The sequence below is a fragment of the Syngnathus scovelli genome, chromosome 6, assembly GCF_024217435.2.
Source record: "Syngnathus scovelli strain Florida chromosome 6, RoL_Ssco_1.2, whole genome shotgun sequence".
In the NCBI taxonomy this organism is placed as follows: domain Eukaryota; kingdom Metazoa; phylum Chordata; class Actinopteri; order Syngnathiformes; family Syngnathidae; genus Syngnathus; species Syngnathus scovelli.
The window spans coordinates 9,848,693-10,091,557 of record NC_090852.1 but is presented as its reverse complement, the minus strand read 5'-3'; the positions used below and the strand labels follow the sequence as shown (position 1 = coordinate 10,091,557).

Below are 242,865 nucleotides of genomic sequence, written 5' to 3'. Positions count from 1 at the left end.
ATGTAGTGGCTTTATCCCTAACTCGGAGATGTTACCTATCACACTATTTTATAGGGCTTGACAGAGAAATGGCACTCATCTATCTTGAGTGTAATTGTGCGTGTGACGACAAACAGATGAAGATTGTTGTTTGTGGAATACTTATCTACGAGGCTGGCTGGAGAAGCTCTCGTCTATTTCTTCTGTGAAATGTTTCGCAGCGTGACTCTGCACATCACTGAGGCTTACACTTGAGACAGAAATTGGATTTGCCTCTGATTATTGAAAGAGCTTTTATTTGGAGCCTTGCAAAGTACATTTCATGGTTGTTAGCGCTCATTTTCTACTAGTCACTCACAAAAATCATGCCTTCATTTGTCCCTTTCTCTCTAGCTGTTTATAAAAGTATCATGTTTTTTTTTTTTTTTAAATCTATCTCTCGTCATTTGTATCGTATATGTTTTCACTTCTATGCTCAGAATTAAAAAAGTCCCCAAATTATTTTTGAAAACCGACAAGAAATGCTTAGACATACATGCATTAACCAAATCAGATTACATGGCAATAGGCATCTCAGAAATGAACCAAAAGGATCCATTACATTATTTATCATGTCTCGAACAACATAACATTTTGCTTGAGTTTTTTAAAGCGTATTTTTCCAGACAATTGTCTCAACACATTCTAGCTTGGCTTTGGATATTCCTTTGTATGCCAAAAATTGTGCCTTTACATAGCTTAGATTAATTTGTGGAATAATGTTTATATTTGTTTGCAGTGAAACTGCTTCTGTGCAAATTAGATGTGCACGTATGTCCAATGAAGCGCGAGAATATGAGTCATTTGATACATTGACACTCTAGGCTAGTGAGTATTACATTTGAAGTTGCACAGTATTTTTCACAGTGGAAGAAATAAAAAGCAACTTTGGATTGATATTGCATGTTCATGGAAGTAAAGAGTCACTAATATTGCAGCGAAGGCTTTCAAGAGGTCAACCTGTACCAAAGGGTTTAAAGGGTTTTAAAAAGTCTTTCGGTCTGTGCCAGTGCGTCACACTGAAGAGCCAAATAAATGCAGCAGATGTAATCTCCTTATTTTGAATGCATTTAAAATACACGTGGAAAGAGATGAGTTTAATTTCTTCATGTAACACAGGGATTGGAATGTTTGAATTGACAGAAAGGAGATGTTCATTCAGAACGCTGATGCTGGGAGGCTGTGATTATTTGCTGCAGCATCGTCTCCTTTTCCTAAAAGAGCCAGATATTCTAGTGAGTGCGCACTATCCTTGTTCAGATGGTAGGCAAGTCCAATAGCGGCTGAGTCCTCTAGTTTCACGTTACCACCTTCTTCTCCGGCCATCCCTACCTCCTGCAACTCACCAGTGGCACCAGCTGCGGCGGCGGCAGCTGCGGCGGCGGCGCACTCCTCTTTGAACAAACGGTCGTGCTCCATCTTGAGTTCTTGGTAGGAGCGGGAGAACATGTGGAAGATGGAGGTCGCAGGGAAGGCCATGATCAGGATCCCGCTCAGGATGCTGCTCAGCGCTACAACCTGCCCGGGGATGGACCGAGGCACCATGTCGCCATAGCCCACTGTTGTCATGGAGATGATAGCCCACCAGTAGGAGGCAGGGATGCTGCTAAAGTCGTGAGGGCCCGTAAGTTCACTTTCAGCCAGGTGGACCAACGGTGAGAAGAGGGTGACTGCCACGCAGAGGAAAAGCAGGAGCAGGCCAAACTCACGAGTGCTGCGTCTCACCGTCAGCCCGAGCGTCTGCAGGCCGAGGGAGTGGCGAGCCAGCCGCATCACGTAAAGAATTCTCAACGCCCGCAAGATCCTTAGCACCAGACCCAGCTTGTCCAAGTAGCCTTTACCTCCCCCTGGCCGATCGCTCTCCAGGTTGGGGTCTTCTTTTACCACCAGGGACACATAGTAAGGCAAGATGGCCATGGCGTCGATGATGTTGAGCGGCCCGCGCAGGAATTCTAACTTGCTGCGAGCCTGAATGAAGCGTAGGATGAACTCCAGAGAGAACCAGGCCACACACACCGTTTCGATGATGAACATGTTGTGGCACTTGGACGAGCACTCGCCCTGGAGAGGACAGAGGGTTGGATGACGAGAAAAAAAACGGAAGAGGAAAGTGTGAGATGAAGGGAAGAATCATTAGCAAGCCTCACACGTAACTGTCACTCTTTGTTATCCGTAACAAATCATAACGGGGAACCCCAAACTGCTACAGCTGCATTGAATCAACACAAATGGGACACAATAAATCACTTTTATGATCGAGGAAACGAGGACTGGCGGAAAGACACATTAGCTCAACTAAATAATGAGATAAAGGTTGCGATAACACAATGCACAAATACTAAATCACGCTTCAGATAAGGATTCTCACCACCATGTTAATCCACCAAATACAGTTGCAACAAATATGCAATATTGAACATATTTAGAATGCTATTTTCGTTTTCATTAAACACGGATGATAATCTCTTCAATTTTGAAGAAATACTATGGAGAGTGAATACTTAAAGGGGAAGAAGTACCCCCAAATTCTTTAGAATAAAATGGTCCATTCACTCCCACCAAGTAGTCAAAACGCTGAATTCTGCTTGATATTGGATTTATGGATTATTAATTAAGCAGAAAAATCCTCCTGTTTTTATTCATCTCGGGGCTTTTCTTTGCACTGCCACTTGCTGTCGACTGCAAATGGCATCATAGACCGTCACGACTTCCCTGTTTTCTGGGGTTGCTCATGTGCCGTTCGCAAGATGAGCCGTTAGGCACTGTGATGTCATTATCAGTTGACAAAAAGCAACACGGCAATGAGATGGACTTTTCTGCTTAGTTCATATTCCAAAAATGGATGATTCATCAGAATGCTTTAGACTAGTGGGGTTGCATAATATATATTTTTTACTTGATTGATAAGTGTGAAGCAGGTCCAGAATCTAGATTTTTCCAGTGTTTTTTTTTTTTTTTTAAATTTGCTAGCTTGTGCATATCTGAATTAGACACTTAAAATGATATAAAGGAAAGACATTTGGCTACCAACAGCTTCTCTCTGCCCTTTGGGCATTGACTCTGTGCTCATGTATTTCCATTCTCTTGAATTTCCTCACCCAGCAACCATCTCCCTCTCATTTTCTCCTCCTCCTCATCATTCATTGCGGTTCCTCCTTCATCAGCCTCTCCGCACTCCCACCCTCTCATCAGTCATTTGCCGGTCGTCCCAGATGCGCCTCACCCTTTCTCCTTTAAAGTCTTCATTGGTTTCAGTTCCCCCCCAAGTGAAAGACAACTCCCTCGGTTGTTTCTCTACATGACACATATGCGTCCCATTCCTCTGATTCTCATTTATCACTTCTTTCCCCTCTGAATCTCTTAACTCAATGTGACTTTAAGTCTTTTACGTCTGCTGTGTGGGGTTCACTAGCCTCCCTTTGGGCATATTTCTATTATTTAGCTGAGATGAGCTGTTTTTGGCAGCGAAACAAATTATTTCTATTAGCAGCTCGGGCACGGTCATCCTTCCATTCAGTTCTTGGGTAAGTAGCATTAAGAGGTTTTATGGGAATGTTCTTTTCAAGCTGGAAATTGCAGCATCAGCATGCGCCATCCAACATAAAATCATGAATATTTCCCTGACTTTTTTTTTATATAGCTAATGTCCTCAAATGGTTGTTTACCCGGTATGCAATACAAAATAGATGTGTTATGTTTAGCAAATGCAAAATCATCACGATTAAGACGTTGGCAATTCTATGCATCCAAATTAGTGGGAACAGTCTGAGGAAGGAGCTTGACCATGCCCAGGTGTACGTGCATAAGTCATGGTTGGATGAGTGTGGTGTGCACAAACATAAGAAGCTAACCCCATTAGGAATGAAGTAGAACAGCGATTGTGATTTTCAATACCGAGCCAGCATTATGGAAAAACTGCTGCTACTGTAATAGTATCATGACTACTCTCTTCAATCTCCAACTTAATGCCAAAATAAAGAAAATGTGGATATTATTCATCTAGAATCAATCAAATACCACTAATATAGCCCAGAAAATGAACAATGTATTCCTAATCACCGAAGCAATTTCAATCAGATTTCTATTGAAGGAAAGGACAAATATAACTAAAAGAAGTCTCTATCTGAGAAAAACATGTGGAAAATCGAAGTAAACATCAGCTTCTACACCTGCCGTCTTCCTTAAACAAGCCAACATTCTTCACACTGCCTCTGTGTGATATCCAGCCCTTAAAGCACTGTGGGAATTCAGGGCTGCCATTCCCCACATCAATCTTTCGGACACTTTGTGCCCTCCGCTCACATGTTTTGTCTCTAATGTGCACTTTCTGTCTCTCATTTATTTCCCTTCTCTTTGCTCTTTCTGTCTTGTGTGCCGACATTTGTCCCATTAGGGCTTTGCGCCACTGTTCTCACCCCTGGTATGAAAGGCCATTTGTTACAGTGACAGGATTTCTTCTTCTGTCTCTTCAAACAGTCACAGCGAGTGGCTGACCTTATCTCCTTTGCGTTATTCTCCCTGGAACTTTGTGACAGCCCATTTCAACATAAACGCAGCAGACGACCCAAACGGGCTTTTGAATTTTAATTTCATTCAGATTCATTGTCAAATTAAGTCAAACTTCACCATGGTGAGAAAAGGGGAAGAAACAGAATCATTCAGGTGAAACGATTGATTCTTTGACATATTTTCCTTGGGTAGTGCTGTGCTTCATGTACCGTAATTTCCGGACTATAAGCCGCACCAGCTAAAATTCAGGGATATTTTAGTTTTTTTCTTACATAAACCGCACCGGACTATAAGCCGCACGTGCACATGAGTTTTTTACAAAGAAAGACAGTACACAGAAAGCCGTAAAAATCCATAAATATACCGCGCCGCCATTTAAGCCTCAGGGTTCAAAGTAACCTTCTGAATAAAATGCATTAAAAGTTCACATTCATTACAACTTGTTTTTGGTGAGCACAATGTCAGAAGAATTGAATTTAAATGCTGATTGATTGGGTTTTAATACAATGCAGATCGTCCAAACAGCGCCACTGCTTTGTGTAATCTCTGAGTCACATGGCAGAGTATGAAAAAGGGTTTGGAGCCCTTTGACGCAGGTCCCCTAGCGTGTATTTCTACTAAAGCTCATAATAGTCACAAGCAACACAGCCAGAATACGCAGCGGCCATAGTAGTGTTTCAAAATAGTATTTTTGTTGTTGTTTTGTTCTTCAAGATACCGCACAACAGTGGTCCACAGCCTTTTTGCGAGTGTGTAAAAGTGATCAAGTCATCACAAAAATCATGAAAAAAATCGTATATAAGCCGCACCTGACTATAAGCTGCAGGGTTCAAAATTTTGGAAAAAAGTCGCGGCTTATAGTCCGGAAATTACGGTAATCTATCCGTCCATGACCTAGAACAGGATAAGCAGTATAGAAAATGTATGGCTTGATGGTCAGTTCTCTTCTTCGAAGGAAGTTTAGTGTGATGGCAATACAATATGGCAGAATGTTTGGCAAGAACCACAGGAACAAACTTGATACTCACACAGACAGTCATGCAGCAGACACACGCAAGTGGCCGCATTCGATTTCTCTCATGATTAACATTAATTAGTGGAAAGCAGCTGTCGTCAACACTCAACGCGTCATTTCCCGCCAGTGAGTTTTGGATTAACACTAGAAGCTTGCAACTGTGATGCTTAAAGACACAATCACAATTGAGATGACATTTGTTTTTAACATGTCACAAAAATGTGTGCTGTTATGATCAAGAGTCTAAAAGCCTCAAAAAACATTATACGCAATTGCCTGATGTGTTGAGATCAGTAAATTTGAGAACAATTCTGACCAAAGTAGACACCTAAAAAATACATACTACAGATGGCATTGAAAAAGCTGTAAATGATAATAATGGAAACTGTAGTAGTTGTCTCTGTTTGCTGTAATTCACATAGAATTGAATGTAAATGTAAAATATATGCTTTACTTTGATGAAGGTACTGATGGTAGCACAGATGGTAAGGGACCTAGAAGTGATGAGATATAGTAAATTGCTGTATCATAAACATCTGTCTTTCTGTGATAATGTGCTCCAATTGAAATGAGTCAAGATACTGGAAGGGATCTAATTTGTGCTGGGTTTTGAGTCAGAATCAGATCCACACACACACGCACGCACACAAACACGCTCGGTCAAGCATATGACAGCTGCTGGCTTTTGTATTCTATTCAGAATTGACTTTTGTAAGAATTCTTGTTCACTGCCATCCACTGGGACCTCATAATTTGGTTTACAGGCAACCGCCTCATCAATGAGACCAAGATGTGAACATTGCACGCAGGGTTTAAAGCGTAAATATGTCCTCTTCTTGTAAGACAAGAAGAAGGTTCTATTGTTTTGTATAGTGAGTAATTGCACTTGTGGATCAGTTAATGCTCTATATTATGTACCATCTTTGACAAATTCCACAAGATAAATAAATGATGTACAGTACATGTGTGATAGATAATAATAGTCAGGAAATAAAACATACTCAGAGATAAGCAAACCTGCTATGGCTGAGCAAGCCTAATTCAGAATCAGATTCAGACATGAGGAATCGAATCTTGGGTGTGAACATTTTATGTGGAGTTTGTATAATCTCCCTGTGCTTATAATACCCCATGTGAGTGCAATGCTTGTGTGTCAAAACAATGCCTGTTCATGCAACTCCAAACAGGATAACTGCAGAAATGGATGGATAATGAAATCAAAATATATTAAGCTAATATAGTGTCAGTATTACAATAAGGCACCTTACACTTCTAAGGCTGAGGATTTTAATCTGAGCTCCGGCCTTTCTGTATGAGGTTTATGTTACTTGCATACTTGCTTGGGTTTACTTTCAGTAGTCTGGCTTCATCTTACATTCCAAAAACATGTTCCATTAAGTTAACTGAAGACCCTTAATTGTTGCTTGTATCTGTTCATGTAAGTCCTGCAGTTACACGGTAACCAGGAAGTCCATGAGTCTACCTTGCCACTTGTCCAAAGTCATCTGGCATCGTGAGGACAACGGTACAGAGAGTAGATGGATGAAGTATTATAAATAGCATAATAAAAAATTGTAGAAAAGTCTTTTGGGCTTCAAGGTTAAAGCTTCGATACGTCTGCCCTAGCAACATAATAAAAATACAGTAGACCATAGTGTCCAGCATCTACTGTAACTCTATTATACCTCATCTTATTGCAGGTTCTATATTTCAATTCATATAAAAGATGATGAATCATAATCTTCTAATCCCACTGTGTTCAAAGGTTGTGGGTAGAAATAGGAACAAAATATTTAGACCATCCATCAGCTTTACCTTGTGACGGACCTTGACCATACTTCACCGAGCCCGCTGCTATACGTACCTAGCACTTTGGTCAAAGTCAGTCAAACGGCGAGGAGCAATGACAGAAAGAAAGAAGAAGTACTGTGTCCATGCGTCATGGGTTATTAAAGACCTTGTATTATGTGACATCTCCATCCGTCACCAGCACTGTCCCCTTGTAACCTGATAGCTGCAAGTACGCGTACGCACAGTGGAAGGTGTTCGTCTTTGTCGATAACATTCCATCCATCAATTTTCTCTTTCGCGGGAGTGATGCTGATGAACTGAGACTTATCCGAGCTGACTAAATAGTCGCTAGTTAATCTCGGCTACATACAGTATAGACAAACATGAACTCACATGCACGCCTGAGTTAGAGTCTTCAATTAACTCAACAATCCCACAAACCCCTTTAAGGCAAACACAGGGACAACATGCAAATGCCACACAGAAAAGCCAGAGGTGGGATTTGAACCCCAAACTATACGTTTTGTGTAATGTGCAAACTAAGCCACCACGCCGCCCCGCAATGTAAAAGAAAACAGTGACAAAGGTCCTTCAGAGAATAGTTCTATACTTGCACACAAAGCTGCTTTTGTGTGCAAGTATGGAACATTAGCTCTTCACTTAGCAATCACACTGCACACCAACTGCGATAAAGATCTTCATTTCACACTTGGGAAAATCACACTCCTTTGCTTTTGATTTTAATGCCAACAGCATTTTTCAGTAAAGGATTAATTCCAATTCAGTTTAAGACCTTGTTAATAAACAAAGACTTGGTGAAAAATCAATGAATGTACTTGCTCAACACGAACTCTTCTGCGATGGGCCCCAGATGACTTGCTGTGTATTGTAGGCCTGGCACATTTTTAAAGAGACTGCACAATTCACCATTGTTTGTTGAACTAAATATTTTTTTTTTTTTGTGGTCTGGACCAAATCAAATAAATAGAGATACATTAGTTTTTCATTTAGCATTCATACTGGCAGTTTTTTTGTGGTCTGGACCAAAGTAAATAAATAGAGATAGAGTAGCTCTTCACTTAGCAATTACACTGGCATTTTTTCATACAAGCAAAAGTTGTGACTATAATGTCAAGACGTGAATGGAGCACATTTGTCATGCATTATATAATTAACATTATCCAGACAAAAATGCTGTTTGTTATGCCATTATTTTCACCAGTTTAGAAGGTTCTAAAAGCTATTTTGAGAAATGCTGACTCAGACAAGCATCACCGATGATGTTTGTGTTGTCCTCATTTCCTGTGATGCTTTTATTTTGTTTTGAATTTAACATGACTGTGTTCAGATTTGAGCAGAAGTGACGCATACTAACCACCTCTTCTAACAAATGGCCATTGTTATTTTTCATTTGGATGAAACGTGACATGACGGCACATATATGAATAAATAAATATGAATGCTTCACATTTCCATAATGTACAGGTGTCCTTATCTTAGCGTTACATGTGAAGAAGTTGCCGTAATCACTGGTCAAGTTCATACAACATGACCTGCCCTCATATATAACGCTCAGCTCTAAGAAATCCACTGCATTGTGTTGAACGTCTGTACTCTGTTAGCTGTCCAATCCTGTTCTGGCACGGACAAGATAAACACCTCATACTTCAGTTCTCTCCCATAATCCCACTTGGCAGCCATGGAGCGAAGAATGGAAAGAAAACATCTCATAACCAGATAGGCTATAATAGGCATAAAATCTGCTGCACACTGATACTGTCAAACTGAGTTATACATCCTCGAACACACAGGGAATGCCTGAGCATTCACATTAAATGTCTAAGCAATGTTTGATATTTGATTGTCTGGATATTAGTATTCACCACACAGATACTTCAGAGTCTAAAGAGAGATGCCACATATTTTTAAAACAATAGCGAGGCACCACTTCAAAAGTGACACCACACACATGCATGGACACACAAATACACACAAACATCACAAGACTCGGATTTGATAACAATACAAATGGCAGACAGAAAGATTACTCTGATTGCAGCACAGTGGTGTACTGGCTAGCATGTCTACCTCAGTGCACAGTTTGCCGGTTCTATTTCAGCTCCGGCCTTCCTGTGTGGAGTTTGCATGTTCTCCCCGTGCCTGCGTGGGTTTCCTCCAGGTACTCTGGTTTTCTTCAACATTACAAAAATATGCAAGGTAGGCCGATTGACCACTCCAATTACCCGTAGGTGTAATTGTGAGTGCGAATGGTTGTTTGTCTATGTGCGCCCTGTGATTAGCCGGCGACTGTTTTGGGGTGTCTTCCGCCTACTGCCCGAAGTCAGCTGGGATAGGCTCCAGCACATCAACGACTCTCACGAGGATAAGCGTTTGGAAAATCATAGAATGAATGAATGCCTCAGGGACTGTTCAATGGTTTGTCATCTCATCCATATCTGTCTTCCCTTCTAAGTCTAAGTCTAAGCTGCCACATTGTGCCTAATGTCATTTTGTTTTCTTTTTTTGCAGTCTGCTCATGTCAATCTCAACGGAACAATCAAAGTGGTGCTCCTCACTTATCAGCCTAATGAAGAAAATTATGAGGGGAAAATAAACATGGAGCACATCAAGGTTGATGTTCGACAAAATTTTCTTGATCCATTCTGTATTTTCTTATATTAACAATTAACTTCTCTTCATACTGGGACAAATGTTCTGAACTCCTGTTTCGGCTGCACTAGAATGCTGCTTGGAGAGTTGTGCAATCGAAAGTCTGCATGGATGTAGCTCAATAGCCGATGTACAATCTGATTGATAGTGAATCAACAGCGCTTGTGCTAGTAGTGCACATTTTGCATCGGTTGCTTGGATTTAACACAATCAACAGAAACGACCAATAAACTATAACCATACTCAAGCCAACTTTTGTACATACTGTATCATAGCATTTCTTCGGTCAAGTTGCCCTGATTTTCCCAGTTCTTTGCTCCAACTTGAAAAAGGGCCTTGGTTCTTATAACAACTCAGATCTTCCTCTTTTTCCTTTTCTTTTCACAGTTTATTGCAAGGTTAATTAGAAGGTGATTACGTTGATAACCTTAAACAAAGAGAACATGGCATTATTTTAAGTTTAACTAAGTTCAGTAATTGCATACATATACTACCGGGAAAATATGAAGCATAAGTAACTAATAAAAGTAAATAAGCAACTTAACTGAGTGTTTAAACATAAGCATATGCCAAACATAAACATCCACTTTGCCTTTGTGAATACTTCAAATTGATTGAGCCACTCAAAGTTCAGATAAACACAGCTTGTAGCTCGAACCAAACATTTCAAACAAACTAAGCATTAACCAAACTTAACATCCAAGTCCATTTCCTACCAGTTGCGTTTGACCAGGAATTTAGGAGTCTCGTTGGGGTCTTTTTCCTTTGCTTTCTCTGTTTAAGCTTTTTTTTCTTTCACTAACAGGCTTTCCTTTATTTGTTCCCCCAACTCGCATGCTGTTCTGTTGGCAATATGGCCAGCCCTGGCATTTAACAGGAAGTTTGGTAAATTGTTGTATGGCTGTTTTTTTCTCTGCCCCCTGCAGGTCTGAAGTGGACTAGTGGATATTTTGTCTGAATGATCTGTGCCTCAGTTAGTTGATGTGAGACCTACCGTTGAGATGCTTGCATCCTGTGCAAAATCAAGTATACCTCCAAGGACTCACAACATCCAGACTACTATCTTAAGTGCAATTAGCAATTATACCACAAATACCTTTTACCTTACTTCCAGCCCTTGGGGATGTTTTGCACTAATTTGCCTAGCATTCAATTCCATCCATCCATTTTCTACAGCACTTATTGTCCTCACTGGGGCCGTGTTTGAGTTGGAGATCCCAGCTGCTTATGGGCAAAAGGCAGTGCACACCATGGACTGATTTCCGGTCAATCACGGGGTGCACACTGCACAGAAATACAGCCATTTAATTTAATTTATTCATTCCCTTTACAGGTTTGACATAATGTGCATGTTTTTCAAGTGCGAGCAGAAAACCATGTAACTGCTGGAAGAACATGCAGACTCCACGCAGGAAGGCCTAAATTCATAATCAGTGCTACCAAGACCTATTGACTGTGAGGCAAATGTGTTAAGAATCTATTCCACCAAGCATTTCTTTGTTAAAATACCCTTGAACAGGTTTGGACTGAAATAATTCCACTGCAAAAACATCGTATGCAAAGTAGACGGCATTTGCATTGTCAGACGGTCTAAAATTTTAATAACTTCCCTGTGCCAGGAGATGAATGAGAAAAAAATAAACGAAAAGAGGCTTTACATCGCTGGTTTGATGTTTGATCATCCCTTTTTAGTTTATTTTTCTCTTAACTTTTTGACTTGCAGCCCGTCTTCCTTAAAGTTCTCTTTCAATCCACCACATGAATACTTAATGAGCACTACACAGTACATATAAAAAAATCTACTGACCCTCATTTTAATTATTTAGCCAGGAAGAAATATTTTTGGGTACGTATAAAAAATATATAAAATTAAAAAAATCCTAAATGTTCATCGTATCAAGACTGACCACAACATTGTTCTTACTATGTTGGTTTTCTTATTATCCTCTACCTCTTTTTCGCTCTCTATACTTGAAATTGATGCTGGGGAGCGTAATTACTGAACAGCAAATCCTACTTCACTTTACAGCGTTGTAAATGGCCACTTCAATTACTCCTCGGGCGATAAAATGACCGAATTACAAAACAAGAGCAAATCTGATTGTCCTTTTAAAAGACAATGTCATTGGGTGAGAAAAATAAAGACAGAGTATGCAGGAGCAGAATGACAGTTTACACGTGACGGCGGTGACAGTATGGGGAATAAAATTCGGACCATCAGCATACTGCAGTAGGTTATCGATGTGTGATTCCCACTGCACAGAACTGAACTCTTTTTGTACTGTAGACATCATGTCTGAGATTTTACTGAGAGAGCTTACCGAGGTCAGTGCTGGGTTAGGAGTCACAGTGCAGTCAAATCAATGCTAGCGTCAAACATAACCCAGTTAGAGTGGAAGTTGTATGTTCATACACTATGTGTCTGAAGTAGTGAGACAAAAGTAGGCACGTAAAGCTAAATCAAATAAGGACAGAATCTGTTAACAACATATTGTTCTGATTTGTGACAGTGATTGCAAGAGGGAGTACTCCACTTCATAAAGTTAATTGCTATCCAGGTATTAGACATACCCAGACACATTCATCAGTCCCCCTTCGTCTTCAAACAGCAAATGGGCAATGAACTGCAGGACTAGCAATAAAATAGTATTAAAGCAGCACTAGGTATCAGTACATTGACCTTCATCCCAATTGAACAATCTAAGTGAAAGTGCGTATGGCAGCGGGAAGGCTTATGAACTTTTAAAACTTCATAAAACTTCATCTGTGGCAGTATTTCTCTATAAACTGTGAATTATTATGAGCTTGACCGAAAGAGATTTGTTGTGAGAGTTGTTCCATCCTAATACCGATTTAACCTTCAAATGGACAACTGCTGGTGCAGAAGGAGAAAAGCAGCTTTTGGCGACAGCTGCCCTTTTTTGGCTTCCTTTGACAAAAATACTCTATTATCCTTCTATGTTATATTGCGATGCAAAGGTAAAAGAATCTCTCCTTTTCTTAGTAACCTATTGAATTTGGGCTCCAAAATCCTGATTCTGATGTGTTGGAGGAATGTGAGCCTACTTTACATGCAAGTATATTTCAAAACTTCATTGCACTAAATAGTGACTGTAAAGTTTTTGTTTTCCCAAACAGATTGCAGACCTCCAAAAGATCCTCCTCAAGCTATCCTTCTTGCATCTTGTTTTCTATTTTGATCTGATGATAACTTTTGACTTTTTGACAGGTATCAATGTTTCATACATCTACTTACATTTACGGAGCACATCAAGGAAGGGCTCTGCTTCCCAACAGAATGTTGGCAACTCAACAAAATCCAGATAATCCATTACAAAGACTTTAGAGGTTTTACATTAAGAGCACTCGTGAAAAAGCAGACAGGGGATGAATCAAATGTCTTAAGTATAGCATTGCAACCAAAACTTTTGAGATCACTAAGTGATTGAAGTGATGAGCTGAAGACAAGCATAAGCGCAAGTCTATGCAGGAACAGAATCAGGGGCAAAAAGTTCATTCCATTATGTTGTCTTTTTGAAGCTTCATACTTAGTTCATATAGTTCATTCTCTCAGGCAACCCATTTTCACCCGACATCTTCGACTTACTTTATCCATCTCTGCACTCTTTCACACAGCCACACTCGACTCAGGTGAATGATGAGCGTATGAGGGAATTTTGGCCACTCTCCAGCAGGAAGGAGCACAGAGATGGACCATTTGAATTAAAGATGACAAGACTCTCACTGCTATCACCAGGCTTCACTTGGACACTGAACTCAGGAGTTGGGCCCAAGTGATGGACGGAAAAAAAAATAAAGTCAGATAAATGAATGCATGAAATTGTCTTACTTTCCAAATAGCTGGCCATACGCACTCTACAATGTGGAAACCGTATGTAGATACAGTCAGCCGTACACTGTAAATTGTTTTCGAACACACTGGATGTCTTGCCAAGGATCAATAAAATGCTCTATGAATAAGAGTCGATGGGTAAGGTGCTCTGTTCACATTGGAGCGGAGTGGCCCCCGCGGATAGCTTACTTTCTCTGATGGTGTGCCACTGTTTTACTTTGGCTGTGATGAACCAACAAAGAGAAAAGCCCAATTCCACTCAATCTTGACAATGAAACTGTAAACAGTACATTTCTCAGAATATAAGTCCTGTTTGCCTCGTTAGCTGCTTCTCAGCCTTGTGTACAAGAAAATAACTACCACAATGCATCACTCCGCTGTTTTTATCCTCTGAGATTCATTCCATTATATCGACAACATCATGCAAAGGTTCTCAGTATCCCTGCAATCGAGCTTATTGGTAGGCTATGCTTCAATCTTTTGTCTGAGCTTCTTTATTAGTTTTGCTTGGACAGCCAAGACCTCCTCCTGGTAGCAAAATTAAAATTCTTATTTTCAGGCCTTTTAGTAAATAATAAGGTCCTCTGTAGATTCTCAAAATTCTCCTCCTGGTGTCACACTCAGACCGATTTTGATTTTAATTTCGACAGAGACATTACAGTCTGTTCTGTCTTCCTCCTAGGTTAGCAAAAGGGACATTTGCGATCTAATTATTTTAAATATTGGGTATTTAGTTTACTCTACATATTGAGGAATAATTATTAAAGTTTGTCGACAGCTTTATACGCCAGTTTTAAACAACATCCCAACTTCATTAAAGTTGTATTTGTAAACGTAAACCTAATTTAAAAAGCACAAAATGAACACGTTCAATGCTATTTGTGTGTGCATGACTGTTTATGAGTCGCTTTTTATATGACTTGATGGCTCTGCTAATGTGCACATTTGCATGTCTGCTTGTTCCTTATGTAAGTGACAAAGTGAAGCCATTTCATTATTTCTCCAGTGTTTACTGACAGATTCTGGACAGGCCTCAGTGAGCACGAGGCTTCGTTATCCACGCTGTTAGGGTAGGCAGTTCACGGGATATTCATGCCCGGTACTCACACACGCAAAATGCACAACTTTTGTTTCTAGTTAAGCCTTTTGTGAAGGGACATTTTCCCCCCCAAAAAAAAAAAATAATATATATATATATAAATATATATGGGCGGCTCGGTGGCGCACTGGGTAGCACGTACGCCTCACAGTTAGGAGGGTGCGGGTTCGATTCCACCTCCGGCCCTCCCTGTGTGGAGTTTGCATGTTCTCCCCGGGCCGGCGTGGGTTTTCTCCGGGCACTCCGGTTTCCTCCCACATTCCAAAAACATGCTTGGTAGGCTGATTGAAGACTCCAAATTGTCCCTAGGTGTGAGTGTGAGTGCGATTGGTTGTCTGTCTCTGTGTGCCCTGCGATTGGCTGGCAACCAATTCAGGGTGTCCCCCGCCTACTGCCCGATGACGGCTGGGATAGGCTCCAGCACGCCCGCGACCCCCGTGGGGACTAAGCGGTTCAGAAAATGGATGGATGGATATATATATATGCTCATTACAGCATTGCTGAAAAAAAAACAATATTAAGGTGGCCTGCGACGGGGCGGATATTCACTGCATGTTCACGTTATGTAACACACTCACCCTGTCCTCCTCCTCTCTGAGGTCAGGCATGGTGCTGATACACAAGCTCACCACAGTCACTGCGACCATGATGACTGACAGGCAAGCAAAGATCTTCCCCGGTAAGCCAGACTGCGGATTCTCCACCATATCTCTGAGCCAGTTCATGATTTTTCGGTATGTCGTCTCCTCCACGATAACACGCTGCATGGCGTTCCTCTGCCTGCGCTCCTCCTCCTGTCGTTCTTGCTCGTGCACCTCCTCGATTCGTGTGTACATCTTCCTCTTGCAACAGCGCTCCATGTACGCCATCTCCACGCCCCAGTAGGTGAGTTCGTCGTGCAGGGAGAGGATGCACATCTCCCGCAACAGGCGGAGTTTACCTGCGGCCAGGAAGTTGAGAATAACCCTGAAGGCGGATGGCGAGCGATCAAAGAAGAATTCCTTGCGTGCTTCATCGTAGTCGTCACAAACGCTGGCAATGTCCTCAGGTGACCTGCAGCCGCACAAGCGGCCAAGCCGTGTGAGAGGAAACTGCTGCAGCGTGCTCCAAGGGAAGGTGTAGCGGTTCCCCCCAACGTTGATCACTGCCAGCAAGCGGTGGTCGACGGAGACGAGGTCCTCCGGCTGCCGGATGAACTGAGCCCTTTGGTAATAAACGCCCTATGGAAAAGTTCACCAGAAATAGAACATTTGCAGATTTCAATACAGTTGACATTGCGTATCATTCACAAACAGTTACACAATCATTTTTGAAATGTAGCAATAACAATTCATGAATCACCAACACCACAGTTAATATTTCAGATTTTAAAATACAATGATATGTTCATCTTTTAAATGACTTTGATCCACAAATTTTTTTGAAAAGGCGGAATTGCTCGCACTTGCATTCAGTCCATTTCTCGTAAGTTTCCTTTACACTAGAATAAGACTGGTGTGCTTTGTGTGCAAGATTCTATAGGTCATGAAGGCTTTGATGCCTGGTACAACAGACAACTCAAATGTCACCACTAAGACGCTGTCACAAACACCTTTCCATTCTCTGAACCATAGATAAACTTTTAATGTGGTAGGCCCCAGATCCACTTGAAATAAGGAGATGCAATATAAGAGCCCATAGACACCAAGGATACGCCATGGCCCATCGGTCAAACAATCATTGGCATGTGCTCGCTGCACCATGGACTACACTATTGGAAATTTAAATGCAAGCTGAATATTCCTGTACTTGGCAGGTGGCAATACCAAAGAAGGTGAGTAGGGAAAAAAAAGAGTTCAATTCATGATATTTAAATGAGAGCACAATTAATTGCACATTATTAAATAAATGTAATCTGTGATATTCACAATGTGATTAAAATATGTAGTTATCGTGACAAGTTTGAACTTTTAATCATCAGAGCTTGCACATTTGCCTTCTTCTTGGACAGAGCCAGTGAATCACTGACGTTGTTGCTGCAGTAAAGATATTCAAAGCAGAAGGTGGTTGCCTCTGCAGCGGATTATCTGTAAAGAGATGAATTACTCCCCCCGCCCCTTTCAGATCAATGGAATTGCTGTTCACTGGACACATGTTCAAATTAATGCCGAATTGTGTCCCACATTTCTTTATTGTACTATTTCTACTAAATAATGTGTTTTTATTAGTTTCTATATCCTGCAGCAGTGCCTGTAATTGTCTTGGGTGTTGTGTTTGTTTCAGCCTTGTGCCTGGATCAGACTGCAAGACAATTTGCTCTCTCACAATGTCTCATGTCACACTAGTGCCGCACAGTCCATTAGATACAAAGCTACAATATTACTCCATTTTACGATTATTGGACTAATATGGTCAACTCAAGCGGCCAGTAGAGGTGCGACCTAAAAATGGGTCAACGCTACTTGATATAACGTTCTCATAGCGGCAACAAAACAATTATGGCGGAAGAGGTGCTAGTTTTGATTGTGGCGATATTTTGTGTTGTAAAAAAAAGAACAATGAAAATGCATAGGGTGTCATATCTGTATGAAGATCTGCCACACATTTGTCAGGGACAATCACATCCAAAGTTTCATACCTTGATGGTCTCAGTCTCGGGAATCTCAGTGAATATGCGGTCGAGACTGCTGTCGTCACTGACGGACAGATTGCTGAAGTCGTGGTTAGCATTGCTGATGATGGGCATGGCAGCATCCGGAACGTAGGTAGCTTAGCTAAAGTTGTGAAGATGAGCAAGCTTTTTCTTTAGGTTTATTTTTCAGGATAGAGATGTCCAGTCTATAGTCCTTTTCCAGGTCAGAGGTCAACAAATTGAGCAAAAGCCTTCTTTAGCATCATCAAGGTCTCTTTGACCTCAGAGCTATCGAGTCTCCTTTTCAGTGATAGACGATGGATGTCCATTTGCTTTAAACTAATGAGGCAAAACCCCAAAATTGGAGGAGGGAGCATGTCGGGCAACCTGCTGTCACATTTGGGTGACTTTGATGTTGCCACCAGAGGATAAAATGGACTTGCCTGCTTTAACAGCAGCCACCAGCAAATCAGTGGGTAATCTTTGAGTGAAGCAAGAGCGCATTTAGATGGATCAGTGGCTGACAAGTGTGGAGAATGAGAGGGATACGTCAAGGAGCCAAATGTGGTACTGATGTGTCCAGGGAGAGATGGTGATCCTCTGAGGCCCAGGCAGAATTAGTGAGGGCCTGTGGTGGCATCATTCGAGATCTGGGAGAGAGAAAGAGAGAGAGACAAGGACAGATACAAATGTCAATGAGGAGCCAAGATGGCTGAGTCGGATTACATATTGATATTTTGATATTTAATTATAAAATCTAACGCATGCATACATTTTTTTTCAGAGCAAAAAAAAACAAATACCACAAAATACTTAATACCACGCAACAACAAATGAATTGCCATTCTTTTATTTGACAGTTATAACTGACTCATAATATTTTAATTGTTAACATCTTTAACAACTTTTTAACTGTTACTCTGTGTCAAACACTTTTATGTCCAAATAATACAATAATATATATTATTAAATGGGCAAAGGCAATGCTAGGACTTTTAATGGCAATATGAAAAGCAACTAAATCATGCTTACAATTAGGATTTATGAGCAGAATAAAAAAAAAAATCTCATCAATTCAACAAATTATTTCACCAACAAAATATAACAGTATTTAGTAGAGCAATTTTAAATACTGTTGGGGGAACATTAAGAACTAACAAATTTCTTAAAATGTGCCTGTGAGAAAGCCCCTTCTGAATTTTTCAAAGTTGTGACAAGTTTAGCAACACTATTCATTTGCAGCCTGGATAGAAAGGTTTAGTCACTGTTCTTAGTCAAGTCACTTTAAAAAAAAAATACATTAAGATGTCACAGATGGGATTAAACCATTTACAGTGGTGACTCAATCGATTGTCAATCAATCAATATTTTCTGGTTTTGCACCAACATGTGATCGTTCATGCTCGGCACGTGCCAAACCTTGACCAAGTTTCATGGAAATTGCTTATTATTTGCATAAATCTTGTTTAACTATGACAATCAAAACAATAGTCCTTTATCTTTGGGAATATTTGGTGGCGGTAATTGAAAACAAAACTTGTAGGTGACTTACAGTTTGGGTGGGTCAAAGAAAAAAAACATGTCAAAGAGAGCAAAAATGTCTGCAGGGTTATTTTTAAGTATGTGCTGTATGTTAGACACACGACTGAATTTACTTGGTATAATAAAAATAAAATCAATCTTGTCAATACTGGACTTGAGTGAGACCATAAAGAACATTGGTTTAATCATTATGAGTACTATTTAAAACTAAGGAACAGGAGGAAAAGAGAACATTCAGGTTTAATAGTGTAATTCACACCCAGAGAGAAGTCGATGGAGGCTCAAAATGTGTTTCTTGGCAGTACGATTGCCCTGAAACTTATTGGCACACACAGTGATTGCTGTTGCCCAGAATGGCTTGCCCTGTATCAAGGCCCTAATAGTTATCAACTCCATTTTCTCATTATAGTTTCAACTATGTCTGTAGCTAGCCGCAAATCAAAGTGGCTATTGAATACCCCTTGTGAATAGACATATTTTTCTAGGCTGACATGCCAAAACATGAATTTTGCAATCATTATCATTCAATAAGCAAGACAAAATAATAATTTTACCCTTGTCAACTTCAAAGAATTGATGATGCTGTAACATGCTCACTTTACTTATCTTCATACAGTATAATAATCCCAAATCTATTTCTAGATGAAAAGGTCACGTTCACCCATTGAAGCATCGGCGATAGACATCAGTGATCAAAGCTGTACATTATTAAAGAGGAAGAAACTCAAAAATGGTCTTTACATAATGTTCTATGATGCACCAGTGTAAACACGGTATTCTGATGAATATCATGTTTGTGCAATATGAATTATGCAGCAAAATCCATCCATTTTCATCCTTTTTGGGGGCAGCCATTTTGCCACTTATTGTCGACTGAAAATGACATCCCAGTTGCTCAGGGCTCAGATAACGACCAATCATATGGATGGATAGAACATATGATAAAGAACATTTCTGACATTTCCTCCTAAAGAATGAAGACCACATTGAAAAGGTAGCAATGATCCAGTGACAGAATTGAAATAAAATAGTTTCTGCTGAATATTTTTAACAGTTTTAAGAACAGTCAGTAAATTTTATGATCTCCTGGCAGCCCAGGTGCCATATACCGTCAACATACACATTTCCAACAGCATGCAGTTATTTATAATTGACCCACTGGAATTTGTCATACAAGGCCAACCTGCATACTTAACCAGTTGTATAGAGTACAATCTGCAGATTACATCTACAGTGAATAACTTGGACAGGCAATATGCAATGCTCATTCTGAACCAGGAGAGCGACTCACATTTGGTGAAAGCAATAAATCATGCCTGTCACAATGTTGGCATTTCATCACCACATCACAGAGAGCGGAAAGCGTGATCAACTATTTCAACATCAATTTGAATTCCCTGTGGATATTTTCATGAGGGAGGTTAATTGATGATGGTGGTTTTGGTAGCACACTGGCATGAACAGCTTTGATTGGTCTACATCAAACTTAGAAAAAGTTCAACCAATTCTAAACACATTAAAGCCTCATGGAAAACACTAAATGCATCAAGAGACCCATTTATCAATATATGATAATGTGGAATCATTGAGCTCAGACCACGCTAGTGAAAAATTCAGCAATGGGGTAAAAAGATTGAAAAAAGTCTCATTAATCTTTGACACATCTCAGAAGACTTCGTCTTAGTGAGAATCTAAAGAATTAGCTTCACAAGTCTATTTACCTTTTCTTTGGCGTGTTAACAACCAATGAGAATAGAGGACCAGAAATGGATGCAGACCATGGGAAAGATGTACATGCATCTCTGCCTCAGCTGCTCAATACAACTTTGCATTTAAAAGGAAATGATGGCATGAGGAAATTTGCTTTGAACAAAGTTGAAGAACCACCTTGGGGTGAATGTATTCAACTTTGGATAGCAGATGTTGCTATCTTGTAGTGGCCACCTTATCCTTCTGAAACCATCACATCCTGCTTGAAATGCAATTTTAAAACATACTTGCAATGGAGAATTTGTTGTATGAAAACTGTGTGATGTGAAAAATTATTAACATCCAAGTAAAGAATTGCTAGTATATGGTCAAATGTCAATAAAATGTTATTGATCGTAAATCTGATCTTTTTTTTTTAGAAAAGTGACAATGAAATTGTATCCCGCATTTCGTGCGCAAGCAAACAATTGCGCGCCAGTATTTCACGGGAATCGGGAAGAGCGAATAAGTTAAATGACGCTTATAAAGATGAGTAATTTTGCAGAAATAATTCAATGAACGTGCGATAGATTTTAATGCGCTAGAAGAAGCACAACAAGACAGCTTTGCATCGAAGTACAGAGAACACATCTCAACTTGCACTGCGATGACTGGCGCTATTGCGAACATCAACCTAACTTACCGTCCCGGGCTTCGAACTCCTCTTCATGCGATTGAACCTGCTCGGTGTGGGATAATCGGTTGCTTAACGCCAAAAGCGAGAGCGTGCGAGTGGCAGCTTCGTAGTACCGCAGATGGATACACCTGTCCACTATCGGCGCATGGCGCACTGACTATGGAAGCACACCGCGGCAGGATGCGCCCACGAGCTCGGGGAGCTCACAGTATCCCGTTTCAGCTCGGTTCGTGTTGCTGCAGCAGCAGGAGGAGAAGAAAGAGGGGGGTGAAGAAGAGCAGGAGGAGGCGGAGGAGGAGGAGCAGGAGCGTCAAAAGTTAAAGTTTGCACAAAGGTGGCCAGAATCCACATCGTTCCTAAAGTGCATATCTGAAGTGTACAGACAGACACGCAAAAAAATATGCACGCAGACAAGCTCTTCCCTTTGTCTTTGAAATTTAAGGACATTCAGTCTTCATTGCACTCTGTCTTTCCTGGTAGTTACTTAAAAGCCATTGAAGAAATCATCATCAACAACAACATTCGTCGTATAAGTGCTGATAAAGTTATTTGTCTGGAATGCCAATCACCCACCAAAATAAGTGTAAGGTTTGTCAAATGAACTCTAGTATAAACAACAATACATTAAAAAAAAAGGTACATGAAATTCCCGTTTTAAATATTGTAAGAGAAGTATTGTAGTACTATTGAGGTTTTCCTACAGTGTGTACAGCATTAACATGTTTTTATTTTACATTTAGCCTACAGTAAGAATTCATGCAGTTTAAACATTTCTCAGCCTTTTAGGCTTGATACTCCACAAAATGAAATTCCCACATCTCATTGTGGACATGGGACATGATTAGATTTGTGATCTGTGTTTTTGTTGTTATATATGTAGTTGGTTTTGCTTCATGCTTTTATCTTGTCCTGTTGTCTTTGGGGTTTTTTGGTTCCTCATGGGCTGGTCAGCCCGGCCCGATCCCCTTGTGTCTTCCAGTCAGCTCTCTCAGCCCCTCGTGTTTTGTCCAAGTGTTTCTCAGCATCCAATTTGGTCTTGTCAGACTGTGTGTACAGCTTTTAGTTCTGTGGTTTCTTGCTATCTTTGTTGGTTCATTGCGTTTGCCGCATCGGCCCCTGTCAGTAGTCAGGTGCTCAAGTCTTGTCCGAGTATTTGTTTGTTATTTTGATGCTTGTTTTTGAACTTTTGTTCATCTTTCAATAAATTCTCATACTTGCTTTGTCCTTTTCAATAAATATTGACACTTTTGCTCCCTGGTCTTGCCCATGTGCTTTCCTGAACTTGGGTCCTCAACCTTGGAAAATCCTGACATTTATTTGCATTGTTTCTTAAAAATAAACAACAACAAAATGCTGTCATTGCTTTTATAGTCCTTATTTTTGCTCTTTATTTCTTAATGTTAAAAAAGACACCTTGACACAGCTACTTGTTCTGTAGACTTATACAATCTCAAAAATGAACGAACAACAGTGACCACCATTGTGCTGATGGTTTGTTTGAGGAGTATGAGGATTTAGTAAATTTGCATCCACCAAAAACATGGTTGATGTAGCCAACGCTGTTACAAACACATGCAGTTGCTAAATTGGACAACAGTCGTTTGAGATGGACTCACCGAGGAAACGGATCCGGGAACAATTTTACCATGCTGTTCACTTAGTTGAGTGAGCCAGCCTATTTGTTTGGGAAGAAAAGCCCATGGTGGAATAAGTTTAAATCTTTGAGTAAGTTGATTTTTATGGAAACGTGCACAAAGTGAGTTCTTGCATTAAATGTTTTGTTGTTCAGCATTTCTGTACTATTTTTAAATGAGATTTTTTGATCAAGAAAGCAGTTTTTATTAGGAGGCTCAGGGGGCAGCGCGTGGTTATTATTTTTAAGTCGAGCAGTGGATCTGGAATATTTGGGGGTATTTCGATTATGCAAGGTAGATATTAACTGCATTGATTTTTCAAGATGTCTAGGATGGGGAGCTCGTGTGAGTGCGCTCACACATGAGTAATTGTGCCACAGGGTGGGGCCAGGGAAATGTATTACACGCTTCGGCACTAATCACTGGCTAAAGCTCATACTAGACAAAGTGACTTTTCGGTGTTTCGTCTGCTTAAAGCCAGCACAAATCACCTGGTGTGAATTTTCCCTTATCTCAAAAGACAAGCCCATCTTCACTCTGTTATACAATCAGCATAATGGATTCACGGACGATTCCGTGCACTTTTTACGTGTTGCTTCCTTTTGAATTTCTACGTAGTGCCACATCAGCCCTTTATTTGGATTATTTTCATTAAATGTCTTCAGAAATGCACACTGCAGACTTTTGTTTGACGATATGTTCAAGTATATTCTATATTTCTTGTAAATTCTACACACAAAGGACCCTTTCATTGCTTGTGAATGTCATTCTTAAACTTGGTAGAAAAGATTACATGAAACAAATTATTTTAAATTGGACATTAAAGGCACTATACAACGATTCAACTCAATGAACCTTTTTTTCCCTTTAACACCCTGTACATGCAATTTCACTGTTAAAAGTCAGCAATGAATTCTTACTTATTTTTGCTAGCTTTGCAGGCTCAACTGGGGAAACATGTTATGTGACCGGGACGAGTGTCTTGACCTGAATTAATTGATTGTCGATACATTTTTTTTTTTTTCCTGTGCGGCCTGGTACCAAATGACCCACGGACCGGTACTGGTCCACGGCCCGATGGTTGGGGACCGCTGCTGTACATAATATGAGGCGTTAATATATTTATTTGGGTTGACAGTCATAATGGCCCTCCGAAGGAAACTATGAATACAATTTAACAAAACAAAAATGAGTTTAACACCCCTGCCCTAATTGAACATGCCTACTCGTGCCGCATGACATGTACTGTATTTTCACCTTCAACAATAAGTGGTAGTCCGCTGACCCACCGACGACACTGCAGTGCGACACAAAAGTTAACAGTCAGAAAACTTCTGTCATTATACTCAGAAAACAGCTTAACAGTGTGACCTAACACACCCACGTTGTCCTTGAGAGGTTCATCATTTGGTCGCCTATGGCTAAGGGAACAACTCTTACAAGGAAACACTTGTTTGTCCAGGAGTGTATGGATGCTAATAGAGTGAACAGCACATTAGCAGGAGTGGACTCAAATTGAACGCATGTATATGTGTGTGCATTTGTGTACTGGTCATGTTGAACTCATCGAATCCCTCCATCACTATTCATTAACCTACAGTGCAGCATGTGCCTGCGGCTACCTTGTATATGTAACATGACACTGATCACACATGCTGGGCTATCAGTTTTCCGACTGCTTTTTCCTTTTTTTGCTCAAAGAAGACAATTCCTCAGTTGAAGTTGAATGTATTAGCTGTCCTGCAGTTTGCCTTTATGTGATAATAACACTTAATTCCATGTATTAATTCAGTGTGCTCTATCATTTTATCAGGTCATACACAAAGTGTATTTGGCACATGTGTGGCATTCTGAAATTTCAACAGGAAAATGTTTTCTACCCTCTCCACTATGCAATGTGTTTTCCTCCTAAAAGGTTTTATTATTAACTCATGCAGCGCACAATGCGACACACTATACACACACAGTAGAGAACACAGCAACAAACAAAAGAAAACTGCAGCCTGGTCTGCACAAGCAGGCCTCACTCTGGTGGATTAAGGGTTTAATCCCTCACAGGCAAGCAAGGATGAGATTAAATCACGGCAGCCGGCTTGCTGGGGTCTGCGGCGATGTGAGGTGCATGCAGAAGTGCAATGAGTCACTGACTATTTAAAACAAACACTGTCACAATGTCACTCCTGACTTTTAGCCTCCATCTGACTCTTCTGTAATTGCAGTCTTCGGTCAGGGAATGCCTTACCACCTCTTACATTTTAATCAGGTAAATTCATCTGTCAGCCAATAGGGCAAAAAGAAAGATTAACCCTCAAGATCTAGGCTACAAATGGAAGCTACTGTATAGCTGCATTGGGAGAAATGGTATTTTGGATTGGGAAATTGGAGTGGAATGGGTATGGAAATCAATGGAACGTAATGGCTGAGAACCTCACAAGATGAACAGAGAAGGAATCAATCACTGTACATACATGAGGACAGAAAAAATATTATTTTGGTTTTATTTCTTTCGAAGACATGACACGAATTTCCATCATTACCCAATTACCTTTTCACAACCTTCTTTTACACTCGTGATAATATTCACACGTCGCAATGATGGGTAGTTGTTGTGATTGATTGAGTGGTCATTAAAACATCTAACTCACTGAAGACAATCATCAGCCGGACCATTAAGCGTTCCTGCATAATCTAACGCTCCAGCAGAATACCTTAATTAGCCAAATTATCAAAACACGATGCCGTGCAGTTCGAGCAAACGTATTGTTCTATCAAAATTTACCGCAGTGATATCACGTCTGATCAATTATTTATGTCGAACAAACATGTGGACCTGTAGCTTAGCTTGGTGTCCGAACATCCAACAGTGAGATGTTTGGACTCCTTGGGTTACCATACTACATCATGTTTCCAGCAACATGAGAGCGATTCAAAACGTTAAACTCGGGAAGGATTCCCTCCGTGCAATGCGATGGGCTATCAATGTCAATAAGAAATTAGCATACTGTATTTCTTTTTGCAAACGCTGAAGTATTGGATTCCATTATATTGTGCAGGTACTGTCTCTAATTACAATAAAGTCACTGGAATTTTCTCATGGGAAGTTTATCTTGTCCTCTCATGCTGTGTCATATTTAGAGCTTGTGTGTGTATATTTAGTTGACAAACACCATTTAATGTGTTTACCATGGACTACAATAGGATTTTATTGGTTGCCGTCTGCGCAAAGAGATTTACGTAAAAACAATACACCACCATATGACTTCTGCCAAGACAGTGAGTCACATCCTGGCATTTCATTGTGGACAGCTGGTTTGAAGTGAATAAAGCAGGACAGGTGTTGTTGCTAATTGTGCAGCATTCTATTTGAGATCCATCTTTCTTAAATAATGAGCTATAGCTGATTTACAGTCCAAACAAATGGAGATCATAAAGCTGAACCATTCCAAAGGTGCCAGCGGTGTAAGATAAACCACATTCATATTCAGAGCACTTTCACAGCTTATCAAGGTTCCCTACTGACTTCACAGTCTGCCTCAGCTTTAAACGAAACAGACATTTCTCCATGGTGGGACAACAGACAAGTTGCAGACTGCAGTCTTCTCAATGTATCCATTTAGTATGTCACCAATTTCAAAGTCCTCTTTTTTTTAACCGTTGCTCTAGCCAAGCTATTTTATCCCATTGAAGCACAATCTGTACTCAAGCCATTAAACTAACTCTTTTGTCAGAAAAGTGTCAAGCCTTTACTGAAATTGAAATGCAGAGGGGTAATGTCTGGTATTTTTCATTTCTCATGACGTTAAAAGGAAGTAAAAAAAAAAGCTCCTTCCTTGTCTTTCTCTATCTCACATTCTCAGAGGCCAGGTAAGTTCAAAATGTATTTTTCAAAACTATTAAGAAGCTCCTGAAGAAAAATGAAAAAAAAAAAAAACACTTAACTTTTGGGCTGAAAGTTTAGCAGCTACTTTTTGCAGGAGCCCTAAAATGTTTGGAGCCCTTTGCAATCATATGCCATGCCTGTATTAGATCACTACTTTCATAATGGACTAATTTTAATTTTAAACACATTTACCTAAAGTTGTACAATTAAAGTGGTAATGAGGTTACCTGCATGCTAGAACGTTTTAATGACATTTTCAGGTATTTAATCATCTAGAAGTGTTGTTCCTCCTCATTGCCCTGATTTGATGATCAAAATTTCCCTTCCATAGGGACAGAAAAGAAAGTGCGACCGTTCAACTCTAAATATGAGGGCTATACAAATCTCATTACATTCTCATTGCTCATATATTTGTCTGTCCTTTACAACCTCATTACTGGGTAACAGAATACACACCAATGAACTTTAGGATGAAAAGGGATCATGTAATAGGGTGAAGAAGAGGTGATCAGGTATACTAATTCACAAAAGAGTCTCATAAATCTGTCCACAGAAAAGCCAGGCTTCTGTAATGGATCGAGGTGTCAAGGTCCATGTCCAGAAAGTAAAAACTCCGCCATGATTTGGTTTTAGCCACAGTTGCATACGAATATTTGTGCACAAGACCAAATATAAAGCTTTGATGTACACCGGATGAGTATGATGAATTCCATTGTGAGTATTGCACAACCAAATGTTAATTTATGTACTTGGAACTATCGACAATAAGAATTAAATCTCATGATCATCCTTGTGGCCTTTGATGTGATTCGTTGGCCAGTTGCTGGTGTGCATCTGTGTCTTGCTTGAGGTCTTTTTGCACCTTTCCTATTTAACCTGGGCAGCCTGGTGTGCTCAAGCCAGCTGTCCTCACGGTTCATCAGAGCGTCCCCTCTAAACATGTCAGCAAGGTATAATTCAGGCAGAATGATGATTTCTCTCACCCGGTTGGCTTCTGAGCAGGTTTAGCCGTGCTCTCCCATGCCATAGGCATACATGCAACTGGTGTGTCGACAGGGTGAGAAAGACTGTGGCTAAAGTGTGCTAACTGGAGGTTAAAAATGGCAGACTTTGTCAAATCTGTCAGTCTCTTAGAGGTGGAGAAACATGCATAATATTTGACCACATCTGAGGTTAACCACACGCATTGGTCTGCTACTGTAAAGCAGCCTGTCATATTGTCTGAAATGGATTAGCATCCTGTCAAAAGCCTCCTTGGATTTAACGCAACACAGATTAGCCGAGTCTCAATATATTTATTGATATTACCAAAGCCAAAAATTCTCAAAAATAAATATACTACATGGTTTACATGCCTTAAACTTTCTGTTAAAAAGAGAAACAGTGATGCAAACTGATTAATGTAGACAAGCCTGAAAATATCCAGGGGGTATGGATAATATTATTGTGCTTGAAAAAGCTATTCATTTGTCTTGTCCATCTATCTGATTGGAAAGATCATATTTAAAAACTCTTTAAATGTGTGCTACTCTGTTACATGAGGTTGGGTTAAAAAATGATCATACCTTGCATCCACAATTCTCTTTCTTAATGGATTAAGAATAATAGAACATAAAAAATTCTTGGAGGAAGCTAGGGAGCGGAAACATTTGATCCTTGTCTTATCTATACATGCACAATCAGCAGGAAGAAGCAGCTCCTCCTCACCTACTCTACTATGAAAGATTGACTGCGCTGATTTATGTGCAGTGAGCATCAGAATAGCAAAAATTACATTGTAACGCAACACCATACACAGAGACTTGGATGGGAGGAAATGTTTTGTTGTGATAAATAAAACTTAGGGTGGCACTGACATATATTGAAGCTTGGTTAGACTACAACCAAAATAGAGATGTTTTGGGATTTTTTTCATGACATACATACTTGCATAATTGTGTATTTATTTATATTGTAGAAGTTTTTTTTTTCCCATGCTACAAAATGTAGCTATAGCTTTAAACTATATTGTGTCAAAATTGTTGACTGGCTTGCTCGTCTGTTAACCACTATCTATTTACATTCAGTGATCCCGAATAAGGATAGGTGGCAGAAAATGAACAAATGAATACATGAATCCAATTAGATGATCTGGGTAGTCAAAGAAATTGTGCTTACAGTATACCGTTCTCACTTTTTTGTTTTAATACCACTCTTCATGTCTTTCTTCAGTGAGTTTTCTCTTTTTTCCTTGCCTCATACTTTTCTGACTCAAAACTCCTTGTCTACTAAACCAATAATGTGCCGACAAAAAGGGGAGTGGGGTGTGTATTCAATGACAATTAACCCCCAGTTATTGTTCAGTGTATATAATACAGCAATGTTTTAAGCAGCATCAACATATGGATGGAAAGAGCTGCTTTGGGGAAAGGCCAACTGTTCTCTCTAATTAACACGCAAGTTTCCAAACAAGGAACACATTGCTGCGTGGCAAACATGCTACATCAGGAGGTAAGCAGAGGACACACCACCATGAGGGATGAGAGGAAAAAGGATGAAAGTCTTGAGTCGGTTACTGTCACCAAGTGCCCAATCACTTTGTGTCATTCTTTCTAAAATAAAAATATATTAGAAATGTTCAAGTGTTTATGGTTAGAATTCTTTATCTAAGACAAGTATCTCAAAACAGAGAGATATCAAATTTATCAGAATAAAGAGATTATGCTTGTTATTTGTGATGACACTCATTTTAAGGTGATGTAAGGAAAGGTAACGATGTCTCAATACCTTAGATAATTTATATTTTAGAAAATCTTGGAAAATTGTGTTTGGCATTTGTTAGCATATTTTTGCGCCTAGTACTAGCTTTAGTGCTCTGAACCTTAACTTCTATTTTGCAATTTAAATGCCCTGACATCTTGCAATGAAGTAGTAAATGAACAATGTCAATATCTGCCACTCTCTGTCGCACATGTGATCATCGAGCAGGCCAAGAGTCAAATAACACACTCTTGAAATGATATGATGAATGGAGCTGGAGATCTATAATAATCCCATGACCCACTGACTTCCGCTCTAAAAAACATTCTCTTCGTGACTGCCAGTAAATCCATAGATAATAACCGGACTGACTGGTCATCTGGGATTCTGCTATCTTTTTGTGACTTGGAAGAAAAATTGTGAACAGAAAAGCACACAGCACCCAAAACAGAGTAATGTAATAAAGCCTAGCACTTGTTGACAACCACTTTGCTCATAGAATATTTGATGAAAACCACTATCAATAAAAAAAGCATATATAATGTCTGTCTTTATATCATGTCGGCTGGTGGCTGGCCATTTAGTGATGCTCTCGACTTTCTGTGGCCGTTGGTCCCGGTCAGGGCTCAGCAAGAGTCTAAAATATCACCACAGCAAGCGGTCAAAAAGATCACATACCATTGGACCCGTTCGCCCTCAGGCAGAGAGTCTGTGTGTGACCAAGCTCAATGAAATCAGAAACTGATCCTTTAAAGTCACATAACAGGAAAACAATAATCCCTACAGTGATAGGCAAATAATATTACAAATATGAAGCTGCCAAAGTGAAATTAGTCACCTAATCTTTCTTTATAAAACTTTCACTCTACAAACTGTAAGTTATGTTCAATAGTCGAAATAATGTCAACAAACTATTCACTAATATATCCAAAGAGATTTATAGCTATTCCATCTTCAGCCGCCTGTAACAAACTCCCCAAACACATGAACACAACCAGCACATTTTCCACAAGTGCTTCCATGACTGAATGGAAAGTGGGAGGCAGCTAAAAACAAAGTGAAGCTCTCTTCTTTTAAATGGAGTGAGAGATTCTCAAGTCGCTTGTCTGGGCTTGTAGCGTGGTAGTTAATAATTCACACTGGGAGCTTGAGGTCCATAAAGGCTGCAATGATATAGCACAGAAGATGAGAAGAGGAGAGCTCGTTTTTATGCACCAGTGTGGGAGGAGAAAAGTCTACTCTTTCCTGCTCAACCTCTCCTTCTCGGCGTTGTGTTTCTAAAAGGAAACAAGTGCAAAGAAAGCACATTTGGAGTGCATTTGTATGTGTGTGAGCCGGCACGTGACGCAATCATGCATACTGTTAATGTGAGCTGGTACGTCCCACAGTGGATGGACAAATGGAAAAAGGTCACGGAGTTGTTTACCAGCAGGCTGGAGACGCTGTGGGCATCCCCTGTGTGATGTGCACCCACACGTGAATGTGCGTGTGTGTGTGTGTTTATGTTCTTGGGTTGTGGTTTTTGTAAGTGGACCACATTATAATTAAGGGTGTTTTTTTTTAGCCACACAGAAGAAGAAAAATTGATTTATTGATCCCATTAGGCTGTCCAAGTGAACCAAATAAATGTATTGTTCACTACTTGTTAAGTATTATTTTGTAGTATATTTTCAACACGGCACAATAATTCAAGTAATTATACGGACACATCCTTTGAAATGCAATTAAACCCATGACAACCTCATGGGTTTTTAAAAAGTCAATGTAATTCCTCCCATCCATTTCTATACCACTTATATTTGCAGTTGAGTTCAAGCCGCTACCAGATGACTTCGGATAAGTATACACTGAATCTAACATGCATGTATTTGGAATGTGGAAAGAAGTACCTGGAGAAAAGTCACACAAGCCCTGGAAGAATATGCAAAGGTCCAAAAAGAGGCTGGAACAGGATTTGAAGCGCTGACCTTAGAACGCCGCGGTTGAAGTGCTAACCAGTTGTTCTCCGTGCAGCCTGAAATTTAAATATTAATGCTTAACCGCACTATGATAATGAAATGTTCATTTTTTACGGCTATAATCCTCCTTGGTCGTTTATATTCTCAATACTGATGAGCATACATTTTCAGCGCACTAGCGAAAATGACATTGTTCCACTGAGCTGTCGCCTGCTCTAATCCCTTAAAAGCAACATGATTAACAAAAGCAGGAAGTCACTTGCAATTCTATCCATCTCAAATATTTTAGCTTTGTGTGGTTGTAAAAATGTGAGGTGTTAATGGCTCCAATTGTAGTAAAATCATCAGTCAAAGGGGAGGGTGAAATGAATTTTACTGGTCTTGACAAACCTGTTGAGTCTGTGGTAGTTTATACCTTAAAGGGGCCCCAATAAATATGATTACCATCTTCAGCGAATTTGATAAACATGTTTTTGAACAGTGGGAGAAGGCAGAGTATCTAGAGGAAACTCAACCAAGCAAAATAAGAGAGACCATGCAAACTTCCCACAGAAATGCCCAAGAGATTTGAAGGCTGATTCCACCAAACCGTGTTGTAGTGAGGCAGCAGTGCCACCGTGCATATGGCACTTGTCGCCCCGTATTTGAGCATACGTGTACATGTTTGCACAATCTCTGCTAATCAATACGGGAAAAAAAAAATGTTACCGGAAAAAAATTGTTCAGTAAAGGCACCTTAAAAAAAAAAAAAAAAAAAAAAAAACACTGCTACATCAAGCTGAACATTAAGGAATCAGTTCTTTTACAAGGCAGTGGAACAAATGTGAGTCACACTAATGAGGATGATTTAGCATCACAATAAACATTACAAACAGCCCTACGGGAGGATGTAATTCCAGAGTTTGCGAACATAAATATTGTACTTAAGAAAATTAGGAGTACAAAAGTGTGATTGAACATTAATCTGCACTGCTAACAAGTACCTAGACTGCAAAAGCAAGATTTATAGCAGATGAGTAGGCCATTTGTGATCTGCTGTTGCCCAAACAAGCCTTTAATGTGATGGCGTGGTTGTGATTACCAATATACGTTCACCACTCTATTTCTAAAAGACTGATGAGTAATGACATGGAAGAACTATAGAGGAAGGAGTCAAGCCAATGATGCATATATAAAGCATCCATACACTTATGCGGATGGCCTGTAACCTCATTTCCTTTTCATTATCTCGTCAGGCCAACCATCTTCACGTTTCTCCTCCTTTCATGTCTTTCTAACCCTAGCCCTCTTTTCTCGGTCCAATTCACCATTTTTTCATTCCTCATCATCCTCTAAGCCTCCCAACCTCTCTCCTGTCCTCCCACCCCGAAGCCATCAGTGTTCCCGCTCAGGGTGAAAACCGCGAGGACCCCATTGCCCTTGGATCTGAAGAGCAGCGCCAACATCTGTGCCTGGGTTTTTACTTTCCCACTTGGGAACATTATAATAGAGCTTACACGCTGCAAATGCACTGCACAGCTGACTAATGGACCTCAATTCGGTTCAGGTCTCGTTATAAATGCGCAGAATTTTTTTTTTTATTATTATTATTATTTTTATTCCTCTGCCAGGTTATGTTTTTGTTTTGTCGGTCGTTTTGCAAGATTATGCAGAAACAACATTGCCCTGCAGCAATTCCCTGCTTTCAGAGGATTATGGTACTATTGGGAAATAGAGCTGTCTGGGTGGAGATTGCACTCTCTAAGTTACAAGAAAAAGTCTGAGTGTCTGAAAAAATATTTAATACTATGTTTTATGGTTCTGTATAGTCAACATAAATTCATTCTATTTAATCTTGAAGAAATCTTCAGGAAATCCTTGAGCACCTTGACCTCAACATTGTTGTTATGGCCATAAGTGCATAGCGTGTTTTCGAACAGATAATGTATCTCGGCATATAAATTGCACTGATGCCCTTTTGTTAAATGGCCACCGGCCAACAGCCATGCACCCTGCGATACTGTCACGCAAGAGAAAAGTATGCAAATGACGCTGGGTGCAATGACTACCAGAGATTGTCAATGATAGTTTGTCAACTCGACAGAGGGTGAAACATGGCCAATAGCTGCCCTGCTTTTTCCTCCAATGACAATGGCAGGATCATTTTACTGCAATGGCCATGAGGGTTATAGCTCACATAATCATCTCCACACTGTCATGCACCACCACCTCTTTCCATCATTTGTCCTGCATATCACCCATAGTCCCAAATAGTATGGTTTGTGGCTTCAACTTCTTTCCTGATACAATGGCTCTATGAATACGAGTGCTGAGAATTAAAAAAGGAATAGGCCAAGAAGTGACAAAAGAGTCCCAGAGCTCACTTTAAAGGCAAGCTCAAAAACGGATTCATTGACTGTAAATTGAAGCGGCAAAGAAATCGTAATTAATTGAAGAAGTGACCTAAAAAGAGAGTGTAGTAGACCTCAGACCTCACATTCATCCCCAGCTAATGGCAGAAGGAATAAATGACTCAAACACACGAGAAGGTTTATCAAACCCCAGTGAACGAATGGAGAACAGAGGAGTCTCCAATATAGAACTGAGGTTTTCACCATAGCACCTTGCTCCGCTGCTTTGTCTAAACCACAGGTGTCAAACCCAAGGCCCAGGGGCCAGATACGGCCCGCCACATCATTCTATGTGGCCCGTGAAGACAAATTGTGCATCAAATTCGTGTGTTATTACTAGAATTGCAAATTGTCTTCACTTTTAATAATATCTTTTTTTTTTTTTTTTAAATATTTGACCAGTTTTTACTCGTCTGATTTGAAAACAAGTTGTTTGTCAGTTTGTTTTGTAGCTTTTACTGTATATAACATGAGGTGCTCATACATTTATTTGGTCATAATGGCCCTCCGAAAGAAGCTATGACTACAATGCGGCCTGCGAGAAAAATGAGTTTGACACCCGTGGTCTGAACGCTAAGAAAACAGCTGCTGCGTGAGTAGATGAGTACTGCGCTGAATGCATGACCTGACATCCCGTCTGACGAGTAGAGGAGAGAAAGTATAGCAAAGATGGGCAGAAGCAATCACGAGGCAAAAGGGTGCAACCCCCCACACAAATACAACAGCGACAACATATGAGGCAAACGACACAAAAATGCTCTGTTTCAATTTGCCGGCCAGCTGTGGCTCTGTGACATGGTGGATATTTCACTCACACTCTGCTTCTCACCCCATTAGGGCAACTTATGGAGTCATTTGACATTTTAGAGAAGGAGGAAGACAAGACAGGGAGGGAGAGAAAGGCTTACCTACTGGCATGATGTTTAGAGTAGTTTAAACTTGAAGTGAGACAGAATGGCTTCATTGATTTGACAGATCATTTTTATAAGGTTGGTCTGAATATAAAAACTTAAAATTAATTACATTATAATACAATGATGTTATGCAAGTAAATTTTAAAATATATTAAATACATTTTTTAAAATGTTAACATGGGCAAACTAACTTTTAATGTAAATCTGATGATTATTGTTTTCTCTATATGTATATTATCTCTGTTCAAAGTCTACTATTTTGTTGATTTTTGTGGGAATGACAGAATGAAAAGATTTTGAGTATATTTTGTGCAATTGTGATATCTAATTTTATAAGTTATTTTGTCATAAGCAGTTGTTATGTTTCTAAAGGTACCCTGAAAGGCATTTGGAAAATGCATGTAAGCATGTGCCATTTACCTATGTTTAAAACTATAAAAGTGCATATGTTTTTACCTTTCACCCACGTGTGAAGGGTTTTTTGAAAAGAGAAAATAGGAATTTGACTTCATTTTCATAGTAGATACCTATTGAAGAGCTTGTGTTTTAAAATACAAGAGCTTTATGTAAGAAAAGATAAGTGGATGATGCCTTACTTGATGTCCTCTCTACATTTTCACACAATGAGCCTCTAGGTTTTAAAGTGAAGGCGAGCTGGTACAGCTTTATAAATAACATCATCTAAAAACATACCAAAGGAATACTCTTTGCTGAGCAGTAGAATATAAGATCTATTTTTGTGCATCTGGTTTTGAAACATCAAAAGAACACAATCTAAGACAATTATAAATTTCTGCCATGTGTTCAGACAGGTTTTCAGAATCCTACTTTAGTCCAGTTTGAAGCTGTGGCGGCAGCCTGGTGAGCTCAGAGAAGCTCTCTGTTTGTTTTTCCATTGTTTGTCATTGTCACTGTGTTGCAATCACACTACCAAGAACAACACAAACCAGCATACTGCAATATAAATATTTTATGCTTGAAACAAGTAACACCATCAATATTTGCCAACATACAGTCTCGAGAAGACTGAAAAAACATTCATTGAAAAATGCGGACAGTAAATTTGCATCGTTTCATTTCACAAATGTAACCTTAATAAAATTGAACTTACTATCAGAACAGTTTGGCTCTTCTCTTTGTATTATAAGTCAATTACACACGTTTGCAGAGCAAAAACATTCAAAGAAAAAGGTGTAACATTCTGACATTTTTCTCTCCATACTATGTAACAAAATGGCAATAAATGCTAGATGAAAATCACTGCGTCAACAAACTATGAACATGAGGCAACCATGTACACTTAAATCTCGATTTTACTCGCTTAAATCCTACTCGACTTTCTGTCTAACGCGGTTTGGTCATGGGCCTCAATTTCTTTTGTCATAAATACATTTTTAAGTAGTATTTTAAGTTGATGATATAAGGACTGTAAGTAGCGTGTAAACCTTGGCGCTGATTTGAATTTCCGTGACCGTAAAGGCGTTTGATAATAACAAATCGTGCTGTTTGTTCTTTATGACTACTTTATCACAGTGTTAGAGATAGCTAGGATTGTTTTTGATTCAGAAAGGGGAAAATTCACGGAAGCAACTTATCCACAAAGTTACTCAGTAGTAGAATATGAGGTTTTATTCCCTCTTCCATCCAATTCACATAGCATCAAAATGACTTACTCAATCCGCCTGATATTGTCATCTGCATGTTGCTTCTCTTTTAATAAAATGTCAATAGACTTCAATGTGTGTGGAGCAATCTGACCCCTTGGGCGGCCAAACAACATGGCTGACTTAAATTATCGTAACAATGAACCCCTTTGACTGCCTAAAAACATACCTTTTAGAAAAAGCAAGACTTTCTCTACAACACGCTATCGAGTTTAACGTGATTCCCAAATCCTGGACATAAGATCGAGATTTAGGTGTATTAGTCAATGCAATTGAAGTCAAGTGGAAAGTAAATCATATTAATAGGGTATTCAAAAATACAACATATCTGGTGATGAATACTTTTTGAAAAAGAAACAAGACAAAGAGATTAGACGGCTTTACCAACTATATGTAAATTGAGATACATGGATTTGCAAAATGCATGCACACGAGAAACCCAAGTGCAAAAAACACACCGAGAGCTAATAAACAATAGAAGGTCACTGGCAAACAATGCTGACAGCTGCAGTATTAACTGGACATCTGAAAAAAAATCTATCTACCACTTGGACACTTCTATAAATATAAGAATTTGACATGTAAAGCCCGGGTCGGGATGCTTTTGCAGCTCATGCATAATGTGGCACTGTGAGTTCCACATCCATCAAACGTGATACCAACACATATGTGACGGGGTCATATATGCATACTATATGGGCTGCAACTTAGCGCACACATCACATATGTGCTGATGATTCACAGGTAGTCTATACTAGCATGTCACCCCATATGAGTTTTATATGATTTCACATAGACTATACTGTGGGTTGATTGGAGGTGCAATGTTAACCTAAAAATGTAAGATGTATAAATATTTTTGAAAAATATAAATACAATACATGCTCAAAGATTCATGATACACAAAGGACTTTTGGCATTGTACATTCTTCAACTTTCTGGAGATTGCAATTTGCTGATCGAACTAATTCTTGAATGATGCAAAACATACACTCAGTGCTTATAAACGTGATGTCCACATTTCTATGCTACATTGACACTGTGTTCTGAGCAGTCATGTGATCACATTTGAGGCATCTGTGTACAAAACAAGATGGACATGAAGCAATGTGGGGTGATGAAATGGGCAAATATAACAGGAGCTGTTTGCCGGGCCAAATTTTGAAAATGTAAAAAATAAAACTGTGTCATGGCAGTCACTGTGCGAAGAAACATGATTGGCTGTGGTCATGTGGCGTGAATGCAACAAAGCGTGACAATGCAGTGAACTGTATGTTTTTCCCACATTGCGTTCTCCAAGGGTCTGACACTATGCGCGCAGTCCAGGAGATGGTACGAATTTGGACTGAGCAGGAGAAATTCATTCAAGTCTGCAGAGATCACAAACAGTGTCTCATTTTCATCCATGTAAAACCTTCAGAGAATGTAAAAAACGTGTTGGATGTTCATTAAAGTTTGTCAAACTCTGATCAGAATGTGAGAAATGTGAGGGACTCCAACAAAATATAACAGGTCGGGAGAGGTCGTTCATTTTGGGCAAACTGTGCCTTGCTGTGGAACATAATTTAAACGTAGAACATCAGAAGCAAGCTCACTGTCGATTTAAAAGTTGACTAAAAACATACTATACTCGGATGAATCAATTAAAAGCAGGCATCAAAGGATTGCTAGGCTTGCATTGGCAAAACCTGTTGATATTGAGTAATTTCATCTCCATAGTTGTAGACTGAGGCATAACTATCTTTTTAGGACTAAAGTAATCCCTCGCTATATCATGGTTCATCGTTCACGGTCTCGCTGCGTCACAGATTTTTTGTCACAGCGCATTGTGTTATGGCTTCAGAAGAAATAGACACTACAGAGTGGAGTCAGGCCACAGAGGCACAGTCAGAGGCGCAGTGAAATACATGCGAGTCACAATTTGTTCTACTATAGTACGTACTTCGTATTGATAATTAAAATGATTACCGTATTTGCCGGTGTACAGGTCGACTCGGTGTATAAGTCGACCCCCTAAAATTCGACGGAAATTTACGATTTTATGATATATCCTTTGTATAAGTCGAGCTCAATTGTTGCATTATATTAAACTTCAAAATTCAATATGCGAAATTTATTGACGAAATGTGTTCAAATTCCGGGAGGCCGTGCGCATGCGGCTGTTTATAAGCACCGCGGAGGAGATCGCGGCCGGCGAGCTCGCGCACGCCGCCCGGCACCAACGGGAGGCCGGAAATAGCTCCAAGCCGAGCGGATCGGCACTTTATAAGCACCGCGGAGGAGATCGCGGCCGGCGAGCTCGCGCACGCCGCCCGGCACCAACGGGATGTCGGAAATAGCTCCAAGCCGAGCGGATCGGCGCTTTATAAGCACCGCGCAGGAGATCGCGGCCTGCGAGCTCGCGCACGCCGCCCGGCACCAACGGGAGGTCGGAAATAGCTCCAAGCCGAGCGGATCGGCACTTTATAAGCACCGCGCAGGAGATCGCGGCCGGCGAGCTCGCGCACGCCGCCCGGCACCAACGGGAGGTCGGAAATAGCTCCAAGCCGAGCGGATCGGCACTTTATAAGCACCGCGCAGGAGATCGCGGCGCCTCATTGGACTTCCAGCGGGCCGCGCACTCGCGCACGGTTCAAATTTTCTAAGTGCAACGCACAATGAGATGCATGAGAAACGGCCTTGGTTACCATCACATTTGAAGCGATGAATACGAAGTTAAATTTTATGACTCGGTGTATAAGTCGAGGTCGATTTTTTTCGGTCGATTTTGGATCGAAAAAGGTCGACCAATACACCGGCAAATACGGTATTTTACTGTAGTTATTTGGAAGAAAATGCTTGGGCCTGAAAACAGGTTTTGTTCTTTGGTTTCCATGTTATACATGTACAATAATGTTAAAAAAATAAAGGTTTCTATTTCACGGATTTCGCCTATCATGTTTTTTGTTTTTAGCGTAACCCCAGCAAAAAAACAAGGGATTACTGTAAAGTATTTTCCCCATTACAGCCAAATGGTGATGGGAAATGAAGCTTCAAAGTTGCTTCATGAATCAGATGTAATTTTTACTCTACTGGGTTAAAGAAATGGCAAGTCAGTATGCCTTCGGCCCTGTGGTGGGCAAAATGCCAACTGGTTTGTGAATCATCTTGAAGCTTCATTTTCCCATCCCTACCGCCGAATATGGAATACAAAATATGGAATATTTGAAAACAATGTATATCTAGAGATACAATTGAAGAATACAATTAAATCGTATTTTCTATGACAAGACTTGCATCAAGAGTGTTAACACATTTCATACCAGAGACGTCGATTGCCCATATTCTCTACAGTACATTCGGTACGAAATTATGAATTCATTAAAGAGCTACATCATTAGTCAAAAAGCTGAATCTCAATGTGATTAACCTTATTTCCAAAGAAGTCTAAATCAACATTGTTTTATATGTTAATAACTTCAGTCCTTGTCAATCAAGCTCATAAGTTGAGTCTTAACACACAGACTGGTTGGTGGCTTTTGCAGAGGCCATTAGTAGTTGAACATTGTGCTGCCTGGCTTGGCACTGCCAACGGCAAAAATCGAAATTCCCTGCGAGCACATATCAGCAGGTATTCTAACTGGTCTCGACTCTTGGAAAAGTACACATGTGCACACACACACACAAACGCACATTGCATGACATGGGACCAATCTGGTGAAGTGTGGAGTGGGAGACTCATCAGTCAAGTGATAGAGGCCAGTGGAGGTCTACTGGTGCAAGACTGTGTGTTACAGCTGCCATTAGAGCTTCACAGAACTGCCGTTAGGGAGCTGCCAATGTGAGTAATGTCTGCCTCTTACACTCCCTATGCTCACGAAAAAGAACTGTGATTCAGTCTCTTATAACTAAAAACAACTAAAAGCACATCTACAGTAAGTGTTGCTTTATCTTTGGAAAGCTAAGTTGGAGGGTCCTCGTGGATAAAACTGGGGTGTATAAAAATAAAAGTTCCATTTAGAGCTAAAGTCTTCGCAGCAAATAACAACATTTCACTTATGGTTTTACATGTTCACACCTGAAGAAAAGTTCCTGTGCTGTCTTCTTCAGCCTAGCTTGATACGGCTGTCCTGGCTGTAGAAGAGCACCTGGAGGAGAATGGCCACGTCAATTAGGATCTGGACAGAACCACACACCCAGAACTGAGATGGGCTTTGGTTGATCAGAAAGTAGGATGTCTTGAAGACATCTCCGGCCATCCACAGCAGCACCATCTTCACACTGCAGCAAGGAGACACAAAAAGATAAGTATCAATCATACTGGTTGATACAGGAGAGACATGACCAGAGCAAGCAGCCATGGCAGATTTGGGAGCAGTAGTTAATCCTTAGAGCCCAATCTCCATTACATACAACTACCCTTTAAATGTGATCATCTAGTTGCCATGGCAACCCTCCTCTGGTAGACGTCAGTGGACCTTCAGTGCTGTATGTGTGTTTGGGTTAAATACATAAATTTTGTAAAGAAACTGTAGGTAAAGGAGTGATAAACAAACAGAGCTCACTCAAGGTCAAAGTGGGCTTCTTTAACACCCTGAAATAACTTCGACATTTTTTTTTGCTAGTATAGCCTACCATACACTAATGTACCCAAAGCTGTAAGAAAAAAGTCTACAGTTATCAGCCTGATGCAAGCACAGCAGGCAGACAGAATATGCAACATGTTCTTCATCTTGCATCACAGCTTCACATACTTCACTCATGCCGTTTTATTTCATCTGAATTGTATCTCATTCTTCGTCTCGCATCATTTCTGTATTATTCATGCTCTCCTTCCCTCCTTTACATTCTGTGCCCCTTTGGCCTCACTGTCGTGTTTCTTCACTTTGTTACCCTTCACACTTGATCGTCTGTACCTCACTTCTGCTCCAGCAACTCTGCTTCTGCTGTTCTCCACCCCAATCCCCTGACAGTGACTACCCATTGGTATGAATGGAACATGAGTTTATACTTTTATTGGATTTGACTGGACCCAAGAAAAAAAGAAAGCCCATCAGTCATCAAAGAGATATGTGGGGGTCTTGCAGAGGTGGAGGAGAACGGAGAGTCAAAAAATAATATCTATCCAACGCGCAATGGCGCAACCAGGAAATCACTAGAGACAGAGATGAGAATGATACGGATGATGAGTCTATATGAGTCTATATGGGTTGGGAAGCAGCCTAATGACCATACTATCCTTGGGCTGTCCTTGCAGAGTCACGTCAAACTGCCATCTCTCCCCTGGGGTCCCTAAAGGCACTGGCAAGGAACGGAAACATTGACAAGGAACATTGACAAGGAAAAACAATAACATTATTCTCCATTTAGTATGAAGGTCCAGATAAACCAAGTTCTTAGTACCAAGCAGATAATGGCTGCATGGTAGAAGTTGCTGTAGTGACAAACTGTGAATAAGTTTAGTAAAAAGAATACACAATATTTCTCTAAATTTGTGAGTAAATGCCATGTTGCTGTTGTTGCGTCAAAATGCCAAAGAGAAAAATACAAGTTTAGAATGTTCATGAAGAAGATAAGCGCGCATCATTGCAATACTCAGAAAGCATACAAATACGTAGATCCCCAAAATTTCTGTCGTGACATCAGGGCTTACTGATTGGTTGCTTTCAAAGAGCTATGATCGTCATGCGATATGAATGCTCGTCGCTCCGCAGTAACGTATACATAGCTTGTTTCTTCAGAAGGTTTTGATCTTCAAAAGGTTACATTGACTGAACTAATTTCATCGACCTTAAGTAAGAAATGACAACCTGATGACAAAACAAACTTCATCTTTGTCAACACATGTTGCCTGCCTCCATTCTCCTCTAACTCCAATTAGGAGGCTTTTGTCAGTCTCAGTCTGCTTCATTATCCTCCTCCCAAGGCTGCCAGAGGAGCACTTGTTTAGAACACGGGATTCTCACTGACGTTTTGCTCCCTTAACAATTTAAACTTTCGAGTAAACATTGTAGATTTTGCTAGAGCTGCTCCAAAATGGTAAATAAAAGAAATCAGACTCCTTATACTTTTGTTTGTCAATATTTATTAAGTATTATTATAAGTATGTATTAAGTTCTTTATTGAAAAATATGATTTGGTGTGTACAGTAATTTCCAAACATTACGTACACACTGGGAGGAAGTGTATTTATTTATTTTCCAAAGTGTCTTGTAAAGATGAAGAATTAAGATTTGGGAAGAATCACCTTTGATAGATAATTTCTTGAGCCTTGTGCGAGTCATTTTATTCTAAAATGTATTTATAACTCAAGTGAATAGCAAAAATAGCGGGCAGGTCACTTGTACATGTATAGTCTCAAATGCAATGCAGCAGAAAGGGAACCAAACCCCATTGGGGGTCATTTAACTTTTGCTGGCATCCAATTTCCACAATTTACTCTTTAGTCTTTATCATGCTAGTCTCACAAAGCGCCATGTGACAGCGGGCGCATTCATAGTAGGCCTTGATGCGGCTTGGCTGTGCTGACAACTGATGAAAGACCTTGAGAACAAATGATGGAGTTTGGGCCATAGTGATGCTTTCTGTATGCACACAGAGAGGAAATGATTATAGTATTGATTCAAAAGACCAAGTAAGTGACTATACCACCTCTTACAGTAACACACACACACACACACACACACACACATATCAACCAGCAGTGTTTGCTTTTATTTGCACAATACAAGAAACCAAGCGAAACTAAATGTGCAAACCTTGAAATTGCATAAAAACCTTTCATTCTCACCAACGAGTACACACAGTGTAAACGCACGCACGCACACGCACACACACACAAGCAAACATCATAACTCAGCCTGGTCAAGTTGCATTGATCAGTCTTGACCCGACACCTTCATTTGAGCTAAGTGCTGAGAAATGAGAGGAAAGGGTGAGATGGTGAACCGGGTACTTGAAGGATAGCTATAAAAAGAGCAGATGATGACAATAGATGGAGGCGAGGGGAAAATGGCAAGAGATGGATGACATTGTGGTGTATGTAACTGTAAATATTGCGAAAGGTGAATAACAAAACCACTTTAATGGTCAGAGTGACAGGACAGGAGAGAGCAATAAACAAAATGATGGAGGTCTGACTATCATGAACGCCTGCAATACATGCAAGCAAACCACAACTGGGACAGATATTGATTGAGGCCATCAGGACAACTGTTAGCTCACGGGCTCAGCTTGGGTGGACCAGTGTTCAATTTGGGTTGGAGTGGCATTTGGAAAGAGACACAGAGGAATTCAAAGGACAATGGTGGGCAATTTGCAGTTTACTCATTTCAAGTCTCAGTAAGTGTGGAGCAGGGGTCTCAAACTCAATTTACCTGGGGGCCACTAGAGGTAGAGTCTGGGGTGAGGCTGGGCTGCATTAGGTTTCTTTAGGCTCGGATAAAAACATTTACACCCCTGTTCTCAAGATTAAACCACAAATGTAACGTTGTTCTCAACATGGCTTCTGCCTACGTCTTGCTACAAAAGACCTGGCAGCGCTTCCTCTCGCATGGCTGAGTCACATTTGGCGTGAGGGAGGAAGCAGTTGAGACCCTCATTAGGGCTTGAAGATGCGCATCGGTAAGTGTGGACCTGTATTTGGATTTAATGAAGTTCAAGGTAGAAAAGAGCTTTTTGCACAAGCACTATGTGCTCCCAAAAAGACACATTCAAATCAGCACTGCATACAACCATTCATATCAAAATCACAGGCCACACAAACATAAACCTTTCATATTAAGATATGGGTCGCAACCTATCGTCCCACAGGCCGTAATTGGCCTGCAAACCACGGGTTTGAGACCTCTCTATGTGAATATCAGTAAAAATGAACACTGAAAATTATCACCCACCCAGATTATTGAGAAATATTTGAATATGTCAATTAGAAATAATATTGTTTTAATGACAGTATTTATACTACAGTATACCATCGCTTTGTCTCTGCAAACGTATACCTGACTCTCATGATAAACTAAATTATCATAAACTGATATCAAATTAAAATTCCTCACGATCCCCTTTTCCCCCTCACCCTTCTTTCACTCTTCAGACTCAATTTCCATCAGCTACTGTCACTATCTTTCTTTCTAGCCTCCTGTGCTGATTTGCACACAGTCCACTGACCAAGACATGCTTGGATGTCTTAATGTGGGCTTGATTGACAGCCAAATGGCCAAAGTGTCCTTGGCACTTCAGTACACTATGTGCTTGTCCTTTGCATTTTTGGGCATTAAATGTTGAGTGATGAGAATTCATAGTCACTAAACTGTTTCTAAAATCATGACGTTGACATATGAGCTTTGTTTAGCTTGTATCAGAGAGTGAGATTTGGCAGCCAGCAACCAATAGATCGTATGTATTCTCTCTCTACATATAGCCTGGAGCCAATGTGCAGATGTTTGAAGCTTCAATGGCAGCTTTTTTCAGCACAACTTTGCTCGTATGCGTCAGGACGATAGTTCACGCATGCTTGTTTGTGCATCTGTCTGAATGCCCACACATAAGGATGTGTGTGGAGATACCGTAGAAGCGCTTGCAGGCCCACTAACTATGAATAATGCATGTTTATTGATCGCACATGGGCAAATGCAGAAAAGTCATAATGCGTGTATCATAATGGATTCTACAAAATGAAACAAAGGTTAGGTGAAGAGGCGTATCACTCGGTTTGCCTGAAGTTATTCCCAATATTTTTGTAGAAAGCAGGAGTAGTGGAATTAAATATGTATTTATTGCTGTTACTGTACATGAATCTGTAACAAGAATGTTGTGCCATTTTGAAGTTTCATTTTATTACACTGACTTACATCCCATCTGGATGGAAAAGACTCAATTTTTGTAAAGTCACCTTCCCCAAATAAATAAATGCATGATTGCATAAACAGATCTCTCCCCTATTGTTGCTGTTACACTTTTGCAAAGACAGTGCATCTTTCACCTTCCTAGCAAAAACTTCCCTCTGGGGAATAACACTGATTTATAGGTCACAAAACAATTTGAGGTCATCACTATGTTGGACTATATCCTCCAGGGTCTGACTGTAAAGGTATTGGTCCCTTGTCTGAAATAGCTGTGAGGTAAAGGCCACCTTGACAGAAACATGTAACACTCATCAGGCTACGGTTCAGTTCTGCTCACAATTGGGAGAACGAAATAAGCTGTTGGCTGCGAAGGTGTGTCAAGGACATCACACACAAACCTGAAGGCAAAGACTGACTGTAATTCTTTTTTCTACCTAAAAAGTGTGGATGTATGTGAATTTAATCCACATGAATGATTGCGCACACATTGGTCTGTGCTCTTGCAAATTCAAAGCCCTCATCTGCGTAACTGACTTTGGTCAGCAGTATGGGTAGAAGAGATAAGGGGAAAATTTGAATTTGAATGGGAGTGGGAGTCAAACACCGACACAGAATCTACATCGTTCGTGTCTTCACATCATTGTTTTATGAATCTGGTTACTTGTTGGTATATGCAGTTGTTTGTGTGCTTTGTTACAACAGTGAAAAGCAATTTAATTAACCACGAATGTCAGTGTGGACAAAGAGCTGTAGGCGACGGGAATGTAACAGAGCAGACCATACAGACAAAACAAATCAAATTGAGTAAAACTACATTTTCAGGACTCAGGAGTATAAGAGACGAGGAAAGACAGTTGTGTTGTGCAGGTGGTGCTCCGAGAAGGTAATAATATCAGCTTGGAAGCAAGCAATGTAATTCTAAATCATTCATAATTGTTAACGGTTTTCTTCACCAAGGTTTTTACATTATTTATTTTACGGCTGCTGCATTCAAACCCCAGCTGTAACCTCTGAGGACACTATGTGAAATGGGAGACAAAGGGAAACTTAGGTCATTACAGACAGAGACGACTGCGCACTGCTTCTTTGTATTAAAAAATAAAGCTTGGAAAAAAATCTGGACAGACATATGGCTAATATGAAGTCATTGGTAATGTCCAAGCTGCATGTGTTCCCCTAAAATATAGTGTCTGTTCACTGAGATGAAGTCTAGATGGAAAACGAAAAGCAGTTGAGCTGCAGCATTACAGCAAAACATGCAGTATGTTTAGAAAATATTAAATAGATGTTATCTTTGCCTCATTTCTGCAGCAGTTAAAGGGGACTGTCTTTCAAGGGGAAAAGCAGCTGGAACCAAGGCCATGCCCGCCTTCTCTTGTTCATGTTCAAACAAGATCGATATAAGTATATTTAAGATTCCTTGGGGAATTGACATCCAGCAAATAAAGCATAGCCAACTGCAAAAGAACATTGAGAACATATTGGGGAGGGAATGCCTGAGTGACTGTGGAAGCAGCGTTAGAAAGTAACCCTTGAAAGCCAAGTAAAGAGCAAAAGCTACCCAACATTATTAGTGTAAAGACGCCATTTGAGATGCATGTAGAAGAGTTGTCAATTTATAGTAATTAGTAAATCACTTTTGTAACATACCTGCATTTCCATACATTTGTTATATTTTGTCAAAACACAGTACAGATAGTATAATATGTCATGTGATGGCTTAGTGAAAGGCTACGTGTGAAAAGCACGGCCCGCCACTGGCTTGCTAGTGCCATATTGGTCAGCATTAAAATTGGGCAGTGGATTTTTTTTAACTCTCTGGAACAATAAGTGTCACAAACGTAGCAAGTCAGCCTTCAGTGATCACCCTAACAAAATATGGACTATTCATTCTGCAGCTCTGCTGTAGAGTGAGGAAGGGCAAGCTGTGAATCATAATGAGCTCTTTCACTCGAAGGATGTATCCATAGATTTTATCCTAAAGGCACTGCAGAAGCTTGCTGTGATAAACTGCTATCTTTAATATACCAAGGGCTAAATGTATGCAGATTAAGGATGTAAAAGAAAAAACCTTGACTCAAGTGTTTTTTTTCTCACATTGCCCCATGTGATTATAAATTACCCGATTTGCATACTTTGTTCATGTAAATTCAATTACTTGATTTTGTGGTCAGTGAGGGAGAAAAGGTGCAAAATTGCAGCTCATTCCTAAATCCTATTTGACCTCGATCGGTGCCATACCTCATGCCTTTGGTAGAGCGGTTCTGGAAGTTCTGCATTAGTTGAGGGAGGCCCAGCATGGCCTCAAACATCACAGCCAGGGAGCCCAGCATCTCTACAAACACGGCAGAGTCCAGCAGGACTATGGTGACCACTGCGCATAGGACACTGAGGCCAAAACAGAAGAGAAGGTAGTCCTCAAACGCATTCCACTTCCAGAAGTAGTGTAGATCTAAGTCTAGGGAGGGCAAAAAAAAAAGAAAAGCAGAACTTTAGGTTTGCAGGAGTGCATGTGTGGTGACAGTTTGCAAATATGAAAGGGTAAGAACAGCAGAGACAAGAAATGATTGAAAGCAATACGCTATAAAAGATGCATAGAAATTCTGCAAAGACAGCAAACCTAAATCAATATTGCACACAGACGTGAAGGAATAGAACAAGACAAATGAGGAGATCCAACGCTCTTACATTTCAATTACTTTAGTATAACCTGGCCTTTGGTAAGATTGGGTTGAAGATTTAGAAAGTTTATTACATGAGGTTAAAAGGCTTTCTTGTCATTTTTCCACTTACAAAATTCATTTATCACATTCTACTTTAGAAAGACATACCCATAGAAATATGTCTGCAGTTCAAAGCAGTTCAAAGTAGTTTTTTCTCCAAAGAGCAGATTCTCCTCTTGAATATAGAAGGACGCAATCACCAATAACCAAGAAAAAGGTCAAATTTGAAGCAGATGTCAAGATTACAATTCTCAGATACTATCTGCATTTCTCAAAATTTTAACACATTTTAGTCATGTTCACTGGCAGAGCTAGGGGGGGGGGGGGTGTTTCGTGGTGGCACTGGCCCCTCCTGACATACGCTTGCCAGGTCAGATAATTGGGTATTTTCCATTTTTTCCGCAATTGTTTTCTCGCATTTATCCCCATTGTCCATAGAGAACAGCTAATGAATGTTTATCAGCGTTTTCAAAGAATTTGTTGGGTTTGTAAGATATTTTTTCAAGTTTTTTTTTTTTTTTTTGTGACGCCCCCCTACCCGAGATAGCCAGGGGTGTTTCCTTGAAGAAAACTGTTGAAAGATGGTGTGCCACTAATTCAATATTTAATCCAAGTTTTTCACATGTCAACACAATTTATGATTCCAATCTTTTATTAATTATCATTTTAGATTGTGCCGATGACCAAAAAAGAAATGTCTGGGTTTACTATTTGTGGGAAACAAATCTGGGAATTTATCCTTTTTAAGGTGTTTACTTAGTTGTCATGGACACTGGCAGATAAAGATGTACTGCTGACAGCATGAAGGAAAAAACCAAACAAATGTCACCTGTCAGTGAGTGACAGGAGACAAGAGGAAACAGTGGTATCCAAGCTCTTCTCTTTCTGCTCATGCAGTCATAGCTCTGAGCTTTGAAATGGTCTTATATTAGTGCTATTTTTTTGTTGTACAAATAATCAATATGGGGCGGCACGGTGACGCACTAGTTGGCACGTCCGCCTCACAGTGTGGAGATTATAGGTTCGATTCTAGCCCTGGCCTTCCTGCGTGGAGTTTGCATGTTCTCCCAATGCCTGCGTGGGTTTCCTACAGGTACTCCAGTTTCCCCCCCACATTCCAAAGACACGCAAGCTAGGCCAATTGACCACTCCAAATTGTCCGTGGGCCAGTGCGACTGGTTGTTTGTCACTGCCCGAAGTCAACTGGGATGGGTAATCAATATGAGATATGCACGTGGGCACTCTCTCAAAGCACTCTGGAATGTTACACATCTCTTTTTGCATTTCACATATCAGAGAGGAGACGTCTTGTAAGCGAGTGCACTGTGGCATATTTGTGGCAAACCGTGAACATGATTAATAGCTTTATTACCACAAACAACAAGAAATTGAGCATTGCTCACAGCTGATGAAACAAGGGAAGGAGTTACACAAACAGAAAACCATTAATGTACACCGTGCACACATTGACTGTTGGAGACTAAAAGCCCCGATACCAATGAGATAGTAAAATAGAATTGAGAATAGAATTACACCAACTATAGACAAGATTTAAAACATAACATTTTGTAACGGTACAAAAACAAAATGACCAGACCGTAAACCTGGACCTGGATTTACTGAAAACCCATCGTGGCATCGTAGCAGAGACTGCAACGACATTTGTAGATTGTCCTTAGTCATTAACAAAGTCCATTAATCAACTTTCCAGTCAGGCTGAGATGTTCAAGTAAAACCATGCTGACACCACCAACTCGTGAACTTTTTCCTGCAACGTCAACATGATTTTGTGTTCCGATGGAAACACTTTAGCACTCTCCCTCATACCCACACTCAGGTCCATCATTCAGTGCAACACAACTACTTCCTTTCCTATTACGTATCTGTCCGTCCCATTTCCCCCAGTCAGTCTGCTTGCTATGTTTACCAGAATAATGAAATTGCTAAGAAAAGTCATGCATCATTCATGAGGGCATTCCTTTTATTTTTCCACTCATGTCATACATCATCCCAAGCTTTATCTGGACAAGCAAAACAAGCCAACACAAAAGCTTTTTTTCTTGCTGACACTAAAAGTTCCATCAAGCAGTAACACATGCAATGTTTTGCTTTTCCATTGTTAAAAGTTTGAAAGAGTAACAAAAATAACTACTTGACACATTTTAGAACCGTACAAGCTGTGGTGAACCTTAAGTGTGAAGACACGGTCAATTGAAATTCCATCTATTCTGTATTTTACTTGATCTTTGTCACATCAGAAAACACATATGCTGAGAACAATCTCGAATGATCACCAGTCAATGAGGAGACTAACAGATCTCTGGACCAGTACCAAACTTTGAGGCCATTTCCATGTTCTCCAAATGCCTTTAGAATGAAGTGGAGATATCGACCGGGCCAATAAATAGCCAAAATCCATATATGATTGAAACCCATTGATTTGGATTTGAGAAAGAAAATAAATCAATGCCCCCCAAATTATCCTAAAGGAAATTGAGGAAAACCTCACAAACTCAATAAATAAATAACAACAAATAATTGAATAAATGAATAAATTAAGGAATCTACAAAAAAAAGGATCGATTGCCACTTGGTGAGACATTATCAACTTTTATTGATTGAGAACTTGATTTGTGTTTGCAATGCTGCCAACTGAGGGATGTTGACTTCAACAAATGACCCTGTTTTGATGTGTAATGAGGTAAAGAATATGCTTCAGATGTCTCCAAGAAGGTAAGGATCTTTTCACTCTTCAAGCACAATCAAGATAAAACAATTAAATCACCATAACAACATCCAAAGAGGTCTGTGGGCTAGGGGACTGCATCCTCATATCAGTTCCCAGTTAGATGTAAAGTCTGGCGACCATTTGACAGTTTATCGTCTTCTGGAGTCTTTGCAGCACTGACAGAACTGAGCAACAGTTTCGCACCAGGAGGCAGATGAGGAATGGAAGGCGAGTGATTCAGGGAGGGAGAGAGTGGCCGTGAATCATTCAAGGAGATGTATGAACATCACAGTATAGTGCAGGCATCTCCCATTACGCCGAGCTAAGAGTACAGCACAGAGGAGAGAGGAGAGGCGCTGAGACGGAAATAAAGAGTGACAGATAACGGGGCTTGAAGACATGCTGACTCAGCACTGTGAGAATGAAGTCTGTCTGCTGCTTTTAAGATGCGTGAAGTATGCTATTCTCCTGTTGGCCGTTTGCCAGAACTCCCTGGTCTCAAGTTTGTCCGACATCACCAGCTTGTCATGTTATTTTTGCGCTCTCTCATATGGATGAACAGTCGAACATTTTAGTGTTTGTTATGGGGATTTTAGTTCACAGTGATATCACAGCTGTTTCAAATACTTTGATGTCATTTAGCGGTAACAGATTTTGTTTACCTTTTAGGAGGACGTGGCACAATTTTACGTGACTCAAATCGAGCACACTACATCTCTGGGCAGTGTAAGTCAAAACCGAGCATTATTATCATTGAAAAGGCAGAATTTCTGATCGAACTTTTGCAATGAAACTGATTTTATTTTTTCACTTTGTTCAAATCTACGTACACCTACAACACCTAACCCAGAATTTGTGGCTGATAACCTTCTTCTCACAGAATATGAGCTAAAAGTAGTAGCTCTTTTTTTTTTTTTTTGGTCAAGTTTCACTGGGATCACCCAAGGTGCTCTGCAATTAGTAGCTCAGACCTCAACACTCACTTGCTCTCTTTAATTTTGAGGCTGTTTCTGTGTCATAAAAACAAGTTAGAGATTATTTGGGAAGAAAAAGTTATTTCAAAAGATCAATTTTACCAAACGCAATTAAAGATTGACAGCACAAGCAAATGAAAGGTTGATAGCACTTAGTTTTTCCCTTGACCTAGCACCCTCCACAATTAATACATGCATAATAACTAATGCTAATCAGTGTAACTATGCCACTATAGCCAGGTGTCAACACTTCACGTACAAAGTACCCCAAGCACCCGAAGCCATGGTTCCAAACTAATTATATATTGCTGGCATCCAGCAGAATTCTTGTCCCGTCAAAGACCTCACTTTTTGAGAGTCCCCCCAAAACATGCAATCATTAGCATTTCATTATGAAAAAAAGGGGCAAACATTTTTCAACATTCTAGATTGTTAGTTAATTTCTTACAAAATAATAACACACAAACGTGGAGTGACCACTCGGATTGATTTGTGAAAAAATATGAAATTTCAGAATTTGGAGACTTAGGCGATATTTTTGTTTATGTAGGACTATTGTTGCCTGACTTGTGTACCTTTTCTAATTTTGTCTCTCTGCATTAAAAGCATAACATTTAATAAGACAGTAGCAGACACAAATTCCTACACACGTGTCCACTGAAAGAAAGGCTAAACCTAAATTACTATAATTATGTTTTTTTTTTAATCTACCGCAGCGCTGTATTGGGTTCACAACAGCAGACACAGTTATTTATTTTTAACACATGGTTGCCGCTTTGATGCTTAATCCAGTTTTCAATTTGTTGCTTCACTGCCCGAGTTGTCACAAATCCGTTAGTATCTTTTGTGTACAATGAATAGCCAAACAAATTAAGATTCTGCTTGTGGCCCGACCACATCATTTCATACTGTGACAAAAAAGTCGTGTCTGTCTAAACTGCTTGATGACATCTGCCACAGAGTGTCTGCCAACATCCTCCTCAATAACACCACCACATGGATTATGACAACCTCACTGACTGTCACACACATAGTAAAACACACCCAAAGCTGCAAGCCGCTCAACGGATTCCCACCCAACCAGGGTATACTTGCTGACCCAGAGTATGCTGTCAGTGGGCGATTACATGTTAAAATTTGCATCTTCAAGTGCAAGCATTCAACTATGAGAATCTGATAATTACATACTAATCTGTGTCAATCAACTCAGTGTTCCATTCACTCAGTCCTGTGACTGATATTCAATCAGTCCAGTTTACTCACCTTTTCCTCTAAATCATCTGGGATACAATTTCCCTCCACCCTGAACAACATAAGCCGCACGGAAAATAGGATGAAAAGGGAAACAATTAGCACTGGTTGTTTGAAAGATACTGTACTGCTTGCACAGTGTTGTTGTGACGCTGTTACACAACCTCTTCACTCTGACATCTCTCCTTTGCCTGCAAGTCAATGATTCAATTGTGTGCGTGACTATAAAGAGAAATTTCGCTCTATGGATTAATACATTATTTTCAGAATGGAATTGTACCGTGACCACTCGAAAAATATTCCAAAATTGCATTTTCTAAAGCCTTAAAAAGAAGCTATTAACATTGGTGCATAGCTTTGGATTTGTGTGCGTGCAGCAAGGGAGAGACATGTGAGTGCCTGCCTGCATGTGGATGTGTCTGTGTGTTCTACAGAGACTGCTAGAGGGGGAATGGAACGTTCAACTTTGAAGACAGCCCTGCAGGTGAAACATTTATCCGCATTACAAATGCACAGAATGTGTCTAAGGTAACAGCTTCCCTCAGGTGTGCAATCGTGCGATTGCTTGGACTCATTATCTCTTATAAATGTAGCTTGCTCCGGGCTAATGCGGTATGTTGGAGTCGAGGATATACATACATACAGTAGATTGGATATATTGAGGATGTTGGATTTTGGTATGCACCATTTTTTTAAATAACTCTGCAGTTTCTCCCTTCTAAAGAACGTATTTGTGAAATAAAGCTCAATAAATTATTATTCCAGCAAGAAGCCAATGACATAAATGTAATCTAAAAACAGTGCTGCACTTGTTACATTTACAGTTGGCTATAATTTTATGGTGTAAATACACATTTATTTATTTTTTAGCGTTTGCTTGATAATATTTCACTATTTTTTTTTTTTGAAAATGTCAAGAATGCTGCAATGAGAAACATTAAATTTACAACCATGGTATGTCAACTATTCAAATAATTTGAAAAATAGTTTGTCAATCCAATTATTTTGCAGCATGTACTGTATGTTTTTGATGGGCATGCCGAGGAGAAGCCAAAGTTGCTGAACAGCACCGACCTTGGTGCTGAGTTTGAAGGAGTTGCTGATAGAGGAGGATGGCATGAAAGAGGTAATGCATCACTGGAGCGCTTTACTCCTCCTAACATATGCTGTGAGAGCTGGACAAAGACAGCAGCAGGACATCCAATTAGCTACACTTGGCTTCTCTTGTTCTTTTGTTTTGATTTGACTTGTTCTATCTAATTCATATCTCACAAACGCAGTCCAAGACTTTTGGAATTTTTGGCGTGTTAATAATACTCAAGTCAAGGTAGATGTATAATATATACACATACAAAGGTTTCATGTATTTACACAGCTGAGCTAGTAGTTTGAAGACGGAAACAAATTGCTCTCTGCGAATGAGGCGCTCTTATGTATCAACACATCACTAAGTAAGCAGTGATCAAGTATGAGTGTAAAGCGATGTGATGATTGTGGGAAATGTTTTTGAAAAATAAATAGAGTAGACAAGTGTGACAGTTGTGGAGGGAAACTTTTTTGGGGGCGGGGGCACGTTCTTACGTTTTTACGCATTTACTGTACTATACATCTTGAGCACAGACATGTTTCCTTGATAAAAATCTAAATATTAAATTATACATGATGTATGCATCCTAACCCTAATATTACCTTACACGTGAATTGATGCTCAGGAGTGTTTGACCAATGCAGTGTCAATCACAGGCAGACACACAACAGATCACATAGTACTGACATCTCATGACAAATTGAAAAATTGCAAAACCTCCTTTGTAAATGTGCATACTAAAGTTTAATATTGCTTGTATTTGTGTTTATAAATCAGCATGTACACTTAACATTTGATTATGCGCACCAATTTTCTTCTACCGTATTTTCTGGACTATAAGGCGCACCTAAAAACATAACATTTTCTCAAAAGCCAACAGTGCGCCTTATAGACCGGTGTGCCTTATATATGGACCAAATTCCTAAATTTAAACTGGCCCGGAGCATTGTATCATGAAATCAATCATAAGCGGCCCCCTAAAGACTATTAATCATGAATCAAAAAGACTATGGATCATTATTTTGTGATTATAAAGTAATTTGTTGCGTCTGAAGTTGAAACAAAAAAGATAAAATGGAGAAGGATTTGATTTGGATTAAAAATCTGACACGATGCATTAATGGTGCGCCTTATAGTCGGGTGCGCCTTATATAAGGCCAAAGTTTTAAAATGGGCCATTCATCGAAGGTGCGCCTTATAGTCCGGTGCGCCTTATAGTCCGGAAAATACGGTAATTAAAAACATTTATTCAATACTAAGCCTGTGCGTGTGTGTATGTGCGTGCGTGCGTGCGTGCGTTGCTGAATGTGTGAAGGTGATCGGGTCTGATAATCAATTGTTAAATAGGGGGAGCAGTCCTGGGGTTGAGATAACAGCCCAGTAGAGCAAACTATTTAATAGGGTCTTCTAGGGCAGACACATCATCAATGGGAGGCTTTCTTCCTCATGAGATAAGCAGGTATAAATCAAAGATATTGTGTCTTGAAAACAAAGCTTGGGGTAGACAGCAATTGATAAACGACTGTTATTGGAGGCACAATAACACGATGCGTCTAACGGTTCAAACAAATTGACCTTCATAGGGGAGATGACTTTGGTACTACAGGCAAAGATCTTTTGTAGCTTTGGTAAATGACATCAAGAAGGCATACAGAACACATGATTACATTTCCCATTAATACAGAAACATGTAATGACATGTGGCAAGTGGCAATTCTCTTCAGTCACATTGCTCAAAGCCGTGTTGTTTCCTCTCATACACACCCTGCATACACAATACATTGTATGTGCACTCTTCTACTGCCCATTACCCATAGAACTCGCCAATTGCCTGGATCTGAGAAGTCAGTTACACAACACCTCAAAATGGTACAGCTCCTGTAGTGGCAGGAAACCACTCCTCACTGCACATACACACAATCAGTCCAATTGTCTAACAGAAAAACAAACAGGGAGTTTTGTATGAGCAATGCAAGAAAAACAGCAATCAAAATTTTTATTGGGAAAGATGCACAGCTCCATAGGGTACTACATGTGCTCAATTAATCTCCTCAATTTACAATTACCCTAACACAGTCCAAGAGCAAAATAATAAATAGCACAGGAGGGCCTCATTAGAAGTTATTTCGATGAAGAGTAAATTGACCTTCATGTGACCCTATTTAGCTGCTCTCCGACACAGCCAGAGCTATACTGCAAACAATACGACAGAAGTGAGGAGGAAGGCACAAACCGCCAATTTTTAGAACTTGGAACTTGCTTTGTTAATTTTTTTAAATACTCTTCTTGGCTTTGACTGGTCGATTATTCAAGAGACTCAACTCTACCCTTGCCTGAATTACAAGTTTGTTCTGTAGTTCAACATACTGTGCCATGCTTTTGGCGGACTCGTTACCGTGAAAGACACAGATTCAGGTAAGCTACAGTACGTGGGAAGTTTCGCTGCTTTGTAGTTTCAGAAGGAAGATTCAAAAGCATGAAGGTCACTTTATAGTTTAGAAATGGAAAAGATTGTCCCTGACCTTTAAAAAAAAAAAAAAAAAAGGAGTCTGGGAAGATGACGTTAGCACAGTCGATAGCTTTTGCCGACTTTGATGGTGTCAGTGGCGACGTGTCCGTCACATCAGTGACAGTGTAATGAGTGATTGAACATGATTATGGAGAGATGTTGCAGATTTTGGTGCAACAGAATATCAATAAAAGATATAATACAAACTTTATGATGTGGTGTTTTAAGCAAAATGATGTTTTTAATATCATTTCTAAATAGCGTTTTTACAATATCCGTGCATTTATCTTTACTGTCACATTGTCGGGTTTATAGTCATCAAGAAAGAAGCAAATAAAGGGGTAGTAATATTGGTTTGATCTCTTCTAGTGGTTTGTTTATTTGTATGTTTCAGGACAATAACGAAAGAAGCCATTGGGGTGATGATCCAAATACTGTCAATATAATATATTTTCTTTCTTTTTTTTTTTTTTTGTCATGTGCTATTTTGTATAAGCCATGTTCAGAAAGTCTCTTTAAAGTGATTTGTCAGCATCTTTTAAAACAATCTCACAGCCGTTTCAGTGTGGGGTCAAGATCAATGACCGAACTGGGATGAACAACGGGTACCCAGCAATCCATCAATGCCGACAACAAGAGCAATGCAGCACGGCAAACCAGTGACAGAGCACTCGATAGCAAGCTTGGGGTTAGAACTCTCCCATACAAATGAAGCAAACACATGCCTGCGCTTCGTCTTCTTGTCCCACGGGGAGTGATGTTCCCAGAAGGTGCCCTGATAAATATTCTATCCTGTACCATGCAGTCCTTTGTTATAGCTCAAAACCTTTCCATTTTTGTGAACTAGAAATTAATATTCCAGCAGCCCTCTGACTTTTAAGTGATTCGTTAACTGGATGTGGAAGAAGTTGCTCAAACGAAATGACAAGCCCGTTGCATGTAAAGGTGGATTTCGACTGTGGGTAGACACAATCTATAGTAGATTTAGTTTGAATTGTGGGTTACTGTGTGCATGAGAAACAAAGAGCAAGTTACAGCATGAATGCCGGAGGGCGTTCAAGTTTTACTCTTATCACATCATTCACTGTGATGGGGTTTAATCAGAGTGCGCTGCGAAACAAAGCCGTGAGAGTGGAGGAGCAATCGTTGGGGCTTCAGTTTAGCTTAACGGAGAGAATAATGATCTTAAAGATCACAGGGATGTATGCCCATCACAGCCCCTCCTTGACATTGCAGAGTCAAGGACCGACATGCACTCAGCTTCCAAGAATGACAGGGTAAGTAAGTAAAAACCAAACACTCAGAATTCATGCACATGGGCTTGAAGGGCAATTCATTGACACTTTTCTGCAATTTCAACCAAAATGAGTCCCTGTTACAATACATAGATGACATTGGACTAGGTTAGAGAGAAAAATCTGAGAAAAAAATGACAAGTTGGATAGGTTTTTTTATTTTTTATATCGGTGCTCAAATAGTGTCCAGTGATGAAAACTCAACTACACTCAAAGACAATAAAGATTTCGATCTTTTACAGCACTAAATTAAATAAAAACAGTTAGAAACTCAACAAAAGATAAATTGCTGCAGTGATTTAAGACAAAACTAATTAGACAGGCACAGAAATGTCTCCCACACTTTCTCAAATTACTGAATCATAGCTAGGTTAAAAAATGCACTGTAGTGTAAAAAGAAAATTGTGTCCAGAGGTTCTCCCACAAGGGCAATCTTTTGCATTTCTAAATGATTCTGTGCAAAAAACATGACTGCTCTTGAACTACAGTGCTTCTGCTGATTCAATTTGCCTTGCTAATCAACTTTATCAGGGGGTTAATTAAGCACACTGGAAGTATACAGAACACTTTTTCTGTGTGTGAAAGCATGGATGGGCTACATCTTGGGTATTTAGTGCATGTGCTTCCTTGAGTTCATTACACAATTTTGGGAAACCGCATTGTTGACTGAACGGAATTCAGAAGTCTAATAATAAAGTGTGATGTAAACAAGACCTAATTTAAATACAATGAATAAGATAAATTTAAATAATATTACTGATAAGTACAGTACATTTATAGAACAGTAACAGTGGGTTGATGAAGCATTTTGTGGCGATTAGTACAGTTGTTTTAGAGGTTGAGCACAAAACTTAAAAACTACAAACTCTGTCTGTAGTTTATATTTACAGACAGAGGGCTGAATCCATGTGCACAAGTAGCTTTGTGTGGCAATTTCAATTACAGTAATTCATTAGTCCAATTAGTTACAACCAAGACTAGTTGCAATCAGAACGGTAGTTTAATTTATAACTTGGTAAATACTGCCCCCTTTTGGCCAAAAGGTACCATAACCATCAAAAATCCATTATGTATATTATTCAATCGCTCTATCCACGCGCCATTTTCAAGGAATTTGTTCCATTATATACTTGGTTCAATTCTATAAAACGTCATTAATTAAGCTACTTCCCTAGTAATACATATACAACTATAGTGGGAAATATACAGGTTGTGTGCAGTGCAAGATGGGCTCATAGTCAATTAGTCAGACGATTCACAATTTACCCTCGCAGTGACTACAGCAGCATATTCTCACTAGAATTCAGAAGGCGATTGTACACAAAAAATAAGCAATAAAGTATTGATGGTGCCCTTTAAAATGTTTGAAATAATTAAGCGAATCTCATTTGTATTCATTTTTTTCCCACAGAATAATCCTTATATAGTAGAGCTGGGCGATTATGGGGTAAAACTAACAATTAGTTTTGATTGATTCTGTAATAGCGATGAATAAAAACGATTATGCACTTGATTTCAACTCATTCAAATTCAAAGCAACTTTCCAAATGAAATGATCTTTGCCAGTTTGGCAATACCACCATCAGCCATGAGATGGAGAAAGTGCAGCACACATTTAGTCAACATAAAATTGAATGAAACTGTTTTGTAAAATGCTTGGCCTGGTTTAAATCACATTCAAGTGATTTTGTGTGACGCGTGTTTTATAGTTTGATTGGCAGTTATTTTACATAATTATGTTGTTTACAGTGGAAAGGGTCAGAGAGGAGAAATAAATTATTTCTATACAAATACGATGATAGTGCTGGGAGCAGATCAGAAGTGTCCAAATTGAAGTGAATGTTGTTTCTCAAGAAAGAGAGTATGAAATAGTTGCATATTTGGAAAACGTATTGACACACACACACACACCTTTTAGAGGAAGTTAACTTCACATGACGCTGATTCTGATTTGTTGGGACTTGTTTGCCAGTGGAGAGAAGACAGCTCATTTTCATTTGAAGGCGGCTATGATCTATTCTCGCTCAGAGCCCACCATCCCCCCTTTGCAGTGAAACTGGACCTCAAGGGACACTTACAAAGCAAGCATTGAGTAGTTTGGCATGTAGTCATAGAAGGAATACTTGTTCTTTTTCACTTCTATGTTTAACTTCTTCACTTAGCATTGATCTATGTCCAATATATATTGTTAGCATATCAGCATAGAAGAGTGTACAGTGTCTTGTGTGATAAATGGGCTCTCCTGTTTTACCCCAGAGTAGCTATAGGCCAGCTCTCAAAACATTTTGTGGCAGAATGCAGCCAGTCTGTATTGCCTGAGCCAAGTAACAAGACAAGCGGAAACACATTGGAAAGCAAAGTTTCCCTTTTTGTTTTAAATCGATTAAATCAGTTTCATACCAATAACCTACCTAATAAAATGTGAACCAAAGCCTGAGTTTCTGCGGGCCTCCTTCCAAAAGCAATCAACTAAACTACTTTTGAGACAAACAACTAAAACTGCTGTAAAAGAAATGAGAATTGAAGTGTGTGGAAGGGGTCAGAGAGCGGAGAAAATACTATTTAAAAGAGGTTAGGCATTCCTAGTTTTGCATTGGGTCTATCTTTTAGCAAGAAGTAGGAATTGTGTTGCATGCGACACCATTTCTTATCACTGCTTCGGAAACATTCAAGTGTCATGCTGGTTACCTGTAAGTCGGTGCTGCTTGGTGCTCACGCGGTTGCTGTTTTGGACAAAGCAGCAGAGGTGGAGCATAGCGAACATGGTGAGTATCATCACCACACTTTGGAGCAGCAAAGTGAACTCAAACTGCTTTCCAATCCTGCACGGGCCGAAAAGGAAACAAATCACTTAAGGCAGCAGGTCGTCAAGTCAATTTATTTGAAGCACTAGGCCAGTGTAACCACTGAGCTGGAGTGTGTCAAGATCCCATTTAATGAGGCAGTGAGCTTTTGTAGTGGGGTTTTGTTAGCATGATGACTGCTGACGAAATTCAGAACATCTGTGTTTTCCCTTACCAGAAGAAAATTCGCAGGATGTTGGCTATGAGCAAGACTAGACACACTCTGGTGGAGAAGCCTTCAGTGTTGCTGCTCCTCTGGATCTCTTGGTATTGGGGCACGTAAGGCAGGGCACCTCCAATCACCATGAGGCAAGAAGCCAGCCAGGACAACAGCATCCACGAGCCTTCAGTTTCCTCTTCCTCTAGGACTACCTGAGGATTCATTATGCTAGGAGGGGATCAGAAGTGTCCAAGGAACCTGAGAAGAATAGAAGGCATGAGGTTTGGTGTGCATCATGAGCTTGCTTTATAACTGTCTCAATAATCAACATAAATCGTTTCATGGTGACAAACGGCACTTGTACGCTAACTGTGTTTTTTCCCAACAGTAGTGCTGACGAACTACGTTCCTTATAAACTGAGGATCCTCGGTAAATAAATTACAGTACTCTGCCTACTTTGTTTTACTATTTGAAATGTGGTAGGCAGTCAAGGTGTTTAAGCACAACACGTGAAGACCCCAGATTCAACTTTTTTCAAATTGTAAAATGTGAATCAAAACTGGAGAGCTTCAGTCCTAAAGGTCATGGTAATGAGTATTTCAGTCTGCTGCACAGATATTTTTCTCTATAGCTCCCCCTGCTGGATCTATCGAGTAACTGCTGAGAACGCCCCAATGCAACCAAAAATAAAAAATATATTCCGAAATCCGTGTTTTTATCTGCATCGTCACACAAGTGCAACAAGTTCTTCCTTGACCCATGGGCCACTGATCCCCCCAAAAATTGTGGAACCATACTGTCGTTTTTGCATCATCGTGCTAACTAACTAGTGCAGAAATCAAACTATAACAATTTTCAACAACATCACAGCTGGGTGTTTATATGTGCATGTGAAAATGCAGATGACCTGATTATCTGACCCAAAGCGAGTGCGTCACAGCCTCACTAATGCTAACGGACATGATATACTGCAGACAACTGCGGGGGCGAGGTTTCGCTATTAGCTGCCTCAGCATGAAGATACATTTCTGGCCACCTCCCTGTCAAGATCTCATTAAATATTACACATTTAGACCAGCTGCAGTATTTAAATACACCCTAATCACAGAATTAATTAATTCTCATGCCCACTAAACAGGACTTTAATGAAATAAAGGACTGAATTAATTCCCCCCAAAAAATTTATGCCGCCATTGAATACTTGGCAAAAATAAAAATAAAAAATGCAAAGATGAGCCAGGAGCTGCTGATCGCTCATTCTTCAGTCACTAGTAAATGTATGCACTTGGTAAATGTGACCGTCACACCAGCACTAAAAGCGTAGCTTTGTCCCATTTTAAATAAGGGATCAGTGTCACACTTTTGTCACACTGCAGCTAGGCCAATCTGATCAAATGGTAGAGAACAAGAAAAACCCCCAAAACAAGTTCTCCAAGGGCAAGCTTTACATGAAAGAAAGAATGAATACAAACATAAACAAAGGGGGCATTGCAAAAGACAGACGTCAGAAGATTGAGACATTCTACAAGACAGATAATTCTGTAACCTGTCAAATGTGTTTTAGATAGTTTACTAGTGATTCATTACTCAAAACTGATTCTATAGCCTTGTCATGTTATGAGTGACCCATCACTGCATTGTCACCTGGAATTACTGGCCCCCGAGGAACCGTCTTGCAAAGCATAGCTTCATGGGGTTGGGCCACTGAGTACAGTTTGGGCGGTATATAAAAAGTATTAATAACAAACATGCTCATGGCAATATCTGAATAGATTGCTTTATTGTCAGAAAACAGTTTCTAAATTAGGACGAATATTATTATTTATTTTGTTAATATAAAAACAGCAATTGTAACTGGTTGATACAACACTTTGGTTGAGACAACACTTTGCTGAGCAACTTGCTGCTTTACCTGTTGGAGTCATCCAGTTTTCTGCACCAAAACCAAACACCAGTCGGTTCACTGGAGCAAAAGTGGAGTCAGAACCACAATCGAAGATTCTTGACACTTGCAACTTTAAAATTTAAAGCTGCAGAGACGCGCCCCCATGCGCGCACACGTACACGCTCCTTTCCTAAATGCCGAATAATAATAGCAGTCAGTACAGTTTGTGCACCAAACATTCCGATAGCGCACAAAATACTGATGCGAGTCCGTCCACGGAGCTTATCACCAAGTCCTGTGAGCTTCCTGAGATAAAGGTTTCAAAGGCAAAAGAAAACTACACGCTACTGTTTATGTCCCTCCTTAAAAACACAAAGTCCCACATTCCTTTGGGTGGCGCTGTGAACTCTCGCGTGATTTCATTTTCTTGAGCGGAACAGCTGACTACGCAGTGGCTTGTGCAAACGGATTGCTAGCCAGTATCCATTCCGAGCAAGACAAGATCATTTTGTGTAAATTACAACCTGACCTTTAGGGTTTTAGATATTTATTCCCAACTGTCAATGGCCGAGACGGATCCCAAGTCCGTTCAGGACTTTACAAACGTGGTGAGTCGTAAGCCTTGAAAGCAAGCTTGCGTTAGCTACACCAGCTTAGCTCAAGCTGGTTAACAAAGCTATCGCAGCTGGCTAGCCAGTGTGTTACAGTCTTTGAACTGTTACTCAAGTTGTATACAAATATATGACGTGTATTTCAATTACCTATTTAGCGGTCATAACGTGTTATAAATTCGCATGGTTATTAGTGGCTACAAGGGGCTGCAAAATCGTGTTTAGGGTCTTAAATTTATTATTTTTAATAATACATTATTTAGTGGGTGTAGGGTATACTAAACACGGTAACTATTTTATCGTAATACAGAATACATAAAAATTAAGTTTGTTAGTAGCGGATGGGTTAGTCTGAAGATTGCCATGGAAACGATTCCAAGAGGCTTCCTCCCAAACCTCCACGTTGTTTGGCTCTTTTTCTTGCCGTACGCGAACACATTTGTCTAAAACATTACATTATTGACTTCAATAAATAGGGGCTCTCGATAGAGCGGATTTGGTGACCCCTGAACTAGAGTATGCAGTGTGGTTTATGATTTAATAAGGCATCATCTCCTATGTTTGCTTATTTTAGTTTGGTTTGATGTTAAGAAAAACATGCACCTTCGCATTTCAATTGAGATTTTCTCCTTCAGAAAGCCGCTGAAAGGCTTCGGACGCCGGGTAGTGAGGACAACATGCCGGTGACTGGGAAAAGCGACCACTTGAATGAGGCCTTACTCTCCATTTAGTATGAATGGGAACGAGCAGTAGAAGGCAAGAGAAATAGAATATTGAAGCTTGAGATGAAATATTTTGCAAGCGGCATGTAAAGCATGCCACTATCTCTTAATCACTCTGAGTAGAGAGGTTGGACTTTCATATTTCCGCATATCCATGTTACAGACATGTGGTCCTTTACTCTCCGGTGTCTGAAGCGTCCGGTGGCATTTTTTTTTTTTAAAGCAGTTCCACTGTAATTGCATGGCTTCCAAAAAGGGGGATGGAAACTAGGCCATTACGTTGCTCAGGTGTGACTCTGGTAATATGGAAATTAATTTTATTATTGCTGATTGTGGTTGTTCCCTGTGTGCCATGCGATTTTCTGGCAACCAGTTCAGGGGGTTACTGCCCGATGACTGCTGGGATATGCTCCAGCACTCCCGCGACCCCCCTGGGGACAAGCGCTATGGAAAATAGATGGATCGATTATTGCTGATTGTTTTCCAGGTCCAAACTTTGCTGCAACAAATGCAAGACAAGTTCCAGACCATGTCGGACCAAATCATTGGAAGGAATATCCTAATTTCAAATTATCATTGAAATGTGTTTAATGGACTGAATATGAAGCTAGTATTTATTGTACGCCAGGGCATTAATGATGCAAATGATCATACTAGTGTCCTCATACTTCCATCTAATTTGTAGACATGAATGCAGAGTGTGATGAAGGCAATCATTTCACCTAAGAGTCATTGATATAGTTTACCTTAACTTGCCTCTTTACTTGATGAGATGAGCACGCGGATTGATGACTTGGAGAAGAACATTGCTGACCTGATGACACAGGCAGGCGTAGAAGAAAATGGGGCCATACCGGAAAAGCCGAAAGAAGGTCAAGGCTCCACATGAAAGTAAGCCATTTTTTCCATTCTAAATACCAAATAAACAAAAATAATTGGTTAATGCACAGTAATCCAGGAAAACATGCAAATGAAATTGTATCAGATTATTCAATCAAAGAAATCGATAATCGGTTCTAAAAATATTAAATGGTGACAGACCTACATGATAGCAAGATACAGTAAGACGTAATACAGCTTGAACAATGTGGTTTCTGGGCTGGCGTTTTGATTTCTTAAAAAGTTGTCATTTTTACAATATTAGGATTGAGCCCGACGAAACGATATTTGCATATAAATCAAATGACCAATTATGTGATGTCCTGTTTATGTATTACTAAGTAAACACTTGTGTGTTCCCCACAGCTCCAGAGACAATACGCTGCATTCTAGGTACTGGAGCAGCGGAATTCCAGTCCTGATAATGACATTGACTTGTGTGATGTTTTTTTTATATACATATATTGACTATTGTGAGAAATGTTTGTGGTGAAACGAAGACAAATAGAACGTTATTTGTAAGATAGAATAGTGTTCTGCCTGTTCAAATTTTAGTTCTGCAAAGATACAAATTAATGCAGTTTGTGCACTGACAGGGATGTTGTCCTATATTGTAATAGATTCTTGTGAAATGAAATGCTGGCTGATGGGAGTTACTGTTGTCCAGGCCTGTCATGATGACATCACACTGTGGGCTGATAGATTTTAAGAACTGCCTTTCGAAGACAGGAAATTAATCTGATGCTTGCATTATTTGACAGCCACTGTTCAACAGCGGTGAGATGCATTCCCTCTTAACAGGTTTTCTTCTATTAAATATATTGACTAAAATGCTGTTGAATTGCATAGTATATATTTTGTGCTAGGTGCTTTTAAATATAATCAGGAGGTGCTTTTTGTAAACAACCATTTTACAATGCAATCGATACATGTTCACTCTGTTTAATATTTAATCCTAATAAACTGTGTTCAACTGAAACACACTTGGCACTTAAATGCACAATAGGAACCTTTATTCGGATGAATGCAAACAAAACTGTACAAACATAACACTACAGTAATCTAATGAATAAAGTGCCAAACAAAGCAAACCTGCCAAAACATCAAGCAATCATTGGTCATGTCCCAACACTGCATGGAGAGGAAAAAAAAAAAAACAGCCAGAGAGAATACTATGAATGTAACATTAAACTACTGAATGTTAACGACAGAGGTCCCTTAATTGCATTTGCGCAAATAAAACTGTCCAAGTAAATATTCAGAACTCAAAGTTTGTCTCTGTCATGTCAATTGCCCAGGCAAACTTGTCCCTCTGGGTCTTATTGTAGATTTTTTCAATTGGCACCCCCATTCTTTTGCACCTGAAAAAAGTACAAGAAATACATAGTCATACTACTTTCAGCAAAATTCAATATGAACAAATTGGGTTTGAAGTGCAACATGCCTTTGCCTCAAAAATCTAGACAATCTGAAAAGCATTCATTACTGCCATCCTTCAATAATCGTTAATAGAAGCAACTTGACATGGTGTGCTAAACAATCAAATCAGTTTATCCTATTCATTTACAGCTAGGACACACTTTCTGCCTAATTAACAACTGCTATTTACTAGTTCAGATGCTTGACTGGATACATTAATTATAATCATTGCCAGTTTAAGGTGAGATAACAAATGAGCAATAATAAAAATCGTCACATAACAGTTATAACTTTGGCTCTTTTAATAATTGGCTCTTGCAGGCACTGTCGATTGTAAGGTGTCCCAATGTAATTTTGCCATCTCGCTATCAATTTGAATGGTTGCCTCATGCACTCACCAGGCCACACTGATGCGTGGATCCAGATAGTTAAGCTTGGAGGTACCCAGTGCAATCTGCTTGTTCTCCTCTCGATCGGTGGCCTGGACTTCCAGCTTCAGAAGACTCTCCGAACAGCGCTTCACAGCTGCTTTCTTCTTCTCCACCAGTCTGAGTAGTATGGATCAGAGACAAATCACAATAATACTTCATTTTCAGGAATTCTACCGCTGATCAGAAAAATCTTAAAATAATTATCACGAAAGTTTTGTTAATGAGCTATTGAACAATGGGCAGCAGGCCAAGTTGGCTGATTATGGATATGAAAAACTCAACGAGGTGATATGAAGTACTAAAATATACTGGACCCTCATATTCCTGCTTCAGTAGTCACAAAAAAAAAAAAAAAAAAAAAACTTATTTATTTTTTCTTAAACCCATCCTGGTAACCCAGTAAAGCCGTCTCTTTTTAAGTGCAATACATACATCTGCAGCTTGGGGTCTGAGCTGCCTTTAACCTTTGCATCCTTCTTAGCTTGCTCCAGCTCCGTCTTGGCAAGTGCCAGTTGCTCTTTTCTTGAAGTAATCTGAAAGACAGTTGTGATACACAATGGGTCAGCAAAGTTCTAGAACTGGTGTCACAAAAGTCACATTTCAAATCCAAACTGCTCTGCCCTTGAACTTGAGTCTAACAATTCCATGGAGCCAGGTCAGGTGAGTAGAAAGTTTGCTTCAGCAACGTTCTCAGTCAGGAACTGTGAGATGCTCAGGGCCTTGTGAGCAGGAGTGTTGTCATTATGATGCAGCCACAAGCTTTGCTAGAGGCTGATATTTTTGGGAAATCCTGAGGGATTCCCACAACGCGGGAGTCACCTTTCCCTTTAATACAGGGATCTGGACCGTACAGAATGAGAATTTCGAGGGAGCAGGATTATCCAGTAGCGGCGGGGGGTTCGGAGAATGGATTTATTTTTTATGTAGCTGACCTCCAAAATAGTACATAGGGCAGGATTCTTTTTCCAGCAGGACAGGACATGATTTTTTTTGTATTGAGAGTGGGGCGAAAATGAAAACCCACTCGTGTCACCCTCTATGCTTCACATGCCACAAGTACCTCTGTTTTTGTGACAATTAATATACTGCCAGTTTAAATATGCAGTAATTACATTCATTTAACAAAAAAAAAATAGTTGACACCTGTCTGAAAATTAAAAAAAATTATATAGTGAAATGCCACTCGTGACAAGAAATTGTACGTAACAACGGTAACAGAAAATGTTGCCTCCACCCTATGAATATGCCATAAACTAGTACACTTGTACAAAAAAAACTTACCTTGGCCTGCAGGTTGGCCATAGACTGTTCAAAGGTCTTTGGCGGCGCCCGCTGATGGTTACAGAGGATTGCAACCGCCCTGTTCGCTCTGTTGTAGCCGAGAAGTTTCTCTGCATCATTGACCATTGAGTCTGTGGAGGGTGACGGAATAATAATTTGCATTTAGACAATTGCGATGAGTATCACTGTCATTCACTGCAATCTAATTGGGGGACTGCTGGTTTAATTACCGCCAGCTGAACTATCTGCTCACAAAAATCATACAAGCATTCAGAATTTCACGGCACTGAAATCGACTAGATCTCTTCTACCGTGGTGGGTAGAGTAGATTGCAGATAGCCCATCTTGAGGAAACTATGACTTAGGTCAAAGTATTAAGTGGGAGGCTATATATCACGCAAAAGGATTCAACCCACTAATAAGTATCTGAATGGTAAACTGTGAAGGTCAAGCTGTCTAAATGGAAAGGCGGAGTGACATCAGTGTTCTTTAGAACATAAACTGCCACATGGACTGGTAGGTAAATACGTATCCATGATCACATTTGAATTTAAATTGAAACCAGCGTATGAATAAAATAGTATTTTGTATGTAATGTATTTATGACTTTTAAGCAAGGTGTAATAATCATGCCATTTGTGAATAATTGACACAAAATGTACCAACAGGGTGCTGGTACCAACTCAGAGAAAAGCAAATATATTGGTTAGGTTTATATGTGTTTAGAACATCTTTGAGTACCATTTGTGAGTTCTTTCAGTTGCTGCTGCAGAGTGGTCGAGGCATTGTATGTCCTGAAAACCTTTGCAGTCAGACCTGGCATGAGGGAACTCAGATGCTTATTTAACATTGTGGTCTGTCATGGGGAGAAATAAAACAGAAACAAGAGACGGATCAAATATATCATTTGACTAAAAGGTACGTACGGTCATTATACAAATGGAATATCTCTTTACTACCACTGGGTGGCACTGTGGTATTTAGAACCCACGTCTATTCTGCACCCAGTCATACATAGTATTTCATTTAAAAAAAGTTCATTAGACCTTCCACCCTCTGGCAGTGTGGTGGTATCATAACAAGTTTGATGTGTTATAGGCAGCAGCCAGCCATTGGCTGGAGCCTCAACACCGCAGCAGGGATGAAAGGCTGCAATGCCCCCGTGCTAACATTCACTTGTGGGTCATTACAGGTCTGGCAAAAGAATAAATTATTCAGATGAAGATTGCAATAATGATGAAGCTTGGTTTAATCAAAGCGGGTCCAGCACCGGGCCACACTGAGGCCACACTTTTGGATGAATGTGAGCCTATTAAATCGACCATGCCTGTGAATGGACATGTAAACATACATGTGCATTCACATGATGAAGGACACCGGCACACGGCTACTGCAGCTTCTACCTTACTAATGAGGGAGCCAACCCATCATTGGCCATGCTAATGAGGGTTTTGAGAATCTCTAACGTGCTGCTGGCAAATCCATCCTTATTGCATATATGTAATGTAATAGGAAATATTTAATGATGGCCACTATAGACATAGGTCAAAGCAAACATCTTGATTTAAATCAGCGTAGTCATTTTGAGTTGTTTGACGTGTGTGTGTGTGCGTGCGTCAATTGGAACTCAAACTACACGTTTGGGCTGGTGGTGAAAGTCAAAGACTGCATAAGCACGCCAGCGTCCCTCATAAGGGTATGAAGAGTTTCAGATCAGCTGGATGGAAGCATTTTCTAAATCGGCACAAACCCCTTTCAATATACTTATGTTGGTAACGTGGCCATAGATTGAAGTAAAGGGAAATTCTAGCAGCAGTTGCATTTCATATTTACATGCAGTTGAGAGTAATCTTACCATACTAACCCCAATCTAGTCACTGTTACGACTTAGAGTAATAAACAGTCAATCGGATTTTGGGCTGCTCTTGACCCTTCGACATCCCTTCTCTCATTCCTCTTTTAGTCCGGCCATCATATAACATTTCTTACTCCTCCACTCCCCTCACTGTCCGCTTTTTGCGTGACCTGACCTTTCGGCGTGTCAATCAAACAATCTGCCCAAAGCAGCCATTACCTTGCCACCTCCAACACAACTTGACATTTTCGAACAGGCCGAAGGCTGCACAACATAAGCAGTGCACTTTTGCTGCCAATTGTCCCCTATCTAATCCTGTCTCGTCTTTTTCCTTTTCCACAAGATAGAGGTAGCGGGCTGGCAGACCCTCTTGAGCCTATCTAATTGATTTTCTTTCAGCTTCATTTAACTACGTATTTTGCTACAAAATGTCAACTGTTGTATCTGCTCTCACCTCCGGCTCTGTTGCGCTACAGAAACTAATGTGCTCCGCAACAGTCCAAGCACTTAACACAGGGTCACCTGTCTGCGGGTTGTCAGCATTACTACACTACAAGAATTAATACTAAACTGGAGATCCCTGGCCTCGCAGTCAAGACAATCTGTTAGCCTCGGTTATGCCTTTATATGACAAATGACTAATCCTGACAAGCTCTGTGTCCTAACGGTGGAGAAACCGTTGAAATCTGTTGCCTGCCACTCTACGACAGACTGAAAAGTGATATTTATATGAAGAAATTATGGAGTCTTGAGTTCTTTCAATTAAAGTTCTATAAATTACAAAAACTTGAGAGAAAGAGGGACAGAAAGGAAACTCGGGACACTTACAGTGAGGCGGTCAAAGAGCTCATCGCCAGGGTCCTTGTTTTCCATGAAAATCTTAAGATTCTTAAATGCCTGGCAAAGGAAAAACAGTCTTAGAAAGTTTTATGTTAACAGTTGCATAATGATACGATTCTCCAATTTGCAGCTTGTGTGCCAAGACAACCTCCCAAATTAAAACGCAGGGTCATCTGAGCTCCCAGCTTGTGCTGCATGACATTACCCTTCAATTTTAAATGCATAGATAAGGCATACCAGAGGAATACCATCCTGTGCATTTCTGACTCACTGGTTTCACAAATAGAAATGTTTACAATTCAGAGTGACATTTAGCAATCTCACATTTCCTGAGAATGAGGTTCGCTATTTGGCAGGAAACCAAGTCATCCTGTCGAGTATATTGCTTTTGTACGCGCTCGTTTCATTTCACGCGCACAGAGAAAACCAGATACAGTAAAAGAAATATCAGATTGCCAAGCATACAACAATACTTGAGGGTCCATTAGCCTGTTTAAATGTATGGGTGGGGAAAAACATGCACACAAAATAAAACCCTCACAAATTTCTGAAAAACAGATGTACTTTTCATCAGACAAAAACAGCAGGCAAGCAAAAGTTGCAAGATGCTTGTGAACACCAAGACGATAAATCTTTTTTCTTCACACTGTTCTTTTCTTGGTCACAAATCAGAAAGTTTGCATGTGCGTCAGTGCGTGTACACGTGTGTATGTATTGTACGTTGTGAAGACTTTTGTTCCTTTACCTTACTGATGACTGGGACCTTGTTGTAATAGCGAATGGAATCTTTACCCAGGAAATCAAATTCCACTACACATTCGTTGCCATCCAGCTGCTTATGGAGTGTGATGTGCTCAACACGTAGTGAACAGCAGCCCACTGTGTCTGCCGTCTCTCCCTCCTCCTTTTCATTACCAGCTCTCAGCGCCAGCTTTTCCAGGTCAAAAAATGAAGAGATCAATATCAAATCCACAGTAGGGATGCTTTCATCTTCAGTACAAACATTCAGAACAAGCATTTGCCAGTAAAACCAACAACATGCAGAGCTTTACAGGGAAATCAAGTCATACTTTTTTTTTCTTCTCTTTAGTGGTGTGGCCATTTTGTGACTCGCTGTCAACTGAAATCGACATCAGAGTGCCTAAAGGCTTGCGAATGTCACATGACCAAACCCAGAAAACAGGTGCGCCATGATGGGTCACTACATGAGCCCTTAGGCAGTTTTACTTTTTTTTCCTCCATCCATCCGTCCGTCCGTCCGTCCGTCCGTCCGTCCGTACCGCTTGTCCCCATGGGTGTCGTAATTAGGTCAAAACAGGTTAGTTCATATTTCACTGAAGAAATGTTCATCAGAATGCATTCTTAGACTAGTGGGGGGCGCACAGCACATTCTATTGTCAAGAAAATTTGTGACTTGACTTCCCCTTTAACACATTTACAAGACCAACAGACTATTAGAGGTTTACACTCCTTACCTGTCCAAAATATGTAGCATTTGGAAATGCCGAAATATTTAGTATCTTTGATATGACAATTGTAAATACACCAGTAGTATGTACTGAAATTGCCTAAACTGCACCCTGTGGGCAGGAAACAAAACTTCCAAAAAGCCAATAAGGAAATTGTAGGAGATGGAAACACAGGAGGAAAGAAAGTTTACGTACAATCAAATATTGTCCTTGCAAAGGGCATTGTATTGTACGTGAGAAGGCAGAAAAGGTTATCCAGACACACACAGATGGATTTTTCCATATGCTCATGTGTCTTCCAATCAGACCGAGTGTTAAGAAAGACCCGTGTGATAAGCATCTTAACGGTGCGTAATAATGGAGAACTTGCTATTTGCATTAATTGATTCATACATAATCAGACCTTGTCAATGAAGTAGAGGGCCACAGCTCTCTGTCGAATACGCATCTCTTTGGACTTCATATCAATAAGGTACTGTTCACGGATGCCATCCACATGCTGCTTAAGTTTGCGAGCAACCTCATATTTCTCCCAGTCCTTTTCACCCTGCAATCCAAGAAAGTAATGCAAAAGAGTAGACAACCAATGTTGGTAAAGAGTCAAAAAGACAAACAGCAACCGAAAAAAAACAAAGAAACTACTGCAAATAGTTCATTTACTAACAAAATCTACAGTAGTTTATTACTCAATGCTCGATTGATTTATTGCTCGACTATTTATTGCATGTGCACTATTCAGTTTTGTTCTGTTTTTAGGTGTTTGCTACTGGAATCAGAATTTCTCGAGGGAGTACTTCCAAGGGATGAATAAAGTTGAGTCTAAGTCTAAGAACATAATGCGTGTTGTTCATGTCTGTTACACAAAAACAAGATTTTCCCAGACTGACTTTGAGTTTGGAGTTGGCATTCAGCATGACATATTTAATGCTCCCCTGGATGTTTTCTGTCCAACTGGCCAACCATGTCACAGTGTTGTCATGGCGGACTTCCTTCCAATGATGGCCGGCAGGAGGTACGGGGATGCAGGATTCTCTGAGGCAAACGGAGCAAGAAAGAATCACAAAGTACACCAAGCGTAATGTTTTGCAAGCAACCTCTCAGATGTACCAAATGCTCTATCTTTTCAAATCTGCCAGAAATGATCATACTTCACCTCTTTGTGTTAGTAGATTTAGAAAAGAGCTTGATTTTCAGAAGGGAATGGGACAGCTCGAGGACTGACACTCAGATTTACAAAGCGACTACAATCACTAAGCTTTCTGTCAAGTCGTTCATCATCGTTCATTTACGTCAAATTAATATCACACATGGACAAACTTGGCCTCTCTCTCACCTGCTGCAGTTGATTATGACATCTTCAGGCTGGATCCTTTTCTTCAGCTTGCCTTGTTTGGGATGCTCGCCTCTACCTCTGAACAGCCCTGGAGGTTCAATCTTAAAGTTACCAATACGCTCTCTGTGGTGGTCGAGCGTACAGTAGCCAAACTCTTCCACTATCTTCTGATTGGCCTCTTTCAAAACCTGCACAACACGCACCCAAAAGCCAAATGATAGAAACTGTGGCATAGACACTTAATACCAACACGTCTTGCCGATGCTCACACATATTAGAACGTAATCTTACCAGTTTTTCCTCCTTGCTTAAGTTTCGCTTTTCCTCTACCTTGGCTTTATGCATTGCATGAATCTCTCCAAAATCACATTTGTCAAGGTCTTGAATCAACAACTGCTCCTCATGCGTCATTTCCTATAACAGGTGAAAGATTTGTTACAGACAAGTCTGTTACAAGGGCATGGGGAAAAATAAACAAGATTGAGTGCAAAAAGGTTTGACACGACATTATTGTTGCATGGCCTCCCTCTGGTTTATTGATTTGTTGTCATTATCATTTCAACACAAAAACAATTACATTGGAACTGTGTCTAGAGCCATCTTTGACACTTCCTTGAAACATGCAGCATTTGTGACACTGTAATGTGACAGATATTAAAGAATATGCAGTCTGGCGCATTTGCATGTTAGGCAGTTGAGATGAGCTTTTTGCACAAAAGAGTTTCCTCTAAAAAGAGACTGCTATAACTTGGCATCAATAAACGCTTGCTTTCGGTGGACACTCTTGATTATCTAAGAAGTTAGGCTTGAAAAAATGTCATGGCGACGTGTGGGACTTATCAAAATGTCAAACCCAGAAAAAGATATAAAACTTTGGACTCTGTCCACATATCTAAAAAGCTGAGCCGTAGTTGGTTGTTACCTCAGCCCTGAGTAATAGTGATGTCATTTTCAGTCGACAGCATAGAACATGTACGTTACACAGAGTAAATTTTTGCCTTGATAATTTTCTTTGAAGAGAAAATACATTTTTTGTCCTTTAATAAGTCAGAAGCACATTATGCAATGGGCTCAAGTGCTTTTCCATGTTAGTCACGCAATTGCAACCTAATGAAACATCTTACACCAGGACATACCATTAATGCCTAAGGAGAAGATAGAACCAAGCTACCAAAACAAATCAGACTTATTTTTCAACCTGGACTTGTTAACTGTTTGTGCTGTACCAACTAGATTATATGGAAGGAGATTTATGTACCATATAAGGTGGGAAAGTACACAGCAACTACTGTATAGCAAATGGCTTGCCCCAAACTGGTGACAAACACTGAAGAGGACTTTAATGAGTTAATCATCTTTGTCGTCAATTTCCACCAATGCAGTCTCTGAGGTCAAAGGAGTTTAAAAATGCAAAACCTCAAGTGTCGAGTAACATACTTAACAGTGTACACTTGGAAAAACACGGTGGCTGTATGGACATCCAGTCAGTCAGCGTATCTAAGCATGACTGACAAACGACAGGAGGTGGGCACTGAGGGCAGTGGAGCGAGAAGAGTTTTTTCCGCCTCTAATATAACAGTTTAATTGGATTTGTTCATATGCAGAGAAGCTACTTGTATGGATTAGCATATCAATGCATTGCTACAAATTATATTTTCAAGTGCATTGAGCACTAAGCAGTGCAAAATTAATTCTGCATGATATGCCCCCAAGCTTGGCGCATCATTTCCCCTCCACAAAAGACACCTCTGACTGACAGCAGTGTCAATGGTGGTAGTCTTACTTGCACATCATTTCAATATTTAGAAAACATACGTCACATTTTACGCAAACCTGGAAAACATGCAGGTATTATCAACATTTGTCAATGTACCGGTAAGGCAGTTAAATAGTACATGCCACCAGACATGGGAAAGTAACTGTACATCTTAAAAGTATTCGGTGTGTTGTCCTGTTTCCATTTTGTATGTTTACAGCCTTGATCTAAAATGAATGAATGCACTAGTTTCCCCATTAAAATTCTTTTTTCGGTAGAAGAAAACAGTTTGTAGCCTTTGGAGCTCACTCATAGCCATTCATATTCCTCGAGCTGTTTCTACAAGCGTAATTGGAGTTCTCAGATCAGAGATGGGAAATGGACTTTTTTGTTTGGATTGGCAGACACCGGTTAATAAAGAGCAATCAAATTGACAGTACATATTAAAAGTCACTGCACAAACCAAACATGAAGTTGAAGCCTTGACTTTCGAGACAAGATTGCCTTGAGTTAGTTGTTTGGATAAGGGTCGAGAAAGATTTCGGCTGCTTTGAACTTCCCATTGAGCACAGTGGCCTCCATCATTTATTCAAATAATAAGTGTGGAACTACCGGGGGCGGGGGGCAGTCTGTCAAAGCTCTAGGTAGCGTTTCTCTGTAGAAACCAAGAACTAACCAGAATAGGAGCCATTTCTGCAGAAATCCACCAATCAGGCTTTGCCAAAGCTTGAGACATATTTTTCTAAAATGTCATTACTGTTACATGTGCAGGAATAATAGATTGACAAAGGCAAATGCCTGTACCAGGTGATTATCTTTTTATTCTCAGTAAAGTTTTATGAATTTCAAAATGTTTTTCTGTTTCTATTATGGGGTTTCTATTTAGAGGGACACAATTTCTTCTTTTTTTTTTTTAGAATGACGCAGTAAAATAGCTTCACCAGATATAGGGAAATTCAACATAGTATATGGAGTGTCATGCACATTTTAAGTTTTTAAAATTCGTGTAAAGTGTATTTGTAAGCATCTTAAAAGGGGAGACAAAACTAGATTCAAGAACATTTAGACTCAATCAAATATAAGAATTACAAGATAGCAGTACAAAATATACTGTCGGGATTGTTCATATTGTGGAGAATTCATTTTTAATCCCAAGTTTATATTTACCCGTCTCCAAGATTTGAAGAAGTTCTCCCGAAAAACCTTTTTTGTAGTGTATTCATGATCTAACATCTGAGCAAAAAACACAGCCACCTCCTCAGCTGCCAGGCTCAGCTTCACTGGCTCACCTGAGCACAACCACAAACAAAACAAAGCATGATTTGTTTCTATTTAATGGTAGGGTAGCATTAGCCGGGTCGAATGTAGCATTTCTTTTAAGATATCGTTCTTCAGCAAAAACACAAACCAATACACATCTATATACTTGGAAGTGGAACAATTCAATTGACTCATCTTTAAAATCGTATTTTTTTCGCCCTTACACCCTTTGTGTAACAGGCCTTTAGGAAAAACAATCATTATTTTTGTATTGACAGTGATGCAACTTCTTGCATATTTATCAATGTATGGTGTTTTAGTTTGAAAAATTCTCAAAATGTCTTTAAAAGTCGATATATACAGTGTAAGCGAGCTTATGAGGTAAACAAAAAGTGAATGAAATCAGGGTAGCCGAACGGAACTGTAAATTATGCAAATGGTGAAGAAAATATCACAAGATTATCTGATTAAGGGTCAATGCAGATGACTGAAAAATTTCCTGAAGACATTGTTTTAACAGACTGAACAAAACAGCAATATTACACATTTTTTTCAACAATGTTTGATTACTTTTAGAAGAGAGATTCTTCTTGGGTAAATGTTTGCACATTCTCTTGGGCAGATCGCTTACCTTTGTAGTAGAAGTGAACGTTGTCTGGTAGGGGCTGGTAGTCAGGTGGAAAATAGGGCCCTTTGTGTTCCAGAAACCTCCATTTTACCCCAGCTTCATACTTCTCTTCTTCCCACCTGATGGATGTGATATGAGGATATATTTGACAATTCTAATTGCCCAAGTGTGTGTGCGCATGTGTGAGAGAGAAAGCGAGCCCAAGAGCGAGAAAAACATGAGGACAGGCTGAAAAGCAGCATCTCCAAACCATCGCCAGCGCTTCTGTTCCTCCTCTTCCTTCTGTCGAATCTTCAATTCTCTTGCTTCTTTAATCTCCTCCTTTGTCTTCTTAGACTTTTTGGAAACCGGCTGCTCTCCTTCCTCTATCTTCACATCCTGTACGGAAAAGCACATTTAAAAGGTGAATTCAATACGCTCCAGCATTGACCAATCTTATAACTCACACATTACTGTTGGTGACAGATCAAGCCGAGGAGACAGGTTTACCGTTTTAGGTTTTTTCTTAGCATGCTTTTTCAGAGGTTCTCCATCGCTTTCTTCCTCTGAATGATGCCGTTTTTTATGTTTGCCGCCGTTTCTACACAAACAGAATATCAAATGATTTTACAATGAGGCAGTGCAATTCAGCAGACATCATGGTATACCTTTTAGTTGAGGAGGAATTCCTGTAAGGGGAAAAAAATACAATCGGCAATGTCCTGTATATAATTTGGCTTGCTTAGCTTGAATAGTCTAATCCTGTCAAAAACATCCTTGCCATAAAACTGCTTTCATTCCCAGGACTCAACTGAGAAACACTGCAACAGTTAACATATTGCATCACTGGAAGAAAGCACAGCTCACAAAGCTCTGTATAACCCCACTCTCCATTGCAATCCATTTAGTCTTGTAGTTTTCCACTTGTACCATTACAATCCTACCGTAGCACAAAAATGAAAATTCTGCCAACCGTTCAACAGTGGTGTCAAATTGTATCCTAAATGTAGTGCAGCACTGGTTAATATTCCAATAGAAAGGTGACACACGTAGTTCCATTTTATAGACCAATTGCCATGTACTTTATTAGAAAAAAACTTAAATTCTTGGCAAGTCTGTCTTAGTAGTAGGTCAGTCAGTGCTTTCTTTTATAGGATACTCACCACCTTAGATTGCTGCAGACACTGACTTACTTTAGTGCTTCACTGGTGGGAACATCTGCAGGTTCATCTTTGGTTCTTCTTCTTTTCACTCCTTTCTTCTTTGTAGTGAAATTACCATCATCTGGCTCACTACTAATACAAACATGCATGCACACAAACACCATCCATTTAGAGTCTGATTCTAGACAAAGGGGAAATGATCACAAACACATTTAGACAGATGTGTAAAGAATATTTAAAGGGAATGGCCTTTTGGGTATGTTGGGATTTTTTTTGTCCAGCGCACAAAAAATGGGAGCAAAAACAAGTGTGTTTCAATTGTACTTTTAGGTTTTTGCCATAGCATAATTTCCATCTCAGCATCAAGGTACTATATGCAGGAAGAGTACAGGAGTAAAAAAAAATTAGTATTATGACAATACCCACATTTTCTTATTTCTACCCAAATTTATGTTTATTACCAAATCATTCATTGTAACCATAACTTACCCCCTGTGTGAACTCGCTCAATTATTACCTAAACCATTGGACAGAAACATGTGAAGCCACAAATACGAATAATGTTTTATAAGTCGATTCTGTCTTTGAAATGTCACTCTTAATACAGGTATAATTATTTTTGTGGGAAAACATTAATCACGCTATAAAATGTGGATGGATTTTGTGCAAGTTGTTTGAATATCAAAATGAAAGAAATGAACCAGGAATGGGGGAAAAAAATGTGGATGGATTTTGTGCAAGTTGTTTGAATATCAAAATGAAAGAAATGAACCAGGAATGGGGGGAAAAAAAATGAGATTTTAGGTTCAATCATTTCAGCATGGCTTGTCAGATATTTTCTGGGCCTTAAAGAAACACTGGCGTTAAAATTTCATTTCTACCTGAAATTGCTTGGTGATTCCAGCTTCTCAGTTTTTGGCGCTTTTATCTGTAGGGAGACAAATCAAAGCTCAGCAGACCGATGAAACACACTTGCTACATGAGCTGATTGACATGGGATGTATGCTAATCTGGGTATTTTGCTAAAGGGCAACTCAGACATGAATAGGTTGAGACAGGTGAGACTCATTAGTTTATCCCTGTCTATCCTTTTGCTGGTCTGGAAAAATTAAATTTGGGATTTCTTCTCAGCCACAGTTACCCATGGGGACAAGTCCTGATCAGTAACAGTATCGGACAAGGCTGTCTTTGAGAGCAATGCAATTCAATGATAGTATTAGAATACATTGGCTTGTGTAGATCTACTTAATATTGCAGCTGGTTAGTGTAAATGTACTCTAGTAATTACAAAGGAAATTAAGTAGAGGTCAAATAGCATCAGAGCTAGTGCACACACTTGTACCTCTAAGAAAACCGCAGCTGTTTAACTTTGAATGTTCATTGAGCTTGATAAGCATGCTTCCTCATAATGATGAAAAGGAATCCTTGAGTTCCACAGAAGAGAGCAATGGTGATTTTACCTTCTTGATTTTTCCATTAGGAGTTTTCTCTGTAGATTTGGTTGACTTTGCACTGCAGGTCATACGAAAAAGAGGAGACATTTAAGAGATGGGAATTCAAGAATATGAAAAACAAGTAGTTGGAACTGAAGCATCTGATTAAAAACTTGCTTTAAGTTGACGTATTGGATGACTATTTAATGACTCTGCTTTACAAAAAAAGCCAAAGCAGTTGTTAGGCTTGTATCTTGACCTGGTTGATATTCTAGTCAGACAATGCAGTAAAATGCCACAAATTAGTCAAGCAGCGTGCAAGAGGTTCTTCATGCAGCTCTTGCATGCTTCTTCTTTGTCTAACCTTTTCACGCTTGAGAAACAAGACACCGAGTTGTAATTATGACCCCGGCGCCTTTATTGTATTCTTTTGAGAAAAGAAAAATTCAAAAGGTTGTAGTTCATACGATAAAAATCTGTTATATGACTGAGGAAAACAGAAGCATCTATCACACACATTATTCTACACCATTCACTTTATTATTATACATTGGATTTTGTTCCTCTAAGTCTACATTTTTTGACCGATTCTCATCATTCGCATTTCAACAAATGCATGCCCTCATGGAGTAAATTTTTCACATAATAAAAATTCAGAATTAAAAAATTAAAAAATACCAAAAAAAATATTCAACATTTATGATTTATTGGGTTTTACACCTATTAATTCTACATTTTTTTGACCTATTCAAATCGCTCTGTCACACTGTTCATATTGTCCCTTCAACCTGTACACACTTACCAAAAAGCATTAAAAAAAACATTTTCTCAATGAAAATGACCAGCAAAAAATATTTGGGGAGAAATTAGAACAATTCAAAATTCAACAGCTCATCTCAGTCAATCTCAGTCATTGTACTGGATGTCATTTAACATCATTCAATATTATTCCACAAGTCTTTATTCAGCCTCTTAGCCTGCACACGCAATTTCTTCAGAAATGCGATTCTCTGGTTGTAGCCTACTCTGTCATCTCACTCTGCAATTGTACCTGTTGTCTGCCTATGCTTAAATCAGTGGTTCTTAATCTGGGTTCTATCGAACCCTAGGGGTTTGGTGCGTCGGTCTCAGGGGTTCGGCAGAGCCTCCACTGGGGAGATCCGAACGCACCTGATTTATCATGTAAATTCGTGATAACGCATATCTGAACTGGTCCTGCAGAGGCACACTGATTTGCAGGTATGTAATTTGTTGAGTTCATGCATTGTGTTGGTTTTGTTCTTTGAACAAGGTGATGATCATGCACGGCTCATTTTGTGCACCAGTAAAAAACATCAATGTCTTGAATTTGATTTTTTGGGGTGAATTTTTCACTAAAGAGGGGTTCGGTGAATGCGCATATGAAACTGGTGGGGTTCGGTACCTCCAACAAGATTAAGCACCACTGGCTTAAGTGCTGTCGTTAAGTGTCACCAGACAATGCCATTGCAAGCGTTTTTGCTATGTGTTGTTACACCGGGAGGCCACGGCTTACCTTTCGCAGTGCACGGAGGGACACTCCCTGAGGAAATGTCCCACTGCAACTATACTGTAACACTAACTGAATTTATACTTGAATAAATTTTAAATATTAGTTTATGCGGTCCTGCCCGCTCATGCAGTTATTCAACTTGGACGTTTCCCCCACCATAGACAGAAATAGCATTTAAAAAAAAAAAAAAAAAAGAGTGAGAGGAAGAGTGCGAGGCCTCAAAAATTGCAAGAAAAATATAATTACTGCTTCCATTAAAGAATAAGAAATTGTGCACTGAAACAAAGACTGCAAATGTACACATATATAGCTCTTTGTTTTAGTGTAAAGATATTGTGCAGTGTGTAAATGAGGGTGCAGGCAGATTGCGCAGTCTCTTAACATAAGCTGAGTGAGACGACATCGTCAGGCGACGCTTAGCAACAATACTTTGTCAAATGACATATCATGACGATACGTTCGAGTTTTTGGCACAAATCGAACGCCATAAACATGCACTCGGGTGGCATGGAACCTTGCATATTTACCGCACTTGTATTCACTTTCCAATGTGCAATTTTTACGATGTGTCCAGTTTCCCTCCCATTATTTTTAATTGTTGTTAAACATCGAGGTTAATGTATGCATAAAAAAAATGTGTCTTTCATTGTATGTATTTGTGGTCAAGACTACTCACCTGTCGCCCCCAGCTTCAGCAACCTCATTGCCGTTTGGCCTCATGTTCAGTTTCGTAACTTTGTGTTTGGTCTTCCTGTCTTCTTTCACGTCCTTCTCTCTTCCCATCCCTCACAAGTTTGTATGAGAGACAGATGATAGAAATAATGAATCAGCAGGCCAAGAAAACGCCACGATTTACGTCTTGATATGACCATACCAGCTAGTACACTCAGTCGCACTCGGCTAAACTTCGAGGTGTTAGCCAATTAACGCGTCAATTCTATCCAGCTGCAATTCCATCAAGCTGCAGGTTACCTACAAATAGTGAATAAAATGATGCAGTATCCGTGCAAAACTATTTTATGTACCCAACTGTGGGCAAGAAACGTCCAGCGTTTTCAAAACACCAGAGTATAAAATAGGCCTATATGATAAAAAGCCAGAAACAATTTACGTCATTCAATCACTATGAAAAAAACGAGGGACGAGTGCTGCATTCCATGACGGTGGGAAGTCGGAGTCTTCGGACCTCCGACCAGCGAGCGAAACTGTGGGCCGTGAACATGAAAAAGAAAAGTCGAGAAGAAAATATGGATCCCAACTTCACTGAGTGATTCAAACTGACGTCACTCGACAATAATAATTTATGTGAATAAAAAATCTAGTTAAAAATTGTTAAATTTGGCAGGCTGATGACAGGTTGCATGACATTAATTAGGATGGTGAGTACGCAGTACGCCTGATCTGATACAGCAGTAACTAGTTTGTAAAGTGGGATGGATGGATGGATGGATGGATGGATGGATGGATGGATGGATGGATGGATGGATGGATGGATGGATGGATGGATGGATGGATGGATGGATGGATGGATGGATGGATGGATGGATGGATGGATGGATGGATGGATGGACGGACGGATGGGGCAGTTGAGAGAATAAATCCCTAGAATACTATGAGTTCATAATAAAGCTTTCATCGATACACATCGCATTTTCTTATTAGAGGCACCATTGATTGGCATATTGCTGAGGAAAAAGAGAGAGGGGTGACGGGTCTCTGCAGACTGCGTGACCAGGGCGTAATCTTGGAAAAGGGCGTTACCGTGGAAAGGGACCGTTCTGCTAGCGATTTGTCATTTACTGATTTCAACAAAACACATTGATAAAATAATAAAATTCAAGCTAACATTATTTACCCAATCAAAAAATACACGGTGAGAGTTTGTGAATGGAAAATGGGTCACCTAGCCCTCGCTTATGGTCCATTTCAGGGAAGCACGTTCATTAAAGAAAACCTCACAATTAGGTACACTGTCACTTTAAGATACCCGGAAACAGTTACTGTCTACGTTATCAAGGCTTGGGTCCATAAACAACCCGTGATCCCTCCCAGCAATGCTATCCCAACCCGCAATGTGTACTTTTCGTGCCAGTCTGAAGTGTTGGCGACATTGGGCTGTCCGAAAAGCTACTTTGGGGTTGTTGGACTTCGGCAAGTGCCGTTGGTTGTCTTCACCATCAAGTAGAGCCGTTACTGGTATGGAGGAAATATTGGCAAGAGTCGTATCACCTTTACCGACATACGAAACAAGAGAGAAATCTCCGCCTCCTCCAGAAGCCAACAGTTTGGAGTTCATGCATTTCTACACAAGTCTTGACAAGGAAGAAAAACTAAATTTTCTGGCGAAGCTCTCACATGAATTTGGAGTGGATCATAAAAGTGTTTCGGAGTTCGCTGGGAAGCTTCTACACACCCAACTCAGGGACTTGGCGACCATTTTGCAGGTGGAGGACAGACTTCGATATAGCTTGACACCCCGATATAAGCAGCTTCTGAACCACATAAGCAGGGTGGAAGGGGGAGTGAAGTTTCTGGTTGACCTTAGAGCCGACGTGATTGAAATTATTTCATCAAAAAGGAGCGAGAGCCCGCACTTAAGGGTAAGCATTGGTTTGTTTACATATTCTACGGAAGCTCGCAATACTCAATATATACAAATTGCATGTTTGCAATAGCTCCAAAGGCTCTATCTATTTATTAGTTGATTTTTAACTTAGTATTCCAGTGTAGTTTGACACACCCACATGGCTAACATTTTGGTGGTGGGCGGTTAACACACAGAGACGTCATACCCCCCAAACAAGGCCGACTCACATGGTTCACATTTCAGAACACACTGCCACAGTGCCCTTTACCCTAGTTACATTTTATTCTCCCTGTGGAGTTTTATTTTTGCAAGTAAGCATGCCCAAATAATTTGCCAGATGAAAAACACCCCGATGTCTGAGTTGTTTATCATAACATCACGATTTTGAACTGCATAGCGATATTAGAAATACACAAGATTTTTTTTATTTGTAATTAGAGGCTATGAATCATTTACTGTTAACTCATCCCAGTGAAATGTCATGTAGTTGAATTGTCAATTAATTTGAAGGTGTTTTCAGTTCAATTGCAAGAATAACTCCAGCAAAGCCAAACTCAATAATTACAAAGTGATTGCCTACTTAAAAGTAAATTATCCACCATAATTTGTAAATCAGCCTTATTTGAGTTGTTTAAATTTCATGAACTAGTATTTTTTACGCGTCATAAACTTTGTGAACATTTAAGTGTAACTTATCTAATATTTTTACAGCTCTTATTTTCATCCCTTGCTTGTAGTATAATTAAATGGAATTCCCCCCACGAGCTTATCTAGAGTTCAAAGCCACACTTTAGGCACAAGCCATCTGGCCATTTAAATGAATGTTTAGAAGTTTCTGATTAATAGGATCCCAATAATACCCATGCTTTTTTGTGTGTGTAACTCTTAAAACGATTTCCACACTTGTATTAGACTGCTAATGGCTTTGCTCTTGGTGCTGTCTTTTAAGAGGGTAAATCCATCTTTAAACAAATCCCAACTTGCATTGGTCATCAAGTAATTAACATTCCAACTAATCTTGCCGCTGTCTCAGTCTACTGTTATAGTGACATCAGTGGGTGGTGTGGGTTACAAAAGTCAGGCTGGCTATTTTTTGCTCCTACTGAAAGAATCCTGGGATGGATCTGTGCACCCATCCTACTGGGGTAAAGGTGTCAGTGGTGTGGTCATTTAGATGGACACTTCCTTTTAACTTACTGCAGTTATGTTTGCTCCAATGCTCACAATATTATTGTAGCACACACAGCATGAGTGAAGCTGAGCAGAGCTTGCTAATGATACAACTGAAACGCAAACCTGTAGTCTTCCTATGGAGCTGTCTATATAGTGTCTGGGTTCATAAACTTTGCAGTTTGTGTGTTTGCAAGATAGCGCTTTTAAATGAAATCTGATCTTTTAAGGGCATCAGTCCTGCTTTCAAATGGCAAGTTGCTTATTGAAGAGGCTCCTGTGTAAATATTACAAGCTCAGAAACGTCATTACTCATCATGTGAGAAGACTCAAAAAGCAAACATACATCAAGGGAGGGGAACACACAGCTCCAACAAGGATGTGATTTATCTGGTATTAAGTCACTCTGCTGTCATTCTTTTGGTTGTCCTGTTTTTCAGTAGACATTTTGAGAAGATATCTCAAGTATTACATAAGTGTGGAATGACTCACTATCCTCCTTCTTAGGACCTGAATGGAACCCTGAAGAGCTTGCTGTCTGAGTGGTTCTCTGTCGGTCTACTTCGACTAGAGCGGATCACTTGGCAGTCACCCTGTGAGATCCTACAAAAGATCAGCCAGTAAGGCAGCAAATGTGATTCTTCAATTTGTCATTTTTGGAGTCCATAATAAACAAATGTCTTCACCTGAATCATGCAACTCAATTTGGGAAATGAAAAGTATAATGACAAATCTTCTGTCAGGTATGAGGCGGTGCACCCTGTTAGGAACTGGGCTGATCTGAAACGCAGAGTGGGGCCATACCGTCGTTGCTACGCCTTCACCCATGCCGCAATGCCTGGGGAGCCTCTGGTCGTGCTGCATGTAGCCCTCACCGATGAAATCTCAGATAACATACAGGTTAGAAGGAAAGGATTTGGAGAATTCCTATCAATTTTTCATACCATAAAGGAAATAGGAAATTCATGATATATATTCATTAAATTCATGATATTAACTCAGAAAATTATTCATACATTTTCTGTCATGCGAAATTAATTTCTTATAATACTAATTAAGGTATTGTAACCGTATTAAAACAAAACATAAGACTGAGTTTTTTTTTTTTTTTTTACCACATTATAGTGTTTCTAATTCATCTTGGTGACGTGCAGAGTTTTACAGCATACTGTGGCCTCTTTTTTTAGAGTATTGTTCGGGAATTTTCAGCCCTGGACCTGGAAGAAGATGTAAACAAGGTAAATGCAGCAATTTTCTACTCCATCTCCTCCACCCAAGCTGGTCTACAAGGTGTTGAGCTGGGAAACTATCTCATCAAGCGGGTGGTGCGGGAACTGCAGGTGGGTGTATTTGTGTAGTTGGTATTAGATGCTGCAAGTCAATGCTCTGTCCAAACTAATCATCCACAGTTCTGAATGATGCATTCCTAGATGGGTATGGCAGTTTAGCTGAAAATTTATAAAGTATTAGTTTGGTGAATGGTACAAATGAACTCATTAGACATACATGAGTCAAACTTTGCAAAGATAAGCCCAAAGATTGCAACGATTCAGCTGTGCTCTCCTTCTCCCCGTTTTCGACTTTTGTATACACTACGTAAGCAAATATGCCAAACTGGAACGAACCTACTTGGTCTGTAGCCTTCAGGTGCAGCCCATGTCGCTATATTTTTTTGTGTGCAAAATTACCTGACAAGAGTTTTGTTGTTCTTCAAACGTTTAATGGTCTTTCTTTCAATCTCTTACATAAAGTATTAATCTCTTGCTATTCAATCATTTGTTTATAAACTGGGATTGATGAATGAAGAGAGACAAAACAGTGACTACCACATTGACACTGTAATGAAATCCCATCCATCTTTTTTAATAAGTCTAGAAGAGTCCGCGGACTCTTGCCAGCACTTATGAAATGATTAGGACATTGAATGGACCATCAGAAGCCACTATGCCCAACAAATGGGGAATATGCGTCTTTGTAATGCACCCTCATAAAATCTGTTTTCCAGCTTTGCAGTGCACTTTAGTTTTTAGTTCAAGGAGACTGGTGCAATTTATTTATTGGCATTTTAATTTACATGGAAGAGTAAGCACCGCAAATTGAGGTTTTTTTTTTTTTTTTTACCCTTTAGTACAATACAAAGCTGTTTGTCCAAGGCTTGTCCATGAGGGGGGGGGGGGGGGGGGTTATTTCATAATTACATAATTATCAGTTGCACATGCAGAAAATGCACGAAACCAACAATTTTCCCCTCTTTGAAAATAATGTTATGTTATTTTTATTGACCAATTTAATCTGTTGAAAATGTCTCTCTTGACTGCCAGTAGTGGTACTTAAGTCACTGGTTTTACACATCCGCACATCCATTGAAGCCTTCAAACTATCAAAAAGGTGGTGGCTCATGCAGGAGATAAAGAACATTAACCAAATTAAATAAAAATAAAATCACTTTGGGTGCCCGTGTCTTTCACTTGCCCAAAAGGAGACTGGCTTTCTGAAACAATCAAAAGGCTCCCACTTATTACGAGCACTCCATTAAGTGTAATGGTGAATTATATTTAAAAAAATTAGTTTTTAAAATCATTTCGATCCCCTTCTACTTTGCTGGTCCAATGTGGGGAAAAACCTTCAACTAAGCACGAACATGACAACTTTTCCCAAATATCCTGCTGCTCAGGTTGCGTTTTCACCTTCTTTAAATACATTATCTGTATTATAGTTTTTTTTTTAGCATTATTTGCAGTGCCGTCTTTCATTGTCAGCTCTGCCAAGAATCTCACACTATGAAAGAAATAGAAGTGAAGAAATATCCTGATATAAAAAGAAAGCCTGCAACCATCTGGATGATGATAGCAAGGAAGGCTAACTCGGCAGAGTTATACAGCTCAACGACAAAGTTAATTCTCTGGGGGCTGTCTGGTGCTTGCTCTTTCATCTGAAGCTTTTATCACCTCTGTTACATCAACTTGCTTATCAGCCAAGATGCCAGCTTGCCAAGATGGTTTTAGAAGAAGGCTAAGAAGGCTAAATCAAAGCGTGAGAGTTGGATAGTGTACAAATAAATAAGGGGGAGCATTTTTGAAGTAAAATTGAAGGTGAGAATCCAAGTGACCGTTGAGGAAGTAAATGCGGATTTGTGTGTTTGTGTAACCATCAGCAGCAGGATCATGCACACATTTGAAAACATTGAGTTGTTTTTTTTCCATAATTGTTCAATTCATATTTTGTTTTCTTTTCTCTCTCTAGAGTGAGTTTCCCCACATGGCCCAGTTTTCCAGCCTATCCCCCATTCCAGGCTTTTCCTTGTGGCTTCAAGGCCTCCTGAGCCAGTACCGGAAAGAAGGACGTGCCTCGGACCTCCTCTCTGAGCAGGAGTGGGACGAAATGAGGCAATTCACTGACCTATCCTCAGACGCCAGTGCCATAGATGCCCTTCGCATGTTAATAGCCACCGGTGAATGGATGCGCTCCGAACGTCTCTCGCATTTACTGGAGCCTGTCCTGATGCGACTTTGCGCCTGGTATCTTTACGGGGAGAAGAGGCGAGGTTATGCACTTAACCCAGTGGCCAACTTCCACCTTCAAAATGGCGCTACCATGTGGCGGCTCAACTGGCACGCAGACACGAGCCCAAAGGGCGTGTCCAACTCCTGCGGCATTATGGTGAACTATCGTTACTTCTTGAATGAGACGTCAAAAAACAGCGCTCTTTACTTGCAGAATAAAGTCATCTTGGCATCAGATCAAGTTCTCGGATTGGTGTCGCAATTTCAGAAAAACAGTAAACTCTGAAAAAAGACACCGTGTGCATTTATGACTCCAGAGTAACACCTGCACGATAAAATTATCTGCTTTTGGTTGAGTGCCAGCTTGGTGAGCATCCTCTACTGATTTTGTTGGCTCATTTGTTATTTGAAGTACATTCATGGTTTAGGTGTTTGCATCTGGCTGGCTTAGTAGTTGATGATAAGAGAACTGCAGCTAATGAAGCACCCTGCATCTTTATACGATTTAGCGTGTTCCAGGATAACAGTGTAATGGTTTAAGGAGGAGCAACGAAGCTGTGCAGCTACTGGAATAAATGGTCCGTACACTTTGTTGCACTTTCTTAGAAAACAATAAGGGAGCGCATAGAGTATCGTTTTAATGTCTAAAAACACCTGCTGTTATGCTTCACATACTTCACTTTCCCACAAATGAACTTCAAATCCTCCAAAACCCAAACAAAAGATGTTTCTATTACCGTATTTTCCGGAATATAAGGCGCACTGGACTATAAGGCGCACCTTCAATGAATGGCCCATTTAAAAACTTTGTCCTTATGTAAGGTGCACCGGACTATAAGGTGTACCATTAATGCATCATGTCAGGTTTTTAATCCAAATCAAATCATTCTCCATTTTATCTTTTTTATTTCAACTTCAGATGCAACAAATTACTTTATAATCACAAAATAATGATCCATAGTCTTTTTGATTCATTATTCATAGTCTTCAGTGGGGCACTTATGATTGATTTCATGTCACAATGCTTCGGGCCAGTTTAAATTTAGGAATTTGGTCCATATATAAGATGCACCGGACTATAAGGCACACTGTCGGCTTTTGAGAAAATTTTAGGTTTTTAGGTGCGCCTTATTGTCCGGAAAATACAGTAATACTTTTGTACATTTTAGACCACCCCAGATGGGGTGCTAAATGTTATGGTAACAAGTGAGGCTTTTATTATCCTGTCACTGTCAAACTCAGAAAAATGTTTGAAATTAACAGACGTAATCCATCCATATAAATCATTTGTGGGGCAGTAAAGTATGTCAGACCGTGACAATAAACATTGAACATGACTTTAATTATATTTACGATCTATTGTGACCTTCGTCGTTCACCAGTTTCTCGCTTGAAGCGTTAGGAAGGATTCGCTTGATGTATTTCCCCCCTTTTTCTTTTGATAATTTTGCTGACACACACAGTACCGAGCTCCCCCAGAGAGCCATCGGTGCTGTTCTAACAGTTCTGTGCAGGTGCCAAGGAGGACTCATATCGGCCCACACCCCATTGTTGTGAAATAATACATCGCAGCAAGTTGACTGTGAAATTACATTTTATGTCTCCAAGGAGCCAAACTTTCTCCTCTTTTTTTTTCTTACCGTGCTTTTCCTCCACCCTTTTCTCTCACAGTGCTGCTCTATGTCCTGAAACTAATGGAGTGAGAAATAAAATTAAAGTAAATGGTTAGATTGATGGGGTTCAATTGTGAAGCAGGGGGGAGGAGAACAAAGAACCATAAAAAGGACTGTTGGTTATAGGATGCCCTTGAGAGACCTGTTTGTCTCTTCAAACGCCCGCGGTGCTCCATGCACATGTGGAGTGGATGCTCTAAAAAATAAAAAAAGGCTCTCACATTATTTTGTGAACAGGGGGGGTGGGGGGGTGAACTGTAGGGTTACTGTGGGAAAAAAAAACAGTGCCATATTTAATTCCTTCTTTAAATAAATAACCGTAAAGCAGTTTTTGAGGAAATCAACTGTAATTCATCATTTTGAAATGTTATTGAATGCTGTACAGTTAAATAGTGTTTTTTTTTTTTTTTGTCAGTCTGGCATTTCCTGTAGGAGAAAGAAGACAAATTGCTTGTTCAGTGAGTGGTTACAGCACTGAAATTTGATTTATCGATACATCCCATCTCTCAAATGCAATGATACTGGAGGTATTTTAACAATATGAGTTAATAGACAAAATGCAGATTAAAAAAAGAAAGCCGAAATCCTAATTCACATCCCAACAAGAATCATCTTGCCTTCTGTTCTTTCTACAGCGGTGTTTGCCAATGTGCTGACCTATGTGCATATGTGAAAATAATAAAATCTCTTTGTGCACTTTCTGTCTTTAGGTTGATCTCATTACTGCACTTTTTCAGTGACTCGTGTCCCCTCTATGGCGTTTGTCTGACATTCCGTAACACCCCAGTGACGGAGATAGCGTTAATTAGAAATTCATGTAATTTCTTTTGTGGTTGTAGAAACTAAAGCAGCTTCTTTGATACAGTTCATGTTGAATCTACCATGGTATTTTTCCCTCCTTCAACACCCCTGATTCAAATGATCAAGATTGTTATCAGGCTTTTGAAGAGATGTGTGCTGATAAAAACACCGATGCAATAATCAAAACAATGTTGGCGACAGCTAAGCTTTGGTTGGCTTGTGTGGGTGGCTTGTTCTTCTTTAGCCAGCATCTATGCAACAGAACTACTTCTTGGTTGCCCATTAATGACTTTTCAGAGTTGCACACACTTTTAAGTTTAAAAGTATCAGATGTGTTGTTGTAAAAACTCAGATCAATTGAATAATTATTAGGGAATGTCACATATTTTAAAAAGTATACCTGACATTTAAGAAAACCTATACTCTCGCCAGCTAGGTTTGGGGCCAATTTAATGACTGTGACTTTTGCATTTGTGCTGTTTGAAATATGTATTCATAGCAGCACTTGCAGTATTTGATGAAGAAAATTACATTCTCGCTTGACAGGGCTGGGAGGGAAAACTTTCCAACAATTGGCAGCGCCTTGAATCTAGTGTACAGTATGTATGAGTCATTTAGGAAAGGAAAAAGGGCGTTTATTTGAGTGTGATCATTCATATTGGTAGGCTGCCGCTTGCTCTCGGTCATGCATCTCATCTCACAGCACTGTCACCATTTGCCGCCTTCCTTATGTCTTGCCTCTACAGCCATGCCAGTCCATGTTCCCTCTCAACCAAGGATTCCTTCTCTGCTTTGGGAGCAATTATGACAAATAGACTCCATTCTCAGCCATTTAACCCATCTTTATCGTGCTTATTATCACCTGTAGGGGGCAGTGGTGTTCCACTCCTTCATGTGGTGTTTGATCACGAGTCCACAACTTATATGTTCCCTCATTTTTTCTACAACTTATTTCTCATGTCTGTAGACTGAGAGCTTCCATTGTGCTTCTCTCATGCATCAATACTGTTATTTTTCTCAGTTCACATCTATCACACTCTCATTCCTCCAGTGAATGAGTTGGAGATTGACAAAGCTTCCACATCTGGTTGGAGGCTGCAAACTCATTTGAATTGCTGATGATATCCCCTCTTCATCTATTCCAATTAGTCATCATTAGCTGACCTGATGTCTTGTATCATTTTGAATTATTAAATTGGGGGGAAAGGTTAACAGACAAATGTAATATTGGCAACAAATAGAGACAACCTTCTGCAGGATTAATACATAACTTGAAATGAGAGTACAATATCTGGTTATCTTATGCCAATGTGATGTACTGCATAGCTATTGTTTTACCAGCAGCCAAATCTGTTTGACTGTGCAAGCAACAACTTGTTTGTGCCTGTTTTACAAACACAATCCTTAAATAAATCATGACCTTTGTGTTTAAAGTGTGTAGACTCTAAAGGAATGACATCCATTCAAATACAGCTGTGTAAGACATTCATTATTCAAAGCGTAAATAAAGCAGGTCCTAAATTCATTTATTGGACTGAAATATAATGTAAAATGCCTTACTATACATGGTCATAGATGGTCAGTTTTTTTAATGCCTTAGTATACATGGTTATAAAAAACAAAACTTTCTCACTTATAGAGACCAAAATTCTGTGCAGATAGAGTATGAGCACGGGCAGAACGCAAACCAATGCCCCGTTTTAAAGAGATAACTCGACCGTGTTTACATGACACAATATTGGTTAGTTAGAAACGAGGTAACTTATTCAGACTTTTAATAAACTGAATAAGAGCAAATTTTTTACACACATTTATATGGCTTTTAAAAACCACAATGCTGCCAATGTTTGGGTTTCAAAAGGGTTATCAAATTTAATTATTGAAGGCATATACATAAACTTAGTCACTGTTGCGTCCAATTTCAAAGGCTCTAGCAGACCTTGTGGCATTGTTTAACAAGCTTTCTATGTACCTTGTCAGATGGTTGATGGGGTAGGGTAGGGTCAGTGAGCAAGGGTAGCAGGCCAAGTTAGCAGGCAAGGTTCCAAGGAAATCAACAATCCAGTGAAGTGGCTCTGTATCGGTGAGTTTTCCAGAGTCCGGTATTAGTCTGAAATTTAAACTTTCAAGTAGGTTTCAAAAAAGATTTCTAGTGATTTCGTAATGGTTTCCACAGGCTTCCCAAATGGCTTGTAAAGAGCTGTGTGACCACCAGGTCTTCAAACAATTCTACTGCCGAGGTCAAGGGTGACTGGCAGTCATCTTACCTCTAAAGTACTTCAAAATAAGAGTCTAAGGTACTTAAAAATAAGAGTCCAATAACAACTCAATGTAAGAGCAATAAAAAGTCAACTAAAGCTCAATCAAAGTTTCAAGTGCTTCTGTACTCAAGTCAAGTCAAGTCAAGTTTATTTGTATAGCCCCAAATCACAAACAGTCTCAAAGGGCTTCACAAATTGACAATTATTCTCAAAGCATCCCCTGATCTTAAGCTCCCAAAAGGGCAAGGAAAAACTAAAAAAAAACCTACCAGGGGAAAATGAGAAACCTTGAGAAGGGACCACAGATGAAAGGATCCCCCTTTCAGGATCACCAGGTTGTAGCACAATGTTACATGTTTTATAAAATAAAAACAGAAATGGCTCTTACAGTCACTGTTGTATCACAAGGTTTTGTGAGCTGTGTGTAAATTGACGCACATCCACGTGCAAAAATCCAAGTTGATAAATCTCACACTTTGAGTGGGCGTTAGTTCGTATGCTTTACGCACACCTCTGTGCATCTACACTTCGATAAATGAGGCCTCTTATCACCAGCAGCCTAATGAGGAAAAGTAGTAAAGAAAATGGATGAATGGAAAATTTCCTTAAATAAGGTTTGACTATGAATCATGAGTAACAACCATGATAAGGTAGTTCAGTGCCTCATAAAAAACTTATAACCTTGTTTCTTTCATCTTTTATACCATCAAATCTGATGTAAAGAAATAAACAGAAAAACTGACAAACATGTCCTCATCTTTCATATTAGAGTAATCCAAACAAGGTCTGTTTCAGACTGCTCTTAAAAGGTCGGTGAACCTTATATATGATGGATTTATAGTCCTTGAATTATGTAGTGTAGGCTAATTTGAAAACACCGTACAATGCATCAAGTAAAAAGATGTTAATTAAATTAGAATCTCTGTTGTGTTTGCTGTGGTGAAGCTTTTCTTGTCAACAGTCTGCCAAGGACATTCCAAGTGCATTTTGTCAAGCTGCATTCCTGAGACCTCCTTAGGATGTTCTCACTCATGAATCTTTTGAGATGTGTTCTCAAAACTATGCCTTTCCATCATAACGACATACCATCTATGCCGCTTTCGGGATTTATTTTGCTTGCACCCTTCATCCAAACTGCTCACTGGCTGCAGCATCACATTTTGAAAGTTAGGTTCCACTTAGTGTTGCTCTAAGTCTCATTTAAAAGCTGCTGCAAGCTGCTGGAATGACAAGCATTTTTCATTTCACTGATTCATTTCTTGCCAGTATTTCACTACACTGGCAGCCAACAGCAACAACCATCTTGCTTCACTTGAAGGCTTATAATGGTGGTCATGATCGAGATTAAATGGCTTTGCCAGGTCTTTGGGAGACTGGATGATGGTAGCAGCAATATGACGGTTGCGTCACACACAGTTGTTTGGAGTTTCAAAATTTTAGCAAACAATGCAATGAAAAGTGGCAAGTACCTTTTTTTTCTCAATTAAATGCACTTGATTTGACTCAGTGGAAAAATCACATGCTTGAATTGAATACATGCATTTAATCGATCATTATACCTATTGTATTCTGTGTGACCTGTTGTCTCAGAGTTTGTGTCCATCGACTGTACAGCTAACAAACAAATGAGTGTCCATGAGAGGTGGGAAGGTCATCCTGACCAAATGATCAATCATCCAGCTCTTTCTTTAATCAGCACAAACGCCAACATATTTTCCACATCCACTTGATCTGAGCCACTCCCATCATTCTCCAAGACCATTGATCTCAGAGTTAAGCATACAGCTACGAGTGACGTGACTGATGACCAAATTTAATGATCATTATGAAGTCAGCTTTCGTTACTTAATAAAATCATCTCGAAGCATCTGGAATTTTTTTCTCTTCGCTTTTGCCCTTTATACATACATGATAATTAAAGATTCATTCGGACAATCCTTGAATCCATTTGCATGACATAATGTGCGACATAATTAATGGATGTTCTCCTCAAAATGAATGGGTGTGAAATTAAGTCAATGCATAGCTTTAATTTTGCTGCATGGCCAAACAATGTGCCGTACTTAATTCAAACATCAGCTGATATACCTGCAATGTAAAATCCAACACTGGTACAGTGTCTAAGATTTGTGAGGCAACAAAGACAAGCATGTGTACAGCAACAACAATCCCAAAGGCAAGCTCCAAATTCTGTAATTGAACGCTAGAGAACAGGAGCAATTATACATCTACATCTAATATTGTGAAGGACCTGAGGACAAAGATACGAGCCTACCTACACTCTGACTAATTATAAAACAAAGGATGCTGCTGGAGATACGTATTTAAGACAAATGAAAAACAATGTAACAATGTGGATGATTTCATCGCAAGATTTCCCAACCCCCGAGAAATGCCTAATCTCTAACCCTCAGATGAGAAAACAAAAAAAAACCTCAACCTGATATCACGAAGAAGAGTTTTGTACTTTGAAGGGGAGTTATACATCATAGCTGGTACATCCGCAGCTTCGCACTGACTTGTTACCTTGGGCTTCAAGAGCTTCAAATAGCCTCTTTTCGGAAAAAAACCCTTTTATTTCCTCACAGAAATAAAAGCCTTTTGGTCCTATGAGAGAAATAATTACTTAATGTAACGGTTGGAAAATAGTACAAAAATGTTGACCCCAAAGCAGACAAGACAGTGGTTGAGCAATCAGAGCTTTACTTAACAAAGGGACCACATAATGTGAGCAATTTGTGTACAATATTTTAGTTCACTGTTTTTATCTGGTTAATAATGGATTTGCTTATAATTGTTAGTTCATGTCCAACTTTGTTAAATTTGTAATGCAGTCATGTTGCCTTTGAGACATTTCTGTGATTAAGGGCTATTTAATAAATTTGACTTGACAAACGTCAGGATATCATTATTTGTCAGTATGCTGGTATGCCAAGCAGAAAAAGGAGGATAACATTTTAACATGATTTTGTTTTACTCACTCCTTGTGGAAACAACCCACGAGCCCAGTGATTTTGGCATCATTACCAGTTACAAATCTCTGTCTGAGGTGTCTCAGATTATTTGCAGTCAGTAAAACATTGCGGGTTGGACACATTCAGTAAATATTATCAACATTTTTTTCTATCAGGTGTTTCACATTTGAAAAATACCGTAGGCCGCTGACAGTGGAGAATCATTAGCAACCAAAGCAACTCCCATAATATCGACTATTACTCTTAAGATCAGGCTGCAGTTCATTGTGAGTTTTTTGATCTGTCTGTTGCACAACTATCATTAAATTTCATCATGACATGAGACAGTTTGTTCAAAATCAATAACAAAGTGAAGCAGCTTGCAACGTGTGAGCAGCAGCCACTGAGTGGAATTGAAGTTTACTGCAGAGATTTATCAATAACCTCTAAATTGAAAGAAAGGATTAAAAACATCAAGCTCTAAACTGTAAAAAAAAAAAAAATCATTCATGTATTGTGGTTCAAGTTTGTTTTTGTAGTATCCATTGTCGTACATTTGTTATGCAGACATGCCTCACAAGTAAGCTGCACAACAGAGAAGCAATGCGAGAAAGTAGTCCAATCAGAACAAGTGTTTTAGCACCCTTGCCAAGCAACATTCGCATTTTCAGACCACTTGCTGGCAGGCAATTTAATCAATGCACATTTCTGAGCTGCTCTGGCACAAGGCTACCGGAGGCCATGCGTCTATCTTTCCTGTCACGTTGTCTTGCTCTTCTGGGTGAACCCTGAGGCATATCCAGGCCAGATGGGATATGTAATCCCTGCAGCACGCTCTGGTTTTTGCCTCGAGGTCTCCTTGGTTGGATGTGGCCAGAATAGCTCCACATGCGTGAAGCTGATTCTTTTGAAGGATGCAAGCAGGAAATTCCAACAAGTTGTCAGAATTTTAGAGCACCCCAATTTATGTTGAAATGCTAGGAATGCTAAAGAAACTAATTTTGGTTTCTTATTTCTCCAATTTATTTCTGTCAGTCAATTCACTAAAGTTCATGTACGGTTCAAGGTTGTAACAGCTAAAATGCCTCCTTCTGTCAATGCTTCAGTGTGCTCTGAACCAACGTGAAACTGTTTTAGATGGAGACTTGAAAAGCCCCCTTCTATGTTTCGGCACACATTTATTTTACAAATGTGTTTTCATTTGCATAGTAAGTAAAACAGCATCAGAGTGCAAATCCGCACTGAATGTTGTGAGAAGAAATGCACAACAGAAATTGACACTAATTTAACTCCAAAGATCAGGAAATAACATAGTAATCTGCAATCATTTCTCAGGACGTAAGAAACCACTTCAATATAATTAAATATAAATATGACGTTTCACTTTCACTGTATAGCAATTGCTGAAAGCCTATATTGCTATATCCTGTAATTTCTGTGAATATTTTCATAATTGAGAGATTGTGTATACATTTGGGATGCTTACTATACCATCTCACTGAGAAGATGAAATGTGTATCCCAGAAAGATTACATACAGTTTTCCTCCATTAAATTATCCTCATTTTTGCTTCAGAAACTGCATTTTCAAATGAACATAGAGAAATCTCCAAACTCTTAAGAAATTATTCAAAACAGAATTACCAATAGCTCGATAATCTATCACGCCCTAACAATAGTGATGAAAATGTTGCCAGTTTGTCCGTATTCATCCGTTTTTTTAAACCATGGGGAAAGATAATAAAAAGAAGTCAAATTGTTGATTACACACATACAGTGCAGTGAAAAAATATTTGCCCTCTTCTCAAATTCAACTTATTCAAAGCTACCTGGCCTTGTGTGGATAAAGTACACCCTTTTAAATCTTTAATTAACTGTGGCTAATGTCAATTTCTTAGAAACCTGAGTTTATGTTCATTGGCCATATCAAAGCCTCCAGACTTGTTCGATCAAGAAACGACTTAAATTGAACCTGTCTGACAAAATAAAGTCACCTAAATGGTCTAAAAAGCTGCAAGAAATTTCAAACCAGGTATGAAATCAGTATGACATCTTTAAGTCCGAAATGGGTTCCAAAGCAATTTATAAAACTTTAAGCCCCCCAGTGAACTACGGTGAGAGCCATTATTCACAAATGAAGAAAACATTTAACTGTGGTGAACTTTCTCAGGAGTGATAAACCAACAGAAATGAACCCAAGAGCACAGCCATGACTCATCCAGAAGGTCACAACTCAGAAAGAACAGGCTTTCCTCGCCTCACTTAAGGCCCAAGGTCATGCTCAGACGCTCTTCCTGTGTTGCTGACTTTAATACCTCCACAGAGCTGTCAAATACATTTATCAAATTATAGGAAACACTTGATTTCAGTTGTTTCTGCTTCTGGTACAAACAGTTACTAAATTTAAAGAGCAAGTGAATTTTATCTTGCGTTCATTTGATGATCTTAGATGTTATAGTGGGGAAACGGCATAAAAGTAAGACTATGAGCAGAGGGCAAATACTTTTTTCACAGCACTTTGCAGTACGTGTACAAAAGGTGACCTGATGTACTCAGTTGGCTGACAATCAGGCTTTTGCTGTTCTCCTCTATTGTGAGTTAAACTAAGGCATGAACACACACACATTAACGCTGCCTCTCGCTCCTGTTGCACCTTAATTATGGCCAATTACGGGACACAGATTAGAGAGAAAGATTAACTTGTTACTTCGGTGAACAATGCGGCCGTATTAACCAAGGGCATTATGTAGGAATGATTCCTAATATATTCCTGAGGAAATATCTTATTTCAGCTTCAGTCGATTTCTCCCATCCCCTTGCAGAGCTCATTCAGTTGCTATGCTATCTCTGCCATTGTTTTAACCAGTCAATGTTAGCCTTATCCCTTCTCCTGCTCTATCTGGCCCCACTTTATCTTGTTCTCGCAGGCAAAGTACAGATGCAAGTCAAGTTGTCGCTAGCAGTGGTGTCTCTTGATGAAAACTCGGGGGAAATGTGCTGAGAATTGCTATCATTTTGTAAAAATTTGGGCGATTCTTTCCCTTTTGTGTTCGATGCAGCCAGGCCCAGCTGTTTGCTCAATTCGGAACAAATGGATTTCCCTCCTGTGTTTTTCTTCACTCTTTCCATCTCCTTTGTTGGGACAATTTGTACAGTTGTAATTGGTTGGCTCTGGCTTTTCAGAGCAATTGGATTGGAAATAGCACAACAAGTTGACTTCCAGAATTTATAGGGATGCTCATGAGGCCTGAACAGGTATATTCACTCTATATAGAAGCACATATAGAAAAATTTGCTCACAATCACCTCAATGCTCCTAAAGTCAAGCCATGTGGTTAATGTGCTCCATAGCCGCCGTGACATACTGTAAAATCTGGTGTATAATACGCACCTCCAAAATCAACCTTAAATTTTTTTTATAATACTGATCTGCTGGTAAATATTATCATTTTGTTGCATTTGTGCAGAGCATTTTTGGGGTTGAAATGCATATTTTTCCAGGTACCTGTTTTACAATGCTTAATGTGTGTGGCTGCTGTGGCATACGCGTCTTATAAGGCGTATGTGATTGTATTTTCTGATTATAAAAACGTATAAATCTTGCACAAGAACCAGCCGGTGATTCATAAATAAGTTGACTATTGTGCCACATGCAGGCAGCCTTCCTAATTTCAAACAGACGAGGACAAATTACTTATTCATCAAAAAAAAAAAAAAAAAAAAACTCCCTCGCTCTCATTTTACAACATTAATGCCACACAATATGTTCTTTTATTGGACTCATATCAAGCACCATATGTGTCCATGCATACAATCAAAACACCAACAAAAGCCATAAAATAAACTAACACACAAAATAAGTGCAGGTATGCTTTTCCAGAAGTACACTGAGGGTGTTGATAGTGTTTGTTTTGAAAGAGACATCCTGTAGGACAGCAGCTCAGCAGTTCAGCCAGTCTAAGGACAACAAGAGGTTGTTAAGTAAATCCACGCACAGCTATTGTTGCCTTCTGTTCGGCTCCCCAGCAGTGTGCCAGAATTCCCTTGTGTGATATTGATTGTTTTCAAGTAACAGCCGGGAAAAATGGCCATCTCATTATTTTTAATGGGTGTTTGAGATGGGCTTCATTGCTATGCTATGCCATCATTTATAAAACCTGGAAGAAGATTTGAATCCAACGAATTGGCGGAGGTGCACTCAGTATAAACTTCAACAACAGTGTTGTGACAGAGGTGTGTTCTGACTCTTTGTTGTATCCTTAGATTGGTGTGCGCTAGCTTTGGCCCATAAAGAGGGAGCATACGGAGGAGAAATTAAAGAAAAAATGAATCAGGAGAGAGAGGGAGAGAGCTGTCACCTGAAGCAAAGCTATGTTTGCATCTGGACTCTGTCATGCAGGAAGATGTTAATTGCATCAATTTTTCAATTTACATTAGCCAGTTGTCTGCATAGGTCCTTCTCTATTCTACCACCGTGATTAGGTGAAGATACAGTTGCTTCTACAACCCCGGAGGTGCCGGCAGCTCACCAACAAAATGGGATTTTTTTTTCCCAGCTGTTTTAAATCTATGATTTTTAATTAAGTTTTCCCCTGTGGATGCTTTAATTAGACCATGAGAGCTTTGCTTTTTTCCTGCTTGTTTTGTAAGGGGACCTTGCAGCATCCTTGCCACTCAAACCGCTTTTTTATTATTATTTTTTTTTTATATTGAGAGATCCATTGGCACTTATTGAGATGCGATGCATATCTGGACACCATCAACAAATTCATAATAGGTGCAGAGTTGAAATGGTGAGGTTTGGTGACCTCAGTATTGAGTCTCTGATTTTTAGATTCATGCTTGATCAGGCTCTCACTGGGGTGGTTTGCCGTTCAAGTTTCCCATTGATCTATGTATTTCTCTTACTCCCTATGCTTGCAATCTGTGGGAAGTTATTGAGAAAACAATAAAAAACATCCATCCATCCATTTTCTGCACCGCTTAGTCCCCACGGGGGTCGCGGGTGTGCCGGAGCCTATCCCAGCCGTCATCGGGCAGTAGGCGGGGGACACCCTGAACCGGTTGCCAGCCAACATGTGGCTGAAATTAGTTTTCTCTGCAGGAGATCTGAGCTTGAAGCCGAGTCACTCAGGAGGGGGTTAGAGAAGAGCCAGAACTCCGCATAGAGAAAAGCCTAATAGGGTGACCTGGGGAATCTGGTTAGGATACCTCCCTGGTGAGGTATTCTGGACATGTCCCACTTGGAGAAGGCTCTGGGGAAGTTGCAGGACCAGGGAGAAGGCAAGTCTGGGCCTCTCTGCTAAGGTTGCTGACCCCCCTACTCAAACTGACACTGATTCAGAATGTGAGAACATCTGTAAAACCAGTGGAACCTCATACTCTACATACAGGACAGGTGACAGTCCTGACTTCTGTGCTAACTAAGATGGATATTAAGACACAAGGGCCGAACAATAAATTTACATCCTTAGAAATTCTTAAAAAACAAAATATTCCTGCCATTTTAAGACGTGATGCAACCACTGACTTATCACTTATGTAGCAAATTCTTGAAAAAATATTGCACACAACTCAAAACAGTAACAATAAATGCCAATATTCCAGAGGCATGTGACAAAGATATGTCTTCTCTCAAAATTGGATTATGACATTTTACCTGGAAGAGGTAAAATGACGAGGGGACATGTTTTATCTGGGCACCGTGGTGAGAACGAACTCATTAAATGTTGGTGTAAATAGGGGCAAAAAGGATTGAAGAATGACTTTTCATTTGACTGCTCTAAGTCTTGTTTCACGGCTGTGTGACTGGACATTAATCAATGTCTTTTCCTCCCAAGTGCCTGAAGCCGATCCTTTGGTACCAGTAAGAAATCAGCGTGTCAACAGACAGCTTCTTGAGGATACCCAAAGGGACATGCTTACTTGCATCATCCATAAGCTGACTTGTAGGTGAATCTATGTTAGATTTACTCTTTAGATAGATTTCAAGGCATGGCAAATATGTAGGATAAAAAACATGCCAGTGTACTATGCATGTAGTGACACATACAGCTCCTTTTGTTCTCTGAAAAATATTCAAGTCTTTTATGTTGGAAACTGGAAAAAGGAGATGAAAGGGAAGTTAGGAAGATGAAACATGGGCGAGGTTATGGAGGGGATGTGAGAAGGCAAGGGATGAATAAGGATGATAGAAGACCAAGTCAAAGCAAAGTGCATCCCTTAGGCTTGACGCATGTTTCAGTGTCACCAGTCCAGTGGCCCCTTTGGGAAGTTAGGGTCATGTAGCAGACCGAATCGATGAGCTGAGAGGCAACTGAGAGGCTCCATACTAATACCTGCTCCATGGTAATACCGCCTGTGCCATCCCTGCTGGGGAATGTCATCCATCATGCTGCTGCTGCCACCAAAATTGAGCGGCGCTGGAAGAGATGGCTGAAGATTACAATACCATCTTTCCTCTACACCCCAGTGTTGATGTTAATGGAAGTGGTAATAAGGAAGCTTTAAGTTTCTCCAATGTGTCTCTGTCTCTCTAGAAAGAGAGATAAATGTTTTGAAGGACATCGCAACAGGACATGCAACCCAGACAAATGCTTTGGGCCCAGAGCAGAAGGGGGCCCCTGGAGGTAGCCGGCATTGGCCCACTGCTTTAACATTGCAACGACGAAACGAAGAAAAACAAAAAAAGAGGAAACCGTGACAGTGGCGATGTGTTACTCCAGAAAAGTAGTGATGCCAGTTTCTCTCCTTCCCAACATATATCAGAAAAATGTACTCACATTACAGTATTCATAAACATTATTCAAACAGCAGACCAGTTTGTATTAGATGAGATGGAACAATATTTCTTTGTATTTTTTTTGTGCACAATAGAATAATGCTTTTTGTTGTCAAATGTTATCTACCTCAATTTCGCAGCGTGTAATGTGGTGAATATGTGGAATCCTAGTCCCCGAAGCAGACTTGAATTGAATTGAGCAATAAAACAGAATTTATTAAACCCAAAGAGCATGCATAAGTGAGAAGAAAATCCCAAGAACAAAGCGAAAAACCAAACTGAAAAACTACTCAGAGATACCAAGAAATAACAAAAAGAGACAGATGAACAGTGTCATTGTGGAAGATACTCATACGGGCCAAACTATTGGTCTGCAAATAAATAGCAACAAAAGTGACAAAAACTATTCTAATCCTGCATCTTACTTGCACTTCTGCTGAATTGAAATATCCCGCTAAGATTATTGACAGCAGGTGACTCCATCTAGAGAGCTCAGAAGACACTGTGGAAATATAAACAAAACAAAATGGCAGAACAAGCAGGCAGAAAAATAGGACATGACACTGTCAGCTTGTACTATCCAAAATTGATTGATTTGTGTTTCAGTAGAAAGATTATTATATACTGTCTCCTTGAATTTTCTGTTGAACACTAAATGAGCAAAATGTTGAGGTGAAGCATTGAAGTTTCTGTTTAGGGTGAATTCCAAAGTCAGTGCATTCAGTACCTTCTTGCTGTGTCCATCGGGATGCAGACATGATGGAAGAAAATTGCAAAAACATAGGATTGTCCAAAATGTCTTGGTTGGCTGACAAATGAGATGAACATTACCTTTACTCCTCCTATAGTGGTAGCCCTTACCAAACATTAAACTGCGAAACATAAAATTGTGATTTGTCAATCCATAAAACATGTTTCGATTGCAATCGTCCCTCTGACTTACCCTTATGCTTGTTTATGTGAGGTGCACAGTTTTTGTGTTGATTCTGATACTAGGGGACATTTGGAACGGTCCATCGCTATGATTTTTTGTGCTGTGTATGTACCGTACAGTAAATGATTCCACAGATTTAAAGAATATGTAAGCGAGAATGCATTCTTGAGCTGACTCCAACAATGGACAAAATTGTGAACTCCATCCAACCCCCAAAATAAAAAACATTAATTTTCACTGAACATTTTGGTCAATTACAACAGCATATTCGAGGACAATGCTGGGCTTTCATTTTAATGTGAAATTGTGTAGACACTGCGGTTTAGTGGATTTCTGATTCTTCCCTCTTGATCAACTCCTTTGCAGCTAACCTCGTCTGTCTTATTATCATGAAGTAATCCCAGGATGCAGACACTTCTCCCAAAACACCATGACAGCATTCGATTCCTGATTAATAATTCTCAGTGTAATTAATGCCATTTCAACAGGCATCAGGATATTCCGTGAACTTGTCAGAGGGGAAACTGACGGATTTGAGATGAGTTGCAAGTACTGCGTTTTCAAATGACTGGAGAAAAAAAAAAATGCTGAAATTAATACTATAACTAAGGGGTACATGAGGGCTTATAAATCTAAAGAGCTTTTTTTGTTAAAGTTCTTCTGATGACAGAAACTTTTCTTATATTACCAATCTGATTTGTAAAATACAAACTCTTGCATGTGCCACTCAGACAAAAAAGCGTTGAGTAATTAAGTCACACCACCAGTCAGTTAACCTGTCACAAGTACACATAACACTTTTAATTACTACTTAGGAAGTTATATAAAGTGCTCTAAAATAATAGACCATGTGAAGCAATTGTCAAATCTAAGCAATATGTTTGCTCCCTGCAGTCACAGTATGGCGTGATTACTAGATGTTTCTGGGAATGGCAGGTTGCCCATAATTTGCTGGACGTATCTAATACTTAATGCTAATCGTAGCATAGTCTGACATTCTTCGTGGAACTGGAACCACTTCCAGTTGGTTTGATTAATTTTGGTTAAATCTGTGTGTGGTCTAGCAATCAGGTTTTAATGAATCAATCTTTTTTTTTTTTTAAAAAAGGGCTTACAGTAAAATGCGAGCAATTATATGGAATTGCTCACATATTACTTCACCTTTTTTTCGAATAAATTATTTTAATTCTATTATTCTAGCTTTTCTTGCACCTCTGTATATGCAGTACAAATGCAGTGATTATGATCCAAGTCAATATTGTATATTTGTCATTTTGTTACAAGAAAACAACACTGCATCCACATATTTCTTAGTTTCTTGCTTTGCCACCTTCAAGCAATCCCTTAAAATGACTCATCTCTTCAGGACCTTATCCATTACTTTTACAATTTACATGATATGATATGTATTATTATTAGAATAATACTTATCAATGGTGTATAAGTATACAGTATTTGGGTTAAATGTGTTACAAGGCCTTTGTTTTGTACTTTGTATCCTGTAGAAATTGCGAGCTCATAAAGTGAAAACACATCCTTGGATGCTTGTAATCCGAGTTAATTCCTCTAAACGTAATGCAACCTGACTTTATTTGAACAAAGCTACAGTAAATCCCTTGCAAATGGAATACAGCCTTTTAGAAGTGCTACATAATTAAAGGTTGTAAGCAGTACGGTGAAGTGCTACCTGTGTTTAAAAAACAACAAGAACAACCCCCTAATGACAAAACATGACGGTTTGACTAAGAACACTTTTGCTCATATTTTACCCACTTACAAAAAAAGTGTGGGTTGCATTTAAAACCAAGCTCATGCTAGTTTTGGATTTGGCATTGCTTGTTTGTTCTCTGATGAATATTTAGTAAATGGCCTGCGGAGAATGATATGTGATTGTCTGCGACAGGCTTTGCGAGAGTTAAAGGCAGGTGAAGGTGAAACACGAGTTGTTTGTACATGACTTGTTTTACCCCGGTTAAATCATATCAAAGTCATAACTTGTGCAAACACATTAACGCTTTCTCCTAACTTGCCTACATGACAACCAAGATTCTTTGATTTGCATCAGAAGAAAAAAACGTGGGAACACATAAACTAAATGAGATGTTCTTTAAATCATCTTGGTACTGTTGGTACATCTAATGTCTCAATTTAGTAGGCGGGGCCGCTGCAACGTGGGAGTATGTGGCTGCACAGGGATTGTAAATAACGAAATCAGTCGTGCATTTACAGTAACACGGAAAGGTCAGGCTATGCTAATAAAAACCTTCACGTCTTACAAGATAACCAAAGCATTGAGGTTAACTTCATACATTGGTTCCTATTTGTAATGATAAAAACGGCCTGGGGGCATTAAATTGCGTCATACACTTGACTAGGCTTTGTGGTCGCTTGGAATTCAAGCAGTGTGATGTTGCATGAGCCTTGCAACCATCTTTTTGATATTCCCTGTTTTGTGCAACAAAGCCAACTCCGGACTTCTTGCCAAGGTCACCACGCTCAAGTAATGACTTGAACACGAGAGACTTTAGTCCCACACAGAATTAGCTGTCGAACACATGCAGTTAAAAAAAAAAATCTTTTAATTTACCTCAGATAACCTGTCCTGGGTTTTCAAAAGTACAGTATGACTCACACATCACATGCAGACTGGCACAAAACACTGACAATCTTTTATAACCTAATTTACACAATACTAACGTTGGCTAACACTCGCAAGCCTTTGTCAATCAGTTAGATACCGCCTTAAAAACATGCACAACGTTAGCTATGAATGCGACTCTGTTCATCGGAACGGATGCATACTTGTTAAGTCCTCCCTAACTAGCGTATTTCCATGATAGCAGCACAAAATGCATCTTAGGATATTTTCCTAGCCAAGGCTTTACAATTTTCGAGCCTATGCATCCGTGGTTTGAGATCTCTAACAAGAACAATTCTGTGCATTGCTGGTATATCAGGTAATTCATTACATTTCATCTTTCAATTGGAACGGTACTGGCTCATGATGTTTTACGACCATTACCGAAACGCACAGGAATGCAAATTGACAAACAGCTAAGTTGCACTCATAATAATTTAAGAGTTTGAAAAAGAGCGAGACTGAAAATGTTCTTGGTGTAATTGATACCAAAGCTTGCCAATGACCCATTCACTATTTGACACAGTTTAAGGGTCTTATTTTACCATGCTCAGCCTGAGCCGAATAGGATTGAACATAAAACTTGAGCAGTCATCATAGATGAGATCCTCTGTTAATAGGTGCTAAGTGATTATCTAGGAGGGAATTAATGAATTTGAATGGCTGTGTGGGAAATGGTGGCTGGAGGATATTAGTCACATTATTATTGGCTATTATTGCTGCTATTGATTTTCTCAGAAATAGCTTGCGGGTGGGAAGGGGGAGTAAGGAGAAAATCCTCAATTTTGGCAAAGCAGTAAATCAGCCAGTTTATAATTAGGATGTGAAAGTGAAATAATAAATGCATGGTTTTGTGTCGAAGGTACAGTGAGTCAGATGAAATGTCAACTCGCCTTCATGTCATTTACATTATAACCGTATCCTTGCTGGGACTTACCTTGCTTGGAACATGAATTCACTTTGAAATCTTGCCTCGTAATTGAGAGCAAGTTTAGTGAGAATGTCGTGCATCTTTTTTGGCGATCAAATTGGTTAATCTGACAAGTGAATTGCACAGAAGCAGCATATGGTAATTTTCAGTAACGGGTTTATTAAATTAGTGCAAAAGACAGACATTACTCATTCAAAAAATCTTCTTTTTCTTTGAGGTTGCTTTTTAGTCGAGCCCACGCTTCTTCCCCTCGTTTGTTGAGTGCAGGCAGGAAAGAAAAGAAAAACTACGCACCACAAGCACATTCTTTGTTTTCTTCTTTTACACCTTTCCCAGGACTTCAAAACCAGATGAAGAGCAAACAGGAGAGGAACTTTTCAATCTAAGCACATGAGCATTGGAAACTCAGACATTTCACTTTGCATTTTAACACAATAAAGAATAAAAACACCAGCAAAGATGTTACAATGGAAAAAGTCAACACCAACACCAACCAATGGCACTAGAACGACTGCTCTAGTTCACTGAGACTCCTTTAATCACTGTGTTGGGAACCAATTAAAATACATAAGTTAATCAATACTGTAGACTGTATTTATACAATGGTAAAAAATAAAATATTTATATAATATTACTTTTTTGGGAGGTTTACACCATTACTATTAAGATATACTGATTGCACTCCATGACAACTAATGCAATAAAAACAGATAAATCGAAGCAACGACTCCAGAGCTTTTCCGACTTTAAAGGCTTATTGGCTACAACCTTGTCCTAAGACACCACGACCACTGCAGACAAAGTAACAGGCAGCTTCTCCCCTTTGAAATAGCCAAACTAGATCAAACACAGTCTGTTGAGAATAGAAAAGAACACATCAAAAAGCCAACACTCTACGCCCACCACAACGGTGTCTCAGCCTTTGCCGTGTTTGCTGGCATGGGGGGGAAAGGGAGGCGGCTTATGCTGGGGAGCGAGTGTTGTGGATGGGGAAAGACAATCAGGGTGGCAGACAACTCTGGAAAGTTGAAAATGATACTGTAGTGTTTGTCCAGCCATTTATACATTTTCTATAGCACTTATTCAGGTCACAGAGAAGTCGATTTGTGTGGTGGCGTGCGTCTTGGACTGGCCGCCTGTCAATCACAGACCTGACATGTCGTGACTACTCACGTTCACACCTATAGACAATTTAGGCTTCTTTGAACCCAACAAAATGATTTTTGGACTGTGGGAGGATGCGGGGATACATAGAGAGAACCCACACAAGCACAGCGAGAACATGCAAACTGCACACACAAATGTTTACCAACTGTGCTGTCCTCGAGCAGTTTAGACTAAATCTGCAATTGAGACAATTATTTATTGTTTATTATTGTGGCAAAACGTTTTTTTTTTGTTTTTTTTTTACATTTTATTTTTCCTCGTGTAAATAAGATAACTAAAACAATAGGAATGCATATCAGTATGATGCAGCGCAGTTCTACACAATTACCGTATTTTCCGGACAATAAGTCACAGGTTTTTTTTAGTTTGGCCAGGGGTGCAACTTATACTCAGGAGTGACTTATGTGTGAAATTATTAACACATTATTATATCATTTCACATGTTATTTTGACACTAAACCACAAGATGGCGCTCTTGGCCTGTGTGTCAGGATCGCGAAATGCTACAATAATTAGAACTGCAACTGATGGTGAGTCTGACGTAGGCGATGTAGAAGAGCATCTTCTACCTCTGGAGTTAGCGGAGCTGTTTAAAAGTGACATAAGAGGATGAAGATTTCATTGGATTTAGTGATTTGGGGTGACACGAATGGTTTGGTAAACTTGTTACCATGTTATTTATGCTATAGTTATCTGAATATCTTTTAATATGTTACAAATGTGAATAAAAATGCGATTTATACTCTAGTGTGACTTACATCTTTTCCTTCTTTATTATGCATTTTATGGCTGGTTCGATTTGTACTCCGGACCGACTTATAGTCTGGAAAATATGGTAAACACAACTTTGAATATTGTTATCTTTGTAGTGATCGAAAGAGTAATGTGAATCACCACTGGATTAAGGTTTATAGTGTAGTTGTAATCTATAGATTCAAGCATGTCAGACGGATGGTTGCAAAGGATACGCACACCACTCATGTTAAGTAAAACAATGAAAATTAATTGATTTAAAGCACTTTTGTTCCGTGTTCAGTATAAGATTGACTATTTCATGGCACCGTGCATTAAAGGTAGAGAAGGGGATTATTTTGGCAAATACAAGACATGACACAAAAAGGGGATACCAGCGAAGAACCAAACTCAGTCAGACCTCAATGCTGGACATCCAGAGGTACACTTTAAATAATCAGTGGTACCTGCGATCGGCTGGGAACCGGTTCAGGGTCTCCCCCGTCTACTGCCCAAAGGAAGCTGAGATAGGCTCGAGCGTGCCCGCAACCCTCGTGAGGAAAAGCGGTTCAGAAAATGGCTGGATGGAGGGATAATCAATGTTGTCCAGGTTAAGTGCGGTCAGAGGACACAACGTTAAAGGCGGTCAGACAAACTAAAGATGATGTGATATGATGAAGGAAGGAGCAGTGGACCAAGGAAAGTAGCAGACAAGTGTAGCGAGAAGATAAGTGATTTTTTACATCGCAGTTGAGCTTGCGGGGATTGTGTCTATTGTCATGTGTAATTTTTCATGGTGTGAAGACTCCTTCTCCTTCTTGTTCGTCCTCTCTTGCTAAGCCAGGGTTGTGTGCGGGAGATAAGTTGTTGCTTTCCGGTGTTGCAAACAAGACCATTTTGCAGAAACTACAGGCCTGGTGAGACAAGACATGAAGGCAAAAGTTTAAAAAGCAAGAACATGAAGCATGGGCAGGGTACAAGAGGTAAACCAAGGTCAGGAGGGAATCAGATAAATTACAGACAGCAGGTATCAGTGCAGGTTTATTAAATATTCAGTGAGGACAGAACAGAAGAGAAACGCTTTAATTCCAGTGTTAGGAAACTACTTCTTTGTACTTAGAAAATGTATCGCATGGATTCTTTTCTGTTAATTATAACACATCAATTCTAATGTAGTGTGACAGAGGATTAAAAAAGGGTCACCTTGTTTTCTCCTGCTCTGATATTGCTGAGCCGAAGATATGTTTGTAGGGGGGAACATCTATCAATCCATCTGTTCATCAATCCTTTGCGCATGAAGATTTTAGTTGCTCCTAGTATTACACGCTAACGTTCACAAGCATCAGCACCGCTAACAAATATTGGGCAGGACATTATCCTGTCTTCTGTTATGTCCGACCTCAATGCTGAAAGTGTGAAACAAGGGCCCAGGACATCTAATACTGATCTCGTGTTGCATATTTAAAAAATGTGGTCAGTGTAAACTACAGTCAGCACCTGAGCACTACCAACGTTGACCATAGAGTGCTACCAACGTTGACCATAAAGTGCTTCAGTGCATTGAGTTTTGTGTGTGTGTTTGCTTGTAGGGTGGTGCGCTATATGTCAATTTGTCACAGCAGATGGAATTACAGCAAATCAAGATGTAATCCCCGAGACAGTCATAGCTATGGACAGAGTGGGTCGACCTACTCACAAAGACACACGCGCGCGCCGAACTATGATTTGAAATCTGAGGCTTTATCGATTGTTTCTCGTTCTCTGTGTGCGGCATGTTGGAAAATTTCTGAGTTGGAATGAAGCATTTGCTCACTCCAGAGAGCGGCTTCATTTTTTTCCTCTTTTGTACTTGATGCTTCCATACAATACAACACATGAGGTGTAGTGCCAACACTTATACAAAGACAATCACAGAATATGTTTTGACCTTTATGCTAACAACATTTGTTTGTCTTTCATACTATTGAATACAATCTTTTGAATTAACCCTCCCTCAAAAAACACATTGATTGCACTTATGAAAAGCCTTTATGCTTCGTTTTCTTTACAGATATAAATTGCAAGAAAGGATTTCTACAGGAGAATGTTCAGGTTAGTCCGATTGTGCAAGCGTACCCAATATTTTCTCTTGTGTGTATTTGTTCTTGTGCTTTTTTCCAACACTTCAGGAGTCTTCGGTATGAGTGTGATAGTGCGAAGGGAATGTACACCACCATACACACAATTTATTGCAGTGAGAAATACTTGTCCAGAGCAGAACTGCTTTTACTTTACAGGCTCACTGCTAAGCCTTGGTGGGGCTGCTCGTTAAGCGAAACGCATGTGGTTCAATATGGTGTGAAAAGGCTGTCTAAGGGGGAGGCAATTTGACAGTCCGCTTCTTAATGTGTGTGTTCTGTGATTTTTTTCCTTCAGTTTGCAAACGAGTTTGAGTCTGTTTCTTAATGTGTGTGTTCTGCGATTCTTTCCTTTTGTTTTCAAAAGAGTTTCGAAGGACTTCACAGGCTCACAGTTGACAAATCTTAACAACATCTCAAATCTAAATCCCTACATGTGGGCAAGGAAAACTGGCCAAACCCATCAAGATGTCTTGAGAAGGTACAACAGATGGGGAAATCCCCCCTTCTAGGCTGACCAGGCAGTAATGGTTGCAGAGTGGGCAACATTAAACACATAATGTGGTGCTAAACCATGTTAACTAGAACAGTGTGAGAGTTCATTGAATAAGATTAAGTGCTGCAGGAAGACACCTCCAGAAAAGTAGATCCAGACAAATTTTACTGAGGGTGTCCAGCTGGGACCAGGGGTTTTATCAGAGGGGCACATTCAACCTGATAACATGAGTTATTAGTCTGCAACAGTAGCCTGTTAATATATATGTTCATTATAAACTCGGCTGCTAAAATGCTGCATATTCATCTTCATAGTTCATAATGAAGAGGGTGGGATCCTATTACATTCTATTTCTGCGCCAGAAAAGTAATAATGAGGCAAAGATTTTGAAAGCTCCAGATGATAGTGTTGAGAGACCTGAAAAAAGAAAAACTTGAGAGTGCCACAGAGGGAAAGACTTGTGAGACACTTTCAGAGAGAAGATACAGAGAAAGAGAGAGATGTATGAGGTGGCTGCAATACAGGCTCTGCATCAGGTTTGCTTAGCGTGTGCATCTTGCATACAATTTAGCCTCTCAGTACTCCTGTTGTAGTTTGGGGTATGCACTGTGTACTTGTAACAAAAAACCCAAATTGAATCAGAATTTTGTTTGTGATGGAAAAAGCACAAGTGGATCAAATTGAACAAAATTGAATTGTTCCACTTAACAATATACTGAGTTAGATATCAAATAGTCTTTCAGTGGAGGGATATGTCTGAGAAGGAAATGGCACATTTAGTGAACTGATAAGTCACCATGAAACTCATTGCATCATATCCTCTTGAATAATAATACAATATTAAATTGAAATGTAATCCCACGGAATTAAATTGTTAGTTTAAAAATCAAACCGTCCTTGTATCATGTTTCCCCTCATGTATCAAGATTCGTATCGAATTGTAGTTAATTGGAGAGATGGGCATCTCTACCTCTACCTTTGACCTGCATCCTTTCTTTTGCCATTGGATGAAATAAGTAATAGACGTCATTGCTGGAATTGTCCCTTGTTAGGAAAGCAGCTCTCACAACTCCACAGTTCCCTCCGAGTTCACTCCTGTGCTCATAAAGAATCTACAGCTTAGTTAATGCAGGTTTGTACTTACGTTTTCAGCACACGCTGAAGCTCCTCAGTTATTAGAAATACTTGGCACTATTTGAGCCATTATAATTAGAGGTATACTGGAAAACGTGCAAATGTATGAGCCGCTTGTCCCATCTAAATGATCTCAGAACCAGTAGTAGGAGTAGGAGTAGTAGGGACTCATTAGTCCAGTGAGGGAGAAACTAAAGAGAAACCATTTATGAGTTCAAGTGTCACAGACTAAAAGCCTTGCACGGAAAATTTTGTGGCAAGAATTAAAGGGTCATTGTTCACAGATGCTTTCCTTTCAAACTGATGGAAGTTGAAAGAAGTCACCACCAAGGCTGGAGGAAAAAAAAAAAGACCCACCATTTTATTAAGTGAGCCAAGCTTCCATGGGGCGGTTTGATGAACCTCACAGCTGGCATTGTTGCCAGAGGGCCATTTGACAAAGATGTCATTTAGTACGGCAAACTAGTGATTTGACTTTATGAATACCTCATTGTTCTTTATACCCATTTAACCAGCATTAACACTCTTAGATTCTTAGATTAAAAATATGAGCTGGATAATGTATGGGATTTTCATATGGGACAGTATACTGTAGTTTTTGTTTTATGTTTTTTTTTAACTGCATAGTTTTTTGTGGCTGGTCAATCAATCAATCAATCAATCAATCAATCAATCAATCAATCAATCAATCAATGAAGAACCATTTACGTTGGGATCATATGTGCTTCTTCAAGACAGACAGTATTGCAGGGACAGACTGTTCATTACTCGTTCCATGTTCCCTCAGACTCCTCCATGATCATGTGTGATGTGTGCGGGAAACAACATGATTTTTTTTAAATTTCAACTCAAGGATAAAAGAGTATACACAGAATAATCAGAGAACAAAGACAATCCCCTAACATACACCATGCGCGGGTGCTTTCAAAAGAAACAGAAAAGAATGAGGGGGGGGGGGGGGGGGGGATCTTTCCAGGAGTAAATAAGCCTATAAACATTTTCTTGCTCAAGCTGGAAAGGGGATTTGTGCAGAGCTGTAGAAGTATAAAATAGCTGTCGAAGTGAAGTGGAGGATCAGAGAAGACAAACAGTGTGGACTAAACCCGGGATCCAAGGTAAATTAGCGGCATCTTGCTTTAGAGTTTTTGCAGTACTCAGTAGTAAATTGTTTGGTTTTACGACTCCCTCGCAATCCCACTCTCCTTTACCCTTGCAATTTCAATATTCTGAGACTCTTGCTGAAATGACAAAGAAAAGCAGAAGCAATCAAGTTTCCTGCAGTGCACCACAGACAGCTTCAAACCAATTTACTGCTGCAGCCTGTAATCCTGCATGGACAAGATTGAGGTTTGAGCTTGTAAACCTAAATCGAGCAAAAGTGGTGGAATTCTGTGCACTATATAAGGGAACTGTATATGTGTGTGTGTGTGTGCATAAAAACAGCACTTCGTAAGTCATAGTCTCTCATAGGCATGATTAGTTAAAGTCCAAGCCACCAATCTGTAGGAACTATTTATTGCCTATACTGTCTGTGCTTTTACATTAGCTTCAGCCATACATCTTCAGCTTTGGAAATATGTTTGGTGCATCCGAAAAGCTGTTGAGGAGAGATAATACAGGACCATTAGTGACACAAAGAACATCAGTTTACATGTGTACTCTTAGGAGACAGTGTAGTCTACTTTCCTACCCTAAGCCCTGCATCTCACCAAGCTGCGAAGGTTAGGGAGGGTTGCTTCGCGCCCCAGAAGTTGATTTTTTGTAAGGGTTCGGTCAAACGATCTCAAAGACGTTCGCCGGGCATTCGCTAACATTCTCAAAAATTCTTAGCAACAAGAAAAACTGTTTGCATCCTTGAGCTACTGTTTAGGAATCCTGATGAAAAAAACATTTACTACATGTGCAGACACTCAGTGATCAGTATATCCCCTTGAAATACATTTAACTCTTTCAATCTTTGCAATATTTTTCTCAAAATCCAAATACTCCTTGTACTGTAGTAGTATACGGCATATACGTATATGAATCGACTGTACTAGGCTGTTCTTGTGCCATAAAAGAAGAAAACAAGATTTTAATCTCCACACATTCATCTCCCTTTCCCATTCCTTCCCTCTGGCTCATTCTATTTCCCTTCCTTTCATCTCTCTGTGTCAGGGTCAGAGTTCAGCTTGGAGATAAGGGAATAGAAACATTATCCTGTGTGGCTCTCTATCAACCTCTCAGATTCAACACTGTAGTGATCAGTCGCCAATATCTGTGGCCCAGTACTGCTGTCTGTGATGAGCTCGGGCAAAAGTGATCTCTCCAGGTGCCTGCTGGGCTTGTGTGCCGAGCCTTTCTGTGTTTGACCTGGATGGAGCCTGTGTCGCTCATAACTAACTGCGGCAGTGTGAAAAGGGACACGTGGACTTGCTTGTTGCACTCATAGCCTAACATCCGCTTTAGATCAGCTTGCTGGACAGTCCAAATCAAACGACTTGCACATGCTCCGGGTCAGAGGGGAACGAACGTGTCATCTGCAGAATCTCTTTGGATACTGAATGCCAAAGTAGATTTTTATAATATTTGAATGAATACAGCCATCTTTGAGAGTAGAAAGGCTCGGCAAATGGGAAACTAATGTCAAGCATTTAAAACTCATTCCAAATGCAGAGGCAACTGCAAATATGAGCATTCCTTAAAAGCAAATTGTCCCCCTTTTGCTCATGCTGTCAACAAATTTAGAAACAATATTTAAACAACCTTGATAACTACAGACTTGAATCAAAATTACCATTATGAAGCAAAAAAATAGATAAACTCGTTTTTACACAATCCAAGGTCGTTTGATTTTCTTCAACAAATTTGAAGATATCCGTAATGATCTTATTCTGGTATTAGGGTGAGGCAGACGTTATTGAATCAATTTAGAAATAATCATGATCACCATAAATTATCGGTGTTGATTCTGCCATGTAATAATGTATGTGTGTGTGCCTCGTAAAATCTGCAGGTGGAACAGTTTTCTTTAACTGGCTACTCTTTAAAGAAATTGAAAGAAAGAATGTACAGATCAAATTCAAATTATGCCATGGATGAAAGTGCTTCCCCCACTTAAGACTCGATCCAGCTTAATGAATCATCTTTTACCGCATGCATATATGCTTCAATGGAATGAGAGGCCATTAACATCGAAGACACCGCCATCCAACCAAAAGCTAGTTTTTTCAAAGAAGGAGCTTAATAAATTGTCCAGGACGCATGCTGTGGAGGCGTGCGCCTGACGTTGACTGGCGGTGACTCATACTCATTCAAAGCAAACCAAAACACATGCCCTGTAAAAAGACGTTCATTTTAGTTAATTTTGTTCATTTATTTTAGATTTGCAACCCTGTCTATCTGAACGTTCTGTAAGCTTTTTTGAAAAAAAAAAAAGATTTCCCTGAACTCCCACTTAATTGTGTGCCTCACTGCACTTGGGTCTACGTATGATTTTTTTCGTGCACGCCACCAAACCCGCACACACAGACGCACACAAAAATTCAGACGTGTGCACACCTACGGACGCACGCACGCACACACACACACACACATACACGCGCACACACACACACACACTCACACGCACGCACACACACACACACTCACACACACACACGTATTGATCTGCATCAATAGCCAAATCGATTCAAACTGTGAGAAGGATCAGAAGCGGACTTCTTGATACGGCAGTCCACATAATTAAACGATGTTATATCGTGAGAGTGTTTTTGGTTGTTCAAGAAACAGCATGAGATATGAAAACTACCAGGGAAGCAATTTTAAAATGAGTACTATGTAGCTGCCATAGAAGACATGTAGTGTGACAGATGGAGGATCAATATAACAAAACTGCAAGATGATAAGGAGGAGTGCTCAAAGAGACATGGCTGTGATTTTCTTCAATGAGCTTCACTGCAGAGTGTAAATCAGCTAAGCAATGATAGGAGAACGACTCCTGCACCTTCCTACAGGGCTCAAATCACCATCTACTTCTTGGTTGTTTTGGTGTCTACTTTTGCTGAAACTGTCTTTTAAATGTTCACCTTTCTTCTTTTCATCATCACTTTGTCTTTTCTCACCTCTGGTGCAAAATATTAAAGCAATTTTACAACAGTCCCTCAATATACAGTCCCTCAAGGTTCTTAAAGATTTTTCTTATAAATATAGGTGTTGGAAATTTATATTGTGAATGGATAAGGCTGAATTATTGATGTTGTAACTAATTGGCTCTTAATACATATTATTGGGGTTTACCAGTAAACACAAGAGGGGCTTTTGAAATAGATGTTTACAGAAAAAGCCTAAGCCATAAATCTGTACTTGAGTAGCGTGAGTAGTGACCAAATGTTGCCACGTTTGTATTCTGAAGGTTATTACTGTGGGATTGGTTCACACATAATTTATAGCCAAATTTATTTAACATTCTATTCAAAAACCAATCTAAATCAAGACTGTTGACAGGGTATTCAGATTTATGAAGTGACAGAGAATGTCATCCGCAATAATTTAGTTTCATGTTTATTATTGATAATTAAAAGTATGTTTCAAACGACTGAGGGAAACAATTACAAGCTGGTTGATACTTACAGGGTAGGCTAAGCATGAGTGTTGCAAGTATGACGAGAAGGCTGGCGTGGTGTGAGTGGGCAGAGCTACAGAGCATCTTGTTCTTCTTGCAGAAGCAGACCTGAACTTTGACCTCTGAGTTGTTGGACAGAGGAGGCACCCCTGAATCAGTGATGAGCAATGGCAGCTGATAGTTGGCTTTCTTCAGACTCTGTAGCAACATGATTTGCGAGTGAGTGGCTAAAAAGGGAGAGGCAGAGAGAAATTGAAGTCAATCAAATCATCATCCTCCAAAATGTTCTTAATGCATTTGAACAAACACAAAAAAGCAGCATAACTCACAAAGGAAACTACATAAGTGGTTCATAGAACAAAAAGCGCAGTGGTGGCTCAATTTTTAACAACTTGGCTGAGGTAATGAATTCTTGTAGGACCAAGATCCATTACAATCCATAAATTAAGTTAGCATTAATGGTTGGTAAGATGGCATCTTGACACATGACACAGTTTCCACATTTTGGTCTGCAGCAGGAATATACAGTACCTTCAAACCTCTGGTTAGTTATGTGACTTATCTTACCCACTATCTTTTGGGTGAAAGGTGGGGTACACCCTCAATTAATTGCCATAGGGCTGACACAGAGTCAGCCAGACACACATATACAGTGGTGCCTAGTTTGGGTCTATGACCTTGCTCGTAACACCCATACCTGAACTCCTCTTTCTCCATTGATATAATGAAAAAACCATAATCCCTTTCCAGGATCCCCCTCAAAAACAACAAAAACATGTAATGGGGTTTCTATTAGAGAAAATAACATATTGTACTTTATAAAAACGTATAGTTATAACGTAATCAAATAAGAACGCAACAGCTCGTGAATCAGTGGCTCATGGCCACTAGGAGGTGGAGGGGCTTATAATACAGTCATGCTGACACAGATAACTTTCAGATTTATGCAGTAACTTCAGTCATAGCAGTTAAATGTTCTAAGGATAAAGAATATATGCCTGTGCATCGCTTTATTGTCTACATGTGTTGTTGCGTAGAGATTCTTATTATGTGCTAGCATTAAGTTAGCAGTATTACAAGCAAAGTTTTGTGCTTGTTTTAAAAACGTGTGTAGTTTTATTTAATCTTTAATTTGATATTTGAGGCCCCCCGCCGAAACTTTTACTCATAAGTCAGAGCAAAAAACGGCAGCTCTTAAAAGACATAAGACAAGTTACTTGCATCTTAAGGCATCACTATATTTAGCTCCTCTAATATAATTTTCTTTTCTTGGCTAATGTGCAAAGGATGCTTCTTGAAAATTCATCTAAAATAAGAGTTATATGATTTCACATGTATGGTCAACAAATGCATGCATGTGTTCATGTATAAAATATATTCAAATTCTAATATTTTCGGTATAAGACCAAACGCACGCACACAAATAAACACAGTGAGAATTAGTGACTGAGGAGTATCCCCCCCCCCCCTCCCCGGCCCCCTTCTCCTGCTGTCAGTCACAGGTATTACCTGTGGGCAAGTTTAAGCTGTGCTCTGTCGCTCAAACACATAAAGACAGCGCTGTCGGCCATGCAACTGAGAATCAATGTCTTGGTTGTCTGCCTACACACACAACACACAACACGCACACAAACACACAGCCTTTCCCTCCTTACTCTTGATCCTCAGTGCCAATCCTTACCTTTTGTGGATTCCCAAGAGCACTACTTATATTGAATTTAAACTTATTGAACTCCCCCTTAAACATTGAAGATACATGCAATTCTGTTTTGCGCTGCATTCTATCCTACGTAAAACTGCCTGATGATGATCAGAGTTGAATGTAATACGTTTAAAATGTAGTTGTGATGTACCAACTACAGTATATCTACAATGTATACGGCAAAAGTATAAAATACTCACAGTTGACCCTGGTAACTTTCCAGGTTTTATCAAGTCCCGGTTGTTTTCCCAGCTCTATCTTGAAAGGCGCCCCGTTGGGTGGTAGATCCTTGTCCCGTCCACCAACTATGGCCACATTCATATCATGCGCGTCTTCACACACCCGTGCTACCGATGGCACCACAAATGGTGCATTATCATTGTAATCCTCCAGGTGAATGACCAACGTGCCAGTACCTGTGGCAGGGGGACTGCCTGTATACACACAAATGTTTTTTTTATCAGTTAATACACGTACTTTATCAATCGAGATCAACAGAGGTACCCTTGTTACATTCAAGTATACTGTACAAATACACAAGAATGGATTTTTCTTAAAGGTTTCCCATGATAATAATTGGTTTACAATGAACCAGTGCAGGTGTTATGAGCTATTATAACTTGTCATGGCTTGTTAGGACTTGCGTTATGAATGAATGAATGAACGAACAAACAAACGAACGAATGAAAATCTGCTGCCCCCGTAGCCTGACACCGGAGAAGCAAAAATACTTTGGAAATGAATGGCTGGACGGATGGATGCGTAATGCAAAAGAGTGTTTTACTCAGTTTAGAATCTGCTTTTTATTGTGGATGCCTAATACATTTCTCTTTCGCTGCTTTTAATAGAGATTAGATTTTTAAAAAGAAAGGCATATAAAAACGATTCAAAGGTCAGTCTACAATTAACACCTATAGACAAGATCTGTAATTGGAAAATGGACTCCTCCACCTTTTTTGGTTGAACATATTTGCAGACAATTTATAAAGAGGGATGAGGGTGATGTGGGTGCACAACACAGTGATTAAAAGCAAGGAACGTTAAGTCATGGAATGTGCTTTGGGACAATGTGCAAAAGAGCACACAAGAAAGGCTTATAGTTTGATTTCACAAGTGGTTGTGAATACATATTTGGGGAAAGATTGCAATAACGAAACCCAATGACATTTGGAATAAAGAAAATGAAAAGAAAGAGGGGCAGAACCTAAGATGAATGTCAAAAATCTCCATCCACATGGGTTTTATTATGACTTGTTTATTGCATCTTATTTCCCCCTTGAAGACATTTTGCAGTTATATATGGCGTGTGTGTGTGTGTGTGTGTATGTGTGTGTGTGTGTGTCTTTTGAGCATTTTGAGTGTGAATCCAAGTGTTAATTGTCACCCAATCCTCCCTGAAAGAAAATTTATAACTAGCCAGCAGAAATCTTTTTCTTTTCAAGTAACCATGACAACCAAACCACTGTGGCTTGTTTCGCCTACATTTTTGCAGAAAATTAGCCAGGTGTTGTCAGAGGGCCTTATACTCGATATTGTTATTACTGACGAGATATGAAGATGTGTTTTGGGGTTGACAGTTTAAGGTGCAAACTAAAAATGACAAATAAGTACTGTGTCATTTCAACATATGTGAATAACTTGCACGCTTGTGAAAAGATGTGAAGTTTTGCCATGTGATGTCAGACGCAGTCATCCATGTGCTTATCTAGCTCTAAATGAAATTTGTCTTCCCAAATGAATAAGGGTGTAGTGCACACTCAATCACTCACGCATCACTCCAACTTGTCCGCTGCCTTCTTCAACTCACCACTTTGTCAGAAACGCTTAGATTAGACACACATTCCCAGAGAGCATGAACATTTGCAGCTGTCAAGCTGCTTCCAACTGGAAAGCACCAAGACTAACAGAGAAAAAAAGTCAAGAACGCTCTGGGAAAAAACTGTGGTTGTAATGCTTTCTAAAATAAATCTATCTGGATGCATTTGCATTTTTACAAGAATATAATCTGAGCCCTGAGCCACACAAACTTTTGACATCTGAAGTAAGGATAACTGCTTTTTTTTTTTAAGTGTAGTGTTTCATAAACTGCTACAGAGAAAATCTTTTTCACATTATTTCTGCACATAATAAACACATTTTGAACAAAAAAAGATTGATGAAAGACTCTTGGCTGAAACATACATTGTTACATATTTTAGTCCTCTACTCTTATTCATAAAATTAAGGCAAAATTTTAAATTATGCACATGCAGCCAACCAAGACTGCAAATCAAAACTGGCCACTGCTTCTGTGTTCCAGCACATGGTCATCTGACGACTAGAATTTAAAAGGACCACTTTACTTATCAATATAAACAATATTTTCCCTGTTGCTCCTGAGCCTCAGCATTATTTTGGGATTTAAAATTTCAATTAGCATTTAAAAAATGAACAGTATAATTAAAATTTTAATTAATCACTAATTTGTTTTCCAAAGTTGCAAGGGCTAATTCACTAAAAAAATGTGTTTAAACATTTAGACAAAATCACCATTCTATTTACGACACGAGGCCTGGCCAACATTCTTCTCGGCACTGTGCATATGTTGAGAAGTCCCAATCAATTGTAAATGACAGCCTGCCGAGTTCCAATTTGCATGAGCTGCACTCTTATTTCCCCATATAAAGCATCTCAGCTAATGCACGTTAGTTTGGAACTAACAAAAGACAACCCCAAAATGTTTATAACCTTCTTAAATTTGACCATTGCTTCAAAAGATTTGAAGAAACTGACAACACAAGAATTGCATTGATATTCTCATTACACAGTTCAATCAAACCATGCTGCAGACCAAACATGCATATTCATACGAGAATGAACAAGTACCACAAGTTGTTCAAGTAGATAGTAAGGGATAAATATAGCCCAGCAAAGAAGCATTTGTAGGAACTAAAATTAAAAAAATACATCTACCCATATCTGTCAAAATGATGGCACATGCATGCAAGTAGCGTTGTGTGCGCCTCTGATCTTTTGACGGCTGTTTGTCATGTGTAAATTTATGGAAATGTTGTTTGAGATTCTGTATGTAGTATGTATACTTGATCAATTCAAAAACTCTCAAACCTTGGATTGTTGTGAGGCATTTGTTCGTTTCCGGGTGCGTAATCAGAGCATACTCGTATAATCTGCTGCTGAGTGACAAGCGCCAACAGACAGAGCGGCAGAGTATATAAGCACATAAACGAATTCGAAAGAGGACAAAATTCCTTAACGCTATTATCCCAAACTACCCCGCCCATTCAGAAAACTTGGTTCCATTAGATCGCAACGCTGGCTTTATCATCTGGCAGTGGTTTGGATTTTGCCACGGAGACGATTTACTGTAACATATGTCTCTGTTAGTGAACAAGGCCCACAGATATCCACAGCAGAAAGAGCCACATGACGCTCCGGAGCCGCAGGTTGAAGACCTCAGCTTTACACTAAATCTGACGTTATTCCTCTGTATAGTATGTGTCTATGAAAGATGCATTTTTCCCAGCTTTACGTGGGCGTTTAAGTAAGACACAGTAATGAAATGAAACATCAAGTAACTTGTGTTAATAATAATAATTGAATAATTCCCTTCAACTTTTGCTTTGCCCCATTTCCAAATGACATTACAGAGCTTATAACTATGACACCAGTTCCCTGTTGGTTTTGTAACATACAGTAATTATCTTACTGTACGTGTGAATAATAGTTGTCTAATATGCGCTCCTTCATGGTATTAGTAAGAAAGTTAATCACATTGCCTCGGAATAATTTCAATATAAAGGAACCCAATCTTTTTGTGGGTTTCTGGATGTGGCAAGCTGGTAAAAATGACTGAAAATTTGGATGGGTGTTTATTCTGTACAGCCTTCATTTTTCTTCCTTTTATTTAAACATTGTTTAAGATTGAACATTCTCCATTTACATTGGGGGGAAGTATACACATGCAAAATCAGCATTTTATAGATGCAAGAATGAGAGGGAATAGTGGCTTTTCCGCACTTTAACCCAACACTATGTTCGAAATGTAGCAATTTAAAAGATGAATGCACCTAACCACATCGCTGACGCACACAGCACAAAAGCACAGAAAAACACCATTACTGAAACAAACACTGAATGGTATTAAAATGCAATACATCACCATGACTACATGACCCCAAGTAAAGTTATTACTGTACATAGGACACATTGGGACAGCTCAGCTTTCTTCTGATAGATATACGTGTATCGGTCAAGCCTGATAGAAATCCAACTGTTCAGGTATGACAATTTGTACTTCATAGCAGTACCTGCTTGAGGTGTGTTAATCCAAATTTAATCCCGATTATGGTTAGTACACGCACCAAAAACTAAATGATCCTTTGATTAATTGTGATTTCAGTTATTACCAAAATACCGTAATTTCCGGACTATAAGATAATTTTTGCACAAGCTTTGAACCATGCGTCTTATAGTCTGGTGCAGCGTATCTATGGATTTGTCATGCTTTTTATGACATTATAAAATTAGTTGTTTTGGTAATACAGGTCATTGAGAAGAGTACAATTCATTTGAAGAACCAGTGTCTTATAGTGTGGCTTATATATGAACAAAACAGGATTTTCCCTGAATTTTAGCTGGTGCGGCTTATAGGTGCAGTTTATAGTCCAGAAAGTACAGTAGTTGTGATTAATATTTTTTTCCATAATCAAGCAACCCTAATGGCTGGTTTTGAAAGTGAAAACATGTTAATAACAAGTAAAGCCATAACTAACCTATGAAGGTACTGCATTGTGGAAAAAAGGCCTAATTGATACTATCAAGCTAAAAGTGTTCGCCTTGCATTCACACCTCATTAGTAATTTGGATTTGAATTGCTACCTGTCATTTCTACACCTCATCTTGGGTGATAGACACCCTGTGCAGGAACATAAGAATATTTTTTTTTTCAGTGGCCGACTCCATCAACTTCCGCATCTTTCTTTCTGTTATTTTGTCTCCAACTGTTGACACCTGCCCGCGGGTGGCAATTTCATCAGCCTGCAGTTCCCCTGGTATGTCCGTAGATGAGAGGCATAAGCAGACTCGATGGTTTCTAGGGTTGTCAGGGATAATCCACATCTCTAGGCTACAAATTGAGATTTCTTTCCCATTCCTCCACAGTCCTGCTCCTTTTTTTTAAAATGCATTTATCTTGCAATGCCCTCACATTTTTGGCTTAGGGCTATTGGTGTTGATTCTTTTTATTTTTTGTGCTCTTTGAAGCGGTACAGTGGGAACGACATGATGAGCGGTGAATATTCGAATCCTACCAAATACACCTCTGTATCGCATCTTAAATAGCATGCTCTATGCACGCACTTGGCCGCCCCACCATTTGCACTTTGAATAAAATTTAAGACATAAACGGTTAAATAACTATCCAAAGTAATATTTACAGCTACATCACAGTCACTGAGAATCAACCCCACAGAAGTGCCACAAAAGCCAGCTAAGTGCACCGAATAAGACTGAAATAATCATTGAAAGCAGGAGTAGAGAGGCTCAAGAAAGGGATAACAACACCCTTGTGAAGTAATCCACTTGTATGAACACAACCTTATTCTGCCCTAAAAGATTAGGCTCCAGATGCTTGATAAATTGTGAAAACCCTGATTCCATGAGTCATTTCAACTTCAGTAGTTTCTCTAGAAAATAAATATAAGGAAAGTGCAAGTGCCTCTGCATTTACAAAAGATACTCTTAAGTTCCTTAAACAGTAAAGTGGCTATCTAAATCCACATTTCCTCCTTTTTACCAGTTTATTCACCCTTGTGACACCTACAAGGTACTAATGCAGGATGCATGATTTCATTTATGGACGTAAGAAATAAAGAATTGCTGTGTGGAGGTACACTGCTACCCATTTTTATAGATTTTCTCTTTAAAATATTCTCAATGGTGGTGGCTACTCAATCATTTGATCAATTCTTCCCCCCGCCCCTCAAATAAAGCATCAGTGTAGATTCACAATCTTACATGGCAATTATTTTACTGGGCGTTGTTTTCATACCATTCTGAAAAATGGTCAGTTCAAACCGCACATATTTTCCATTACATTTTGACATATTAAGGTACCCAAAAAGGACTTAACTCCTCATATCCGAGTCCAAAACATGCCTTTGTGACCTTGGTGCTGTTGTTGTCACCATTTTGAGATCAGCAGTGCAGTGATCAAAATGACCCGTTTTTGCATAGCATTGGACTGGTTTATGCTTTTCATGAGGAGAAATATATATATTTTTTCTCCACCCCTATATTGCATGAAACCTGGGACTTATTATCTGAACCGCTTCTCCTCATGACGATTGTGGGCATGCTGGAGCCTATTCCAGCAGACTTCGGGCAGTAGGCGGGGGACACCCCGAAATGGTCACCAGTAGGGCACACAAAGGCAAACAAAGACTCACCTCACAATCACACCTACAGACAATTTGGAGTTGGCAATCGACCAACAATGCATGTTTTTGGAATGTGGGAGGAAACCGGAGCACCCGGAGAAAAGTCACACAGGCACGGGAAGAACATGCAAACTACACACAGGAAGGCCGGAGCCGGTATCGAACAATAAAGCATCTTAACTCAATTTTAAATAAAAAATCTTGCATGATGAAATAACTTGTTATTCATCTATTCAACTCAATTGAATAACATTTTAACCATGTATGTTTTGTCACTCAAGAGGATAAAGAGGTTCTAATAATTGATGAATGTGTTAAGTGTGTTAGGATGCTATGAATGTGCTCCTGAATTCCACTTTCATTCCTTTAAATGGTATATAATGGCGCCAGGATAATGGCTAGCTGCTCGTTGGGTGGCCTCTTGCTCCCAGCCATTCAGACTTGGCCATTACAAGCGGCGAGCACCCGGTTGGCAGCTGGCATACTCCTTTTCAAATGTCTCAGAGCCATAGGTGATACAATAAATAAAACAAGGAGCAATTTAATAGGAATGCGCACACTTACCTTTGACATTGACAGCCTGTCAGCTTTGCAATTTCTACCGAAGCGTCATAGCAGTCCATTTCTATCAAACGAAACGCTACTGTATTGAACCCAAATACTTTCACTTGCTTTTGAGTCAATCATTTATTTGTCCTTACTTCCCCACGCAACTAAAAATTGTAATGGGGGCATACAAATATTTTTCTTTTGGAATTCAACTGAAATGTCAATTAACTGAGACTGCGGTGTGAAAACAGCTCTAGATGTTTAGTTTGGCATTTAGCATGGTAAATTCCAGACCTTGTGGAAGAAACCTACTTAATTATGAATCATTACTCTTCAGCATCCTCAAGGCTACAGCAAACCTATCACATGGCATCAGGCTAATCTTATTGTCTGATCAAAACTGTAAATGAATCCCTTCACTGCCAATTCCAGAAGATGCCTCTAATTAAGAGAGATGACTTCAGGGAGAGAAGCTGTGCTCGAGACAGGTGCATAGCTGCCAGTCTTTCAGAATAGAGTTTAGGTTATCAGTTGTTGGTTATTATAAAAAGTGATAGCAGGGAAGGCTTATGAATAAATAATATAAATAATAAAGTGGCCTTACGAGTTAAGCTCTTTTTGCACTAGTGTGATAAGTTATTTTCTTCATGGTGATGCTTCATAAACAAACTTGACCCATTTACAGCACTCTAACATGAGTAAGAAAGAAGATAAATCTGAAAAGTCGTGTGATTTTGCTTCATCAGAAGAGTCAAGTTTATCATGCCGAGTGATTTATGACATGTTTTTATTAATAGTGTTACTTTGGTGTTAGTATTTTGCCTGCTGGTGCCCTCTAACTTGGCAAATTTATTTCATACTTGTCAGTCATTTCTAGTCATGTCACCATTAAAACAGAGGTCCCTCCAGCCTCACAGTGAGCACATTGTGAGTGATTCACAAGAAGGTTTTCAAGCATTCACATTCGCTAAAACTACGTCTGTCACATGGTTTACGTTTGCTTTTCATGCAGTTTCTTCACTGCTCACCTGTTGTCTGAGTTTCGTCATGTGACGTGCGCAAACTGAGCTGTAAGTAGTCATTACCTGAACCCTGCGATGTGATTTTCAATCATCTGTTAATGGAAAATGGTTGCTGACCATTCATAATTTACAAAGAGAACACAAGAAGGCAACAAGAGATGAGAATGGATTGTTAACCTTGACGATGTCTCTGAGACAAACTATATCTTGCCAACACTTTGGAATAGTGGGTCTCCAAGTCATTAGTTTACAAGTATCACATCTTTGCTTCAATTTAGCACAGGCCGACACACCAAGGATGTGCAAACCATTCGTTAGGAAATAAACTTCGGGCAGATTTGACATCATCATTGCAATGAGAACGTGTCTGGCTAAATAGACAGACAAACTCTATCAACGGCCTTTGCCTGATTTCATCATTTAAGATTGTTCACAAACTAGTCTCTCCCTCGACACTGTCAGTGTTTTTTCTTGGAACTAGCCCATATAGTATATGCTGAGAAATACTGATAAATGATCTTTTCGGTGTTTTCCTGACTACGATTGGCTGGCAACCAATTCTTCGCCCAAAGACTGCTTGGATAGGCTCCAGCACGCCCATGACCCTCGTGAGGATGAAGCAGTTCAGAAAATGGATGGATGGATATTTTCCTGAATCAGAGCATTGCCAGTATTGCCAGTATTAGCATGTGAATTTATTAGGATTATGATTTCTTCACATAAAAGATGGTATCAGGAGATTCTTCCTCCCTGTCAGAAAAATACCCTTTAATCACGAGAATAACATGAGCCTGTTCATTATGTACAAATGTTCTTTGGGGTGTTTAGAATTAATTGAGGAATAAAGGACGCAAATAGAAAAAGAGAGAAGGTGGGAGTCCAAACTTGAAGAGGTGGTGCGAAACAGAACAGTGTGAATTTGGGGTTAATGAGGCAATGCAACAAGACAGGGGAGGTAAAACAACATTGAGCTGAGTGCATCTACACTTTCCAGAACGTGCCCCATTAGACTGACATTATCCTGGGTCAAGATGCCTTGATTCTGCCCCCTATGATAGCATCACCCTTACCCTTCTGCTACACGGGGTCATAATTGGTTGGCTGGTCAAGAACACATTTCAGAAAGGTAGTTAAACTTTTCACCTCTGTGTCTGTCTCCATGAAGGCATTGGCAAGAGCAAGATGTACGAGATGAAGTCAAAGTGAACCTAATGACAAAACAGGGAGCATTTGAATCTAGAACTGGGCCTGAACAAGAAATCTTTTGTCTCTTTGAATCAGATTATTGGGAGAGTTGTGCTACTAGCTATTTCAGTGAATAAAATAGTCAGTGTGTGCGTGTGTGTGTGTGTTTTATGAATTACGAGCAGCTCCCGGTGAATCGAAAAACGTTTGTGCAAACACCTGATTGTAAAGCAAAAAATACAGCTGTCAATTGCAGCTTCTATTCACTTCCTTTGGCTTGGGAATGTGAATGTCCTAGACTGACACTTTGAGTCGTTATGCTTTATTATTTTGCTGATGGAGTTTGAAGCGGGTTGATCACAGTAGGCTAAAGGGATAACATTAGTCCATTTATCTGCATTTAGCCTGCCAGGCTGCCACTGGGTGTGGGTGACATGGCAGCGACTAAAACAGGAAAATTACTCAGCCCATTACCAGGAGTGGCACACATTCCCAGCACTTAGCACCGCAATGAGGCAGCTCGGTGAGAGATTTCATATCAAACTCGGCGATGGACATATGTAGAAAGACACATTAAGCTTTGTCTATGCACCCACATAACTGTCAATCTTTTTCTGAATTTTCTCAAAGGTTAAAATGAAGCTATTATGTGAGCTTGACTGGTGTAACGCCCACACACGTGCACACATACTGTTTTCCATGCTTATGAGGACCGAAGGGTATATTCCAAAAACTATCAGGATTCAACATCTCTGTGCTTCTGACCACTTTTTTTATATCAAGTTGAAGGGTGCGGTGATTGAATGCAGAGGCCTCTTTGCGCTGCTCAATCCCAGTGAGCGGATTATATGCAAATTCAATACTTTAGTGTAAGTGGCTAAGATGATTGAGACACAGACACACACATAAATCCAAATAAGCCCTTAGAGAATTCATGCCTTTCAACCAACACCAATTGAGTTTGACAAGTACAAACTTAGTTTGTTACATGGTCGCCAATAATTGATTTGAATCTTTTCAGTTTGGGTTTAGAGCAAATCATTTTACCGAGACAGCACTTGCTAAAGTGACTAATGATCTCCTCATAGCTATGGATTCAAGCACCTCATCAGTATTATCATTACTCGATCTTAGTGCTGCCTTCGACACTGTAGGCTTCAATATTTTATTAGAGCACCTTAAAACCTGGGTTGGTATTACAGGGTCAGCACTTTGCTGATTTAATTCTTATCTATCTGACAGGACCCAACGAGTGGTCCATGGCATCACGACCTCTGAGCTCAACAACGTTACATGTGGTGTCCTGCAGGACCAATACTATTTAGTATTTACATGATTCCGCTTGGGGACATAACATGTAAATAGTAGAAACATTTAAGACACGATTAAAGACACATTTTTAGCACATGGCCTTTAATTAATCTGTGGTGGCCGATTCGGCTGGAGTTTGTGTTTTCGTTTTGGACATTTACTTTTTCCTTGGATTATTCTATATTATGTGTTCTATGTGCCCCCTCTGCATCCATTGCAGCCTGGTCATCCTGGAAGGGTTAGAGTTTAAGATCAAGCGTTTGAGAATAATTGTCAATTTTTCTACATGTGAAGCCCTTTGAGACTTGCTTGAGGGCTATATAAATAAAATGGACTTGACTTGAAGTAATACTGCTTAATACAGGTGAGAAATGATAGCATCGACTGAATTGTGACAATAATAATATTGAGTCACCAAGGAATAGAAGCAGTATAAAAATGTAGATGAGTGACTACAATTTCTGGAATGCAAATGTATTCATAAAACTACATAAAAAAGTTACACTAATAAGGAACACAAGCAAGCTACATCAAAATGAGGGACAAGCATGTACCCCTAACGGTCATGGCTGTAAACCCCATGAATTTAAAAATTCTTTTGGCCAGGTGTTCGGCCAGCAAATAGTGAATGAGAGAAAGTGACATTTTACGTCAACAGCTGTTACCCAAAATGAATCCAGTTCGCAAAACATCGATTCAAAATACAATCACTTTAATTAAGCATGTACTAAGTGCATCTATCATCTACCTTTTAAATGGTGTAGTATGATGTGTTATTATTAATGTTCATAATATTTTTTCGTAGTTTTGCAGCTCTAGCATTCACTACATTAGTTAATGTGGCTGGTGACAGCCAAAGTTAGTTAGTCTTGTTTAGTTCATTCATCCTGCAACCAATCAAGTACATCAAGTTAAAAAAAAACTTTAATTCCTAATTAACAAGAGTGAAGAGCAGAGTAAAAAAGCTTGAGTAAAACAAAAATGTTAATATGTCAAAAAGAACAGGATTACCTGCACCCACATGTTCAAAGCAAACACTGCTTAAGTCTTTCATGCGAGGACTTTTCACAGGATAATGGCAGGTTTGGTGGCAGTCAAACCAGACACCAAAAATTGTGTGTGCATGGGCGTGGAAACACATTGGCTGACAACTGTAGCTTGCATAATATATTTTCTGCCTTCCAGTGACAAATGGCACACACTGAGAGGTGGTTCCACATTTAATCCAGAAGCAGAAACTTCGAACTAAAACAGAGGGAAAAAAATGGTGGAGGGTAGAACTACTGCGCACACTATGGCCAAGTCATTGAAAAGCGAGATGAACACAGAATACAGTCAGTGAATTGTAATCGTCTTATGCACAAACACAGACCTTGAATACAAAAGACCCAAGTGAAGACAGAGGGGGGTACAAAGCAGGCACAGCTGTTGTTCCAAGAGGGAAGCAGAAAGTGGTAGAGAATAAGCTAGAGATTTAAAACCAGCAACTTCTGCTCAGAGTTTATATAAACAGCCCATCAAGCTCACTGCAAGCACTCTTACAAGCGCTGCGGGTCTTCTCGGTGCAAAGTAGACTACAGATTTTTAATCCATTAACTCAAAAACAGAAACTCATTACATTACAGAGAGCGTATGTAAAGTACCTATGGTGGGTGGAAAATGAGCATGAGTCCATTCATCCAAAACACATCCAATACATATCTATCAACTTAAAAAGAGAGACCATTAAGGACATATTGTGGAAGGAGTTTGCAAAACTGTGCTACATTTCAATAACAGATTATAGAAAAAAAAAGTATAAGACATAGCAATTGCAAACCAATGTAAATCACAACCGCAATAATAAACACATTCCCAATCTCTCCCCTCTCTCTCTCCTGCTGTGCAGGTGTGAACGGTGTTGTGATGTATGAGTGCATGTGCTCACAAGCTCATGTGCAAAATGGGCAAAAAGATAATTTCACACTTCAAGGATGGACAAAAGCCAGAGCCTCTCAGCCACTCCTACTGTGCACATAGGTGTAAGCTCTGGCAATAGAGTGAAACCTACAGACTTCACACTCATTGTGAGGGTGTTTCCAGTTGAGATGACTTCTGACCTTGACACCAAAAGTGTCATTACCTCACGACTTCCTTAAATCCTCTGATCCTCTCTTGTTTCCACCTCATATCACTTTTTATTTTTGTACTGTTTGTCTGATTTCTTTATTTCCCTTGGAAGCATATTTTCTTCATTATTTGTTGCGTGTATCACTCAGAGGCTTCAGCAGCTGGTCAAAGGACCAATATGGAATATTTAGTAGCATCAGACCTTTTACTTTCCCCCAAAGCCACTTTGTTTGGTCTAAGATAGGGGTCTCAAACTCCAGTCCTCGGGGGCCGCATTCCTACATGTTTTCCAAGTTTCCCTCGTTAAACACATCTGATTCAATCCTGCACAAAGTCAAAGTCAAAGTCAAAGTCAGCTTTATTGTCAATTTCTCCACATGCCAAAGACACACAAAGAAACCGAAATTTCGTTCCCCCCTATCCCACGGTGACAAGACATGGCTCACAACAGACAACAAGTAAACAAGTATAACAAAAGCGTGCTGAATAAATAATGAATAAATAACACAACAACAACAATAATAAACAACAATAAATAAATAGGAGGAGCAGAAAAAAAAGGAGCAAGTGCGCGTACAGCAGACATTCCCGAAAGTAGCGCAACAGTGCCGCACGCTACGCAGAAGGGGGTAGCGAGTTCAGGGCCCTAACAGCCTGGAGAAAGAAGCTGTTTGCGAGTCTGGTGGTGCGGGAGCGCAGGCTCCTGTACCTCTTCCCAGAGGGCAGAAGGTCAAACAAAGAGTGAGCCGGGTGACTCACATCTCTGGCAATCGAGGTTGCCTTGCGGGCGACATGGGAGGTGTAAATGTCCTTCAGGGAGGGTAGCGAAGCACCAATAATCTTACCAGCCGTATTCACAATGCGCTGCAGGGCCTTCAAGTTCTGTTCAGTGCAGTTACCACCCCAGACAGCGATGCAACTGGTGAGGACGCTCTCAATGGTACCACGGTAAAATGTAGACAGGACTGCCTGAGGAGCACATGCACGCCTGAGCTTCCGCAGGAAGTACAAGCGGCGCTGAGCTTTCTTTGCCAGTGACGAGGTGTTTTCGGACCAGGAGAGGTCCTCACTGATGTGCACCCCCAGGAACTTGGTGCAGCTCACCCTCTCCACCACAGCACCGTCGATGATCAGCGGCAGGTGTGTTGTGTGACCCTTCCGGAAGTCAACAATCATTTCCTTGGTCTTATCGACGTTCAGCAGGAGGTTGTTGTCCCTGCACCACGTGGTCAGAAGGTCAACTTCCGACCTGTACCGAGTCTCGTCGCCCTTCGTGATGAGACCCACCAGAGTCGTGTCGTCAGCAAACTTCACTATGCGGTTGTCGCTGTAGGTCGCAGTGCAGTCATGCGTCAGCAGGGTGAAGAGCAATGGACTGAGCACGCAGCCCTGGGGGGCTCCCGTGCTCAGCGTGATGCTGGCGGAGATTTTGTCGCCAACACGCACCACCTGAGGCCTCTGACAGAGGAAGTCCAGTATCCAGTTGCAGAGGGAGGTACTGAGGCCCAGCTCGTCGAGTTTGCAGATGAGTCGCTGCGGCACAATGGTGTTGAAGGCAGAGCTGAAGTCCACAAACAGCAACCTCACATATGAGTCCTTTCTCTCCAGGTGGGTGAGGGCCGAGTGGAGGGCAGAGCAGATGGCGTCCTCAGAGGACCGCTTGGCACGGTACGCAAACTGGAAAGGGTCAATGGTGGGGGGGAGAACGGACTTGATGTGCTCCATGACCAGCCGCTCAAAGCACTTCATGATGATGGGCGTCAGTGCCACAGGGCGGTAGTCATTGAAGCAGGACGGTGCAGGTTTCTTTGGCACAGGAACGATGGTGGCAGCCTTGAAACACGAGGGGACGATGGCCTGCTGCAGGGAAACGTTAAAGATGTCCGTGAAGACACCCGACAGCACAGTCCTTCAGCGCTCGACCCGGGATGTATACCGCGGCAACGTGAGGATGAACTGATCATTTGAATCAAGTGTGTTTAATGAGGGAAACTTGGAAAACATGTAGGAATGCGGCCCCCCGAGGACTGGAGTTTGAGACCCCTGGTCTAAGCAATGGCAGGGTAACGGAGAAAAAGGATGAATTCCACTTTAGGGTGCTAAAGTTGTTCCTAAAGCGATCTTTAAACCCATTCTCAGCGGTGTGCAATTTTGTGTGAGGGGTTGACTTTTCTATATTTTGACCACTGGTGCATTTTACGATGGTAAGGTTTCAAAAAGGGACAACTCTGTCTTCAAGGTACCCTGACTCGCCTCAGAGGATCATTTAAAAATTAACAAAGTCATCTTGCCATGCCAATGAACTAATGTGTAAGCCTTATTGTCATCCACATCACCGGCATGCATTCATGTGGTTATCTCCCGTACTACTGTTTTTCAACCACTTCTCCAGATCGTTACCTTAGTCACAGTGGTAGCATTAGTGCAAGTAATTAACAACTGTTTTATCTGGGGTTCACTTCCTTGTGTTATATAGTTCCAGTTCCGGTGAACTGATTTTAATGACGGCACACAACTCCTCAGCAAGCAGCCTCTCACAAGCTACAATTTAAGGAAATAATTATGGTAATATGTAACTATGCACTTAATGAAACTTTGTTTTATGAATTTCTGTTCCTGCTTAAAGTGCCTTAGAGGTCCTGTAAGCGGCCGTCGATTTCAAAACAACTAATTTAACTGACACCAATTATCATTGGGTTGCCTGCCAAATATTCCGAAAATGTTATTGTACTACGCAAAATGTAGGACTGCTAAAGTCACAAAAGCACACAAACAATTATCTATTGGCACACGTGCACACCGACTGCACAGACTTGGTTTATTGATGTGATGTGAACATTTAGCACGTCATCCCTATGCCTCACTCTCTGGGCATGAGCAATCAACCCAGGCTTAAACCAACGAAATAGTGGACATCAAGCAACAGCGCCATATCAAGTGTATCAAGTGCTGATATTTGACTTGCGATTCGATTTTCGTGCGTGAAGACCAGTATAGGTTCTTCTTCAAATGTTTATAATGGAAACAGATTAACCAACAATTCGGCTCCCAATTTCTTTCTAACTATGTCTCTTCTTCAAAAGAGCCTCTCTATCTTCTCACCTTGCTTCATTTCACTCAACAAATGAGAGTTCAGGCTACGCATGGACCAAGATTTAAAACGACAAAGGTGGTGTTGGACTTTCAAGGCTTCCTTAACTTATGCCTTGGGGAGATTTTCAACAGTTACACTGGCACTGCCAACTTTTGAACAAATGCTGCCACAGAGGCAGAGCCAAATAATGCCTTCCCATTGTTCCAACAATATGTACACAGTAGTTAGTTTACACCAAGCCTTTTGATTGGACACGATTATTCCATGAACGATGACAGCGATTAGTCAGTCTCACAGGTTTTCTAAATAATGAATTTATTCAGTAATTATCAAACATTACTGTGAGTTGTTAAAAAGTTAGCATTGTAAAGATAGACATATCTCCCCCAAAACATTTGATTTAATATATGAATTTTAAGGTGATTAAAAAGGCAAGCTGTCACCGCAGAGATCCAGCTGTGCTCATGTGATTAAATATGACATTATCCAGACTCCTGTCATTGAAGTTTTGTCTTACCGTTGTCGATGGCGATGAACACAGCGGTGTATTTATTGTCACGAACATAAGGAGATTCACGGTCCAGAGAGGCCAATGTGTTGACAGTTCCTCGCAGTTGGTTCACAGTCAGCCAGCCTGCTGGATCTCGTAGGATGGCATACCTTAGGTACACAGGTGAAAACTTCGGATTACAGTCGTACGGACGTTAACGGTCACAGTATATCATAAGAGACAGATTTTAGATTTCTGTAATTAGTTAGAGAGAGAGAGAGAGAGAGAGAGAGAGAGAGAGAGAGAGAGAGAGAGAGAGAGAGAGAGAGAGAGAGAGAGAGAGAGAGAGAGAGAGAGATGGCCCATGGCCGATGCTAATAAACTGTTTCTATTTGAGAGCTGCAGAGTGTGTGTAAGCAAAAGTTATAAGGGTTGTGCTGACTTATTTTTGGCCACAGCCACTGAGCACTTCATCTAAATTCACAGCAGGCAAAGCGTGAGGAAGAGAAAAGTGATGGAGAAGAAGCAGGGAGTGTGATGATGAGACGGATCAAGAAGGAAGGGAAGACAAGGGGGCATCACACTTGAATTGAGGTTGTTAAAAAAAATATTTTCTTCTACTTTTTTCCCCCCAGCCTGCAATTTGAAAGCTGCTTCTTAAGTGCTACCTTCTGAGCCTTCCCCAGCTTTGGTTGAGTGCTGCACTCAAAAAGTTGACATCCAACTCATTGTTGCCATTTCTCACGGCACCAAATTCAGTGGGTTCCCGATTTGTATGCAAGGAGCATGTTGTTTTGAATACAAAGCAGTGTGATTTTAATTGATTGCTCTGCATTCAGTGGTGTTTATCCCAATGAAGAAAGTGATACATTTGAGTGATCAAGATGGATGGCTGACATTTACAAATTACGTTCTTTGAGAGCATCTGGCAACATTCATTTATTCAAAATGTTTTCTAAAAATACAGAGCATCAAGTTCCCATCATAACATAATTATAGTTATAATTCATCATATGCATACAATTAGTCACTTAAAAAAAATTGCCAAATAAAAGGAATTATTCACACCTTACAGTTCCCCACTAGTGATCGGGATATTTACTGACTGGACTGGAATCAATCAAATAAAAATAAATTGAATTGAAAACTCACTGATGTGATTAACTTCTATTTGAGTTGCATTTATGTACTGTAGAAGATCTGGGTGGGAAGCTGGGTCAATGCAACAGCATACATATATGAGCTAAGACACTGTTGTTAATACTGTGGAGCCAGTTTTGGTGTGACCCTAAACTATCAACTGCTTCACTCTCTCTCTCTCTCTCTCTCTCTCTCTTGGTTGGGACAATTTATGGAAATTAGATTATTTGTGTTTCATTTTATTGCTTTGGATTTTTTTTTTTGGATTATCTAGTCTGGACACAGAGGTAAATATACAAACAACTGTGACATGAGAAGAATAGGCCCAACGCCAGCGGCCACCACAATTTGTATTGGGCCACCAACTGAGAAAGTTAAACATAGAACCCTGCATCCCATCCCATTCAGTTAGCCGACTACAACATCTTTGTCATTAACTTTGTAACAAATTAAGACAGTTGAGACAGAACAGGTAGATACTGTCTGACCATTCTAGGTCAGCCTTTGGCCAGTAATTCATAATGTTGATGTATCACACAACAAGCCTTGTCCTTGCAGCGCAGTGAATCAGTGCCTGTCCTATTCTCTTACCTCACCCGCGGCTCTTTGAAGCTACCCTGAGAGTCTTCAAGCCTTACATCTAAGGTTCCACTATTCTCTTCTTTTAAATCCCGTGTCTTTTACTTTGCATATGGCCACAGTGAAAACCAAAAATGGAAGGGGAGCTGCTGAATAATGTATGACCTAGATTCTTGAGATGTTCTCATTTTTCAAAGGAAGGTTAGGAAAACAACATAAACAACTTGGGATAGAGAACACCAAAAGAAGCCACAATTGGGTCACCGGGACAAATGCTTCAGAGCAGAAAAAAAGTTAAAATGAGGTCAATTATGTATTACTAGATTAAATACTGTATTTTCCGGACGATAAGTTGCAGTTTTTTTCATAGTTTGGCCTGGGGTGCGACTTATACTCAGGAGCGACTTATTTGTGAAATTGTTAACACATTGTTATATCATTTTACATGTTATTTTCACAGTAAACCGCAAGAGGGCGGTCTAGGCATGAGTGTCAGGATTCAGAAAGGCTGGAATAATTGGAACTGCAACTGACGATGAGTCTGACGTAGGTGACGTAGAAGAGTAAACAACAAAGACATATTTTTCATTTATAACTGTGCCGTTTTATTTTTCTTTAGCAACATGGAAGTCACCTCACTGCCATTGTTATGATAATGGACTTCATGAACATATATGAAGGTGCTCTCAAACTGCTCACTTGACAGATAAGTGATCTCCTTAGTCAACTCCTTAGTACTTTACACTCCTTGACCTTCTGCAGGACTTAAGCAAATCAGTGTCTTTTTCCTCCATGCCAAATTCTATTATCTGCACAGCTCTCGCAGGCGACGTTTTACCGGAATAAGAAGAGGCACTCCGTTTGGTGGCGAAACATGTTGGCTGTGTTCACATGTACGACACAAAACAAGCTCTTTAAAATGTGCCACAGTGCCACGGCTTGCAAAGGTCTGCAAAAATACGACAACTTAGTCCAGCACACCCCTGCGCATTCCTGGTGGGATTAATTACTATTAGAGGGAGATGATACTTGGGGAATTAGTGTCTGTACAGTGACAGACAAAATAAAAATAGCAACACAAAACATTTTTCAAAACTCACATTATTAGTGAACGTGTTCAGGAACTGAAATCAAAATTTTCATCATCAAATAATTTTCTGTGAAAGGAACACATAATTATACATGACAGAATATTCATTATTACCAGATAATGCAATTGTCGGTAATGGCGGAAACTATGATTAAAGCCGTGTTATATATGATTCATAATTAAAAAATACGATAAATTCTATTTAATTTCTTGAACTTTCGCAAACAGACACACGCACGCACGCATGCACGCACGCACGCACGCACGCACGCACGCACGCACGCACGCACGCACGCACGCACGCACGCACGCACGCACGCATGCACGCACACACACACAGACACACACACACACTGTAAAGTGACAAAAAAAAATTGCCCTCAAAAAGAGTAGGAGTAACTAGGAGGAAAATCAATTTTGGAATGGGCAGACTAGACTACATTTTGTATTTTCGCAGTTGAGAGCAGTTAGAAATGGGCATGGCGAAATTGCGGGCATGAACACAGCCGACTTCACAGCCCATCAAAGCGGCTACACATTCATTTTCAAATCGGTGTGTGAGGCGCAGTCCTTTATAGGGTGGAATCAGAAACTGACTTGCTGGAGTCAATGCAGGAGATCTAAACAGACCAGGCACATTCATTCATATGGAGTAGATCATCGCAGACAGTTGATGTAAAATATGCCAGTGTAATCACTGCTATGTACTTGGAGACCAGCTTTCACCCCAACACGTTTATGTCCGTGTGAGACCCACTTATACAGTTGAGCTGTTGCAAGGGATGTGATTTTAAAAATTGATAATTAAGATGGTAATAATGATAATAATAATAATAATAATAATAATAATAATAATAATAATAATAATAATGACAATAAACAAACTGACATTTAAGCTATTAAATAGGCATATGTGGGTTAAAGGATCATCTTTCAGAATAAATCAGCCAAGTTAATTTCAATAAGATACTCTATGTATAGTATATGGAATGTATACGCGCGAAAATCCCAGATGTGCGTGCTTTGCCTATGAATGACATCGACTGAGATCCACGGCTCAGACGGATTGTGTTCCGTGTCAAATGCATTTAACCTGCAGATCCCAGGGCACGAACGCACAAACAACACAGGCGCACACACACGTGTGCATACACGCAAACACACACACCTCCCCGCGCACATACACGCACCTGCACATTTATGCAGAGGCAGACACAGCAGCACAGTTAAAAGCAAACTGACTCCACTGTTTTGTTCTTTGATTCTGCACACACACTCCCGTCTTGCAACCATTCTCATGTGTGTCTTTTTCAGTGTCTTCAAACTGTCGACAGGTCACAGCTCTGGCATGCCAAAATCTCTGGTACAAGCAAAATGTCAATGAGTGCAGTGATTTTTTTTTTTTTAAAAAAAGGAGCAAGTTGCTCAGAAGTGAAATGAAGAAGTGTGTTCAATAGATGAGGGAGCAAAGTAGTTCAAATATGAAGATGCCAGTGTGCATAAACTCCTCCAGAAGCCTGACTGATTCATATGGAAATGATGTTTTGCCTTGCTGGTGTTCAATCACACCATGCCACTGACATTTGCTCAGTGTCTAGCAACAGTTACAACTTTTGGATGTAAATCAGGAGCAGGAAGTTTAGCGTTTGAGTTGCCCTTGTCATTACAATCCAAGGGATAACACTGCTGATCCTCTTCCAACAAACCTACAACCTTGTTAAACAAGGATCCGGCTACGCGTGAATTTCCGCTACATGGCAGAGGTGACACAATTCAAGTTGTTTTCACATTTTAAATAACCCTTAAGGTCGATCTAGGTGGCATAAAAAAAATAAAAAAAAAGGCAAGTGGAACTGAATATTCTCAGATCAAAATAAGGACTTCCCAAATTCCTACTGCAATGTAAATTAATCTATTTACCCTGATGTCACAAAAATCAGGCAGTCTGCGCAACAGAGGCAGAGGCACCAAGATGTGTGATGTGTATTTGTGCTGACCTCATGCTATGCGGGAGACAGCATCTTTTCCAACAATTTTGTGACAATCGTATCTGCTTGCTGCATTGTTTTGTTCAGCCATATGTTAAAGAGCGAAACACCTTTTTAGCGCTGCCCAGTTGCCCAGTCATTTACCTCATGTGTAGCTGAGTAACAAAACTCCATGAGCACTGAGTGAAAACTATTGTGAATATTTATTGTTAGTAAAAAAAATAGAAAACTCTGTACAGTACGAGATGATTGAATATTCTTTCCACCCCATCTCCATACACAGGTGAAAAAAACTATACTGGAAAAGCTGTTATTAAGGGGCACAATTTGAAATCAATATAAAACAAACTGCTCTGTGGCAACTAAAAATGTATACTGTCCCATCAACAACTTTCTTCCTCCACATTAAGTGGGACTTGATACTGACAATGTCTACATTTTACAGCGCTCACCTCAATTATTTGAGCAGTAAAGTCACAATTGAGTGGTTTTATTTCCTCAGGTCATTATCATCCCCCTGTGTTTAGTTAAGTCTATTTGTAAATGTAATGTAACTACAAGGTGGAAAAAGATGATCACATTAAGCAGACATTAGGCCACAAAGCCAATGAAACCACTGAAGAGTACTTTGCATTGTGCTGCTTCACTAGTAGACTTGAGAGAACTTTTTTTGTCTGTAACAGTGTAAAATTAAGTGCAGCTAAAAAGAGAACACATGAAGAAAAAAAAAAAGTCAAAGGATGGTCTAGCCGTCTAATGGGAATCATTGATTTGCATTCAAATACCGCAGTATTATTGGTTTAAAAATCAATAACCACTATGCTTAAGTAGTCAGCATAATAAATTACTTTGCAACCTTTTGTATATATACAATGATGAAAAACAGTGATGACTTTGCTCTTTAGTATCAGAACTATAACTGGAATAGCTTACCTGACACTCTGTAGCTGTAATGTATCCGGGTCTGTGGCATTGAGAGAGGCTACAAAGCTTTCCACTGGAATGTTTTCCATCCTGGTGACAACGAGTGGGTCAGGGAAAAAGACGGGTCCTTCATTAATGTCTAAAACTTTGACTTGGACAGTTGCTGTGGAGCTGGGGCCATAACCAGCATCAGAAACCAGAGGGTCCTCATTCTCCACTTTAATGAAGATCTTGTGGAATGCTGCACCTTCGTAATCTAGAGGCTTTAAGGAAAGACATTGTTAAAGCATGGACATTTAGATGGTAAGAGACAAATATCGCATTGATATACCTTGACAACTGAAAGCATTCCCTCATTATTGTCTGGGTTGGTCTGGATCTCGAATCTCCGTGTGGGATCTCCGTTTATTATCGAGTAGACAGCTCTCCATGCACCAGTCGCTGGGTCATCTCTATCATCTATTGTCAGGTTGACAGCCACACCAGTCGAGCCTTCGTATACATAGGCTTCAAACTGTAGAGACAGACAAAAACAACATAAGTAAGAATCTAGCTAAATGCAAAAATTGAAAAAGGGATTAATAATTTTGACTTGGTATTTTCTTTAAATAATGCACTATATAGAAAAAAATGGTATTGTAATGCGTTGTACTGTAAGTATAAGAAAAATGTGCAAGAAATAGCAGATTTTAAACCATTAAATAAGCCACAAAAAAGTATATTTACTCGTGGACGATTTAGATCTGTGCTTTACATATATTTGTGGAGTACGTACGTCTATAAATTTTAAAGATAAATAATTCAGTACTTTTCTAGCATGAATGTGAAATTCTCATTGCTTTAAAGTCAGCAGTGAGTGTGTGTGTGTTTGTGCGTGTGTGTGTGTTAGTGTGTGTGTGTGTGTGTGTGTGTATGTGTGTGTGTGTGCGTGTGTGTGTAAACTATGTTAAAATCAGGGTTTTCTGCTGCAGATTCTCCTATTGAAAAATCTGCGTAATGTTTAAATGCAAATCTTTACTGACCAGAATCATGTTTTATTTGAAGAAGAAAACAAATAATTATTCTTATGTACTGTAAGATATGATGGTAACTCTAAATCAAACATTTGTGGGGTAAAAATATGATTATAGCTTCAATAAAAGTCCAAATTATTTGTTGAAGTTACATGAGGATAAGGATTGCCTGCACCCTGCAATTTTGTAGTCATGAGTACAAGACTTCCAGATTGAGACTAAAATATAATTAGTCTTATCTACAAACAAAGAGACTGCTGCATGAGTAAAATGTGATAATCCTGCCACCTTCATCAGCAATGTACGCTATTTACAAATGCATATTTTAGATTGTGTATTTCAGCCTAGTGTTTATCCCGTAATTAGTAATCAAACGTGGCAAACTTGCAGATCATGCAGGGATTAGTATTTTTTTTTAATTTTTTTATCAGTGTCGCATTTATGAAATAAATGAGTTACCACAGGATATGCAATTGTGTTTCTGTTTATAACGAATATTTTAAACTGGGAAAAAAAAAAGATGCCTGGTTATCTACCCCCTCCCCACAAAACACAAAGAAAACATTTTCAATAAATATGGTGTTGCACATTGGTAACTGCTTTGATCAGTCCCAAAAATAATACAAATCAAAACCAAGTGGTATAATTTTCAGGTTAAGGATTACATTTAAAACATGAACAAATTAGAATAAAACCAATTTAAAATTAAATAGTCACAGAGAGCTACAGCAGAAGAAGAATCAAGAATAACCTGCACTTCTGATAACCGTAAAGTTCAGAGAGCCACGAGGTCTAAACCAAAAGTGCCATTTAAGTTTTAATCACCACGGTGAATTCTCAGGGTTTGTATGCTCTCAACAATCCATTGAGCAAATGTCTCACTGGCACTGCTCAGGGTGTTTTTGTCAAGGGATGTTCTCTTAGCTTTTACTATTTTTGTTAGGTTAGCAGCACTTTTGGAAGCAAGAAGCAGAGTAACACACCCTAACTGGACTTGTTATTAGGTACACCCGAAATGGATATTCCAGTCAAATATGTGAGCTTTCATTGTTCTTTTTTTTAAATGATATTAATTACCAAATTGTGGTTACCATAGAAAAGAAAAGCAGAGAAATTCAATAAAGTACATGACCTGACCTCATAAACAATCAGTTAACACCGGTTTTGAGGCTTTTTTTTTTTTTTTTTTTTTGCTTTATCAGGGAGCATACGTACATAATGGATTATTGTTCTTGAATATTCCGAATGGTGGCCGATGGCTGTCTTTGACCTTGGTGTTCGACACTGATCTGAACGGAGCTTGGTAATCACCATATTGACAGATATAAACAACTTTTTTTAAAACATCATTGTACCTACATTATAGACTCCATCCTTCATATCTTGCTTTCAGTTCATCAATCAAATGAATGAATTGACACGTAGAGTAAACACTCGTGTCCTTCATCGCTAATTTCATATACGCGTTTAAATTCATTTTACACTGTCAATCAAAATGCTCCCCACTGATCATGCTTGGCGAGAGAAGAATTCAATCACTTAAATAGCCAAGCAGTCTGCCAGCAAATTTTAATGAGTACAATCTGAACTGAAAAAGATACGGACACACAGAAACCATATATGTATGTGTGTGTGCGTGTGTATATCAGCACCATTATAGCGTCAGAGCTTACAGTGTAAGCTTTCAAACACGAAAGATCCTACTTAACAACAGCACAAGTAAAGTCAAGATAAATGCATCTCTGTATTGTAGCTAATACAGTCAGCCCACTGTATTGTTGTTTCTCAGATTACCTTCTTAAAGCTACACCCTACTGAAACCATCCATTTGTCTGGGGAGAAGCAAACATTGATTTTGTCTTTATCTTTTGCTTTATTTATCCAATGCTCGTTTAAAGCACTTAAACCGTTCAGTCAGTTAATGCCCAGAGGAAAGAAACACAATGTTCTTTCAAGGAGTACCATACACTCTACAACAAAAGGATTGGAACAGTCAGGCCAAGCTTTATTTTTGCTGTGGAGTAAAAAAATTGAGTTAGAGAAGAAAAGATGAATTTTGACGATGATGATCAAACTGAGCGTGCCTTCTTGTACCAAGCTTCAACTTCTTTCTTTGTTGAAATATTTGGCCGTGTGCTTTGGGTCATGACTTTTCTGCATGATAGCCAATCATCCTATTCGTTTCTGTTGCAGTTGTTTTTTTTTAAATCGGAAACTATATATCTGTATCTTGATGAGTTGCTTAGGTTTCCATTATTTGTTTGATCAATGAAGATTAATAAGGCCGTCTGAGAAGAATCCAAGCAAGCCATGATAATCTGTTTCGCAAATGAGCTTTGTTTGTTTGGCATCATGAGCAAATACGTTTTCGTCGAAGCATCATCTTTTTGGTAAAGGTTAAACCCTGCATCATCAGTATGTAAAATGTTGTCCCATAATATTTCAGCCCTGTCTCTGAACTGTATCCTTTGCGAGTGGCTTGCATTAAATGTAGCCTCGGGAAGTTTGTTCACAAAGTTTTCCACACAAAAACTACATTGAACCTTCACATCTCCTCTGACAGCTGTCTTAGACTTGTTTCCCATGGTTTTCCACCTGATGCCAATTTGTACACAGTGGTTACTTTCTTCTTTCTTATTTTCTTCCGAATCGTTGTATTGGCTTTGGACACGATCACACGTGAATACTTTCTGGGTATAAAAAAATATATAAAATATAAATGGTCAAGCAATATAAAGAGAGCATATAATGATGCTCAAAGAAATATGCACTGCAAAAAAGGCACCATTATATAGCCGATAAATCATTGCAACTGTGTGAAGTCCCCTCTAGCTTGAAATGCTCCGCCATCATTCCAGTCCAAACCTGCAATTTTGGAATTTAATGACCACAGGCTTGTCACTATGACATCTGTTGTCACAAAGTCTTTTGAACGCTTCATGATGGACCACCTGAAGAGCATCACAGGAACCCTGCTGCAACCCCTGCAGTTAACCTACTGAGCAAACAGGTCGGTAGATGGTGCAGTCAACATGGGGGCGCACGTCAATCTGGAACTCCCCGAATAATCAGGGACCTTTTGCGGACTTCAGCAATGTGTTCCACACCATTCCTCTCCTCCAGTTCAGTGTCTCTCATACCATCTGCCAGTGGATTTACAGCTTCTTGACAAGTAGGACAGAACAGGTGAAGCTGGGAGAATGAACTCATCCACATTGGGAATATTTGGAAGTTAGTCTTAAATTTTATTTCGAATTAAAAAGTCCTTGACTCTTTGGTGAACAGTGCCTATACCTTGTTTCTTTTCAGTATATCTAAACTGTTAGGAAAATCAATATGTCTTGTACAGCCTTGTGGGGCCATTTTACATTTAGCACATCACTGAAAAAGTAGGTGAGAAGCAACATCATTCATTCCAACATGCTTTTCATTTCATTGGCAAAGAAATGTATCTGTATTAAATGCTTAAAAAAATAAATAGTTCTTCACTCACTAAAATGCCTTGCAATATTAAGTGTATACTAGGCACAAAAGTGTATCTTATAAAATATTAAAGTAATACGGCTCTTTAAGCTCCGACCACTGAATTAGTGTGTACGAAAGAGTTTACTTTTACAACCAGATTGTATATCAACCACAGAAAGTGAAGCACTCACATCTTTAAACAAAGCAATCTACATCAGCAGAAGGAGGAAGAAGAAGCAGAGAGCTGTTTGTATTCATATCAGGAAGGGATAGCCATTAGATTAGGCACAGCGAGGATGACCCCGACCCGGCTTGCGGTGGTTTGGTACACAAAACAGCCCTTCTGCTCGTACCAATTGTATGTAAGAGATGGTAATGCACGTCAATTGTGGAAGCAGCAAACAAACATATTAGTGAGGTACAGAAAATAAGTTGCTCACGTGATAATTTGCAACTGCATAAAACTTAAAAGGCCATATTGTACAGTGCAGAGAATAACAAGTATTCGCCCACGAGTTAGTATCTGCTCACTTCCTTAGACCTTTGATTCTAGAATTGGCCCTGATTGGATGTATGAAGTTGGTTCTTGACATTTAGCTTTAAATCCCTTCTTTTTCCTTTAATTAATTATAACTGTATATAATTAAAAAAGGATTTCTGCTTTGATACATCATTATTGTCACATTTTGAATTATCGGTAGCTCCAGAATCAAGACTTTTGAGGGCATTCTGACAATTGAAAAACCTCTGAAATGAATCTCAGAAAGCTTGTGTTCAGGTAACCTACAGAGGTACCACAATTTATCTGCCGAGTATCCCTTTGTTCCCCCCCCCCCCATTTAAATATGATTGAAGGAGATTGTTCAAGACAGAAGACTTCTATATATTATTAGATAAAAAGCTTTTCGATAAATGTGACTTTCAGCAAAGCAAATTCGTCATGACAGCTTTCAAAACAAGTTTAAGTCAAAACTCAAGTATAAAAATACACTACACAGTGAAGTGATTTACATTGGCTAAAAGCAGGCAGCAATACATGTTCTATCTCATCTCAAACAACGGTAACAAGGCTTGTCACTGTGTAGGTTTTCTCAAAAGTTATTTGCCTCTATCTACACTTGCCATTAATAGCTTGCAAGCATATGTACAGTTTTTATTTTTGCTCCTTGAAAAAGCAGAACAAATCAGCCCCATGGAGTAATGAATGCCTGGGCAGAAAAGAAAATAACTCCTGTTTTCGATCACGGCTTCGACCAAGCTTGAGTGGCAGAAAGACAAGAGTATTCTAATACTAATAGTCCTGGCCCATTGTACAGTACACACACACACACACACACACACATAGACCCACACACACAATACATGTCACGCTTTATACAACTCACCTTGCCTGATAAACAGCCTACAAATCCTTTCCTATCGGCTGTTTTTTTTTTTTTTTTTTTTGTACGATTCCTGGTCAACTGTGCCTCCACATCATAGAGGGACTGCAATGTGTGGATTGAAGCAATCACTCCACACACTAATCCGTGAAACCCCTTAGCCATTCCCTAAGAAAGCCCTGCACTGACAGCACCCTACTGCTCAAAACATGGCGCTACATCCATCACTGCTAACGTCTTTATCCATAGGACAGATGGATTGCAGGGAAAACATACTGTCAGGTCATCATAGAGGAGAACATTTTGGGGTGTTGTGGGCAGAAAGATTGGTTTGAGCAAGAGTGAGAGACAAATCTGTCTGGTTGTCATTAAGGTTGAGTGACACAAGGGATAAGGCCCATCACCATCTTGTTCTGGGGGGCTCAGGAAATAGACGCAGTGAGACATTGTGTGGAATTAACTGAGAGCCGAAACGTGCAAATCCAGCCAAGTAGGAAGATAGAAAATGTACAATCAGTATATTCTTGTGGAGGTAAAGATGATATAAAAACAATTAAAAAACACAAGTTTAGTGTGAGATGAAAAGTTACAAAGGTCCAAAGACAGGTGAGTGAATATAAGCAGTCAAGTGGGAAGATAGAAAATTTACAATCGGTATATTCTAGTGGAGGTACAGATGATATAAAAACAATTAGAAAACACAAGCTGAGTGTGAGATATAAAGGTTACAAAGGTCCATATGCAGGAGAAAACAGGTGAGTGAATATAAGCAGCTGGTCTGGTAGCAGTCTCAGCTAAAATTGGAATAACAATATCCACTAAAGTCCCGTGGTGTGAGTGTGGGCAACCAACAAACCCTAGAGGCCATGCACTAAACAACAATAGACTCGGAGGATGTATTTTTTTGGACTCCTGCTACTTGCATGTTTACTACTGCATGAAATATAAGCTGGAGAATATTTTTGTTTTAACATTTATACGGTCAATAGAAAATGCAGTGTCTTGAATAAGATAAAAAAAATAATCATCTGAAGAAGGAATTCTGGGAAGTCAGTACTGGAATAAGGTAATGAATAATTTAAACTGTTAAAGCTTGTGTGGAAAGAAAAAAATCTTCTGTGTGTGTGTGTGTGTGTGTGTGTGTGTATATATATATATATATACATACACACACATATAACACACATAAAAATACATAGCACCCCACCCCGCACACACACACAATTGTGAATAAACTCGCTGTATGTTGGTGGTCACTTGAGAAGTCATTTATAATTCATAGGTAGGTTGGAAACATTCGGGAATTGTGGAAGGATTTATATAGGGATCTTGTAGCACCTTCAAACACTTGCTTTTTAAAAGGCCTATACCTCTATGCTGTTAACCGTCTCTCTTCCGAGTGAGAAATGAGAACATTAACTGGGACACGGACATGGTGCACTCTGAACAGCCCTGCTAAGCCCTCTGAGCTGTAACATTTTACATCTGAGCCGTGCTCCTTACAAGTGCCCCTGACACCGCAATGCATCATGGGAGGGCTTCAAGGGAGGCTTGGTTTGGCCAAAGTGTGATAAGTCTCAAAAACAGATTGCATCTGAGGGTGTTTCCATTAACAACCACACAACATCAGTGTTACAACTGCACCTTGGGGTGCAGGCAGCAGAACGCAGCAGCTATCAACTATAGGCATTATTAGGAGTAAAATTTAGCATTGAATGAATGAATAAATAAATAAATAAATTTGAGCGCATGTGTTTAACTTTATGACCGTCAGGCAGATTTGGTTTGTATTGCAAATAGCTCGAGGCGCTGCTGACTTAACAAACCTCCAGAGACACACGCTTACTCCCACTCTTGCATATGATGCCCTTATCTTGCCTGTGCACCCATATCACCCAATTAATGTCTCTAATTTGTCAAATACATTATTTGCAGACTCTGGGATACTTGTTGTCCTTACCTTGAGCTTTTACACAGGACCTATTTTTTTCTCCATATAAGAAGGTCAAGGACTTTCAGATACTATACCTTTGAGTTGGTGTAAACAGGCATGTAAAAGGTCTAAGGTTGGAAAATATAGCATAAATAACATAATTTATTGCGTGACCGTGCAGTAGTTTTCTTGAACTACAGTTCACTAGCCAACCTTTATTGAGTTTTACATTTTGTCGTTCTAGTTAATAAAGACTTTTTTTAAACAATTGCTGTATCTACTGGACACAGGAAGTGTCTTGTTAAAAAAAGTGATGACTGAATAACCAAAGTATGTTTCAATCTTGTTAATCAGTGTCCTAAAATGAATGGCAACTCATTACAGAAATCTGATTTCTTTTTAGCAGTAAAAAAAAAAAACAATTCCCTCACTATTTGTGAAGAAGCTACACAGTATACAAAAAAAGAAGAAAAAAATCACAGCAAAAGAAAGATGGTGTAAAATCGGTGTCTCTCACCAGCGGATGCGTGAATTCAGGGGCATGGTCATTCTTGTCTGTAATGGTAATTGTTGCTGTGGCTGTTCCTGTTAGGCCCACTTCACTTCCTGCCATGTCCTTGGCAACAATCTCAAGCTCATACCTTGTGGTTGGCAGTGTCTGGAAAACACAAAGTGAGGTAAATTAGAAATGGGGTGTGCAGGATACCATAGATTCACATATTACTATATTACTGAGATGATCTGCTTAAAATGTTTTACTGCATCAGAAAGGAATTTCAATTCATTGGCATGGTGCACTATAGGCATAAACCTTCAAAATTGTGGGTTCTTTTTCATGCCCAGCGTGAATCTACCACATACGTCAGTAGATCTGCCATCACCTCAGTCAAATTCACCAAAGTCCTGCTACATGCCAATAAATAAATAAATAGCAAGTATAAAATTTAGTCCAGTAAATTGTCAGGTGAATTGTGTGCATATCAAAGAAAATTCCCCTGGTACCTCAGAATGCCCAGTACAGCGCAGAAAGATAAAGCAAATTATCAAAGCACGTCAGGGCTTGCTTCAGCACAGAAAACAGCATACAGCAGTTTTATATTGAGGTGCAAATGGGCTATCTACTTCGCTATTTCTGTATCCCAGGTACAAAATAATGACCTTAGATTCTTTTCTGCCTTGGGGTGCTTATTGTATTTTGAAGCTCAAGGGAAACATGAGCACACCAGGAATTTCCAATTCACCTGCCTACCTCTTCAAAGAAAAAAAATGGTTGTTCATGTACAAGCATGTATGCAGAACCTCGGCTCCTATGAGAGAGGGAGAGAATGAGGGATATATATATATATATATATATATATATATATATATATATATATATATATATATATAATGTGTGTATGTGTAGCTGCCACAATGAAGCATTGCAAGTGACAGTTAGATAAGACTCACCATCCAAAACAGACTGGTATTTCACAAATGGCACAGACTCACATCGGTTTTCCAATATGCTGTACAACCCTGAATTACAGCCCCACAACACTAGTTAAAAAAACACTCACTGTAAAAATGGCAATAAAAAATGATAAACTATAGCCTCCCACTACACATTGAAATCCATTACATCCCAAAAAATGTCCACATTCTAATCCTGCAAAGACATATCCTCCTCCTGCAGAAAGTGCTGATGCAGTAATCCGAGTAGCCAGTAAAACATCCCACTGTGTTATTCTGCAAAGGGCAGATTATTCAAAATGCTCCCAATGATGATACTGTGAAGTAGTTGTATCCGTAAATACCGTAGTTCCTTTCTTAGGCATCACTTTGTGTATAAACAGAAGTGTGTATATTGTCTTTACACAAGGCATAGACACAAAGATGCTCATAATGGGTGTGACTGGATGATTTTACATACATATAAACCAAATGTACTCAATAAAACACAGCAATGACAAGTATGTATTTTTTAGTATGACATGAATTCATTGAATGTTACCATAGATTTCCCTTACTACAGTACAAACTCAAAACCCATAGTACCGTAATAAGGTACAATATTAGCTGTTGTTTAATGGTGAAATGAAAAATTTAGCTTACATCCAAAGTGATGTTTTATTTTTCTGCCTTCCACCACAAAATGGGTTAGAAGGCATAAACATGTTTTTCCTGGAACTACATTTCTACTTGCCCTTGAGCATAAACTTGAAAATAACAGCCTATGTTGTGAAGGAATGAATTGTCAAGTAAGACGATTGCAGCCACAAGAATCCCTTCATTTGCCATAATTCATGCCCGATAAGGATGTTGAGTGGACTGAGCAAATAACAGGTGGTTGGCTCTGGTAGAGCTAACACTTCGGTTACAATATGCACTACAGAGTCACACACCCTGGTGTCTAAAACAATCAACATGAACTGAGATACTATCACCCAAGAGAAGAGCTAATGCAATGTGACAATGGTTGCCAATGTTTGCTGCCAATTTTAGCAAGCTAGTGGGTAACTTCATAAATATTGTCCGATTGCGCACTAGTTCACGCTGACCATTCAGAAAATCAGAGCATTGCTCACATGTGCCGCTCACTTATTTAGTGCACCAAAACTGGAGTGCCAATGCATGCTCTGCACAGTGCGCCAGTGTGGCAACAATACAGACAGAAATATTTCAAGTATGAGCTGCAACAAGTTACTTTTAAACTTAAAATACATTAGAATAGTCTGTTTCTAATTGAAATTTTGTCATTTGAACTTCTACTTAAAAGTTAGAGTTCGGGTAAATGTTCAATTGTAGCATTTGGCGCATTTTAGAGCAAGGGTAAAAAAAGGGACGGAAAAAATACAGAAGGCCATGCTGTCAAATTACATTTTTTACGTCTTGTGCAATTTCAGTGTTATATTGAGCTCTGTTTTAAAATAAAAATCTGGCCTCGATTGAACACACTTTATGATATGTTCAAAGTAATCACAGAAATGTCTTGCTTGTTTTATTTTTCAACAAAAGTTATAGTGTCAAGCTTTTCTTGAGGCATGTAAAACCAGGATACCTTTTGGACAACATTTATAGGCCAGTAATCAGCCAAGCTCTGCTTGGTTTTCAGATCTCTTATAAAAGAAAGTGTCACACTCCATCCATTATTCTCTATTGCTTTTCCTGTTCAGCGCTGTGGGTGATCTATCCTGGCTGGCAGGGTACAACCTGGACTGCTTGGCAATCAATTAAGGGCATATAAAGACAACCAATTCAATTCACATTCGCACCTTTGGGAAATGTCCTCAGTTCTCAAAAATAATCGAAAAACTCTTTGTGAAAAGATCAAATCACTTTTTTGAAAGCCATATTTTAAGTGAAACAGGTCAACTGTAATGGCAGCGATTAAAAGCCATGATAGTACTATATAATAAACAACTGAGGTTTTCATCAACGTTGAAAAGGCCACAATTATCAAATTATTTGCAAAGTTATGAAAACAGAGAAAAATCATAATCATGGCTTAGTGATTATCTTGAAAACAGAAAACAATATGTACAGCTCAATCCTTGGGCCAATTTTATTTATGTTCTATATCCCTCAACTTATTTCCTAATATCATATATTAATTTATAATTTATGAATAACAAATGCAGTTTATATTTTACAGAAGCAGTCAGTAGCTGGCAAAGAATTCAGAGTATCCCGCCTTTCATTCAATGACAGCTCAGATAGATCCATGCATTCTATGTGGTTCTGAAATTAATGAATGTAGTTTGCAAAAGAGGGCAATCAGGATCGTAAATATAGAGATTATTTTGTAACTGACAATAATTTATTCATAGAATCACATGAATTCTGTGACGTGGTAAATTGCAGGTTTCAGGTTTGCAGAAAATAATAATGTGCTCCCGAAATGTGTTTAGAGGCCGTTCCATTGCAGGGTCAAGCTAAATTAATGTATACATACTGCATGTTTAAAAAAACCAGAGCAAGTGTAAACGAGAGATGCAAGGTGTCGTGACCAATGCGACTTAAACTATCAGCAGCTTTCATAATGAGTAGAATTATTTTTAACTGTGTTTTTTTTGTGGACATGCCCCTATTCAGAATTGCTCAGATTAAACACTAGAATGCCAAAAACATCTTAGGCTATGTTCACATTGCAGGCAAATGGGACCCAAATGGACTTTTTTGGCTCTTATGTGTCTATTTCTTTTTTAAACAATTCAAGCCCCATGGCTGGCGGTATCTTCTAAACCATTAAAGCAGCTGCTCCAGGGGAGCTGGGAGAAAGCCTGAGACAATAAACAGGTGTTCCTATCAATAGTTTGTCACACATGGTGGTTGATTGACCAAATGCTGTGAAAGCAGATGGTGCTTTGCAGGCCTATGAATCTAATGCACGATTACACACAAAAAAAAAAAAAACACACACACACACACACACACATATACCTATACACAGCCATACACTTTTGCCCTCCAGCTGGAGAAGAGCTGGGTCCTGGGATTTTTGACGCCTCGGTGGTGTCAAAACACACTGCCTGGGGTCTCTTCTGGAGCTCGACTATGTCTTAATGAGACTTTCTCAAGTCTCAACTCAATTAAAACATCTTTCGCAATTCTTGGTCTGGTTGGTGCAGTTACAGCATGTGGTAATGTTGTGTAGGAAGAACACTGGCAGGTGTTGATTGAGATACTTGTCTACTTCGATAAATATTCACTTCCTATGGGATTTCACATAACAAACCTGCATAAAAGATACATCTAATATCTGAACAAACCAGTATTCATTCAATTACTACTGCATTGCGAGATATGTACGAATCATCAGTTCACCCAAAACAAAAAAGTGTGATACACATTTCTAAGCCTTGCTTTGAGTAAGCAATTGTGTTTGTCAAAGCAGTTGAAAAAAATGAAGTGCTGCACACCACATGATATGGCAAGCCTTGTTTCAGAGACTTCTGATCCACGAATGACATTTCTGACTATTACACTGCCTTGAAAGGATTTCATCAAAGTCAAGGCTGATCACAGAAAGTAAGCTGTGAGGAGGAGGGGGGTGAGAAGAAGCAAGAGAGGAATAGTCGTGCGGTAAGAAAACAATGAGAAAATAATGAGGGAGCGAACACGTCGACTTGCTGTAAAGGTATGATATCATGATCCAATTTCCAGGGAGGGTGGCACTGTGGAGCACTGGTTAGCACATCGCCACACAGTTCAGAGGTGCAGGGTTCGATTCCTGGTCCAGCTTCGCTGTGTGAAGTTTGCATGTTCTCCCCATGCCTGCCTCAATCCGAGTGTGCGTGTGTATGTGTGGTGTAATGTATGTAACTACTGTGGCTCTACAAATATGTGTTTCATTTGATGCTTCATTTCCAGGGGTGCAAAAGTAACGCAACAGTTCCAAAAAAGACAGCTTGAGAGCAGCCCTGAAAAACAGACAACCATTTAAACCATAGAAGAGAAACCTCAATCCCCAGCCTCTGCAAAGTGATGCTCAAAGTACTCTCAAGTGGGTTCTTTATTTTCTTCACTTACTGTAACAGCTTCATTCTTTTTTTTAAACATTGTATCCTGCAGATTCCCCTTTGGCTTTAAGCCAGCAAGTCTAAAAAAAAGTGTGCAATAAAAGCTACATAACCGAAGATCCAATTATTCCATAGGTATTTTTTTTAATTATGAAAAAAGATAAAAAGCTGTTTCCGATATAGATCTCCACATTCTTTTTACTTTTGATCCCAGCGGGTGTCCCAGTTCAGGTACTATACATAATGAATAATTTGTACCCTTCTCATGTGAGTTGTAAATTAAACTAAAGGGAAAAAAGAGAACACACTTTCCTGCATATGTCCACTGTCAGCTTTTCCCAGTTTGAATGGGGGCCAAAAAAGGACCATCGGGTTGATAAATAAACAGCTTTGATGAGTTTTACTGTAACAATTATTTCATAGATCCTGAATTTAATTTTATGTTGATGCTACTTAGGTTACTATATTTTTGTTTGAGTCTTCGGAATAACGTGTAATTTCGGGCTTAAAGGGGAAATACTTCAGAAAACGACTGAGTGCCTGATTAGACAAAGTTGGATCATAGTATTGTTAAAAACCAGGTCAATTCTTTACTGCATCTCAGGGGTCACCAACATGGTGCTCACAGGCACCAGGTAGCCCCCGAGAGCCACAGTTGTAGGCCGCGGGCTTGTAGTAGTTTACGTCTGATGGAACATTACGATTTCCAAGGAATGTTGTAGATGAGATGAGCTGAAGATGTAAACACTCTGTCGACACTTTCCTACCATGTTAGAGTGACACAATACAGGTTTCAGTTTTGGTTGAAGAGGCAGTATTTTGTCTGAAGTCGACCACATTTTCCCTGAGTGCCAGCATGCAGTGTCGTGAAATCCTGAGCTCTCGCTCACCTGCAGTTGGACTGAATTGCTTTTCTCTTTCCACGAATGGCTATGTGCTGGATGAATAGCACTGAGGTGATGAATAAAATTGTGTTCAAACAATGTCGTATAATGATGTTGAAATTAAACATTTATTTATGGTTTTTGGTTCTGTTGTACACGCCATCAAAAATCCAGAGTCACTTTTAAAGCCACCAAACTACACTGTCTAAACACACTATGTTAAACCCCAAATTAAGCAGAGCTGGACTCAGTTTGGGACGTACAGGGTAAGGTTACTGAGCAACGATTGCTTCTGATAACAGGCACATACTCGATTACACGGGGAAGTTGTCGAAGCAGTGGGCCTTGAGGCAAATTTGTGTTTGACGATGTGTCCGCTGTGTACGCATGGGGTGCACACAGTAATTGTCTAACTCGACGTCTTGGTGCTGCCTCCTTGATAGAAAATAGTAGCCATACTGTCCATGCAGGGCCCGGTGTGTGTTTCACATTGTAATTGGACTGTAAACGCCAGTGTCCCTATGTAGTATATGTAGCAGGATTAGGCTAGCTCCCTTGGATAAGACCTGGGAAGTCAAAAAATGATTGCGTAAAGTTTTAAGGTCTCATTTAAAATGAAAATGGACAGAAAATTCATTCATTCATCTTCCAAACCATTTATCCTCACGAGGGTCCACCCTGAATTGGTCGCCAGCCAATCGCAAGATATACATACCGTAATTTTCGGACTATAAGCCGCACCGGACTATAAATCGCACCAGCTAAAACTCGTAATTCAGGGTTCAAAATTTGCGAAAAAAGTTGCGGCTTATAGTCTGAAATTTACGGTATATAGACAACAAAACATCCACACTCACAATCACACCTACGGACACTAAAGTCACTTATTGTATTTCTTTTGGTAGGATGCTCTTACTGTGCGCATCTCAGTCGAGTGCAATATGTTTCTGCTGACAGACAGCCGTGTTGCATCCTTTCCCGTGTGAGCGAGTCACACGGGTGACAAAAATCCACTTTTGTACTGTCTTTCATTGAATCCATTCGAGAGGAAAACGATGGCCCTTTGTTGCTTTTACTATCTTCACTCCTTTGAAAGTGAAGCTAAAGTTTGACCAGCTGTCGTACGTCAGTGTCTCAGGCTTTGGGTTGTCTAGATCGCAGCTGAACTATCGCTTGGCGTACGACAGTTGTGAAGAAGCTTTGACGTGTTCTCGGTATTGCTCTTTTTTATTTTTAGGACCAAGTAGCTGGCTTTGTTCTACATATTGGAATTCAAATGTGTGTAGATGTAGTGGCCCTATAATGTTAAACATTTCTTTATGTTCAAATAGAGTAGTTAGGTCTATCAAGGAGTGCATTCAAACTGCGTCAATTCCAATCAAAACCTTAAAGGTCAGTCGCATGATGACACTAATTTGAATGTTTTTTTTTCTTTTAAAACCTCTCTTTAGAGTGAAATATATTATGTATAAAACACCACTCAGTATGATCTCGAGTAGTTTTATATCACTGCAATCTATACAACTACAACGCACGTCTCATTTAAAACCTTTTTTTGACCTATGCGGTTTTGCGTCGTAAGATTCGTAACGCGTACGGGAACAAGTGGGTGCGCGCGGCGGAAGAATACACCACTGTTGCGTCGTCGTCTCTCTCTCTCTCTCTCTCTCTCTCTCTCTCTCTCTCTCTCTCTCTCTCTCTCTCTCTCTCTCGTGTGTTATCCTTTTTGTGAACGGTTTGCCTTTCATTATGCCTCCGTTTTTTTATTACTGTACTCTTTCATTTTATTACTGTTCCAACTTACACCGAAATTTGGTTTACGTCGTCGCATAGGAACAGATCAACGTCGTATACTGAAGGTTACAGTAATGATTATTAATATTGTCATTTAAGATCCTCTGACACATACATACACACGCACACATGCACACACACGCACAGCACACACACACTCACACAAACACATGTATTGATCGGCATCAATAGCCAAATCGATTCGAACTGTGAGAAGAATCAGAAGCGGACTTCTTGATACGGCAGTCCACATAATTAAACGATATTATATCGTGAGAGTGTTTTTGGTTGTTAAAGAAACAGCATGAGATATGAAAACTACCAGGGAAGCAATTTTAAAATGAGTACTATGTAGTTGCCATAGAAGACAAGTAGGGTGACAGATGGAGGATCAATATAACAAGACTGCAAGATGATAAGAAGGAGTGCTCAAAGAGACATGACTGTGATTTCCTTCAATGATCTTCACTGCAGACTGCAAATCAGCTAAGCAATGATAGGAGAACGACTCCTACACCTTTCTTCAGGGCTCAAATCACAGTCTACTTCTTGGTTGTTTTGGTGCCAACTTTCCCCGAAACGGTCTTTTACTGTCTTTTGTCTTTTATTTTTGATTTGGGATGCTGAATAGCACACGACAGAAGAACATAATTAACATTTCTGGATGGACTGCATTAGAAATGCAAATGCAGTTACCTGTCAACCAACGTGCTAAATCAGAATTTGACTCTACTAGAGTAGATGCCATTAGTCTATGTGGAATTCAAAATAGCTTAAATATATTAACTTGGGCGTATTTACCATATCCATCCCACTCAGTTAGGCCGATTAGTGGCGGGATGATGCTTGAGCACCAGTGGTGTCCCTCAGCTCTTTCTGATGAGTGTGAGGCTGATTGGGGTCAAGGTTGGGTTTAAGGAGTTGGAGCAGGAAGCACAAGCATGGCTAATCTAATCAGGTGCACCATCAGAGCACAGGCTAATCACTTCATTTAGTGGGTAGTTATGTATATTGAGAACTGAAATAGTTTTCCATTACCACATACCTTCGCGCTGAATGTGGAACGCGTAGTTGGTGCACGTGTTTGATTGAGTGTGCTCATGTGAGTCACTGAATGTGAGTGTTTCAGCTAAGTGCAATCATCATCCTGCTCCTGCCACCATCAGAACCATTAAAGGCCCATCTGGGTAGCGTGCACGCACACGAGCGTGTGCACGTCCTTCACAGAAGAGCCCAGGTGTTGCTGTTAAAGTGTTAATTAGATTAGAGCGCATCAAACAAGGGTGGCCTTCACTTGGGAGCGGAGGTGGCGAAGCTATCCCGATGGACCACTGCTCCCAAATGGTCCTCATCACCGACCAATTAGGATTAATTAATCCATCACCGGATTGATTTGATTGGTTTCCCTTAACTGCAGTGACCCAATAAGAGGAATATGTAGATTGCAAGAGGGTACGCAGACTTGTATGTGCTGACACAAATATTGATAAACTTGTTGATTCTATTTATACACTATTATTCATTTTTGTTTTGTGTGTCTTACTCTATTTTATTTCATATTTGAATTTATTTTTATTTTAGAAAAAAAATATCTGTAGGTATAAATGTCTTATTTCACTCCAAAACCTAGACAATTTTGTGGATATCCATCAAATAAAAAAGTTGAATGAATCAAAGTTTGGAACGTAACAAAATGGACAAAAAGTCAAGGCAGTAGTTTTGAATACTTTTGGCTAGATACCTTTAACCTTCCAAATGTTTGGCACCAATAAAAGAAAGGCATTGTTGGATATTAACAATGTATATTTCTAATAATTCATTAATTGAATCTCCATGGAAAAAAAAAACTGTGTTAAAACTAAATATACCCAATAAAAAAATCATCACACAGGGGAGGATGATGTCAGAAATGGTTAAGAATTCACTTGCAGTATGCGCTTTTCAGGAAAAACTGGACATTGTGAGAATCGGACAACCAACACTGTTGTCTTGTTTCTTCTAAGAAAGGGGCTTTTGGGAGGGGCTTTTCAGAGCAGTATGAATGGGCACTAAAATGATCTTTCAATAAAGGTAGGAAGGTTTCAAATAAGATTAAATTACTTAATAATTGTGTCATATGAAGCCTCTTAAGAGATGCTAATTGGTAGCACTAAATTGGGCACTTTTCATTTCAAAGAATATGTTATTATCACCCCACATGCTTTTTACAGCTCTTTTTGCAAACATTGTAGAATTCTCACAACAGAAGAACATTATTATTATTATTAATATCATTATTATTATTTCAAAGATTATGCCATATTTGACTTTATTTTATTTTGATTTAATATCTGTCTGTATTAATAATGATAATAATAATAATAATAATAATAATAATAATAATAATAATAACAAGAAGAAGAAGATTATTACGCCCGATGTCAGCTGGGATAGGTTCGACTATCCGCATGACCCTGAACAGAATAAGCGTTGTTGAAAATGCATGGATGGATGCTATCATTATTGAGTATAATAGCTACATGTTTTTTATGGGCCAATCCTGAATGCAATGGTTTTTTTTTTAAATCAAGCCTCTTACAATACCCAAAATTTTGGGGGCCATTTGCAGATTCTTTACCATGAGTCATTTATCAGCAGTGACTATTTTGTTTGTCTGTTTAAATTTACCTGGCATGGAAATGAATCAAAATGACTTCCAATCTTCTAAAATCTTCCAATTTCTGTCATCAACACACAGTTTGGATGAATTCTCTCCTCATAGCAGTACAAGACTTTTCTTTGTTCTCTTCACATCTACCAAACTACTGCAGGAATAAAGTAGCTGGTATTATCTTGTGCTTGTATCACAGATGACAGAAGCTGGTGTTGCTTGGTATCAAGGGAGTTTTTTTTTTTTTTAGTTGCTAAAATCTTTTGAAACACTGATTACGCAAGAAAGACAGAGTGTCACAATCATACAAAAATCTGGCTTTAGAAGGGTGGTATTTTCTTTTTCTAAAAAGGAAGAATACCAAGAAATATAATAACAGATGCAATCATCTACAATAAGTAAATGATAAATTAGTGCGTTTACAAAAAATACAAAAATGGCAAAAAATACACAAAGTTCAGTTCACGTTTGTCCAAAATGTGAAGTCGTACAAGTCACTAGTATGCGCCAACATACAGATAACACAAATCTTAACATACATTAACTCATTTTTCAGTAACAACCCATTATGTTCTGTGACGCAATCTTTTTCAGAAGAATTCTTTCTCGCTGGGTGTAAACCTCTTCGACTGTACGATACTGATATATTTTCATTCTTTCAGGATTTAAGATCAGTGGTTGTCATGGTAATGCAAAGATGTAGGCCTATGTGTTATTACTTCTAAATATGTTTTAATTTGTAGTGAAAGTTGCCATTTTTACTGTGATGCACGGTAAAGTGCACAAAAGGAATGCTTGTGGTAATACTAGAAAAGTGCACTCAAGTAGAAACGCAACCTAGAATTTTTAACAATAGGTTAATCATATGTTAATACGTTGGCTTTCTTTGGCTTTTTGTGTTGTGAATTATACATTTACTGTACTTTTATATTTTAGAGCCGCGTAAACACAAACCTCAGTTAATGGAAATTCACCAATAAGGATATAATGACAGTAGTAATTGTGGACATCTGTAAGATTTCTTAAAATATATTATCAAACTGTATGTTTTTTCATATTGTAATTGATTACTGTAAGACAACCGAAAATGGGTAAACTGCTCATTGCCGCTCAAATGGTAACGTCTTTGCCTATTACGCGACTGCGGAAAAATGTCAGCACAGTTCATTACCAGTGATTTGTACCACTGTAAAGGGAATCCAAATAAAATGTAGAGTTGATGAGTGAATATTTAATGGGGCTCATGCATACTAATGAGGGTTTCTCATTCCACTCTATTTGCACATATAAACACATGGAAATTAATGGTAAGAGTCTGGAAAACCATGTGGTGTCACTCAACTAAATGATATACAGGTGTAATACCTGTTATTATCTTTGCTAAGTGCTTAGCTCCAGTTGACCAAATGTTTGCTGATGCACAGCACAGTTTAATATGGAATGGGGTAAGAACTCAAATTTGGGTAGAATTTATTGATGTGTTCCATGACGAAATGGAAGAACATGGCACCTATTTAGCATAGCTACACTGAGAAGCAATCACGATTTGATTTCACACACATAGTAAATATGCGCACGCACGCGCGCGTCCGCACCCGCGCACCACACACACCTCATGGTGACACTGTGTTGGCATTGATTCAGCAGTCTGTTATGAGGTCATAGTAAAGTTGCCCTCTAAACTTTATGACATATAAAACATCAGTTTCTCATTTTATTTCATTAGAAATTTGAATGAGGCTTTTGTTCTAATCAAAGTTCCAATACGGGTTACGGTCAAAATCATGTTTTGTAAGGTCACAGTGATGTTGACCGCCAATCACTTCATCCTTGGATCTAGGAGAATGTCCGTGCTAGATATAATGAAATTCCCCTCGGGCTTGTCAGGTTAATGAGGAGGGGACATGCGAGAGGTCATTGGAGTCTTGAACCAGCATTTAATCAGTTCATCATTTAGTACAAGTGGACGTTGGCGACAGTATTAAAGAAATACCTTCAAGCCATTGCATTTGAGAATGGCGACGATGGAAGCATAGCTTTCAACATCAAATGAATTTCATTCTTTTGATCTCGCCAAGCGTTTGCTGGTTTGCTCTGATTTTCTGGAAGTGCAGAAAGTCATTTTTAGCTTTTACATATTCAGGATTTTTTAGGCAAATCGCTGATCACAGATCAGAGAATAAAAAAAAATACAATAACCGAACACCAATATAATCGCAATATGGAGCAATATTTCCATTAGAATAATGTTTTTTATTTGTTTATTTTTATTTTGGTTCGAAACCGCATTTAAGGGAGGCGCCAAATGTGTGTGTGTGTGTGTGTGCGAGCGTGTGTGTGTGTGTGTGTGTGTGTGCGTGTGTGTGTGTGTGTGTGTGTGTGTGTGTGTGTGTGTGTGTGTGTATGCTTGTGTGACTGACTTTACTTCTTCCCTGTCAGATTGCTCTTATCTTTGCAGCCCAGCGGCCACAGGAATTATCAAGCATGCATTGATCCGTGCAGGTCAGAGAGAGAACTAGGTGCTGCTTCCTGACAGCTGGCCTATGGTGTTCAGACACAGCCACCCGATTCTCAGATTTCGACTAAAAAATAATAATAAAAAAAAAGAATAAAGTCAAATATTGACTTATTTCCCCTGGCCATATTTCAGTGGAGGTTTCTGGGGACTACATCACACTGAGCCAGCAAAGTACTTCCACAAGCTTGCTGGGCTAAGTAAACAGCATCTTCTACATTCCCCCACATGGAAAGCTCCCTTGGTCTGTCCTCACTTACCCTCTGAACATGTGCAATTACACTCACAGTGTCCAGAATGCCCATGTGGACTCATTACAATAACACTACTATAAAATTCCCTGACAGTTTTTTTAGGTTGTCATCATCATAGAGGAAAGTCATACAAGCTCAGGTATTTTATCCACCATTTGGAGACTGCAACAACGTATTCATTTTTCCTCAATATTCATCTAATGAGCAATTTTCAAAGGCTCTTGGAACACGTTGGCTTTTTATGTGCTTTCTCTTGGGGGCTACCATTCTTCCAATAAATAATAAGTAGAAATGTGGATTAAAGATGTATATTACTACACTGGACTGGACTTAAATCACATGGGCTCTATTTTTGAGCCCATTGAAAGCCCAACACAAGGCGCCGTCATGGTGCAGATGCACGCAGCTTGGTGCGGTTAAAAATAAGTGCCTTGCGCCGTTGAGAGCCATCCAGTCCTTGACATGGAAAAACTGTGGGGGGTTGTCACACACTGACACATGTTCAGGGGTGTAAGGCGGTTTTCAACTGCCCACTTCATAGTGGCAAACTTTACATCATCAGCAAGTGGAGAGCTTCGTGCAGTTCCGCATAAATGTACTTTGCCGGTGTCGATCTCTTAAATGGAATCCAGTGAGTCTGTAATGCTTCCGCCATGTCGAAATATGGCCCAAAGTGCGTTTATAAGGAAATGCAGGTCAGGTAGACCAGGGAGAGCACAAATCTTTGAACTGGCCAATTGGCCTTCCACCCCAACACACACAAATCTCCCCCAAACCAAAGCTGTGCTACATCAAGATGGGTGATTGTAAAAGTACAATAAAGATGTTCACATGTAATAATGATGCATTCAATGATTTGACTTGTACAATGATGATGAAGGAAGCAAATTTGTCTGCCTGCGACCTGCTCAACTTCACCAAAATTATCTTCGACCATATGCAGCAATAGTTAAACTTGGTTCCAACAGGTATAAAGCTTAAGCCACTTTTAGCCACCAAACTGTCAGGTCATGTCAAAGCAAACTCCCTTGCTACGCCAGAATTCCCAGCATGCTGCAGAGCAGTCAGTCAAATTGTTACTGTGAATTGACAGTCTCCAGAAATTTAGCATAAACTTGTGCATTTATCTGGAGAGAAAATAGTGCCACTGAAAGGAAGCCACTAACAAATAATTCTAGTTTGTTTGCTTGCTACAAATAGATTGAACTCGATGAAACGGAGTGACAGCGGAGAACGTTAACTTCCAATTTGACCGTCAGTCTGCAATGGTATTAACAGGATTTATAGGAAGCCAATGATGGGCTTCACAAGGAGAATTAATGCATGACCTCTGCACATATGCTGCAATTTGTGTCAATGTCAACTTCTTGTCTGCCTTGTCGTCCTCTCTTTTACAAGAGAATGAATGTATCACCATACCCCTATGCTGCACAGGCCTGATTTACGTCTTCAGTGAAGGAGGAGGGCAGCTGGAGGGGGTGGAGATCTCTATACAAGGGCCGATAAAGATAGTCACCTAAAGAGAGATGGGTCCCGATAGCATTGTGTCTGCTTTGGCAGAGGCAATGAACCGGGCTCGGTTTCATCAGCAAAGAGAGAGTGGCATGGGGAAGAGAACAATAAAAAGTAGTCAGAACACAGCCAAACTTTTCCAATCAATGCACTCTCTCATGGAGACTGGGTGAAATTAATTCTTGCCTGAAGGGTAGATGGGGGGGGGGGGGGGGGGGGGGGGGGTAGGCTGTTCTGGAGACTAAGAGCTGTTGACAAATACTCTTCATCCTCAGGTCAACGAGGATGGGGAAAATTGAAGGATGAGCGCGAAATAGGTAGGAGGCAGCAGAAGAAACAGTTGTGAAGAATGAAACAGCAGGCTGAATCACAAGGGGGAAGGATAGAGTGGAGGGAAAGTTCAAGAGGGAAATAAATGTACTGACGCTCTTTTTAGTTTTAATGACAGTGTGGCATCACTGAAATATCTCAGGCAGGACTGAGGCCCTCACTGCAGCGACACACGCATATTATCCTCCGAGCAGAAAGAGGTTGTGCAACCCTAATTACGTTGCCCTCCACCTGAATGCTTCCACCTTTTTTAACTCTCCTTCATTCTCAGGTTCTCCACCCCTGAAACCCATTTTGCTCTACGCTGACCTTTCAATACCACCTTAGGACACAAAAATAGCGGCCACTCGCAACTCCACTAGATTATGCTGGAATTTTAAAAAGGTCTCGCTTTTTTTATTTTTTTATTGCGGCATAGCAATTTGAATGAACAAATATTTGAGCTTGCTGAGTATCGACATTTTGCCACTAGCTGTGAGCATTAGGGATGGAGCCACTGTGGTGACTAGTTAAGAGAAAGTAGCAAGATGACACTAGAATTAAATTATTTTATTACAGATAGGAAATGGCAGTTTTACTAGTTATGCATTTCTACACAGTACATTATTTCATTTTCATTTTGAGTAAAAGGTCAATTCTGTTGAGGAGGAATAGGCAACTACTTGTTTCCACTCAAAATGTCTTTCAGGAATAATATCAAGGATGAGATCAAGCACAAAACAGAAGGCATGTAGTAATTATAGAATGACATTTCCAGAAACATCCACTCAAATTGCTCTCATTAATCCTACACTCAAATATTGTTGGTAATATTGTTAACGGTTGTTCGTCTGTATGTGCCTCGAAATTGACTGACAACGAATACAAACTCTACTATGCCTCACACACAAAATCAGCTGGGATAAACTCCATCTCAACCACAACCCCAATCCGGATAAGCGTGATAGGAAACGGAAGCCTGGGCATCTTCGGCTGATTGCTTTCTTTGGCATTTTGACTGGGTAACTGCACTTGTCAGCGTTTGTGTGCAAATTGAAAAGAGAATGTCAGTTTGTGACTCTCAAGAGGTTTTATTAATGAAGGGAAATATTTTAACCTCGCTAGGGGACTTATTATCTCCTCATTATGTGGTTTTTACTTCATTTGCAACATTGAAATGGAATATTACATAGATGTACACTTACAGTTTATGTGAATACAATATTCATTTCATGTATCTAGAATAGCATTCCAGGTACCATGTTGCATTAAAACCCAGTTTTTGACTAAATTACCAATAAACTGGACTGCACTATTAATTTAGATCCTATGCAGTAATATCATTTTGTCTTTTAATCGATCCCCTTTGGGCGACATGTCCCCCTCACAGTGTGGTGGTTTTGGCTTCAAATCTGGCTCTGCATGTTGCCTGTGTGAGTTTCTTCGGTTCCTCCCGCTACTCCGGTTTCTTCCCACACTCATGGTAGGCCGATTGACCGCTTCAAATTGTTCGTAGGCGTGTGAATGGTTTTTCGTCTCGGTGGCAACCAGTTCACAGTGTCCCACACGTACTGCCCTATGTCAGCTGGGATAAGCTCTAGCATGCCCACAACTCTCGTGAGGAAAAAGCAGTTCAGAAAATGAATGTGTGGATCCTCCCATTTCGTTCCCAGCCGTATGCTTCCTTATTTTCCCTCTTATTTGAAAACAATCACATGTTGCACATTGCTCTTTTGTCACTTCTAGCTGTGTATCTTTTGTCTTGTCTTCCAGTGAATCTAATTGTCCTCAGTGATGTCAGTCTTATATTTGCATTGACTACTCGGTGAGACTCAATTAAAGCAAGGGTATGCGTAGGGAGCGATTAAGAACATACACACTGAGACTCACAATGCCCATGGGGCCCAATTGATCTTAAAGAACCCTTAGTCTATCCGACAAAAAGCTATGATTGACACATCTAACCTTCATTCCGATGTAATCTTCATCTTTAGCACTCAGAGATCTAATTGTGTGAAGGCGATGGCCTTCACACATATGTTATTCTACACCATTCTCTATTATTGTGTGAAGGCGATGGCCTTCACACATATGTTATTCTACACCATTCTCTATTATTATTATTATTATTATTATTATATTTTATTCTCCACACTTTTTTGTCCCGCTTCTTCTTCCACATAGTTCATCCGATTCACTCCGTTCCACTTTTGACGTGTTCCAAATATTCACGAGATGAGCGCTTCCATTTTTCTCGTTCCGAAAATTTTCCGATTTCGCAAAATTCGCGAACTTACGACAAATTTTTCCCCATTCATTCTTAATGGCAGATTCGACATTTCACATTTACATCATTCCACTTTTTTCTACATTGTTCAACCGATTCAACTCATTCCAACTTTCAACTGTTCATCTTTTGCCTACCTATTCCACAACTTCCCACTTACCAAAAATTCCAAATTTGAAATTCAACCAAATTCTCCAAAATTTCGTTTTTCCACTCTAACTTTTACGTTTTTCAACCGATTCAACCCATTCCAACTTTCAACTGTTCATCTTTTTCTAACTATTCCACAACTTCCAACTTATGAAAAATTCCAAATTTTCAAATTTGGAATTCAACCAAATTCTCAAAAATTTTGTTTTTCTACTCTAATTTCTACATTTTTAAACCGATTCAACTCATTCCAACTTTCAACTGTTCATGTTTTGCCTACCTATTCCACAACTTCCCACTTACCAAAAATTCCATATTTGAAATTCAACCAAATTCTCCAACATTTTGTTTTTCTACTCTAATTTCTACATTTTTTAACCGATTCAACTCATTCCAACTTTCAACTGTTCATGTTTTGCCTACCTATTCCACAACTTCCCGTTTACCAAAAATTCCAAATTTGAAATTCAACCAAATTCTCCAAAATTTCGTTTTTCTAATCTAATTTCTACATTGTTCAACCGATTCAACCCATTCCAACTTTCAACTCTTCATCTTTTGCCTACCTATTCCACAACTTCCCACTTACCAAAAATTCCATATTTGAAATTCAACCAAATTCTCCAACATTTTGTTTTTCTACTCTAATTTCTACATTGTTCAACCGATTCAACCCATTCCAACTTTCAACTCTTCATCTTTTGCCTACCTATTCCACAACTTCCGACTTACCAAAAATTCCAAATTTGGAATTCAACCAAATTCTCAAAAATTGTGTTTTTCTACTCTAATTTCTACATTTTTCAACCGATTCAACTCATTCCAACTTTCAACTGTTCATGTTTTGCCTACCTATTCCACAACTTCCCACTTACAAAAAATTCCATATTTGAAATTCAACCAAATTCTCCAACATTTTGTTTTTCTACTCTAATTTCTACATTTTTTAACCGATTCAACTCATTCCAACTTTCAACTGTTCATGTTTTGCCTACCTATTCCACAACTTCCCGTTTACCAAAATTTCCAAATTTGAAATTCAACCAAATTCTCCAAAATTTCGTTTTTCTAATCTAATTTCTACATTGTTCAACCGATTCAACCCATTCCAACTTTCAACTCTTCATCTTTTGCCTACCTATTCCACAACTTCCCACTTACCAAAAATTCCATATTTGAAATTCAACCAAATTCTCCAACATTTTGTTTTTCTACTCTAATTTCTACATTGTTCAACCGATTCAACCCATTCCAACTTTCAACTCTTCATCTTTTGCCTACCTATTCCACAACTTCCGACTTACCAAAAATTCCAAATTTGGAATTCAACCAAATTCTCAAAAATTTTGTTTTTCTACTCTAATTTCTACATTTTTTAACCGATTCAACTCATTCCAACTTTCAACTGTTCATGTTTTGCCTACCTATTCCACAACTTCCCGTTTACCAAAAATTCCAAATTTGAAATTCAACCAAATTCTCCAAAATTTCGTTTTTCTAATCTAATTTCTACATTGTTCAACCGATTCAACCCATTCCAACTTTCAACTCTTCATCTTTTGCCTACCTATTCCACAACTTCCCATTTACCAAAAATTCCAAATTTGAAATTCAACCAAAATCTCCAAAATTTCGTTTTTCTACTGTAATTTCTACATTGTTCAACCGATTCAACCCATTCCAACTTTCAACTCTTCATCTTTTGCCTACCTATTCCACAACTTCCCACTTACCAAAAATTAAAAATTAAAAATTTGAAATTCAACCAAATTCTCAAACATTTTGTTTTTCTACTCTAATCTTTACATTGTGAAACCGATTCAATCCATTCCAACTTTCAACTTTTCATCTTTTGCTTACCTATTTCACAACTTCCCACTTACCAAAAATTCCAAATTTGAAATTCAACCAAATTCTGCAAAATTTCGTTTTTCGACTCTAATTTGTACATTTTTCAACCCATTCAACCCATTCCAACTTTCAACTCTTCATCTTTTGCCTACGTATTACACAACTTCCCACTTACCAAAAATCCCAAATTTGAAATTCAACCAAATTCTCCCAAATTTCGTTTTTCTACTCTCATTTCTACATTTCTCTACCGATTCAACCCATTCCAACTTTCAACTCTTCATCTTTTGCTTACCTATTCCACAACTTCCCCTTACAAAAAATTCCAAATTTTGAAATTTGAAATTCAACCAAATTCTCCAAAAATGTGTTTTTCTACTCTAATTTTCACATTGTTCAACCGATTCAACCCATTCCAACTTTCAACTCTTCATCTTTTTCCTACCTATTCCCCAAATTTCCACTTGCCATAAATTCCACATTTTAAGATTTTAAACTCAACCAAATTCTCCAAAATTCTGAAATTCCACCAAATTCTCCAAAATTCCGTTTTTCACCTCTATTTTCTACATTTCTCAAGTAATTCAACTCGTTTCAGCATAATTCGCCAGCATTCCCCAAGAAGTGATTCAAAGTCTTCGCCTTCACACGCAATTTCTCCAGAAATTGCATTTTCTAGTTATTATTATTATTATATTTTATTCTCCACACTTTTTTGTCCCGCTTCTTCTTCCACATAATTCATCCGATTCACTCCGTTCCACTTTTGACGTATTCCAAATATTCACGAGATGAGCGCTTCCATTTTTCTCGTTCCGAAAATTTTCCGATTTCGCAAAATTCGCGAATTTACGACAAATTTTTCCCCATTCATTCTCAATGGCAGATTCGACATTTCACTTTTACGTCATTCCCCTTTTAAATTCACCTCATTCAGCACATTCAAACCACATTCGGAATGATTCTCGACATTCCCAAAATTCCCAAATTCAAAAATTTCACGTTTTCACGTTAAAAATTCCGACAAAATTTCACGAAATTTCGTTTTTCACCTCTAATTTCTACATTTTTCGACCGATTCAACCCGTTCCAACTTCCAACTGTTCATCTTTTGCCTACCTATTCCACAACTTCCCACTTACAAAAAAATTCCAAATTTTCAAATTTGAAATTCAACCAAATTCTTCGTAATTTCGTTTTTCTACTCTAATTTCTACATTTTTCAACCGATTCAACCCATTCCAACTTTCAACTGTTCATCTTTTGCCTGCCTATTCCACAACTTCTCACCTATCAAAAATTCCAAAATTTCAAATTTGAAATTCAACCAAATTCTCCAAAATTTCGTTTTTCTACTCTAACTTCTACGTTTTTCAACCGATTCAACCCATTCCAACTTTCAAGTGTTCATCTTTTGCCTACCTATTCCACACCTTCCCACTTACCAAAATTTCCAAATTTTCAATTTTGAAATTCAACCAAATTCTACAAAATTTGGTTTTTCTACTCTAATTTCTACATTTTTCAACCGATTCAACCCATTCCAACTCTATTCACTTTGGTCACCTCATCCTTACCATATTCACCCCCTTCACCCCCACTTCCACTATGCTTACACAATTCAACCCTTGACCCCCACTTCCAGTGTGGCGGCCATCTTGGATTGACCCTGAAGTGCTCCCAATGAACCTAGAATGAACCGGAAGTGCCCCAAATCAAACCGGAAGTGACCTTAGGTAAACAGGAAGTGACCTCAGGTAAACCGGAAGTGACCCCAAATCAAACCGGAAGTGACCTTTTTAAACCGGAAGTGACCTTTTTAAACCGGAAGTGACCCCAAATAAACCGGAAGTGACCTCAGCTGGACCGGAAGTGCCTCTAATCAGACCGGAAGTGACCCAAATAGACCGGAAGTGACCCAAATCAACCCGGAAGTGAACTTATTTCAACATTAACTGCCATAAATAGCTACATTAGGCGCTAACTTTTGCATTTTTTGTCCGATTGAACCCGTTTCAACATTTTAACCCCAAAAGTGAACCTCCTGAAGCTGTTTTTTTACGTTTTGTTCCAAATTTCAAAATATTTTGGCGCAATTGCTTTTTCTTTTAATTCCCATTCATTCTCTATGGGGATTCAACATTTGCTCTCACTTCTACATTTTTTAACCGATTCAACCCGTTCCAACATTCAACTGTTCATCCTTTGCCTGCCTATTCCACAACTTTCCACTTACCAAAAATTCCAAAAATCAAATTTGAAATTCAACCATATTCTCAAAAATTTAGTATTACACTTCTATTTTCCACATTTCTCAAGAAATTCAACTCATTTCAACATCATTCGGCATCATTCCCCAAGAAGTGATTCAAAGTCTTCGCCTTCACACGCAATTTCTCCAGAAATTGCATTTTCTAGTTAATTAGTGGTATCTCATTTCCTCACTAATATAAGTGGGCAGCAGCATGATGGAATTGGTAGAGGGGGTATGCTGAGGAGGGGTCCCATATTTCATCAGTGCCTGTCCACCTTGTTCATTTGGGAGAAAGAACAAAAGAGCGTAAGGTGGTTGAGTTCACAGTCGTGTTGTATTGATTTGATTTGACAAAGATCTGGCAAGTTGCCATCACACAAGGATAATACTGTATAGTGGAATCCTTGCATATAAGGCCAAGTATTTAAGTTTCCTTTCATCGCATATGCATTGACGACATAATTTGGTGTATAATTGCTACTAATGTGACGATTCGCCACCGAAACCATTTAGAGATGACACTGCTCTCGTAAAACCTTCGTTTAACTAAAATGGTTTGAAGAAACCGACACAAGAATTCATTTTAGTTGAATACAACTTAAACAATGTAGGTATTGAATATTTGATTAAGCATAATAAATAACAAGTGAATGAAGTTAATTATTACTAAAAATTAAACTGATTTAAACGCTAAACGGTCTTTTACCTGTAGAGCACTTTCTTGTACTCTCAGTATGTACTCTTTGGGAGAAAAACATAATTTGCACAACTCATCATCCCTCCTCATCCACGCACACTGCCACCCATAACAGGATGTTACTCCACCGGCTATGCCGTTTCAATATCTCAATCATAATAGGTAAATGAGAGTTTATAAACTGAAGTACACATACATTTGCCATAATGAAATCTTATCAATGTGTTCTGTGGCATAATATTTGCATATAGATGATATGATATAATAAGTCTGTCCACTTCGTAGAAGGAGTAAATATTTCTCTTTCTGCTTTGTTCCGCTGTTGTGACACGGCGAAACAAGATTCTAATTGAAGACAGTCGAGCGTCCTTATGTGACGACTGACATTCAATTATATGTGGGAGGATGAGATTAGCAGGTGGCCGCGGAAATGCTCGAAAACAACATTTTGCAAAGCGGTTACTCTGAAGCCAGGTGCCGATGTAATTTGAATGGCTATTTGAGCCCTGCATTGAAAGGCGCCACAGCTCTATATGGAATCATACTGCTTTGACCTGCAGATTAATTGGATGCCCAGAATGAAGTGTTGGAAGGGAGATTTCAGAATGAAACGCATAAAAAGATAGGGTAGGATCTAAGATGGAAAAGACAGCAAATTGGACCTAAGCAGAAGAGCAATGGGAACCATTGACCAACACATTTTCCTGACATACTGTTATAGTAGTCATTATCAATACGGAGAACATTTTTAAGTACGAATAGTCTCGTATACTATTTACTTGAAACAAATATTTTAATCTGTTAATTATCATTTTAATCTGTTAATTAACCTTTTAATTACCAAATGCCGTCATTTACATCATTTAAGTTACCTTAATGTCAAAATATGACTTGGCTGTAATCATCTGGTTTTGGAACAAAAACACAGATTTTAATCAAGGAGCTTCAAGGTATTTTTTTAGTGGAAAATTGGACGACCAGACAGACCAACTAGATTCAGCATGTAGAATAAAAATGCACGGTAAAAATATTCACAATCTATCGCACATTAAAAAATGTGCACATATCAAATTTGTATTCTGTGCCACTTCAGTAATAAAAAAAAAAATGTCACTGGAAACTGCCAGAACAGTTCATCACTGCCCAGTCATGAAGCAACAGTGCCCACTGAGCCAAATAAGCTATTAGAGAGGATAAGCTCTCCTATCAGCCTGCCAGAAAGCACACAGCCAAGGTCGCACCAAACCAACACTAGGCCACTCTTCATATGGCCAATATCACACACAAGACACACAGCTGATCAGGAGACAATTATTCACCCATCTACTGTACCTGACATCCATAATATTTAGCAAACAACTTAGAGTAAAATCAAAAACAAAAACAAAGCACAGAGAGTAAATTGAAGGCGGCACAGTGTGGAGTTTGCCTGCGTCGGTTTTCTCTGGGTACTTCGGTTTCCTTCCACATCCCAAAAACATGCATGGTAGGCCGATTGAGCATTATAAATTGCCTGGAGGGTGAGTGTGAGTGCAGAATGCTTTTCATCTTTGTGTGCCCTGCGATTGGCTGGCAACCAGTTCAGGGTGTCCCCTGGCTGCTGCTCGATGACTACTGGGCTATGCGCCAGCACACCCACGACCCCCCTGGGGACAAGCGGTACAGAAAATGGATGGATGGAAACTAAATCCTTCACATATAAAACACCTATGTTAAGACTTCTTTAGGGAGAGTGGCAAACAGCATAAGGAAACAAACAAAAATATGACATCTCCTTCAATGGGCATTATCATTTACATGTGCAGATGTTTTTCTAATGACAAACAAAGCAAAAGCGTTGCTTTCTGAAAGTCATATTCATGTAAATGACGCAGTGGAACCTCTAGAGTCAAATGCCAATTTGAAATTTAGTGATTACAACTTCCACACACACACATTGCTGACAGCGATGACAAATGTCTTACTATAACAATGTAAACACAATGAAAAAAAACCTAAAGAACAACACCTAAACAATTAGTAGGTGCAATTATGAAACGTGATGACACCTTTTATGTTGCAATCAGTTGTCAACGTTTTTTTTTTTTTACACTTTTACTGATGTGTTTGATTGCATGAAAAACAAAGGAGTGAGAAATTAGAATTAAATTGCAACCTGGATATTTGTTTAATTTGAATTCTCAAATAACTTGAATATTTCGTCAGGATAATGTGCTAATTTGTTAGTCTTGTTTTTTTGAAAAGTAATGGAAAACTAAAGACCGTTACCTGTCAACTGCACCTTATGACAATATGATGTGTCCTACTTCTCAGCTGTCGGAAGTGCAACCAAAGTCTGACCTCTCTTGCAAGAAGGTTCCTCACTAAAACCCAACTGGAATAGCAGCTTAATTTTGCAATTGCAAACAACAGCGTCTTTCCTGCTGTTTTACTGTGTCACAGTGACTATGGTGGAAAAAGCTCATTAAAACAACAAAACTTTTGGTGAACCATCTACACTATATCTGCTTACAGCAAACTAAAAATTAACAAAAACATCTATCTATCTATCTATCTATCTATCTATCTATCTATCTATCTATCTATCTATCTATCTATCTATCTATCTATCTATCTATCTATCTATCTATCTATCTATCTATCTATCTATCTATCTATCTATCTATCTATCTATCTATCTATCTATCTATCTATCTATCTATACACATACTGCATCTATAAATATGAATATATGTTCAGCATCAGCTGATATAAGACACATCACAGCGCTCTGCTGACAACTTCCAAGAAGGCAGGAGTGAATTAATAAAAAAATAAAATGCAAAGCTTTTTGTTTTCAAAAAGACACGTCACAGCACTCAGCTGACAACTTCTAAAGAAGGCAGCAGTGAATTAGTATAAAAAACACACACCTTTTTAAACCTTTTTGTCTTAAAAAAACATTGATGATTTGACAGCTGTTCACTTTATAAAACACGAAGCGTCTATAGCTTAACCGCTTGCCTTTCAAATCCTGCTGAATCAGAATACACACAAAAAAACCAAGCGCGTGCACCTAGCGTGAAAAGATTTATCCATCTATTTCAGTGTACGAATGCATTTTGATAAAATTGGACATCAGGCTTCAAGTAAAAACTCCTCTGTCATTGTAGAATAACCCAAAGTAGTTTATTAAACATGTTAGCATTTGATTTTGAATAAAGTTCAGAATTTTGTTTCCAAAGTAAGTTCCAGCAAATAATAATGAAATGAATACTAAAACTGAAATGGTTGTAATGAATTTTTTCCCGATGATATTTTTTCCCCTTGGCCCTACAGAGAAGGTAAGAGCCAGCAAATGAAAGGGGTGTAATTAATAAATATGGGTACATTGAAAAAACTGCTTTTGAAGGGCAATTTTTGGGGAGCATAATATACATGGGAGCCTATCCTCAAGAAATGACTAAACACCAAAAGACTCTCTCTTGCTCACTGCGTCAGACATTTTATCTCAATTCAATTCACCTCTGTAGAACATGGAGGCAGATGGAGGGTCTGGCCCGACTTCATCGATTGGCTTTCCTTAGCAGTGACAGCCCCCAGATGGGCCGCAGAGCATTAGAGTCACAAAGTCACGCTGCCATTACCAGTCTGTTCTCTCTGGTTACAGCCCAACGCACATTCTCCGGACTAAAATCGATTACAGTGATAGATATGTGTGTGTGTGTGCGTGTGTATGTGTGTGCGTCTGCGTGAATGTGATCACTCTATCGCTATAACTTATCTCAAGTATAAAGTATGAACATCACAATGATAAAATCAGGCTTCTACTTTCATTTGCCTGTTTTGTTAGTAATATATAATCTCCAAATGATGGAAAATACTTGGTCTGTATGAAAGTTAAGATCACACTGTGGCTCCATGCTTTTTCCAATTTACTGTGTAAAGCTTTTGGCTAATGAACCACATTAGCATATTAATGAGACCAAGAAATTCAAAAGGAAGCTTATTATTTTGTAGACTAAAGAGAAAATTATAGTGGCCATTGCAGGCCATCTTTCATCCCTGCGTTCTCTCTCGTCTCTCTTTTTAATGATGTACATCTCTGCTACACTAGTCATTGCGTGATGAAAATGTGGGCGCATAAAAGCATATATAAGATTCCGATTTTTGACATTTTGTTTCACAACAGGTAATGTCCGACATTCAAGGTTGAAATTTACTTTAGAACTACACTTGTGTAGAAGAGCATTATCGTAGTTGGTAAGTGAAGTAGTATCGACTTTCTGACACCTTTTGATTGAGAGGTTTTCACGGTGATGGAAAAAAACGTATCCATCTTTTCGGTCGAAATTGCTTCATCTGATCATTATATAGCAGTCACAGATTACAGGCTCCAATCGATCGAACAAGAGTTCGGGTAATGTGAAATTAAGTGTGAGAGGGGGCTGGCACACAAATGTAAATTGAGAATAAAAACACAGACCTGTGGAATAAATATTCATATTATGTTGGGATTTTACGCAAGAAGAGAGAAAACCACAATAATTTCAATGTGACAAACTTGATTTGGCAATTTCCTCTGGATTACTCTCCACCACCCAGCATTACAATGCCTCTGCTTCTCACCATCCATATGAGAGACACACGTGGCTGCAACAGATTCACGTGCAGTAATTCACAGACCCGAGAAGCGATGGTTCACCCTTTCTATGTAGCTGTATGAATGTCTTTTTTTCTAACACATATTGCACACATATGCCCTTCCTTCTGCCCACTCAGGCTTATACAGGCAAATGCACGGAAGAGGATTAGTTTGCATCTCTCCAAACTTGGAGGAGCAACAAACTGAGCTTCGGCTTTCTGCAGCTCCATCTCTGCTGCGTAACTGAACTACTGAATATAGAGTGTGGATTGATTAATTCTGGGGGATAGAAATGCATTTATTTCTGTTTTATAGCATTAATAATATACAAGAGAAGTAGGACTGCAATCATCAGAAGGAATGATTTCATCCTAAAGCTCTCAGACTTTAAATAAATTCAGGGCGAACTAATGACATGTTGGGTGTGATGTATTATAAAAGCAAGGAAATTAATCTGTATTTTATTGTTTTGGCTATAAAGCAGTACTCGGAAACAACATATAGTTATAAAACAGTATGGAATATACTGTTTTTTTGCTTTTTTTTAACTAAATTCTGGTGAGAAAATACTACAGAAAAAGAAAGGTATTACAAATGGTGTCTCGGAACTCTTTCAGTAACTTCATAAAAAGCACATTGACCATATGCTTTTTCTGTCCTTGGAATCAATTGCACTTTGATTAAAAAACATCCTGTGGCTGGACCGAAACAGCTTATTGGTGCAGTGAGCATGGCTGAAACAGTTCCGGATGGAAGGTTTTCAAGCAGGCTTGTTGGACACCACCAGAGCAGGAAAGTGAATGTGTATCACTTCAATTAAACAGAGCGCAAAGTGTCTGACAACAGCTAATATTCCTCCTCCACTAGCGGACCCAATCGATGTTCTGGCATTCGTCACTGTGCTAAAAAAGCAATCATCGCACTGTCGCACTCTGGTTAGTGGAGGAAATGGTATGAAACTCATCTTGTATTCACACATGCTTTTTGGAGTATGTATATTAGCAACCTACACCCAAAATAACTTCATACATACTGAGCTTAATACTATACTAAAGTACACGCTTGCTGAACAAACCCACCTCCCTGTCGAGAAGAGTCGGGGAGATGACAGTGACAATATCGCCTCTCTCTGCGTCAATGTAGAACATGTTGGGAGATGGTTTGTCTGGTGACTGCCGGATGATGTTGTAGCGTAAAGCGGCATTATCTGTGGCGGGGTCGTCTGCATCAAACGCCGTCATTGTCATCACTGTGGTTCCTGGAGAAGACAGTGACAAGGATATAAAGTGTAAGTGTGAAAGTGTAACAAGAGGAATTGTTAATGAGTAGCATATTTTCCGGACCAGTCTATTTTATCCCCCATAGTTTGCCCGGGGGTGGGGTGGGGGGGGGGGGGGGGTGACGGGGGTGACCTATTCTCTGAGCGACTTGTGTGAAATTATTAACACATTATTATAACATTTCACACGTTATTTTCACACTACTTGATGAGTCTGACTTAAACGACGTAGAAGATGAAGCGCTTCATCTTTTACCCCATGTTAACGGAATTGTTTAAAAGTGACACAGAGGATGAAGATTTAATGATTTGGAGTGATGTGGATGGTTTGGTAAACTTGTTAGCATGTTATTTATGCTATAGTTATCCGAATCACTCTTAATATGTTATATTAACATACCAGGCACGTTCTCAGTTCAATGTTTGTGTCATGTAAAGTTAGCATACCATACAAGTCAGCCTTTTGTTGCTTCTATTCTATTTGTATTTTAAATTGTATTTTAAGATGACATGTCTGTTCTTGGTGTTGGATTTTATCAAATACATTTCCCCCCAAAATGCGACTTATACTCCAGTGCGACCTATATGTCTTTTCCTTCTTTATTATGCATCTTATGGCTCGTGCAACTTATAGTCCGAAAAATATGGTATTTAACGGATCAAATCAGAATCCAAATGATCTTGATGATACAAAAACATGCATTTGAGAATAATGAGCTAGAAATGAAGAACAGCATGATAAAAGGTAAACACATATTTCTGATGCTATTCTGATGCTAACAAATGTTTCAGAAGTATCTCATTAAAATGCATCCCAAACAATACAAACTGAGAATTATCATCCTTGTCCTAGGTTTTAAACAGTTAGATTTTGCAGGTGTACCTAATGTTGTGGCCAGAAGTCTCTACCTAAGTACAAAATAAACTTTTGGTCTGGTAATGACATCCAAAAAAAAAAGTCTTAACAATTGATGGCATTGAGTTCATTTTTGACATAGTACAACCCACAATGTGTTGCTTGACTGTGATGATAACAATTGCAAGACATATGCACATTCATACGTGCACATAGCGATAGACCGTGGCTGGACCTGTCCCTTTTGCAGAGTGTTTTCATTTCCCAAGTACTGCAAAAGGTTCTAAATTGCATCTCGCTCCAGTGCTTCATGTTCTGGCTGTCATAAGCTCAGAGTCAGACAAACATTTGCTCAGTGCTGTCTGTTGCTTCTTGGAGGAGAATGTGACAGCAGCAACGTGATAGAGACCTATATGGTTAGGACACAGATGGATAAGTACATAGAGCCGAGTGGATATCTGTCACTGCACAATGTGGGGCAGTTGATTTTGGATGTGGCTAAAACTATCATAAATTGGTTTCATGAAAAATGTATGCAATGTAAAATGTACGTATGTATAATATATTTTAGCCTCTATACTGACTGCAAGTAGAGGTAAATGTGGATTTGTTGACAAGCTGGCAAGACCGTTGTGCCCCCTATTTTTGTGGCCAGAGCAAGTCAAGCGTAAAGTGTAATCTAACTGTTCAAATGGGTGAAGATTTCGTCATTTTAGAATTTTCTTAGATAGACACAGACCTCTTGGTGTGCTCCAAAACAGACTCAGTCAACTGCTGTGGTACGTGACTGTTTCACCCCTCAATGCTCCTTCTGGAACGAATTGGTGTCGAGTTCTGGGTTATTACGTATTGCATCTCAATACCTGTATTGAATGAGCTATTCTTGACACTTTTTCTTTTCAGCTTAGATAACACGATGCAAAACAATTTCCAGATATGTGCTCTGTGTACCGTCCTTGTTATTTCATTCATGCAACAATAAAGCACCAACATTTCTCGTGTTATTCTATTTCTCAGCCTTGAAGGAACATTCACACGGCAACAACCCTGCCAAAAGACTTTAGAAAACAACAACACTGTAATTTGCAAGTAGTGCTTCTTTCTTCCCCACAGAACAGGCAACAACTACCAATTACACTGTGGAGAAGAAACACTTCTTGCATTGAATATGTGTAAGAATATATGGAATTCAACATTTTCAAACTTTCGGATTTTACTTTGCCTAGTATGCTAGCTAATACAATCGATGAGCTGTTTGTAAAAGTGGTTTGTTTGTGTTGAATAATTTAGTTTCTAAATGCAGCTGTTTATGTATCATGGCTTGATGATTGTGAACACGTTAGCCACATTGTGTTGGTGCTTTATGATCCTATTTGTTTAATGTGCTTTGCCCCCATCTTGTGGCAAACATACACTCTTACAAACCCCTATTGAAGTGCGCCGATTGTTTGCGGAATTTGGCTAACTGGCCAATATTCATGGGGCATGTCTATACCTAATTAAAAATGTGATTCTATTCGATACATAAACACTGTTGTGGCAAAGCATTGTATTTGAATATTGTAAGTGCTCAGGTCCTCCATGAATGTTTATTGTTCTGATGCTAATAATGGATGCACTCAATTTTGCCAGTGAGCCGCTCAGACAGAACATGTCATAAATAATGCTATTGTTTTCAAGAATTTTGACATACAGACCCATTTTCAAATGTTTACATTTTTAGACTGCAAACATTGTCATATTAACAATCAGCAGCAATGTTCACTTACAAATGTATATTTTACTTTGAATTTACTTCAAATGAGGCTTAAGTTCTGATATGAGAAATATTGAAAAATATGCCAAGTGTGGATAAGAGCAAAGTGTCTTAGACCAGTTGAAGGTAAAGGCGGGCTGGCCAGGAAATGATTTTATCTTCTTTCCGTTTGCACTTCAAGGTGAACCATTTAAGTAAACCAATAATCCTTCCTCTGTGGACTAATTAAACAGTGCCATCTCTGTCATTACCTTAACTCTGTTCCACTTCATGGCCGGAAAGTCACACTGTTAGATAAAAAAGTGACTGTGTGTGCATGTGTGCACCATGAGCACGCACGGGTGCTTAAGAGACCTATATACGTAAGGGGCGGCTCGGTGGTGCACTGTGTAGCACGTCCGCCTCACAGTTAGGAGGGTGCGGATTCGATTCCACCTCCGGCCCTCCCTGTGTGGAGTTTGCATGTTCTCCCCGGGCCCGCGTGGGTCTTCTCCGGGCACTCCGGTTTCCTCCCACATCCCCAAAACATGCTTGGTAGGCCGATTGAGCACTCCAAATTGTCCCTAGGTGCGAGTGCAAATGGTTGTTTGTCTCTGTGTGCCCTGCGATTGGCTGGCAACTGGTTCAGGGTGTCCCCCGCCTACTGCCCGTTGACGGCTGGGATAGGCTCCAGCACACCCGCGACCCCCGTGGGGACTAAGCGGTTCAGAAAATGGATGGATGGATATTCTTCACGTACTATTGTTCAAATAATGGCATTGCCAAAAAAATCCATAAGGAGGCTCTATGATATACAGCAGTAGGCATGAGTAATGATAGTCACATACTGTATGTTTAACAAACAATTCTATGACAAGGCCCAAGGTAGGTCCCAATGAGCTACCTAATTGGATAGTTTTATTGTGGAATAACTTGGAGTATCAGCTGGGAAAAGGAGGACTGTGGACATGAGAAACGTATCATTGGCCAGATAAGAGGACAACAGACAAAACAAAATTCACACATGCTTTGGTGTGATGGCACTGCACAGCTGTGTAGCCTCCAGGTAACTCTTGATTCTTTCAAATGCTAAGGGAACTCACCAGAGGCTGGCAGAGGTGTGGGTGTCACCAGCAGGGTTGATGCCAGCAAAAAGCCGAGATGTAGCAACAGATGTGAACAAAATACATTACAGCTAAATGTGATGTAAGAATGTGTTTGAATTGGATGTCTTCTGTGTGTATGCATAATAGCTTCAGGGTAGAGTATTGCAAAAAAATAATTTCTGCTTGGTGTACAATGTCTATTGTGAGAGCAAAAACGAAATTTGATATTAATCACACTCAAGTGACGGAGAAGGAGTAAACAGTTGTCCTTGGGCGGGACTTCAAAGGGAGCCCAAAACAATTCAGTTTTTGATTTCCCTTCAGTTTTGCTTTTCGCAGATGAAATGCATGCACTATCAGATTTAGGTAAGGCAATTGACTAGATCTTTGGTTGCTTTCGCAGTATGCTTCGGTTCATTATGCACTGTGACGCACGGTCCAATAGGTTCTGAAGCATTTGGCTGACAATGAAAAGATAACACTACCCGGGATACTTCAGAAATAATAATGTGTACAACTCCTTTCGATTGTGTATGTGTGGAAGGGGTGTAGTCATAGGATTGTGATATAATGTATTTTAGGACTTTATTAGATTGAATGTTGGGTGAATGTGTGAATAAAAAGGAATAATTTAATTCCCTTGTAGCTGTTTGGAAATGGATTCCAAAAACCTGTACAATATCTCTTCTTAATAAATGAAAAGTAAGGAAAGAAAAGTCATTTTAGAATATGGCTTCCTGGTGAAATTGCACATTACTTTTCCATATTGATTTTTATTCAATCAAACGAAGTCAGCATGTATAGTGTCGGCAAACTGCAAAGGAAATAAAAAGATAATCTATGTGTGTAAAAATATCAACGTCCTATTTTTCCAACCTGTTTCAAATTATCCAGTCATTCTGTCTCCTACTGAGTTTCAAATCACAAGTACGGAAATCTACCGAGAAGAGAGATGACAACTTGGATAACGCTACTGGTTTAATGGTGAGCTTTTTTCTAGAAGCAAGGAACTCACAACACTAGACTGAATGCTGCATTTTACACAATGTCTCCATACTGTTTGCTTGTCTATTGTTACCCATTTGTGCTCTGTGCTTATGTGTTCATCTTTGTCTCAGCCTGCTATGAAAGTTTCATTTCAAAAACATGATTCGAGATACCTTATTCGTGGGAACTTACACTGCATCTTTAACTTAAAATGTCGATGCTGCAGTTAAATTTAGGTTTCATCAATTTTGCGTGTGAGTGTCTGTTTCTGCATATCAACTCTAGATTTTTGTGATCTATTTGTGCTTACTGCTACATTGCAATACTTTTAAGAACCTGTCAAACCGTGATTTTTTTAAATATCTAAATTATCAATGCACATTACATGTTACACACAGTGCAAAATGTCTCCCGGGAGCTTTTTTTTTTTTTAATACCCAGAACACTATCTGCTGAAGTTGCTGCGTCACTCCTCTACTTGGTCCCAATGCAAGTGGACAGAAAGAGCAAGTATCCATGACTGTAATCCTTAATATGTAATTTTTCTATATAATTCTGCTAAACAACTCACTGACAAAAAAGTATTGTCATATCTTAGCTTGGTAATTGAAACCAAAATAAAGTCAGCTCCGGTAATCATGAGAATTCTTCTTATTATTATTATTATTATTATTATTATTGTTAGAAGTAGAGTAGTAGTAGGAGCTGTAATAGTTGTATTCATGCATGTACGGGAATGTCAAATAATGCTTGTTGAGGTTATGCATTTATCTTTACAAAATCATGCAATTCACAATCGTTTCAACATAACTATATTTGCTTTCACTTGCTAATTTGAATCGATTCATTTTCATCAAAAGCAATGTTTTAAGATCAGAATTACTGCCAACTCTGCAAGGCATTTCAACAGTGATTAATAAATTCTATAACAACGAGGGGTGTATTGATTGAGGGACGTCAACACCCACAGAGCGCATCTCCATCATCATTAACTAAAATCTAATTACCTGGTGGCTGTGACACCTCTAGACACACTCAGACGTGTCTTGATTTTAAGGTTCTGATAAATCCTTTAATATAATTTCCCCCCAAATTATTGAGGCAGATCAATCCAAGCAGGAAGTGTTGGTGAGTGCTAAATTAGACAGCGAGCTACGTCTGATTCTACTCAGCATGGATCTACTGCCAAATTAGCCATGGAGAAAAGCTCTAAAGATCAATTCAAGGTCCGCAAGAAGTAACGGTAAACAGTGCCATGTTTGTACTGCAGCAGGAGGGATAAGGTAGCAATAATATGCTCATAAGATCACGAGGCTGCAGTTTACCTTCATCCGTTTGCAGCCTTAATACACCTCTTTGATTTGTCTTCTTACCCATAAGGCAAATTTCCTTTTGTCTTGGCAACACTTTGCGTGAACCCCACTTGCCAGCCAAATGTTACCTGAGAGAAGCTCCATCTCCCTGCAATATAGGATGAGCGAGACAGATAATGGATGGAAGCCAATGGGTTTGGTGCATGACTCTGCATTGTCTCTTCACTTGAGAGTTCGTAGTTGGCTCAGCATCAGCCCAAAGACAAATAACATTTAAGTTAGTTTAATTTGTGACTATAATTGTTTGGTGGGGATGATCGCTCTCTGATGCTTTAATCTTAAATGAACAATGGCTATCTAATGAGCAAGCTTCCCTTGTGTCTATGCAGTTGAGGCATGCTTTGTTAGTGATACACTATGATGAATGGATGCTGGTATTGAAACACAAATGAAAGTCAGAGCAGAGTCCTGGAAGGAGGATCCTTTCAAAGTTTCTCGTTTTTTCCCGTATGTATTGTGTATGTTGGAGTGTTCCCCCCACATTACTCTGGCAATTCTAGTTTGCAATTGCTCAAAGAGGCTTCCACTGAGTAGCGCTAATTTTACACTAGCTTTCTGCCCCCGAAACTGTGAGGGGCCATTAGTGCTGGTGTTAATCAATTAGACATTGTCTATCAATGAGGCTCATCTGCATAGAGGTGGGTAATTTCTCTGCAAGTTACCTCATTTAAATACACACACATACCACCGGCGCACCTAGACGCATTCTGCTTGACGTTTTAGTTTGTGACGCATTTCACCATCAGCACATCCTTTTCGAAGTGTTTTTTTTGAGGGGGCCAGATTAAACTGACTGTATGTGCAGACAAATTGCCAAATGAATTGTGAAAATAAAATCTCAATCGGCAGAGCAATATGTCAGTGCGTGCGTGTGTCATTCATTTTGGCTCTCCAAATGTCAAGAAAAGCGTGAAATAAATATGTTGATACATAAATAAAAACACAGCCTTGCATAAATTGTTCCCACTTGCAGCATGCGGACCTTGTAATGCCCGCATAACTGTAGCCAACTGTCATTTATCTATTTGAATCTAAATTCACTAACAGTGTGAATTTGTTAATTACTTGGAAATACATTTATGCTCCCTGACAATTCAATTCTACAATTCAAAATAATGTGCCCTGAAGTGAGTCATCTTTAATAATGATAACCTCCTCTGTAATTATCAAAATGGCTTCCGTAACAGTGAAGGGAATGCTCTGAATCTCCTGTTCTCCCACCATTGAAGCTCTAACTAATGACTCCATTCACTAAATCAAGACAAAAGATACTTTCCTTTTAAAAGGACACTTCAATTAATTACCTCCAGAAAGTCTGTACGAGCAACTCAGTTAATAAAAATGAGAACCTATTAGTAGGCATTCATCTGCTCTCACCCAGAAAAAGAAGGCAATCGGTGCAAGACAGCTTGCTAACTGTACTGAGGCTCGGAGATAAGGAGAACCGGAAATATTATTAAGTAAAAAAAAAAAAAATAGAAAAATAGAATATATTCATTAAACAGACTTGGACAAAAACAATGGTAACCATTGAAAACATTGAAAATAATTTGACCATTGTACAATCATGTCCACTTGACTTATTTAAAGGGTGACTACAATTGTGCTCCTTTATAACATGGTGTATAAACACACTTAACATGGATGAGAAGAATTGAAAGAGAGAGTTGTCTCTGGAAATTAGAAAGGAAATTACAGAGAAAAAATAAAACAGATAAAAGGCTACAACTCAGAGCACTTTAAAAAGAACCATAGCTGCATACAAAGTGCTGCACATGGATTGAAAATCATATTTAATCACATAAAAGCAGTATACACCATAAAACTCAAACAATGCTAAGCCTCATGTTGAGTCAAACACCATATACATATATGAAAACTGCGGGTCGTCTTTCCAAAGGGAGACAGGCACTGGTAACATAAAAAGCTTGAACCTTCTGAGCTTGTCGTAGCATCTGGTAGACATCCTTTATCAAGATTTGTCAAGATTTAAAGATAAAAAATAATCTTAAAATCAACTCAAATGTACTGGGAGCCAGTAAAGCGAGGCCAGAATTGGTGTTCTCTCTCTCGTACGAGCTCCGTTGAGGAGACGATCAGCAGCATTCTGGACCAACTGGAGATGTTTGAGGGAGGACCGGCTGACTCCAAAATAAAATTAATGATAATAATCCAGTCAAGATGGGTAGAGGGATGGATAGCTATTTTTAAGGAATATTGAGAAAGCAGAGTATTTACCTTAGCCAGCTGCCTAAAATGAAAAAAGTCTGGCTTTATTAACAGCACCAAATTGCCAGTTCGATTTAAAATCATGGTCAGATTTGAAGTATATGAATTTATTTCTAAGTTTAAGTTCTGTTGTTGTCAGAAAATGAAAGCGAAAGAGGAGACACTGCTCTTAATGCTTCTTCCTACTCCTTTTCGAGTATTCTTTGTTATTGATTTTTTTTTCAATTTGTTGGTTTATTGTTTGTTGTACGGACTTACATATGACACTTTAAAGTGTTATTTGTTTTATTTTTTTATCTTTTTATGTTTTGGATATGTTCGAAATAAAGATATCAATCAAAAAAAATAAAATAAAAATAACTGTTGGCAATTGGTATGTACCAGACTGAAAAAGAGTCCACGTATAAACCAAGTAAACAACAACACACTGCTTTGGAGATTTTCTACTGCAAGCGAGAGCGGGTTTCTGGCTCAAGTCTAATGCCAGAAATATGGCTGGCTTACAAAAATGGACAGGCTGGGTGAAGGGGATCTGGCCGATAGTGGCGGGTGACGGATGCTGCACTGTCAGAGAGCCTACTGAGATTGGCTGTATTTGTTGCAACAAATAGGATTGGTCACATTTTAAACTGTAATCCATGAGTCCAAGTTAGAAACAGAGGTCATTGTATGTGACTGAACACAAATCTCTGTCATGGTCACACTGGCATGGAAAGAAAAAAAAAAAAAACACAAAGAAAGCAAAGAAAAAAACAAAACAATTGTAACAATAATGTGCATACAAACACACACGCACACACCGAGACACATGCACACACCGAGACACACACACACACACACACACACACACACACGTTTGTGTATATATACATATATATATATATATATATATATATATATATATATATATATATATATATATATATATATATATATATATATATATATATATATATATATATATATATGGATGGATGGATGGATGGATGGATGGATGGATGGATGGACGGACGGACGGACGGACGGACGGACGGACGCACGAGTGGGTGGTTGGGTGGAGGGATGGACAGACGTACTGACAGACAGTAGGTGGCTGGTTGGACGGATGATGAAAGTTTGTTGTTTATTTACCTAAACACAATAATGTAATTTTAATATTTACAAGTTGATGTTAAGCACAGGATTCTGATCTTTTGAAATACTTGTCCGGTTTACATGCCGACTGAGTCATCACAGTAATGTCAAGCTAAAACATTCCTTATCCACTTACATGGCATACTAGACAGAAGCCTGAGGCTTTGTTAACATCTGTGAACTTTGTCATCAGTGCTTGTCTGACAATTCAAAATCAATACTCAATCATGGATGGACGTTTTACCCGCGAGCTGCTGATGCATTCTTAGTGCAGAAGCCCAGGAATGAAAAGATCGACAACTGGTGAAAAACTAAAAAAACAAGGCGGAAAACCTGTGAAATACTACAACAGAGATTAGAGAGTTCAATAAACACTAAGAGAATATGCTGCAATGTTACTTCACTTAAATGCAGCAGGACACTGAAATAACTTGGAATGAAATAGATGATAATGAGGGCGAGTGACAGACAGGCAATTGATGAAGGAGACTGTCGCTTTCCCAGCAGCACTTCTTGCACAGATCAGCTTTCATGGCTAAATGAAGGGTCTTGGAAGAAAACACGCTTCTCGATACGGCGGTTTCTTCGATAATTGCAATTTATGACTTATATTAACAAACTACAGGTGGCATACTATAACATTCGATTCTTTCATCCATTTTCTGAACCGCTTACAGTCGTGGGTGTGCTGGAACCTGTCATTGGATACATCCTGAACAGGTCGCCAGCCGATTGCAGGGCATACAATAAAAATCAGTTTGTTTTGATGACAAAAAAACAGCAAGGGAACACAAATTGGAGCGATTGTTACACGGTTATGAAAGCAATAATGGCTGCCTTTTCAAATCAAAGTGAAAGTGGGAAAATGAATTGATGTGGTGAGATTGGTTTGTCTGATGGGACTCAAAGCCTTTGAGACTTGGGCTCAGCGAGAAGAGCAGGCCACTGCGAAATCAAAGCAAGGGACAGATAATCAAGGCCAAGTTGATATGAGACTGTGCAGGGGCAAAGAAGAATAGAAACCATTTGAAAGATTAGCAGTGCTCAAGCAGTGGAACAGCCACCATGGCTCCACTTGGAGCCATTGTTACACCTTGGATTTTCAATCCATACTATATTTGGGGCTCCTCATTCAGATCTTAGACTGATTTCAAGAGAAAGTTCTCATCTGCATAATATGTTTATGAACAGCAAGGAAAAGAGCGAGAAACTCTCAGAAAATAAAGAGATGTTGAATCTATTTAGCTTTGGAATGATGGATTGGCCCAAAATGATGAACTCCAAACCTGACGTGTATTCAAAGAAAGCATTTTCTCCTTTGCATACATTCACTTCAAATGTCTATTGAAAACAAAAAGAAGCCAATTTAGAACACATTTCTGCTGTGATGCATAGGCCTCCCTATGGAAATTTAAAAGAAGATGGCTCGTGGAAATCATCCATCCATCCATCCATCCATCTTCTTCCGCTTATCCGGGGTCGGGTCGCGGGGGCAACAGCTTCAGGAGGGACTCCCAGACTTCCCTCTCCCCAGCCACTTCATCCAGCTCATCCCGGGGGATCCCAAGGCGTTCCCAGGCCAGCTGAGAGACATAGTCTCTCCAGTGCATCCTGGGTCGTCCCCGGGGTCTCCTACCGGTGGGACATGCCCGGAACACCTCCCCAGGGAGGCGTCCAGGAGGCATCCTGATAAGATGCCCGAGCCACCTCATCTGGCTCCTCTCAACGTGGAGGAGTAGCGACTCTACTCCGAGTCTCTCCCGGATGACCGAGCTTCTCACCCTATCTCTAAGGGAGAGCCCGGACATCCTGCGGAGAAAACTCATTTCGGCCGCTTGTATCCGAGATCTCGTTCTTTCGGTCACGACCCATAGCTCGTGACCATAGGTGAGGGTAGGAGCGTAAATCGACCGGTAAATTGAGAGCTTTGCCTTTTGGCTCAGCTCTCTCTTCACCACAACGGACCGGTACAGGGTCCGCATTACTGCCGACGCTGCACCGATCCGCCTGTCGATCTCACGCTCCATCCTCCCCTCACTCGTGAACAAGACTCCAAGATACTTGAACTCCTCCACTTGGGGCAGGATCTCATCCCCGATCCGGAGAGGGCATTCCACCCTTTTCCGATCGAGGACCATGGACTCGGATTTGGAGGTGCTGACCCTCATCCCGACCGCTTCGCACTCGGCTGCGAACCGTTCCAGCGAGAGCTGGAGATCACGGCCTGAAGAAGCCAACAGCACCACGTCATCTGCAAAAAGCAGAGACGCGATGCTGAGGTCCCCAAACCGGACCCCCTCAACGCCTCGGCTGCGCCTAGAAATTCTGTCCATAAAAATTATGAACAGAATCGGTGACAAAGGGCAGCCTTGGCGGAGTCCAACCCTCACTGGGAACGAATCCGACTTACTGCCGGAAATGCGGACCAGACTCTGGCATCGGTGATACAGGGACCGAACCGCCCTTATCAGTTGGCTCGGCACCCCGTACTCCCGAAGCACCCTCCACAGAACCTCCCGAGGGACACGGTCGAACGCCTTCTCCAAGTCCACAAAACACATGTGGACTGGTTGGGCAAACTCCCATGCACCCTCGAGGATCCTGCCGAGGGTGTAGAGCTGGTCCACTGTTCCACGGCCAGGACGAAAGCCACACTGCTCCTCCTGAATCCGAGGTTCGACCTCCCGACGGACCCTCCTCTCCAGCACCCCTGAATAGACCTTACCAGGGAGGCTGAGGAGTGTGATTCCCCTGTAATTGGAACACACCCTCCGGTCCCCCTTCTTAAAGAGGGGAACCACCACCCCAGTCTGCCAATCCAGAGGCACTGTCCCCGATGTCCACGCAACGTTGTAGAGGCGTGTCAGCCATGACAGCCCCACAACATCCAGAGCCTTTAAGAACTCTGGGCGGATCTCATCCACCCCCGGGGCCTTGCCACCGAGGAGTTTTTTAACTACCTCAGTGACTTCGACCCCAGAGATTGGAGAATCCGCCTCAGAGTCTCTAGGCCCTGCTTCCTCAATGGAAGGCGTGTAGGTGGAATTGAGGAGGTCTTCGAAGTATTCTCCCCACCGACTCACGACGTCCCGAGTCGAGGTCAGCAGCACGCCATCCCCACTGTAAACAGTGTTGACGTTGCACTGCTTCCCCCTCCTGAGACGCCGGATGGTGGACCAGAATTTCCTCGAAGCCGTCCGAAAGTCATTCTCCATGGCCTCACCGAACTCCTCCCACGCCCGGGTTTTTGCCTCAGCAACCGCCGAAGCCGCGTTCCGCTTGGCCATCCGGTACCTGTCAGCTGCCTCCGGAGTCCCGCAGGCCAAAACGGCCCGATAGGACTCCTTCTTCAGCTTGACGGCATCCCTTACCGCCGGTGTCCACCAGCGGGTTCGGGGGTTGCCGCCACGACAGGCACCAACGACCTTACGGCCACAGCTCCGGTCGGCCGCCTCAACAATGGAGGCGCGGAACATGGTCCACTCAGACTCAATGTCCCCCGCCTCCCCCGGGACGTGGGAAAAGCTCTGCCGGAGGTGGGAGTTGAAGCTCTTCCTGACAGGAGATTCTGCCAGACGTTCCCAGCAGACCCTCACAGAGCGTTTGGGTCTGCCAGGTCGGACCGGCATCTTCCCCCACCATCGGAGCCAACCCACCACCAGGTGGTGATCAGTTGACAGCTCCGCCCCTCTCTTCACCCGAGTGTCCAAAACATGCGGCCGCAAATCCGATGACACGACTACAAAGTCGATCATCGAACTGCGGCCTAGGGTGTCCTGGTGCCAAGTGCACACATGGACACCCTTATGTTTGAACATGGTGTTCATTATTGAAAATCCGTGTCGAGCACAGAAGTCCAACAATAGAACACCGCTCGGGTTCAGATCAGGGGGGCCGTTCCTCCCAATCACGCCCTTCCAGGTCTCACTGTCATTGCCCACGTGAGCATTGAAGTCACCCAGTAGAACGATAGAGTCCCCAGAAGGAGCGCTCTCCAGCACTTCCTCCAGGGACCCCAAGAAGGGTGGGTACTCTGAGCTGCTGTTTGGTGCATAGACACAAACAACAGTCAGGACCCGTCCCCCCACCCGAAGGCGGAGGGAGGCTACCCTCTCGTTCACCGGGGTGAACCCCAATGTGCAGGCGCCCAGCCGGGGGGCAATAAGTATACCCACACCTGCTCGACGCCTCTCACCGTGGGCAACTCCAGAGTGGAAGAGAGTCCAGCCCCTCTCGAGAGGGCTTGTACCGGAACCCAAACTGTGTGTGGAGGCTAGTCCGACTATATCTAGTCGGACGTGGAAATCAATGATACCTTATTGGTGAAAAGAGAACAGACACATACAAATGAATAAATACTCCAAGTGCGTCTTATTAAATTGGTATTTGGGTTAAAATAACACAAAATGAGATAGTCCTAGTAATTAGATACCGTAATTTTCGGACTATAAGTCGTGGTTTTTTTCATAGTTTGGGTAGGGGGGGGCAACTTATACTCAGGAGCGACATATATATATATATATGTTTTTTTCACAAATTTTTACTTGATCATTAAGACATCACTTACTTACAAGTATAGTTGACCACTTCCCATGTTATTTTTAGTGTAGTTGATCACTTCACATGCTTTTATATCTTTATCTTGAACATATTCAAAACATAAAAAATAGAGAAAACATCAAATAAAGCAATTAACACTTTAAAGCACCATATCCAAGTCCATTTTTGCTCCTCTTATATTTATCCATCCATCCATCCATTTTCTGAACCGCTTAGTCCCCACGGGGGTCGCGGGCGTGCTGGAGCCTATCCCAGCCGTCATCGGGCAGTAGGCGGGGGACACCCTGAACCGGTTGCCAGCCAATCGCAGGGCACACAGAGACAAACAACCATTCGCACTCGCACTCACACCTAGGGACAATTTGGAGTGATCATTCGGCCTACCAAGCATGTTTTTGGGATGTGGGAGGAAACCGGAGTGCCCGGAGAAAACCCACGCGGGCTCGGGGAGAATATGCAAACTCCACACATCGTTTAGCCTGTTGTTGCTCGTTCATGACTGTTTTTGGTGTGGGATTTTGTCGAATAAATTGCCCCCCAAAATGCGACTTGTACTCCTGAGCGACTTATAGTCCGGAAAATACGGTATATAAATTGTCCAGGTGGGCCATTACTGAGCCAAACGAGACCAACACATCCGTTGGAGAAAAGGGAGTGAAAAAAAATGAAGGGAAGAAAAACATAAAAAATGGTCCTAATAACAATGGTCGAAGGATAATTGGGCAGCATTCTAAGTGGACATGAAATTGCTCTGACAAGCTGCTGATAGGTCCAGTGGGATGGAGGGTCACCTGTATAGTGTTTGGGAGACTGCTCTCTAGCTAACAGAGGGACCCAATCAAAAGAGAGGATAATTTTTCGGTTGAAGCATTTTCCATCTCCGGCAATTTCTCTCAAGCTTGAGCATTGTTATTACCCCAACAAACTCTTAACTTGCCACAACTTCAAGGAGGTTTTTCAAGGTCTCTCAGTATCAGTATTGATGCACTTTTCTTTTATTTTTGGGGGGAGGGGCATTGTCAGCTACAGTGTTGCGTCATGCAATCCCCCACCACACAAACAACATACTTTTGTAATGCGAATATAAAGATAAAATGCTTATATTTAGCTATACTAAGATAAAGGACCGATTGAAATACTACATTCATTCAAAACGTTGGTGGCAGAACCACTGTGACATTTAAAAAAGAAAAAAAATGAAATTTTATAAAGGTTTCATATTTCAACTATGATAAGGTCACTATTTGAATATTTAGTTTATGTATAAAAAAAACCTTGCAATATAAATACACACAGAGTACTAATGATATGGTCATTAGTGTCAGACAACAGATTGGAGAGGGATGTTCACCCTTCAAAATCATCAAAGGTAGGCATAGGCATATTGTCACACCAATTCATTAATACATTAATATTTAGTAAAATTATGAAGCTGTCTAAAGCTATCATTGTCTCCACCAACCTACTCAGGTTTCCTACGTAAAAACTATTGCTTCAATTTAACTTAATTTAATTGCTTAAATGTTCACCCAAAACTACAGTTCTAAAACTGTTGGGTTAAAATGAACCCAAATTGGGTGAAAAAGATAACCCAGTGTTATAATGTGTTTCCACTTACACCCATGCAAGGTACTCACATAACCCTAGCGTACACACTAGTGTAGAACAGAAGTGGTTCCTAAACTCAAACAATGCTACTGAGAAAAGATGTCAAAATGATCATAATGATAAACACAAATTGGTCACCAATGAAAACTGCACCCTGAGTTATTATTATCATTTATACTCCATCATGACCAATTCCGTTTATATATCACTGAGACACTAATGTCTCTGAATGGTGCCACCAGAAGAACACTAAAGGAACACGTTGAAAGCATAATTGAGATCAAATGATTTCCACTGTGATTTCAAATGCATTGACAATGCAAGCAAACTCTGTGACGTCTGCATTTGAGCTAACACTACAGAAGGTTTGCATTCATTTAACGTTGCCTTGTTCGGCTAGATCCACCTGCCTGACCAAAAATTTACATTTCACATAACTGTTTAAATGTGCAAGTTAATTTCTGGAAAGAAATGTGACAGGGTTAGACGATTAGAACAGTTAAAAAAAATATTTTGACACTAACTCTAAATCAAAGTGAGCAAATCCACAGTTCGGTCAGTCAGTCACTATTAATGGAAATAGAGGGGAACAGACAATGGGGGAAATGGAATATGAGAGGAAAACTAAGAGTGGTGGAACAAACACAGAGAGAGAAACGATTTGGCTGCATGTCTTATCGGTCTATACAGAAATGTCAGTGCACTGTGACATTCTCTCCTCGAGCTTCCCGCTGTTGCCCAGTCGCTACCATATACACACAAAGCAGGCTGCAGCACCACACAAATCCAAACACGGCTGAACGCACTGCACAATACTTGCAAAATTCTACTGTAAATACAAGAACATATTTGAATGGATTTTTACTGTTGAGGTTGAGTCCATTCATTTGGTTTATACTATTGTCATGGAAAATCAAGTTAATTTCTACCAAGGTGATGAGGTGTCCGTCTTTTAAATAGCAATGGGAAAAAATGAATAACAATAAAACTTTGCTACAATTGTCATTAAAAAAACCAGGGAGCTCCCAGGCAACATAGACTGGTATTTCATTTTCTTTGTGAAATGATTTGTTATCTTATACTTTGTCTTGGTGCTATGTCCAGATGTCATACGGTTTACTTACATAAAGTAGATGCCAACTGACCCTATGCCATCTCCACACCCTTCTGTGGAATTGCAAGCATATTCAGAGTTTATGTGAGCTGAAAAATACCACTTTTACTATTTGGTGGAAATATAACTTTTGAATAAATGACAAATGTCAGCCTGATCTGTCGATGAATTTTTTTTCCCCACTACTAAAGGCACCATAAGGGCAGAGCCAGCCGAAATATCAGTACTTTATCGTCAGTAAATCAGCACAACAAAGTTGAAGGTGAATACCAGGCCTGCAGGGGTCAATCAACTGATTTGAGTTCAATTTGTCATCAGCGTCATGCGGTGCACACATTGCAGTTAAAATATGAGTAGTGTTAAGAATAATGGATTTGAAGAATTTATTCTTGGTGGCTGGAGCTGCCCCAAAAGTCATAATCACAATACCAATCACAAAGCACAATCTTAAGTGAGCAGAACTGGGATAAAAGCCCTGAACAACTTGTGTTTTATGATATTTAAGTTGTTGATGAATTCTAATCCCAAACACCAAATTTAATTAAACAATGTTCCAGTGGCCAACAGTCATGGGATAATTTCCTAACACCAGTTTGTAGGCCACAACTACACATTTATATATAAATTATTTTCTTGACAAATGGAAATTCATATCCAGGCTTAATTGACTTGTGTTTTATAGCTACAAAGTAAAGGTGTGTGAAGATTGCATCAAAATCTTTTTGAAAAATTATAATGAAAGCTTTGATGTTATGGGGGGGAAAAGAAGGCCAGAGGGGACTTAGTTTTGACAGTAACAACCATTGATGCATATGAGAGAGAGAGAGAGAGCAAGAGCGAGAGCGAGAGCGAGAGCGAGAGCGAGAGCGAGAGCGAGCGAGCGAGCGAGCGAGCGAGCGAGCGAGAGAGAGAGAGAGAGAGAGAGAGAGAGAGAGAGAGAGAGAGAGAGAGAGAGAGAGAGAGAGAGTTTATTTTTCCCGGCACTTTCTGAATTTAAAAAAAAAAGCTAAACCATATGTATGTGTCACCATCACCTCATTAAGTGTTTTGGAAAGTCTACAACATCATTAGACATCGAGAAACTCGCACTCTCAAATTCCTGGGCTGAATTTGGGAATGTCCCTGCTGGAAGCTATCCCAGTTGACAAAAGGCAAATTACATCATATTTATACAGTATATTCTGTACATACATTATCATTCACACTGATAAGTTTTAAGCCTCCATACTGATACATGTGGTAATATCCAGGCAACTGGAATTCCTAAGCATATTTTTCATAGTTTTCAAAGTTGCAGTGGGACCAGACATGCTTTTATCAACTCTACCAATATGCTACCGATGCAGAAGTATGCCCCAAGACTTATAAACAAACTTTGATGGTGTTTCCCTTTAAGACACAATGTAGGCCGTGAGACCCAAGAGTCTTTCAACAAAGTGTCTTGAGAGGCAATTGCATTACATGTGTAGGTCTCTTGCGAGGCATGTTTGTCTCTGTGTTTTATTATTCAGCTGCACGAATAGGACTTCAGCACCAGTTGCATGGATTCCACTAACCCCTGCTACTAAATCAAGAAGACATCACCGGTGAAAATTATTTCGCGAGGGTTGTAACAAAGTAAAAGTCACCTACCTGTAGGCGATCCCTCGAGCACCTCTCCGGTGTAGCGCGTCTCTTTGAATATGGGCCGGTTGTCATTCTGATCGATGATAGTGATGACGAGTATCACTGGTCCCTCAACGAGGTTTCCGTTTAGGTCTGTGGTTGACACCTCCAGCTGTAGCATTAAAAAAAAAAAAAAGAATAGAAAATTACATTTTTGTCACTAGTTCAATAAAAAAAATCATCAAAAGTTAACTGATTCCTGATAAAACCAAGAGATGATTTATTCCAAACAACAATCACTGTTTTAAACAACTGCCTGATTTGCAGTGCCACATTGAGTTACATTTATTAGGTTTCCACCTGGCACCATTGGGTCGGATAAAGTGTTATTTTGGATTGTTTTTCATTATTATAATGATGGTTTACAATTATATATGTCAGTTGCTGCAGGAAATAAGTCTGCTGATGATAAACATAGAGCGTGATTGGCTGCTGTGAAGTGCTGGCGATTAACAAACTATTGGATCATTATGTAGTCATAAGTTTGATCACTTCACCCTGCTTTGAGGACTATGTCATTCATTGCAAGCTCTGATTTACATATAAAAGAAGTAACCTCGTGATCTTTTCCCATGTCCGAAAAACTGTAACGATCAGATCAGTCACTTACACTGAGATGCTAATCATTGCTTTTGTGACATCAAGTCTGAATTATTGCAAACTCTGTCTGTTAGAGTGGTGCTCACTCTAACTTATTTTGCAAGAACCACACGGGAGACAGTATGACCTTTAAGCACTTGCAAGTGGAGAATTTGCTAGTTACTGTCGGTACAGCAATGTTCGAACAAAGTCTGCCTTTGGTCTCTTGCAAGAGCATATTTATTGAGGACAGGTAGGGTGGGGGTGACATTGGACATGTTTCGTGGTCACCTCAGCAACTGGTTAATCAGTGCGGAGGGTCCCAGCTCATTGTTTTACAAGGTCGTAGAAACAGAAACTAGTGGAGCATTTTAGATGACTAACTAAGCAAGAATGTTTCCACACCATTTGGAAAGTTTCAACAACTGAATGGTTAAACTTTTCAGAGTCAAGGAAAGGTAAAAGGTTTAAACAAAGTTAATAATTCTAATCTACATTCCAACATAATCATACGATCAAGATAATCTTTAAACCCTAACACTGTTGTCAGGTTTTCCCCAAATAAGATTTTGAGGTCTGCATTTTGTCCAGAATATGATGGTTTATGTTTTTTTTAATGTCCTGAATAATAGAACATTTTCCAGAAAAGTAACAGTAAAACAATAAAGATGAGACCTTACAGCAAATAATCAGAAATTCAAAATAAAAAGAATTTGAACTTAAATAATTTTTCTGTTATTATTTTCTTGAACATTAAGATATTTGATCATCATATTGAAATATTTTCAAATGTTAATGTAACATTTCAGTCTGGGCCTGAATTTACAGCACATTAATTATTTGTGCAGCACTCAGTAATTTAATGAGTAGCCTATAATTAAGGAAGGAATTGCAAAGGCTAATCGGCTCTCTCTAAACCAGTAAAATCTTTCTTTATGTGTGAAATATGTGTGTAAAAAGATTGCGGATAAAATTATTATTTTTGTCTCCCCCGTGTTTTTAGTGTGCCTCGTCAATTTGTAAATCCGTTTAATATACAAATGCCTCCCCTGCCACAAAAACTACCACACCACTGGCATATTGGGATATTAACAGCACACTATATATACTGTTCATAGTGTTGCCTGTGCTTTGTGTGCAAACAAAATAATTTTGCAGCAGGACAAGCAACAATAAATATATTCCAGTGGGATACAATTAATCGGCTGTGGGGGGAAAAGGGGTTTTACATTAACCATAGAATGGCTTCTTAAGTACAGAAATGTTCACAGTTTAAAACATTTGGCCATAAAATACCATACACTAGATCATTATTAACAATCATTGGCAATCCTGTTGGGAGATTTGAATAATGGAGGGATTTAGGGAACAAATGCATAAATATGCAAAGCATCTTTGGGCCACACACATCATCTATAATATTATACAAGGGCCCAAACAATTTTGTCTAAGAATGTTTCTCTTCAAACTCACGTAAACACACTTACAGAGTGTGCAGAGTATTGTATTAATCCTAATCTTCATTAGTATCTTGGCCAATGGTACAATATAGACATAAACGCAAATATTCTTTTAACATGCAAAACATTCGAGACAATGGACAAATGCCATTTACCAAAACGACCACTAAAAACTCAGCTACGAGACAAAGAAAAGCGACGACATGGGTCTGCTGTTAGTCTTCTAAAATCAGTTGCCTTTTAGTCACAGATAGATTTTAAAGTGTTGTTGCTAGTCCACAAATCACTAAATGGTTTAGGGCTGGAGTAGCTCACAGATGGGTTTAAAGGCAATAAAACAAGTAGGACTGTTATACAAGTAGATCGATTGACTAAGGCCAGCTAATTGTGCCCCGAGTGCAAACTAAACTGTAAACTTGATGGTGAGGCATAATTTACAGACTAACCGTTTTAATTCATGCCCTTCATTGACAGATCTAGTACTACGTTTGCAATTTTGAAACATACTTTTCACTCAAGATTCCATGTGATACATACACTATAGAATATGCCATATATACTTATGGACATATATAGAGACTATAACTCAGGAAGGAGGGGAAAAAAACAATGTGGAAAAAATCTTTATCACCCCATTGAAAATAAGTTTAGGTTGCATTATTAATTACTATAGTTTCATTTTAAATTTCTTATCTCGCTTTGTCTGTGGTTTGTGAAGTGGTTCAATAGTCCTCACCTTCCATGAAATTACACCATTAAAAAAGGCCACACACAAGTCTAAGCCTTAGAAAGACTTGTTACTTGTTTTAAAAGTCAAAATGAAGAAATACCTGTGCTATAAATGCTTTTGGTGGAACTGTAAACTAGTTACCATGACGAAAATTCTTCTCCTTCCGTACTTGTGTTTTTTCTTCGGCTTCCATTATGTGCCTAATGGAAGAAGAAGCAGCGTGGCAGCGAGTTTTCGTACCCATTATTATTATTACATTATGTGTTTAGTTTGCAGCTAGGATTGTATTTTTGGCTACAATGTGACACGGGACTTTATTTGAACAAAGCCAATTTGAAGTCAAAAGAAAAACTTTTAACATTGTTATTAAGCGGATGTTCTGTCGTCTTCGTGTGGTGCCGGAGGCAGCGCAAGCTCCGCTCAAATTATTTTCTGAACGCAGCTTGTGCCTCAACATACTGGGCTCCAGCACCTCATTTTTTGGGCTACACTAAACAAGCAAACAGCACATTTGAACAACATTCTGAGTTCCTGAATGGTTTTGTTTAAGCAGTGCGCCTGGGGCATATTTTGCATCTATAATGAGGAAACGGGGATTTTAGGAGCAACGCATTGTAATGTTTATGGGCTTGTTTTTTTTTTTTTTTTTTTAAAGTAAGTCTTGCCTACCTACCTCCCACCCCTGCAAAAAAGTGAGAAAGATATGGTTACAAATGAAATCATTGCATTAAAGGAGAGCTGCCATAACCAAACCGCAAACTAGCAAAGGAATGCTGTATTATGCGTCAACTGGGTAATGACAGACTAGGCAAGGAAACTTATTTTCTTGCATTGCACGACCTTCTCAGTCGGTCCTCTTTCAATCAGTTTTGCATGACATCACGCACCTTTCTCTACCATACGCTGTCTCACTGCATAGTCTTCAATATATTACACTTCCGTTATCACTGTGGAACTAAAAGCATGAGGTACAATGGCAGTCACGCACATACACGCAGTTACTTGCATGCACAGACACAAACATCTATTGAACATTAGGCACATCGTTTTTCAATTATTATTCTGTCCCAGTTGATTCTATAGTAGAATTCCAACAAGGCTAAAAAAGATGGAAAACTGGGGTCGATATCAGCATGCAGAGAACCTGACCTAGGGCATTAATAATCATAAGACTGTGAAAAGTGATGATCTGTTGAACTGCATATCCTGACTTAAAGCACTGTGTGGAATGTTAATAAAATATAGACTACTGTAGATACAGTAATTAATGAGATTCCTCTCGCCTGCCATACACTGCAAATCAATGTTAAAATGTCAGTAGCAGTGATTGTTGGAAGTGTTTGCAATGGCAAATGTCAACACTAATAGTTATTTTCTGAACAAATACAAACTAAAGTAGATAGACTTAAGTGATTTGAAATAAATTCATTCAGTTAAAGCTGGACATGAATGGAAACTGTGAAAAGGATTATGCATATGGAAGTTTTTCCATTGCACTTCACTGTCATCGACGTGTTTTCCATTTCAATTTAGTGTTCCTCTCCCACTGTGGCATTGAAGTAGCCACCCTCTTCTTCATTTGTTGTGGAGAATTCAAAAGAGCTTTGCCTGTCGATATTCTTAAGATCCCTGTGAAACAGCTTGCAGTCGCTCCAAGGTGAGTATTACTCATCACCTCCCAAATACAGCTGAGACTCAGCCATTATCAGCAGACGTCATAGCAGAACCCTGCTTCCGCCATTTAGAGCAGTGGTTCCCAAACGTTAGCTAGAATACTTTCATCTTCCGGATGAGTGACTCATCAATTTGCAACTTGTGACGTTCTCCTTGGCTCGCAATATAAGTAGGAAGACCACAGCATTCACAGTCTCTTTAAAAATACTGATGTTTTACATCGAAACATACACAATTCAAAGAGAGTGACTACTTGATGAAGCTCAATTAACAATCAAATGACAAATAGTAAATACATCTGTAACGGGGTGTGCCTTCATGCACAAAATTTCTTCATTACGTGTCATTCATAATCTTGAAATGCTGTGTGACCATCGTAAACCAAAATTAGATATACATAATGAGACCTGGTGTTATGAAGATAAAATATGCACTGTTTGTTTAATCCATGTTCTAGCAGCCAGTTCTAAATCTTTAATTGGAAAAGTGTATGCCTCTGTGATCTCATTTGTACTTTTACAGCCTGTGTTTATCGTTTAAAAACCTATTTAAATGTCAAAAAGAATATTACAGTGATGGTAAATTATGTAAAGATGTTCATGTGCTCATTAGCAAAAGATTGCTTCTTAAGATTGATTGTTTTGTGCATGGGTTTCTTTCACCAGTCTTATCTCAGAGATCCTCATCTAAAAATCATTCATTCATCACAGCAGAGAAGACACCAACGGATTGTCAACGGAGATAAAAATAGACACTCTTGGGATGGTGGGGGGGATAAAAGACGGGGTAGGACATAAAAACCGAAAAGATAGAAAAAGCAGGGCTCTTTCATTTAGCGGGCAAGATAAAAATAAAAGATAATTCCCCCTGGATGGGTATTGGAATTGACACTACGGCTTCCCCTCGTGTAACATGGCACCAAGTTGAGGTACGGAATCATCTTTTGTCTGGCACTGATAGGATTGCTTGATGGGACGGCGGAAATATGTCTGTAACTCTGCCTCATCCTCTGTCGCAGTTTTAAAGCTTTACTCATCTTAAAAGCTCTATTAATTGTGTGAAGGCTTTCCAAAAATCCACCATTCATTCCTGATGGCTCGCTCAACATTACACATTTACGTGTACATTGAAATCTTTGAAATTCAAAACAATTACATAATTCAGTTCAGCATGGGAAGGATTTTTAACATTCTCCCCAAAAATTTCACATTTTTCATAGTAATTTTCACATGGTAAAATTCACAAATTCATATATTCTATTCCCACATTTATTCACTGATTCATACAATTTCAACACATGCAAAAAAATATGTGTGTGTGCGTGTGCCTGTGTGGGTCTGTGTATGTGTGTTGTGCTTTATCTATTGCCCACATACAGGGAATAAGTTCCCTGTGTGCAGGGCAGCGTATCGTGCACTCTAAAGCCCAAGAAATTATGGTTCACTCAAGCAGAAAACAGAAGAAGGATTTGGACAAATGTTTGCAGTTGCAGCTACTACAAATAGAGTGGGCATTAAATTGATATGCATAAGAGCTGTCTATTATTGTAATTGACGTGCAATAATTAAATTGAAAGGGTCTCAATGGCAAATGAATGTCATATACTATATACTGCAGCCATCTATTAAATTAATCTTCTAAAACAAAGTCAAAATCTCTCTGAAAGAAACATCAATTCTTCTATTTTCTTTACTGGTTATCCTGCTCAGATTCACATGAAGCTAAAGGCGATAGACACCCTGGACTGGTTGCCAGTGAATCTCAAACAGACACATGTAGAGCGAGACAATCATTCTCACTTATAGTCACACTGTCTAAGCAGGAACTGAACTACTGCTGCTTGCACCAAAGTCAGGCGAATAGACCACCACCCCAGGGGCTGGCAACCTTTAATACTCAAAAAGCGATTTGGAACATCTCCCACAGAAAAGAAGAAACAAAAACACAGGGAGTCACAAAAACCCTTTGACATCTAAAGTAAGCCCAACACTGTATGTTCTTTTTTTTTTTAACCAGAATGTATATATACATACATAAATGGTAGTAAACTATTTTATTTCAGTGGGAAAAAAAACTGTGAAAAAAGAGACTTTCAAATGATTTACTAGTATAAATCCTCTCTTTTGATATTTTGCTAAATTTTGCGTGGGTAGAATTGAGTGTAACGAGGACATTTGTGCCAATGGCCCTGGCTTAAAAACATTAAAAGTAAGTAAAAGCCTCCCATTTAGTACAACAGCATGCAATATATGAGTCATATTATTTTATAGGCAATCAAACACAATGTTATCTCTGCAAAGTCAAAAATGTAATTATGTAACACTGATTAGAATTAAAAGTATAACATTCATTCATTTTCTATAGGCATTCTCTGAACATAATTGCCTACAGTATACAATGCGGGAACATTTCACTAACTAAAGGAGAAAATGTCGGCCTGTATCACTAATAACCTTTTACAAATCACTTTAAAGTTCATTGACAATTTCTTATGCTGATTACCAGCGTTAGATTTTTGATGGTGATTTTTGGGAGTTCATCTCACTGCAGGCTGTGGTTTGACAGGTGCACTAAAGCTGAGGCAGAGTTGTGCTTGTCTGACTATGATACTCAAAATGCATCAACGGAATTGTAGAATGTGTGAAAGAAAGTTGACTTGACCAAGCCTTCCTACACAAAATGGATGTGTTAAGATGTGACTTCAAGGTTCTTCTACTAACCTATAAAGCACTGCATGGCTTAGCGCCTTCATATCTCGTCGACCTAGTCGTTCCTTATGTTCCGTCTCATAACCTTCGTTCGCAAAACGCTAGTCTTTTAGTTATACCGAGGGCCAAGAAAATGTCTGCAGGGTCTAGAGCATTCTCTATTCGGGCTCCAGAGCTTTGGAATGCCCTACCAATGGATATTAGAACTACTACCTCAGTAGAAACATTTAAGACGCGTTTAAAGACACATTTCTATGAGATGGCCTTTAACTAACTTGTGATGGCCGATTTGGCCGGAGTTTGTTCTGTTCTCTCTGCCCACCTCCTCCCCGGCTGGGGAGGGGGTTAGGTGGCTCAAAAGCTGATAGCGGCTGGCTGGATTCTCGGGGACCAGTTCGGGATGGGGGAGCTGCGGCTTGGCCCCCTTGAGGACACTGCCAGGACAATCGAGGGCACCTCCGACATCCTTTTTTTTTTTCATTGATTTTCATATTATGTATTACTTGTGCACTCTCTGCATCCATTACAACCTGGTGATCCTGAAAGGGGGATCCTTCCATCTGTGGTCCCTTCTCAAGGTTTCTCATTTTCCCCTGGCAGGGTTTTTTTGAGTTTTTCCTTGCCCTTTTGGGAGCTTATGATCAGGGGATGCTTTGAGAATAATTGTCAATTTTGGCTATGTGAAGCCCTTTGAGACTGTCTGTGATTTAGGGCTATACAAATAAACTTGACTTGACTTGACTTGACTTGAAAATATGTCAAACATAGCACAATTCTGGGCTTCTTATTCCAATAGAGCCATCACAAAGAACAGGGAGCCACTAAATATGTGGGACAAGATACATGGTGACTTACCCATACAAGGAAAGCTGAGAGTCAATCGATCAAAGTGTTTTAAATTATTGATTTTTTTTATATTAATGAGAAAAGAGCGCGTTCATAATCACAGTTTTGACAAAAATAGATTGAAAAAGGCCATTCAGCTTGTTTCTTGCAAACCCCATTAATTTCAAAATTTCATCAATTTAAAAAATTTATTTCAAAGACTAAAAGAAAAATAATGAAAAAAAAAACACCCCAGGGTATGGCTGATTTAAACTCCTTGAAAGATAAAGATGTTTTAAGTCAAACACAATCCATTCTGTCATTCCAGGTGTGTGATATGTCACATTTCAAAACAGCTTTCCCCCAAAGGAAATAAAGCAAATGAATTCAAGAGTCTCACAGTCATCTATATTCTTTGTGCCGCTTATCTCTTTAGGGTTGTGGATGTGCTGTTTTCTATTCCAGCTAACAGTGGGGCAAGAGGCAGGATAAACACTGAAATCATCGCCAGCCAATCACAAACATTGTTAACGGCTATCTAAAAAGTAAAGTGTATCATCTCGTGGTCTTGTATACGTACATATTGTTGGAGTAATTAACTGCAGCATTCAAAAAGATTCTCTAGGTAACTAATCTTGTTGAATTATGACAATCTGAATTACAGAGGTTCAATTATTAAATGGTGGGAACGAGATTGTTATTTGTTTTCATACTTCTTTCTGATAAAGATGCAAATTACACTTCCTCCTTTTGGCCCGATTCACCCCGATCAAAATATATAGAGGAGTCCAATCCGATCTCCTTATACGTGCCATCTTCAATCCGGGTACATTTGTATTTCTCATTTACTAATCTAAATAAAAAAGCACATTTTACATTCAACGATCATCAACATGGGCTCAACTGATGGCTGTCTGTGTTGAATGTGTGTGTTCATCCACAGTAAATGTTTACCCTTCTAGTGGTTTGTCGATTTCTAGTGGTTTGATTTACGGTTCCTGTAATAGCACACTATTTATCGTGAGTTAATCTGGTGATGCCATTCTTGTGTCAGGCTTTAATCTTCTTACATTTATTTCTAGCCTGACTTCAAGGAGCAGAAACAAAGTGTGCAAGATGTTAATACCCTATTAAATGGCAAAGGCATAGTGTTGAATAGCACTCACGCAGCAACCACAAAGCTCAAGTTATGCTCTCACGATGCTTGCTGACAGACAGCGAGGCTTTATTAAAGTGGACACAATGGAGAATGTACTTAGAATGTTCTATTCTCATTACAAATACTCTAAGTTGGGCTTCTGGAGTGCCTGCCCATCCACCGATTGTGAACTTAACTCAAGTTAACTTCATTCAAGTAAAGCTTTTGTTTTCTGCCAAGTTTTAAAAGGAATGTTCTGAATTTTACCTGGAGGGCTTTCAGTATGTCAAAGCTAACAAGTGAGCAGAGCTGCATAGAGTTTTTTATTTTTTTGGGGAGTTTGCAAAGATTTGCGTAAATACAATTTATCATTTTGGTAATCAAATATTTTGTATTTACTCAATATAGATTTACCACTAGCTCCATCCCATATTTTTAAATAAATATAAGTATTATATATATTTATTTATTTAAGTATTTATATATTATATATATATATATATATTATATATATATATATATATTATATATATATATATATATTATATATATATATATATATAATATATATATATATATATATTATATATATATATATTATATATATATATATATATATATATATATATATATATATATATATATATATATATATATATATATATATAAATACTTAAATATATATATATAAGATTACGGTACATGTATTTGCAACTTGCTGATGTGAGTGTTGTCTTTCAGCTAATACCAATATATTGGTCTTAACAGTAACACAACACATTTTTTATTGGTCATTTCAGCAAATGGAATGTTCTTCAACCACTTTGAGAAACATTTATAAGCAGTGCAGCATAACTCACATGTCCAATGTGGTTTATAACACCAGCCAAATGTTGAATATTTATGAAATAGCAGGTGGAGTACAACCTCAGGAGAGCCGCTGTTGATGTGCACGGTAATGGCACCTCCAGATGCCCCAATTCAATTTCACCCTTTAGCTCATCCTGTACTTACAATTGGACTGACTTGATTTGTCAAAGGTTTGAGGATGACATAAATCAGCAGCGATAACAGAGACAAGTGAAACCTGTCAAGCACATGCTTGTATTTTTCTTTTGAAGGGTCGTTGTCCCTGTCATTTTTTTTTTCCATATTTATAATATGAGATTTTAAAAGGCAACTATTTTACTGTTAGCTTGCAGTTAAAAGATGATGAAGGTCAATGGATCAACTAAGGTAAAAAATATTGGACATTATCTTTATCCCTCTTTCACTTAACGTTCAAAATAAAAAGCTTTTTATAAAGCAAGTTACAAAATATTCATGCCTTATTTGTTTTATTTTGCCAATCATGGGGTTTGATCAATTTAACATTTGGCAGAAACTAATCGTTTCTAAACAAAAATCCTATCGATGTAACTTCATTAAAATGTCAAAGTCAAAGTGTGCTTTATTGTCAATTTTTTCACATGCCAAGACACACAAAGAGATCGAAATTACGTTCCCACTATCCCACGGTGACAACACATAGTACACAATATACAAACAAGTAAACATCACAAAAAATAAAAACAAGAAGGTCTTTCTGTGTATCACTTTATGTACCATTGTTTCTTTTGCTCAAAAGAATTATATTAAAGGAGAGATTTACTCTGAATTCACACTACAAGTAAATTTTTTGCTGCCTATGTCTGAATATATGACAGTGAATGAATTCTGGTGTGGGGACGATGGATGTAATCACCATCCTGTGAGGTCCCGATTAAATAAATGCAAAATCATGGTTTTAGTAATCTGTTTGCAGTATTTTAGTTTGAATTTACAGTTGATTACGTGACAGAGATGAAGCCCACTGACCTGGTATGAATCGATGACCTCCCGGTCCAGTGAGCGAGTGACTGATACGTCTCCTGTGTCTATGTCAATAGTAAAGAGACCTTTGGGGTCCTGGTCAGCACCAGGTCCTGTCAGTCGGAAAATATGATCCCACGACTTCTCTGTTGCAATCACCTGCAGGCCAAAACACACACGGCAAGTCAAAGCGTTGCACATTTATCTTTTGGGTCAAGCTATTTCCCAGATTATATTGTTGTGTCGGCAGAAATACATTTTGATAGATGTACTCACATGAGACTACAGTTGCCAGCACCATCCATGAGGAGGCCATTCAGAAGAAAAGAAAAAGAAAAGGGAGGGTGCAGATCATTTTATGTCCACACAGTGTAGATTGCGACTTAAAGAAAAAAATCATATAATAATTCTAACCTTAATTATTGAAAAATATTAAGAGCATAATCAAAACAAAGTCTGGAAACATGCCATACTTCGAAAGTCAAACTAAACATAGAGTTACTCGGTCTGATTAACTCTTAAGACTTTAGCTCAATTTAGGTTTTTTTTGAGAGGTTTTTTAAACTACAACTTAGAGAAGGAAATGCATGAGAAAAGGCGTGATTACAGATGATAAATATTAAATATTCATATCATGATTAGAGCGAACAATGCGAGCAGTTTCCCATGATATTGCTGAAAAAATTACACAATTTTATTTTTAATGTAAACATATTAAATCTGTAAACATGTGTTTTGGGCTCATTAGAAAATGTAAAAATCAGCAACCAATATGAATTATTTATTCCACTTATTCTACTACTACTTTACACTGTTTAGTGTATTTTTCTGACTTTGATGACAGCTTGTAATGCTAAACGTATTCAAATCCTAACCTGTTGTTCTTGTGAAGTGCGAACTGAATTCCAGTACCCACCAAAGACCGTTGTTATTAATATGACCTGGTGATCGAGGAAGTCAGGGTGGAAAGGCAGCAAATCAAAAGGATTCACAGATGGCTCAGCAGCGAACCTTCGAGAAGGCAGCGCCACTAAAATAAGGCATGCTGGTGTTCAATGAGATGTGAACATATTAGTGAGCTGATGACATGGCAACTCCAGGTGAAACCGTAGTAAAGCGTCAGCGAGAGTTTAGCGTCATTACGAGATGCTTAGTGAGAGATTGCAAGAACAAAGTCTACACTTGACTGATGCAGGTGGTGCCAACTAAATATGTATCCAGTAGCTTTGTCTGTGCTGAATATGTCTCCACAGTGAGTAGGGCAGGCACTGAGAGGAAAAGATCGCCCCCCACCACCACCACCAATACGCACCGTGTCTATCAGCTCAAATTAATTGCTAAACAAACATGAAAAGCAGTGTGGGGTGTGACACTACATGGAAATGACAGGAATTGAATTGCTGCTGTTCAAAAATACTGAGAATGAGCACTGAAGCACCTTTATAGTAGAAAACCCTTTTTTGACCCACGAGATGATATAGACAGCTGTGAATGAATTTCGAGTTCAACTGTGATACCAGCAGTTTATGTATATGTTTGCATCTGTCAATATCTGAAAAAACAAACTAATTACAGGTTAATGAGAGAAGCATTTGGAACAGATTGAGCAGTTTTTTAAGAAACACTCTATATACTCTATACATGTAGTCTAATTATTCTTGAGCTGAGTCTCCTTGAGAGAAAGAAGAATGCAGGTACTCATTTACTATGTGTCCTTCCAGCTCAAACTAATGAAGGGCAAGATGCAAGTTTGAAAGGCCAGGTAAGCACGGAGTTCTCAACAAAAAATGAGTCACTAATGGTGACAGTGGAACTGATTATTTCTACACACATTATTTTCTTGGTAATTATTGTTATAAAATATACCTAAAATCAGAGGTTGACTGGCAGTCTGGAACAGACAAGGCTTTCAGCTGTTGACCTATGAAACAGAGTAACAGTAACCAGCTCAGTCTCAACATTTTTCCAATTCTTGTTCCTTTTCTGCCTAAACGTTAACATGCGTGGTGAACTAAGTATTGGAAATGTGCATTTGATGGACACGGGTGGCCAAAATGAATACATACACCAACCAATGGCATGTTCATTGGCTGTTTGGATGGAGAGACAAATGTAAAGCCACATAATTCTAAAAAGGAATAATAATAATAATAATAATAATAATAGAATGTGGAATTGTGATTTGTCATATTGGAGCCAACATAAAAGTCTTCCTTAATGCCCGCAACCATGGTTATGGCACTATGCATTGCGTTGCTAATGGAAAAAGGTAGAAAAACAGAAGCCTACATTAGGTCAGCATCTATTCTGGAGTTATCACCTGACAAATCTGCTTTTTATTGCTTTGCCTGCTTGTAAGCTCCTCTCATCATATTGCATACCACCACCTGCTCCATTTGTCCTGCAGTCCAAGCAAGATTTGGAATTTGCATCTGCCAAACAAAACATGACTAACTGTATGAAAAGGACAAAAGAAAGGAAGAAGCCCCTAATAAAGGGAGAGTGTGTGTGTGTGTGTGTGGGGGGGGGGATTGGTTGTGTCTTTGTCTTCCAGAGACAATTAAGCAAATAATTTAGAATAAATGATAAAGCCAGAGGCTGCGTGTGTTTTAATGCTGTAATATTCCCCAATACAACGTGCCTGCTCTGTGTTCAGAAGATACGGCCAATGTGTTGTTCACTGGCAGTTTTGTTGAGAGCACAAACAATACAAAAAGTGCATGAGGAGAGAAAAAAAATAAAACAAAGCAAACATGTAGGAGCTGTTGGACAGCCTTGGACAGATGATGCAGAGAAAGGAGAGGTGATGAAACAATGCAAGAGACGACATATTTATTTTGTGCTGAACATTATCTGGCACTGCAAGTTGATTTGTGAGCTGAAACCTGAGGTTGACGTTGCATGTTGACGTGTGTGACTTTAACATGTATTGCATAAGTGAACCGAGGCATTTACTGTCAACTGATATGACAACACATATTTAAAAAAAAAGAAAAAAAATAGCTTGCAACAACAAAACAGAAAAGTTCAAACCAATATTTTCGGGGAATGATTTGGGGCAAACCTTTGCAGTTGACAGATACATTAAGGGGCATTTCATTGCAAGATTCAGTTTGTGTTGGTGGCCCCAGAGAGAGCACAAAAGAGACCTCGCTATCAAAACAATCCCGAAACCAGCAGGAGGTGTGACACAAACAATGTGCTTCCAACCCTTCTCTTGAGACCTGTAGTCACAACACCATCCTCCGGCCCTTGAGCCAAACACACAGGCACACACATTACATTCCCACATATTATCCAATGACAGTCACCCATCACTCCCGCTCTTTACTTCTATCTTAAGGCAAGAAGGAGAATGCCTAAAAAAATGGCTCGCTGTCTCATGAATGTGAATGGTTGCATAAGACAAAAACAATTGGTGTGGAAAATCACAGACATATGACTTCTACTTGATGTAACGACACACATTAGCCTGTCCTGTCAAGTAAAACGTCGATGGTGGTACTAGATGCGAGAATGAGGGAAAAACTTTATGTGGAGGGAAAAAATAATGGGGGAAGTAGAGAAATAAATAGGAGCAAGATCGTTAAGGAGGATCTGGGCCGCTCACACGCTGAATTGTTAGCTGGACCTTAGAGGATAGACTAAACTTAACTGCTGACTGTCATACTCATTTTGCTCAACCTCTAGTGAATGACTAAGTCTATAAAAGTCACCACCTCTTCGACTGGTTTCAGCTAGTTAACTCTGCGCTCCTCAGATGGGGAGTTCATTTCCAAACATATAATCTGGGAGCAAGGCGACTGCTCTCTCCGAAGTATCATTATCATAAATACAGCTGAGTATGTGATAGCTTTCATTTTAGTCACTGAGGGCACTGGCACATTTCTCTGTTTCCTATCTTATCTGAAACAAACAAGCCGGAGACGCTAATACATTATAGATTTTATCACCAGCATAGACAAATGAAAAATCTGCTCAAGTTTTAAAATGTTAAATGAATGCTTTGCTTTCTACCCTCTGAAAGGAAATGAATTCATTTGTTTTTTGAAGACTTTTATAGACATTTAATACACTGACATACAATATCTGATCAATTTAGTTTTAGTATTCATTATGAGTGTTGTTTTTCTTCCTGAAAACAAGCTTGATTGGAAATGGCTCATTGAGACACTGAAGGTTGGAAATTTTCATTTGGTAAAATGAAATGTGAAGTACTTAAATTGACGTTAGTTAAGAACATGATGGAAATATTGCATGTTGTCCTTTTTGTGAATTAACATTTTTTCTTTCGTCTAAAAATATAAAGTAGAGGCTAATTTAAGTTTCCACTTTCAAAAAAGGTAATACAGAAAGTATGAAACATGATGTGATAAGATAAAAGTTTAATTGCAACAGTTAATTTTGAATGTATTTGTATTTCCCAAAACTGAGCAAATTGAAAAAATTCTAAAGAACTAAATTTGTAACCACGGACTTCTTTTAATCCCATAATTTCTCTTTCATTACCAAGTTTTACTATTTGGCACTGTTATTGTTGTGTGAATTCATGTCATTTTCCAACCTCATTTTATACCCTACCAGACTTAACAGAGATACATACATAGTTATAAATTATGTATTTGCTTGAATATTTTAAATCATTCTAGGTCTCATATTTAGTGTTGTTGGTTTATAGTAGTGTAGTAGTATCATTCTTACCTTGCCGATGATCCTTGGGAAAGGGGCTCTCTGGTTCTCAGTGACAATCATTGGAGGAACCAGCAGGGATCTTTTCACTCTATGTGGCAGACCGAGAAGCTATAACATAAAAATCACAATATATTAAACATTGGTGTATTATAAATGATTTGCTTGAATGAAGGAAATAGAATACTGACCAAGCACTCAATTATATGGATTTGAAAACAACTGCCAGCGGTCAGAGTTTTTTTTTTTTTTTTTTTTTTTGCTTTATTGAAGATGAAGAAAATAACATGGAGTTTAATAAGCAAAGCAAGGAGGAAATCATGCACCCATTGAGCTTGCAGCATCAGTGGTAAACACATGAGACTGGACGTTGTCGAGGGAAATGAACTCAAGTTCATATATAATTGTCTTTTCAATCACACCAAACAAAAAACACAAAGGAAGAAATGTGTTGTTGAAATCAGAAGCAAAGATTTTTAGTCATTAGTACGAGACCAAAAAATAAAGTACATTTTTTTTAGCAGAATGAAGTGAGGATGTTTCAAATAAAAATAAGTCAAATGAAGATCACTTCATATTGGGCCGTGTCACCAGTTATGTATTAGAAACGAGGAAACTGACCAAAAGAAAGACACAAACCACAACACAAACATGTATCCGTCTGATTTTAGACACAGCTAAAAAAAAAGGATAACACAGCAAGCTACTGATTTAATGAACCAGTAACAATTACTGCAGATGGTTTTGACAAAGTGAAACTGTTGAGGCAGAAGGAGTAGATCACAGATTGCAGCTCTCCAAAACACAATTGCATCGACTAATTTTATTCAACACCTCTTGGTGTTGTTTGTGAAGAAAGAGATGCTGCCCAACCCCCCACCCCCATCCACACACACACTTCTGCTTGGGTGTGAATGAAAAAAAAAAAAGTCGTTGACATATGAACCGGAATCTGGAATCCTGGCTGCACACATAGGGATGATATCCTACAATAGAAGAGACATTGGAAACTATCCACACACTGGGACACGAGCCCAGAGAGACAACACACACACACACACACACACACACACACACACAAGAACACACACACCTAGGTATTCACAATAGGTATTCAAGTAATTGTGAATTTAAAGGGAACTCTCAAAAGTTCAACTTACTAAAAGTGTTGCAAAAATTTGGAGTTAAACCAAGTCAAATAAAAATGTGAAGCACCACAACTAGTGGTCCTTGTGCTTGCTTCAAAGTTGATAGTTTCTGGGTTTGAAACATTTGTATTTTCTTTCAATGCTTGCATAGGTTTTACTTACACCTAACTCTCTAAATAATGTTTTTTTTTTTTTTTTTAAATAATAAAACAGTTGATGAAATATAGTTAGGACTTGACGGTCTGCCCACACATGTCCATTAATTTGTGACTTTGCTGTATCCAGTACTATAGATAAGAATTTCAAATTCTTCATGAAGCAAAAGTGGACAAGTACATAGTATATTGTTGCAGTGCTTAAAACACAACTGTGGAGGCATAAACGCTTTCACATGTCATTTTAATTGACATCTCCGTGAAACAACGATGCTAAGAAAAAGGACATTTTCTAAAAAGAGCAAACATGTCAACACAGGACCTTGTGAGACACACTAATATTTTCAATGTGGATAAATTAATGGTGATGTCTGTCACCTTAATTCATTTGAACTGTCCAAAATAAATGCAGTTCCCTACTTATCAACTCCAATGTCGCCAGTCAAGTGAAAAGAAGCAAATGTGACTGCTCAGGGATGGGTGGGCTCTCATGCAATCTCTTGCATTTAGTGGAATGATTGGAAGTGACAAATCTTGCCTTGACATTATTCAGGTCTTTAGTGAACACAATGAGGATTTTTAGGAGAACATCCTTTCAGTAAGCCTATAAGTCTTGCACATACAAGTTAACTCGAATAAGCATTTTTTGCGGGGTTAGGTGGAGGTTGTGCATGAGCAAGAAAACATCTGGTTCACACTGAATTATTTTATAAAAACACCACAATTAAATGCCATTGTCACACAAAACAAAATTTATACTTGACACGAATCACGATCCAAACATTGCATATGGACAGCTGCATAATTTATTGTTTGTCTAATTTACTAAACCAATATTGACCTACAAGCATTAATCCATTAATCAGGTTCAGACTAACTTGTTAGCACAAGTTTGGTATGTGTGATGCCTAATTGTTTGTACACATCACCTACTGCTACATCATCCACAGACACCCCTAAATTGACTATAATTGAAATTTGACACACAGTTAAAGAAATGGCTGATTATTGGCCTGGCTAAAGAGTTTTAGATGTGCCCTAAAAAGGACCTGTCATGAGCAATGAAACTTGGCTTCCTGCGCTGTCCTCATGTTGGCAGAAGAAGAAATATAAACTCTAATGCACCACATTTTCCTTGGGGCGGCCAGCCAAATTAGATCAGTTTAGATGCTGTTAGAAGATATGAGATGAAGTGATGCAGGCACTTTTCCCTGTTTCATTTGCAATGCAGATATCCTTTTTTTGTCCTTCCTTTTTATTGCCCATAGTGCAACACTGTATTGACTGCACATAAATGTGGTGTGCGTACAAACAGGGCTTTGTTTGCGTGTTGACTGATGAGCGCGCTGTTCGTGGCTGTCAGTGTGTCTGGCACACCTAATTGAAAAAGAACAGGTAAGAGGCACAACTAGGGCATATGGCTACAACGGTGCCAACACTCCAACGATGAGCATAGCGGTGAGGCTTCCATCTGTCAAGCACTCTGACCGTTTTACCTTATGCTCCCCTTCCAAAGGTCAGATAAACACAATGAAACAGTAATCATAAACAACCAGACCAGAACCAGCCCAGATATAAATGGTTAAGTCTGAAATGGCCACTCTTAGCAAACCCGTTGAGGCATGACCTTCCAAATGTCAAAGATATTAAACTAGACATGAAACTGTTAAACTGATAGGTGATGGGTTTTCAAGCACAGGCTGAAAGAACTCCGACCTGAGTTTGGTAATCAAGGGTTGACCGTATCAAAGCCATGGAGCTGAGGTCTCAGCTGTGACATACAGCAAGTATAAATGAGATCAGAAGCACCACATTTTAGCGGAGGTCTCCACCATGACATCAGGGAAGTGTAACGGCCCGGTTGTGGAAAAGGGATGTTTAACCAATCAAGTTTTTCTCAATTTTTTCCTTTCCTAAATTCATCCGTCACTTCCGGTAGCACTTATCCTCATTAGGGTTACAGATGAGCTCGTGTTTATGGGGGCGGGCTGAACCATAGACTGGACCTAAAATTATTTACTGATGACTTTTTTGCCATTACTGTACATCACTGAAATTACTAATCAAGGTTAAAGGGAAAGTTTGCAATTATTTTATGGGTCTGACATTTTTTCGGTCACAATACACAAAGGAGTGTAGAAGGAGAAAGGAGTGGAGAATACACATAACAATTAAAAATTCCTTTTTGCATGGGGGGTTGGAGTCTGCCTCATATTAAATGATAGCTTGATGACTGAGGATGACTGAGGCCAGAAACATTACATAATTGCAAAGAAAGCTAACAGAAGCATAGAATTCGATATGCTTATTTAAACCATCCTATTTACAGTGCTCTTTTTTTATTAAGTTAAAAACAAAAGCAACTCTGTTTGACTAATTACGTGTGTGTGCGTGTGTGTTTAATGTTTTTTATGTGCAAGCAGCCATGAGACAAGAGAGAGAGAAAAAAAAAAAAGAGTCATTGTCATGTGAGCCCAGAGTGACTAAGGCAACAATGTCATGTCCTTGTCTATTCTGCCATTTTTACTTTCAATGCTATATTGAGAAGTGTCATTACTCATTTTTGACAATGTGTTGTGGTCCTGGTGAGAAATGGATAACATCAAGGCCAACCCTAACCAGCAGTGACAAGGTTGTACAGATAACTGTAGAGGACAATTTTAGATATGCTACCAAGTGAAATTGAAAGTGTCCCTATGAAGCATAGCTTAGTTATAAGTAATCACAGGTGAGGACAAATAGACAGAAAATAATTCAACCATCTGTCCACCATAAGTCATCTTAAATGTATAGGGTTATTCAATTTTAATTGAAGTGTTGAGCTTTGCAGTGGGACTATGTGCCCTATTTTTGTCAATGCAGTATTCATTTAGATTTACATAGCTAATGGACTCATATCAGCAGAAAAGTATGTTAATGCACTAAAACAATAGCAAAAGTCCTGAAAACTAAAGTTGGGTACAAGTGTGTCTGCTTGCTTTGGTTTTGCTCCATTAATAAATTCGATACAATTATTATGAGAAGGATGGCTTGTGGCTGACTGGATAATCTGTTCACAGTGAAATTGAGTGCCACTTGGCACTTTTACATGGGCATCCAGCGTTTCGGTTTGTGGACTAGCAATAATTCTAACCATGGAGCCTTGGAAATCATTTGAATCCGAAAGAGGCTATTGAATGTCAAACCTTCTAACCAAATGGTGAAAATAAGTAGGAATTAATCCAGAAAGCAAAAGACAGACAAAAGGTAAAGCAGTAAACAGAATTACTGAGTTGAATAGGGACACAAACAGATTATAATGTGTACGGTTGTGCTGTGTATGCAAGATGTTCTTTCTCAATCATACCCAGACGGCCTTAGTCAAATTCAAAGCTGGCTAAGAAAAAAAATCTATTTGCCAATATAGGATGAAAATATGACTGTGGATGGAATGTTGAAATCATTGCATTTGCAAAATAAAAGCAACAAAAGCTGAATAAACAGGCTTATGGACTTATTTCAACCCCTTATCAGCTGTTAAATTCGAATGATGCTTGCCTCTGCCCCCACCACAACATTTATTGCACAAATAAAACTCACAGAATAAAGCTCAAGGTCTATTTTGGCATTATGCATTTGTCAAACTGAAATTGATTCAAACGCTGTTTTGCAAATGATCCCTTTTAAGTCACACCATCTGAAAAAAATACTGTTGGTTAACTTTTCACATGATACATGAATATTACACTTTACTCACTCTTATTACTTGAAATTGTAATAGCTGGAATGAAGGCGGTTTATTTTAATTCATAACAATTTCCACTCTTCTGCGAATGCCTTCTACATGATCTTCATTGAATGTACTGTACATAGAGCGAGTGACAATGTGTGCAAAGGTTAAGATTAGAACATTTTCCATCTTCAATAAAAGGTCAAGCTTGCATATTTCAAATAAATTGCCGTTTCTGACGGACACATTCTCTGTAACTGAAATTACACTTAATTTATTCAACAACTTTCATTCAGTCAATACGTATGCCACAGTCATCTGCTTTGATAGACTTCACAGTGGACTTGGACTACTTATTTTACTGCACTTAAATACACACACGTACGCACGCACGCACGCACGCACACACACACACACGCACACACACAAAGATTCGTTTACACATTGCATTAACTCACTTTGAGAGTATGCGCTGATTCAAGAGGGAGTCCAGTTATGTCCACCTGTGCGATGTCATCTGCGTGAGCACTTTGCCCATGGATGAGCATGACCGGCCCGCCGTATGTCACATCTTGCAGAGGTACCAAATTCAGGTCCCCATCGACGTGGAACTTGGTGACAGAAACCTCAAAGGCCACGTCTTCATTACCAGCACAATCATCAAATTCAACTGCAAACAAACATATATTGCGAAAATGTCAGACAATCAAGAAAAAAAAATACAGTTTCTGACTTCTTTCCCTGAGAAAAAAACGTTAGAATTTTCTAGATGATCCACACATACATAGAAATTGCCTGAAGATAAAAATACAGAGCAAAATACATGCTCCAAAGGTCTTGGCTGCCATAAAAGTGCCAAAAGAGATCAAATTCACACATGCTCTGGGTAATATTTATGACCTGCTGCTTTGTTTACACTTTAAACTGTCTGTTTATGCAAAAAAATAAAAAATAACAATCCTGAACTGTGGGCCTACAGTGAGGCTTTGGATATGTCGAAAAACATTGGTTGAATTTAAAAAACAAATGCTGCTCAAATAATAAACATTATTCATTGTTTACTTCAGGGATTTTTGCTGTGTGCGTATTATCAGTAAAAGTACATTTTGATATAAACTTGCAAACAATTTTGTGTTTTGGATGGTTTTGTAATGTTTTGCTTCTTCGTGGCTTGGAAACATTGCTCTCAATGGAAAAACAAATCTCTAACTGTATCAAGAAATTTTGCCAGAGAACTAACAACTGTTAGTTTGTGTATTTGAAGCTCAACAGAAGATGTTGAAGGCAGCAGGACAACATCCCAGAGGGCACAAGTAAATTAATATCTGAATGGCTTGGCACGATCTCAAGAGGGAGAGTCACACCAGACTTCCCAAGAACTAAACTAAACTAAAACAATTTGTCAAGAGGAATGGTCCAGAATTTCTCTCGCTGGTTATGCAAGTTGATATGTAACATTTTGTTGATGTTGCTGCAAAATTATAAAATCCAAAGATTCACATACTTTTTTGTGCGTCGGTGTGGTATTGGTATCAATTGTCTGAACATGGATGATGATCATCTGACATTTTATGACTAATTTATGCAGAATTCAAGGGGAGGACAACAATACATAAGATATAACCATTAAATTGTAATTAAGCACAAAAGCGTTCATGAGGAATGCTAATGCCACATGATGACCAAGGTTTGTTCGTTTTTTACTTTTGAACCGTATTTCACCAGAGGTTTTGGCGAAATTCCAAATTGCAAAACTTGAGGGTGAACGACGGGAAGTTACACTGCATTAGAAAAATGTACTTTGAATTAGGCCTTCTTCTCACATTGATGCATGTCTTGCCTGGCTGTGGGGTGTATCCTGCCGGGAATACTAACAGACTCCAGTCACAGCCATCCACTTTTTTAATCACTCCTACATACTACCTCACTGTTACAACATGGTTACCCCCCACTGTGGATCCTGGAGTAAGGGACACCACAGGAAGTGAGGAAGTGTGGATGTCTACACGTGTTGTTGATTAAGCAGGCAGGTGCAACAAGGATTCACATTGTGCTGTAAAACTCTGCGTGGGTCTCATTGTGTACAACAAAGGTCCGCCTCTGACCATATGCTGTTTTATATAACTTTTTTTTTTTGTATGAGTTACATTTCAGCTTGGCATGAATCATTTCTATAGCATATTAAATATTTTATTTATAAACACACATGGATAGATAGATAGATAGATAGATAGATAGATAGATAGATAGATAGATAGATAGATAGATAGATAGATAGATAGATAGATAGATAGATAGATAGATAGATAGATAGATAGATAGATAGATAGATAGATAGATAGATAGATAGATAGATAGATAGATATTGAAGGAATGGGGTCAATATATAGAAATATATATATATATATATATATATATATATATATATATATAATTTATTCATTTAGTTATTTAGAACCATCTACACGGACAGTATAAGAGCGATAACAACACACAAGTGAGCAGAAAGAAATTGAAGCCAGAAGAACATGACAGGGCACTAAGCAATAGCTCAAGAAGCCTCATACACTTGTCGTAGCAAAGGCTTAGTCTCAATATTCAACTGATACTTCTAAGCCAACACATGAGAGATGTATTAATTTCCGTCCTCTTTCCAAGCCTCAGATTTATTTCAATAACACAGTCTTTAGTGTCTACAAATTGCAGTGCCAAACAGTGTCAGTGCCATTTCAAAGGAAGCCAAAGAGTGTTTGATGGCATTCTAATGCTGTCAGGTTTTGGAGGGTGGGGGTGATTTCGAAAGGGAGCATGTTGAGCTGGCAGCTTTGAAGTCAGATAACAATGACAGAACACAACTTAGCCCACTTTCCACCAACACGTCCTCTTTCTTTGCATAGTGCTTGCCCACGCAACTAAGAAAAACATGGATTAGGGTCACCAAAATCCCACACTGAAGACAACTAAAGAATATGGTCTGTGACAATTTTGCAAGTTGGAAATTAGTTCACTTCAGGCCAGAACCTCCCATGAAGACTGATTATTAAAGACTTGATCTATGCAAATGCAGGAATTGTTGCTTGAGAGGTGCCGGTTTGATGCTACCTCAATGACCGGCCCCATGCATGTACATTTCTTATGCATCAGTTGGTTTGACCTATGTGGACATGGAGCATATTGAACATTAATGGAATTTCATCCTTGAAAAATAATTCTGTGTATTCCTCTATTAAACCTCATAATAACCCTAACATGATAAAGTTCATGCCTCTAACAGATCAAGCACCAAACAACACAAGCAGTGCATTGCTACAAGAAATACCTATTACATATTCTGAGCTTGATATTCCAATTCTCAGAAATGAAGTGGCAAAGTTTGATCTACAATAACGTCATTAGCTACTCATACGCTTTAATTTGAACTTTGCTCAAATGTAGGGATTTTCCTTAGTAGATAGCAATTCTTTTGTATTTTATGTCAAGTCGATATGATGAGATTGATGGGTAGGTGACAATGGGTGTCTTGTTGATGGCTGGCTATGTACGTATGTCGTCAACTTTCCTTATTTTGACAGCATTCCATCCTCCAATGCAGACACACACTGCTGGGGAAAATATCATTGCAGCTCTTTTGTGGACCGACACTTGAAGGCCCAATCTGACTCTACAGACCAGTTCTACAGTTTCTGTTTCGTTACCACATCCCCATCGAACATCGGTATTCTGGAAGAAGGCCTTGTGAACTTGGCGATAGAATCTGCGGCATGGGTCTAAGAGACAACACCTGAAAGACTCCTCCTTTCCCTTTCGACCTAGTATTTTATACATTGTAGAACACATTAGTACAGAGTTGCAGAACATCTACTTTCCTGAAAAACCTGTCATTCTGTGAATTTAAATAACATTTATAGAAGTACAGTACCAAAGTACAACTACATCTACCGTATTTGCCGGTGTACAGGTCGACTCGGTGTATAAGTCGACCCCCTAAAATTCGACGGAAATTTACGATTTTATGATATATCCTTTGTATAAGTCGAGCTCAATTGTTGCATTATATTAAACTTCAAAATTCAATATGCGAAATTTATTGACGAAATGTGTTCAAATTCCGCGCATGCGGCTGTTTATAAGCACCGCGGAGGAGATCGCGGCCGGCGAGCTCGCGCACGCCGCCCGGCACCAACGGGAAGCCGGAAATAGCTCCAAGCCGAGCGGATCGGCACTTTATAAGCACCGCGGAGGAGATCGCGGCCGGCGAGCTCGCGCGCGCCGCCCGGCACCAACGGGAGGTCGGAAATAGCTCCAAGCCGAGCGGATCGGCACTTTATAAGCACCGCGGAGGAGATCGCGGCCGGCGAGCTCGCGCACGCCGCCCGGCACCAACGGGAGGCCGGAAATAGCTCCAAGCCGAGCGGATCGGCACTTTATAAGCACCGCGGAGGAGATCGCGGCCGGCGAGCTCGCGCACGCCGCCCGGCACCAACGGGAGGCCGGAAATAGCTCCAAGCCGAGCGGATCGGCACTTTATAAGCACCGCGGAGGAGATCGCGGCCGGCGAGCTCGCGCACGCCGCCCGGCACCAACGGGAGGCCGGAAATAGCTCCAAGCCGAGCGGATCGGCACTTTATAAGCACCGCGCAGGAGATCGCGGCGCCTCATTGGACTTCCAGCGGGCCGCGCACTCGCGCACGCCGCCCGGTTCAAATTTTCTAAGTGCAACGCACAATGAGATGCATGAGAAACGGGCTTGGTTACCATCACATTTGAAGCGATGAATACGAAGTTAAATTTTATGACTCGGTGTATAAGTCGAGGTCGATTTTTTTCGGTCGATTTTGGATCGAAAAAGGTCGACCAATACACCGGCAAATACGGTATATAAAAAGAAACAAACAGCAATGCTAAAAGGATTATAGAGATATTAGGGGACATTTTTATAGTGTAAAATTTATCTTAGTTTCCATTCACTTATTTTAAACCATACAGAATGCTTAATTTACCACAATTTCTATAAGTAGCATTTTTTTCATAGTTTGGCCGGGGATGCGACTTATACTCAGGATCGTTTTAGGTGTGAAATTATTAACTAGAAATGTTATGTCATTTCACATGTTTTTTTCAAAGTAAACCGCTAGAGGGCGCTCTAGGGCAGTGGAATATTTGGAACTGCAACTGACGATGAGTCTGACGTAAGCCACGTAGAAGACGAAGCGCAGTATTGTTTATCTCCGGAGTTAGCAGAGTTCTTAAAAAGTGACACAGAGGATGAAGATTTCATTGGATTTAGTGATTTGGAGTGACACAGATGGTTTGATAAACTTATTAGCATGTTATTTATGCTATAGTTATCTGAATAACTCTTAATATGTTACGTCACATTCTCAGTTCCTCGTTTGTCTTATTCTTCTTTCGTATGCATTTTATGGCTGGTGCGACTTGTGCTCCGGAGTGATTTATAGTCTGGAAAATATGGTAGGTTACTGATAATGTTCGTGAGCCATTTTTAAAGCTATTTTTTGAATAAAAAGGTCAAAAGCATTAGAAGTAAGGCTGTGAAGCATTTGCTCATATTTAGTTGAGGTACAGACATTGTCTGTTGAATCAACATCTTAAAAATGTGTTAAAGCTGATTATGATAAGCTGGCACTTACAAAGTGGATCAATCACCAACAGCTTAGTGGCTGACAAGTAACTACAAACAGTGCACATCCAATGCTAGCTCGGCCCTCAGAGAGCTAATTCCAATCATACATCGCTATCGCTTACCATCTACAAAGAAATGCTTTGTTTACTGTGCTAAATACAGAACATAGCTGCAGAGGTAATGGATTTATTTATGCTTTGATCAGTGCGCCTCAATATGCAACAGTCCTTTCCACTGATTTATTTTGTTGTTTCATGACTTTAACTAACTAAACTAATTAATTGTAAAATGGACAAACGAGTGCTTGGCAACAGAAACATTGCAGTGGTATGAGCGCCAGTGCGGTGTCCTTCACTACCATAGACAAATAGCAGCGCTAATAGCCAATAGATTCATTCTGGTATCACTTTTTTTTCCACTGTTGTAATTTAAAAGAAAATGTAAAAAAAATGTGTCAAGAATATTTTTATCTATTCCTATTTTGTCATTTAGTAAAATGAAACCGAAAAGGACATCAGAGGATCTGTTGAGTTATGCACTCAATTATATATTGTTTCTATTTTATGTTGTATTTATTATTTCTTGGTATGACAGAAAACGTTCAACGTCTAAGTGACGATACCTGTGTTAATTAGGTGGCTATTTTAATAAAGGGCCCTCATGCACACAGCAGTAGTGGTTGCAGTGAGTGGTGTGTCAACAGAGGTTTTATTTTTATTTTTTTGTTATCCACCAAGTTCATTGCAATTACAAGGGCTTCACACACGTGCCTGCTGCTGTATGGCTACTCTGCCAACAGAGTCACAAGAGAAAATAAAAACCCTGAACATTGTTTCTGCCACTGACAAAGGTGCTTTTACTCAACAGACAGGTAAATGAGTGATACATTGTCATAAATGTGATGGACCAAATTGAGAAAAATGTTATTGGATTCCTTTAAGTGCTCTTGCAATTGGTAAACTCAAAAGATCCTCAAGTATTATTCTTTCGAAACATCGCCCACTGAGCTCAGTAGCACTGCACAAGAAAAAAAACACAACTGAAACAGAGACATGACAGAAACTTACCGACAATTAGTTTCCAATGATTTCACAAACTACATTTTGGACAAGACTCACTATGCAGTGTTGCTAGCTGTGAAGCACCCCGGAAGTGCAAATCTAATTAAAGTTCTGTGCTTGAATGTGTCCAATATGGAGCGGAATTCCTTTCAATGAAAACCAGAGGCAACATTGTATGTATCTTAAATATCGTCAATATCGATGCCAAAGTATTCACATGCTTATCACATCAACCTCTTTGATGGTGTTGCACATTCCAACAAAATTGATGCTGGTACAATATGTGCAATCGCGTAGTACAAGAATGGCAACACAACGAGTTGAACAAGTTACATAGAAAACGCGTTTTGTTTTTTGTTTTTTACTAATGAAACAATAAAAAAAAAATACAATTCTAATCTCATGGTAACACAAAGGCAAATCAGAATATTCCCAAAGAATCCAACTGGGCCAAAAAAACAATGGACAATCAAATCCAGTTCATGTTCAAGAAACAAATATAATACCTCAGCTCGATATTGGCCATCCCGCTTTACTGCTTGATTTAATGAATGTGGAGCGCCTGCCTCTCGATTCACAGCTGCACCACAATAGCAAGGCGGCAGATATCAGTAGCTCCAGATGCTGTGGCCACATTGCTGGAACCAGGCCAAGCTAAATTGCTGTGACTAATTTCCAAACAGTTTACACTTGCAATCATGTGTATGTTCTCGATGCTAAATTAAATTAGTGCAGTGTCCATCTCTTTGAAATAAGCATTAGGTTAATCTGTGATATTGTTTCTCTAGATTTATACCCCAACTTTAGCTGGTTTGTGAACACAGTGCTTTGAAAAACAAGGTAAACAAGCGCAACAACTTCAGGTTTGAAATATTTTAACAAGCTTCACTGTCATTTATTTACCGTCATTTTTACGTGCGTTTTCTTGACATTCTGCAGCAACCTTTGTTTAATATCACCTGTGTTTACCAGGATGCAAAACAGACACCTTTTCTCTCTGCAATAAATGGTCACAAACACCAACAAAAGGCAAGTGAATAAGACCCTCATTATCGTTGTCTGGCAGTAGAGATTGCCCTTCTTGTGTTTCGAATGGGAATGCACGTATTCACCTCATGCATAAAGAGCTGGTTGAAACAATTCACTAAAAGACCATGAATATTTATTAAAGTCTATAAGAGCCTGACTTTAAAAGCTGGAATACCTGCACATCTAATGACCTTGATAACCCATTTTTCTAGTAATAATTTAAATTAACTTGCATGAACACATCAATGTGTCAAGACATTCTGAATGCTTGCTTAACTATTTTAACAACAACAAAGGAGCAAAGGTGAGCTACAATAACATGTAGAAACAATAGTCGTGTAAGTGTACATATTTTTTATTAATAGTCATAGTTTTAATTGTTTTTATCATACAAATTGCCCAGGGAAATTTGAAATATTATTTCATACAATGCATTTCAGTCAAGAAAAATGGTGCGTTGAGATGGAGCGCTGTAGTCATTTGTTGATCACGCAAAAAGCACAAAACCAATTTTCATGACACTTTTGCAAAGTGGTAGCACCCATTAAGTGAAAATCAAGATAAAAAGTTCTAGCACACCTCAGAATGCAAGCGTATGAAACATTTACACCACAAAACTTAGTTAGGGCGATGTTTATATTGTCCTTTAAAAATACAGACTGATGTGCTGTTTAGTGCAAAGGGAAAAATACACAACAGAAAATACAACTTGGTGCTTTACTGAGTGCATTTACTATTTCATCCTGAGAAAATGTACTTGGTGACAGTGTAGATGGCCTGATACCAAGTAATACCATCTGTCATCTGCACTAAACTACTTCCAAGTAAGAGAAAGGAAATCCGTCTTCTTTTTTACGTTTATGTTTTCACCATAACTCATGGACTAACTTTTTTTTTTTCAGTCGGCTGTTCAACTTTATTCGGGCAGTACGAGCTGTGAGTTACAGGCTATTATGACCTCAGCACTGCATCATAGCGCCATTTCATTCGATGCAAAGACCTTTTTTTTTTTTTCTAAAACAATCAACTGCCTCAACTGCCAATTGTTTCAAAGCTGAACGATCTACCAAATCTGGCTTTAAACATTACAGAAAGCCACTGACAAACTGGATGGGTTGCGTAACGCAAGAAGAAAGGTAAACTGAAAAATACCCAGATTGAACCCACACTGCAAACTCTATGTGGAACTGAGTCAAATTTTGAAACTAGAAGTTCAGACTCCTGATTATTGGAGCCTTTTTGAGCAACACAAGATCATCAATACAATGTTTCTCACTCTTCCTCACAATCCTCTGTATATGTTTGTGTTATACATTAGTTCTTGACGAATATAGTCTTTTTTTTTCTGAAAATATGAAATGGCTCAGGATTTCATACAGTATGCCTTTGGTACATACACCAAATTTGCTGTGGAGCATAAAATATGCCTCTGACCCAGTCTCACTTCCAGAAAGCCCAAATGTCCACGAGGACTCAGCACTGTCATGCTGTGAAGTGCTGGCAGGCTTCTGTGCGAAACTTCAGAGTCGTTTATCCATTTCTCTTTGTGCTTTCCAACTCTGCAGTGCTGCTTTCACTTGAGGAATCATCACTCAAGAGAGCATTCTAGCATTACACACATCACGGCAAAATAAACTAATGCTGTAACTAATCCTAAAATAGCTAATAACCAACGTGACCAAACATAACCATTAATTAGCTGGTCACAAAGCACAATTATATGTCCCGATTATACACTAAGAGTTCTCTCTTATCCAGATAGTAGGATTTTGTGAAATAATGTACCTTTTAGAGCTCGTCAAGAAAGACTGATGTGCGGCGATTGATAGCATAAATAACATTGGAGAGCCGTCTGGCAAAAAGTCTGACCAAGTTTCACACAGGATTAACAAATACCAAACAAATTAGTATAGATAGATTGTACAAGAATATTTTTGGGGGGGATAAAAAAGGAGAAAAGCAGTTGCCTGTGAGTGTAGTCCTTTTTCAAAGTCACAGACTAGTGGCCTAATATCATAATACATCAACGTACAACATACTTGCAGTTTAAGTTTTAATTTATTTTTTATCATGTAAACATATCCTAAAACAGGGTATAAACAAATCAATATGTCACTTCTTTGAACACTGATTTATACATCAGCCACCATAGCCATGTTGAGATGTCGCTTTTTAGATTTCAGCCATTATTGACTAAATCCGCATCAAAAAAGTACTCAACATTTTTAGCTCTTGCACAGGAAACACCCAAGCACCCCTGACACTAAATCAAATTCAACTGACTTCTGGAAAGGGGGCCTGAGAGTTAAAAGTAGCTATAAGGGGTTTGAATGTAATATTTAAGCATATGTTGTTTTGAGCCTGTGAGGGCTCAGCATTGCACATTTTCAGCATAGGGCAACAGATGCTCCATTAAGATTTGACGTAACCATGAAAAGCTACTCATGCACTTCAAACTCAAACTAAATATGTCCCCAATGAAACCCAGCTTATAGTTTAGTATTAATGCAGACCAATGGAGATAAGAGAATACATAATTGCTTTTGCATATAACAGCCAAGCAGAAAATGGCTGGAATTGCTGCCAAATGCAGTGACACCAAAACCTGTCAATCAAACACTGTTGTGTCTATCCAGCACACGCACGTGCCCACACACAATAGTACACAGCAAATAAACCGTAATTTAGCAAACAAAGTGATATCAGGAACCAGGCAATGCATTTGGGGGTTGGCAAATCAATAAGCTTTTAGGAAAGCAACGTCCTCCAGGTCGAAGGCTCGGAGGTTACTCAGCACTTTTTTGTCCAAGATGCAAAAACAAAAACAGCATATGACAAAACATTTCCACCAAATTACCTCTGTGTATTTATTCTCACGTTTCAGTCATACAGTGCTGTTTTGAAGTTTGTTTTTTGTCCAAATTAAATAGCACATTATATTTTAGAGCCAATAATTGCTGAAACTGAAAAACAAAGAAAATTAGAAAAGTAAAACAGAATAATAGGGACATTCTGTTTTGAAGTTTGTGTGTGTGTGTGTGTGTGTGTGTGTGTGTGTGTGTGTGCGTGCGTGCGTGCGTGCGTGCGTGCGTGCGTGCGTGCGTGCGTGCGTGCGTGTGTGTGTGTGTGTTTTTTCCCAAACTAAATATCACATATATTTTAGAGCCAATAATTGCTGAAACAGAAAAACTAAGAAAATTAGGAAAGTAAAAGTGAAAAATAGGGACATTTTGATTTTGGACAAATATTTGTATAATAGTTATTACATTCATGGTTGGCGATGTTCTTATTGCATTTGTAATGTTGCAAAAGTTATCCATGCATAATTCAACTGAATAAAAGGCCAATTTGCAGATGCCATACATGTTTTTATCTAAAGACTTGAAGCTGCTTTTAATTTATTTACACAGACACATAGTATGTCCAAGTGAAAGAAGAGGCAAAGCATGTCAAAGTATGTCATCCTTCAGACAAGTTATTGCACAAAGACTAACAGCTAGTTTATAAGTTAGGATGGCACCTACAAATGTTAACGCAACCCTTCTATTTTTGAGTGACTGAACGATTATCAACAAGAAGATGTGACTTGCTGGATGCAAGACTGAGTGGTGTCAAAAGGATCAGGAGAGAACAACCTGTGCTTATCAAAACAATAATACTTTTCATGCCGCATGGAACTACAACAGACAGGATACGGAGAGTGGGCTACAAAATAACGAGGAGCGTCTTGATGACGATGAAAGACAATCCCATGGGATATTTGTTAGCGGGCCTTTGCTGTTCCAATGCTGCAAATTCTATAAATGTATTCAATCGGCCATTAAAATAACAAAATGGTGTCACATTAAATTCACGCCATAGACCGAGTCAACTGGGGTTGAGGTGTAGTGCAGCTTTATAATTAACATCAACACGTATAACTTATATCTATTTGTTTTATTCTAAAAAGGAGAGATATATTTAAAGTTAAAAAAAAGAAATCACTCAATTGAGTGAGGAAGTCAAGTTTATTGATTATAGTCCTTAATCGCAGAAACGTCTCAAAGGGCTTCACATGTTCTTTACCCCCAGGAGGGTGAAGAAAAACTGAATAAAACTCATCAGACTTAAAGTCAAGAAAAAAAAGTAATGCAGTATTAATCTTATAACAGTTCATGTTTGCTTGCCAAAATATGCTTCCTTTTAAAGCCGCAATTAAAACTTCCATGTTACTAATTGATGAATCGCCTCAAAGTGCACAGCCTGTGTTGAATTAAACATGTAGAATTTATTCCAGGAGTGCTGTTTGTTGAAGTTGCTCGATGTACTGCAATTTGCATGAGAAATGTAATTTTCATTTTTCCTGGGGTAAGACGGCTACACGTGTGTTGTGTTGTGTGATCATTACAGGAAGGAAGTGGATGTTACCGCCTTTAGGAAGTAGACAGACAGCAAATATGTAGGGAACAAGCATGCAATCATTGCCAATTGTACACTGATTGCTGATGCGTGCATTGCATTCCTATTGGCAGCCTCATGGATCTGTCGGACATTGAGCAGCAGGTGGGCTGACTGAAAGATGAGCTATCAGAAAGTCACATTATATATACCAACAAATAATATGCCTTCGAATATCAGCAAAGTTGTCTTTTGTTTAGCTAGGAAAGGTTGTAAAAAACAAATGATTGTGTTAATGTTATCTGTTAAGTACTTTTAATTAAATAATCAAATATAGACATTTGGTGTGAACTTTAATGACTTTTATTTCACTACAGAGTACAAGATGATATCCTGTGGATGATGTTAAGGACCCTTTGGCCCACTTTGAAAAAACCCTACATGGAGTATCCAAATTATAATGATTATTTTAACTGTATCTTATTCGACCTGCACTTTCATTATCTGAAGGAAATAGTGGCGCTATTGTCTGCCTTAATTTTAAAAGCTGATGAATTGCTATTTATCAGCAGTTCAGCAGTAGGAGCAAGTTTCATGACAGTCGTTATTTTTATTTACCGTAATTTCCGGACTATAAGCCGTGATTTTTTTCCAAAATTTTGAACCCTGCGGCTTATAGTTAGGTGCGGCTTATATAAGATTTTTTTCGTGATTTTTGTGATCACTTTTATACACTCGTAAAAAGGGTGTGGACCACTGTTGTGCGGTATCTTGAAGAAAAAAAAACAACAACAAAAATACTATTTTGAAACACTACTATGGCTGCTGCTTAGTAGGAATGCACGCTAGGTGACCTGCGTCAAAGGGCTCTAAACCCTTTCTCTTACTCTGCCATGTGACTCAGAGATTACACAAAGCAGTGGCACTGTTTGGACCATCTGCATTGTATTAAAACCCAATCAATCAGCATTTAAATTAAATTCTTCTGACATTTTGCTCACCAAAAACAAGTTGTAATGAATGTGAACTTGTAATGCATTTTATTCAGAAGGTTACTTTGAACCCTGAGGCTTCAATGGCGGCGCGGCATATTTATGGATTTTTACGGCTTTCTGTGTACTGTCTTTCTTTGAAAAAAACTCATGTACACGTGCGGCTTATAGTCCGGTGCGGTTTATGTAAGAAAAAAAACCTAAAATATCCCTGAATTTTACGGCTTATAGTCCGGAAATTACAGTAGATATTCTAAATAAATGGGGAAAAGCTAGTTTATAACTTGACAACTTATGTATAAACAGCTGCACACTCAAATCCCATGCACGCTTGCATATCCATACAAAGTAATGGCCTTTGTAATTACAGTCATTTGTCAAAAGCACACCTTGATTTATTGTCAAATTAAAAATCCAGCCGAAAAGAGGCTGCAAGTCACTGTTACTGCAGCGACAAAATGTGATTAATGCTTTGCTATCACGGGCCTGAGAGTGGCATGATCCGGATACGCACCCGGGTAGGCATAGATGGCTGAGTGGGAGTATCAATGCATGTGACCACGTTTTGGATGATGGAATAGGCGTGAGGCCTGCTGCAACTTGGAAGAGTTGGGTGGGGGTACTGTGGGGTAGATTATTGCTATATTTAGTAAGTGGAGCATGGATGGGTGGTAGGAAAAGTAAACCTGCTTCACATCTTACATACGGCTCTATCGATTTATTCTCAGTCGGAATATTCAGCGATTTTTTACCTTCCATTTTTAGGTAATGTACAGTATATCAAGAAAGAAATAACAATAACCTAACAAAGACAGGTGAACAAGAAGAATAGTTCCAACACAGAAAAGAAACTAAAGCTGTCTTTCCTTTGTGGCATTATGGATTAATGACACAAAGATAAGACCCTTAAGAGTGCACTTCATCCCACTTTGTCGGCGATGAAACATAAATCATCTAAAACTCCCAAGCAAATGCAGGAGCAGAGAGGGGGAAATAAAAGAGCTGTGGGAGATGTCTTGCCAATTTATCAATAAGCGAAAGACTATTTCTGACTTCAAGTACTTCTGACTTTTTAGGATGATAAAAAAAAAAAAAAAAAATGTCAGCAGGTGCACAGGAGGGAGTCATGAACCATGCCAGCAAGCAGGTCTTTGGCGCTCCCTTCATATGGTTTTGGGCCTCACGCCAGCCAGGGGAGATTCACGTCCTGCTGCTCAGCATCAAATAGCAAATTTGCCTCCTAATTCCAAGCCCGGGGAGATCCTCATTCATGCCATTTATTTTGCAAGTCAAAGAATTCAAAGTTTGTGTGTGAGAAACTAAGATTGCGCCTATAGAAACCTTACCATTACTGGCCTGCAGGATGCAAATGAGTTATCCTCATTTCTTCTCCTTATCGTTTATCACAGCAAGATGCCCTCCAGTTTACTGCAGCACTACTATAATGCATAATAATCATAATAATCATGCATAATTTTACAATCTCAGTCTCGAAGGCCCGAGCAAAAGTCCTGCTTAGTTCATTATCAGTATTATACATAACAATTGTGTGGAAAAGCATATAGCAGGCTGGTGGGCATCATTTTGCAGGGAGCCAAGCAAAGTACCATCTTTCTGAATTTATCTGAACTAGAACCCATTGTAAAAGCAACCCAACTGTCTTGTTTGTGTGCAATCACAGCAGACCACAGAGAAAATAAAAGAGAAAAAGTCTTACACTTTTAAAACTTTGACTACTTTTCACAGTCGGGGAGGTAAAAGCATCTTTGAATGGCAGTCATTGGCCTTCATGACACCCCTTTACACAAGCAATGTTTGAAAGACACTCAAGATACAAAATCTATGAGGGGGATGTCAAAACGTCCTGTTCTTTTGTGGGAAATAGCATTAAGAGTATCAGCAGTAGTAAATATTACAGAATAAAAGGGAATGTTGCAATATTGCAATGTTTGGAACAATTTATTGAAAGGTCATCTTTACCAAAATGTGTCTTTTATGTGTGTTTTGTTTGTGTGGTACATAAAAACTATTTAAGGATTGCCACAAAACTTTATGGAGAGGGTAAGGCATGAGTCAAAAGGGAAAAAAAGACATAAAATGTCACTGTAGATTCAGATTGTGGCTCTTTGATATATTTTGAAGATTGCAGTTGAAATTGTCAGTGTGCAAGATAATGCCAGCCTCAAACACTCCATGAATGAGATTAAGTGTGTATTCAGAACAGAAAGGTTCTTCAGTCCCCTTGTTTGGTCCGGGCCAAAAGCGAACTTAATTTTTTTCGTTTGGTGCGGTTCCCATTCAGATTCAGATATTTTGTAAACCCATCCACGCTTGTGATGATCTGTGCTCCCATTGGACAGCAATGACCAGGTCCCGGAAATGGAGGAAAACATGCGGTGGCTTGTTAAGCCCAAAAATGCGCATCTAACCTGGAGTTGGATCAGATGCACGCTGTTTGTATTCACAACTGAAGCAAACAGCACCAGAGTCCGTTTGGAAGCGAACCGAGACCACCCTGTTCTTTAATCCGCACCAGGATTTATTTGCGTGTATTCACACCTGCATAAAAGGTCCGGAATCAAACCCTGGTCCTTTTAAAATGGACCAAACAGTCAGGTCTGAATATATCATGTACGAATGGCCCTTCACAACCTGCTTTTTACACACTGCTCATCCACGCAGGAACAATCTCACAAAAAGTTTGGGAAATCTAGCCGTGAATCAGCATCAACCGGCATGCAACAGATAAATTGGATCATTATAGTGCAAGCAGTCAGGAGCTGCCAATCCCGTGTCATTCCTCCCTGAACAAGACCAGAATTCAAAATTGAGTTCAAAAAGGAATTATTAGTCAGCTTGGATCGATCGGCTGTAGCAGCCCAAAACCCTTGATAGGATGCATGTGAAACAAGTTTGATCAGGACAAACAAACAAATTACAGTCAAATTGAATTATATTCTGATGAGTAAAATTGAGATGTTATGACTGGCTTGCTCAATACAGTCAATAAAATTCAGCAAATCTTTGCAACATTGTCAGCTTGTACACTTTATTTCTATATTGTTCTTGAATTTTCCCCTTCAGTATTTTTTTTTTTTTTTGTTACTTATCTACTTTTGTACCTCACTGGCCATGTTGGATTTGCTCTTTTCACCCAAAACTGAAAAAGCCACGTCCGAGGTCTTATACTAATTTTGTCGAACCAACCTTTGTTGCCTCTTTCCTAAATTTCGAAACCTTCCTGCCTCGACTCAGCACACTGGGTTCATTTACACTTTGAATTTTTCTCTATGAAAGACATTTTCTCAGTTGGTCTTTGTGACCTACCCTTTTCAATTTGCTTATACAGTATTTTTCAATTTTCACTTGCATGAATTTTTGATGCAACCAAAGACCTTTGAAGGAAAAGAAGAAAGGGACAGTGCAGAGTGGAGGGTAGAGAAAACAAAGAACCCACTGATGGGGAATGCAACCAAACAACAGTAGTGGGACTAAGAGGGAATGTTTGAACATTGAATGCCAATGCATCGTATGGTCCTACATGACCATTATCTAAGACGGATGTCCTTGAACTTTGCTCTGCACCAACAGGTATCGCACTCTCCAATAGTAATTATATAGAGAGGTCTATGGCAGGTGGCAAAGGCCTGAGCTGAATTTACATAAATCTGCATGTGTCACCAGGCCTGGCTGCAGCCTCTGGCATTTAGAATGAATCAGGGAAACACTCACAGTTTATTTATTTTTTTATCATACAATAAAACGCTGGTTGGCAATGTACGACGATGCGCTCTGAGAAGCCATTTTGCTTAAGTGACTGCTTTTATTTGTGCCATCAGTTTTTCCTCACAGATCTACAATCACTGGCATATATATTTTGCCTTTACGTTCAGCATATACAGTAGCTTAGTTTTGAGTAACACTGGTGGGGGTATTAATTCATCATGTTTGAAGTGTTAATTAAGTTTTAGCATTTGTTTTGTTCACAGGATGATCTGATCTGGTGTGGTTTGAAATTAAAAAGAAGACACAATGTACACTATAGCGCTATGGTTGAAATATTAGAGCCGTTTTAAATATGTCACATACTTCACTTGCAAGATAAGATCAGTCAGCCTGGACTATAGGGTGAATACACTAGAAAGGTACTTTGGGGAGTGCATTAGCAGGGGCGGCCAATGGTGGCCCAACTCCAGCCAGTTGTGGCCATGATAAACAGTGACTTGGCTACGTGTGTTGTGTACGGCTGTGGGAATACGTGCTTAGTGAGTTTAGTAAACCGTGTCATCCTCAACCCCCCACTGAAAATGTTCTGGCGTACTGGCTATTCTCCCGTGTCAAGGTTTTGTTTTAGATTTGTGGTATTCTGCAGTGGGTAAGCAGATGGGTTCCTTCCCCATTGAGAGGTCATTAGAATTGTGTATTTTTGTTCTTTGTGAGTCAGCAATATGAAAACGATAAAAAAAGAAGTTGAGATCAAAGTGCCGTTATATGTCATGTGCATGTATGTGCAACACAGTATGTTCATGCATGTGCTGTCATGTGCATGGTTTGTGCAACACGGTATGTTCATGCATGTGCTGTCATGTGCATGGTTCTGTCCACAGCCGGTGAGAAGAGGGACCTCCGCAGTGGGAGGTGTTTCTGCTGACAGAAACATATTCCAGGTAATGGAAGCACTCTGTCGTCCCACGGCAGTGCACTAAAGCAGAACTGAGCTCTGTCTCCTACTACACGCTCCACTGAGCCTCCAGATGACAAACCGCTTCACTGAGTGACCAAAATCAAACCAAATAAAGTTTAAAAAGGTGGGTGAAAAAGATTGGAGGTGGAAGTATTGCTTTTTGCTGTGTAGGTTGGAAATGTTTCTTGGAAGAAAAACAACTGCTTGTAAAAGCCAGAGGATTCATGTGACAAGGTACAGCATGCTATAAAAGTAGAAAACATCGTGTGCATTTAGACGCAGTCAGTTATGCTCAAGCAGAAATAAAAATTCTGCATATGTTCAAGCAGGAATTGACATTCTGCTGGAATCTCATACTTAAGAGGCATACACGAGAAAGTGTAGGCACAATACAAAAAAAAAGATGTTACCGAAAAGATAATGCACAAAAGTACTTATAGAAATAAAGAAATACAACACAGAAATGTTTCTTATGTCCGTAGCACAAATTGGCTGAAGCAGACCGGAATGCGCCATCACACGCACACACACGCAAAAGATAGTTAGCAATTCACACCTGCACATTGAGCAAATGAGCCCTGCACATCAACCGATACGTTCCAACAAAAAACGACAACCACGTATTGGGTTTTGAGTCTCCATCAACGCATCCATTTTCTCCCATAGATGCAGGGTTGTTATTCCTCCATTATTTTCTCAAGAAAACCAACAAAACCCCCCAAAAGCCCCGCCCCCTTAAATGCCTTGCTCTAGTGAGTGCTTGTCATGTTCACATCTGTGTCCATATAAAAGAGTTGATTAAGTATTGACTCGGCGAGGAAAAACTGTCCATGATGCTGGTAAAAGAAGAAGGTGTGACATTTTGTTCATGTTTGAAATTCTCAAGCTACGTATATGGCCACATAGCAAGGGGCATTATACTACTTTACAAAACCAGTGGCAGAATAGAGATGATCTACATTTATTTTACATCCATTTGCAATTAAGTTTCAATAAATTAAACTAAATCTACGTTACGGTGGATTGGTTCCCCCATACTCATTTATCCAATGTTAAAGATAAAGTTTGTTCTGTACCATAGCAATCATCTTTGAATTGATGACTCAGTGATGGTGGTGGATGTGATTAACAATATCTCCATACGCTACATGACTACATCGGGATTATTCATCACCATGCACGCTCTTTTACAAATCATTGCATGGTGAGAAACATTTGCTATGAGGGTGAGAATCACAGGTTGCATCCTGCATTATTATTTCAGATTATCCTCATTAGTCTTATTCTCGAAATGGGTAATTGCAAAAAAAAAAGACTTTCCTAATCACGATGTCTGTCGCAGACATTTTGGAAGGCGGTATTCTAAGAGTGTTCATTTCACTGACCTTTTAGAAGTGGCAAGCCTTTCTGGAAAGTTTGCCTATATGCCACCTGGTATTGTTTGACCTGGAAGCCAGGTACGCAATCTTCATGGTGACCTTGCTCACGTCCACCGGCAAAAGTCTGCAAAAGAAAGAGGAGGAGCATTTGAAAAGAAAATCTTCTTGCTCGATTATTTTAACAACAATTTCCAATCAGCACAGTTCGAGTGAGGAGTACACACTCTCGGTCCTAGAGGAATTACAGTCAAAGAGGTTCTGATTATGCTAATAAGCTAGGCCTCACTGTGTACTCTTCTAAGTGGATTGGAGGGATGTCAGTGCACTCTCCTGAGGGTTGTCTCAGTGTTGGCAGCACTTCCTGCTGCTGCAGCAAGAGAAGATTCACTGTAACTTAAGATTCATGAAAGGCAGCTTGAGATATCGGAATTAATTATATGGGGGCCTCTGATAAGAGCATCCCACATAGTGAGCTGCACTCGTTATCAGAGAATGCAGGTCAAGAGATGAATAACCACAGGCTATTTTTATATTGACAGCAGGCTACCTTTTGGTATCTTTGTATCATTTAAAGAACATTGTTTTGGGGGGTGTACTTTGAAATGATGCCAAATATGTTAGCCATACTACAATTGTATACTTGTAAAGGGTAAAAAACACAGTACTGATTTGCACTTTTTGTTACCCTTCAGTTAGCGACCATGAGAGAGGAGCAAATGGTAAAATATAAATGTCATGGAATGGAAAACCCAAAACATGGCTTTTTGTCAAAAAGAAAGTAAGAACTCTAATTCTTGGATGTCCTTAGTTTAATGCACTGCAATATTGTTTGTTTAAATATTGTGTGTTGCACTGCAATGATGTCACATCATTCACAGCTATCAACACTGATGCATTGAACCCATCTCACGCTCTCATACGTCACTTTCATTTCTTACATAAGGACAAAGTAACACTAGGAAAACAAAAACAATTGTTTTGTCACTCAATAACCACCGGCAAAATGATTGCCTATAGCACGTGTCAAACTCAAGGGGCCAGATACGGCCCGCCACATCATTTTATGTGGCCCGTGAAGACAAATTGTGCATCAAATTCATATGTCAGTATTAAAATTACTAATTGATTTCACTTTCAAAAAATAGCTCTATTGGTAGCAATTTTTATTACCATTCATATTTTTAAAATATGTTAACAGTTTTTCTTAGTCTCTATTTTGAAAACTAGTTATTCATCTAGTCATTCACTAGTTTGTTGAGTACTGTACACTATATATAATTGGAGACATTCAGACATTTATTCGGGTTGGCAATTTCAATGGCCCTTTGAAGGAAACCGTGACTATGATGCGGCCCGCAACAAAAATAAGTTTGACACCCCTGGCCTATAGCCAAGCACTGGGTACCACACTAGTTGAGCCAACAAGTTAAATTGGAACTATTGCAGCTAGTCAGTAATTATCATCATCCAAACTTCTTAAGAGCTTGACACCGTAAATTGGGCAACCTGATTGGGGACAGACTAATGTCACAATCTAAGCTTTGGTCAGAAGTTGACAGCTATGTTTTTGATCCAGCTATAGCCATACCTTCCACAAATTCTTTGATGGGAACAGATGTCAGATAAGTGATAAGATCGTGGCAAGTAGAAGATGTTTTCTAATGTGTATCAAGACACATAAACAACATATTGAGTGCTGTTCAGCTTACAGTACAAATAAAATCACATCCCTAACATTAACCACGAGCATTATCATCAGATAGAGGTATTGCTTTCAACAACAGGGCAAAAGAGTCAGGTCAAAGATGACTCTTCCATCTCAAATTGCATTAAAAAAATACTAAATCAACCAATTTAATTTGATTGATTATTCCCCATAGAATTTAGTCAATTGCAACAACATGATCCAATGTGGACTGACATTCAGGCAAGTTTTAACTGAGGTGGCATTTCGTTTCCAACATTCACCCTGTTCTCGGCTTGACAGATGCATCATACCTCATGCAAGATAGAAAAAGTCCATGTGCGCTGTGTGTAAGTGTGTCTACCGGGTGAACAAGGGCTGGCAGATGTTCACCAATGGAGGTCATTACATGTTACGTCCCAGCAGTGTAATCACTGCACCCGGGCTACCTGGTATTTTTTTCTTCAGGTAAAACAATTTTAATTGCTATTTAATTTTTATGACAAAGCTTCTGAATACCCTGAATAAAATGTTTGTCAAAAGAGTGTGATTATGTATGTATGTAGTATATATATGTATATATGTATGTATGTATATACGTACGTATGTATGTACGTACGTACGTACGTATGTATGTATGTATGTATGTATGTATGTATGTATGTATGTATGTATGTATGTATGTATGTATGTATGTATGTATGTATGTATGTATGTATGTATGTATGTATGTGCGTGCAAATTGCAACTCACTGAACCTGTGGACAACTTGAAATAAAATGATCAATTTATCAATTTATAAGGGAAATATTATCGAAACTTAGTTACTCACAGTGAGGCTGCTAAAAATGCTAATGCAACTGTTTTTAACAAAAAAAATAATAAAATCATACTGTACATAGTTTCTCCATTACAAGGCCATTTCTGGATAAGCTTTAACATTTGAAGGTTGTTCAAGGCAAGGGTGACAAAATCAACTGCTCATTTATCGCAATCATTCTCTTTACTGTCTAAGTTCACCTTTTCCACATGAATAGATCACAAATACAGTCAACTATTCTGTGGATCTTAATTCTTAGTGGCAGGTCCTTGTCAGGGAAATATTTTGTTAGCTTGAAAACACAAAAATAGTCACCCTTGGAGGTGAGTAGATGTCCTTTCTTTTTCTTGAATAATTACTAACTAGGGTTAAGCAAACAGGATCAGATAAAAAAAAAAATGATACACATATTTAAAGTGTAACAAAGCTTTGACATTTTACGCTTAGTTCCCCATTAAATGTCTGTAGTATTTGTGTTTTATTCTACAGGGCTCTTTATTTTCTTGATTGTTTTTTAGTGAAATTTCAGTAAAATTGATGATTCTACAGAATGCAATTAAACATATGCAAACGCTACATTTACTAGCTCAAATTCTCTGCAGACACAAGAGAATGGTGTAATTAAATTAAGTCAATTAAGAGGGTGCTAGAGGGTAAGGTTATAATTGTTGCCTTGAATTCCCAGCACATACCCACAAGTGCTTTGCACGACCCGAAATAGGATGCTCAGTGTTCTCTGAGGGTTTCAATTAGAACTTTATGAATTTTAGTGCATATGTGCAAAGCAACAACCAAGACTTAGTTGGATCAGGAGGAAAGAACAAGGATTTGGCATACAAAACCAATATTTGTCCAGCAGGCACAATTATCATGTAATGACATGACGACAATTAAATCTAGTTAAGTAAATAAATAGGCATTTAGCAACATGTGGTGAACAAATTGTTATAAAAGCCAGTGGAGCGAATAGCAAACAAAACGGTAATTACTTGGATTGAAAAAAGCTGTTTGGTTAATAATGGTAATCAACTCTTTACTTCTATACACATTTTTATATCATATGAGTGGAAACCTAGGTTTTTTTTTCTTTGAAAGTTTTCTTCTACGTTTCATTAAGCACTAAGCAAACACAGCCCTTCCCCATTGCCTGCTTCGAAGTTTTCACACCTTCCAAGTTAAAAAGACATTTTGAACAGCTTTTAAGCGTCCTTAATAAAAAGTGACCATGCCAGCTTTCATAATGATTCATTTGCAAGGGGGGGATAAATATTTCTAGTTAATGAGACTTCTGCAGTTGTTTGGGTTTATGTTCACTGTGTAATTGCATCCACGGAAGGGTCAATGCTCAAAGGCATTTGGCATGCACCATTATCAGCAGAAAATAAAGCTTGTAATACGTACTTAGAATATAAAAGAACAATTCTCGTTGGTATGTGACAGAACAATGAATAAATTCTAGTAACACTAAAGCTAATGTAATAAATGATATGTTCAAAAGGGCTGATCTGATGTTGTCAACTGATCTTAACTCAATGAGTTAATGGATGGATGAGCTCATCGTCTCACAGCTTGGCATTTAATTCATCCTATGTGAGAAGGAACACTTAGGGTAATTAGGCCAATGGCTTATAACAGCGCTTGGTAAATGTTACATCTGAAAGGAATCAATATCACCTCAGTAGTGCATTTAAAATCAAGTTGGAATAATCCACAAGGCTTGATACTATATGCTAATTAACTAAAGGAAAAAAAGAAAGCATCAAGTGGCTGTTAGTAGCCTATGGAGAGATGCAAATAAAACTAAATAAAAAAAATAAAATATAAATAATGATAAATGAATAATAAATAAAACTAAACAAAATAGAATAAATGGAAGTACATGCAAGAAGTAATTATGGTTTTAAAATTATGAATTCATTAATTAATTAATCATCCATCTAATAAACCGTGGTATTGCTATATACTACATCATTATCTCTCACTAGTACGGAGTCCATACTTGTGAAAGATAGACGAACACGCATCTGTTATTGATGTTGTTGCCCTCTGATATTCAAGTGTGCATACTTGATTCAAAATGTATGAATAAGAAAGGCGTTTCCATATACACTTAAATCTCGATTTTACGCGGACTTTGGGGCCCAGAATTTGGGAATCACGCTTATGCCCAAAGTGCTTTGTATAGAAGGTTTAATTTTTTTTAGAAAGGCATGTTTTTAGGCTACCAAAGAGGTCCCTTGTTACAGTGATTTAGGTCAGGCATGTTGTTGTGCCAGTTTTTACGTCGAGCTCATGTGAGCCTGTCTACCAATACACCAGAGTCTTAAACATGCAAACACTGGTATCTGGGTCTACTTTACAATGGTGAACCGTGATCACACCAGCTATCTTTGCATTATCCGCAAGTAGAGATGTCCTCGCAGTTCCTTATAAATGTACTTTCCATTGTCAGTCTGCTGCGTGTATTTCAGTTGGTCAGTTTATGCCTCCATCATGTAGCTCATGTGCCTCCCCTGTGCTGGAAGCAAGTCGGCTGTGTTCACGCCCACAACGATGCAAACGGCTGTTTCTAACTGCATGTGTCTCTGGAAATACCACAAGTTAGAAAAGCCTCCCCATGCGCATGGTTAGACCGCAATTTGAGCTAGACCGGGCACAAAAAAACAAGCCCCAATGTATTGAACTGATGATTAACAATACCAGCAGGCCCGGAGTGGCCATTTTGAACAACTCGCAAAATTCCTGGCGGGCCAAGCTGGTTTAAGGGCCAATCGTGACTGTGATAGCAGCCCGCAAAGTCAATTCTAGGCCAATTTAATTTCCACCTAATTACAACTACACTTCCACATTGTATATAGAGTTGCAGGCCTTTATGCCAAATATAGCTCTGACTGACTAAGTTATTAAGGGTGTCACCGAAAGCTGCAATAATTTGAGACCAAAAGTAGCAATAATTAAATTCATGACTAGAAACAACATCACTGTAACTATTACAATCTATCTGTACAAAATAACACATTAAACTTAAATTGTGAGTTGCTGATGAGACATATAATACTAAGCCTGTACAAAAGGCTACAGTGTTTCATTGTTTAGGGGAAAATGTTTAACTTGATTATCGAAGTGTCTTAGCCATTGGATCAGTTGCACATATTTGTATGACATTCTGTTCCATGATGGTTGGTTGATAAAACTCACAATTTGACTGCGGATATTACTAAACTCGTTACAAGGCCTCGTAGCAGAGATTCAAGTCATACTCAGTCGGCCCTTTGTACAGTTACATGACTCACATGCTGCACTCCTTCATCAGGCAAAAGGTGGTACTGTCTTGCTCAAGGGCAACTCAGCAACAGTCAAGAAGCAGTCAAGCATCTCTCCAAAAGTTAGTTCCCTTTCTTAAAAAATATAAGCCTGCTCTTGGTCTAAATCCCAATTCGTTACAGATGATCAAAAGCCCAAATGCTCTCGACGCACAACAAAATCATTTATATCTTCTTCTGCAAATGAGTCGCAATCAAGCATGTAATATTTCTAAAATGACCAAGAAAACCTGCCAGCGTTGTTTCCCACAGCAGCTGTGTCTCTTTACTGAATTGTATTCCCTGTGTGTCTCTGCATGCATACAGACAGTTTTTGTCAGAAGCCCAGAAAGGATACCTGCCAACAATCTGGCATTTTATCCAGCCACCATCACTTCTTCTCGCTGCAGCAACTCCTCAATCTCACTTCACCTCTGCCTTTTGATGTAAATATCAGTGCAGATGCCTGAGCAAAGACCTGCAAAATCACATCGCCAGATGCAAAGGACTAGAGAGAATTGATCAGGCTGGACCGGTGACACACGCAGTTGTCAGGTCAGCCAGGCATGGAGCACTTGGATCAGGAAACCATGTGGTCCCTGGCATGGGGTACCAAACCTTGACTGCACCTGCTGGGCCTGTAGAACAACGTTTGAGTGGTAATTACACAACTGGACCGCTGAAGGGGAAAAGCAGATGGGGGGGGGGGGGGGGGGGGGGGGTAAGAAAGATGAAGCACTGCTGCACATAGACGGCAGTGGTAGAAAATACAATGTTTAGCACTGAGGGGAAAATAATTACAGTGCAATCAAATGTGCATGGGCTTTTAAGTCAAGTCCTGTTAAAAACCAACACTCATCA

The 242,865-nt window shown here is 39.4% G+C and overlaps 6 protein-coding genes across 10 annotated transcripts; 2 read left to right on the top strand and 4 right to left on the bottom strand.

Annotated features, from left to right (window-relative positions):
• Nucleotides 1-255: 255 nt before the first annotated feature.
• Nucleotides 256-17,722, bottom strand: kcng4a (potassium voltage-gated channel, subfamily G, member 4a). Its single transcript, XM_049722763.1, has 3 exons — nucleotides 17,573-17,722; nucleotides 15,534-16,175; nucleotides 256-2,079 (listed from the first exon to the last, which is right to left on the bottom strand). Exons 1-3 carry the CDS (start codon nucleotides 17,678-17,680, stop codon nucleotides 1,177-1,179), a joined length of 1,653 nt encoding a protein of 550 aa, XP_049578720.1. The 5' UTR covers nucleotides 17,681-17,722; the 3' UTR covers nucleotides 256-1,176.
• Nucleotides 17,723-18,079: 357 nt separating this feature from the next.
• On the bottom strand, nucleotides 18,080-63,300 carry si:dkey-246g23.2 (solute carrier family 66 member 2). 2 transcript variants are annotated; one of them, XM_049722771.2, is made up of 6 exons: nucleotides 62,982-63,300; nucleotides 61,084-61,326; nucleotides 60,754-60,887; nucleotides 47,740-47,956; nucleotides 40,731-40,933; nucleotides 18,080-18,216 (listed from the first exon to the last, which is right to left on the bottom strand). In XM_049722771.2, exons 2-5 carry the CDS (start codon nucleotides 61,290-61,292, stop codon nucleotides 40,759-40,761), a joined length of 735 nt encoding a protein of 244 aa, XP_049578728.1. In that variant the 5' UTR covers nucleotides 61,293-61,326; nucleotides 62,982-63,300; the 3' UTR covers nucleotides 18,080-18,216; nucleotides 40,731-40,758. The 2 variants fall into 2 exon arrangements, with proteins under 2 accessions (XP_049578728.1, XP_049578727.1); XM_049722770.2 differs by lacking the exon at nucleotides 18,080-18,216 and adding an exon at nucleotides 35,965-38,043.
• Nucleotides 63,301-63,368: 68 nt separating this feature from the next.
• Nucleotides 63,369-66,162, top strand: hsbp1b (heat shock factor binding protein 1b). Its single transcript, XM_049722777.2, has 4 exons — nucleotides 63,369-63,562; nucleotides 64,775-64,841; nucleotides 65,052-65,178; nucleotides 65,533-66,162. The coding sequence occupies exons 1-3, from the start codon at nucleotides 63,518-63,520 to the stop codon at nucleotides 65,174-65,176; spliced, it is 237 nt and encodes a 78-aa protein (XP_049578734.1). The 5' UTR covers nucleotides 63,369-63,517; the 3' UTR covers nucleotides 65,177-65,178; nucleotides 65,533-66,162.
• Nucleotides 66,163-83,520, bottom strand: zgc:173742 (DNA topoisomerase I, mitochondrial). Of its 4 annotated transcripts, XM_049722758.2 has the most exons (22): nucleotides 83,400-83,520; nucleotides 82,419-82,516; nucleotides 82,221-82,329; nucleotides 80,041-80,092; nucleotides 79,462-79,508; nucleotides 78,611-78,712; nucleotides 78,086-78,106; nucleotides 77,928-78,018; nucleotides 77,689-77,816; nucleotides 77,442-77,557; nucleotides 76,718-76,839; nucleotides 74,086-74,208; nucleotides 73,795-73,982; nucleotides 73,349-73,493; nucleotides 72,865-73,008; nucleotides 71,738-71,923; nucleotides 70,981-71,049; nucleotides 69,039-69,153; nucleotides 68,298-68,428; nucleotides 67,449-67,549; nucleotides 66,984-67,133; nucleotides 66,163-66,527 (listed from the first exon to the last, which is right to left on the bottom strand). In XM_049722758.2, exons 3-22 carry the CDS (start codon nucleotides 82,325-82,327, stop codon nucleotides 66,425-66,427), a joined length of 2,241 nt encoding a protein of 746 aa, XP_049578715.1. In that variant the 5' UTR covers nucleotides 82,328-82,329; nucleotides 82,419-82,516; nucleotides 83,400-83,520; the 3' UTR covers nucleotides 66,163-66,424. The 4 variants fall into 4 exon arrangements, with proteins under 4 accessions (XP_049578715.1, XP_049578716.1, XP_049578718.1 ...); XM_049722759.2 differs by lacking the exon at nucleotides 83,400-83,520 and having other exon boundaries at nucleotides 78,611-78,709; nucleotides 82,419-82,848; XM_049722761.2 differs by lacking the exons at nucleotides 78,086-78,106; nucleotides 83,400-83,520 and having other exon boundaries at nucleotides 78,611-78,709; nucleotides 82,419-82,844.
• A 19-nt stretch (nucleotides 83,521-83,539) lies between these two features.
• Nucleotides 83,540-91,178, top strand: mlycd (malonyl-CoA decarboxylase). The gene is made up of 5 exons (XM_049722765.1): nucleotides 83,540-84,144; nucleotides 85,809-85,921; nucleotides 86,045-86,201; nucleotides 86,489-86,641; nucleotides 88,545-91,178. The coding sequence occupies exons 1-5, from the start codon at nucleotides 83,599-83,601 to the stop codon at nucleotides 89,088-89,090; spliced, it is 1,515 nt and encodes a 504-aa protein (XP_049578722.1). The 5' UTR covers nucleotides 83,540-83,598; the 3' UTR covers nucleotides 89,091-91,178.
• A 16,737-nt stretch (nucleotides 91,179-107,915) lies between these two features.
• cdh13 (cadherin 13, H-cadherin (heart)) lies at nucleotides 107,916-236,346 on the bottom strand. Its single transcript, XM_049722778.1, has 14 exons — nucleotides 236,205-236,346; nucleotides 217,491-217,702; nucleotides 212,033-212,131; nucleotides 207,608-207,613; nucleotides 207,338-207,490; nucleotides 196,334-196,478; nucleotides 177,800-177,978; nucleotides 149,956-150,096; nucleotides 141,977-142,159; nucleotides 141,655-141,908; nucleotides 135,952-136,094; nucleotides 119,928-120,161; nucleotides 118,034-118,252; nucleotides 107,916-110,589 (listed from the first exon to the last, which is right to left on the bottom strand). The coding sequence occupies exons 1-14, from the start codon at nucleotides 236,344-236,346 to the stop codon at nucleotides 110,582-110,584; spliced, it is 2,118 nt and encodes a 705-aa protein (XP_049578735.1). The 3' UTR covers nucleotides 107,916-110,581.
• Between the last annotated feature and the right edge of the window lie 6,519 nt (nucleotides 236,347-242,865).

Coding starts and splice junctions, on each gene's coding strand:
- mlycd (XM_049722765.1), top strand. CDS start 83,599: ATGCTATCCCAACCCGCAATGTGTACTTTTCGTGCCAGTCTGAAGTGT. Junction 84,145..85,808: donor GCGAGAGCCCGCACTTAAGG/GTAAGCATTGGT, acceptor CCTCCTTCTTAG/GACCTGAATGGAACCCTGAA. Junction 85,922..86,044: donor ATCCTACAAAAGATCAGCCA/GTAAGGCAGCAA, acceptor ATCTTCTGTCAG/GTATGAGGCGGTGCACCCTG.
- cdh13 (XM_049722778.1), bottom strand. CDS start 236,346: ATGCTCCTCCTCTTTCTTTTGCAGACTTTTGCCGGTGGACGTGAGCAA. Junction 141,909..141,976: donor GAATGCTTTCAGTTGTCAAG/GTATATCAATGC, acceptor CTTTCCTTAAAG/CCTCTAGATTACGAAGGTGC. Junction 136,095..141,654: donor TTACAGCTACAGAGTGTCAG/GTAAGCTATTCC, acceptor TGTGTACCTAAG/GTATGCCATCCTACGAGATC.
- kcng4a (XM_049722763.1), bottom strand. CDS start 17,680: ATGCCCATCATCAGCAATGCTAACCACGACTTCAGCAATCTGTCCGTC. Junction 16,176..17,572: donor CCGAGACTGAGACCATCAAG/GTATGAAACTTT, acceptor ACTTTTCCATAG/GGCGTTTATTACCAAAGGGC. Junction 2,080..15,533: donor TCAGAGAGGAGGAGGACAGG/GTGAGTGTGTTA, acceptor TGTCCTCTCCAG/GGCGAGTGCTCGTCCAAGTG.
- zgc:173742 (XM_049722758.2), bottom strand. CDS start 82,327: ATGGGAAGAGAGAAGGACGTGAAAGAAGACAGGAAGACCAAACACAAA. Junction 76,840..77,441: donor CGTTCACTTCTACTACAAAG/GTAAGCGATCTG, acceptor GGTTGTGCTCAG/GTGAGCCAGTGAAGCTGAGC. Junction 67,134..67,448: donor TCAGACCCCAAGCTGCAGAT/GTATGTATTGCA, acceptor CATACTACTCAG/ACTGGTGGAGAAGAAGAAAG.
- hsbp1b (XM_049722777.2), top strand. CDS start 63,518: ATGGCCGAGACGGATCCCAAGTCCGTTCAGGACTTTACAAACGTG. Junction 63,563..64,774: donor TTCAGGACTTTACAAACGTG/GTGAGTCGTAAG, acceptor ATTGTTTTCCAG/GTCCAAACTTTGCTGCAACA. Junction 64,842..65,051: donor GGACCAAATCATTGGAAGGA/ATATCCTAATTT, acceptor TTGCCTCTTTAC/TTGATGAGATGAGCACGCGG.
- si:dkey-246g23.2 (XM_049722771.2), bottom strand. CDS start 61,292: ATGAATCCTCAGGTAGTCCTAGAGGAAGAGGAAACTGAAGGCTCGTGG. Junction 60,888..61,083: donor ATCCTGCGAATTTTCTTCTG/GTAAGGGAAAAC, acceptor CGGCCCGTGCAG/GATTGGAAAGCAGTTTGAGT. Junction 47,957..60,753: donor CAAGCAGCACCGACTTACAG/GTAACCAGCATG, acceptor TGCCCTCCCTAG/ACTTAGATCTACACTACTTC.